Source organism: Schistocerca gregaria, chromosome X (genome assembly GCF_023897955.1).
Source record: "Schistocerca gregaria isolate iqSchGreg1 chromosome X, iqSchGreg1.2, whole genome shotgun sequence".
NCBI lineage: Eukaryota > Metazoa > Arthropoda > Insecta > Orthoptera > Acrididae > Schistocerca > Schistocerca gregaria.
In genome coordinates this window covers 774,492,858-774,781,215 of record NC_064931.1, presented here as the reverse complement: position 1 = coordinate 774,781,215, position 288,358 = coordinate 774,492,858, and the positions used below count along the sequence as shown (strand labels likewise).

Genomic DNA, 288,358 nt, shown 5'->3' with positions numbered 1-288,358 from the left:
AGCATACTTTTGTCAAGATTCAGAGAAGTTCAAATGGTTCAAATGGCTCTGAGCACTATGGGACTCAACTGCTGTGGTCATTAGTCCCCTAGAACTTAGAACTACTTAAACCTAACTAACCTAAGGACATCACACACATCCATGCCCGAGGCAGGATTCGAACCTGCGACCGTAGCAGTCGCACGGTTCCGGACTGCGCGCCTAGAACCGCGAGACCACCGCGGCCGGCTATTGAGAGAAGGATGCCATTAGGTATTGATTTGTAAAGGTGTGTAAGAATTTAATCTGTCTAAATGTTTTGAATAGAGTTATTTGGTGAAAACTTGAATAATGATTTGTAATAAGCTTGCCTGGTATTTTATCCCATCCTTTTAAGACATTTTCAGCTATTTAAATATTAGTCGTGGTGCAGAGCTGCGCTACGAACGAACGAGCCGCTGCCGCGGCGCATTCAAACTGCAGTTAATGAAACCAATCATACTGCAAAGAAGCGGACAGGTAATAGTGAACTAAAATTATTTCTTTCAGCTTTCGGGATTGCAGGGCACAGCAGCAGATGTTTTGATGTGTTTTACAGGTGGACGCGGGCTGCGGATGATATATTATTAACAGTGCAAAAAGATAATTTACCTTCATAACATAAAAGAAATCTTACGGTGTGTAGTTCTGGTCTGGCAAACACTATAGTAAAACATCCTTTTCTCTGATAATAGTCTCATGTTCCCGTGTTAGTCGTGGTGCTTATTGTTGCTTTACTGTTAACAAAAGTCCACTGCAAAATTTTGATGTTGAACAAACACTGCGTAATGTAACATCAGTATTGATAACGAAACAATTTTCAGTAACCTTTTCAATAACCGTAAAGTAAAGAAGATATGTTGAACGTTATAGCGAGTTACAGTAACGAAACAATTTTCCTTTAATTGAAAGCCAGATCCACAATAATAACGACATAATATAATCTTCTTTGTTGAAAATGAATGATCCAAATAAAGTCACAGCACAGCACCCTTAAAAGGTATTTCAGGTCTCTTTTCGCAGCAACATATTTTATCTCATATACACTACTGGACATTAAAATTGCTACACCAAGAAGAAATACAGATGATAAACGTTCCTTGCTACACCAAGAAGAAATACAGATGATAAACAGGTATTCATTGGAGAAATATATTATACTAGAACTGACATATGATTACATTTTCACGCAATTTCGGTGCATAGATGCTGAGAAATCAGTAGCCACAACAACCACCTCTGGCCGTAATAACGGTCTTGATATGCCATCTGAGTCAGACAGATCTTGAATGGCGTGTACTGGTAAAGCTGCCCATGCAGTTTCAACACGATACCACAGTTCATCAAGAGTAGTGACTGGGGTACTGTGACGATCCAGTTGCTCGGCCACCATTGACAAGACGTTTTCAATTGGCGAGAGATCTGGAGAATGTGCTGGCTAGGGCAGCAGTCGAACATTTTCTGGATCCAGAAAGGCCCGTACAGGACCTGCAACATGCGGTCGTGCAGTATCCTGCTGAAATGTAGGCGTTCGCAGGGATCGAATGAAGGGTAGAGCCAAGGGTTGTAACACATCTCTAATGTAACGTCCACTGTTCAGAGTGCCGTCAATACGAACAAGAGGTGACCGAGACGTGTAACCAGTGGCACCCCATACCATCACGTCGTGTGATACTCCAGTATGGCGATGACGAATACACGCTTCCAATGTGCGTTCACCGCGATGTCGCCAAACACGGATGCGACCATCATGATGCTGTAAACGGAACCTGGATTCATCCGAAAAAATGACGTTTTGCCATTCGTGCACCCAGGTTCGTCGTTGAGTACACCATCGCAGGCGCTCCTGCTGTGAAGTAGCATCAAGGTTAACCGCAGCGCCGGCCGATGTGGCCAAGCGGTTCTAGCCGCTTCAGTCAAACCGCGCGACCTCGACGGTCGCAGGTTCGAATCCTGTCTCGGGCATGGATGCGTCTGATGTCCTTAGGTTAGTTAGGTTTAAGTAGTTCTAAGTTCTAGGGGACTGATGACCTCAGATGTTAAGTCCCACAGTGCTCAGAGCCATTTGAACCATTTATTAACCGCAGCCATGGTCTCCGAGCTGATATTCCATGATGTTGCAAACGTCGTCGAACTGATCGTGCAGATGGTTGCTGTCTTGCAAACGTCCCCATCTGTTGACTCAGGGATCGAGACGTGGCTGCACGATCCGTTACATCCATGTGGATAAGATGCCTGTCATCTCGACTGCTAGTGATACGAGGCCGTTGGGATCCAGCACGGCGTTCCATATTACGCTCATGAACCAACCGATTCCATATTCTGCTGACAGTCATTGGACCTCGCCCAACGCGAGCAGCAATATCGCGATACGATAAACCGCAATCGTGATAGGCTACAATCCGACCTTTATCAAAGTCGGAAACGTGATGGTACGCATTTCTCCATCTTACACGAGGAATCACAACAACGCTTCACCAGGCAACGCCGGTCAACTGCTGTTTGTGTATTAGAAATCGGTTGGAAACTTTCCTCATGTCAGCACGTTGTAGGTTTCGCCACCGGCGCCAACCTTGTGTGAATACTCTGAAAAGCTAATCATTTGCATATCACCGCATCTTCTTCCTGTCGGTTAAATTTCGCGTCTGTAGCACGTCATCTTCGTAGTGTAGCAATTTTAATGGACAGATGCGTATCAGTTGTTACGCGAGCAATAACAAAGCAGAGACAGTGAAAGCCTACATATGATATTGAGTGTCTGGCGCAATTGTTAGATCGGTTACTCCTCCTACAATGGCAGGTTATGGAGATTTAAGTGAGTCTGAACGTGGTGTTATAGTCGGCGCACCAGCGATGGGACACAGTACCTCCGAGGTAGTGATGAAGTCGGGTTTTCCCGTACGACCATTTCATGAGAGTTCCGTGAATATCAGAAATCCGGTAAAACATCAAATCTCCGACATCGCTGAGTCCGGAAAAAGATCCTGCAAGATCGGGACCAACAACGACTGAAGAGAATCGTTCAGAATGATAGAAGTGCAACCCTTGCGCAAATTGCTGCAAATTTCAATACTGGGCCATCAACAATCGGCAGGGAGCGAACCATTCAACGAAACATAATCGATATGGGCCTTTCGGAGCCGAAGGCCCATTCGTGTACCCTTGATGAATGCTGCACGACACAAAGCTTTACGCCTCACCTCGGCTCGTCAACACCGACACTGGACTGTTGATGACTGAAAACATGTTGCCTGATAGGACGAGTCTCGTTTCTAATTGTATCGAGAAGACAGGCGTGTAAGGGTATGTAGACAACCTCATGAAGCCATGGAACCTGCATGTCAGCAGGGGACTGTTCAAGCTGGTGGAGGCTCTGTAGTGGTGTGGGGCGTGTGCAGGTGGATTGAATTGCTACAGAGTGGCTCCAGAACACTCTTCTGAGTTTAAATAATTCCACTGGCCACTAAACTCCCCAGATATGAATATTATTGAGAATATCTGGGATGCCTTGCAACGTGCTGTTCAGAAGAAATCTCCACCCCCTCGTACTCCTACAGAGGGGGTGGAGCGCTGCTGGATTCATGTTGCCAATTTTCTCCAGCACTATTTCAGACATTAGTCGAGTCCATGCCACGTCGTGTTCGGGCATTTCTGCGTGCTCAAGGGGGCACTACACTATATTAGGCAGGAACCAGTTTCTTCGGCTGTTCAGTATATTATGACACCATGAGTTATCATTTTGCTATTTTACACTTACATATTACCAGAACACATAACGAGAAGCATTTCTAAAACGGTTGAGATATATTGAAGAACATTCCACGAATTTTAGCTGCTGGAGGCTGTCGTGTAAGAGCGAAATCTTGTTTATCCCCGCTTGCCGTGTTGCATGTTGCAGTTTCTTCTTAAAACCCGCGTCGTACATAAGTGTCGAAAGTGGTCAACAGCGCTCCGTGTCTGGGGTGTGTGACAATCCGCAGCACAGGGCAATACCCTCGGATGTCCTGTGTGCGAGCGGTGATCTTGCGCTGCAAGATGGCTGCTATAGCCGACAAGCTTTTTGTATAAAACGGCGTCCATAAATGGTAGAATATTTTACCTCAAGAGTAAGGCAACAGAATTAGCCTTAGTAGGAAAGTAAGGCGATAAAAGAGTTCTGAGCACGAAATTTAAAAAGGGAGGAATGTTGGCTGGTTGCTTTGGGGGAGGGTACCAAACAGTGAAGTCATCAGTCCCATCGGGTGATAAAAGTATTGGCAAGGAAATCGGCTTTACTCTTTTAAAGGAATCATTACTGGTTTTGCTTGAAGCGATTTAGGGAAATCACGAAAAAGCGAAATCCGAAAGGCCTGACGCGCGTTTAAACCGTCCTTCTTCCGAGTGTGAGTCAGGTGCGCTACAACTGCGCCACCTCGCTCGGTGGGAAGAATGTTCATGGAAAGTTTCATAATGATTTATAACATCAGTGGCGAATGTCGCCATACAACCTACTGGAACATAGGATTGAGCAGAGATTCGTTCGACTGTCTTATTAATAAATTAAAGACGAGTGGACCAAAAACTTTCAATAGCCGATAAGTGGAGAAGAATGAGTAACTAATGATAAACAATTAGTAATATGTCATAGTAGGTATCTGTGGTGTAACGGTAGCATCTGATATTAGTAATTGCGCTCGGCAATGGTCCTGGGTACGATCCCCGGTCGTCGTTGTACACTACTAGCCATTAAAGTTGATACACCACGAAGATGACGTGCTACAGACGCGAAATTTAACCGACAGGAAGGCGATGCTGTGATATGCAAATGATTAGCTTTTCAGAGCATTCACACATGGTTCGCGCCGGTGGCGACACCTACAACGTGCTGACACGAGGAAAGTTTCCAACCGATTTCTAATACACAAACAGCAGTTGACCGGTGTTGCCTGGTGAAACGTTGTTGTGATGCCTCGTGTAAGAAGGAGAAATGCGTACAATCACGTTTCCGACTTTGATAAGGACGGTTTGTAGCCTATCGCGATTGCGGTTTATCGTATCGCGACATTGCTGCTCGCGTTGGTCGAGATCCAATGACTGTCAGCAGAATATGGACTCGGTGGGTTCAGGAGGGTAATACGGGACGCCGTGCTGGATCCCAACGGCCTCGTATCGCTAGCATTCGAGATGACAGGCATCTTATCCGCATGGCTGTAACGGATCGTGCAGCCACGTCTCGATCCCTGAGTCAACAGTTGGGGACGTTCACAAGACAACAACCATCTGCACGAACAGTTCGACAACGTTTGCAGCAGCATGGAATATCAGCTTTGAGACCACGGCTGCGGTTACCCTTGACGCTGCATCACAGACACGAGCGCGTGAGATGGTGTACTCAACGACGAACCTGGGTGCACGAATGGCAAAACGTCATTTTTTTCAGATTAATCCAGGTTCGGTTTACAGCATCATGATGGTCGAATCCGTGTTTGGCGACATCGCGGTGAACGCACATTGGAAGTGCGTATTCGTTATCGCCATACTGGCGTATCACAATGCGTGATGGTATGGGATGCCATTGGTTACATTTCTCGGTCACCTCTTGTTCGCATTGACATCACTTTGAACAGTGGACGTTACATTTCAGATGTGTTACGACCCGTGGCTCTATCCTTCATTCGATCCCTGCGAAACCCTACATTTCAGCAGGATAATGCACGACCGCGTGTTGCAGGATCTGGACACAGAAAATGTTCGACTGGTGCCCTGGCCAGGACATTCTCCAGATCTCTCACCAACTGAAAACGTCTGGTCAATGGTGGCCGTGCATCTGGATTCGTCACAATACGGCAGTCACTACTCTTGATGAACTGTGGTATCGTGTTGAAGCTTTGTGGGCAGCTTTACCTGTACACGCTATCCAATGACTCAATGCCCAGGCGTATCAAGGCCCTTATTACGGCCAGAGGTGGTTGTTCTGGGTACTGATTTCTCAGGATCTATCCTCCTAAATTGCGTGAAAATGTAACCACATGTCAGTTCTTGTATATTATATGTGTCCATTGAATACCCGTTTATCATCTGCATATCTTCTTGGTGTAGCAATTTTAATGGCCAGTAGTGTAGTTTAGCTGACTGAAATATAATCCTATCACCTGCTACTTTTTGTACGTTTTATCAACAATCTGAAAGTAAAGTTTGAAGGACTTGCGGACATACTTGATCTTAAAGTGTAGACACACCAATGAAATTCCTAATAAAACAGAAGATTATAAATGTGATTCAGTTATTGTAAATAGTCGATCTATGTTTACAACATTCACATACAATATGTACTCTTCTGGACGTACGGTGGCATTATGTTTCTATGGAGAATGTGTTGACATCTGCTAAACTCATACAAATTTTTTGAAATTATTTGCCTATAATTAAGAAATAAAACATATCAGAGAAACATCTGATGCACCTCATTTGCTGCAAATTATTTTGAGCAACATTCAAAGGCACAGCCAATTTTTCTCGTATCTGTTTTATTTCTTTTAGACAAATCATTTCACAAAATATTATAACCGATTTCTTAATTTTCAAATTTTACTGAGAATGTATGACGTTGACGCCTCATTAACCTTCCAAACGTCTTCTGTTCTCAAAAATCCTAAATTCAGAACTTGTTTCCAAGGAAGCATTTCTGACAGTCAAAAATCTCATCAATGCATCTTTCTATTTGTGCAAAAATCTAGGCTTTGAAGAGATGAACTATTTGATACTTTATTTGTATAGCTAGCAGCAGCTGTTCGTGAAATATTTCGTTTTTTCGTCAGATCACCAATTAAGATTTCTTTAATTACCGTGATTACTTTCAAGCAATTAAATATATATGTTTGCCACAATACTCCTCATGTTGATCACTTTGATACTCCATTTGGCATTGTTTGTTTGGTTACGAAAATTCGGACAAAAACTCATTGTGTAATTTACTGAGACTCTTGTCTTCGCTCCACTCAAACATTTGACCAAAACAATCCAAGAGTGCGTGCTCTCATTTGCAAAAATACCTCGTTTCGATATCATCAGCCCTTGAATGATGCTCAGAATCATATACAGCAAATGAGGTGCATGAAATGTATCAAAGTATTCGTTATGGATTTATTGTTGACTCTTATAAGTTAAAAAGGTAGTATTTTTGGTGATTTGTTTGCATGTGCTGAATGAGCTTTTATTTTTCGGCGGAATGAGGGAAATTTGTGTTTTTCGATTCCTCTTGCTATTTACTATTTCATTGAGGTGGGCACTGATAAACACTGAACTCAACAACACTGCACTCAACGAAGCACTCGACGGTTTTGCGGGGGCGGCTGTTGGGCGTGGCCGGGGCTGCAGCGGTGGCCGTGGGCGGGGTGGGCGTGGCCGCGTTCCGCCGCCCTCGCTCAGCTGGGCTGCGTTCACGGGGGTCGGGCAAGCGGTGACGTCAGGAGGGTGGCACGACTCGCTAGAAGACTACTTAGAGGGCCATTTTCAGGAAGTTCGAGAATTCTGTTTTGTACTTTTTGTCTCTTATGACTTCATTGTTTTCCTCCTATGAGTATGAAAGGTATTCCATAACGTTTTGGTGGTTATGATCTGCTACTACATGCACGATTTGGCCTAAAATCCATGTGGTTGTTTGTCACTTTGATGTGGGGAGTGGTTTTATGTCCGGGACATCAATATTTTGATGTTTATCCGTTGTGTTATGTGCTTCTGTTTATCAGTGCCAGCATATTATTGCGCGTCTCCCATGTTTGTTTCGTTTCTCCACGTTGGAAACGATGTTCGAAGGTGTCATTTGCATTACAAGTCTTTAATTTTTCTGATAGAGTTAGGTCGACTGTCTAACAACCCTGCCACAACGAAGGTCAAAATTTAATAACGATTGTCGTGTTGTCCACGCTGCTAAATACTGCATTTTCGGACAACAACAGTCATATTATGTAGCAGGTGTCATTAAAGCACAGTTAATAAAGTCATTTCATGTAATAATAAAAAACTAGGTACTCATCTTTTTGTGTTTCCCACGCTCGTCTCGTCGGAAAATCATGGCTCAATCGTTGAAAATCTAGGTGGTTATGATTCCAAGCTCGGATGCAAAGAGGCCTAGGTTTTATTCTGCTATATTCAAAAGTTTTGTAGATGCTCTTCACAGACCATTCTTGGAGGTTACACTTTTGCTGGACAATGCTGATGTAAAAAAATAATCAGCACTCCGAAATTAAGTTACAATTCCTTTTGATTGCTTTTATTGCAATATCACGTGACACACAGACATCACTTCACAATACAAAACAACCTTGATAACATCATCCTCACAGTCACTGCTAAAGTTCACATTTTACAAGCTGACTACGTCAAGCGTTTTTCCAACATGATGTCCAAGACCTGACTTTCTCAAGGTCCGACTCTCTAACAAGTTAACACCTAGCTAACTATCGCTTACGCGCCCAAAAATCAGAGTTACAAGTACGTCAAAGATCATAGTGACAAAAGAAAGAATACACATAAGAATAATATCATTGCAATATAAACATATCGATGTATCAAAAGTGAAATCAAATCTGAATGTTGTCTCAGAAATATGCTAAGTAGTTAACAGAAATACAGTAGAATATTACTGGTATCGGGAGGTTCAGGTGAGGCGCCGTAATGGTTACGTAATTCAAGTACCATTACAATTGCTGCTAACGTTTCATTTGTGGGTACAGTGTTGTTGATTGCCTTGTACCATGTTGATTTGACTTTCGTGCTGAGTGCGCCTTCGTATAGGTTGAGAGACACCTGCTTCCTATTGTAATTGGGTTTCTTTGATTCCATTTTGTTCCGTTGTGGCTCTCATCTCAGTCCCGCTTAGAGGTTATTGCTCGTTCTCGTTCTTGGATCCTCTCCTGTGTCTAACACGTACCCTTTTTCTACAAACTATTCTCTCAGGTATTAGAATTTGTAAGATATACCCACTACGTTTACTGGTGCGCATTTCTCAAGGCGGCTGTCAGGCTGTTTGGGTTCTTCTCTGTTATGGGATTCAGACCGTGTATTAGCAGTGCGGAGCATTTTCTAAGGACGTCGGTGAGGCCTACTCCTCCTTTGTGGATGCCTAGCAAGCACATTGAGCGCTCCACTTTCAATATTTCACGACGCCAGAGGGGGTAATGTATTGCTCCTTCAATGGCTCTTCCTATTTCCTTTATTGGGTAGGACACCTGCGCGAGGAACCATACTAGACAGGATTTGCTCGTTGGTAAGCCTCGCCTTCTGAAATAGATCCAGCTCTCCGTCGCCAGCCGGCCGCTGTAGCCGAGCAGTTCTGGGCGCTTCAGTAAGGAACCGCGCTTCTGCTACAGTCGCAGGTTCGAATCTTGCCTCGGGCATGGATTTGTGTGATGTCTTTAGGTTAGATAGGTTTATGTAGTCTCAGTCTAGTGGACTGGACCTCAGATGTTAAGTTCAAATGGTTCAAATGGCTCTGAGCACTATAGGACATAACTTCTAAGGTCATCAGGCTCCTAGAACTTAGAACCACTTAAACCTAACTAACCTAAGGATATCATACACATCCATGCCCGAGGCAGGATTCGAATCTGCGACCGTAGCGGTCACGTCGTTCCAGACTGTAGCGCCTAGAACCGCTCGGCAACCCCGGCCGGCTCAGATGTTAAGTCCCATAGTCCCATTTGAACCATTTCTCCGTTGCCATTCGTTCTGGCGAGACCTCTTATCGGGTGAAATAGTTCTCTGCGCTACCATTTTAATCGGACACGAGTACAGTTTCAGCTCTACGTACTTGTGCGTTTCGACAACGTTGTAACAAATGCTTCTTTCGTGTAGCTATTTACTGCCGGTCGGTAATAGAGCAGTTATGTTGGTGTTTATTTTGGTTCCTGATGCTTGTGCCAATGTTTGAAGCACTTCGTTTATTCTGTTGAGTTTCTCTTCGTCTCTCAGGAAGAAATCTACGTCGCCAGGATAATCTTAGCACTTGACTGTAGTGCCAAGTAACGTGATCCCTGCCACGCTGTCGTCTATTTTTCTCAGCAGAGGGTACAGTACAATGGCCTACAACCTCAACGAGAGGGGACATCCTTCTGCAACCGATCTCTTTATTTTTATGGGGTTCGTATTTCGGCCATTTACTGACGCCTGGGATATGGCACTGCTTAGGATGTTTTTAACTATTCTGTTGAAGGATTCACCGAGTCCGAATTTTTCCACAGTTTTATGAAAGTCTCTCACCACAATCACTGTTTCTGATTTATTGACAGCTGTGATGCCGATGACTTCCCTGTATTCGGCTATAGCATCAAATATTGTCCTCCTCGGTACGGCGCATGTCTGGTGAGGGCTTATAATTTTCCCCATGAGCGTTTTTAGTTTGTCCGAAACGCATCGCGCTGCTATTTTGCAATCTGCGTTTAACAGTGAGATGGGGCCGTAGTCCTCCACTTTCAGTGGCGCCTTTTTCTTCGGGATGAGTATTATGTTTCCCATCGTGGACTCTTCTGGCAGTTTTTCTCAGATGATGGTTCAGATGGCTCTTATTTTTTTGTTAATATCATTTTGTTCGTTGCATCTGCTCAGGGCGGACGTCGTAAGACATCCTTTTAAGTTCATTGTTGATCGATTAACTCAGTTGTTTTATTACAGAGGGCAGCTAAACCTCTGACCGAACACGCTGAGCTACCGTGCCAGCAGGCTCTAAGCACTATGGCTTAACATCTGAGGTCATCAGTCCCTTACACTTAGAACTACTTAAACCTAGCTAACCTAAGGACATCACACACAACCACGCCCGAGGCAGGATTCGAATCTGCGAACACTTAACAGCCGAACTAAGTTAATAATTGGCTCTTTCTACCGACCGCCAGACTCCGATGATACAGTTGCTGAACAGTTCAGAGAAAAAATTTGAGTCTCGTAACAAATAAATACCCCACTCATACGGTTATACACTCCTGGAAATTGAAATAAGAACACCGTGAATTCATTGTCCCAGGAAGGGGAAACTTTATTGACACATTCCTGGGGTCAGATACATCACATGATCACACTGACAGCACCACAGGCACATAGACACAGGCAACAGAGCATGCACAATGTCGGCACTAGTACAGTGTATATCCACCTTTCGCAGCAATGCAGGCTGCTGTTGTCCCATGGAGACGATCGTAGAGATGATGGATGTAGTCCTGTGGAACGGCTTGCCATGCCATTTCCACCTGGCGCCTCAGTTGGACCAGCGTTCGTGCTGGACGTGCAGACCGCGTGAGACGACGCTTCATCCAGTCCCAAACATGCTCAATGGGGGACAGATCCGGAGATCTTGCTGGCCAGAGTAGTCTACTTACACCTTCTAGAGCACGTTGGGTGGCACGGGATACATGCGGACGTGCATTGTCCTGTTGGAACAGCAAGTTCCCTTGCCGGTCTAGGAATGGTAGAACGATGGGTTCGATGACGGTTTGGATGTACCGTGCACTATTCAGTGTCCCCTCGCCGATCACCAGAGATGTAAGGTCAGTGTAGGAGATAGCTCCCCACACCATGATGCCGGATGTTGGCCCTGTGTGCCTCGGTCGTATGCAGTCCTGATTGTGGCGCTCACCTGCACGGCGCCAAAACGCATACGACCATCATTGGCACCAAGGCAGAAGCGATAGTGTCCCTAATTTGCTGGGAAGTGGCGGTGCGGTCCCCTACGGCACTGCGTAGGATCCTACGGTCTTGGCGTGCATCCGTGCGTCGCTGCGGTCCAGTCCCAGGTCGACGGGCACGTGCACCTTCCGCCGACCACTGGCGACAACATCGATGTACTCACGCCCCACGTGTTGAGCAATTCGGCGGTACGTCCACCTGGCCTCCCGCATGCCCACTATACGCCCTCGCTCAAAGTCCGTCAACTGCACATACGGTTCACGTCCACGCTGTCGCGGAATGCTACCAGTGTTAAAGACTGCGATGGAGCTCCGTATGCCACGGCAAACTGGCTGACACTGACGGCGGCGGTGCACAAATGCTGCGCAGCTAGCGCCATTCGACGGCCAACACTGCGGTTCCTGGTGTGTCCGCTGTGCCGTGCGTGTGATCATTGCTTGTACAGCCCTCTCGCAGTGTTCGGAGCAAGTATGGTGGGTCTGACACACCGAGGTCAATGTGTTCTTTTTTCCATTTCCAGGAGTGTAGTTGGTGGGGACTTCAACCTTCCCTCGATATGTTGGCAAAAATACTTGTTCAAAACCGGTGGTAGGCAGAAAACATCTTCCGAGATTGTCCTAAATGCTTTCTCCGAAAATTATTTCGAGCAGTTAGTCCACGAACCCACGGGAATTGTAAATGGTTGCGAAAACGCACTTGACCTCTTCGCCACAAACAATCCAAAGCTGATAGAGAGCATCATGACTGATACAGTGATTAGTGATCACAAGTTCGTTGTAGCTAGGTTCAATACCGTCTCTTCCAAATCCAGCAGAAACAAATGCAAAATAATTTAATTGAAAAAAGGGGATGAAGTGTCACTAGAAGCCTTCCGAACTGACTATGCAAATGTTGACGAGATGTAGCTCAAATTCAAAGGTGTAGTAGCAACAGCAATTGAGAGATTCATACATCATAAATCGGTAAGAGATGAAACTGATCCGCCATGTTACACAAAACATGTCCGAACGCTGTTGCAGAGGCAACGGAAAAAGCATGCGAAGTTCAGAAGAACGCGAAATCCCGAAGATTGGCTAAAATTTACAGATGCGCGAAATTTGGCACGGACTTCAATGCGAGATGCCTTTAATACGCTCCACAACGAAACATGGACTCGAAATTTGGTAGAAAATCCGAAGAAATTCTGCTCGTATGTAAAGCACACAAGCGGAAAGACGCAGTCAATACCTTCGCTGCGCAGTGCCGATGGTACTGTTACCGACGACTGTGCCGCTAAAGCGGATTTATTTAACGCAGTTTTCCGAAATTCCATCACCAGGGAAGACGAATGGAATATTCCAGAATTTGAAACACGAACAACTGCTAACATGAGTTTCTTAGAAGTAGATACCTTAGGGGCAAGTCTTCAAGTCCAGATTGTATACCGATTAGGTTCCTTTCAGATTACGCTGATACAGTAGCTCCCTACTTAGCAATCATATACAACCGCACGCTCACCGATAGATCTGTACCTGCAGATTGGAAAATTGTGCAGGTCGCAACAGTGTTTAAGAAGGGTAGTAGGAGTAATCCATCTAACTACAGACCTATATCATTGACGTCGGTTTGCAGTAGGGTTTTGGAGCATATACTGTATTCAAACATTATGAATCACCTCGAAGAGAACGATCTATTGATACGTAATCAGCATGGTTTCAGAAAACATCCTTCTTGTGCAACGCAGCTAGCTCTTTATTCACACGAAGTAATGGCCGCTATCGACAGGGGATCTCAAGTTGATTCCGTATTTCTAGATTTCCGGAAAGCTTTTGACACCGTTCCTCACAAGCGACTTCTAATCAAGCTGTGGGCCTATGGGGTATCGTCTCAGTTGTGCGACTAGATTCGTCATTTCCTGTCAGGAAGGTCGCAGTTCGTAGTAATAGACGGCAAATCATCGAGTGAAACTGAAGTGATATCAGGTGTTCCCCAGGGAAACGCCCTGGGACCTCTGCTGTTCCTGATCTATATAAAAGACCTGGGTAACAATCTGAGCAGTTCTCTTAGGTTGTTAGCAGATGATGCTGTAATTTACCGTCTAGGAAGGTCACCCGAAGACCAGTATTAATTGCAAAGCGATTTAGAAAAGATTGCTGTATTGTGTGGCAGGTGGGAGTTAACGCTAAATCACGAAAAGTGTGAGGTGATCCACATGAGTTCCAAAAGAAATCCGTTGCAATTTGATTACTCGATAAATAGTACAGTTCTCAAGGCTGTCAATACAACTAAGTACTTGGGTGTAAAAATTACGAACAACTTCAGTTGGAAAGGCCACATAGATAATATTGTCGGGAAGGCGAGCCAAAGGTTGCGTTTCATTGGCAGGACACTTAGAAGATGCAACAAGTCCACTAAAGAGACAGCTTACACTACACTCGTTCGTCCTCTGTTAGAATATTGCTGCTCGGTGTGGGATCCTTACCAGGTGGGATTGACGGAGGACATCAAAAGGGTGCAAAAAAGGGCAGCTCGTTTTGTATTATCACGTAATAGGGGAGAGAGTGTGACAGATATGATACGCGAGTTGGGATGGAAGTCATTAAAGCAAAGACGTTTTTCGTCGCGGCGAAATCTATTTATGAAATTTCAGTCACCAACTTTCTCTTCCGAATGCGAAAATATTTTGTTGAGCCCAACCTACATAGGTAGGAATGATCATAAAAATAAAATAAGAGAAATCAGAGCTCGAACAGAAAGGTTTAGGTGTTCGTTTTTCCCGCGCGCTTTTCGGGAGTGGAATGGTAGTGAGATAGTATGAGTGTGGATCGATGAACCCTCTGCCAAGCACTTAAATGTGAATTGCAGAGTAATCATGTAGATGTAGATGTAGATGTAGATGTAGATGTAGACCGCAGCAGCAGCGCGGTTCCGGACTGAAGCGCCTAGAACCGATCGTCCACCGCGGTCCGACAGTTTTTCTCCTGGTATTATCTCGTTGACGACTTCGGTGATCGTGTCGCCGATTATGTCCCAGTATGTCATGTAGAATTCAGGTGGAATTCCGTCCATCCCTGGGGCTTTTCCTACCGCACTGGACAGGAAAAATGCTGTTTTCGTCGTCTTTTCCCGTGTTTTCCTCTAGATTTGTCATGCCTGTGGCTGTCAGAGCGTCCGGCAAGTTGTGGAGGAGGGCGTCCGTTGCTGCGTCGCTCGTTTCTTCGTGCTTAAAGAGTCGGCGGAAGTAATCGTGTGCTTACTTCACGATCTCTGATTGCGCTGCTGTGGTGGTTCCGTCTTCTTTCTGCAATTGTTTTACTTCATTTTGTCGTGTCCTTCTGATTATTTTGTGTATATGATCTTTAATTTATTGATGAGAGAGTCTAACGGATCTATGATCATCCCCGTATATTAGAACATTATGTCTGACGGAGTTCGTAGCTGATGATATAAATGATTGTGAAATTTTCCATGAAGATTCCTCCCTTTGTAAATTTCAAGGCTAATTTTGTTGCTTTACTCTTGAGTTGCAGTATTCTACGATTTACGGGCGCCGTTTTATAGAAACAGCTGTTCGGCTCTCCATCTTGTAGTCGGAATTTTTTTTAAAATATAGTTTATTGGCCTATGGCATTAGCCGTTTAGCCAGAAAAATGAGTAACTACAGATTTGGTACGCAATATCATGCATACAGAATACACATTAGATATTACATTTATTACAGGTAGACTTCATGGTACAGTCTGTATATTCAGTTGTTGGAAATAGTCGCTCGCACGCAGCAAGCGTATCGCTCGATGCTGCGGCTTGTCGCACACCCAGATATCGCGTGCTGTTGGTCGCTTTTGACGCATACGTGGGCCGCGGTTATATGCCGATCTCTCTCTGACACGAAGCGCTGACTCAACGGCACGACATGCGATGCGACTGAGTAGAGTAGAGAAAAGTATCGCCTTTCCTCGGCTGCTTACTGACGTTTGTGGATACTGCTCTTCTTATACTGACAGTCTGCTTCATGAAGACTGGTTGTCCTGATAACGGTCTATCAACGGAAAAATTTAGACCCCTACCTTGGTAGCGAATTGTGATGCTTTAAGAAAGGTGAAGTATGCACTAAAATTGAATGCTGTTGAATGTGTAAATCAATAAACTCGAAAGTTGCGTCCAGCCACAGTCATATTTTAATCGTGAGTGATTACGAAATGAGGTCTTAATTGTGACATGTCGGTTACATTTTACATCAACATCGCTGCTTTTGCTGCTTTTATTTTTTTATTTACTTGTCTCTAGCTGCAGACAAATACTTTGAGTACGCGGAGGCTTGTACCCAAACAAAGAGTGGTATTGTATGGACACAAATTACAGTATGCTTCTAACTACTTATCACGGTGTCGCTGTATCTGCCGGACATGAATACTGCAGACGAATTTAAACAGTAGCTGAATGTAAACTTATAAAAGCTCGCCGGCCGTGGTGGCCGAGCGGTTCTAGGCGCTACAGTCTGAAACCCCGCGACCGCTACGGTCGCAGGTTCGAATCCTGCCTCAGGCAGGTTACTTAGGTTTAATTAGTTCTAAGTTCTAGGGGCCCGATAACCTTAGAAGTTAAGTCCCATGGTGCTCAGAGCCATTATAAAAGTTCCATGATAATAAGATCAGAATTGATGGCGATTACAGCTTATACCGCCATTAGACAGGAAATGTTGTGTTTATGTGTCAGTGCAAAGGGCGTCGCAGCCAGTTTCGAAAAACGAAAATACTTAAAAATTCAGAACTTTCCCTATGACACGAGTATACTTTTTGACATGAAACCTGGCTGTCGGTCGGCTGCCGCAGAAGTCTAAGCCCTCCCCGAACGCAAGATTGGGCAACAAATTGGCTGCACTGATAATTCTCTATGTCTGGCTACCTGCACAATCTGGCAGCACTGTAGTAGGCTTCGGTATTTCATGGAGGAAGTCTTGTCTTCAGTTCGACGATGATGACGATGATATTTGGTTTGTGGGGCGCTCAACTGCGCGGTTATCAGCGCCCGTACAAATTCCCAATCTTTGCTCAGTCCAATCTTGCCACTTTCATGAATGATGATGAAATGGTGAGGACAACTCATGTAAGTAGGCTGTTTAGGTTTTCTTATTGGTAACGACACGTAGCGCTCTGTATAAAAATCACTGGCTGTGCTGTGTGCAGTCTGTGGCTAGTTTGCATTGTTGTCTGCCATTGTAGTGTTGGGCTGTTGCCTGTTAACAGCGCGAAGCGTTGCGCAGTTGGAGGTGAGCCGACAGCAGTGGTGGATGTGGGGAGAGAGATGGCGGACTTTTGAAATTTGTAAGACGGGATGTCATGAACTGCTATATACATTATGACTTTTGAACACTATTGAGGTAAATACATTGTTTGTTCTCCATCAAAATCTTTCATTTGCTAACTATGCCTATCAGTAGTTAGTGCCTTCAGTAGTTTGAATCTTTTATTTAGCTGGCAGTAGTGGCACTCGCTGTATTGCAGTAGTTCGAGTAACGAAGATTTTTGCGAGGTAAGTGATGTGTGAAACGTATAGGTTAATTTAGTCAGGGCCATTCTCTTGTAGGGATTACTGAAAGTCAGATTGCGCTAAAAAAATATTGTGTGTCAGTTTAAGCACAGTCTTGTATAATTGTTCTAAGGGGATGTTTCATGTGTCGACCCTTAGCCGAGGATACCTCACTGGAATCTTCTGATTTTTTCTTGTCGTTTGTGTAATTAGTGTAGCTTTTATTTATTGTTAGTGCTTAATTGTAGAGAGAATCTCCTTTGTAGTTCCAGTGTTTCATTGTTGTACAGTAAAACAGTTGTGGCATGCATGTAGATTTGCACCAAGTATTTCGCAGCTGCGCTTGCAATTAACTAGATATTATTTTCAGTGCTATGTTAACGTGTCCTCTTATTTTTGCTATTCAAATTGTACTTTTCTGTGTTATCGTGTGAAATATTGTGACAATAATGGCGTGTGAAAAACGTAACACTAGGCTCCAAAGTAAACTGAGAAATAATAGTGACGACGAGCGTAGCTTATCAGCACCACTGTGTAGTTAATTAACAGATATTCCAAGTAGTAATTTGGTAATTGTGCATAGGGAAATGGAGCGGGCGGCAGATAATGGTGTAGACAGTGAAACAAATAGGGACAGGGAACAGGGAAGCATTATCGATCGATCGGCTGCAAAAGCTCGCCTGAGGAATGCGAAATGACAGAACACAATATTGCAAATACTGTTGTCTCATGTTTTGGGTCCTTACCGTTTTCTCAAATGAGTCAAGACATCTTTCCTGCTTGTCAAAATGTGAATGTTGCCGGTGAAAATGCACTGCCAAAAAGCATAGAGAAAGAGATTCAAGACACTAATACATTATTATTGCAATTAATGCAACAAATGAAACAAAACCAGAGACAAACAGAGCAAAAGCTTCAAAAGTTAGTTACAATGGAACAAAATCTTCAAGAGTTAGACACAATGGAACAAAATTTTCAAAGGTTAGATACAATGGAACAAAATCTTCAAAAGTTAGACACCACATTTGAACAAACACGTGAAGATTGAACTACTGAGTTACATAAAATCGAATTGAAATGTCAAAAAGTCTGTAATGACGTAAAAACACAAATTTGTGAGCATTTCAACCTACTTTTTCGCGGCATGAAAATGCATTACAGAATCACGAAGCTGCCATAAAAGAACTGCAAACTATTTTTCATGAAAATCATGAGACCTTGCAAACTAAAACTGACTCAGTTGCATCTACCGATTCGGTTACGCAACTTGCAAAAACTCAGGAAAACTTAAAGGACACAGTAGATACGATTTCAACACTAATGGAGACTCTGAAACTTGGTTCAGAAAAACACACAGAGGAAATAATTTCACTATCGGATAAAGTAGCCGAACTTTCAGATCAGTTCACTAACTTATCTGCAAAGGTAGATGATGATCTGAATGCCACAAGACCTGTAGCCTTCACTGGCACTGAAGAGTACGAACAAATTAGGAAATTCAAACAAAATCAGAATCAAATTAATACGCAACACCAAAGAGAAATCCTGGAAGTACAAGATCAGTTGACACAGGTAATACAAGAATTACGTATTTCAGAGGACACTCGCACTCCAATACGGGAAGAGGGACATAAAAATACGGAACTGCCACAAAATAACAACACAGGGCACTTTGGAGATTATGAAAGAAATTGGCAAAGTACACCGAATTTTGAGATGGAACCGCCGAAACGACGTAACAATGACCGATATGCGACCCGCCGACACGATGATTTTGACTATAAGCTGTTCATTACTACACGTAAATTCAAAACATTTAAGAATTCTGGCAACGACATTCATCCATGATCATGGCTTCATCAGTTGTCTCATTGTTTTCCTCCCAACTGGTCATTGCAGCACAGATTAGAATTTATGTGTGGCTACTTAGAGAATGAACCAGCTTTAAGAATGCGATCGGTCATTCACGATTGTCACAGTGAAGGAGAATTTTGTCATGCCTTCCTCTCAGCATATTGGTCTCAAGCTACACAAGACCGAGTAAAACATAGCATCATAATGATGAAACATTTCGAACAATCTGAATTCTCCAGTCTTGTGAAATATTTTGGAGACATGTTGCACAAGAATCAGTACCTGTCAAACCCATACAGCCCCTCAGAACTCATCCGCATTTGCTTAATCAAATTACCTGAGCATTTACGACATATTATTTTGGCAGGCCGTTGCAAAGACGACATTGAAGCTTTTCAGGGACTCTTACAAGAATTAGAAATTGACACTGACAATCGCGGAACGCGAAAACAGGAACACAACAATTCAAGGTCACATCCGTCGCAATTCCGCGATGAATGAAATAATAACTGGACACGACAAGGCTATTCTCACAATACAAATCGTGACCAAAACAGACACCACCTGTATGACAACCGTTGGCAGAGTAGTAATAATTACAGGGAAAGATCACCTCTCCGTGATAGTGACTATCACAGAGACAATCAGAGAAACAGACAATATGGGGAGCAAAATAATTATTATCAAGGGAGACAGAATAACTTTAGACGCAAGGGTCCAGCGCGCAGTTACGATTCAGGGAGAAATTCTCCACCACATGACTGACAAGAAAGAAAATATGGAATCTACCGACATGACGACAGACCTGAACTGCATCAGAACTGGCGGGATTCAAACACAGCAGGGCACTCTCGGCAAGGTGAATTTAGGTCTCCTAATCCCAATAATGACGCACGCCAACAAAGAAACAGACAATGACTCGCACCGCCTGCAGCCACGTGTGCCGGCTGGCTCAGAGAAAAATAACATAGACGCTAACCTTAGGAAAAATTCCAGTATTCTTTACCGACTATACAACATGATAATTGCTTTGAAGCTGAAACTCTGCGCACTAGGAAGAGCGAAGGATTTCACATGTAAAACCATTTATTGAGAAATAATCTGTTTTTTATCTTTGTCTTTGCCATAAAGCTTTTCACTTCACCTTACTAGTATGCTTTGTCAGACTTAGAATCTGTTAACATGCAACATTGTTTGAAGTTAAATATCCAGTCAAGAACCAAGAGAACTTATTTAAACAGAAATTACGAATGCATTGTTATTGTGAACAGACGACACAGTGTTATTGTGTGTGCTTTTAGTTGCACGATTACGTAACGACTATAAGGCTTACATACTTAGAACATATACTGGCACTGCTAATGAGATTTTAATGCAACATTTTGGTTTGCTTGAAAAGACCTTCTTTATTTGAAGTACTTTCTGTGAGATACCAGATGACACAGTGGTTAGTTTATGTGACAGCTACACGATTTTATCACGACGCTACTAATGAGTGACAATTTACAATGTTGCTTTTGCGTTGTATCTGTTTTATATCTGCACAGTTTTTCTGTATTATTCTGGAAAGTAATACATATTTTAGTAGTAACTTTTGTGGTATAGCTACAATGAGATAGCCTTTTCCGTAGCACAACAATGCGTTACATTATAGTACTTTCTTGATCACGGTAATGTATCTAATAACTACGATATCTATACGCAAAGCATTTCACTTTCGTTTATGATGAGGTAAGTACAGTGAGTTAAGCAGAACTTTGCTTACAGAGGCCGATAACTACGACACTTCCACAGAATTATCTTACAGCAAGACGCACATTTAGCGCTACAGGACACGCATTTGAGATATTAATTTTTTAAGATTTTTGAATTACAAAGAAAGTTTCCATGATACATTTCATTCATTTGCTGTAATCTGTAACACCTGAGGGTATAATTACATTGATCCTCAGGGGGTACACGTCTACTTTGTGTACCATGCGTTTGGCAAGGACAAGGAGCCCTAGCTAATATGGTATTAGCTTATACAACTTTACACATCGGTACCATATTTCTCTAACATATAATTACATAGATAACTGATCATTTAACTGGGAGAGGCAGACATGTATTTTACTACATCAGTGACAGATGTTTACGTAATTACACAGTTGGATAACTTCACACTTATGAAACTGTATTTTGCCTGTGCTTTGTGAACTGTTCATATTTTTTTTGGAACCATTGTGATACTACGGGAGCTTTGAATGATGTGTTTGGTATGAGATCATGATTTTTAAAGTACGTTTGAGGTAGATGACACTGTTGAAATGAGCAGAGAATTTTTTTTAGGATTTGAAATTATTGGAGGAATCTACGACGATTTTGAGAATTGACTGAGATGTTATCATATTATTACGACGACGATGTGTATTATGCTGTTGAGATATGTTTATGATCAATAAGATGATACTACTGTATATGAGAAATCTGATTATGCTATGTATTTATTACGATGAAATATTGAAGAAGTGTCTACGAATATGTATATGTATAATAAGGTAAGGAGTGATGAATAGTGGATAGGGACTCTGGCTTGTGAAAAAGGATGTTGGAAACAAAGAATCGTACTTTAAGAGTTGTTAAATGTGTGTAAATGCGTGAATGTATCACAATGCCGGCGCAAATATTTTGGACACTGTTATACACTCCTGGAAATGTAAAAAAGAACACATTGACACCGGTGTGTCAGACCCACCATACTTGCTCCGGACACTGCGAGAGGGCTGTACAAGCAATGATCACACGCGCGGCACAGCGGACACACCAGGAACCGCAGTGTTGGCCGTCGAATGGCGCTAGCTGCGCAGCATTTGTGCACCGCCGCCGTCAGTGTCAGCCAGTTTGCCGTGGCATAGAGAGCTCCATCGCAGTCTTTAACACTGGTAGCGTGGACGTGAACCGTTTGTGCAGTTGACGGACTTTGAGCAAGGGCGTATAGTGGGCATGCGGGGAGGCCGGGTGGACGTACCGCCGAATTGCTCAACACGTGGGGCGTGGGGTCTCCACAGTACATCGATGTTGTCGCCAGTGGTCGGCGGAAGGTGCACGTGCCCGTCGACCTGGGACCCGACCGCAGCGACGCACGGATGCACGCCAAGACCGTAGGATCCTACGCAGTGCCATAGGGGAGCGCACCGCCACTTCCCAGCAAATTAGGGACACTGTTGCTCCTGGGGTATCGGCGAGGACCATTCGCAACCGTCTCCATGAAGCTGGGCTACGGTCCCGCACACCGTTAGGCCGTCTTCCGCTCACGCCCCAACATCGTGCAGCCCGCCTCCAGTGGTGTCGCGACAGGCGTGAATGGAGGGACGAATGAAGACGTGTCGTCTTCAGCGATGAGAGTCGCTTCTGCCTTGGTGCCAATGATGGTAGTATGCGTGTTTGGCGCCGTGCAGGTGAGCGCCACAATCAGGACTGCATACGACCGAGGCACACAGGGCCAACACCCGGCATCATGGTGTAGGGAGCGATCTCCTACACTGGCCGTACACCTCTGGTGATCGTCGAGGGGACACTGAATAGTGCACGGTACATCCAAACCGTCATCGAACCCATCGTTCTACCATTCCTAGACCGGCAAGGGAACTTGCTGTCCCCCATTGAGCATGTTTGGGACTGGATGAAGCGTCGTCTCACGCGGTCTGCACGTCCAGCACGAACGCTGGTCCAACTGAGGCGCCAGGTGGAAATGGCATGGCAAGCCGTTCCACAGGACTACATCCAGCATCTCTACGTCTCCATGGCAGAATAGCAGCCTGCATTGCTGCGAAAGGTGGATATACACTGTACTAGTACCGACATTGTGCATGCTCTGTTGCCTGTGTCTATGTGCCTGTGGTTCTGTCAGTGTGATCATGTGATGTATCTGACCCCAGGAATGTGTCAATAAACTTTCCCCTTCCTGGGACAATGAATTCACGGTGTTCTTATTTCAATTTCCAGGAGTGTATTTATAGGATTTTATTTTCTACACATTTGTAACACAAATTCTCAACCTGTGAAAATATTTTTATATGAGACTGCCACTGTAGCGGAAACTTGTGTCGTAAATATTTCGGTGAGAAAGCTAAGTGACCACCTGCACATAATGCGTCGTGGACACCCAGCTGCGCGACAGTCCCCTGGAAAAAAGCATTAATGTGAGCCTTTCAGAGGCACAGGTGGAAAAAAAGAGGCCATTAACCTCGCTATAGACATTGCTTTGTAGAAAGCATCGCAAATACGACACGCTCAAACTAGAAAACATATGATTACACTGTGGAGCTTTTAATTTATGATATTTACTAAAATGCCTAATGAAATGATGAGAAACATTTTACATTCATTGTGTTTCTAGTTGAGAGATTGTTCATTTTGTTTAATGTATAATTTCTAGCTGCACTGCAGCATTGGTTAAAATAAAATTTAATAGATGTACTGATATTTTATGCCTACAGATCCAGTAAAAAATAATTTTATGATCTACTTCCAAAAAACGAGGGAGCACAAAAAGACATTTCCCTTCACAGGAAATGCATACATAATTTTTGTCATTGACTGGTAACTTTTTAGTAGTGCAAGTTAAGGTGGTGCATCACTCGAGTATTAAGTTGTGACATAGGTATTAAACATGGCCATTTTTACTGTAATACTTTTTCTGCTTGAGCTTTGTCATGTTTAGGTATAAGTTATTGCATTTGCTGCTGCTGTGTGCCAGGCATAGTGCTACTAATTTTCACTTCGTATTCCTCTGTTAAGCCAGTTTTACTACTGATTTATTTTTCTTGTTGCTGCACATTGGCTCATATTAGTTGTAATATAGCAATTTCTCTGCTAATTTAGATTTACTGCTGCTTTCTTTGCCAATTTGCATTTTTTTGTCCTTGTTGTTTGTGTTAATTTGTTATGTGCTGTTGCATTGCCTCGTCCCTTGGTATATATATATCTGAGCTCAGTAGATTTAAGTTAGCTTAAGATGGGGTAGACTATATAAGAAACTAACTATGATGAATTGGAAGAAATGCAGTGAGAACTTATACGAAAAATAAATACAGAAAGCAGGCTTAGATATGACTTTTTGGAAATAATGATGAACGAAGGGAGATCTCCATGCAAAATACTGCAGTAAAACAAACCCCGTCCTTTCCTTTTGTGTTATCCCTCTATGTGTTTGTGTTCCCTTGTGTATTTGTGTTTATCCTGTCTTTATGTGTTTAGCTGATGTTGTTATGTTGTAGAATTTTTCTAATACTATGTTATTTACTTTGTAAAGATGTTTAGACATTATTGTTCTATTTTGTTTTGATGCTCATGTGTGAAGTTGATGTTTCAAAAGTTATTCTGATCTTTTATGTATGTACTTATGACATAATTCCTGCAAGACTGCTGTATATGTTTATTTCTATTCTTTTGTAAAGCCTGTATTACTGCAAATGTTGTCTGTACTATTATGTTCTTTAATTATGTATTTTGTACCTTTGTTATTGTATTCTTATGTTATAAAATTGTAATTGACATCAGTTCATCAAATTAAGTAATTTGTAAGTTACATTTCACTGCACGCTTTTCTCTTGGTCATAGTATATGGACAATATGTGAGAAGTAGGGAGTGATAGTGTTTGCCAGTGTGTTAATAATTCAGAAAGGGACTGGATAACAGCATTGTTGGTTCTAAGGATATTTTAAAAAAAATTTTGTGAGTGCACAAGTGGTGGTTCATGGACTTGCTATATTCTCTGCAAGACTCTTCGATGGTGATTGTGCACCTGCACAGTTGCCACAGATGGCTGCTGGAAGGACTACAGTGGGTCTGCATCTTTGATGGCCCACCAATACCATAATCTCTACTAGGACTACAGTGGGTCTGCTCTATGATGACCTACAGACCAATATTCTTCAAAACTTCGACTGACTCTGCTGTGGGTTTGCTCTGTTGTGGCCCATTGTCTGCATGTCAAGAGTCAGCACTGTCTTTCCGTTGGAAGGACAACACTACTTATTCAAGACTGCATGGAAATCCACTACTTCCATGTGCCTTTTCTTTTACTGCTCAGACTTTGAGAAAAAAACTGCAATCTTACTACGATGGGTCATCAGGACTGTCTTTATGGACTGCGAGAATATTTTAGCTTTTGACCAACATTGTATCAATAAGTGTGTGCATTTGATTTCTTTGTTATTGTAATTATGAAAAAAAGATTTCAGATCTGCATTGGCCACTGCCCAAAACAATTTGTAAAATTTTTTGTGGGGAGCATGGGGGCTATGTAAGTAGCCTGTTTAGGTTTTCTTATTGGTAACGACACGTAGCGCTCTGTATAAAAATTTCTGGCTGTGCTGTGTGCAGTCTGTGGCTAGTTTGCATTGTTGTCTGCCATTGTAGTGTTGGGCTGTTGGCTGTTAACAGCGCGAAGCGTTGCGCAGTTGGAGGTGAGCCGCCAGCAGTGGTGAATGTGGGGAGAGAGATGGCGGACTTTTGAAATTTGTAAGACGGGATGTCATGAACTGCTATATACATTATGACTTTTGAACACTATTGAGGTAAATACATTGTTTGTTCTCTATCAAACTCTTTCATTTGCTAACTATGCCTATCAGTAGTTAGTGCCTTCAGTAGTTTGAATCTTTTATTTAGCTGGTAGTATGTGACCCTCGCTGTATTGCAGTAGTTCGAGTAACGAAGATTTTTGTGAGGTAAGTGATTTGTGAAACGTATAGGTTAATTTAGTCAGGGCCATTCTCTTGTAGGGATTACTGAAAGTCAGATTGCGCTAAAAAAATACTGTGTGTCAGTTTAAGCACAGTCTTGTATAAATGTTCTAAGGGACGTTTCACACAAACACCCAGTCATCTCGAGGCAGGTGATCTTCAGTTCGAGTCGGTCGTGTTGTCGACACCCGTGATAAAACGTGTGGCATTCGAATTCAGATCGCTCACGCATTCTGCTCAGCAGACAAAATGAATTTCTAAACCTGTTAACTTGCAGCTGGGCGTGTACGTACAAACGAGAATTGCATCTTCTACTTGAATCTGCTATTATGAAGTCTTACTGATTAACAGTACTACAACAAAATTTAGTTTAAGACCAATACTCGGTATAAATGGCGTAGCGACTTGTTTATAGCATTCAGTTTCTTCTGCTTAACGGTCCTCATTTCATACAAGAAGAGGTGCCTTATGCAACTGATAATCGTTTTGGCACGATTTTAATTTTATTGTACCACAGTACAAACGTAAAAAAATGCTCAAATGTGTGTGATATCTTATGGGACTTAACTGCCAAGGTCATCAGTCCCTAAGCTTACACACTACTTAACCTAAATTATCCTAAGGACAAATACACACACTCACGCTCGAGGGAGGACTCTAACTTCCTCCGGGACCAGCCACACAGTCTATGAGTGCAGCGCCTGAGACCGCTCGGCTAATCCCGCGCGGCCCAGTAAACCCGTAACAAATTATAAATGTGCCTATGGACTTCCGATTATTGTAAGATTTTACTCGTAAGAGTAGGACTCCATAATAGCGGATTCTAGTAGAAGACGCAATTCTCGTTTCTTCGTACACACCTTGTTACGAGTCAACAGGTGAGGAAAAGCATTTTGTCTGTTGAGTTGAGCGAGCGAGTTCAGGTCTACCTACGTGACGTACGCGCCGCGGTCTGTAGGCCTCGTCGAACACACTATGTGCTTACATTTCTTTGTTTAGCGCCTTTTGTCTGAAGGCTGATATCATGAGTGTAATGATAGCGCAACTACAATGTATTTCATTTTATGACACACCAGTAATAACAGTTCCACCCAGTAATGTTTTTGCAGAATTCCTGGCAGACTGTAGCCTCTGAACATCACAGCTAACCGGGTCCCATTTACTGTCTCCCCAGCAGCCATTGCAGCAGCGGAGCTTCCCTCCCTCGGTCTTGACGATAGCGACCACTACCGCTCATCGCTTTGGATAGCATTAAATGCTTTACTGTTGTTGAGTAATGTTTCACAAAAAAAGTCTACGATTTGCGTTTCACACTTAATAGCAACGAAGGCAGACGACACATTTTAATTTGATGACTTTTCTACCGCACTAATGCAAGACATGAGTATGGCACGAAACTAATTTTATAGTTTCTGATTCATATGATTGATATGATTCATATGATGTTATTATTAACGCCTTAAATCTTGCTTCTTTTCCTCTTAGAAGAGATTCTTCATGAAATTATTTGTTCAGGAATTCGTGTGTTTCCGACAAGACACAGTTAGTAACGCTGGTGCAATGCGTTTTACTCAAATGGTTCAAAAGGCTCTGAGCGCTATGGGTTTAAATGGTTCAAATGGCTCTGAGCACTATGGGACTCAACTGCTGTGGTCATTAGTCCCCTAGAACTTAGAACTACTTAAACCTAACTAACCTAAGGACATCACACACATCCATGCCCGAGGCAGGATTCGAACCTGCGACCGTAGCAGACGCGCGGTTCCGGACTGAGCGCCTAGAACCGCGAGACCACCGCGGCCGGCTTCTGTGAAAGAAAGGAAATTTCCAAACAGGTTTGTGAACACTCGAGGAAAGACGATGCATTCTCTACACTACTCGATCACAGCGCATCTCATGTCATCGAGTCGGTGCTGAAGGCCACCTGGAGTTCTGCGTCAGAGTAAACTGCGACATCAGACAACACGGTGAGCGAGGCTAAGCCAAATTGGCTTCTTACACGGCAACCTATTGCAGCTAAAATTCATGGAATAATTTGTCTCAGCCGGCCGCTGTGGCCGAGCGGTTCTAGGAGCTTCAGTCCGGAACCGCTCTGCTGCTACGGTCGCAGGTTCTAATCCTGCCTCGAGCATCGATGTGTGTGATGTCCTGAGGTCAGTTAGGTTTAAGTAGTTCTAAGTCTAGCGGACTGATGACCTCAGATGTTAAGTCCCATAGTGCTTGGAGCCATTTTTTTTAATTTGTCTCAAAAGCTTCTTACTTTAGGTGTCCCAGTAATATAAAACTGTTCAATGATCGCTCAGAGTGCCATAATATCGGAAAAAGTTTCCTTGTTAACTTAACACACGTGGTTTATAAATAAACAGTTCTCATGTCGTCATTGCAGTCGGAGGAAATGCAATACCTGGTGACAGTAGAATGAACATACCAAGATCTTACTTGGTGCTTTGAAATCGGCCTGGTCTACAGGAATAGAACTACTCGTCCTACGGATTCCACAAAATTTCTCTCCCATTAATATATGTGTCTTTAGACTATAGATAAATTTTCGGTCATGAGACAGAGTACCTTGAAAACATGCCAATATTCCACACAGGGAAAGATGGCCAGTTGTAATCGTAAATTCTGCGCTATGATCGATGCGCAGGAAATATGTAGATAACCATTTGCATCGATGTAGGACGCTGTCTTGGTATACTTTGGTACATATATATGGCCGAACTGACGTACTGCACAGTCATCTATCTGCATTCGCAATGTAGTATATGGTACTTGCGAAGTACTGGAGGGGTTATCCAGTGATGATACAGAAATTGGGAAGTAATTTGCTGTGTCACTGGTTGCCACTGAAATTACGGAATAACTGGTAAAATTCCTAAATTGATTGCGCAATCAACTGCGGTGCATATTATAGTACATCATCCCATATTAACGGTGCTGTATATGATTGCCAAGCACGATGCTATTGTATCAGCATACTCCTAGAGGAACCTGACTGGTATACAATCAGGACCGGAGGTCTTGCCTTTGTTAAGTAATTTATGCTGCTTTACTACACCGCGGATATCTACTTCTAAGTTACTCATGTTGGCAGTTGTTCTTGGTTCGAATTCTGGAATATTTACTTCATCTTCTTTGGTGAAGAAATTACGAAAAATCGTATTTTGGAACTCTGCTTTAGTGGCAGAGTCGTCAGTAATAACACCATTCTTATCGTGCAGTGAAGGTATTGATTGTATCTCTCCGCTGGTGTCCTTTACATACGACCACAATCTCTATCGATTATCTGCCAGATTTCCAGACAGAGTTTCGTCGTGGAAAGTATTATAGGCATTTCGCATTCAAGTTCGCGCTACACTTCGAGCTTCTTTAAAACTTCACCAGTCTTGGGGCTTTTGCATTCTTTTAAATTTAGCATGCTGTTCTTCGTTGCTTCTAAAACAGTGTTCTGACCTGACCTGTTTTGTGTACCATGGTGGATCAGTACCATGTCTTATTAATTGATTTGGTATATATCTGTCAACAGCCGTAGATAGCATTTCTCTGAATTTAAACCACATCTGGTCCACGCTTGTATATTCAGACTGGAAGGAGTAAAGACTGTTTCTTAGGAAGGCCTCAAGCGAATTTTTATCTGCTTTTTTAAAATAAATATATTTTGCGTTTACTGTTGGTGGGTTTGGATGCTCACTGTTTGGTTAGGATTATTTGTTGCTAAGAGGTCAAGTATATTTTCTCAACCATTTACATTTCGAGTGCGCTCCTGAACTAATTGTTCAAATTAATTTTCTGAGAACGCATTCAGAACAATTTCGGACGACGTTTTATGCCTACTTTCCACTTTAACCATGTATTTTCGTCAACATATCGATGGTAGATTGAAGTAACCACTAGCTATAATTCTATGAACGGTGTACCTACGTGAAATAAGATTCAAGTTTTATTTGAATTTCCTTTAATATTTGACCCACAGCATATAATATGTCTCAGTAGGACATTATGCAGAGAATTATTACACAGTGTTTGGCTTGATATTTTATTTTTGTATAGAAGCTTATTTCGTTTTTTTTCTTTTTATGAAAGAAATAAATCCTAAATAAGCTTATACACAAAAATAAAATATCAGTCTGCATACTGTCTACTAATTCCCCTTGTTTTTTTAATTGTTCAGCAACTGTATCATCTGAGCCAGGGGGGTCGGTAAACCAATTATTAATTTCTTCTGGCTGTCATGTACCATCTCTACCCATACTGACTCACTGGAACTATCTACTATAGTTGCATTACAAAGTAAAGTACTTCTGACAGCAATAAACACTCCATTCACTCTGTCCTTTCTGAACATGGTTAAGTCCTTTGTACAACTTTTAGCTGAACTTATTTCCAGCTTTAGCCAGCTTTCCGTGCCTGTGGTGAATTTAGCTTCAGTGCGTTATTAGTGCTTGGAACTCTGGTCGTTTTCCAACACAGCTACGATAACTGACAATTACGATACCGATTGTTGCTAGGTCTAATTTCCTGTGTTCGTCCTGCGCCGTTTTAGACTGACGCCCTTTCTGCAGGTTCCCCGAGACCCTCTAACCTAAACACCCGCCCACTCCCCTCCATACAAAACCCGCTACCCGTGTATCCGCTTCCCGTGTGTAGTTGTTCCCTGACCTGTTAAACCGAAAATGGAAACCCACCACCCGATGGCGCAAGTCGAAGAATCTGCAGCCTACACGGTCACAGAACCGCCTATGTCCCTGACTTAGACCCTTGACTCGGCTCTGTATCAAAGAACTACAGTAGGTTCTGTCGATGCTGCTGCAGATGGTGGGCCTCACCTTTGTCTCGCAATCAATGCTGGCAGTAATCAGAATCTGCCAGGAAGTTTCAACAGTGGCAGTCTTTACGACTTCAGCTAGCCGCCTGAAAGCAGAGAGAATATTTCCAATCCAAAGTAACACTCATTACTGATACCGACATGAGCCACAACCTGCAATTGGCTGCACTCTGTGTTCCTCATAGCATTCACAAGCACCCTTCCGTCATCTGGAACGACTTCTCTAGGGACTCACATAGAGTACACACTGGATTCCTTCCCCTCCTTAGTAGCTCTAAGGGCCTCATTACGTACCTAACGTTAGTGCTCTCAACTGCCAGTAAACCCCTCCTCTGCGAATGTCCAGACCTTGCGGGCAGAGAGGCTTCCTCTGTAACAGGGCCAGCAACTGTATCTGCCTTAGGGACTTCGTCAGCCTCAGATAGCGCACAAAATCTGGTAGTCTGACGAACCGAGATGTCCGTCCAATCGACCGCTCGGAAAGTCTTTCACTGCTTGCCACTCCTTGGAGCGACATGCCACTCGACCACAGCTGAGGAGACATCTAGCGTGTGGTCAGTACCTAAAGTGGCCGCAGTAGTGGACCGTTCGCGAGATATGTGGAATGTGCTGGACATCTGCTAGATTAGATTCCCAATTCTGCTCCCCTACAGTGACGCTGATTGGAAACAGCCTCAAACTGTGTGACCAAAGTCAAAACTGCCTGGAGCTATACGCGAAGGGTCCCCACCTCATCTCGCATCTGAACGCAGCAGCTACAATCCATATACAAACCAAATGCCCAAACTGTTCGCTACACGGTTATGAGAACTCTAGGCTGTGCCTAGTAACCACACAAACAAGCAGGAAATTAATAAAGTAAACTAGAAGCCTCACATATAACAGAAAATAAGTCACTCCTGTTTGAAGCTCGTAAATATAATTCGTAAAAAAGAAACGGTGTACTCGCCTTATCTGCAGTAATAATGGAAGGCGCTCTCTCTCGCTGACGGTCCAAGTGAAACTGACCTGGTCCAAGCAAAACATACAAATAAAAGACAGTACGATACGAGGGTCGATGCAGGTGGAGATACTTTACACTACACTGTTATTAAAACGAGAGACTGTGCCTAGTAAGCACTCAGGCACGCAAGCTCCTCACAAATAGATGAAAATAAGTTCATATACATAATTCGCAAACAAAGGATGTACTCGCCTTATCTGCAGGAACAACGGAAGGCGCTCTCTCTCACAGACAGTCCAACTGACACTGATCTAAGTGAAAGAAACAAACAAACAAAAGCCCATACGATGCGAGGGTCGATATAAGCGTCGTTACGTACGGTGATACTTCACACGACACTGTTATTAAAGCGAACTGCCTGGTAAGACACAACAGCAGTGCGCTTTGGAGAACTGTTCATTTGCTATCTATCTGCTGGTGCGAACTATTTCGAAACAACAATACAGAGTGGATAACTTGGTTCTGACGTGACTGATACGTACTGCAACCACACCACAGCGAGTATTATGAATCGGTACTTGCAGAGATGCTCTATCCTCTGACATGTACCCTTTTCCTGTATGTCTTGCAGCTTCCGCGTAGTCGTCTTCTCAATCAGAGGTATTTATGCATAACACTGCACAAATTGCTCAAAGAAGCCAGTGGAACGCAACAGCCTATTAAGTCGATGTTGTTTTGTGCTACTTACAAAATGGTGTAAAGGAGACCTGCATATCTTTCAGCAAAAAAGGCGCAGTTTATCCTTAACGACATAAAAAGGTGCTAGGTACGTTCCTACAATATCCAGGAACCTACACTTGGTCCGTGAAACGTGTGATCCTGTGTCAGTAGATTAAGTGTGGGCAGACACAATCTCAATGGCCTCCACACTGCTTTAGGTATGTGTTTTACACCCACATTTGTCCACATTTATATCAACCCACATGTAGGACATCAACGCTTACAACGGCGTTGCCAACAGAGATAATTATCGGGAGACCAAATACTTATGAGGTACATGCCATATGTTACCCATGTATGCGTCCAGAAACATGTCCAGTAACGAACTCATAGGAAAGGCATACTACTGAAATGTAGATGAAGAAATGTTGGACTGTATTTTGGATAAGAGTGAGGTGGGAGTGACCCGTTGATGCATTCCCTCCCACAAGGTCTGTAATAGTACCGACTGTACTTACAAGGAAACCTCCCCATCGCACCCCCCTCAGATTTAGTTATAAGTTGGCATAGTGGATAGGCCTTGAAAAACTGAAGACAGATCAATCGAGAAAACAGGAAGAAGTTGTGTGGAACTATGAAAAAAGTAAGCAAAGTATAAAAACTGAGTAGTCCATGAGCAAGATAGGCAACATCAAGGATAGTCTGAGCTCAGAAGCGCCGTGGTCCCGTGGTTAGCGTGAGCAGCTGCTGAACGAGAGGTCCTTGGTTCAAGTCTTCTCTCGAGTGAACAGTTCAATTTTTTATTTTCAGACAATTATCAAAGTTCAGGCACTTACACATAATCAACTTCGCTCTCCAAAATTCCAGGACATGTTTAGATTTGCTTCGACATATGCAGGATTTGACGGTCTACACACGGAAAAATTTGAAAACGTTAAAAACATATCTTTTGACAGAGCACAGGGAAAACTGTGCGACTGTGAAGCTGTTGCATTCATTTGTTGCAGTTTATGTGACAAACTCTTATGTTTTCATCACATCCACAAGAAAACCTAAATCGGGCAAGGGGGAAGAATCTTTTTACCCATTCGCCACGTGTACAAGTTAGGTGGGTCGACAACATATTCCTGTCATGTGACGCACGTGCCGTCACCAGTGTCGTATAGAATATATCAGACGTGTTTTGATGTGGAGGAATCGGTTGATCTATGACCTTGCGAGCGAATGTTTTCGGTTTCCATTGGAGACGCACGTCCTTTCGTCTACTAAACGCACGGTTTTCACCGCAGTATCCTAACGGACACATTCGTCGTAGCCGGCCGCGGTGGTCTCGCGGTTCTGGGCGCTCAGTCCGGAGCCGCGCGATTGCTATGGTCGTAGGTTCGAATCTTGTAGTTCTAAGTTCTAGGGGACTGATGACCACAGATGTTAAGTCCTATAGTGCTCAGAGCCATTTGAACCATTTTTGAACATGCGTCGTAGGTCCCACATTGATTTCTGCGATTATTTCACGCAGTGTTGCTTGTCTGTTAGCACTGACAACTCTACGAAAACGCCGATGGGCACTACGTGCGAAGTAATGCCTGAAATCTGGTATACTCGGATTACTCTTGACACTGTGGATCTCGGAATATTGAATTCCCTAATTATTTCCAAACTGGAATGTCCCATGCGTCTAGCTCCAACTACATTTTCGCGTACAAAATCTGTTAACTTCCAACGTGCGGCCATAATCATGCCGGAGACTTCTTCACATGGATTACCTGCATACAAATGACAGCTTCGTCAATGCACTGTCCCTTTATACCTTCTGTACGCAATACTGCTGCCATCTGTACATGTCCATTCGCTAACCGATTACTTTTTGTCACCTAGGTGTACATACACAAGTAGAAATGCTCTCACTGCTGCAGCCAAGTTACTTCAAACATATTGTACTGCAGTCACAGTACGACACTGCTACGTCTTTCACTCGATTGTAACGAACATCAAAAGATAGAAATGGTTACACTATTAATCGTTTTATCGAACAGGGCAGTTATTGGCTGGCAGTTACGTACACTATGTGATCAAAAGTATCCGGACACCTGGCTGAAAATGACTTAAAAGTTCGTGGCCAGCTCCATCGGTAACGCTGGAATTCAGTATGGTGTTGGCCCACCGTTAGCCTTGATGACAGCTTACACTCCCGCAGGCATACGTTGAATCAGGTGCTGGAAGGTTTCTTGGGGAATGGCAACCCATTCTTCACGGAGTGCTGCACTGAGGAGAGGTATCGATGTCGATCGGTGGGAACTGGCAAGAAGTCGGCGTTCCAAAATATCCCAAAGGTATTCTATATGATTCAGGTTAGGACTCTGTGCAGACCAGTCCATTGCAGGGATGTTTTTGTAGTGTAATCACTCGGCCACAGGCCGTGGATTATGAAAAGGTGCACGATCGTGCTGAAAGATGCAATGGCTATTCCCGAATTGCTCTTCAACAGTGGGAGGTGCTTAAAACATCAGTGTAGGCCTGTGTTGTGATAGTGCCACGCAAAACAACAAGGGGTGAAAGCACCCTCCATGAAAAGCAACACCACACCATAACACCACCGCCTCCGAATTTTACTGGTAGCACTACACATGCTGGCAGATGACGTTCACCAGGCATTCACCACACCCACACCCTGTAATCGGATCGCCACATTGTGTACCGTGATTTGCCACTCCGTACAACGTTTTTCCACTGTTGGCTCAAATGGCTCTGGGAACTATGGGACTTAACATCTGAGGTCATCAGTCCCCTAGAACGTAGAACTACTTAAGCCTAACTAACCTAAGGACATCACACACATCCATGCCCGATGCAGGATTCGAAACTGCAACCGTAGCAGTCGCGCGGTTCCGGACCGAAGCGCCTAGAACCGCTCGGTCACCGCTGCCGGCTTTTCCACTGTTGAATCGTCCAATGTTTACGCTCCTTACACCAAGCAATGCGTCGTTTGGCATTGACGGTCATGATGTGTGGCTTATGAGCAGCCACTCGACCATGAAATCCATGTCTTTTCACCTCCCGCCTAACTGTCATAGTACTTGCAGTGGATCCTGATGCAGTTTGGAATTCCTCCTTGACGGCCTAGAATCTAGACAGATGTCTGCCTATTACACACCATGACCCTCTTTAACTGTTAGCGGCCTCTGTCAGTCAACAGACGAGTTTGGCCTGTACTCTTTTGTGCTCTACGTGCCCTTCACGTTTCCACTTCACTATCATATCGGAAACAGTGTACCTAGGGATGTTTAGTTGTGTGTAAATCTCACGTACAGACGTATGACACAAGTGATACCCATTCACCTGACCACGTTAGAAGTCCGTGAGTTCCACGGAGCACCCCATTCTGCTCTCTGATGATGTGTAATGACTATTGAGCTCGCTGATATGGAGTACTTGGCAGTAGGTGGCAGCACAATTCACCTTATATGAAAAACGTATGTTTTTGTTGGTGTCTGAATACTTTTCATCACATAGTCTACCAATAACGTGTTACTCCTCAGTGTCAGTGCGTAGAGAATTACAATACAGCTTACATTTCACCTTAGTCAGCGCTTCGTGGCTATCGGCTGTACAAAATAATAACACACTGTGTTCGATTCGGCCAGCATATTTATGGATCACAATCCCAGAAGCTTCCGTAGCCCATATTGGTAATGTACGCAACTGAAGATAGCTCACGCCTAAGGGAGCCGCTCGAATCCTCATAGTAAAATAAATATCACCTAGATTAGGACTGTAAGGGGAAAAGAGGCAGAAGCAAAATGTTCCTGTCTGCCAGGCGGTAGGCCGATATCCTAGACAAAATGCCGAAACTTCTCGCATCGTCACGTGGCAAAGGTACGAGACGTTGCGGATAGCGGTCCTTCCTGAGAATGGACAATTGGTATTATTCAGGAAATTAGGCTGTATCAGTCGCCTCTTCCTTTCATCACTTTGCACTTGTATGCAGAAATAGTCTCTACACACTCAGCATTCACCTGCACAAAAGGAAAATCCCCGAGCGAAGTAGAGTAACGGTTAAGGCAATGGACATGATCTCGGGAGGATCGCAGACCACATCCTTGACCGGTGGTTTCCCTAAATCACTGAAAACTCCTGTGATAAACTTATACCGAAATTTCTGCTCCATCCTTGTCCAGGAGGCCTCACAAAAACGGCTTTTTTGTTAAAATATTGAATACGATTGCTGTGGTTCCTCAAAGCCATCGAAAATTATTACCACTGTATTGCTTAAGAAAAATGCTGGAAAGATTCCAACAGTACGGAAACAGGTAAAACATACAACTGTTTCACGAAGCAATGGAAAGCTAGCTATAAACGTGAAGTAGCAAATCCTTTTCATTTAGAGGACTGAACAGCTTCTTTGAGAGACCTAACCGAAACGTCATAACTTGTTGCAGAGCTAGAGATTTCTAGAAGAAAACCGTAAAACTATATTTTGCCAGACTTGGCTTCATTGTAAGGAAGTGTTGCTCACTCAAAAAGATGGTTGCTTACTAACCGCTCTCTCAGCCAACAAATAGAAATGGTCATACCCAGTATGGGATACATACCACATAGGTTCGATCGAGAAGTTCCGAGAGCGCACTTTCCTAGAAGAGCCAAGCAGTGTTTCGTTTTTTCTTGCGTATATCTCACGAAAAGACCATGACAGTAATATTAGGCAGATTCAAGCTCATACGGAGGCTTACCAGAAATCGTTCTCCACGAAAACCATTCTCGGCTGGAACAGGCAAGGGGGAAACTGACATTGGTACTCAAAGCACCCTCCGTCACACTCCATAAGAAGGCTTTTGGGTATGGGTGTAGATGTAAATGTGGATGTTAATGCTACGCTAATCCGATAGGAAGAAATTATGGGCAATGGGACACTAAATTATTTTTACGTGGCAGTGACAGAATTCCCGCTTTTGATTCAGTTGGTGTGAGCCGTGATCTCTCGAGCGTTGCTACTTGCTAGACAGTTCTCAGTCATGTACACAATGGAATTTTCTGACCGTGTTTACAATAGCTTCGACGGCTTAGTTTGAACTGCATTTTGTTGAAAATAGGATGTACACATACCGTTCATTCGCATCCCTTAATGCGGCAGTCCTATCCCTACAAGCAGAGGGTTCATCGAACCACCTTCACAGTAATTCACTGCTATTTTACTCTCGAACGGCGCACGGAAAAACAAACAGCTATATCTTTCCGTGCGAGCTCCGATTTCCCTTATTTTATTATGATGATCGTTTCTCCCTATTTAAGTCGGCGTCAACAAAATATTTTGGCATTCGCAGGAAAAAGGTGCTGACTGAAATTTCGTGAGAAGATCCCGTCGCAACAAGAAACGTCTTTGTTTTAATAATATTCACCCCAAATATAGTATCATGTCAGTGACACTCTCTTCCATATTTCTCGATAATCCAAAAAGTGCTGCTCTTCTTTGAAATTTCTCGATGTACTCCGGTAACTCTACCTGGTAAGGCTCCCATACAGAGCAGCAGTACTTCTAAAGAGGACTGACAAGCGTAGTGTAGACAGCCTCTTCAGTAGATCTGTTGCATCTTCTAAGTTTTCTGCCAATAAATCGCAGTCTTTAGTTCACCTTACCCACAGCCTTTTCTATGTGTTCTTTCCAATTTATGTTGTTCGTAATTGTAATTCCTAGACATTTAGTTGAATTTATGGCCTTTAGATTTGTTTGATTTAACGTGTAACAGAAGTTTAACGGATGTGTTTTAGCGTTCAAGTCGATGATGAGAGGTTTTCCTGAAACAGGACAAAGAACTGCATCTGGCTGTGAGACAGAGGCCGGTCGGAGTGGCTGACCAGCCAGCACGGTAGTTCAGCGTGTTCGGCCAGAGGGCTAGCTGCCCTGTGTAATTAAAAAAAACTGAGTGTATCGATTAACAACGAACTTAAACGGATGTCTTACGACGTCCGCTCCGAGCAGATAAAAAAAAAAAAAAAGCGGTTCTAGGCGCTACAGTCTGGAACCGCGCTACCGCTACGGTCTGCCTCGGGCATGGATGTGTGTGATGTCCTTAGGTTAGTTAGGTTTAAGTAGGTCTAAGTTCTAGGGGACTGATGACCTTAGAAGTTAAGTCCCATAATGCTCAGAGCCATTTTTTTCTCAGACAGTGTCAGCCACAGATAGCACCTGGAATCTGTTTGTCAGATTAACTGATGAGACCTTAAGTTCAGCCCCCAGGAAGTCTTTGACAATCTGCCTCGCTCGGAGCCGACCACCCACTCGACCACAGGTGAGGGATCAACCTCAGTACGAGCAGTTATTGGGCTGGCCACCGGTGCGGGCTGGTCGGCGTACTCGTGGGTCGTGCTGGACGTCCGTTGGATCCCTACAACCAGTCCACAACAGTAATGCTTATGCAATGCAACCTCAAGCTGTGTAACGGAAGCCAACACAACCTGGAGCTGAGAGCGAAGTGTCTCCAACTCAGCTTACATCCGCACACAGCCGTCACAGTCCCTATCCATACTAAAGACGCAGGAAAACTACACTACGCACACAAACGGCTATCCTGATGTGCTACGCAACTCTACTGTAGACATTGACGAAAACGCAAGAACTGTGTCTAATAAATTTGATTAAAACGCAGAGATTCAGTAATAAATTATCAAAGCACGCAGGTGAGACTAAATAATTAGTTCCTGGTTAGGAACTAGTAAAATATCACAAAATTGGTTACTTTCTAACACAAACTAAAACGCGAGAACTGTCTCTATTAAATATCAAATTAACACGCAAAAATTCAAAAACTGAACTACCAAAGCATACAGATAAAACCATACATCTCGCTTCTGGTTAGCAATTCGCAGACTGTCACAAAATCGATTATTTCCCTGCTGGTATTCTTTCTCAGCCGGCGGCTGCTGCCTGATTTGATTAACTTGGTCGAATATTGCCGACAATTTATACAGGGTGCTTCGAATCTATTGCACAGACCCTTTTCTCGGAAACGGTGTGTCCGATGTTTTTCGGGTGAAATGCGTTTTAGGTAAACCGATAAAGACATACAGGATGGTGAACTTTACACTGCTTGAGTGCTGTTGGAAAATGAATGCGAACTCAACTTCAGTATGATAAATAGGAAAATTATTCGTTTTGGTGATATCATTAAACAACTCTCTCTGGAGCTAAACAACAAGGAAGGAAAGAAAAAGAAAGTTGTAGGATAAAGTGTGTGATTTTTCATATTTCAGTGAGTGAAAAGCTTTTTCTTACTCTTTCAGCTTACAGTAAATTTTATTTAATGTCTTAACACATATAACATTTTATTAGAAAGTATCAAATTTTTCTATTTCCCTTTACGGCAATAGGTTTTCAAAGCTCAATCAATGTCGCCTTTACATATTTCGAGACTCCGAAATATTTGCGCATTTGGGAGCAACAGGAATGCTTCGAGAAGTGTCTTTCATCACCTCGCATTGTTCGTACATTATGTCTTCGATGTGTTCCCAAAAGAAATAACTGAACGGAATTGCATATGGCGACCGTGGTCCAGGGTCATGAACCAAGAAAAATTTGATTTAAGGTATACCTAACCACCAGCGAAAAATATTGAACATCCATCTTTCTGCGACCACATTAACAACCAGGTTGCTAATGGAACATTTTTTCATGACTGTCAGTGACTAGTGAAGAAATACAGAGTACTTAGTTCAAAAGAACCGGACTGGCATTCCTCTGAAGTGATTAAGAAATACAAAAGAAACTTAAATCAGTTGGGTGGAAGAGGAATTCTACCCTTCTGTTCCCGTATATGAGTCCGTCATCTTAACTCCTGCACCATCTGTAGCTTGTTAGAGCACACCGCAGATAATGAGTAGATGCATGGTCCATACAACACTAATTTTCTTCTCCTGACCGTCAGAATCACACATAGTTAATCGTGCTCCCATTTATTGACTTTAGTTATGGGACGGTACCATTGACTCCAGATGCTGTCGCGAAGACCTTCATACCGTCACCATGAAATGTATGTGAAGCCATGTTTCGAAATGTGGCGTGATGGCTTTCTACCTGACAAACTCTATACAGGACGAAGAAAAAGTACCACACTTGGCAGTCGGCAAGTAGTTCTTCATTCCAATCCAAGATAAAACTGTGTCTAGCAAAACAAATTCCGCCAGTAGATTTAATAGAAATTCGATTTAAAACACGAGGAGCAAAACCAGTAGATTTAATAGAAATGCGATTCCAAACACGAGGCTCTGGCAGTGCTGTACCTGCGCACTAGTTGGTCAAGAACAAATAGCGTGAACTGTCCTATTAGCTCACTGAGGCGAAGCAATGTTCGAGTCGTGTTTGCACCAAACTATTTTTTCCGTTAAGGCATCAAATTATATCCAATTTGCACCTCCACAATGCAGTATCTTGTGCATTTCTTTCTGTTACTACTCTGTTTATTTAACCCTAACAATACTAAGGCATTTTCCAAGACACACAGTATAAAGAGGGGGGAGGGAAATGATTTATGCCAACCCGAAAAAAATAAAAAATAAAAAAAACAAAATGCGTTAACTGTTGTTAAACTACGTTAACAACTTACTTTTTGAAGAGGTACTAATGTGTAAGTATGGTTCGAACGTGAAATACCTTTTAGCACACTCTAAGCAATATCAATGCATACTCAGTAATGTATATTATCGACTTGACCACCGCAAAAATTTGAAAAATGCAAATTTCGTTCATTATTGTTGTCTTTTAATCTGAACATAATGTTTAAAGAGACATTTATGAGTAAGTACGGCACGGAGCCACGAAATATTGAATACGACATTAGCTGGGGAAGTGACATCTGCTACTGAGACTGAAAATTTTTGGTTAAGTTTAACTGAAAAATTTAAAACATATTTGGATTCTGGGAGACTAATTCATTAAAAACAATAAATATTATCATAAACATTTTAAAATATAGAATAACTAACTAGATCCCAATTTTTTTAAAAGTGGGCGTGAAGTACCCCGCTCCCCCCCCCCCCCTCCCCCCCACCCGCCTGGGTATAGCGAGGTTTAAACATTAAGACTTAACAAGAACTTCTTTCTAGAGTAAACGACCATTTTATTTCGTCCATGACACGAATAAAGCCAATAGAAAATAACAGTGGGTACAGTTATATCGTCTGTATCCAACGAGGCACGAAAACCGCAATAGGTAGATTAAACTACACAGCATTCTGTACCTTTGATATCCAGGCTTGTCATCACAGAGCCAGTACGTACACGTAAGAGCAACGTTCACTTTAGGGAAAATGTACAAAGCAACCATCTACATCTACATGATTACTCTGCAATTCACATTTAAGTGCTTGGCAGAGGGTTCATCGATCCACAATCATACTATCGCTCTACCATTCCACTCCCGAAAAGCGCGCGGGAAAAACGAACACCTAAATCTTTCTGTTCGAGCTCTGATTTCTCTTATTTTATTTTGATGACCATTCGTACCTATTTAGGTTGAGCTCAAGAAAATATTTTCGCTTTCGGAAGAGAAAGCTGATGACTGAAATTTCGTAAATAGATCTCGCCGCGACGAGAAACGTCTTTGCTTTAATGACTTCCATCCTAACTCGCGTATCATACCTGCCACACTCTCTCCCCTATCACGTGATAATACAAAACGAGCTGCGTTTTTTGCACCCTTTCGATGTCCTCCGTCAGTCCGACCTGGTAAGGATCCCACACCGCGCAGCAATATTCTAACAGAGGGCGAACGAGTGTAGTGTAAGCTGTCTCTTTAGTGGACTTGTTGCATCTTCTAAGTGTCCTGCCAATGAAACGCAACCTTTGGCTTGCCTTCCCCACAATATTATCTATGTGGTCTTTCCAACTGAAGTTGTTCGTAATTTTAACACCCAGGTACTTAGCTGAATTGACAGCCTTGAGAATTGTACTATTTATCGAGTAATCAAATTCCAACGGATTTCTTTTGGAACTCATGTGGATCACCTCACAGTTTTCGTTATTTAGCGTCAACTGCCACCTGCCACCTGCCACACCATACAGCAATCTTTTCTAAATCTTTCTAAAACCACACCTAACCCCCCCCCCCCCCCCCCCGGATCATACTTTGATTGACCCAACGCAACACTCGTGCATCCACCATTGCCACGAGCTATTAGATCGTGCACATCAATGTGTGGAGTACTATAAACTTGTTCCTTTAAGTGTTCCCCCAAATAAAAATCTAGTGTATTAAGTTCCGGGGCATGTGGGTACCAGAACATTGGATCTCTGTGATCAATCCATTTCCCTGGAAAGGCTTCTTTTAAATAGTTACCCATATTCATTCCAAAGTTTGGTGGTGCATTATCATGCTGAAACTATAGTTGTCGCTGAACACCAAGTGGAACGTTTTCCAGTGTGTCAGCAAAGTACTACAAAGAGACGCACGATACAGGGGCGCCGGCCGGGGTGGCCGAGCGGTTCTAGGCGCTACGGCCTGGAACCGCGCGACCGCTACTGTCGCAGGTTCGAATCCTGCCTCGGGCATGGATGTGTGTGATCTCCTTAGGTTGGTTGGGTTTAAGTAGTTCTAAGTTCTAGGGGACTGATGATCTCAGAAGTTAAGTTCCATAGTGGTCAGAGCCATTCGTACCATTTGATACAGGGGCGCATTCAATTTGTCCGGCAATATGTAAGGGCCCAAAACACTCCTCCCAGTGATTCCAGCCCACAGGTTTATGTCAAAGCGTGCCTGAAAGCCACGTTCACCGGTGACAAGTGTGTGCGTTCCGACCAACACTTGATGTCATTGAGGTTGAAAATACCTTCACACATGAAGCTAGATTCATCAATCCATCTGAGGTTATTTATAATATGTTCATTATCTTCCACTTGGTGCAAAATCCATTCACAAAACTCGTCGAATACAGTCTTCTGGTCGCTGGTGTTGAGTTAACGCGTAATGATATGGATGCAGTTCCTTCTCGCACAACACTTCAACATGTCCTCGAGATATGTGGAACTGCCTTACTATACCACGAGTACTTCCCCCAGGTGACTGGTGAATGGTTTCTGGAATCTCGTCCTCTGTGGAGTAAGTCTAGTCACTGGACGACCCTTGTCCATTACCTGTGGACGAAGATACCGTTTTCCCGAAGGTGTTGCTGCAGGCGACGAAGAACATTCTCATCGGGATGGCGCCTTGGAGGGCACCGTGCAGCATACGCACGAGTTGCGGTACCAGCTTCGTGATCGTATACACCCAGCACCAAAAGCATGTCGACGTATTCATTGTTTGTGTACTCCATCGGAAAACCGCCCAACATGACCTTCACAGGATCGGTTATGGTTCAGCACTGCGCTGTTAGTTGACACATGCTGGCAGTTTAATGGATGCCATTGTCATGAGATAGAATATTGTCATGTGACAAAACGCTTTCCTGCTTATAAGCGACGAGAACTAGGGAACGGACGTTGAAAAAAAAAACTGAAAAAAGGAACCTTACGAGTATTCGAACCATAACTCCGTGGTGCACGTGTATATCATGTCCCACCCCTCTACTCATCGTGATATGACGGGTGATACGGTAGCACGGAGCGATACAATTCATATTCCTCAATATATTCCGATGCACTGTACTATGTGACAGTGTGGCCAGCTCCTCGTTTGTCATACATGTGTTTTCAAAATCCTCCCTACGTTATTTTGCCTGATAAAATTTTGTTTTGAATCTGGATGAAGAATGGCATACCGATCTCCAAGTGTGGCTTTTTTCTTTCTATTTTTAACTGGATTCTTCCGTTTAATACAAGAGGTCACAGTAGCAACTTCTCATCAGAGAAGCATGCCAAATACTGCTATAAAAATCACTAATAACACGGAATCGTTGAACGAGCCTAGTGGGCCAACGAGTTGACTACTGCTACAGTAACGCGGCTGCAATAAAAATAAAAATTGGCTTAGCTGCTCACAGCCTTCATGTTAGTTTCTGTTTTCTGTACATTAATAAAATTCCCTGCTGCATGTAAAACGTCCATCGAGTATGCTTACTTAGTACGATATTAATCTTGTCCAGTCATCTAGTACGTTCATCTCCTATATAAAGTTTGCTCTGTGATAACGCTCTCTTGGAGCCGAAAAAAGGCTTGGAGAATACTACTGAGCCGTACATATTCAGGTTGTGAAACTCGCATCAGACAATGACTGCAGAAATGGGCAAGTAGAGGTGCTGATTGAGTTCCAACGTAAATTTGGTTGATGGCGACTTTCTCTTACCGATGTCTTGTCATTGGTCGAGAATCCCGCCACCTCTCTGGACATCGCTGCTCTCGCGCCATGACTGTCTACGGTACGCTTGCCCTGCTAGGGGAACCAGCTCTCTTTTAAAGTCAACGGTTGTTCCACTTCGGCTCTCCAACTCCGGCAAACTGTACGGTTTGCTTCGTTCTGCATCGACCAGCATAGTGAAGACAATGGCAGAAGACAGATGCAGGCTACAAACGCTCATTGTTGCATTTATATGCAGTTTATGATGACAGGGCATTTCACTCTGGTCGATAATGAATCCGCTTATAAGCGTCAAAGGGCAACGTTTTCCGATATACACAGACTTGAGTCAGGAAGAAAGAAAGAAAGAAAGAAACAGAGAGAGAGAGAATTCATTGCGCGTTTTTTCGCTTTTGAAGAAGATTTCCTCGAAGCACATGGGGTGCAGTCTGTAACTTGTGGTGGAACTTAAATGCATTACACCTTTAACTGTATCGGGCAACGGCCTTGCCACAGTGGATACACCGGTTCCTGTGAGATAACCGAGGTTAAGCGCTGTCGGGCGTGGCCGGCACTTGGATGTGTGACCATCCAGCCGCCATGCGCTGTTAGCATTTTTCGATGTGCACTCAGCCTCGTGATGCCACTTGAGGAGCTACTCGACCGAATAGTAGCAGCTCCGGTCAAAAAAAAAAAAAAAAATCATAACGACTTGGGAGAGCGGTGTGCTGACCACACGCCCCTCCTATCCGCATCCTCAACCGAGGATGACACGGCGGTCGGATGGTCCCGATGAGCCACTTGTGGCCTGAAGACGGAGTGATTTTTTAACTGGTATTGATTTAAAACGTATATAATGGGTCAGATATCCTGAATACATCGCTGCAAACGATAAATGAGATAATGACTTTAATAATAAGTAAAGTATGCGGTAATCTGAAAATTATCTCTGGGAAAACTAGACTGCAAGACTCTCATGCTACCAATTCTTTTAATATAGTTCAGTAGTCATGAATCCGTACAAAGAGTTGTTCACAGGTCACAATTCTTATAGAAACCCAATAAGAGTTCAGAATCACGTCAAAGGACAGTCTCAACCGTCCGCGAAATTCTGAAACAATTGCCTTACCTATACATATATTTCGACCAAGAACAAGGCGTAGAAGTGCTGCAGAGTGAAATTTATCTTTATTTCCCTTGGTGATGACAGAGGGGTAGACATTACTGGCAGCTACAACCACCACTCTCACACCTGTGGTGACTTGGGTGGAATAAAAGGGAGATTAGAGTTTAATATTCCCTCTGTGACGACATCATTTCATACAGAGCACAAGCTCGGGTGGCACAAGGATAGAGAAGGGTATCGCAGGTGTTCATTTCAAGGAAATCATCCCTGCAGCCACCTTAATCGAAAAAATAGATCAAATGGTTCTAAACACTAGGGGACTCAACATCTGAGGTCATCAGTCCCCTAGAACTTAGAACTACTTAAACCTAACTAACCTAAGGACATCACACTCATCCATGCCCGAGGCAGGATTCGAACCTGCGACCATAGGAATCGCGCGGTTCCAGACTGAAGCGCCTAGAACCGCTCGGCCACACCGGCCGGCCCTTAATCGATTTTCGGTAACAACGGAATATCTAAATTGGGATAGCCCGAGGAGGATCTGTAACTTGCTGCCCCGAATTAGAGCCCAGTATCTTAAATATTGCACCATCTATTGACGGAATATACACTCCTGGAAATGGAAAAAAGAACACATTGACACCGGTGTGTCAGACCCACCATACTTGCTCCGGACACTGCGAGAGGGCTGTACAAGCAATGATCACACGCACGGCACGGCGGACACACCAGGAACCGCGGTGTTGGCCGTCGAATGGCGCTAGCTGCGCAGCATTTGTACACCGCCGCCGTCAGTGTCAGCCAGTTTGCCGTGGCATACCGAGCTCCATCGCAGTCTTTAACACTGGTAGCATGCCGCGACAGCGTGGACATGAACCGTATGTGCAGTTGACGGACTTTGAGCGAGGGCGTATAATGGGCATGCGGGAGGCCAGGTGGACATACCGCCGAATTGCTCAACACGTGGAGCGTGAGGCCTCCACAGTACATCGATGTTGTCGCCAGTGGTCGGCGGAAGGTGCACGTGCTCGTCGACCTGGGACCGGACCGCAGCGATGCACGGATGCAGGCCAAGACCGTAGGATCCTACGCAGTGCCGTAGGGGACCGCACCGCCACTTCCCAGCAAATTAGGGACACTGTTGCTCCTGGGGTATCGGCGAGGACCATTCGCAACCGTCTCCATGAAGCTGGGCTACGGTCCCGCACACCGTTAGGCCGTCTTCCGCTCACGCCCCAACATCGTGCAGCCCGCCTCCAGTGGTGTCGCGACAGGCGTGAATGGAGGGACGAATGGAGACGTGTCGTCTTCAGCGATGAGAGTCGCTTCTGCCTTGGTGCCAATGATGGTCGTATGCGTGTTTGGCGCCGTGCAGGTGAGCGCCACAATCAGGACTGCATACGACCGAGGCACACAGGGCCAACATCCGGCATCATTGTGTGGGGAGCGATCTCCTACACTGGCCGTACACCTCTGGTGATCGTCGAGGGTCACTGAATAGTGCACGGTACATCCAAACCGTCATCGAACCCATCGTTCTACCATTCCTAGACCGGCAAGGGAACTTGCTGTTCCAATAGGACAATGCACGTCCGCATGTATCCCGTGACACCCAACGTGCTCTAGAAGGTGTAAGTCAACTACCCTGGCGAGCAAGATCTCCGGATCTGTCCCCCATTGAGCATGTTTGGGACTGGATGAAGCGTCGTCTCACGCGGTCTGCACGTCCAGCACGAACGCTGGTCCAACTGAGGCGCCAGGTGGAAATGGCATGGCAAGCCGTTCCACAGGACTACATCCAGTATCTCTACGATCGTCTCCATGGGAGAATAGCAGCCTGCATTGCTGTGAAAGGTGGATATACACTGTACTAGTGGCGACATTGTGCATGCTCTGTTGCCTGTGTCTATGTGCCTGTGGTTCTGTCAGTGTGATCATGTGATGTATCTGACCCCAGGAATGTGTCAATAAAGTTTCCCCTTCCTGGGACAATGAATTCACGGTGTTCTTATTTCAATTTCCAGGAGTGTATATTTACGCTTTTGTGATAAGTCGCTACGACAATTACTGTGGCTTCTAAGGGCAAAAGGAATTTTATACCCAATGAGGAACACAGTAATGTGATTTCATTTGCAGCACGTTGGTTAGTATTTGTTTTGCTGCTGTACCCTGGGAGAATTCAAGTGTTGACCTGATCTTTCGCCGACACTTTCTCTCCTTGTTTGACCCAAATTCCGCCCCTGCCACGTCGGCTCAGCTGCCGACAAAGAGTCGTAAACTCCGGGACGTAAAACTAACCAATCCGAGACGCTGACTTTGACCTGCAATAAAGAAAGAAAGTGAAGACTCCAGTCGGCCCCAGTGTAACCCTATTTAATTTGCAGCGCATTCTGTTTTATTACTAGGCCGTGCCAACTACCAAGTGTTGACTCAGGACGTTTATGGCCCCTCTCCTAACTGCAATCTGCCTTGCTACCGCGCCAGCTGAACTTGCAGTCCAAGTGTCGTAAACTCCGGGCCGTAAATCCAACAGATCCGCAGTGCCTACCTCACTCGAGCCTACCTGAAGCTTCCAACAACAACGAGAAAGAGCAAAGGCTCTCTAACTTCTCAGGAACCTACCTCACCTCACGGCAGGTTGTCTGCTTCAGTAATCTGATCTCACACATCCTGACTAGAAGATCGTGTACCGACCTATGCATCAAGTTTGCAGCCATCGCAGTAACGATTCACGTTGGCCTACATCCAGAAGTATTGGTTAGTCACAGGTTTTGTACGTGCCTCAAACCGTAATAAGTAAATGTCACATTCCTAGATTAGTAAGTATGCTGAAAGGTGTTTTAGGTTCAGTTCAGTGAAATACTTAACTTCCACCAAAAAAGGAACAGATGAAAGCAGTTTTTGACTATCTGCTTTACAATACTAACTTCATTCTTCTCTAATGGACTGCCAGAAGAAAGAAAGCGAATGGATTTCTCAATACCTTAGTTGATGGCTGCTCGATAATCAAACATTGCATCGAAATGGATGGAGAAACCTCGAATCCGATGTTAGTAAGCAATGTGGTGGCTGCACAGGACAGTTTCCTGTTGTACCAGGAGGGACAGATCATTCTAATTATCATACGGAGTTGTAGACACCGAATGTAGCAAGTTGTGAATGGAGGCACAGTTCAATTAATAATTTATCTAAAAGGATATACATATAAACTTACGGTTGTCTGCTGAAGGAATTTTCGCAGTGTTTAAGTCACTTGTATATTACTACTTTTCTGAAGACTCATATGCAGGAATCAACATGGTTTCCGTAAGTACCTATCGGGGGAAACCCAAATTGCTTTGTTCGGTCGTGAGTTCTAGTAAAGACCAGATAGCGGGTCTCTGGTGTAGGCTGTGGCTCTTGACACCGAGCCAGATGTAAATACTGTCGTGCAGTAAATGCAATATGTACAGACAGAATACTCGGACAGATATGCGACTGAAATAAATACTTCCACCAGACAGAACTCAGTATGTCGTTCTTTACGGAGAGGCATCATCATAGACAAAAATATCATCCGGCGTAGTTCAAGTTTGTGTCATTGGACCATTTTTGTTCACTGTCTATAGGGACGACAAGAAATATAAGATTTTTAGCTACATGAGGCTCTTCGCTTGCGACGCAGTTGTGTAGAAGTAGGTGACATTCTGAAAGACCTTTTCTCCAACTGCTGGGACACTTCCGGCCCATCAGTGCCTGATGCAAAGACTTTGAGCTGGCCTCAAACTTAAATAAATGTTATGTATCATCCGACCGATATCGTTCACACAAAGTGATCGGGAATCAGTTTTTGGAATCAGCCTGAACCTTCAGGAATCTATGCGTTTCCGCCCAAGGCAATTTAGGATGGAACAACAACATATATTTAGCCATGGAGAAGGCTGTTGCCGGACTCAAATGAGGAGAATCCAAAGGAAGAGTAATCCACATACAAACTAAGTCACTTACGAAAACTTCGTTAAAGAATTTTTTGAGTACTATTGGTCAGCCTGGGGCCGTTACTGTCTTGGATTAACGGAAGAGAAAGATAAAAACTCTAAGTAGTGGTGCACGATTCGTTACTGGTTCATTTACTCAGAACAAGTGTGTCACGGAAATCCTCACAGAGTGAAACGAGAGACTTTATAACAGAGACAACGTGCATCGTGGAAACAATTCTGAGAATCTACGCGTCAGACTGTGTCAAGAAACATACTACTTCCTGCAACATAAAACTTGCGTTATGATCACGATACTAAAATTAGAGATATTCGGGCCACAACTACCTGTCACACACATTGTACGCAGTGAAGATATAGATGTAGGTGACTGGTATTCGGGAGGTGAGTGGTTGTGATCCCACCAAAGTCTGGGAAATTTTATTCAGAGAGTCCTTGACGGATTTATTGTACCATACTTGCCCAGATTAGATAGAGCTACGTCGTTAACGACGTCGATTTTGGTGCGACATTAAACTTTAACCTGCCTTGTTTGGCGGAGGCTGTCTGTAGTGGAGAGCTTTGGGAAGAGTGAGGATACCATTCAGAAGACTTACGACTTGTCGCCTGAATTTGTTTCTTATATTTCATTTTACCTGTTTCTACTATCGTGTTATAATTTCATGTATTGACTCGTCCCATGACCATGGAGACTGCCGGCCGCTGGTGGCCGAGCTGTTCTGGCGCTACAGTCTTGAACCGCGCGACCGCTACGGTCGCAGGTTCGAATCCTGCCTCGGGCATGGATGTGTGTGTTGTCCTTAGGTTAGTTAGGTTTAAGTAGTTCTAAGTTCTAGGGGACTTATGACCTCAACAGTTGAGTCCCATAGTGCTCAGAGCCATTTGAACCATTTGAATCATGGAGACTTCTCCTTAATTTGGTCCCACGGAACAATAAATAAATAAAATAAACATAGAGAGTATACCCCGATGTTTTGCTTCACTGGACAATCTTTTAATCATCTTAGAAGATAAAGACATACCTCAACGAAGTTACAATATTCGTTCACGAAGTACTGCATCAAAGAATTATCACGAAATTTTTCGATCCATCGAGGCGCCAGTAAAAGTTATTTACGTCACTGAGTTGTTTGCCGTGGATCCATGTAATGAATCTATTACACATAACACTGTACCACACTATGGTCAACAGGGCGTCCAGTCTAGTGGCAACGTGCTATTATATCTGTCGGAATTAATCCGGTACCTGCCAAGGTCGTTCACCGCCTCAGATAAAGCTGACCACGGACGCCAGTACGATGTTAGTAAACCCATATCGGATTGTTGTTGTTGTTGTTTAGGTCTTCAGTCCTGAGACTGGTTTGATGCAGCTCCCCATGTTAGTCTATCCTGTGCAAGCTTCTTCATCTCCCAGTACCTACTGCAACCTACGTCCTTCTGAATCTGCTTAGTGTACTAATCTCTTGCTCTCCCTCTGCGATTTTTACCCTCCACGCTGCCCTCCAGTGCTAAATTGGTGATCCCTTAATGCCTCATAACATGTCCTACCAACCGATACCTTCTTCTAGTCTAGTTGTGCCACAAACTCCTCTTCTCCCAATTCTATTCAATACCTCCTCATTAGTTATGTGATCTACCCATCAGCATTGTTCTGTAACACCACATTTCGAAAGCTTCTATTCTCTTTATGTCCAAACTATTTATCGTCCAAGTTTCACTTCCATACATGGCTACACTCCATACAAATACTTTCGGAAACGACTTCCTAACACTTAAATCAATACTCGATGCTAACAAATTTCTGTTCTCCTACTTCGACCATCATCAGTTATTTTGCTCCCCAAATAGCAAAACTCTTTTACTACTTTAAGTGTCTCATTTCCTAATCTAATTCCCTCAGCATCTTAATTCGACTACATTCCATTATCCTTGTTTTGCTTTTGTTGATGTTCATCTTATACCCTCCTTTCAAGACACTGCCCATTCCGTTCAACTGCTCTTCCAAGTCCTTTGCAATGTCGGATTGAAAACTCGAAAATCTGCTGTAAGGATACGTACATTCGACAGACACGAAAACGCGAGTAATTCGATACACGGCAAAATCTGAGACGGGCCCAAGGACGCTGGAAACGGTGACAGCTGCGTGACTAAATATTTACGTCTGTTTTGTCGTCAATATTCATTCACGAAGTACTGAATCAGAGTTATCACAAAATTTTTCGATCCATCGAGGTGCCAGTAAAAATCTCGTCACTGAGTTATTTGCCGTGGATCCATGTAACTAATTTATCACACACAGTCCTGTACCACACTGTGTGTCAGCAGGGCGTCCAATCCAGTGGCAACGCGCTATTATATCTGTCGCCATTAATCTGGTACCTGCCAAGGTCGTTCACCGCCTTTGATAAAGCTGACCACTGACGCCAGTACGAGGTTAGTGAATCTGAAACGCGCATATAGGATTGAAAACTCGAAAATTTGTTGTAAGGATACGTACATTCGACAGACACGAAAACGCGAGTAATTCGATACGCGGCAAAATTTTGAGACGGGCCCAAGGACGCTGGAAACTATGACAGCTGCGTGACTAAATATTTATGTATGTTTTGTAGTCAATATTTATTCTCGAAGTACTGAATCAAAGAGTTATCACGAAATTTTTCGATCCATCGAGGCGCCAGTAAATATCACGTCACTGAGTTTGCCGTGGATCCATGTAACTAATCTATCACACATAACACTGTACCACACTATGGGTCAACAGGGCGTCCAGTCCAGTGGCAACGCGCTATTATATCTGTCGCCATTAATCTGGTACCTGCCAAGGTCGTTCACCGCCTTTGATAAAGCTGACCACTGACGCCAGTACGATGTTAGTGAATCTGAAACGCGCATATCGGATTGAAAACTCGAAAATTTGTTGTAAGGATACGTACATTCGGCACACACGAAAACGCGAGTAATTCGATACGCGGCAAAATTTTAGACGGGCCCAAGGACGCTAGAAACGGTGACAGCTGCGTGACTAAATATTTACGTATGTTTTGTAGTCAATATTTATTCTCGAAGTACTGAATCAAAGAGTTATCACGAAATTTTTCGATCCATCGAGGCGCCAGTAAATATCACGTCACTGAGTTTGCCGTGGATCCATGTAACTAATCTATCACACATAACACTGTACCACACTATGGGTCAACAGGGCGTCCAGTCTAGTGGCAACGCGCTATTATATCTGTCGCCATTAATCCGGTACCTGCCAAGGTCGTTCACCGCCTTTGATAAAACTGACCTCTGACGCCAGTACGATGTTAGTGAATCTGAAACGCGCATATCGGATTGAAAACTCGAAAATTTGTTGTAAGGATACGTACATTCGGCACACACGAAATCGCGAGTAATTCGATACGCGGCAAAATTTTAGACGGGCCCAAGGACGCTAGAAAGGGTGACAGCTGCGTGACAAAATATTTACGTGTGTTTTGTGGTGAGTGGTATTGATCGCGACATTTGGCAGCGGCCGCAGGTTGTAACGATTGCGCAGGGGCCGGCGGTGGCGGCGCGGTGCGGAATGTGCGCGCGCAGCGGCCGCAGTCGCAGACATCGACGGCGCGGCGAGCGTCCGCCGCCGGTGGCGCCGCTATTGATCGCTCCGCTGCGGCGGCCGGCAGCCGCCGCGGCCGCCAGTAGCGAACATGCCCAAGTCGAAGCCGGTCCCGCCCGAGGACCTCCTCATCCCGCCGCAAGACAACCGGATCTGCGGCACGATATGCATGTGCCAGATGACGGCCGTGCTGTCGAGCGTGGCGCTCGTCTACCTCACGGTGGCCGTGTACATCCCCACGCTGCGCGCCTTCCAGTCGGGCATCTCGGAGACGCCCGTCATGTGCACGACGACGCGCGCCTGGCACCGCGAGTCCTGCGAGTGGGGCACATGCGGTGAGTGGTGCCTGTCCAAGAGCTCCGGCGCCTGCATCCAGATCTACGTCAACCTGCGCCGCAACGGCTCCGACCTGCTGTTCGCAAACTGCTCGCAGACGGCCAACAAGACGTGCTACGGCATCGACCAGGAGAACGCCAAGAAGAGCCGGTGCATCGCGGACGAGTGCCGCAACCTGACCGGCACCTTCAACTGCACCAACGGCGAGTGCATCAACATTACGGACGCCTTCGAGTGTGTGTTCAAGGAAGTGGGGCCACCTCTCAAGTGCTCGGGGCGGCGCGGCAAAATAAACTGTATCGACATGGCCGGCCTCCAGACGTGTGTGCGCGGGACTTGTAACAAAATACTCACCCCCTACAACTGCGAAAGGCGCTGTCTCGAGATCCCGACGCGCAACAAGAACATGATCTTGCTCAGTGGCGACAAGGTGTACCTGTCCTCGTGCGAGCGGGCTATACACGTGGACACCGGCCGCGAAATTTGGACGGAAGACGACAAGACCATTTTGATGGCGTCGTGCTACACGATCGAGAACACGACCCAGGGCGTGGAGGCGGGCGACTGCATCAACGGCACCCTGCTGTCGGAGAATTTCTTCGGCGACCAGACCAACTTCACGTACCTGTCGCACGTGAGCGTGACGAACGTGCGCCTGCTCGACCGCAACCGCACGGTCGCGCCGCCGGAGCAGGACCTGCTCATCGCCAACGAGTCGCACCTCTTCATCAACATGGAGGGCTGCGTGAATACGCTGCGCGACGAGTGCAAAGAGTTCTTGCGCGAATACGGCAAGGACGGCACCGACCACAACGCCCGCGCGCGCTTCCCCTGCTTCTACGCAGACAGCGACACGTCCAAGGTGGTGGCACGCTTCGACTTGGCCACCACCTACCGACAGTTCCTCGTTGCTTCCATACTGCCGTCCACTCTCTTCGTTGTGTCCTGCTTCATGCTCATATTCTGCCAGAAGACGGTCGAAGTCGGCGACGACGCCAAGATGCGCTTCAAAGGCTGCGCCGCCTCCGACTTCATCGCGCCCGGCGAGAAGGCCGCCTCCGCCAACAACCTGGGCGATGGTGGCGGGGGAGACTCCGTCATGGCACTCTGAGATCCGTCACGTAAGTATTCGCACTGCTCGCTACATCATTGTGTCCGAGAGGCGAACGCGAAAAATTTTAAATCCCGCGATAATCTACAAAACGTATGTCACTGTTCTTACTGCAGTCATTTTTAACTATTCGAAAAGCATCCTAAGGCCTGTTCAAGGCTGCATATGACAGTGGACGTACTTTCTTCGCTACTTTTTTCTTCCAGTAACAGTGTCCTCCTACTAAGTAATGAAAAACATGAGAACATAGTAGGCAGGCCGTGATAATGACAAAATTTTATCTGAATATTTACATTACACAGTTCTTATTGACACAAGAATGTCCAGAATAACGTGAAATAAGTCAGGAATACAGAATAATGAAGTTAAGTCTATAACATACGGAAATGAACACTGATATCATAATACGTCTACTGTTACAGAATTATCATCGGTTTATTGTAACCTTTATGTCATGTACAATAGAACAATGCCTTACCATACTCTCCTACTCAATTCATGCACTTAATTCGTTTTTATTAGTAATTGTGAATGAGTTTGACGAAATTTTTATACTGCAAGCGCTTAAAAGGACAAATATTAAATCTGTGCCCCTTGTAGGGTAGCTGTCAGAAATATTACTCAGATATTGCTGTCTGATTTTTTTTAAAACATTCCACATAAACAAGTCTAATACAGTGGTATACTAGACAACAGCTGCGTAAAAGTTGCAGATCTATGATTTCATCGTTATGGATCACAGGTAATTCTTCAATAGCAGCGTGTGTTCTGTGAACCTACACGGAAATCAGTTGTTTTCGCTTTCTAACATACGGCCATTCCACATTCTCACAAGATAACATGTGTTTTTCCGCTGACAAACTGCTCCAACCCGCCACCCGAAATTTTAGCTCGGAGCTGCGACTGTAACCTTATACTATTGATCGGGGAAGGGACAGTCAGAGCTCCGTACTAAGTTTCTGCATTGCAGCGTAACGCGCTCACGCACCACTTCTACCTGTACAGTTCTTTTTTTTCTATTTTTTCAGATTTCGAGAAAAAAAGTCGTATCTGTAACATCACTAGTACAAACATGTACTCCAATTTTTAAAATTTAAAATTTCAACCAGTTGCATATGCCCAACTATGAAGTACACTGAACGGTCTTACAGGACAGTACTGCACGCTACGTAATGTAATACTGTCTACCATTTACAGTTTAACATTTTCGGAGGCAAATATGTAATCATCGTTGTCAGTCACGATTTTACCCCGAATTGTGTGTTTATAAATTATTTGTTTCTGTGTTCCATTCCACATTATGAAGTGTACTGTACCACTGTATTATCGTTCTCATACAAGAATTTCTACTGCTCTATATTGATGAATCACTGTGGTGATTTCACGTAGTGTGTTCACTGTAACATTGGCCTTACCGTTATAAACATAAAGAGAAGTCTGTCAAAAAGACTACAGCGAGATATATTAAATGACAAATACCATTATATGTACTTTTAAATGTTTTTGATTCTCGCTTCTTTATCAGTCTTCATATATTTTACCTCTGTGTGCCATGCACAGCAAAAGTATACACACTAAAAGTTGTCAATGATTGTGTCAGTGGTTCTCTTTCTAAAAATAACAGCAGAGAAGAAAGAGCAATTATAGTAGCAACGTCACAAATAACAAAACAAAAGGCTTTAAGGACGTAATACATTTTACATAACCAGTTGTTACTTATGAGTAAACTGATTTTACATAATATGTTCTATTACAGACAACCGGATGCTGGGTGTATAACTGAACTAAACCTAAAGTTCAAATTAAAAAAATAATACTCGTAGCAGCGTAACTGGTTATACAAAATTTGTCATGTTTTTAACCAAAATTTATTACGCAGCAGGCCCAGATGATTAAAAAAAGAAAAGACGTTGAATCGTATTAACAATTCTCTGTCTGTGACTGAAATTTTAAACAAATCCACACGACATTCGAAGAAATTAATTAAATTTAATGGTCGTTTCATTCAGCTAGTGCTGTGCGGGACGGTGTAGGTTGAGGGGGTGAGTGTAGGGGAAGGGCACGGAAACCCTCTAGTGGATAAGTAACTCCTGTTGAACCCTTTGCCATTTACAAATTTGCGAAACAAACGAGAAATGATAAGCACACCTCAGACCATAAATTATCTATATTCCTACAGTACAGACCAAAACGACAGCTGTGACAAGAAGTATGAAACGCACGTCCCTCTATTGCTGAAATATGTTAAAAAAAAATCAAAGTCAACGTGTTCTTTGGGTATCATATGCAGCAATATAAGCTGTAGCACTCCTGACTTACTCATGTTCTGTGTTATATATTTTCGTACTAAATAATTATTTTAACAGTGGTGCCCCTTAAACTTCAATGAAAACTGTGCGCAATGGAGAAATTCATCGGGGGTGTAAACACGTAGTGGAGGTAGCTTGTCGCTTACATTCTGCAGCCATACGCGAAGAATCCAAGAGATACACTTCGATCTTAACTGGCTTTGAATATGTTGTAGTGCAGAACAGAATAAGACATTTTTATAATTACCGATATGGCTATTAAGGGCATGAAACAGCCACATGAAAAAAATGGGTTTAGTATTTCTGAATAAATACCGTTGAAAATAGATAAAAACAGATAAAAAAGTTTCAAAGAAAAGTTCTACGGATTCTAAAGTACGTTTAAGCGGTGTACCAGGGTTTATCGAAAAAGTCATTTTTTTAGAAATACCCTCCGCCTCACTATTTTGCTTTTCATTACGATATTTGACTAATAGCAAAACGTATATTATTACTAATACCAAATTCAGTCATATATGATGAAGTATTCCAAAGACGCATGTGCTTTTGCTTGTGCTTCATGGGCAAAATGAAAGTGTACTCACCATTTCTTTGACCAGAAAAATTCTTCACTTACTCATTATTGTACAGATTTACAACGATGTTACAACAATAATCTAAAAACGGTTTCAAATACAACATAATTACATCTGAAATAGGTTACAAATTGCAACAAAAAAAGGAAACACAAATACAATGCAATATGTTCTATATATCACAAAATTAAAATAATATTTCTTTAGAAGATATATGGGAAAGGCTTATTAAACGACGCAGCATGACAACTGGCAACTGGCACTGAAGTGGACACATATCGGGTGCGAATACAGCGATATAGAGATATTTCTATCTTATTTCTGACAAACGCGTCTGTCGAATTCTGCTGGATCATATATGATTGCATTTGGTATTAATGATGCTACAGTTTTTGCTGTTAGTCAAATTTCGAAATGAAAAATAAAGTAGTGAGGGGAGGGTCTTTTGAAGTAAAATCTTTTTCGACAATGCAGGTTGCACCGTTGCTACATCAAAAACCATAGAACTTGTATTTCAAGGTGTTTTATATTTGTTATAGCCCAATAGTATTCATTTGGAGAAATGAAACTCAGTTATTTTCAGGGGTGTGTTTCACCCCCCTTAACGACCTTATGGCCACACATTAAAAAATATGTTTCTACACTCCTGGAAATTGAAATAAGAACACCGTGAATTCATTGTCCCACGAAGGGGAAACTTTATTGACACATTCCTGGGGTCAGATACGTCACATGATCACACTTACAGAACCACAGGCACATAGACACAGGCAACAGAGCATGCACAATGTCGGCACTAGTACAGTGTATATCCACCTTTCGCAGCAATGCAGGCTGCTATCCTCCCATGGAGACGATCGTAGAGATGCTGGATGTAGTCCTGTGGAACGGCTTGCCATGCCATTTCCACCTGGCGCCTCAGTTGGACCAGCGTTCGTGCTGGACGTGCACACCGCGTGAGACGACGCTTCATCCAGTCCCAAACATGCTCAATGGGGGACAGATCCGGAGATCTTGCTGGCCAGGGTAGTTGACTTACACCTTCTAGAGCACGTTGGGTGGCACGGGATACATGCGGACGTGCATTGTCCTGTTGGAACAGCAAGTTCCCTTGCCGGTCTAGGAATGGTAGAACGATGGGTTCGATGACGGTTTGGATGTACCGTGCACTATTCAGTGTCCCCTCGACGATCACCAGAGGTGTACGGCCAGTGTAGGAGATCGCTCCCCACACCATGATGCCGGGTGTTGGCCCTGTGTGCCTCGGTCGTATTCAGTCCTGATTGAGGCGCTTACCTGCACGGCGCCAAACACGCATACGACCATCATTGGCACCAAGGCAGAAGCGACTCTCATCACAGAAGACGACACGTCTCCATTCGTCCCTCCATTCACGCCTGTCGCGACGCCACTGGAGGCGGGCTGCACGATGTTGGGGCGTGAGCGGAAGACGGCCTAACGGTGTGCGGGACCGTAGCCCAGCTTCATGGAGACAGTTGCGAATGGTCCTCGCCGATACCCCAGGAGCAACAGTGTCCCTAATTTGCTGGGAAGTGGCGTTACGGTCCCCTACGGCACTGCGTAGGATCCTACGGTCTTGGCGTGCATCCGTGCGTCGCTGCGGTCCGGTCCCAGGTCGACGGGCACGTGCACCTTCCGCCGACCACTGGCGACAACATCGATGTACTGTGGAGATCTCACGCCCCACGTGTTGAGCAATTCGGCGGTATGTCCACCTGGCCTCCCGCATGCCCACTATACGCCCCCGCTCAAAGTCCGTCAACTGCACATACGGTTCACGTGCACGCTGTCGCGGCATGCTACCAGTGTTAAAGACTGCGATGGAGCTCCGTATGCCACGGCAAACTGGCTGACACTGACGGCGGCGGTGCACAAATGCTGCGCAGCTAGCGCCATTCGACGGCCAACACTGCGGTTCCTGGTGTGTCCGCTGTGCCGTGCGTGTGATCATTGCTTGTACGGCCCTCTCGCGGTGTCCGGAGCAAGTATGGTGGGTCTGACACACCGGTGTCAATGTGTTCTTTCTTCCATTTCCAGGAGTGTATTATTTTCTCTCCGCTACAACATATTCAAAGCTGATCAAAATCGATGTGTATAACTTGGATAGGTTTATTTGTGAGTAATTTAGACGGTCGTAGGAGCGCGTGTAATTTTCCGTTTCATGTTTCTTTGTTTTGGTATCAATGGTAAGGGAAAGGAAGGTTGAAATTTACATCTCGTCGACAGAGATATCATCAAAGCCAGAGTACTAACCCATTTGGAGAAGTACTAGGGAAACTATCCCAGCAGTCTCTTGAAGTGATTTGAGGAAACTCTCATGACCGACAGGAGATTGTACTAAGTCCAGTGTCTCAAACGTTTTGCTATTCGCTCCATGAGTAATACCGAAATAGCAGAAAACGTACTCTTCCCACTAAGCAGAAAAGAACTCCAACGAAATAAATGTTTCCATTTAATAAACGGGTCACTATGATTAGTGATATAACGTCAAATATTAGCACAGCATCTCTTAATGACTTTCTCCTAATCGTGGTAATTAAATAATGGCAATTAAAATTCTCTTTGCTATTCCACTTTTAATTCTTTCCATTCACGTTGATTGCCACGCATAACAGAAATTTGAAGGGTATTACATCTGCTACGCACCATCGTATTGCTAGACTATGTTTAGCATGGGCCCTGTGGTGAAACACTAAAACAGTAATTGGGAGATCGATTTTTTTTCCAACGACTTCCAGCAAAACAACAGCCATTTTCCTCCACCTTCGTCAGGATGTATTAATGTTCCATTTCTCAGAAAAGTCGAAATCGATGTCGATGTTCGCTACACGATAGGCATTCGAGGACAAGCTATATATTTCACTGTCTGAAAGTGAGGTCAGCTCTGTTCCTTTTTTTTTAGATAAAAAAGCATTTATTTTCAACTTCATCTCTATTTAAGTCAATTCGCTGTGCCCAATGAATGTGTCCCATCCCTAATGTGAGACACAGCAAGATATCTATCTTCGCTGCGATAACCTCATTAGGCTGAAAATGTTTCCCAGTCACAAGTTTCTTTACCTCTGCTAATATATGGGAACCAGAAAGTGATGAATCTGGTGAATCGGGTCAATGATCCAGCAATTCGTATCTAATACGTCTCTGGTTCAGAAGGCCTTCGTGGTATTATCTAATGTGTTTTCTCCATAAATTCATCATTTACACGACTCCCATTTTGTATCCCAGGAAACACTAGCCACCATTTATTAGGCAGGCAAAATCGACTTCGTTTACTTTGTGCAACATTAACAGCTACTCCCCATTGCTATGATTGCTGTTTCACTTCTACAAAACACTTGATCAGGTAAACATAATGCAATAAAAATCGCAAACTATATTATATTCTGCACATCCACAGCTGTTCAAGGGCATGAAATTAGGAAGAATTCCGCTAACAGCTGGTAAAGTTGTTGTTTCTTGAAACACGACCACCTAAAGCTGTATCATCAGGTGCAACCTACATGATAAAGAGCAATGTACAGTGTCACCACTATGTGGAAATTAAAATTAATAAAATATACTCACAACGCCAAAAGGACATAGGTACAACTATTGCTCCTAGTCAAAATTTACTATTCAGTGAATATTGTGAATACTATGGCGAACGAGAGGTAACGAAGGCATGCTCCATTCATTTAGGGCAAATTGCTGATAGGTGAAACTTGCAGTTACAGAACCGTGTTTTAAAATTTGCCTGCATCTAAACACTACGCTTTTATGTCCTCTCTTAGAATACTGCTATGCGGTGTGAGATCCTTACCAGACAGGATTGACGCAGTACATTTAGAAAGCTCAAAGAAGGGCAGCACGTTTTGCATTATAGCGAAATAGGGGAGAGAGCATCACTGAAATGATACAGGATTTGAGGTCGACATCATTAAAACAAAGGCGATTTTCCTTGTGGTGGAATCTTCTCATGAAATTTAACTCACCAACTTTCTCTTCCTAATGCGAAAATATTTTATTGACGCCGACCTACACAGGGAGAAACGATCATCATAAGGGAAATAAGTGCTGGCACGGAATGATATAGATGTCCGATGTTTCCGCTCACTATACGAGATTGGAAAATGGAAAATTATTGTTAAGGTGGTTCGATGAACCCTCTGTCAGGCATTTAAATGTGATTTGCAGAGTATACATGAAGATGCAGAAAAAAAATTGTAGCGAAAGGATGAAAAAAAATTAAAATTTGTCTGCATCTAAACAGAGAAAAGAAAAATGTTTCTTAGTGAGAGGACTCCAAAAATATTTTTAAAATAGGACCAAATTGGCGATAAAAAATTGTCACTGCTAACCTAATTAGTCGTGGCAGTATGCAAATTACTGTGTGGAATATAACAGGTGACAGTGTCTTACCAGTGCGATGGCAGGGCAACCTGGTATTTTACAAAGTAAAAGCGACCCGCCCGTGCGACTATCAAGGAGAGGTCCCCAGGGGTGGGATAGACTTTTTGAATCGACCTATATGGTTATGTACTTTAAGATCCCACGAATCACATCCTGCAGCCAATCATCCTGGTGGGCCCCTGCTCGCTCGTGAAAAAAAAAAATTTAAAAAATCGCAATTTTACGTAACGCTCAATAACGCTAAAAACGACAAAGCGGTCCTAGTCATTAGTATATATCGTCAAACTGTCACATGGAAACCTTCTGTTCCGCCAGCCAACTACTCTTTGTCGTTCGTGTGAGCCGCTTTCACTTTGTCCAACACCGGGTTACCCTGCCACTGCACTAAGACACTGCCACCTCATAACATTCTACACAGCAAATTGCATTTTGCCGCGACTTATTATGTTATTAGTAACAATTTTTTATTGCCAGTCGGGCCCTTTTTAAAAGATATTTTCATCGACCTGTCACTATGAAATATTTTTCTTTTTTCTTTTTAGATGCAGGCAAATTTAAAAAATGACTCTGCAACTGCAACTTTCACCTATCAGCAATTTATCCTAAATGAATGGAGCACGTCTTCGTTACCTTTCGTTCGCCATAGTATTGGCAATATTCCCTGATTTATAAATTCTCACTAGGAGTGATGAATATAGCCTTTTAATGTTGTGACCATATTTTAGACATTCCTTAATTAATTTTAATATCTTCACCATTTAGGTTGCACCTAATGATGAGGCTCCAGGCCGAAAAACCGGTTGTGTTTCAATAAACAACAATTTTACCAGCTGTTAGTGGAATTCTTACTATAATTAACAAAAATCCTCTTCAGTTGTAAGTAATTAGTATTTTTTGTTGCAGTCCCGCTTTAGAAAGCTTGTAGCTCCATCATCAAGTGCCAACCAGCCGTGAACAAGAGGAGGAGGAGCTAGCTTAGAAGAACTATGGGGCTGGCACTCCATCGTTTATGGATGTCAACCCCATAGTTCTTATAAGCCTCGTTCTCCTCCTCTTGTTCATAGCTGGCTGCACCTGATGGTGAAGGCTGAAACTTCCGAAACCGGTCGTGTATTAAAAAAGACATATTAGTCACAACTGAAGTGGATTTTTATTCAGTCAATACGTTTCGCTCTGATGTAAAGTGGCGGACACACGTCTTATAAAGAGTAACAAATCGCCGAAAAGGTTAGCTGGATTTTTTTAACTGCGCCAACATTATTTGGAAATTTGTTGTTTTGTGGCCCATATCCAAAAAATGTCACACTTAATTTGCACTTAGGTCCCTCATATTCAGTTCTACATTTAAAATGTTGTTCACTCTTCCATTTAACATGGCTATAGTGTCAGGTATTCCATACACATCCAAGCGGCAGTCGTCCAGTAACCTATTGTCTGATTTCCCTGAGTTTTCAATTTTATTTGCGTATTTGGGACGTCCTTCACGTGGATCACCTTAACAAGATGTGCGGATACATTCCATTCAGTAGTCTAATTCTGAGGTGAATGAAGAAACAGTATTTATAAGCCTTCACCAACGATGAGTGAACTCCTTTTATGACAAACAATCGAAAGCAAACAAATTTGTAGGGCACGATATTTCGGTTTATACATTTGAACAACCCATAAACAAACAAGTACTTTGAAATGCAATATAACATGTTCATATTCTAACAAAACAGACACAATTTCTTCGATATGAAAGCCATCTGTGTCAGAACTTATAAAAAAAAAAGTGTGTGAAATCTTATGGGACTTAACTGCTAAGGTCATCAGTCCCTAAACTTACACACAACTTAACCTAAATTATCCTAAGGACATAGACACACACCCATGACCGAGGGAGGACTCGAAACTCCGCCGGGACCAGCCGCACAGTCCATGACTGCAGCGCCTTAGAACTTATCTCCTTGCTCTTACAAGCACGTGGCGTTTGCTTCCGATGAACACTCTCCGTCTATGATAACGTAGTGTATTGTGTCAGTATAAGTTATTTAATCACATATCTGTGAGTTTACTACGTATGGTGGTACCTGCGATATCAGTTGATCATATGATACGATATTGGCTTCCTTATGGAGCTCTAGAATTATGAAATACTGTATGTCTTTTCACTTGTGTCAATAAAAATCTGTAACCAACGGAAATTCATCTAAAGTTGATGATTGTTTCCCATCAACTCGGTAACCGTGAATCTGCCATCTTTGTGTCCCTTGACACCGAGAAAGCATATGATCGTGTATGGAATTCCGTTATTTTCGAACTCCAGTGGTATGCACTTCCAATAAACTATGTCCACATTCTTGTATCCGTTCTCTCCAACCGTTCATCCTACATAACCAAAAACTACACTTATTCCCTTATCTCCCATGACACATCATTTTTTCCCCATGACTCTTTTTTTTTCTCCATTCCTGTGTATCCTCCACACTGCAGATCTGCTTAAACCCGCTCCTCCTGTCAATCTATCCAGTACGTCGACTGCACCACTCTCGGAAATGCCAACTACGTCTTCAACCCGATTTCAACAAGTTTACCTCTCGGTGCAACTAGTGTCTCCTCGAGATCAAATCTTCCAGGGTTCAGGCTATAATCGCAGTACAAAATTCCCACAGATTCCGTCCCAATGATTTCCATCTCGCCATTTACCACTTTCCTATCTAAGTAACTAACACACTCCAACTACTAACCATAAAACAAAAACACCAAAACAGATTAAAACCACTAACCGGCTGAAGGTGGGAGTTGCATTTCTTCATCATATACCACACCTACAATACTCAGAACCACCAGTCATCTCTTATGTCAATGTAAACTGAATTTCAACTGTATCAAAATTTACCACTCCCTACCAGTCCTCAAACGACATTAACTGAGTCTCACATTCTGTATCCGTCTACTCTCCCTCATTAGGATCCTGTATGAGCTTAGTAATTTCCGCCCTCTACTGTCCATCAAACACCTTCGTGAATAGTAGGGTACGGGCGCCGAGAGCATAGAGTGCATTGTTGCCTGATGTATCCAAGATGCTTGCGATGACGTCATCCAAGATAACGACATGTATATTTGGTAACAGCGCATGACATCATCCAAGCTGGAGGTCGTGATGTCAGCTTATGACGCGAGTACCGTTATCCAAGATGGCGGCTTTTGGCAGAAAAGTGCCAGGCCCTCTGCCATGTCCCTCTCGTGGGAAGTTTGAAATTTGGAGGGAAATTGAATTATCTGGCTCTACAGGTCACCTGGCAGTCCCCCGCACCTCCTTTCCAACTTTTTGCATAATGACGCGTTATCCTCTTGGAAAATAGGTTGCAAAATTTGAATTTTGCTCCAAGAGCTTACTCCTGAAGCTGAGGGGAGTTAGTATGGTGTTTCCCCCACTAGGGACTGCTCATGATCTCATTCAATTCGAATATAATTGGTTTAATTTTTTTCAAATTTGTTTAAATTTCTATAAATTTTATTAATTTGCTTAAATTTGTTTAAATATGTTGAAATTTGTTTAAATTTATTATCTGCCTACAGCACTAGTGGCTTAGTGTGGTGTTACCACTACAAGAGGCTGAGGTATTATTGCTTGTTGAGCTGTCTGTGTGGAATGAGAATGTGTTCAATTAGTGAAATGTTGGTTCCAGGCAGGGGGAGTTTTAATAGCTGTATTACATACACTCATTCCGCCAAGGAGTGCATCCACAGCTCAGTGCATGAAGAATGGAAGTGAGCATTAATACTTGAACATATGAAGAGGAAGAATACAGTCCTGGAAATAAACGCTTTCCATCGATATGCATTACACAATGTATAGAAACATCTATCTGCTGGAACTGTCTATCATTTCTAAAACCTAAATACAAGCTCCCACCACACAAGAGACAACTGCCTCCGATCCAGCAGACCAAAGTTCTAGACTAGTTCTCGAGTTCACCACTAGAGGGCTCCATGATAGGTCACGTGACCATGCAGTTCAGTCAATAGGAGCACAGCATAATGATGACATCACGTGTTCCCCACCCTCTTCATCTGACCCGTGATCTGGAGGGTAAATATGGCGTGAAACTGACCCAGCCTGTTCTGTGCTGTTGAAGAGAGGAAAGAGTGTATTTTATTTATTTTTGGAACAATTTATTTAGAGACATATTTCAAGTAGTTTATTTATTATGCTGATACAAAACACTCACCCTGATGTGCTTTGGGCCGCAATACACAGTTTACAGACCTGGAAAGTTCTAGTAAATAATGCAGTACACTGATGTGCAGAGATGCAAACAACTTGTAAATTACCAAAATAATCCATTACACAGCATACAGATGTGCAAACTAGTCGTAGATCACCTAAATAATGCATGTGTAACGCTATGCAAACATGCTCACAATGCTTAAACACCTGAAAATAATGCAGTGCACAAACACTCAGTGTATGTAAAAAACGCAACTCAAACCTGACTCTACTGGATGGAAAACCTAAGTGCACCCCCTAACACATGGGCACTGTCCAGATGCAGGAGAGGAAGGTTAGGTTACTGTACTTTATTTATTTTGATAGGGAAACTGAGGCAAATATCGATCGTAATTACATAATCACAATGATTGGTCCTAAATACACAGCTATATGCATAGCGCTACACAAGAACGGCAAAAAAATCGCACTACACTGCAAAAACTGACGATACTATACAACTGGTGTTATCCTACTGGGAAAAAATTTCACAATACCACTCGAAACCAGCGACAGATGCACTCAAACTCTACCCTACACCTACAAGCTGGCGCGACAAAGGCTTGGGTGTAAGGTACTACCTTTATCCTTTTTGGTGCGAAATATGTTCAACTGACGAGATGCTGGTGTTGGACAGAGAGGAGTTTAAAAAGTATATTACCTATAAGCATACAGGATCTATCGCTGTTTGACATCGGAGTTCGCTACAGACGCCTACTAAAAATTATCCTACAACCCAGCTAACCAAAGCCGATACACGCAATCACAGCTGATGGGAAAAATGCGTCACAGCTCTAATTAAACTTCGGAATTGTCACGAGAAAACCAGCACTTGTAACGAACGAGTCATAATGTAACATATGTGCTGGGGAAAATCGTCGTCCTGAAAGACTGCAGAGGGGGTGGTAGTTGAATGTACGTTCTCCTCCATCTACAATCACAAACTGCCGAAAATCGAAGCCCTCTACCCTCCAACCACCTACAGGATGGATGGACGGAGGGAAGGAGGCAGCTACTCCACCAGCAGCCTCGCGATACGTGCTGGCCACTGTCCACCATAAGACGATGGTCGTTCTTCAACACAAAAGGAGGTATAGTTAACTAAACAATAGGAGATAAAAGAACGGCTGTCCTGAATGCATATTGGTTGTTCCTTAATGGATAGGTGGCTACTAGACATGTTCCAAACGCCTCTAATAGGCCTCTCGCTCTGGAATGAAAAACACGTTTGTTTAACGTCACGTAGGACGCTCCAGCTGGAACCAGGAGACCCGCGGTCTCGTGGAGAACTCGCCCGTCATTGTATGCAGGACTGTTCAACATCAACTCGACTCCTATAATGGAGCAACCATTAGGAACTGAAATAATAAATGTCCTCTTCCCACGAAAATAGACCAAGTCCATTTATGAGCAAAATCGGTATAGTTTTTTAAGTTTGACTGCACTAGCACCTCATTATTTTGCGACGTCCAGTGAAGTGTACTGCTACCGATCACAAATGATCAGCAGAGACATACCCAAACTGCGCAAAATCAGGAAAAAATAACTTCCGACTATTTTGATGCGAAAACTACCGATCACTGCAGAATGTCCTCGTTATTTCGAAATTAAGTTGATCATGAGAGTCACTTTGTATGGCAAGGAATTTTTGAGTTTTTTTTCTGTAGTCGGATTACACTCGCCAGGTAGGGCAAATGGGAATCCATGGTGGGAACACAGTGTCCTTTTTGAGGAACACTATTGAGAAATGACATCTGAAGCTGACCATAGTTGATTCTACAGCCAACAACAAACATTTCGTGTAAAGACCATGCAATTAAAAACACGATCGTCGCGATTATGTTACTGTCACCATGCACAAAAAGTGGTCTTGAGTCTACAGGTACACAAACGAGCCGCTGATAGTGTTACGCTTTCTGGTATAAATACTGTCAGCGTTTTGGAATAAATTCTATCCATTCAACCACTTACTTGCGTTGGATGTTGTTACAGACCCCTCTTAATGATTACAGCCACTGGTGAATCATGTTCGTGGCACTCTCATATCTCAAAAGGAGTCACTTTATGTCTCTCAGGGTGCATTCTTGTCCATCACCCAAACATATGTGGCGATCCTATTAAATATACAGGTATTGGTTCATTGGAGCCCGTCGTTCGTGATCGAAGTCACTTCCACAGGCCAGTGTAAAGCTTCATCACCTGTACTGTAGGATGACCATGTCCAACAGACTATCAATCACACGTGAGGGTTCCTGTATTGGTCCTTCATAAGCAGTTTAATACATTGTTTTTTTTCGGTTGTAACGCGTCCAAACAGTGTGCACTGCTATACACTTTGTTTTTTTCTACCATGACTTTGATACTCGTGTCAGCTGCTGCTAAACCGACATTAACATGCTTCAATCCTCTCCCTCTCATAGAAATTTGAACATCCTATGGCATAAACTGTACAGGTACCGTACCACAGTCTGATAGAAATAAAACACAGACGCGATGTTTGTCATTGACAAAGATGTGGAAGACATCGCAACATATGGAAACTGGAATAGTCTGTGGTATTGTAGAGCGCTTCCAACAACCATTCGAAGGTGACCTATACAGTTAATCTCATCTTCCCATCGGAAGGGTAGCGGATGTCTCAGTGGTCCATTTCGAAAAGCTTCGTTCCTTCATTTTTTAGTCTTGTTCATGATTACTGTTCTTGTGTTGACCATCACGGGAAGGTGCTGTTCACAACATCTGTGAGGTAGCACAAATGAAAAGAGGTACTGTTATCTTATTCGTGAAGAAAATAAAAGTAAAAATAAAAACATATGTTCAGTATTGCAGCATATATAAATAGGACGAGTCTGTAGGAATGAGGAATGCTTCCAAACAATTGTATTAAGGTGATGACCTCTACATTTAATCCTATGTTCCACAGTGAGAAGTAGCAGATATCCAGTGTTCCATCAAGGGTCCCTCCGTCTCAACGGAGTGGTGTCAGTCAGTCATTATGCGGTAATCAACAGCGTACCCCGTGGACAGTCTAGACTGGAAAGACGCCAGTGATATGGAGCGATGCACTGTAATACACACCGCAGTTGATAGCGAGATCAATTTTAACAATTTTGCCCAGAAGTCGGAGAGAGCAATATCCACCACATACTGCAACCTGTTTAGAAACAGGGTGAGCTGAGTTAATGATATAGGGGCGTGTTTTGACCACTCGGTGAAAGTGGGAATGTGTTCTCGTAGGTCCACCACCCATGTACAATGGGTAAAGTCAGCGTCAAATGAAGCCTGCTCCAGCTACACGACGACAGTACGAACAGTTACGGCGGTGTTCCTTGCTGGGAAAATTAGGAAGACTCAACAGCGAAGCAGATCCGCGTTCCTCAGAATCCATTCACATCTAGCACCCAAATATTGTATCATCGTTATTCTGTACCATCCAACAGAGAAAAATTACGAACTATCTGAATGCCAGCATCGAGCACATGTAACAATCCTATTAAATATATAGGTATTGATCCATTGCACAGACCAGTGTAAAGTTGCATCGCCTGTACTGTAAGAGGATGACTGAATCCCTCAAATTACAATAAGTCGCAAGAGACGCTCTCTGTGACGCTGTGTCGTTGTTGGAAACATTGCTTTCTGTGAGGTAACTCGCTTTGTACACTGCCATACATTTTTTTCCCACCACGACTTCGAGGTCGGTGTCAGGTTCTAAACTGACATTAACACGTTCTTGTCCATTGCTTCTCGCAGAAAAATAGACGTCGCATGGCATATGTCATGTTGCTACTGCTGCTACCATAACACACCACACACACTGAAAGATTTTAAATAAAAGACAGTTACAACATAAGGAAACTGGAAGATTTTGGCACCATTGTGGAGAGTCTCCAAAGTGTTATCCGAAGGTGATTGACGACGTCTACATTTAAACTCATCTGCCACAGTGGCGGGATAGCTGATGGCTCTGCGTTTCGTTTCGACTGATTCCTCATATTAGTCATGTACGCGATCACAGTTTCGATGCTAGCCATCCCCGGAAGGTGTTGCCCCTCCACGAAAACTCTTTCTCCATCTCAAACAAGCGATGTCAGTCAACCATTATATGGTAACCAACAGCGTACCAGTGGACGGATGGGATGGAAAAGACACCATCGATGTACTGAAATAATAAGCATCACAGTTGATAGTGAGAACAATTTTACCAATTTTACAGTAATTTAAACACCAACCAATGATGCGACAGCATGTTTCCCAATTTCTGTATAATCCCTAAAGTATCCCTTCTCTACTTTGCGAATGTCATTGCGAAAGTGGATAGATGACTGTGTAGTACGTCCATCCATTGTTAATTCTCAAACATATACATCATCAGAGTATACCAGACAGCAGTCTACGTATTTTTAGCACCTCGAGCATAGTCCATAATTTACGATCTATCTCAATGTGGTTGGGAGTCGCAGAGCATTGTTGCAGTCTTAGGATAAAATTAGAGACTGCCACATAGCACTGTCTTTGAACAATCTACCCTGCAGTACCATTACCGATTTAATCTGCAGCTGGCCAGAATTAGATTGCTACATTCTGCGTCTCGTGAATGAATGGATCTTGCCGAATCCTCGCCCATCCAAGTGCACAAGATTTCTCAAGACATGCCCATGTCGAGGAGGTTAGCACCCCTTATCGGTGTATAGTAGTAGATTTGAAAGTGCTGTGTTTTTTTATTTATACATGTGCAGAACATAACATATCTGGTGTAATGTTCTGGTGGTGGAAGGATCTGCCACTGGAATTACTCCCAGTGTTGCACAGGGTGTGCCCGATCGCTGATGATGACATGCCGTGTCGTATTTATCCTTTTGTTGCGATCTTCGAGGAGGCCCCTTCCGTGTACCTTGAAAGTGCTGTTATGTGATAGCAGACGGTTAAGAAGAACAAGTAACAGCTGGTTTTTATGCATGATGGAGCTCCAGACAGATGGAGTTCAAATCATTTTACGTAAATCAACTACGCTATCAATTTTAAAGCATTGTTCTAGAGCCTAGGACCAGTACCAGGAGCGTACTGGTAAGAGGGAACATTAACACACACACTCCTAAAGCTACACAGTTCTGCACTTAAAGCAGGCTATAATGTTAGATCGCTTCAGTTTCCGACCTATCACTCGTGTGAAATGCAGCGCTGTTATCATTATGTTGTAAGAAATATATTTCCTAATGCATGACATATATCCTTCCTGTAGGTTTCTCTAAGATAAACTATGATAACAAAATATAAAATGAAAAATCTACTTCCTTAAAATATCGATTTTGTGTGATATGTGCACAATGTAGCTTTCCAGAGATGTGTAGCATCCACTGTTCACATCCGATCATGGTTCAGAAATTATACTATGCTCGCATCAGTCCTGTATAAAATGATCGTTAGTCACGGAGAATACCTCTTACAAGGAAACAGGTAAATGCATAGCAGCGGTGTGCGATATGTGAAGTAACACGTCTTACCACCACTATATCTGTAAACAGGGCATGTATCAAGCAGATGTACACATGGGGATTGCAATGTCTCATAAACACGTATCATTAACTTAGAATCATCTTAGTTATGAAACTGAAGTATCGATTTTATATGCAAGGTGCAACAAGGGAACGCAGTACATCAAACACATAAATCTTCATCTGTTTAGAGCAATATGTCAAAACAGGATGGTCACGTTTCATAACACATGAGATGGAAGTCCCCTGATGACGGAGAGGTTCGCTGTTAACGGACGCAAGTAGACAGTGCTGTAAGTCAAATGCATAACACATGGTTGTATACGAGTCTAATGTAGGCTATGTCATGCGACTGATGTATCCTGACAGAACAGCAGAAGAAATGGTCAAATGACCTCCGCCAACATCTATCTCCCTGCTATTGACTGAACTGCATCATCAAGTGACCTACTGTGGCGCCCTCTGGTTATGAACTCACGAACTAGCTCAGTTCTTTGGTCTGATGGATCGGAGGCAGTTGACTCTTGTGTGGTGGGAGCTTATATATAGACTTTAGAAATGACATACAGTTCCAGCAGAGAAAGATGTTTCCCTGCATAGTGTAATGCATCTTTAATGCATCTCGATGCAAAGCATCTATTTGCAGGACCGTATTCTTCCTTTTCATATGTTCAAGCATTAATGCTCGCTTCCATTTTTCATGCAGTGAGCTGTGGATGCACACTTTAGCTGCATCTACATCTACATACATACTCCGCAATCCACCATACGGTGCGTGGCGGAGGGTACCTCGTACCACAACTACCATCTTCTCTCCCTGTTCCACTCCCAAACACAGCGAGGGAAAAATGACTGCCTATATGCCTCTGTACGAGTCCTAATCTCTCTTATTTTATCTTTGTGGTCTTTCCGCGAAATATAAGTTGGCGGCAGTAATAATGTACTGCAGTCAGCCTCAAATGCTGGTTCTCTAAATTTCCTCAGTAGCGATTCACGAAAACAACGCCTCCTTTCCTCCAGAGACTCCCACCCGAGTTTTTCAAGCAATTTCGTAACACTCGCGTGATGATCAAACCTACCAGTAATAAATCTAGCAGCCCACCTGAGAATTGCTTCTATATCCTCCATCAATCCGACCTGATATGTATCTCAAACGCTCTAACAGTACTCAAGAATAGGTCGTATGGGTGTTTTATAAGCGGTCTCCTTTACAGATGAACCACATCTTCCTAAAATTCTACCACTGAACCAAAGACGACTATCCGCCTTCCCCACAACTGCCATTACATGCTTGTCCCACTTCATATCGCTCTGCAATGTTACGACCAAATATTTAATCGACGTGGCTGTGTAAAGCGCTACACTACTAATGGAGTATTCAAGCATTACTGAATTCTTTTTCCTATTCATCTGCTTTAATTTACATTTATCTATATTTTGAGTTAGCTGCCGTTCTTTACACCAATCACAAATCCTGTCCAAGTTATGTTGTATCCTCCTACAGTCACTCAACGATGACACCTTCCAGTACACCACAGCATCATCAGCAAACAGCCGCACATTGCTATCCGCCCTATCCAAAAGATCATTTATGTAGATAGAAAACAACAGCGGACCTACCACGCTTCCCTGGGGCACTCCAGATGATACCCTCACCTTCGATGAACACTCACCATCGAGGACAACGTACTGGGTTCTATTACTTAAGAAGTCTTCGAGCCACTCACATATTTGGGAACCAATCCCATATGCTCGTACCATAGTTAGGAGTCTGCAGTGGGGCACCGAGTCAAACGCTTTCCGGAAGTCAAGGAATATGGCATCCGTCTGACACCCTTCATCCATGGTTCGCAAGATATCATGTGAAAAAAGGGCGAGTTGCGTTTCGCACGAGCGATGCTTTCTAAAGCAGTGCTGATGCATGTACAGCAACTTCTCTGTCTCAAGGAAATTAATTATATTCGATCTGAGAATATGTTCGAGAATCCTGAAACAGACCGATGTTAAGGATATTGGTCTGGAATTTTGAGGATCCGTCCTTCTACCCTTCTTATATACAGGCGTCACCTGCGCTTTTTTCCAGTCGCTCGGGACTTTACGTTGGGCAAGAGATTCGCGATAAATGCAAGCTAAATAAGGAGCCAATGCGGTAAAGTACTCTCTGTAAAACCGAACTGGAATCCCATCAGGACATGGCGATTTATTTATTTTCAACCCATTCAGCTGCTTCACAAACCCATGGATGTCTATCACTATGTCCTCCATACGGGAATCTGTATGAGACTCAAACGGCGGTATGTTTGTACGATCCTCCTGCGTGAAAGATTTCTCAAAAGCTAAATTTAAAATTTCAGCTTTCGTTTTGCCGTCTTCCGTGGCCAGACCAGCCTGATCAGTGAGCGACTGGGTGGAAGCCATCGACCCGCTTACCGATTTTATGTAAGACCAGAATTTCCTTGAGTTTTCAGCAAGATCTTTTGCTAAGGTATGACGGTGGTAGTGGTTGTATGCTTCGCGCATCGCTCTTTTTACAGCAGCACGAATCTTCACTAACTTTTGCCTGTCCTCGTTCTCCCGATCTTTCTTGTGCCGCGAGTGCAACTGTCTTTGCTTCCAGGGCATTCTCAGAATTGCGCTGTTAAACCACGGTGGGCCTTTTCCGTCCGTAACCCACTTTTTCGGCACATACACTCCAATGCGTGATTTACAATGTGTTTAAAATTTGCCCATAATTCTTCCACGTCCATCGTACCGGAAGTAAATTTACTAAGTGGGATGTTAACAACTGCTTATCCGCTCTATCTAGTAAGAATACTCTCCTAGCCTTCTTGACCGACTTTTTAACTTTCGTAACCATAGTCGTCATGATCACTAATCCCTGTCTCAACACTGACACCGTCGATGAGATCTGGTCTGTTCGTGGCTACCAGATCTAAAATATTTCGTTTACGCGTTGGTTGTCGATTTAGCTGCTCAAGACAGTTTTCGGATAATGTGTTCAAAAGTAATTCACACGACGGCTTGTCTGTACCACCTGTAATGAATCCATGGAAATCCCAGTCTATACTAGGTAGGTTGAAGTCGCCTCCGACTAATATAGCACGATCCGGGTACTTCTGCGATACAGAGTGTAGACTCCCTTTGAATGATTCTAGAACTGTCACGGTGGAACCTGGTGCCGGTAATAACACCCAACAATTAACTTTATTTCTCCTAGCCCAGTTAAACATGTCTAGATAACTTCACAATCACACTCTACTTCGACCTCAGTAGACACAATATTTTTGTTAACTGCAGTGAAGACACCACTTCCTACGGTGTCTAATCTGTCTTTCCGATACACGTTCGAACCCTCACTAAATATTTCAGAACTTCGCCCGCCTCTCGTGGTCGTGCGGTAGCGTTCTCGCTTCCCACGCCCGGGTTCCCGGGTTCGATTCCCGGCGGGGTCAGGGATTTTCTCTGCTTCGTGATGGCTGGGTGTTGTGTGATGTCCTTAGGTTAGTTAGGTTTAAGTAGTTCTAAGTTCTAGGGGACTGATGACCATAGATGTTAAGTCCCATAGTACTCAGAGAGCCATTTCAGAACTTCCTATCTCGGGGTTCAGCCAGGTCTCAGTCCCGAGAATAATTTGCGCGCCACACGCTTCCTGGAGGGCAGTAAATTCAGGAACCTAATTCCGAACACTCTGAAAATTTACTGCTAATATCTTAATAGCTGAAGTGTATTTACACTGAGCGCGTCCTGATTCCCCTGCCTGCACGTCCACTGGTGAGTGTTCATCAGGACACCTCATACTACTGCCTAGCCTAAAAGAAAAACCATGTGCACGCCAAAAGTACTCTACTACCCGAGTAACCGCTTCCTTTGTGTAGCGCACCCCTGACCTATCTAGGGGCGTCCTACAATTCCTCACGCAATAGCGCAAGTCTAGAAATCTGCAGCCAAGACCGTCACAGAGTCGACGAAGCCTCTGGATGAGACCCTCCACTCGTCTCCAAACCTAAGGACCCCGATGAACTCTGGGAACGATGCTGCAAATAGAGAGCTCTGCTTGCATCCCGCATGCGAGGCCACCAGGCTTCAAATCCGCCAGCCGCCCGTACGAACTGAGGATCTCCTCAGAACCCAAGCGACAGGCATCATTGGTGCCGACGTGAGCAACTACTTGCAGACGACTGCACCTTGTACGCTCGATAGCCGCAGGCAAGGCCGTCTACACATCTCGGATGAGGCTCCCCGCCAGACAGAGTGCACGTTGGAATTCCTTCCAGTCCTGTACGCTATTTCCCTAAGGGGCTCCATCACCCGCCTAATGTTGGAGCTCCCAATAACCAGGAAGCCTTTGCCCCCGTGTGCCTGCTCGGGCCCTGCTGAAGAAGCGGGCACCTGCCCACTGACAGGATGAACGGGCGAGGCCAGCCGGCCAGCCTCCACATTGAGCCTCCGCCTCGAGCGACGCGAACGCGTTGCAGTCCGCCACTCACCCTGAGGTGAGGGCGGCCCCAACGCGCCTCGGCGGCTGAGTCAGCGGACGCAGCAAGCGACACCTGGGCTGTCTCAAGCGACGCGCCAGACCCTCTGCCGTCGCTGCACCTCGAGGCAGCAGCATGAACGCGGCTGACCGTGGCCAACAGCACGCTCAGCTGCTCGCGAGCCGCGGCCAGTTGCTCCTGCGCCCGCACACAGTACGCACACACCCTATCCACCCTACTGCTAATATCTGGACGTATAGAGCTGCAACAAATAAAACAGCAATATGCGACTGCACAGTTGCGTCACCAGCTCCAGATTGAGCTGCTATATATAAACCGTTACTTACGAACTAAGCAATCAAATGACCATGACTACGCCACTATACAGATATTACAATGCGATCGTACCTCTGTCTTAGTACAAATGACAACCGCCTACGCGATGTTACATTGTACCATTATTAAAATTTGATACTACCCCTGTCTAATTCGAAAATACGCAAAGTTCTGAAAAATTTCACCACGCAAGCGCACACACACGCACACAAAGTAATTTGAAGTAAATCTGCGGAACTAATACGAAAAACTGAATATACCACTAGTTTCTGGTACTGCTGCTCGCACACATCACTCTGGAAGCACAGATGAAACTGCACTGCATGTAATACAGCTATTAAAACTCCCCCAACTGTAGGTAAATAATAAATTTAACAAATGTCAACAAATTTAAACAAATTTATGAAAATTTAAACAAATTATATTCGAAATGATTGACATCATGAGCAGTTTCTAGTGGGGGCAACACCATACTAACTCCTCTCAGCTGCACGAGTAAGCTCTTAGAGCAAAATACCCTCCAAAGTTCAAATTTTCCCGACCATCTTCCAAGAGGATATAGAGCCATCATGCAAAAAGTCGGAAAGGGAGGGGGGGGGGGCAGGTGACTGCCAGTGACTCGTAGAAACACATAATTCAATATCCCGCCAAAATTCAAACTTCCCACCAGAGGGGCGTGGCAGGTGTCTTCGCACTTTCCCACCAAAAGCCGCCATCTTGCATAACGGTACTTGTGTCATCAGTTGACGTCACGACAGTCATCTTGGATGATGTCAGCCGCTGTTGCCAAGTCTACATGCCGCCATCTCAGATGATGTCATCCACATATCCTTCTCCTTACTTCCTTTTCTCCCATTCCAAAAGCTTGGTTCAGCGTCTCTCCTTCACTGCCCCACACCACCCACCACCCAAACTTCCCCACCCATCGACGTCCTCAATCAATCCTCCTACAACAACCTATAGCTCATTTCCTGTAAATCTGACAAGTAAAGTGAAGTGCTTCATTTCTTAAAAAGACTATCGTCGATTTTCTGTTTTTTAAAAGTACAAAATTTTTCTTAAAATCTACAATGTTCAACCGCTAGGTTTCATAATTTTAAAAATACTTGCATTTATTGTACTGTTAATTTTTTAGAGACAAACTTGTTGAGAGGTCGTGTGATATTATTTCAGTGATACAGAATCGCATTAAACTCAAAGCGAACTGGCAATATCACCACACTTACCAGTGTGACGTTGCACCCCCTTTGACGAGCTGATGTGTTTCGGATGGGTGTCATAAAGCCAGTGTACCCTCTCCTGGACGTGCTGGTTCGCAGCTATTTTAACTCGTCCTTGAGTTGACGTCCAAGCTGGTGCCACAAATGTTCTATTGGGGGCATTCCTGGGAATCTTACTGGCCACTGGAGTACCTCAGCATCATTCAGACAGTTCATAGAGACACGTGCCACATCTGGCCGGCCGCTGTGGCCGAGTGGTTATAGGCGCTTTAGTCAGGAACCGCGCTGCTGCTATGGTCGCAGGTTCGAATCCTGCCTTGGGCATGGATGTTTATGATGTCCTTAGGTTAGTTGGGTTTAAGTAGTTTTAAGTCTAGCGGACTGATGATCTCAGATGTTAAGTCCCGTAGTGCTTAGAGCCACTAATGACAATAATATGTGGATGAGCATTGTCCAGTTGAAAATGGCACCACTATACCGTCATATGAGGGGTAACACAAGAGGAAGCACCATTGTGCCGTCAGAGTTCCCTCAGTCACTATCAGCCATGACCTGATGTCATACCTGATGGCTTCTCACACAATGAGGCGAGGAGTAACGTCACTGCACCCCTATGGGACCTCTCCCCAGATCGCTGCCATACTACCCAGCAATGGTCACGCGAAATAGTTTAGAAACACTATTCATCGTTAAACATTATGCGACACCATCAGGTAGTCCATGGTTCCCAGCCACGTCACCACTCCAAACGGAGCCGTTTGTGTCGTGGTGTTAACGGCAGACTACTCGTGGGACAGTAATTCCGTTGTCCGGCTGCCGCTGGTGTCCGAACAATAGGAAGTCCGTTAATTGCCCTCGGATGGCAGGAGCAGATGTCAAGAAATTACGATGTGCTAGGTTCACATTACGGCGATTTTCCCTTGTGGTTGTCACTCGCGGTTGACCGGAACGTTCCCATGCAGTCGAACGTCGAGCCACTATCCCATCCAAATGCCCACTAACCTTGACATTGCACGACTCGACCATGCGGCCAAATAGAGACCCGATTGAGGCCCCTTTCAAACTTTTTCAAGTGTTGACAGCTCTCTGTCACACGAGTACGCCGTATCGCTGTCTCCTTCAGTGTGGTCACCCAACATCTGACACTTTTCACGGCACTTACATACACTACCAAAACCGGGAAGCACTACTGTACTATCTGTCGCAGAGAATTCCAACACTAACCATTCACATACCACCGATGATGTGAACTTGTACGAAATTACACTGATATCTGACAATGTCTTCTAGTTTCTCACTTTTTGTGTACACTCGACTCGCATTTGGGAGAACGACAGTTCAAACCCGCGTCCGGTTATAACACTCCCATCCGCTACTGCTCTATCATAACCTTAAAGTTGGAGGAATTTTGTTATATTGACCGCGTTGTACCTAACGGAGGTGGCTTATCGGAAGTGAAAGTCAGAATTACGTAAATATTCAAACAGTAACAAATAATGTTTTACCTAGCTACACTGTTTAATGTTCAAATGGCTCTGAGCACTATGGGACTCAACTGCTGTGGTCATCAGTCCCCTAGAACTTAGAACTACTTAAACCTAACTAACCTAAGGACATCACACAAATCCATGCCCGAGGCAGGATTCGAACCTGCGACCGTAGCAGTCGCACGGTTCCGAACTGCGCGCCTAGAACCGCGAGACCACCGCGGCCGGCGCTGACAGAGCAGGACAGACTATTTGCATAAATATAACAGATGACGGAACACACTATTACCTTCAGGGATTATTCAAATCGAATAAGTTTTATAACATTACTCTTAAGATTCAGTGCAGAATCATAAATGGGACATAGGTTAAGTATTCATTTTCAAACACTTTCCTAGTAGACATAAAATTATAAATGTAGTTCATTGCAAATTTATGAGCTGGTCACAGATTAAGACTGTATCAGTTAAATACTGTACTATTCAAAATGAAAGTTAATTGGAATTCACTAACAGGTTAATTCTCACTGTCTTTTGAATAAAGAAATTATTGATTTCATAAATAGTGGTCTTCCCGTTACTTGTTACCTAGCATTAGCACAATAGACAAACTGTGGACCCTGTTATACTATTAATATGCATTTCGAATACACAAGAGAGACAAACACTTAGCAAACATGAATATATAACTTTCCACAATTGCAGTTTTCCACTTTTCTACAGTGAAACGCAATTTTGAAAAATTTGCAAGAAACTGACTCACCTTTTAAAATTTAATACAGGCAGCACTATGATCATTAAATAAGCAAAACTTTATAAGCCTCAGTTTTGAGAACTTTTAATCTTTAAAAGAAACAGCAAATAGTGTTTATTACCAAAGTCTTCTACTTTCAAGTAAATGATTAAATAGGTAACTTTGAAACTTCACAAAACTACATTTACTACCTCCCACAATTTCACTAAATTCACAGTAAATCTGAATATTCCCTTCTTACCAAAGATCAAACAACATTATTTAATTAACTATTTGGCTTTGAGACTTTCATTTTTTCCACAAACTAGGACACTCGGTAATCATAGTTCAAACGGAGAGGAACCTGAGAGGTGTTGTGATAGGGAAAAAATCTAAGTAGGTACATAGTCAGTTAGAAGTTACCTTATATTTGTGCACACTAAAACATCCAATAAGCTGATCCTTCACTGTACATTATTATAGTATTCCGTTACAGTGATTGCGCAATGTGGTGGCAACTGCATGTTGGTAGGTGGATTTGCAGGTAGAATCGCTGGACGCTGCCCCTTCTTGGTGGCGATGATAGATACCAATTCCAGAATAGTTCCAGCTATTTATCCATCCATACGAGGCATTGGTAAGCGGCAGGACAAGACTCTCTAGGAACCAGCACAATAAAAAACTTTTACATGGGCAGTGCACAGTTTGGTAGCTCGTACCCGACTGACTCTTGTTTCCACCTTTTCTACCTAGCCAACCACAATTTGCGCGCTACACAGTTTCGTTCACGAGGGGAACCACAACAACTTTTACATAAAAATTAGCTAAGAACCCTAAGTAAAGGTCAGCACTTTACATAACAGAGAACAAACATTTAAAATAAAACAGAACATTTGCACCTATTGACATTTCTAGAAAAAATTGTTTAAACAAATTCCAAATATATACAGTAGGTTTTTGTCTCCCTCCAATTGGGACAAAGAATTTAAATGACAGATACACTACATTGCATAGAATCAAATCATGACATCAGTTTTTACAAAGAAAGGAGTATACAATTTTGTGCTATCGATTCAATCAAACGACATTTACAGAAGCTCAGTGATATAACATTAAATGAAACAAAAGCAAAATAAATCAGTAGATCAGAGTTATGGTGTTACACGGTCATCCAGATTTATATTTTCTGTGATTTCCCTAAATCGCTTCAGGCAAATGCTGGGATGTTTCCTTAAAAGGGCACTGCCCACTTCCTTGTCCATCCTTCCCTAATCCGATGGGACCGATGACCTTGCTGTTTGGTTCCCTCCCCCAAATACACCAACCAAACAACTTTTTGTGTCAGATAGTGTACTTCATTAATGCTCTCCGCTGAAGAACCGCTATGTACCGCTGGCAGATCATCACCTCATTTAAAATAAAACAAAGATTGAACGGTCTATACGGAGTCTGCTTCTTTATTTGCACGAGTTCAGAAGTGGGCTGTTCAATTCAAACGTGGCCGTCCTATTCTGAAGGTTATTCACGCAAAGATGACGTTTCAAAAGAGCACTCCAAGACTTTAAAGTCGAGAAACTGCACTGGACTATTGATGATTAAATATTTGTGAAATACCTGATGTCGTAAAATAAATACAGAAAACAGTGTGATTCATTGTACGAAAGCTGACCAAAAGTAAATGCACATATGACTTTGTTAGCAATATTTAGACCGTTTCAGAAGGAATCCATTTATCACCTTGTGGCGATATTTTACTGTGCTGAAGACGTAGGTCCACTGCTCCATACCAGAAACGAAACACTAGTCAAGTCAGTGGGTAGTTATCCAAAAAAGACGGAGTCGATGTCATGTGCCGAAAAAGTTATGGCTAGTATTTTATGGGATCCAGTATGATTTTTCATTTTCATTACCTTATAAAAATTAAACAACGAATGGCGGAATCTGCGCATCTCTTCCGGAGCTGTTGGATGATATAAATATGTCAGATAAAATCCGGATTGCTAGTAAAATTAACACTCTTCATCAGGACAATCTACGTACCCCGAAAAGTGATTTGGCAATATCATTCATCTACATCATACTCCGCAAGACACTAGCGAATGCTGCGTGGGAAGAGTGATTGTCGGTAAGCCTCAGTATTGGCTCTAATTTCTCGAATTTTTTCCTCGTGGTCAATACGTGAGATGTATGCTGGGGACAGTAATATATTGTCTGACTCCTCCTGAAAAGTGCTGTCCCGAAATTTCAGTAGTAAATCTCTCCGTGATGCACAACTTCTCTCTTGTAACGTCTGCCAGTGGAGTTTGTTTAGCATCTCCGTTACGCCCTCTCGCCAGCTAAACGATCCCGTGACGAAATGCGCCGCTCTTGAATCCAATAGCAGGTCTGCTCCGATAACCCGTAAGCTCGTATTTTTTTCATTAAACGGCCATGTAGGACGGTGTCAAATGCAATACTGAAATTAAGGAACACGGCATCAGCCTGAGCGCCGTTGTCCACTGCGCTGTGGATGTCATGGGGGGACAGAGCGAGCTGAGTTTCGCAGGATCTCTGTTTGTGGAATTCATGTTGATTTTTATAGAGGAGCTTTTCATTTTCCAAGAACGTCATAATTATTGAGCATAAAGCATGTTCCATAATTCTACAAAAGATTGACGTCAACGCTATAGGTCTATAATTGTGAGGATCTGTCTAACGGCCTTTCTCAAGTACAGGAATTACCTGCGCTTTTTTTTTCAGTCGTTAGGTACCTTTCGTTGCTAAGCGATCTACGATAAATTACTGCTAGAAGGGGAGAAAGTTCTTTCGCATCATCTTCATAGGATCTTATAGGTATCTCATCTGACCCTGAAGCCTTTCCACTACTAAGCGATTGTAGCTGCTTTTCAATTCCACGATCGTTTATCTCAATATCTGCCATTTCGACTTTCGCACGACGATTGAAAGGAGGGACAGTGCTACGGTCTTCCGCGGTGAAGCAACTTCGAAAGACAAAATTCAGTATTTCGGCTTCTCTCTGTTATCTTCCGTTTCGGTGCCGGCGTGGTCGCTGAGATAATGAATAGTTGATTTTGACTCACTTACTGATTTTACATACGACCAAAATCTCTCAGGGTTTTTACTCAGGTCTGTTGACAACGTCTTTCTTCCGAAATCATTGAACGCTTCTCTCATTGCTCTCCTTAGGGTCATTTTCGCTTCGTTCAGCTTTTGTTTGTCAGCTAGGTTTTTACTTCTCTTGAATCTGAGATGTAGTGTTCTTTGTTTACATAGCGCTTTTCTAACACGGCTATTAAACTATGGTGGATCTTTCCCATCCCTTAAAACCCTACTCGGAATATACTTGTCTAGGGCATACTGAACGATGCATTTCAATTTATTCCATTTGTTCTCCACATCTTCTTCCTCATCGCCGAATATTTGATGCTGACTGCTGAAATATTCTGAAATTTGTATCCTGTCACTCTTGCTGAGCAAATATATCTTCCTACCTTTCTTAACATTCCCTGTAGCACCCGTTATCATAGATGCTGTCACAGCCTTATGATTACAGATACCTTCCTCTACGTTAACAGATTCGATAAGTTCAGGTCTGTTTGTTGCCAGGAGGTCTAAGACGTTACCCGCACGAGTTGATTCTGTAACTATCCGCTCAGGGTAATTTTCGGACAAGACATCCAGAACAATGCCACACGATTCCCCGTCTCTGGTACCAGTTTCGATGCCATAACACTCACAATCTATACCGGGCAAGTTGAAGTCACCCCGTAATACATCGGCATGATCAGGAAAATTACTAATGATATTCTGCAAGCTCTGTCTGAAGCGCTCTACAACTAAGATACTGACTCAGGTGGTCTATAAAAGCATCCGATCACCATTTTTGACCGTTCTTTGATACTCAGTTTCATCCAGATTAATTCACATTCAGAATTCGTGATAACCTCGCTAGATTTTATCGAATTTTTACTGCAATAAACACGCCGCCACCATTGGCGACTAACCTATCCTTACGATAAACATTAGGATTTCGTTGTCATTGACGTCTGGCTTCGATCAGCTTTCTGTTCCCAATACTATCTGTGCATTATAGCTTAGAATAAGCGATACTAATTCTGAGACCTTCCCTTCGACGCTCCTGCAGTTTACTAAAATCATATTAATCTTTCCCATCTCTGATCTGCGAAGACCAAGATTCTCTGAGGTCGCTGTGGCTGATTTAACAGGCAAATCGTGTTTGCTCCCAAGGGCGGGGGTCCACTAACCTAAAAAGGCCCCGTGTGCACGCCACACGTACTCCACTATCCTAGTAGCCGCTTCCTTCGTGTAGTGCACGCTTGACTTATTAAGGTGAACCCTACAATTCTGCACCCGATAGCGGAGGTCGAGAAATTCGCATCCGATACCGTCGCTGAGCCGTCTGAGCCTCTGGTTTAGACCTTCCACTCTGTTCCAAACCAGAGGACCGCGATTAACCCTGGATACGATGCTACAAATAGACAACTTAGCCTTCACTCCGCTTGCGTTGCTAAGTTGCCTTCACCAAATCAGCCAGCCGCCGAAAGTAGCCGAGGATGGCCTCAGAACGCAAGCGGCAGGCGTCATTCGTGCCGATATATGCCACTACATGCAGCCGGTTGCACTCAGTGCACTCGATAGTCGCCGGCAGGGCCTTCTCATCACGGATGAGACCTCCCGGCAACATACCAAATGCACACTGGAATTCTTTCTCGCCTTCCCTGCTATCTCCCTGCGAGGCTTCATCACCCGCCTAACAATGGAGCTCCCAATGACTAGCATACCCACCCTTTGTACTTGTGCGGATGGACAGGAAAATCGACCGCTGGGCCAACAGTAGAGGCGTCCCCTGCTGGCTCAGTTATCATCAACACTGGAAAGCACCTCATACCTGTTGCTAAGACGTAGGGAGCCAGCGGCACGGCCTGCTCTCTCTTTTACCTTCCGCCCAGTGACACGCGAACCCACCACTGTCTGCCACCAACTCTGGAGTGAGGACGGACCGGTCAGATGTTGCGTATCGGAAGCCGCAGTGACGTCCGGGCCACCAGGGGATTCCAGTGACACCAAAGGTGTCGCAGGTCTCTTCACTGGCGCCCCGACGTCACCACAACCTCGAGCATTAGCTGGAAGCTTGTCGACGGCAGCCAACTTAGCTTTCAGCTGTTTACATCAGACAACTCTCCTTGTGTCTGCTCACAACAAACACAGTCCCTAGCCATATCGTACTATGTGTAAAATAGATATGAGGTCTCAAATGGCGCTAATGAGTTTGAAAATATATCAAAGGACGATAAAGTAACACTAATAGTTGGTGTGCAGATTTCTCACTGAACTCTGAGACCGTAAGCTATTAAGCAGAAATAAATTTCTCTACACGGAAAATCGACACTAGGAAGGATATTCACAAGATTTATGCAAAATACGATTTTCTAATCACTAGTCTACACAGTAAAATACACACGTACAGTTCACTTCTTTGCAGAAGCACGAGAACAAAAAACAGACTAAATTAATTTACAGTTTATCACAGAAGTGCCGTTGCTGCTGCTCTGCTGCGCGTCCTCTCGGCTCGGCGGCTGGCACAACTACACAAGTTAGAGACTGGAAAATGTTTTCAATCCAATAGCAGCCGTAGAAGCGTATTTAAGGAACATTTCAGTCACAATTTAGGCCTGTGATCTACCAACTGGGAAAATGCTAGACCAGGTAAAGAGAGCTTAAATGGAAATTCATGGAAAAATATGTCTATTTTTCCCTGAACCGATCTTTCAATGCCAGGCCGAGATCTTTACTTGGACCTCGTCTTACCGACACATAAAAGCTATTTGACACGGTGTGCGTACCGGATTCAGTATTCGCTGACGATGCAGTTGTATTCGGTAAATAGAGTACACTTGAGGAACTACAGGGAAATTATGAACGCTCTGCAGAAAATACCCGCTTCGTGCAATGAATAACAGGTTGTCTTAAATGTGGGTAAATGCAAGTTAACGGGAAGAAATCGACAAATGTCAGCATAGTTCCGAAAATTCCCCAAGAGAGCATTATAGAGATGTTATTGTTTACTATGTATATAATTAACTGAATTGCATGTTGTCTTAGATGTGGCTAAATGCATGTCAGCAGGATGAAATCGACTGATGTAAAGGTAGCTTGGGGAGTACGCTGAGAAAACGTTATGGGACTATTACTGTTATGTATGAACGAGCTACTGAATAACGAATTACTTAGGAAACTCTATAAGACTGTTACCAGACGATTCCGTTGTCTATAGGATGGTTGCAACGTCGGATGACTGTTGCGAAATGTAAAAAAATCTGCAGCGGATTGAAGATACGTGCAAGGACTTTCATTTGAGCCCCAATGAAAGTAAATGTAAAGTACAGCGCATAAGAAAGTAAACAGATAGATTGCTACCAATAATAAACCACTAGAAATAGTAACAACTGTAAAATGCGTAGGAGCGACCGTTCTGGGCGATCAAAAGTGGAAACAAAACTAAACCTAGGAAAAGCAGATAAAAGGCCGACAAGTACTGGAAGAATTCGTCTACGAAAGACATGGCTTACAAAATACTTGTTCTGCGAATTCTTGATAAGTACTCGTCGTTATAAGAAGAGCGACACATTCCGTTACTTGTTCGTTTAGTAAGCGGGAGAGCACTACGGAAATTCTCATCAGACACCACTGGCGGACGCTACAAGATATGCCTTGTGTATCACGGAGAGGCTTACTGTTAAATTACCAAGAGCATACGTGTCAACAAGGGTCAGAAAACATATTAGTTCTTCCAATAAACATTTCGCTAAATAATTACTATGGGAAAATCAGATAAATCGGGGAAATTAGGGCTCATGCGAAAGCTTAGCGACAGTCGTCCTTCCTTTATGCCACTCACCTCTAACTAATTAACTAATTAGGATGAGATAGGGAATGTTACTGCTAATAGAGCGTAAGTTGTTATTTGCCATTTTTTGTTGCGTATGTTTGGCGGGGAGGGGGGCGGGAGTTCTATGGGCGGTCTATGTCGAGCAGTTCGCAGTGAAAAGGTACAGCGAGTTCCTTTTTCCTGGTTGGATGGAAAGAAAATTTGCTTATCTCGTGCCTTCTAAAGTTGTTTCGACGTCCCCCCTAGTTTTCTTCTCCGGCTGCCGCAGATCCTCATACGTGAACAGTGAACAGTGAGCAATGGAATGGCAAGTGGGAATATCTCAGTGCCGCTACAATGAAACACTTGAAACAAGGGACGCCACTTGATTTTAATCTCTCAGTCCCAAAACCGGGAAAATGAGTCTCAGAGCCAGTCTAACAGCAACGTTTTCGTCAAAGATCGCGGATTCTAATATTTGTTTATGGAGCATCACGAAAGTTCACGAAAATATCTAAACACGATTTTGATGATGGCACGAGATCGTACACCAACGTTTCCCGAGATGTTTCTAAACTTTCACTTCACCTGAATAACATAAAGTAATCACTCTTAGCAATAACATACACTCCTGGAAATCGAAATAAGAACACCGTGAATTCATTGTCCCAGGAAGGGGAAACTTTATTGACACATTCCTGGGGTTAGATACATCACATGATCACACTGACAGAACCACAGGCACATAGACACAGGCAACAGAGCATGCACAATGTCGGCACTAGTACAGTGTATATCCACCTTTCGCAGCAATGCAGGCTGCTATTCTCCCATGGAGACGATCGTAGAGATGCTGGATGTAGTCCTGTGGAATGGCTTGCCATGCCATTTCCACCTGGCGCCTCAGCTGGACCAGCGTTCGTGCTGGACGTGCAGACCGCGTGAGACGACGCTTCATCCATTCCCAAACATGCTCAATGGGGGACAGATCCGGAGATCTTGCTGGCCAGGGTAGTTGACTTACACCTTCTAGAGCATGTTGGGTGGCACGGGATACATGCGGACGTGTTGTCCTGTTGGAACAGCAAGTTCCCTTGCCGGTCTAGGAATGGTAGAACGATGGGTTCGATGACGGTTTGGATGTACCGTGCACTATTCAGTGTCCCCTCGACGATCACCAGAGGTGTACGGCCAGTGTAGGAGATCGCTCCCCACACCATGATGCCGGGTGTTGGCCCTGTGTGCCTCGGTCGTATGCAGTCCTGATTGTGGCGCTCACCTGCACGGCGCCAAACACGCATACGACCATCATTGGCACCAAGGCAGAAGCGACTCTCATCGCTGAAGACGACACGTCTCCATTCGTCCCTCCATTCACGCCTGTCGCGACACCACTGGAGGCGGGCTGCACGATGTTGGGGCGTGAGCGGAAGACGGCCTAATGGTGTGCGGGACCGTAGCCCCGCTTCATTTAGACGGTTGCGAATGGTCCTCGCCAATACCCCAGGAGCAACAGTGTCCCTAATTTGCTGGGAAGTGGCGGTGCGGTCCCCTACGGCACTGCGTAGGATCCTACGGTCTTGGCGTGCATCCGTGCGTCGCTGCGGTCCGGTCCCAGGTCGACGGGCACGTGCACCTTCCGCCGACCACTGGCGACAACATCGATGTACTGTGTAGACCTCACGCCCCACGTGTTGAGCAATTCGGCGGTACGTCCACCTGGCCTCCCGCATGCCCACTATACGCCCTCGCTCAAAGTCCGTCAACTGCACATACGGTTCACGTCCACGCTGTCGCGGCATGCTACCAGTGTTAAAGACTGCGATGGAGCTCCGTATGCCACGGCAAACTGGCTGACACTGACGGCGGCGGTGCACAAATGCTGCGCAGCTAGCGCCATTCGACGGCCAACACTGCGGTTCCTGGTGTGTCCGCTGTGCCGTGCGTGTGATCATTGCTTGTACGGCCCTCTCGCAGTGTCCGGAGCAAGTATGGTGGGTCTGACACACCGGTGTCAATGTGTTCTTTTTTCCATTTCCAGGAGTGTATTACCATCACGAATACGAACGCTAGACTGATTGATGAGCTAGCCTAACTGTTTCGCACCTGCCCACTCAAGGTGTGCATGTGATTGATGGTTTAGTCCTCCAATGATTTATACTGTTAAATGAAATCTTTAATCAGACTTTGAGCGTGAATGTGGAGTTGCTGAAATCATAATTAGAAAGCGGTTGATGTGGATAACGTCATCAGAATAGTTGAAACTGCGCATAAACATTTGAACAGCAATCACAAATAATCAAAGTTATGCGTTTCCCGCCAAACCAAGTAATTTAATCACCATGCTCTCTCTACGCTCTACTCACACCACCTACAGAACGCTTCATGACCATCTGCCGCTATGTGGACTGGGTACACCTACTGATCTTGACTGCTTGTTAGCAAGCAGGCTGAGCTTTCATTAAACGTGTGACAAAGCCCACGTGGGCTAAAATGTGATATAAATGCCACAACACCATTCGTGAATATAATGGGAAAGGGGAAACCATAATGAAGTACTCTCCACCACACACCGTAAGACGGATTGTGGAATGAAGATCTCGATTCAGATGAAGAAGTCGTTCATCCAGCAAACTTGTGTATGTGTCACTGTCCTATAATTATTACTACATAAATAACTGCGTAATGTTTTATAGCATGGAAGAAACAACTGTCATTTGGCCAACAGGATTCCAGGTTACCGCGCAAACGCACGCTAAGGGACATGGCATTACTGTAAGTTGAACGAGGGTTGCCCAGAAAGTAATACACCGAATTTTTTTCTTCAACAATTCTTTATTGAACATAACGAGAATGATACACACGAAAGGATGGAGTTTTATCTACGCACCCTATTTTTCTACGTAATCTCCATTCCGTTCCATGACCTTCCTCCAGCGCGAAACAAGGGCGTATATGCCCTGTCGGTACCAATTCTTGTCCCTGTGGCGGAGCAAGTGCTGCCCTGTGAATCACCTCCTCATCGTCCTCAAAATGTCTTCCACGAAAGGCATCCTTTAACGGCCAAAACAAGTGGAAGTCCCGAGGAGCTACGTCAGGTGTGACAGCCGTGGATGATCTCCCCGGCCGCAGCAAATCGTGGAGCTCCGCCGAACCGCCTTCTGATGACCTCACGGCCCGGTGGCCAGCAAATAACTGTGCTTCTGTCGACAGCAGATGCTCCATAGACTTTGCACAAGCGTTTGTGAATATTCCCCGCAGTTTCTTTCTCTGCAGTGAGAAATTCAATGACGGCACGTTGCTTGTAACGTAAATCACCTACAGACGCCATTGTCAAACTCTCCTGCAACTACGCTATCTGTCGAAAGTGACGGAAACTTGTCGACCTCACTCTGGAGACTTCAAATAATACATACGTAACGTTTCGCATTCGTAGCATTGCTTTCGGCTGAGAAAAACAAATGCGGTGTATTACTTTCTGGGCAACCCCCGTAGTATGGCTGGTGCAAGTATTTTAGACAATTTGTCTCAAAGAAGCGTGTGCCAAGTTTCGGTACAAAGGCTACATAGCCCAGAAACGAATAAGAACTTCGTACTTGGCACAAGCTATCCAGTTTTTCCTTCAAGACAGTGTCGCGTCTGTGACACTGCAGTGCAGGAAAGACAGCGTTGTGTGTGACGAAGTTGGGAAGGTTTCCTCCAGGTGTCACGACGAGCGCTAATGGTCTGAGGTGTTGAGTACTACGATATGGCCTGGAAAAAGTTAGTGCAGCGTTGCAGTATATGTGTCACTGTCATAGTTCCTCGCTGGGTAAAGACGTACAGGGTGTATTTTCTATACGTGTAGTTATCAATGTGTGTGGAATTTCGAGTTAGAGATTATCAAATGAAATTAATCCAACAAAGGCAACGACTGTGGCATACCTTATCACACATTAATTATAGAAGTACCTAGTTTAGTACTTTCGAATTGCTCTGTGGTTAATGTCAGTATCATATCCACAATCTGGATGTGAAAATCACTACACTACCGACGTCTATTGTTTATTTCTGACGTCAAAGTAAATTTATGTCACTTCGCAAGTCTAGTTGTCATCTCTACTGCCTGCCAGACTTAGTTTTTCCCCTGAACCAGCCACCATTCTCCTACGCTCATCACACACCAAATAAACTACTACGGAGAGAATATTTTGGCGACTGGCATAATCCAGTCAACACAGCACAACATCAGTGATACCGTCGGCCAGGTATGCGAATTTGTACCAAGTTGCGGACAGAAATACAAAGTGACTTGTTATTTCATGAATGAAACTCAGTGGAAGAAGTATCCAAAGATAGGGTTGGCTTGTTTGGGGGAAGAGACCAAACTGCGAGGTCATCGGTCTCATCGGATTAGGAAAGGACGGGGAAGGAAGTCGGCCGTGCCCCTTCAAAGGAACTATCTCGACATTTGCCTAGAGCGATTTAGGAAAACCTAAATCAAGATGGCCGGACGCGGGGCTTAACCGTCATCCTCCCGAATGCGAGTCCAGTGTGCTAACCACTGCGCCACCTCGCTCGATCCGAAGATAGGCTGCTGGTCATTTAAATTACAACAGCAGGAAGGATGTAAAATAAAGAAATTTTACTTATTGGGGTTTACACTTTAACAGAAGGAATAAATAATTAAAATTCGTAGGTAATATGTGGTTACACAGGGTGCAAGATTTTCTACGGAAGCTGCCTCCTCTCGACAATCCGTGACCAAATGCTTTCAGTGAGTGGGGCATTCTGGTCGGGGTAACCGTAGAATGTCCTCCATACCGAGGTAGATCACGACAGCGTGGGAAACTTGCGGTCTTCCATTATCTTGCTGAAAGGCAACATCATGAAAATCTCGAAGACAGGGCACAGCCTGCACCACACATCAGAAATTTAAAACTTACTCTCCACGTAGCCGCCCACGAGAGTTAGAGGTGCTCGCCTTGTGTGAACATAGGCACCATATGTCATTAAGCCATGTGGAACCAGTGTGCTGGGCCCCCCGTGACAATGACGAATGCAATCTCCTGGGAGCTTTCACGTATGGATATGTCCATTGCAGTCCTGTACGCAGAACCGGAACGCCCCTGTAAAGCCTACGTGACAGCTCTCCTGTAGTTGGCTGCAACACTGTCTGCAGGCCGCATCTAGGCAGCGGTCGCCGTGTTGGCAGTCCGTAATCCCCCAGATGTCTTCGCACTGTCGAGTGTGGGTAATTGTGTCGCTGCAAACGAGCCCACTTCCTGACACAGTGTAAGTGACGTGTTTGTACGATTCTGTACGGACGAATGGGCAATATGTCACTACTCGCGTTGGACCGTTGAGACCCTATGCAGCGTTGAATATGGGGCTCCTGGAGCTATCGAGTCTATATTCGTATGGCAGTGGTGGAAACTAGATAAAGACGAGCAGCAATATCGCCAAACTACAAACCGTAGTCTCCAAGAAGACTGTCCTGGCGGTGTCGAATTCCGACACGTTCTGGTAGCGTTTCTCCTTCCTACACGAGGTATAATATGATTTTCTGACAAACAATAACCAATGAAATGAGATTTTTGAATGAAAAACCCACCGCGTAATGTTTCCCTGTACACAAAATGTAGATGGCTTCACGCCTATCTACTTTGTGCGGTTGTTCCTAAGTCCTGATCATTTGCATATCCAACTATTTAGTACACTTTTTGATAGTTTGGAGTTTGTCGCATGCCGTCTTCATGGTGTTGCAATTTTAGTGCCCAGCAGTTTAAATGCTAACAACCGAAGATCCTAATATCTACAATCTTATGCCGAAACTTTTCGTACATCTGAATGACGGGTACAGTGCAAAAACACCATGGAAGTCAAAGATACCATTAAAAATATTTAACAGGTATTCATTTTGTACAACTGATCTCACAAAGAAGTGAGGTACGAATGAGAAAGTAGCATGATATTGGCTGACAGCAACTGCCGCGCTACCACACACCTTCTACGTCGCTATGAGCAACTGCCCAAGCACCTCACAAGATTTAGGCGTTTTCGATGGAAATTTAGCTACATCAGCGTGTGCTAAATACCTTTCGGCCCAGCTTCTGGAATTCTATCACAGTAAAGGGGCAAGCCTTAGGAGAGAAGGAAAAATACACTACTGGACATTATAGTTGCTGCACTACGAAGATGACGTGCTACAGACGCGAAATTTAACCGACAGGCAGAAGATGCTGTGATAGGCAAATTATTAGCTTTTCAGATCATTCACACAGGGTTGGCGCCAGTGGCAACACCTACAACGTGTTGACATGAGGAAAGTTTCCAACCGATTTCTCATACACAAACAGCAGTTGACCGTCGTTGCCTGGTGAAACGTTGTTGTGATGCCTCGCGTAAGGAGGAGAAATGCGTACCATCACGTTTCCGACTTTGATAAAGGTCTGATTGTGGACTATCGCGATTGCGGTTTATCGTATCGCGACATTGGTGCTCGCGTTGGTCGAGATTCAGTGGCTGTGAGCAGAAAATGGAATCGGTGGATTCAGGAGGGTAATATGGACTGCCTCGTATCACTAGCAGTCGAGATGACAGGCATCTTATCCGCATGGCTGTGACGGATCGTGCAGCCACGTCTCGATCCCTGAGTCAACAGTTGGGGACGTTCACAAGACAACAACCATCTGCACAAACAGTTCGACAACGTTTGCAGCAGCATGGAATATCAGCTCTGAGACCACGGCTGCGGTTACCCTTGACGATGCATCACAGACAGTAGCGCCTGCAATGGTGTACTCAACGAGGGACCTGGGTGCACGAATGACAAAACGTCATTTTTTCGGATGATTTCAGGTACTGTTTACAGCATCGAGATGGTCGCATCCGTGTTTCGCGACATCGCGGTGAACGCACATTATTTGCGTGTATTCGTCATCGCCATACTGGCGTATCACCCAGCGAGATGGTATGGGGTGCCATTGGTTAGACGTCTCGGTCACCTCTTGTTCGCATTGACGGCACTTTGAACAGTGGACGTTACATTTCAAATGTGTTACGACCCGTGGCTCTACCCTTCATTCGATCCCTGCGAAACCCTACATTTCAGCAGGACAATGCACGACCGCATGTTGCAGGTCCTGTACGGGCCTTTCTGGATACACAAAATGTTCGACTTATGCCCTGGCCAGAACATTCTCCAGATCTCTCGCCAACTGAAAACATCTGGTCAATTGTAGACGAGCAACTGGCTCGTCATAATACGCCAGTCACTACACTTGATGAACTGTGGTATCGTGTTGAAGCTGTATGTGCAGCTGTACCTGTACACGCCATCCAAGCTCTGTTTGACTCAATGCCTTGGCGTATCAAGGTCGTTATTACGGCCAGAGATGATTGTTCTGGGTACTGATTTCTCAGGATGTATGCACCTAAATTGCGTGAAAATGCATTCACATGTTAGTTCTAGTATAATACATTTGTCCAATGAATACCAGTTTATCATCTGCATTTCTTCTTGGTGTGGCAATTTTAATGGCCAGTAGTGTAGTAGTAGACCTGTAGCACTGCTGCCATCATATATATACGAGCAGAGTTGTAAGAGGTCGCACTTTTGGTCAGAAAGCTGGCAGGCACTGAGAAAGCGTGCAGGTCGCACTGCGGCACGGCGAAGGCTAGCGCGCGGTCTATCGATCCGCCCCGACAGGTTGGGGTAGGGGTGATATACAGCTGAGGCTACGCCCCTAAGCGAGCGTAACCGAGCCCGCATTCCCTCTAGCGCCAAGGCTATGCTCCGAAATTTATGAACTGACACTGTTTGCAGAAGTTCTAGATAAGCTCGGGTACTGTCGGAAGAAACATCGCAATATGCCTGACGATTACACTGGAAAGTAGTAACGCAAAACATTATATACATATCTGAACAAAAGACATTTATATGGCCTCTTTAATTATTAAAAAATCAACTTAACAATACTTACATACTGTATGATTTTGGACACAGGGTTGATGTTGCAAAACGGGATGCAATACAGGAAACGGTCCCAGAGAGGATAGTAATCTGAAAAGGTCGCACAGACATATGGCCGGGAATTCATTCGAAAGGAGGTACACCCACATGAAGGTGCAGACAGAAGGTGTTTGAGAGCGTAGACTTCAGTAATTTCAACCACACATGAAAATTCTCCAGACAGGTGTGAATATTCGGTCCGTACAAATGTTTTAGTTCCACTCTCAAGACGGAAGTGATCTGCGGCACCATCACGTAGTAGCCTCTGTACCAACAAGGACACGTCTTCCGGCAGGGGAAACAGGATCACTCACAGGAAGAGCAGATATGACTCGGTTATTCGGCGTTGTGGAAGGATGACTAATCCCACGAGGCTATCGCCAATCATCCCAGACCACACACTGAGGCTGAGCTGGTGCTGACGTTCCGTTTCCACAATAGCATGGGGGTCTTGAAGGTCGACGTTACTGCTCCTCGTAAAAGTTGCCACACCTGTGAATAGGGCTGATGACGGAAATCGCTGCTCCGGCCACGGTAGCTTCAGTCTCAAACCGCGCGACCGCTACTGTCGCAGGTTCGAATCCTGCCTCTGGCATAGATATGTGTGATGTCCTTAGGTTAGTTATGTTTAAGTAGTTCTAAGTATAGGGGACTGATGACCTCAGCAGTTAAGTCCCATTGTGCTCAGAGCCATTTGAACCATTTTAGAAATCTCTGCACCGTGGTGGCCAGTGCAACGAACCAGTGAACATTCACCCCTGAGTAAAGTCATTATGTACTAGGGCCTGCCCACGTAACTAATATGGGTAGCTGCTCTAGTGGAGAATATTCCACACGGTCGCGTGGCTTAACCCATGCTGACGAGCCACCTGCCTGGTGCTGACACCACGGTCATTGTCAAAGGCCTTTTACACTACTGGCCATTAAAACTGCTACACCAAGAAGAAATGCAGATGATAAACGGGTATTCATTGGACAAATATACACTCCTGGAAATTGAAATAAGAACACCGTGAATTCATTGTCCCAGGAAGGGGAAACTTTATTGACACATTCCTGGGGTCAGATACATCACACTGACAGAACCACAGGCACATAGACACAGGCAACAGAGCATGCACAATGTCGGCACTAGTACAGTGTATATCCACCTTTCGCAGCAATGCAGGCTGCTATTCTCCCATGGAGACGATCGTAGAGATGCTGGATGTAGTCCTGTGGAACGGCTTGCCATGCCATTTCCACCTGGCGCCTCAGTTGGACCAGCGTTCGTGCTGGACGTGCAGACCTCGTGAGACGACGCTTCATCCAGTCCCAAACATGCTCAATGGGGGACCGATCCGGAGATCTTGCTGGCCAGGGTAGTTGACTTACACCTTCTGGAGCACGTTGGGTGGCACGGGATACATGCGGACGTGCATTGTCCTGTTGGAACAGCAAGTTCCCTTGCCGGTCTAGGAATGGTAGAACGATAGGTTCGATGACGGTTTGGATGTACCGTGCACTATTCAGTGTCCCCTCGACGATCACCAGACGTGTACGGCCAGTGTAGGAGATCGCTCCTCACACCATGATGCCGGGTGTTGGTCCTGTGTGCCTCGGTCGTATGCAGTCCTGATTGTGGCGCTCACCTGCACGGCGCCAAACACGCATACGACCATCATTGGCACCAAGGCAGAAGCGACTCTCATTGCTGAAGACGACACGTCTCCATTCGTCCCTCCATTCACGCCTGTCGCGACACCACTGGAGGCGGGCTGCACGATGTTGGGGCGTGAGCAGAAGACGGCCTAACGGTGTGCGGGACCGTAGCTCAGCTTCATGGAGGCGGTTGCGAATGGTCCTCGCCGATACCCCAGGAGCAACAGTGTCCCTAATTTGCTGGGAAGTGGCGGTGCGGTCCCCTACGGCACTGCGTAGGATCCTACGATCTTGGCGTGCATCCGTGCGTCGCTGCGGTCCGGTCCCAGGTCGACGGGCACTTGCACCTTCCGCCGACCACTGGCGACAACATCGATGTACTGTGGAGACCTCACGCCCCACGTGTTGAGCAATTCGGCGGTACGTCCACCCGCCCTCCCGCATGCCCACTATACGCCCTCGCTCAAAGTCCGTCAACTGCACATACGGTTCACGTCCACGCTGTCGCGGCATGCTACCAGTGATAAAGACTGCGATGGAGCTCCGTATGCCACGGCAAACTGGCTGACACTCACGGCGACGGTGCACAAATGCTGCGCAGCTAGCGCCATTCGACGGCCAACACCGCGGTTCCTGGTGTGTCCGCTGTGCCGTGCGTGTGATCATTGCTTGTAGAGCCCTCTCGCAGTGTCCGGAGTAAGTATGGTGTGTCTGACACACCGGTGTCAATGTGTTCTTTTTTCCATTTCCAGGAGTGTATTATACTAGAACTCACATGTGATTACGTTTTCACACAATTTGGGTGCATAGATGCCGAGAAATCACTACCCAGAACAACCACATCTGGCCTTAATAACGGCCTTGATATACCTGGGCATTGAGTGAAACAGAGCTTTGATGGAGTGTACAGGTACAGCTGCCCATGCAGCTTCAACACGATACCACAGTTCATAAAGAGTAGTGACTGTCGTATTGTGACGAGCCAGTTGCTCTCCCGCCATTGACCAGACGTTTTCAGTTGGTGAGAGATGTAGAGAATGTGCTAACCAGGGCAGCAGCCGAACATTTTTTGTATCCAGAAGAGCCCGTACAGGACCTGCAACATGCGATCGTGCTTTATCGTGACGAAATGTAGTGCTTCGCAGGGATCGAATGACGGGTACAGCCACGGGTCGTAACACATCTTAAATGTAACGTCCACTGTTCAAAGTGCCGTCAGTGCGAACAAGAAGTGACCGAGACGTGTAACCAATGGCACCACCCACCATCACGCCGGGTGAAACGCCAGTATGGCGGTGACGAATACACACTTCCAATGTGCGTTCACCGCGATGCGACCGGAAGCGGCCATCATGATGCTGTAAACAGAACCTGGATTCATCCGAAAAAATGACGTTTTGCCATTCGTGCACCCACGTTCGTCATGGAGGCGTTCCCATCTGTGATGCAGCCTCATGGGTAATCGCAGGCATGGTCTCCGAGCTGATAGTCCATGCTGCTGCAAACGTCGTCGAACTGTTCGTGCAGATGGTTGTTGTCATGCAAACGTCCCCATCTATTGACTCAGGGATCGAGACGTGGCTCCACGATCCGTTACAGCCATGCGGATAAGATGCCTGTCATCTCGACTGCTAGTGATACAAGGCTGTCGGGATCCAGCACGGCGTTTCGTATTACCCTCCTGAACCCACCGATTCCATATTCTGCTAACAGTCATTGGATTTCGACCTACGCGAGCAGCAATGTCGCGATACGATAAAACGCAATCGCGATAGGCCACTATCCGACCTTTATCAAAGTCAGAAACGTGATGGTACGCATTTCTCCTCCTTACACGAGGCATCACAACAACGTTACACCAGACCACGCCGGTCAACTGCTGTTAGTGTGAGATATCGGTTTGGAAACTTTCTCCATGTCGGCATGTTGTAGGTGTCACCACCGTCGGCAGCTTTGTGTGAATGCTCTGAAAAGCTAATCATTTACGTATCACAGCATCTTCTTCCCGTCGGTTAAATGCCGCGTCTGTAGCACATCTTCGTGGTGTAGCAATTTTAATGGCTAGTAGTGTATATCCATTTTCAAGTGGGTGTAGCTCCCTTGCAAAGCTTTTACAGCTACATGTCCACATCATCTTTTTCAGCCCTTATCCTTTCAGGGATATTCTACTACAGTTTGTGCTCATTTAGCAGTATAACCTTGCATATGCAGGGTGTACCACATCTGTAGTCTACTGACTGCAACAACGGTACAGACATCCTTATATTCGATGTATTTTTATTCCGTGATATATTGTCTAACCTACAATAGGGTTATATCACTGAATTTGTCTCATATGGATCTGATACTATGGTGCAAAAAATAACACGCAGACTTAAGAAATACATTTAACGATTTATTTTTATAATATGTCATTAACTGATAAATAGGTATCTTAAGCATATAGCTCTTTAGGAACACGGCAACTTTTGCCTGAACGACGTTCCTGTCACAGCAAAATTAATTTAGGTCCTGCATGCCACTGTTACGTTGGAAATCCTGGATACGAGTTTGTTCATTATCTTCAATGATCCTGAAGTTAAGTCATTCTATAACATTACTGTAGCGGTGCAGCATCAGCAACAGGAAGACTATGTATTTCTCCTGTGTTTTCACTGAATCGAATAATAGTAAGTTCGACCCATATCCTCCTCAGAGTCATCTGATTGACGTATCATTCTGTCCTAACGGCTTCAGCGTTGGCTGAACATTAATTCCCTATCAAAGAATGAAAGAACTGACCAGTTTTGTTTTGTAAAATTAGTTTTTTAATATTCCTAAGTGATTTTCGTTTTATTTTCTCTGAAGAAAAATTGCAGTAGTTAGATTGTTAATGTCTGGCTTTATATTCGAAATGTAGGCCGACACATTTACCAAAAGCAAACAAAGGTCGTTGTTCGTATTCAGCTTCAGCATTCCCTACAGCGCAAATTTTCTCTTCATACCTGTGAACTAACTCTAACCGAGCGAGGTTGTGCAGTGGTGGGCACACTGGACTCGCATTCGGTAGGACAGTGGTTCAAACCCCCCATCCGGCCATCCAGATTTAGGTTTCCCATGATTTCCCTAAATCACTACAGGCGAACACCGGGATGGTTCCTTTGAAAGGGTACTGCCGATTTCCTTCCCCGTCCCTGACACAATCCGAGCATTTACTCCGTCTCTAATGAACTCGGTGACGAGGGCACTTTGAACTCAATCTTCCTTCTTTTATTTTTAACTCAACCTAATCAGTGTATCTGTTGGAGTGACAATATTTGTCGCTATATTTAGCTGCCGACAAGAGTTATAAATGTTGAGGGAACGGCTATCTCGAAATCACTTGTACCTTCTTCGACACGGTACTCCAATTTCAATGACGTAACAAATTGTCACGTACGTATGTGTTCATGGATGTGCCACAGACGTTAAAAACCGTGTCTGTAGCCGTTCGCTTCCCATAAATAGAACTGATACCAACAATATAACACTGGGGACAGATAATAAATTGTTCATCGTCAAAGTCTTTTCAAATGCTTTCCTATTTTCTTGCACAGTCAATCGATGGTACGTTTTTCTTCTTTATAGCCGGTCCTTGTTTCTCAGACTTTATATAGTGTTCCGTGTCGCCCATATGACCTGTACCTGCTCAGTACTGGAGTAGAAATGTTCTGATGCTGTTTTAGCTGAACAGGATTAAATGGCTTTCGATACAACAGCTGTAAATGGATCGGTTACTGCTATTGAACGCTCACAAATGGGCAATCAGTACTCTCATTGTAGCAAACAGAATCACTTTGCATGAGAGGACAATTCTTCTTCACGTACTATTAGCTTTCTGTTGATCTTGTATTTATGGATGAGATCTAAAGTGTAGTGAAGATGACTGTAACCGTTTCTTTTGAGATGTATGGCGTGTTAGTGCTGTAGCGATCAGGTAACAATTAAAAGAACGAAGAGGGTAGAAGTTGGTGCCGACATAGACCACTTCCACGTCTACACCTACATCTGTACTCTAGAAACCACTGCGATTTGCATGGCAGACAGAACTTAACAGTTCATTATTTTTTACGCCTCCCTTCCGTTCCATACACACGTGGATCACGGGAAGAATGATTGCCTTTAACGCCTCTGTGCGATCTGCAATTAGTTGAATCTTCTTTTCGCGATGTCTACGGAAGCGATACGTACCGTAGGCTGTTGTATTATCTTCCCAGATTTCTCAGTTAAGGCTGGTTCTTGAAACACTGTAAATTTGCTCTCTCAGGATAGCTGACGCACTCCAGTGGGTCAAACAACCCCATGACCATTCGTGTTGCACTTGAAACTTCCTGGCAGATTAAAACTGTGTGCCAGACCGAGACTCGACCACGGGACCGTTGCCTTTCGCGGGCAAGTGCTCTACCTGCTGAGCTACCCAAGCATGACTCACGCGCCGTCCTCACAGCTTTGGGAAGCTCAGTAGGTAGAGCACTTTCCTGCGTAAGGCAACGGTTCGAGTCTTGGTCCGGTACACAGTTTTAATCTGCCAGGAAGTTTCATATCAGCGCGCACTCCGCTGCAGAGTGAAAATCTCATTCTGACGGGCTGCACTTCTTTGTGCAAGTTCAGTATCTCCCGTTAGTTCTATCTGGCATGGGCCCCACACACTTGAGAAATATTCTGGGATGGGGCCACACGAGTGTTTTGTAAACAGTCTCCTTTGTAGACAGATTTCACTTTCCTAGTATCCTACTACTGAACCGAAGTCTGTCACCTGCTTTGCCCACGACTGAGACACTGTGACCGTACTATTTCGCATCCATACAAATCGCTACGCTCAGACATTTGTGTGAGCTGACTGATTTCAATCTCTACTACACACTGATGTTTTAGTCATAAATTAAAACTTTTTTTTTAAGTACGCAGTTCTATATTTAAAACAATTTCCATTATTTCCACCACTTTGAAATCCCACCTAGATCTGAATATTTGTGCTACCTTTATCAGAGAGTACTTCGTTATTGTTAAATGTATTATCTGCAAAAATCGGAGGTTACTGTTTGCAAGGTCATTACACGATTAACAGCAAGAGTCCCAACACACTCCCTTGAGGCATACCTGATGTCACTTCTAAATCTGTCGATGTCCCTTCATCCATAACTTTTTGTATCCTCCTTGCCAGGGATTCCTTAGTCCAGTCACAAATTTCGCTTGGCACACCATACAATAGTGTATTCGCTAATGAGATGTGGTACCGAATCAAATGTATTCCGGAAGTCGAGAAATTCTGCGTCCAACCGATTGCCTTGACCCAAGGTTTTCTCTCGAATCGCGATCTGGTAGATGGTGTGTTTGTGTTCAATTCACCAAACACTACAGATAAATTGGGAATTTTTTCGTTGCTGCATAATCCTCTGCCCTGGAAAGGTACACTGCCGCCACCTTTATTCTGTTTGTCAGCCAGTATGGAGATGAAATAGTTTTCCAGCATTACCAGTCGATCTCTGTTTGCCTGAGAAGAGCGCATCCGTGTAACGTCAACAAAAAAAAGGTTCAAATGGCTCTGAGCACTATGGGACTCAACTTCTGAGGTGATTAGTCCCCTAGAACTTAGAACTAGTTAAACCTAACTAACCTAAAGACATCACACACATCCATGCACGAGGCAGGATTCGAACCTGTGACCGGTAACCTCAACAAATTAAGTTGATCATACATTTAGGCGATGATCGTAACAAAAAATCCTACAACCAATTTTATGCTTTCTACATGGTAGGAAAAGCCGGACTTACAACGTGATTTGCTGAAGCTTCTCAATAAGAGCTTAAAAGTTCTAGGACCGTTTTCACAGCAAAGATTGGTAAAGCTTTAGTCATAACTCTAAAGGAGGAAGGAAGGATTATTAGGCTTTCAAATTCCATCGACGAGGTCATTGGAGACGGTACAAAAGCTTGGATTGGGGAAAGAAATCGCCCGTGTCCTTTCAAAGGATCCATCTCGGAATCTAGTTTAAGAGAAAACTCAGACTCTAAACGTGGCGAGGTGACCCAACGTTCTCCCATATGTGATTCTAGCTCCCATATGTGATCTGCTTCATCTTGTGCGACACAGCATTACGAAGCAACAAATAATATTTTCTCTTCTGTATTACAACGCGAGTAACGTTTTGTACAGCCGTGAACAAAGCGATATTTACTGAACTGAGGACAACGAATCAGTTGCGTTTCACTGTTACCACTCTGAAACGTCCCCTTAGAAATACTATACATGACTGTGTTTAAACTGACACACAATATTTTTAGCGCAACGCAATCTGACTTTCAAAAATCCCTACAAAAGAATGGCCCTGACTAAATTAACCTATACGTTTCACAAATCACTTACCTCACAAAAATCTTCGTTACTCAAACTACTGCAATACAGAGAGCGCCAATACTGTTAGCTAAATAAGAGAGTCAAACTACGGAAGGCACTAACTACTGATAGGTATAGTTAGCAAATGAAAGATTTTAATAGAGAACAAACAATGTATTTACCTTAGTAGTCATAATATATATAGCAGTTCATGACATACATTCTTACAAATTTCAAAACTCCGCCATCTCTCTCCCCACATCCACCACTGCTGGCGGCTCACCTCCAACTGCGCAACGCTACGCGCTGTTAACATCCAGCTGCCCAACACTACAATGGCGAATATTACAACAATGCCAACCAGCCACAGACTGTACACAGCACAGCCAGTGATTTTCATACAGAGGTGGTATTACAAATAAAAAAACCTAAACAGCCTACTTACAACTCTTTTAATGTAGAACGATACCAAACAGGTCCTCCAGAACTCACTGAAACGCTTGACAACTAATGCCCAACCATGAAGCGAAGACATGTCTCAGTACTAGAGAGTGGTATTTCTATAAACAGGCCAATGAAGAGGATCTTCCCTGCCCGTCATTGCAGATCCCCGTCGCCGGTTGGATGTACAGCCCGTCGTGACATAGAAAGCTATATGTCACGACCTTCTCCAGAGTAGAAGTCGCTTGAAATCCAAATCTTCCTTCAACGACCGGTCACGAAAGTACCAAGTTAATGCAAGGACGTCACTGAAGGTTTCCAGTCACTGGGATTTAAAGTGCACTCTAGAGCATCCTTGTCAATAATTTTGGTGAAGTTTTGTTACCATATATTAATCAAACTTATCGTATATGTAGTTGCGTTAATCAAATCATGTACCTTTTCGTCCCATCGGTATTACTACTGACCACTTAAAGACTAATGTCTATTCTGAAAGACAAGGTTTTTTCCAGAGCGGCCACTGTCCGTCTAACAAAGATTCAACGGCGCTACATCTCTGCGAAGACTATGATAACACATTCCAAATGATTTCCTGTAGAGCGCTTTTCCTTATATCATCAGCACTGTATAAATGCAATGCCGTGAGCACCATGTTAGAGCTAATAAAACAACTCCTTGTCTCCTCATAATCTACATAAACATCCACTGTATTAATAGCTTAGAAAAAAACGAATCATTACGAACACACATTTCTTGTGTTCGAAAGATGAACGAACTTATTCCCGAGTAGGTAGTCATATGTTCTTCGCATTCAGTATAATAACTTCTATGACGGAATTTCGAAACACGAAGGAAAATCCAGTATCGGATAAGGGTTGTAATAGGTACCATTATTGTTTCGGAATTTAGAAAGATTTTTTTCGCAGGTGCAACTCCCACTGCATCGCCAGAAAGTCTTTGTGGAGTTTGGGATTAACTGGCAGAAATCTGTAGCTGAAGTTCTTCGATTCAGTCTGTGACGGTCTCTCGGCACACATTTGTTAGTCCACTCCCCGTAAAAGGCAGGTGCCTCGATGAGTAACACAGTTTTATCTATTTCGACTACAGCTGGCCTTTTCTTGCAGTTCCGGTGACAGAAAAGGATGATGGATTTCATCTGTGAAGGGCGCATTAATCTATAACCCTGGCCGTGTCTTGCAACTCAGATGAAAGGAAATAATGACGGAATTCAACTATGAAAGGAACGTTAATCTACTAATTCATGATATAATCTCTATGCAGCCTCATCCACAACAAAGGGGCTTGTCTTTCCACTGCCGGTTGCGGAACACACGCTGACCGACGTTTGATGCACAAAGCTTTTCCTCCGTGGGCAGTTGGCTTACGGCATCACCCGTCTCAGTAGCAGAGTTCGCTAACGTACGCCTATGCGGTGGCGCTCAGTTAGAAGTTCAATCAGGTCGAATCTTTGTGGTGGATGAAATTTTCATCTTGAGTATTTCGCTCGCTAGGGGTAGAGAGGGGTGGCGTAAAGTTCCTCTCCTCAGCATCTCAAGAAGTGAGGGCACGTGACACTGTTGGTGGTAATCCGTGCGTCGGGTAGGGACGTTAAGCTCAGCAGCTCCCTTGGTGCTATTCGCGAGGAGCAGGCGATATTCGGCACTGGATTTCACCCTCTCCGTTCTGTTATTATCATCACGATCATTATCACACCACACAAACAGAACACTACACTATACACACCTCTGTTACACTTAGCTGCACTTGAAAAGTACACATACAACCGCGGTCTGACGTTGCTGCAAGGAAAGGAGCTAACGTGCGCAGAGGAGGAACGCCCTTTTCCACAAGATTAAAATTATAAGGGATATTATCAAACGGGGGGGCAGGACAGCCAGTCGGTGTAGAAGTTAGCATAACAATCAAACTAAATCGCAATGTTGTGACTGATAATTCACTTGCTGCGAGTACTTTTAACAATCAATTTCTAAATGTAGCAGCGAAAATAGGATTAAATGGTTCAGTTGAAGAAGCAAGAAAATATATTAAAAATGACAGGCCTCAAAACTTTAAGCCACTAGAACTTGCCTCAACGTCCTTCACTGAAATTAGCAGAATTCTAAGAATTCTAAAAACCAAAAGCTCCTGTGATGATAATGGACATGGGCTCTTTGTCTATACTACACACGCTAATAGTTATTAATTAAAATTCTTCTACAGATTAGAAGAGGTTGTCCAGGAGAAACGATAGCAGTATATACGAGGGTTGGAACTTTAATAGTGGCAACTATTTATTTACAGCTCGTACAAAATAGATACGTGGTTCAAATTTTACTGACCTTCAAAGTAGTCACCAGCATTGTGTATAACCCGCTGCCAGCGATGTGGAAGTCGTAGGATACTCTTAGCAGCGCCAGTTCTGTTGACAGTTCGAGAGGCGCGGTCTACTGCCCGACGAATTTGTAGCAGTTCTGAAGTGAATGCAGTGAAGTGTTTCTTTCAGTTTAGAAATCGAGTTGAACTCACGAGGGCTTAAGTCAGGAGAGTGCAGTAGGTAGTATTGCACTTAGCAGCCCCATCAGTCAAACAAATCAGTAACAGCTTGCACTGTACGTGCTTGAGTATTGTCCTGCAAAACGATGGCCAGGTCCTGCAGAAAGTGTCATAAATTCTGTCTCTAAGCTGGCCGTAGGTTGTGTTCCAAAAATGAACAGCATAGAGACAGAAGTGATGACACTTTCTGCAGGACCTGACCATCAGTTTCCAGAACAATGCTCAAGCACGTGCAGTGCAAGCTGTTACTGATTTGTTTAACTGACGGGGCTGCTAAGTGCTATACCACCTACTGCAGCCGGCCAGTGTGGTCATAAGGTTCTAGGCGCTTCAGTCTGGAACCGCGCTACCGCTACGGTCGCAGGTTCGAATCCTGCCTCGGGCATGGATGTGTGTGATGTCCTTAGGTTAGTTAGGTTTAAGTGGTTCTAAGTTCTAGGGGACTGATAACCACAGATGTTAAGTCCCATAGTGCTCAGAACCATTTGAACCTACTGCACTCCCCTAAATTAATCACTCGTAAGTTCAACTCGATTTGTTGACTGAAGGAAACACTTCACGGCATTCGCTTCAGAACTGCTACACATTCGTCGGGCAATAGCCCGCACCGCTCGAACTGTCAACACAACTGGCACTGCTAAGAGTATCCTACGACTTTCACATCGCTGGAAACGGATTATACACAATGCTGGTGACTACTTTTAAGGTATCTATTTTGTACGAGGTGTAAATAACTGGTTGCCACTATTAAAGTTCCAACTCTTGTATTTAAAATTTGCTCAGGTATCATACCTTGTTGTGCAACTTATCAAAAATCAACGGTTGCATTTGCTGCAATTCATTTCAGTGGTTATACCTGGAAGTAAATCATCCTACCTCTTCGTATTTTCGCCTTTCTCCTACTATGCTTATTTTATATGAAACCCTCCCCATTAGTCTTCCAAATTTTCAGATTCAAAGAATGCGCTATCCTTGGTTTGACTTCAGCTATTTTGTTACGGATTATATATTTAAATCATTTACGTTTGATTTTTGCGTTCCCTTACCTATGTTTACCTGTGCTAAGTCCTTTTCGTATCTCACTGCTTGTTTACCTCATCCATTCTATGTAGCACTTAGGGATTGTTTTCCTTTATAATGCCTGAGTTTGCCACAGTCTCATTTATTAAATTTATCTGATTTTCTTGTCTGGTCCAGTACCTCTTGTGTCATCCTGGATTTGCTCTGGAGCTACAGTGACCCTTTTCTTATTCCCTTCCAGCATACAGTTTCTTAGTTTATGTTGTGCATCTCAGGTCCAAATTCTTCAACTGTGTCTTCATTTTCTAACCTTTCTTAAACCCTATATCGCTTACTCGTTATAACTATTCAGTGATCACTATAAAAGTGTAAACGTGGGTACGAGTGAACAGATATAATTGGTTCCTCAATTTTTCTTGTATTTCCCAGTGCTTTAGAGGTTTGCCTTCATATGCTAAGATCCTTGTGTTCGTTAAAAGCATTTCATAACGCTCAACGACTACCGATAACGTTCACATCTGTTATTTGTGTCTCCTCATCCAAATTTCCAAACACATTTTTCATTTTTGGTGACTGCCCTACATCCTTTCATTAACATAATGACATCAGTTTTACGTAAATTGAAGATGGAAGGGGGAGAAATAAAAAGGAAGGAATTAATTATATCAGCTGCGTCGGGACTTTATTCAGAATCTGCAGCGACGAGTAAAAATGTGTGTCGGGTCGGGAGTTGAATACAGAATCTTCTGCTTACTACACAGTTGCGTGATCTAAACCAATTCACTCCTTTTCTGCTCTAGGCGACGGATGCTATTATTTAGCTTCTTTCTGTGCATGGTTGTTGATAAGTAGCTCTAGGGTTTCATAAGACGTCTGCAGGCAAACTACAAGACATACAGAAAACAGATACACGTCAGTGGATTGAGCATGTCACCAGTTTTTAACTCGCATTATAGGTTCTCAATATGGTTACCGTTTACGCAGCAGCAAAGAAATGCACGTTCAGTTGATTGACGTCGCTGGCATACATTGCCTGCTAAGGTGCGACATCAGCCCATTTTGGCAGTCTGTTCATTTGGTTACTTCTCCTCAGCTGTGAACTATTTCGACGCAACAATGCGGAGTGGATAACTTGTCTACATGATTTGACACGTCTTCTCCCTACTACACATGCGCCACGGCGCCTGTTATTAATCGGTACTTGGAGAGATGCTCGATATGTGACCTTTTCCTGTATGTCTTGTGGCTTTCACGTAGTCGTCTTCAGAAATTCCAGAGGTATTTATAGCTAACACTGAATAAATTTCTCAAAGAAACCAGAAGAACGCAACAGTCTTTAAGTCGACGTTGTTTTATACTAGTTACTCGCAAAACGGAGGAACGAGGAGACCTGGTATCTGAGGACTTCTGCAAGAGAGGTGCAGTTTATCCTTGATGACATAAAAAGGTACAAGATATATTCGTCACAGTCCAGAAACCTACATTTAGTTTGTGAAATGTGTGAAAATGTGTCAGTAGATTAAGTGCAGACAACGGACAGAATCTCAATGGCTTCCACACTGCTTTGGGTGGTGTACTTTATATGCACGCTAGTCGAGATCTCATATCAGCGTACATGTATAGTATCACCGCTTAGAACAGTGACTGCATCGGTGATAATTTTTGGGGGTGACCAAACAGTTACGAGGTACGTACCATGTGTTACCCTTGTATGTTTCCAGAAACATGTCCAGTAAGGAGCTCATCGGGAAGACATACCTTCGAAATATAGAAGAAGATATGACTGGAGATGATTTGGGTAAGGGATTAACTTAAATTTAAGACATATCTCGGGATACATCCACCATACATCATGTGGCAAAAGTATTCCAGGTATGGGTAGGGTACTTTTACAACTATTTAAGATATGTGTGTGTTTCCTGTCAACAGCAGGAAAACATTGGCTGTCATACAAAGACGACTCAAACGTTATGACTAATAGTTATTTCTGCGACACCGTGTCGAAAATGAGTTGGCAGGAGTGGGAGGAGGGATGGAGTGGAAGCTGCCTCGAAAAATTTAAGCTTTTCTCAGAAAAACATTTAAAGTTCAGTATTTCTTCTGGAAACGAAACGAAGAAATGAGAAACAAGATGAACGAACTTTCTACTTGCTTATTTCAAAAACGTTTGAAAGCTGTTGTGACGTGGTCGCTAATTTTGGGCGTTACTGTGAGAAAAGCAGCTCTTGTGCAGCAGTATGTGAGGCGAGCAGGTAGATGCAGAGGTGCTGGCGCACAGCCTCTTTACCTACGACAACACGTCAGGCCGAGTCGCGAAATCTTGGCGACGTCGCAGAAGAGCAGTGCGATTACGTACCAGCCTGAGAGGAACTTCCACACCATTGGGACACAAAGGTGTTGATCTGTACGTGCCTGGGAGTGACGTACCCTCACAACAGACGTGCCATTTTAACACCCCTATGACTGTGGCACAGTTATGGGCACCCTGGCAGCACCCTCCGAGACACCAGTGCCACAGTGCCACTACGCGGACGTCACTCGTGCAGCACGCCGCCACGGGTTCCCACAGCCGAAGCGGCAGCAGACACACCACGTGTCTGCAGGGGGGCGTGACCGTAGCGTCGTAGCACTTCGATTATTGTACCACAAACCTGAATGAAGATGTATTAGCTTGTGGCCGAGTGTTCCTAACCACCACCGGCCAGCATCATTGCATCAACACCCCGCAGCTCCACCACCTCTACAATGCGGTGACTCAAATCACCTTGGATTGCTGCAGTAGGATCGACAAAATTTCGGAGGTTGTTTAGGGAGGTTTTCTGAGTATTTTGGCATAAGGTTCGTCGCAGTGAAATAAATTATGATTTATTTCAGTTTGTTTCCCTAACTACCTCTGTTTCTGTAAAAGTGCTGGGTGATCAAAGAGTCAGTATATATTTGAAAACTTAATAAACCACGGAATGATGTAGATAGAGAGGTGAAAATTGACAAACATGCTTGGAATGACATGGGGTTTTGTTAGAACCTAAAAAAAAGTTCACAAAATGTCCGACAGATGGCGCTGGACAGCAAAACGTCAGTAACTGTGTATGACAATCGTGTATAAAAGGAGCTGTAATGAGAGAGAGAATCACCTCCCGCAAACTCGACCCTCCCCACCCGCTTGTCTCGCCCATCCTCTCCCACCCTCGCCCGCTGCCGCGCCTGTATTCTCACGTCCCACCCGGTCTCCATCTCTCCACTCTCCCAAGGTGGCTTCCGCCAGCTCCCCCTCCCTGATGATGTTCTCCTCCCCTCCATATACCCCTCCTACCAACTTTGATCCTCCTTCCCTCTTCCTGTGTCTGTCCATTTGGGCACCTTCCCTCCCACCTCCCTTTCTCCCCACTCCTCCCCCGAGCTTCCCCTCCCCTGTCCCTCTCCTCCTCCTCCCATCTTCTCAGCCATTGGCGTCTTTGTTCTCCCCTCTCCCCCCCCACCCTCCAGCCCCTCTTGGCAGGTCCCCGGACTCGCACACGCTACGTGGACTTTCGCGCGCCGGAGATCATCGCCATCAGTGTCTCGTGTGCGCCGTCGTGTTTAGTGTTCAGTGTTCACCATCACTCTCCATCGTTCAGCTGTGCCATCTCCGTCTTCAGTGTTTGTGCATCGTGTCAACAGTTTCAAGTGTGGATTATCGTCGAGTGTGAACGGCTCCGTGTTTGTCTTTCTGTGTCGACTGTTTTCTTGCCCACCGTTCTGTAACCTATGTGTAATCTTTCTGTTTTTTTTCTCATTGTGTATCCTATGGCTGTGGAGCAGCATAGAACGCTGCTGACAGTCTGCCTGTTGTACAGGTTTTAAAATTACAATAAAGAAAAGAAAAAAAGAGAGAGAATCAGATGCGCCAGCATTAGCAGCATGTTGACGTTACCTGAAAAGGCACTTTTACTGAAGCTGTATTATCAGAATGAGGAATGTGCTAGTTCAGCGTTATGATCCTATCGCCACAGTAAGGGGATTCGAACGGGTAAAGGTCCATTGACAAATGCAGCTGTGGCGAGAATGATTTCGAAGTTAAAGCCACGGGTTATTTAGACGATAGACCCCGTAGTGGCCGACCGAGCACAAGGCGTAGTGCTGCTGAGACAGTTCAGGAAGAAATGGAGACTGTAGCGGGTTCGTCTATGCACGGGGAAGTCATCGCTCGTGCAGTCGCACGTCGCACCGGCATTCCATACACTACTGTTTGGTTGGCACTTAGGTGTACCCTCCGATCCTATCCGTACAAAATCCATCGGCATCATGAACTGTTACCTGGCGATTTAGTGAATCGGAGTGCATTTGCCATGTGGGCGTTTCAAAAGATGGCGGAAGATGACGATTAGTTGAATAACGTGTTGTGGACCAACAAAGCTCATTTCACGCTCCGAGGGTCTGTCAACGCCCACAGCTGCAGAATTTGGGCTACCGAAAATCCTAGAACTCTCGTAGAAACTCCATTGCACGACGAAAAAATCACTTTATGGGTTGGATTTACATCTACCGTTATCTGGCATTTTTTCTTCGAGGAAATGCGTGATTCTGGTTTTGTACCGTAACTGCTACCGTGACGGGTGAGAAGTACGCCGATATGTTAGAGAATCGCATCATCCCCAGCCTGGCTGATAAACACCTGCTGGAACATATGATGTTTATGCTCCAGCCCATATTGCTAGACGCGTGAAAGGTCTCTTGCGCACGTCGTTTGGTGATGATCGTGTGCTCAGCCGCCACTTTCGTCATGCTTGTCCTCCCAGGTCCCCAGACCTCAGTCTGTGCGATTATTGGCTTTGGGGTTACTTGAAGTCGCAAGTGTATCGTGATCGACTGACATCTCTAGGGATGCTGAAAGACACCATCCGACGCCAATGCCTCACCATAACTCCGGACATGCTTTACAGTGCTGTTCACAACATTATTCATCGACTACAGCTATTGTCGAGGAATGATGGTGGACATATTGAGCATTTCTTGTAAAGAACATAATCTTTGCTTTGTCTTACTTTGTTATGCTAATTATTGCTATTCTGATCAGATGTAGCGCCATCTGTCAGACGTTTTTTGAACTTTTGTATCTTTTTTGGTTCTAATAAAACACCATGTCATTCCAAGCATGTGTGTCAGTTTGTACCTCTCTATCTACATTATTCCGTGATTTATTCAGTTTTCAAATTTATACTGACTTTTTGATCACTCGGTATATTCAAAACAGTAGAAAAACCTTTAACGCACAGTCACCAAAACGAGCAACACAAAACACCGATTAAAATGCATAAATGCAGAACTGTTCTCTTAAAGATGTTATTCAAAATGTCGATCCCCATTCTCACTGCAAAGAGTATAGCGACGTACATCTTACATGCTCGAGAAACAAAGGACTTCAGTCTACACCTACAGCGCATGTGACAGTCCTTGCAATCAGGTCCACGTGAGTCACATGAACGAGGGTCTACACCAGCCCCCACAGTGAGTAGTCCGTTATTGTCATGTGTGGTGACCAAGTAGGATCACTGCGTCGAATATATTGTTTTTCAATCTGAATATCATTATTGTTCCTAACACAGAGCCCAAAGGTCGCCGTCGCACCGTCACATTCAAATCATTTAGGCGGACGAATTCTCACCGACACATCTTCTAGGAATTATTGGAGGACATTTTTAAGAAACGTGTTATAAGCAACTGCATTAAGAATGTCTGGTAAAATGTAAGGCCCAACACACATTCGTTGGTAATAACACTCCATATATTCATAACGAGCTTATGTTGATTATATCGACACACTAGCGCATGTGGATTTTCGTCATTCCATACATGGCTTATCCTACTTTTTAACATACCTTTTCTTGGAAACACTAATTCATCTGTAAACAACACGAAAGCAGAAAATTGTGCTTTTCTACACGTTTCTGTAGGAACCAATTTGAAAACTCCTTTCGACATGCGATGTCCTCTGAATGCAGTGACTGCATCTTCTGTGGATGATATGGGTGCAACTGTTGTTTATGTAAGATCCTCAAAACAGATTTTTGCTCGTTTTCGAACCCACTAATGGTGACACGATTATCGCCCATCCCGTGTAACACGTAACACATTCGCTTCCAGATCGGGTGTTCTGGCATACTACGCACGGCCAGTATCTTCAATTCTACCACAGAAAGATCTTGTTTTTTATAGACGGCGTTGAGTATTATGACGTTGGTGTCGTCATTGAGGGTACAGTTCAACATAGAGGCGCTCTGACGATGTTCCTCTGCATTCAGTGAACCCTGAGGTAAGGTGAATATCGACCAACTCTTGATCAGTAATCCTATCTTCCTTACTTTGTATCACTTTTAACGTACAAGTAACAATGTCAAAAAACAAACGCGAGACAAAACCGAGCAGTACTAGGTGCAAGGTTCAGAGCGAAGAGTAAAGTGGGAATTACCATTGTCAACACCAAGTACCGTGAGGAATTCGACGAGTTCTTGTCCAAAGAAGACACGTAGCACACACTGTCGATAGTTGTACTGTTATGGAGATATTTCCAGTGCAATACTGATTTAAAGTTAAATTGGGGTAGGAAATTAATCAAAATTCAGTTACTCTGTAATGGGCCATTGGTAACTACGAGTTCTTATACCAAAATATTCAGAAAAATCCCTAAACACGCTGCAATTTTTTTTCGGTGGAGTTCGACTTCACACTATATTTCAAAATCATTTATTATAAGTTTAAAATGGTATAAACAATTAAAAACAGTGCACTGACTGTAAAAGTGAACAATCAAAACATCTCTGCTTAGTAAGAAGAATTCAATATTGGCCCCTTATGCACCAAAATAAAGATTGAAGCACTGAATTATGCGTCGAAAAATTTTTGTAACTGAAGAAATGAATAAGTAGTAGATGCAGTATTGGAGAAACAGCTCGCCTCTCTCTTTGACGACTGTAATAGCTTAGACTAGTCTAATCTGGACAGAATAGTCGCCATTTGACAATGTAACTGTTTTTCTTGGAAAAAACAGCCGGACTCAGACTTGCCTCGTGGAATACAATCTTCTCTGTCCGGAAACAGAAATCATTAATCTGTGAATACCAACACTGAAGTCCAACTGGATCAACGGAAATGACTTTACAAACCTTTTATGGTCTCTCAGAATATGTTGGAACATTATTTCGGGATGAATTTGTAAAAAACTTATCAAAGCGCTCCTTTTCATGGGCCTTTCGAGTGGTCACGAATATGTATCTTCTTTAGATAAAGTACCTGAGAAAGACATAACGATCAATATCATTCTTCGTGCAGCAAAAAAAAAAAAAAAAAAGTACAGCCAATAGACGATTATTTCTTGCGGCAACTGGAGATTTATATCCGACTAACTCAAACGAAGTCTAAGATGGAATATTTATAATAAAGTGCTTCTTGCAGTATATACCCAACATAAGACAATGGATTAAAAGTATGTTAGTAAATATTTGAGTTAACTTAGTATGGTCCAGATGAAGAGAAAAGAAAATAGATGAATGCCTCTACATACCAAACGCTAGGAATTATCATGGGTACAAGAACACCGCTAACAGCCCTTCTGAGCCCAACTGAGGAGCTACTTGATTGAGAAGTAGTGGCTCAGGTCACGAACGCTGACAACGGCCGTTAGAGCTGTGTGCTGACCACATGCTCCTTTATATTCGCATCCAGTGACGCCCGTCACCTGAGGATGACACGGCGGTCGGTCGGCACCACTGGGCCTTCCGTGGCCTGATCGGACGGAGAGAGCACCCAGCTGTTAATGTACGTTTGTCCTCGCAGTGCACACCCGATAACTCTCGGGCCTTGTAATGATTATTGTATATTAATTACGGGTAATCATAGACCACTACGACCACTTAGTTTCAGTATTTCTTATGGCTAATCGCCGCTGTCATTAGGGAAAGTAATTGTCACAAGCTACTGGGCAGAGTAAGACTAATTCAGTAGGTTATATACATAAAAGTAATTATGCACGGTCATTGAGGCGTGGATTTTCCATCGCAGAATATAATACACACATGAGCTACCCTCTATACTGCCAAGGATATGAGAAAATTCTGAAGTTGCCATGATCAGATAAATTGTTTCCTTTTATCAGTATTTTGAAATATTCAGTGCACGTTATTTATGTTGTGGCAAACTTAATTACTCTAACTGAATTCTCATTCCGCTCCAGAAAAGGAAAATAAAGAAAATGATCTAACAGTGTATGAAAGATTTATTAATTGATTAGGAGTGCACACGATAGATGACAAAACAAATTGGGAGTAATACAGGTTCATACACAATTTTTATTTTCACGCCACAAGGGGCTATCTGTTTTACGAAACAATTGCCACGCTCCAAAGTATGAAAACGCTAAGAGTAAAGATACACAACGCACCTGTTATACAATAATTAATCAGAATTTCAGGGAAACAGAAATCTAGTCTGAAGTATTAACAACAACGGCCCCCACGGTAACGACAAATCTCTAACAGTACCATAACAGTGGCAGTGATAACGGTAGATAAAAACAAGCAGTAACGTTGGTAGGTTAAAAGTTGCGAAAATCATACAGTTTTGTGATGGTTGCGTCATTGTTGTTGGAAACACAATGGTAAATCATATTTGGATTATACTTTGCTTGTACAGCGAATCGCACAAAATTGATCAGTGTAAATCACAGTCACTGTTAATATCCAGTACAAAATTCACTCTAATGAATACAGTGCCATTTCTTTAGCTACATACGGCAGATCCGAAAGAAGTAATATTACTAGAATGTAGTCCGCCTGCTTAGCTGGGTGGTAACGTGCTCGCCTCCCATGAAAGCTGGCCTGGGTTCGATTCCCGGCGGGGTTGGAGTTTTTCTCCTCTCGAGGACTGGGCGTTGTGTTGTCCTCATCATCATTCCCTCCTCATCACCGGCGCGCAAGTAGCCCAGTGTAGCGTCGACTGAATTAAGACTTGCACTTGAGGGCTAATTCCCTGGATGGGGCCTCCCGGCCAACGATGCCATACGCTCTTTTCATTTCGTTTACCAGAATATAACACAAAAATTATCTTCTCGCTATACTCAAAAAGTTTTAAGAAGATACAGAAAGTATGCTACAAATAAAAGATGCGATTGATATTTATAGATACATATAGTAGCAACTGAATAGGTGGAACATTGAGTAACATGCAATATATTCCCCATCTTTAAGCTCAGATGTTATTGAGCACAGAAGACAATACTAGGAGGAGGGAGGATTATCCTGATATAATGATTATACCGATATATATTCTCCGTCCGAACAGGCATCGGAAGGCCCAACTGCACCGACCGACCGCCGTGTCATCCTCGGTCGAGAGGTGTCACTACATACGAATATGGAGGGGCGTGTAGTCAGCACACTGTTGCCGTCATCAGTCTTCCTGAGCGGAAATGATATACTGTGTGGTCCATTGATAGTGACCGGGCCAAATATCTCCCGAAGTAAGCATCAAACGAAAAAACTACAAAGAACGAAACTCTTCTAGCATGTAGGGGGAAACCAGATGGCGCTATGGTTGGCCCGCTAGATGGCGCTGCCATAGGTCAAACGGATATCAACTGCGTTTTTTTAAAAATAGGAACCCCCATTTTTATTACATATTCGTGTAGTACGTAAAGAAATATGAATGTTTTAGTTGGCACACTTTTTTCGCTTTGTGATAGATGGCGCTGTAATAGTCACAAACGTGTAAGCAAGTGATACCACGTAACATCCCGCCAGTGCGGACGGTATTTGCATCGTGATACGTAACCCGTAGTAAAGTGGACCGTTTACCAATTGCGGAAAAGGTCCATATCGTGTTGAAGTATGGCTATTGTGATCAAAATTCCCAACGGGTATGTGCTATGTATGCTGCTCGGTATCCTGGACTACATCATCCAAGTGTCCGGACCGTTCGCCGGATAGTTACGTTATTTAAGGAAACAGGAAGTGTACAGCCACATGTGAAACGTCAACCACGACCTGCAACAACCGATGATGCCCAAGTAGGTGTATTAGCAGCTGTGGCGGCTAATCCGCACATCAGTAGCAGACAAATTGCGCGAGAATCGGGAATCTCAAAAACGTCGGTGTTGAGAATGCTACATCAACGTCGATTGCACCCGTACCATATTTCAATGCACGAGGAATTGTATGGTGACGACTTTGGACGTCATGTACATTTCTGGCACTGGTCAGAAGAGAATTTACGGGACGATGACAGATTTTTTGCACGCGTTCTATTTAGCGACGAAGCGTCATTCACCAACAGCGGTAACGTAAACCGGCATAATATGCACTATTGGGCAACGGAAAATCCACAGTGGCTGCGACAAGTGGAACATCAGCGACTTTGGCAGACTGATGTATGGTGCGGCATTATGGGAGGAAGGATAATTGGCCCCCATTTTATCGATGGCAATCTAAATGGTGCATTGTATGCTGATTTCCTACGTAATGTTCTACCGATGTTGCTACAAGATGTTTCACTGTATGACAGAATGGCGATGTACCTCCAACATGATGAATGTCCGGCACATAGCTCGCGTGCGGTTGAAGCGGTATTGAATAGCATATTTCATGACAGGTGGATTGGTCGTCGAAGCACCATACCATGGCACGCACGTTCACTGTATCTGACGTCCTTGGATTATTTTCTGTGGGGAAAGTTGAAGGATATTTGCTATCGTGATCCACCGACAACGCCTGACAACATGCGTCAGCGCATTGTCAATGCATGTGCAAACATTACGGAAGACGAACTACTCGCTGTTGAGAGGAATGTCGTTACACGTATTGCCAAATGCATTGAGGTTGACAGACATCATTTTGAGCTGCATTAATGTGGTATTTGCACGTAATCACGATGTAACAGCATGCGTTTTCAGAAATGATAAGTTCACAAAAGTACATGTATCACATTGGAACAACCGAAATAAAATGTTCAAACGTACCTACAATCTGTATTTGAATTTAAAAAACCTACCTGTTACCAACCGTTCGTCTAAAATTGTGAGCCATATGTTTGTGACTATTACAGCGAAAAAAGTGGTCCAACTAAAACATTCATATTTCTTTACGTACTACACGAATATGTAATAAAAATGGGGGTTCCTATTTTAAAAAACTCAGTTGATATCCGTTTGACTTATGGCAGCGCCATCTAACGCGCCAACAATTGCGCCATCTGGTTTCCCCCTTCAAGCTGGACAAGTTTCGTTCTTTGTAGTGTTTTCGTTTGACGCTTATTTCGTGAGATAGTGGGCCCGGTCACGATCAATGGACCACCCTGTATAGTGGTTATCCTGAGATCAAATTAGTGGTCCATCCAAAACTCTTATACTTAACTGCACGAAGAAGAGTACATAAAAGCATATTTACAGATTTAAAAGCTCAAGGTGTCACAGTTTTTTTTAACAAATAGCACTATAAATAAACTGGGCAATTCTGTGTTAATAATTCACACTATTTCTTAAATTTGATCATAAGTGATACATAAAAATATGGTTAGTATTAAAACCTACAGATCCTTCCGTATACTCTCAATGAAATTAAGTCACTTTGAAAACGCAAATCTCTTTATTAATCGAAATAGAAGCTGACTGACGGTGGCATCAATAACTTCAAAAGGTCCAGTCTTTCGTAGTCAAATTTGAGGCACTAAATCCAGATGTGGTTTACATCAACTTCTAACGCAGAAGCACGCTATGCAGGAGAACCGTAACAGTTGGTTCTATGTAGCTGTAGAGGAGAAGGAGTGTGGTTGAAGTGGAGTCGAATGATCGTGGAAATCGCTGGTAGGTCCAAATGTGTCCTCATAAACCACGACCTTGTAGGTATTTGCATAATAACCACCTTTCGCTTATTGAGACACGTTCCACATATCTCGTCATTGACGTTTTCCGCGGTTCTAGAGCCCATGTAAGTGGTCTGTATACGACAATTTCAGATCGAGGACAGTTCCTATACAGGCAGCTTGCTTCGCTAATATGTCAACCCCTTCATCATATCGGATGCCAGTGTGGGAATACACCACAGCAGATGGATTGACTGCCCTGTTCTTTTCTGCGAACGTATCCAGGTACCAAATCCAGTATTTAACGGTTAGTGGTTTCATTCCATCTTCGCTGTTGAATATTATTAATGGCACACTGGGAGTCGCACACGATTAATATCTTTAAGAAAGAGATTTGAAGATACAAAACCAGAGATTAAAACCCTCCGCCCTAAAAATTTAAGCGCTTTAAGGTAGTTTGAAGGCTTTACTGACTTGGATCTGAGGACATAGAATAATAAATCCAGTATAGTTCTCCTGGGGAATTTTCTATTCACCTGTGTAAATATCGATATAACCAGTCCACTGAACTTCAACGAAACGATAAAATAGTCAGTTTATATTAATAACTTCCGAGTTTCTCGTATTAAAATAAAAGACTGGAATCTGGCAACTGAGTGTGTCATATTCAAATAAAGGCAAATGAGAGTAATATGTTTTAGAATGCAAGATAGAAGACCAAATTTCAAAGCTGGTACTTACTGCCGGAAATGTATTTCTTCTATATTTCTTCTGTTAAAAACTGTCCGTAATTGGTGAATATAGTCCCCACATTTATGGACGGGACTACCCATGCCTTGAATGAGAACTTTATGGACAGCATTTGACGTCTGGTGCCCAAGGGCCTCTCTCCCGCCTCCACTAAAACGGCGTTTGTCTATATCGAATCATTGACTCCAAAATGGGTACAAATGGATATATTGTGGACAAACATAGTCCAGTCTAGATCGTATAATTCCTCTGTACATGACAAGTAACATACTTCGATGTGCTATTCACGACACAGGGGTCAGTGAGCGAATTACATTTAAAGCTTCTTCGCACTTATTAACAGAATATTGTACACTATCTGGTCAAAAGCATACGGACGCCCCAGCGCAATTCAGCATCGACCGCTAGATGTCACGAGGGGCGGATCCGCGAGTGTAAAAGGAGAGTGTTTTATTTTGACGTCCGGGAGGCCATCCGAGTGAAAAATCGTATTTTACGTGAGTGGCAGATCAAGCGAAATACCGCCACCAAGCGGCTGCTCAAACGACTGCACAGTGCAATTTCGGCGGCCGTTGGCCACCAACGCAATCGGGACTGGGCTGACAAGATAGCCACGCTCAGGATCGAAGACGGCAGCAGCTCGGCGATGACCGAGAGCTTTCTGCGGAAGGGCCAGCGCATCCCGCCGCTACAAATTGGTCGTGACGTTGCTGCAGAGCCGAACATCGAGGCCAGTGTGCTCGCAGACACCTTCGCGGAGAACTTTACGCCAGTGGACGACGTCGTCGACGACAACATGATCCGGGAGGTGAATCAGTGACTCCTATGTACTTGAATCAACAGGACGAGGATAGAAGCCACCTCTGAGGAAGAAGTCCAATACCACCTGACATTTCTATAGTGCAGGAAGGCAGTGGGATGTGGCAAGATTGACAACGCGCTGCTGAAGAAGCTGCCGCCAGAAGCAATTCGCATCGTCATTGCGATCTTCAAGGCCATCCTTCGTACTGGCGTCTACACCACTGCGTGGAAACACGCCGAAGTAGTCGCCACCCAGAAGGCCGGGAACGACCCCAGGCTGACGCAAAACCACCGCCCGATAAGCCGCCTGCCACCCCTCTCGAAAACCTTCGAAAAGATATACGCCAAACGGCTGCAATGCCACGTCAGTGAACAAGGCCTGCTTCCTGATGAGCAGTTTGGCTTTGGACGCTGTCACTCGACACCACATCAACTTCTGCGGCTGATGGAGCAGGCGATGCGGGCCCTGGAATGTTGCGAGTACATTGGGGCGGTACTCTTTGACGTTTCGAAGGCCTTCGACAGCGTGTGGCACGATGGCCTGCTGTACAAGCTGCTGGTACTGGGGATACCCGTGTCGCACGTCCACCTGCTTCAGTCCTATCTGCGTGGGCGTACATTCCATGTGCGAACTGACGGCGTTGTGTCAACAGCGCATCTCATCCGAGCTGGTGTACCACAGGGGACATTGCTTGGCCCTCTTTACACCGCTGACTACCCGAAGACGACGCCGAGAGTACATTTTGAGCTCTACGTCGATGACACCGCGCTCTACACGCTCAGTGTGAGTGCGCAGATAATGCGCAGCCGCCTGCGACTCGCCTGCAAGGAGATCGGCTACCAAATAGGGGCTCAAGTTCTATGCTGGGAAGAGCCAAGCTGTGGTGTTTACACGCAGGCGCATTCCGTGGTGTCGCACTGGAAAAAAATCTCGGCGTCACCTTGGACAGGCACCTGACCTTGGGAGCACACGTCCAGGAGTTATGACACTGAGCGCTCGTAAGGATGCGCTTGCTGTATCCTCCACTCAACCCCACGACTACTCTGCCCACACACTGCGGCATCTCGCTCTACTTAGCACTCATCAGGCCAGTGCTCTAGTATGCGGCCGTGGTATGGGGAAACGGGCAGACACCCATCTGCAGACACTGCAAAAAGAGCACAATAAAGCCCTCCGGCCGGCGCTTTATCTGTCAAGAGACTTTGACACGAGGCAGGTTCATGACATCGCGGGAATACCGGCGCTGCAGCACCGCTTCCGCGAGCTCGCCACGAGATTCTACGAGTCGGCCAGGACATCGACAAACACGCTGGTCAGTGTACTGGGCAACCAAATTCACTGGCGCCCGGCCCCAAGATGGCCGCACCTGCTCCTGGAATGATCACCTGGCAGCAAGAGAAAAAGAACACAACCCAGTGACAATTTAGAAGACAAGAGAAACTGATAAAAGACAACGAATACACTAAGATTCACCGAAGAACGAACAGTAGGCTCTACTTGTCCTGCATCGACGGTGCATGGCCTGCACCTGTGTCACGAAGCAAGCAAGTACACTCATGCGTACAAATTAAGGATAATGCTGATACATGGTGAAACAACGCTCTGGTGGACGGTTAGCGGGTTTAAATCGCCCCGGGGTATGGTCATGCGGTGCATTTGAACTGCGGTCGTCGCACGGTGGCGCTGGCAGCAGTCTACGTACGCAGTGTGTTGGTGTTTGTCAGAGTACGGTGCAGCGAGTAAGTGTGCAGACATTTTCAGACGTGCTAGTGGTGACTGTGTGTTGAAAATGGCTCAAAGAACACATATTTATGGTGTTATGAGGGGTAGAATACTAGGGCGGCTGAAGGCTGGTCAAACACAGCAGGTCATAGCACGGGCCCTCCGTGTGCCACAAAGTGTGATCTCACGATTATGGCAACTATTCTAGCAGACAGGAAACGTGTCTAGGCGCTACATTACGGGACGTTCACAGTGTACAACACCACAAGAAGACCAATATCACACCATCAGTGCCCGCAGACGGCCACGGAGTACTGCAGTTGTCTCCGGACACACAGTCTTCATACGACTGAACAGACAAGGTTTATTCGCCCGGAGACCTGCAAGGTGCATTCCACTGATCCCTGGTCACAGGAGAGCCGGTAAAGCCTGGTGTCAACAACACAGTACATGGTCATTGGATCAGTGATCGCAGGTTATGTTCACAGACGAGTCCAGGTGTAGTCTGAAGAGTGATTCTCGCCGAGTTTTCATCTGGCGTGAACCAGGAGACAGATACCAACCCCTTAATGTCCCTGAAAAGGACCTGTATGGAGGTCGTGGTTTGATGGTGCGGGGTGGCATTATGATTGGTGCACGTACACCACTGCATGTCTTTGACAGAGGAACTGTAAGAGGTCAGGTGTATCGAGACGTCACTTTGCACCAGTATGTCTCACTTTTCAGGGGTGCAGTGGGTCCCACCTTCCTCCTGATGGATGATAACGCACGGCCCCACCGAGCTGCCATCGTGAAGGAGTACCTTGAAACAGAAGATATTAGATTAGAAACATAAACCCCATCGAGCACGTCTGGGATGCTCTCGGTCGACGTATCGCTGCACGTCTTCAAACCCCTACGACACTTCTGGAGCTCCGACAGGCACTGGTGCAAGAATGGGAGACTATCCCCCAGCAGATGCTCGACCACTTGATCCAGAGTATGCCAACCCGTTGTGCGGCCTGTGTACTCGTGCATGATGATCATATCCCATATTGATGTCGGGGTACATGCGCAGCAAACAGTGGCGTTTTGTAGCACATGTGTTTCGGAACGGTCTTGTCAGCTTATCACCAATACCGTGGACTTACAGAGCTGTGTCATGTGTGTTCCCTGTGTGCCTATGCTATTAGCGCCAGTTTTGTGTAGTGCCACGTTGTGTGGCACCACATTTTGAAATTATCCTTAATTTATGAGCTTGAGTGTATTTTGTTGTCTTTATAGAATCAGTATCAGCAGAATGGGCCTGCCGGGAGGGCTCAGTGACTTACAACGTGAACCTGAGGAACAAATACATTATGAACATTTCAACTCTTGTAAAGCTGCCCAAGTCGACCATTGGTGATGTGATGTGATTGTGAATTGGAAACGCGTAGGAACAACGACAGCTAAACCAAGACCAGGCGTACCTTGTGTGTTGACGGACAGGGACCGTCGAGCATTGCGGAGGGTGGTTGTAAAAAGTCACATGAAATCAGCGGAAGGATTCGCTCAGCAGTTCCAAAATACTACCAACGGTCCAGTTGGCACAATGACTGTGCGTAGGGAGTTAAAACGAATGTAGTCAGTGCAAAGCGACGCTCGAGATGGTGTAAAGAGCGAGACCACTGGGCAATGGATGGCTGTAAACGAGTGACTTGGACCGATGAATTACGCTATACCATGTGTCAATCCGTTTGGGTTTGGCGAACGCCTGGATAAAGTTACCTGCCATTACGTGTAGTGCCAACAGTTAAGCACGGAAGAGGTGGTCTTACAGTATGTGGGTGTTTTTCGTGGTTACGGCGCGGCCCTCTTATTGCACTAAAGAAATTGCTAAATGCGGAATAATATCAGTACATCTTATATTATTGTGTGCTGCGTACGGTTGAGGAACATTTGGGAGGCGATACATACCCAATGTTACTGCCGACAAGCAGGTGTTCGGATGTTATTGATCAGGTAGTGCATGTGAGAGGGGGAGGGGGGGGGGCAGTTTAGCAGTGAGATAAATACCTAACGTCTGTCAGTGTACTTTCCACACTGCAGGCGGAGAAACTTATGTCAGCAACATGGGAGAAATCCTCTGAAGTGATACTTCAAATTTTTACTACAGATACATGAAACGAGTAGATTAGATATTACAGTAACTAAGAGAGCGATTCGCAGAAAATAAGAATAATTTCATTTCATACCGATGCTCTAATGCAGACATGACTGAAATAATATGTAGAATGAAAGAGAACTAAATTCTATGTCCAGATGTATGACAATTTTCTCTTACGAAGCTCTTATACTGTAACCTATACGAATAATCCTATTTATAAAACGCCTGTCGCAATTACTGTTTCGAGAAAGGAAGAGAAACAAAGATTATAAAATGATAAGGAAGAATATAGGTATAAAAAGGAACAAAATTATACTGGGCTGTTTGTATAGTAAAAATGTAAGGTTTGTATAATAAAAATGTAAGGGATCATACTGGGGAAAAGTATTAATTAGTCAGATAAATATTATAGAACACCATGAATTCAACGCTGTCACAAGATGATCGGAATCTACAGCATATAAATACATAAAATATCTAAACACAACATTTCGTGGAGTCTTGATTACTGGCGGTGGCAATCATTGCTTAGGATTCTGTTTGGTACAAATTGCGCGGGGCTGTTAATGATAATATGTGCTGCATTATACGGAAAACCGATCTATAATGTTCTCTTTTCTTTTACCAAACTTAGCTTCAATGTGCTACGAGCGGCCAAAAATATTGTTACATAAATCTAGGCATGTTTTAAAAATTTTGCAGAACAGGTGTAGCAATGTGCAAAGATAACTCGTTGCTCCTGGAAAATAGGTGAAAACCTTTTAAAGACTATTACATAAATGATGCGTGACATTATGCATCTATTAAGACGTAGTAACAAGAAAAAAACTAAAAGAATCCTATCAGTCGAAATAGTACAAAGTTATCAGATTCACAGTTATTGTAGTATCAGTAACGGACGTATTAAGTGCATACCGAACATTATATCCCACACTCGTGCTGTAAATAGACTTAAAAAGATAACAGTATTAGAACTGAAATCATTCGTATGAGTTCAATAATAACTGGTATACCTACAAATGTTAGTGTCTCTACTAGGAAACAGGTAATGTCTGTGCATCACATGAACGGGTTTTTGGCCTGCAACAAGAATGCAGTCTTTGGCTCGCCGCGACAGTAGTAGGGAAGGTGGCAAGCCAATCCTCCCGGCCACCTTTTACCCCAGAAAACATCCCCCTCCCTCAATTTCATAGTAGGCTGAGTGTACCTAGGTCCGTCGTGCAGAGACTGGAACGAAGAAAATTCGTCACTCCTTACGGGGATTGAAAGACAGACCTTTATGGCCATAATCAAAAGCTCTGCCCGACATAACACCGTGGCCATACCTCTACCACGAGTTTACATTTACTGTTATACTTAGACTACTCAAAAAGTGTCGTGTGTGACAGTAGCGAGGAATCCTACGTATCTGTTCAAAAATACAGTATACCGATTCAACCAACAGTTTAAAGGAAACTTTAGAATTATAGACCAGTGCCTTCTCCATAGACCAGTGCTTTCTCCATAATCCAAACAATGAAAGAAACGGCTAATGGCAGTATTACTTTAAAGTGCCCCACTTTCCTTGCTTTAGAACATTTGGACGTTTCTTGCTCATACGTAAGTTACGGGAAAATATTTGTTAAGACTACGTACCAAGCGACGCCAAAACCAATTTTCATTGTTACTCAGTTTCAAAGTAGATTTACTAAAAATCGATTTACAGGCATTACAGAGCGTAAAATTTATGTTTTTATACAAACTAAAGTATTTACTAAATTGCTAACTTCAAACCTGGATATAGTTTTGCTTCATTTACAGAAAGTATTTACCTCTCAGCTGTACCAGACAATTATCTTTGGTCGACAGTGATTGCGAGTTAACGACGCAATATTACTGCAGCCACCTTCATACTGCATACATTGTAAACGACAGAAATTCTTTGGTAACTTCTTTTTCTATGTTATACAAGCTGTGTGACGGTCTACTTACAGTAAGATCACCAAACAAAAATATAAGGGAACGACAGACAGCAATCCAGAACAGGTGAGTATTTGGCTACATAAACACAGGTAAGCTTCCTACAGCTTGAAACTGATATTTAATAAAATTCAATTCCTCCGCATTGTCTTCCACGTTAGTAGTGGTTTGAAGAGTGCTATGGAGTCCCTTTTCGATCTTCTAGTAATAATAATGTAAGTCACATACAACAAGTAGCTTAGACAATTAAAAAAATTTGGTTCGGAGGGTAATAAGACAGCACTGTGTAAGGCGCGATCAAAAAGTTTCCGTTCCAAGGCCACATAAAATTTTTATCTACATGTTGGTGCTCATGTACCCTCATCGGAGTCGCTCTGGATTGCACATACGTTACGGCAACGCATTCAAACGGAAACTTTTTGATCACCCCTTATAGTTCTGCGGTATTATGTGTTAATCTCATAACATCTAACGCACTCTTGTTGGGGAACGTGCAGTAGTAAATGCACAGCACACGTAAGTATACTGATTTATCCTTACACATCCTCGATACTTGTTTTTTTTTTTTTTTTAACTCTATCATTATAGCGACGCAGTCAATCAATGTAACCAAAGGAATATTTGTCGGTCCTGTTTTGGGTGGCATACATTATATGTGCGGTTGTTTAGCATTTGATCAACAGCGTACATCTAACGTATTGCCGCCCCGGACAGTAACTTCAGATCACGCTTCCACAGAACCCTTGAAAGTAATTCTTCCAACGTAAGGTAAGTACATTGGCGTGCTAAGAAGAGCTGATCAGCTTGTAAATGAAAATACGATGACTCTGCCTGTGTCAGAACATCAGACCACGTGAATAGCATCATATTTATGTTAGTAGCCTAACGGGTCGACCTACGTGGACTAACACCATGTTCATAAGTTAAGGGTTCTGAGAGAGAACCAAAATCATTGCGTCGTGCGTGACACTATAGAGACTTGGCTGCATCAGGTCATAACGGAAACACGTAACATCAAGATGTTTGTGTGAAACAGTCAATGCGGGGAGAGGTATTGCGTATAGTCGTTCCAATTGCGTTTTGTTTATGTTGGGCACACAGTTTCCGATGTGTAGAAGATTAGGATGGTACAACGAACACATTTGCACAACGTTGCAGATGACGAGACAACTGGAAGATTAGAGGCCGTTTATAGTCAGTATAAGCTGATGCAGGAATTGAAGATTACTCCTAACATAATTCCAAAGCTAAAGATAAAAATATAAATGTCAAACGGCATTCTTGGCTGGGAAATCCCGCGGAATTGTTTCAACCGTCTGTCGGAAAGGGTGTTCTTCCTTCGTGCACATTTACCAGAGAGAATAGTGTAGCATGTGCGTCTGTGGAGTGTAGGTGAGTGCAATGGGTGCGTATATGGTCTAGTATTATGTTTGTGTTGTATGATGGTTAGAGAAGGGAGAGGGTGAAACCCAGTCCCGGCGCGTAGGCTACTCCTCACGAATAGCTCAAAGGAATCTATCGAGCTGAACGTCTTCATCTACATCTACATCGACATCTACATCTATACTCTGCAAACCACTGTGAAGTCCATGGAACAGGGTACGTCCCACTGTACCAGTTATTAGGGCTTTTTCTCGTTAAGGTCATGTATGGGGCGCGGCAAGAATGATTGTTTACATGCCTTTGTGCCTGCTGTAATTAATCTAACCTTTTCCTCATGATCCCTATTTATGGAGTTCTTCTATATTCCTAGAGTCATCATTTAAATACGGTTCTTGAAACTTCGTTAGTAGACTTTCTGGGGAAAGTGTCTGTTTTCTTCAAGAGTCTACAAGTTCAGTTTCTTCATCATCTCTGTGACACTCTTGCGTGGGTCAACAAACATGAGACCATTCGTGTCACGTTTCTCCGTTTACGTCCAATGTCCCCTATCAGTCCTGTGTAGTACGGTTCCCATGCACTTGAGCAAATATTGTACGATGGGTTGCGCCAGTAACTTTGAAGCAATGTCCTGTGTAGACTGTTTGCATTTCCCTAGTGTTCTGTTGATAAATCGAAGGTAGCACCTGCTTTACCCCTCGCCGGCTAAATAATGGCACGAAAAATTCATCCGCCATCAGAATTCGAACCGGCGTACCTTCAAGTCGAGCGGCACCGCACATGCGTGTCTTAGCATATACTTTTTACATTTTTTGAGACTTCTTTCTTTTGATTTATTTCTTCGTCGTTATGTCGTCAGTGGTTCTTTGAACATTTGAGCAACAACGTTCAAATTCTATCAACGAGATCTGCACTCAATTTTTTTAATTACAGATCGTGGCCAATCACCTGACTAAAGATGCTGAGATATCGTGCCAGAGATAAAGCTGAACACTGCGATTGCTTTGCTTCACAAGGATCCGGAGATTTTAGACCAGCAACATACCTGCTCTGGCTAAGGACCTAGACATAACGTCTTGATCACATCCCCCCCCCTCCCCCTCAGACTGATATCACCACACAAAGACAGCCCCTTCCCCCCACGTGGCGGATATGATGCTAGGAACAGTGGGGCATGCCCTGTTCACGGCTGAACCTTGTTGTGCATTGTAGCAAGTCTAGATTCTTCAGGAGAAGATGGAACAGATACTACAACACAATAAGCTGTAAAAAATTAATCATGGCAAATACTTAACTTTGGAAACAATTATCGTTCTCACGAACGAAGTGCATTTGGCACTGTTGTTGACACATATAAAATTTAGCAGTCAGTTCATTGCAGAATGATAGTTTCACATCTCATAAAGTTCTGAATAACTGTTCTATGAGGATGCATGTGTATGTGTCGCCTGGCCACCAAGAGCTGTTGCAGGACGATTGATTCACGGATGCAGTTATATGGCTCCTTCCGTGTATAGCGATTTTACGACTATGACGAGTGGGGCCTGGAGATGGTATCAATGTAATGCCGATACTGGTAGCACATAGAAGTGCATAACATAAAATAAATTTCTACAATACATACGGCTGTTGGTAAATTATTGCATCAAGAAGTTCATGCCAGCCGTCGTCCCACCATCCATAATGGATCAACGAAGATGAAGAAATTTTGTCGGTACCCCTTCGTGCGCGGCTAAATACCTCTAATTATAGCATCGTAGTCGTTATGTGAGATGTATGCCGGAGAAAAAAAAAACGTTCCTTGATTCATATTCGAAATAGGGCGCTCGGAACTTTGTGATATGCATCGTTTCACTTGTAACGCCTAGACTGTAATTTATTGATATTTCCTATGTCACTATCACGCTGAGTTAACAAACCTGTGACACATCGTGTAGCTTTTTTTCCCCTATGCCTTTCGTTAACTAACTTAGTAAATGGTCTCAGGTCGAGGAACAATACTCACTAATTGGACGAACGAGTCTTGTTATGTGACCTGCTTCTTATGTACATCTACATTTATACTCCGCAAGCCACCCAACGGTGTGTGGCGGAGGGCACTTTACGTGCCACTGTCATTACCTCCCTTTCCTGTTCCAGTCGCGTATGGTTCGCGGGAAGAACGACTGCCGGAAAGCCTCCGTGGACGCTCGAATCTCTATAATTTTACATTCGTGATCTCCTCGGGAGGTATAAGTAGGGGGAAGCAATATATTCGATACCTCATCCAGAAACGCACCCTCTCGAAACCTGGACAGCAAGCTACAGCGCGATGCAGAGCGCCTCTCTTGCAGAGTCTGCCACTTGAGTTTGCTAAACATCTCTGTAACGCTATCACGCTTTCCAAACAACCCTGTGATGAAACGTGCCGCTCTTCTTTGGATCTTCTCTATCTCCTCCGTCAACCCGATCTAGTACGGATCCCACACTGATTACCAATACTCAAGTATAGGTCGAACGAGTGTTTTGTAAGCCACCTCCTTTGTTGATGGACTACATTTTCTAAGGACTCTCCCAATGAATCTCAACCTGGCACCCGCCTTACAAACAATTAATTTTATACGATCATTCCACTTCAAATCGTTCTGCACAGATACTCCCAGATATTTTACAGAAGTAACTGCTACCAATGTTTGTTCCGCTATCATATAATCATACAATAAAGGATCCAAGCACTTATCAGGATTCTTTCAGTCAATCTACACATGGGATGTGTTCAAATCCCCTTATTTAAATTCACGTGGTTACTCCACCTTGAAACACTCTGGAGAGAAACTCCTAGATGTTTGAAGGTTGTGACGCATTACAGCGACAGATCGTCCAATGATATTGTATCTTTCTCTCATTACATTTATTTATGTTATACCAAACTTTGCATCAGGTGTTGATGATCTACATGTGTCTTTGCATTTCGTAACGAGCCTCTAAAGCGGAAATCTAGGCTTGTTTGGCGAATTTCATTAGTGAAGTCTTGTGAGGCTATCTGCCGAGTCTTGGAGTTGTGTTGTGGCAAGGTTTATGCGAATTCCCTGGTCGTCACCTCACCTTCAAGAGAAGTGTCGGGTTCGTGTGCAGTTCGTGCCTTTATAGCCGCTGAACCGAAGATTCCTATGCAGCGGACCCTTCGAGTGCGGCAGTCGTACGCCTGCGGTAGAGGTCGCTGGTGGGGAGTCGCCTGGCGGGGAGGGAGGGGTCCAAGTATCGATCCCGGCGAGGGCGGCGGAGGCAGCGGCCGGGTCAGACAGGCAGCACCAGCGCTTCACACCTACGCCACCGGCCGTGTAATCTTTTCTGGACATCCACTTCGCCCTCGAGGGAAGAGTCTCCGGTCAAGCAGCTACACTGCGCAAAAAAGTATCTCCGTAACTGACTCCCACTGCGACGCGTAAGTTGCACATCTGGCTCAAGGGTGACTACAACCTTCCACTGCAAAGCCCCCTTTACACGATCACTTTCTTGTCTCAACTGACCACTCGAGACAAGCGCGTCTACTGCAGCGCCCCTATCGTTTTATACCTATACTGAGACTTGGCTGTTTTGAGTAGTCATTCTCGTTTACACGTCAGCGCCAAAATGTCCAGTGTTGCGAGAGCTGTCTGCTGCGCAGTTTGGCATCTGAATGGTGGAAGTGAGGATATGAGGAACTTTTTACGGAAAAATCGAAATATTCTAACAAAATTTAGGAACAAGCAATGAGAATAGACATTATTAATGACAAAAGCAGAATTCATAGTGGAACATGTTTATCTATTTTCATTCTTATTTATGCATAGAGAAAGTTTTTCTTTGTAAAAAGTAACTACTTTTTGCTTTCAGATATTTCGTCTCTCTTGCAGGATACCACGATCTTTATAACTTTTCAATGTGCCATGAAAACAAGGCAAACAAAATAAAAAAGGTTAAAAAGACACGAAAACACAAAATCCACTTCTATAATAGGACTAAACTGAATCAGTATAGGTTATAATCTCCGATGTTACCATATGCCGCTATAGTCCATTGTCTCTGCCCATGTGCAGCGTGCAGTGTACTCGGAAACTGAGAACTCCACACCCGGCACAATCTATAGATCACTGACGTCATAGACACACTCGCGTCCTGATTGGTTGTTGATTTACACGCAGGCACTAAAGGCGGGTGCATTTCGAGTAGTCAGATTTTGACCAGAAATGTGGCAGAAGCGTGGCTCCCTTCGGTGTCGACCAGTGTCAGACCATAAATTCATATAAGGAGTAAGGTGAATTAATGATGTCACATTGGCACCAAATTTCGCCACAATTCTGTCCAACACCATCGTGAACGTGTCTCACGATGGGAAAGTTGTTACACCCAGTCCAACCCACATTTCACCCCTTCTTTTGACGCCTCTGCGAAGGAGGTGAGAACCGCCACATACAGCATTAAAATTACGTCTTTTTGTTATGGGTGGCAGAGGAAAACATTTCAGGCTCACAGCCGTTCATAATAGACACGGAAAGCCCTCAGGAGGTGGTAAAAAGGGTGTCAATGAAACCACCTCATTTCCTTGAGGCCTTTGTTCCCACACATCTCGCGGCCGAAAATGACAGTTTGCAGTGCGATGTGTAACAGGACAACGTTCGACACTACTGATTTCTTCCCAGACGATTCAACGCAACTCTAAGGATACTGCAGGGATACAACCACACTGAAAGTGACCTGACCCTTTTGGAATGTAGCACGACCGCAATTTTCGCTCTGGTGTATAGGGCGGAACTACTAAGACCATTCAAAACCATTCGACGAAATATGAAAGCGATCCAAAGCAACAAAGGGTATTTATACTTTTTCGGCCCTCCAGTTTCGCTCCCTCCTGTGGTGTGATCACGGAGAGGTGCAGAACTAACACACAACGGCGAAGGATCCCTCTGAGACGACCAGTTCCGCAACACCCTTGGTGCTACCCATGCACCTTTGTCGATCAAGTTAAAAATTTACCAGTCAGAGACATAGACATCTATTTAGCTCAGTGGTGCCTCAGAGCAGCTGTAGCGCCTAACGGCAGACCATCCCACCGAAGCGGTGTCGAAGAGATTGCATGGAAGTGCACTATCAAACTCTTCATTGTACATCTCATGGTATTAAAAACGTAATACCATAAGACGTATATGGAAGAATCTTATATGTCTGACAATGCATATTTGTTGCTTGGATATTATTTTGACTGTGCCTAATGAAATATTAATTTTAAGAATTTTATATTAGGATAATTTAATCTCGAAACATGTACCGTTAAAGAAATCACACTTTTTGAACAACTGGTGCGTAATAATCTCCATACTATCTTCCAATAATGCTGGAAACACGTTTCGAACAAAGTCTAGATAACAAGGCCTTGTAAAAAAATGCAGTAATAAAACAGGCCCAATCAACTGGTTGTCTATCGAAAAGAAGCGTTCTTGAAAAATGGGTCTTCACAAAGGCATACGGATTTTCGCCAGAGCACCAATGTAATCACGAGTGTTACTGATACGATGACGATAGGAAGTGACTTCATCAGTAAACAGCGTTAATCGGACTACTCGGCGATTCGTAGTTAACCAACGACAAAATTCAAATCGACTACGTTCATCTTCTGCGCGAAAGTATTGAATCCAATGTAATGTAATTTAGGATAGAGGGCTTTCATTCATAATGTCTGTCATAATCTTCTATGCGGAACACTGATACGTGCAGAAGTTCTCCGAGTGCTTGTTGAATGACTATGTTCTACCAATTGAATACGGTCTTCTGCTTCATCCACATACAGTTGATATTAAAGCTCCCATGATATACGACTGCTAAGCACAGCACATTCTCATGCAGTTTATTGAAAACACGAGTAAAACTCCTGAATCTGGTACTCTGTGGTTAAGAAATCGTCTACTGTATTCTCCACAACCAAAAGTAGCATCATCAATGTTTCTATTATCAAACCTTACACAAATAACGTACAGCCACACTCAGCATTCGTACATACGTCCGGCATACCTTAATGACACAGTAGGACTGACCAAAAAGTCACATTCACAGTTGAAAAATTCAACCATATAAACTGAAGCATATCTTCACAGCTTGGACTTTAAAAAATTGACAATCGATAAATAAACTAATAGCAACTGGAGTGCCAACAAGAGAAATAAAAACTTATCTCTGTAACCACTCCCATCTTTGTAACCAGTAAGAACTGTCCACATGTTATACGTTGTAGTCTTCATTCCGAAAACTTGTTTGATACAGCTCTGCACACTACTATGTCCCGGGCAAGCCACTTCCTCTTTGAACAACTGCTACAACATACATCCTTCTGACCTGGTTATTGTATTCATCTCTTGGTCTCCTCTTAAGTTTTTTATCCCCCCCCACACCCCCCCCCCCCCCCCCCACACACACACACACATAAAAATTTTCAAATGTGTGTGAAATCTTATGGGACTTAACTGCTAAGGTCATCAACCTACATTATACTAACGACAAACACACACAACCATGCCTGAGGGAGGAATCGAACCTCCGCCGGGACCAGCCGCACAGTCCATGACTGCAGCGCCGAAGACCGCTCGGCTAATCCCGCGCGGCACACACACACACACACACACACACACACACACACACACACACCGCTCGGCTAATCCCGCGCGGCACACACACACACACACACACACACACACACACACACACACACTTCAATGCCCTTTACTGTCTCAGACAGATTTACAACGTCATCGGAACGCCTCAAAGTTTTTATTTCTTCTCAATGGAATTTAATTCCTAGTCCAAATTTTTCTTTAGTTTCCTTTACTACCTGCTCAATGACCGAGCGAGGTGGCGCAGTGGCTAGCACACTCGACTCGCAGTCGGGAGGACGACGGTTCAATCCCGCGTCCGGCCATCCTGATTTGGATTTTCCGTGATTTCCCTAAATCGCTCCAGGCGAATGCCGGGATGGTTCCTTTGAAAGGGCACGGCCGGCGTCCTTCCCTTCTCCGATGAGACCGTTGACCTCGCTGTCTGGTCTCCTCCCCCACACAATCCAAACCCTAACTGCTCAATGAGCGAGCGAGGTGGCGCAGTGGCTAGCACACTCGACTCGCAGTCGGGAGGACGACGGTTCAATCCCGCCTCCGACCTTCCTGATTTCTGTTTTCCGTGCTTTCCCTAAATCGATCGAGGCAAATGTCGCCATGGTTCGTTTGAAAGGGCATGGCTGACTTCCTTCCCCGTCCTTCCCTAATCCGATGAGACAGATGACCTCCCTGTTTGGTCTCCTACCCCAAATAACCTAACCCCTTACCCAACTCCCAATCTGCTCAATATACAGACTGAATAACATCGGGGATAGGCTGCAACCCTGTATCACTCCCTTCTCAACCAATGCTCCCCTTCCATGCCCCTCGATTCTTATTACTTTCATCTGGTATCTGTACAAGTTGTGTACTAGCTTTAGCTGTGCTACCTAAAACTTTTCAAAGAAGTTTCCAGTCGACAAAGTCAAAAGATTTCTCGAAATCAGCAAAAGCTGTAGACTGATCTGCCAGCACATTATGACCACCGACCTACTATCGATATAAACCCGTCCAGGCGATAGCATCGTCACCTGGCGAGGAATGACTACCTAGTCAGAAACACAAACGGTGCTTCTAGTATCAGTGAGCGTGCTATCCGTGTGTAGAAAGAGGAAGGCGCGCGATTTATCTGAGTTTGATCGAGAGTAAGTTTTGATGGCCCGGAAGCTCGGTACGAGCTTTTCGGAAACTGCATGATATGTCGGGTGTCAGAGGAGTTTTGTGATGAGTGTCTTCAACACGCGGCAAAACCAAGGCGTTGTGAGGCTTGGCGTCCACACCTCATTACAGATGTCGGACGTAGTAGGCTGGGCAGACTGGTAAAACATCAGACATCGGAACCAACATCAGACTTTACTGCTGGACCAAGTATAAGTGTGTCTGCACACACAGAGCACCGAACGCTCCTAACTACGGGCCTCCGCATCCGACGACCCACGGAAGTGTCAATGTTAACACCACAACATTGGCAACTACGGCTGAAATGGACACATGACCATCGGGACTGGATGCTGGTGCAGTGGCAGAGCGTTGCGTGATCTTATGAATCCCGATCCCTTCTTCTTCGTGCCGATCGGCGGCCCCGAATCCGTCGCCTTGCGGGGGAACAACTCCTTGACACCTGTACTACGGGACGGAGACAAGCTGGATTCGGCTCCATCATGCTCTGGGGAACATTCATATGGGGATCCATGGTTCCAGTCCAGCTCGTGCGAGGCGCCTTGACAGCCAAGGAGCATCGCGCACAGGTTGCAAACCACGTACACCCGTTCATAACGCTCACGTTTCCCGAAGGCAGTGGCATTTTTCAACAAGATCATGCACCACATCACAAGCCCAGAAGCGTAATGGAGTAGTTCGAGGAACACAGTAGCGAGTTGAAATTGATGTTCTGGCCTCTCAACTCGCCAGATCTGAACTCAGTCGAATACATCTGGGGTGTGATTGAACGTGGCGTCAGATCTCGTCGCCCCCTCCCAGGAATTTACGAGAATTAGGTGACTTGTGTATGAAGATGTGGTACCAACTCTCTCCAGCGATCCACCAAGGCATCACTGCTTCCATACCACGACGCGTCGCCGCTGTTATCCTTGCCAAAGATAGACATACGGGTCATAGGTAGGTGGTCTTAATCATCTGGCTGATCGGTATAAATGCAGGTTTGCCTTTCATTAATCTCAGTAGCCGGGTGGAGGGTCTGAATCAGAGGCTCAGACGGTTTTGCGACCGTATTGGCTGCAGATTCCTTGACTTGCGCCATAGGGTGGTGGGGTTTCGGGTTCCGCTGAATAGGTCAGGAGTTCACTACACTCAGCTGGCGGCTACACGGGTAGCGGAGGCTGTGTGGCGTGGACTGGGCGGTTTTTTAGGTTAGAAGGCCTCGGGAAAGTGCGGGATGGGCTGCAATGTCAAAGGGTGCTTGGCAATTACAGGACGTGCTTGGATCAAGGAACAGTCGGAATTATAGTTGTAAATTGTTGTAGTTGCGCTGGAAAAGTCCCTGAGCTTCAAGCGCTAATAGAAAGCACAGAAGCTGATATCGTTATAGGTACAGAAAGCTGGCTAAAGCCTGAAATAAGTTCTGCAGAAATTTTTACGAAGTCTCAGACGGCGTTCAGGAAAGATAGATTAGGCAGAATTGGTGGTGGAGTGTTGGTGTCTGTCAGTAGTGGTTTATCTTGTAGTGAAGTCGAAGTAGATACTCTGTGCGAATTGGTGTGGGTGGAGGTTATACTTAACAGCCGAATTAAGTTAATAATTGGCTCCTTCTACCGACCCCCAGACTCCGATGATACAGTTGCGGAACAGTTCAGAGAAAGTTTGAGTCTCGTAACAAATAAATACCCCACTCATACGGTTATAGTTGGTGGGGACTTCAACCTACCCTCGGTATGTTGGCAAAAATACTTGTTCAAAACCGGTGGTAGGCACAAAACGTCTTCCGAGATTGTCCTAAATGCATTCTCCGAAAATTATTTAGAGCAGTTAGTCCACGAACCCACGCGAATTGTAAATGGTTGCGAAAACACACTTGACCTCTTGGCCACAAACAATCCAGAGCTGATAGAGAGCATCATGACTGATACAGGGATTAGTGATCACAAGGTCATTGTAGCTAGGCTCAATACCATTTCTTCCAAATCCATCAGAAACAAACGCAAAATAATTTTATTTAAAAAAGCGGATAAAGTACCACTAGAAGCCTTCCTAAAAGACAATTTCCATTCCTTCCGAACTGACTATGCGAATGTAGACGAGATGTGGCTCAAATTCAAAGATATAGTAGCAACAGCAATTGAGATATTCATACCTCATAAATTGGTAAGAGATGGAACGGATCCCCCGTGGTACACAAAAAAGGTCCGAACGCTGTTGCAGAGGCAACGGAAAAAGCATGCGAAGTTCAGAAGAACGCGAAATCCTGAAGATGGGCTAAAATTTACAGACGCGCGAAATTTGGCACGTACTTCGATGCGAGATGCCTTTAATAGGTTCCACAACGAAACATTGTCTCGAAATTTGGTAGAAAATCCGAAGAAATTCTGGTCGTATGTAAAGTACACAAGCGGCAAGACGCAGTCAATACCTTCGCTGCGCAGTGCCGATGGTACTGTTATCGACGACTGCGCCGCTAAAGCGGAGTTATTGAACGCAGTTTTCCGAAATTCCTTCACCAGGGAAGACGAATGGAATATTCCAGAATTTGAAACACGAACATCTGCTAGCATGAGTTTCTTAGAAGTAGATACCTTAGGGGTTGCGAAGCAACTCAAATCGCTTGATACGGGCAAGTCTTCAGGTCCAGATTGTATACCGATTAGGTTCCTTTCAGATTACGCTGATACTATAGCTCCCTACTTAGCACTCATATACAACCGCTCGCTCACCGATAGATCTGTACCTACAGATTGGAAAATTGCGCAGGTCGCACCAGTGTTCAAGAAGGGTAGTAGGAGTAATCCATTTAACTACAGACCTATATCATTGACGTCGGTTTGCAGTAGGGTTTTGGAGCATATACTGTATTCAAACATTATGAATCACCTCGAAGGGAACGATCTATTGACACGTAATCAGCATGGCTTCAGAAAACATCGCTCTTGTGCAACGCAGCTAGCTCTTTATTCGCACGAAGTAATGGCCGCTATCGACAGGGGATCTCAAGTTGATTCCGTATTTCTAGATTTCCGGAAAGCTTTTGACACCGTTCCTCACAAGCGACTTCTAATCAAGCTGCGGAGCTATGGGGTATCGTCTCAGTTGTGCGACTGGATTCGTGATTTCCTGTCAGGAAGGTCGCAGTTCGTAGTAATAGACGGCAAATCATCGAGTAAAACTGAAGTGATATCAGGTGTTCCCCAGGGAAGCGTCCTGGGACCTCTACTGTTCCTGATCTATATAAATGACCTGGGTGACAATCTGAGCAGTTCTCTTAGACTGTTCGCAGATGATGCTGTAATTTACCGTCTAGTAAGGTCATCCGAAGACCAGTATCAGCTGCAAAGCGATTTAGAAAAGATTGCTGTATGGTGTGTCAGGTGGCAGTTGACGCTAAATAACGAAAAGTGTGAGATGATCCACATGAGTTCCAAAAGAAATCCGTTGGAATTCGATTACTCGATAAATAGTACAATTCTCAAGGCTGTCAATTCAACTAAGTACTTGGGTGTTAAAATTACAAACAACTTCAGTTGGAAGGACCACATAGATAATATTGTCGGGAAGGCGAGCCAAAGGTTGCGTTTCATTGGCAGGACACTTAGAAGATGCAACAAGTCCACTAAAGAGACAGCTTACACTACACTCGTTCGTCCTCTGTTAGAATATTGCTGCGCGGTGTGGGATCCTTACCAGGTGGGATTGACGGAGGACATCGAGAGGGTGCAAAGAAGGGCAGCTCGTTTTGTATTATCGCGTTATAGGGGAGAGAGTGTGGCAGATATGATACACGAGTTGGGATGGAAGTCATTACAGCATAGACGTTTTTCGTCGCGGCGAGAGCTTTTTACGAAATTTCAGTCACCAACTTTCTCTTCCGAATGCGAAAATATTTTGTTGAGCCCAACCTACATAGGTAGGAATGATCATCAAAATAAAATAAGAGAAATCAGAGCTCGAACAGAAAGGTTTAGGTGTTCGTTTTTCCCGCTCGCTGTTCGGGAGTGGAATAGTAGAGAGATAGTATGATTGTGGTTCGATGAACCCTCTGCCAAGCACTTAAATGTGAATTGCAGAGTAGTCATGTAGATGTAGATGTAGATTGCCTCGAATGTTCCTACATTCCTCCAGATTCCAAACTGATTCTCCCCAAGATCGGTTGCTACCAGTTTTTCCATTCTTTTGTAAATAATTCGTGTTAGTATTTCGTAACCGTCGCTTATTAAACTGATAGTTCGGTAATATTCACACCCGTCAGACATGATTTCCTTAAAATTGGAATTATTACATTCTGTTTAAAGTCTGATGGTATTTCTCCTGTATCATAAATCTTGCACACCAGGTGGAATAATTTTGTTATGGCTGTCTCCCCAAGGGTATCAGTAGTTCTGACGGAATGTCGTCTACTCCAGGGGCCTTAATTAGACTTAGGTCCTTCAGTACTGTGACAAATTCTTCTCGTATTTCCTGTCTCATCTTCACTTATGTCTTCTTCCCTTTCTATAATATTCTTTTCAAATTCATTTCCCTTGTACAATATACTCCTTCCACCTTTAAGCTTTCCATCTTTGCTTAGTACTGGTTTTCTATCTGGGCTTTTTATATTCATGCAGCTGTTTTTTTCTCCAAACGTCTCTTTAATTTTCCCATAGTCGGCACCTATCTTTCCCCTAAGTTATATATGTTTCTATAACCTTACATTTCTCCTCTAGCCATTCCTGCTTAGCCATTTTGCACTTCCTCATTTTTTGACGTTCCTATTCCCTGTAGCCTGCTCCATTTGCTGCATTTTTATATTTTCTCCTTGCGTCAACGAAATTCAATATCTTCTGTGATATCCAAGCACTTCTACCTGTTTGATCCTCTGTAGCCTTCATTATTTCATCTCTCAGAGCCACCCATTCGTCTTCTACTGTATTCCTTTCCCCTGTTTCAGTGACTCGTTGCCTAATTTTCCCTCGGAAACTCTCAACGAACTCTGGTTATTTCAACTTATCCAGGTCAAATCTCCTTAATTTCCTACCTGTATTGCAATTTCTTCAGTTCTAATCTACAGTTGATTAGCAATAAATTTTGGTCAGAGTCCACATCTGTCTCTAGAAGTGTCTTGCATCTTGAAATCTGTCTCATCCACCCATACAACAATCTTTCACGATGCTTACACCAAGTGATAGGGATGCTCTGTGCAAAATTCTGCTAAGCAGCTTCATCTTTCATTCCTTTCGTCCTTGTCGATATCCACCTAGTGTTTTTCCTTCACTTACTTTTCCTACTACCGAATTCCATCACAATTAAATTTTCCTTTCCATTAACTATTCGAATAATTACTTTTATCTCATCATACATTCTTTCAAACGCTTCATAGTTTGCGGCTCTAGTTGGTACATAAACTTGTTTACCCACATTCATATTTTCTTATTCAATATTACACCTACTCCAGCATTACCCCTATCTAATTTTGTATTCGTAGGCCTGTACCCACTTGAACAGGAGGCCTGTTCATCCTGACATGGAACGTCATTAATCCCCACTATACCTAACTTCAATCTATCCATTTTCCTTTACAAATTTTTGATTCTATCTGCACTATTAAGGGCTCTAACTCTCCACGCTTCGACCATAGATTGCGTCTGGTTTCTCCTGATGGCGTTATTATTCCGGAGTTCCGAATGGGAGACTTTTCTGCCTCCGGAATACTTTACCCAGGAGGATGCCATCATCACTTAACCATACAGCAGAGCTGCATGCCCTCGGGATGTAAAGTCTCGCTAAATGCACATACCATATATAATTTCACTGGTGCCTTTATCATGATGCATATTAACTCACGTTCCAAATGATTGATGGTGATGCCCGATGAAGCAGAGTTAAATACTTTCAATACGAGGACATCACGCGTCTATAATGCCCAACTCCATATGCTGACTTAAGTCGAATAGAACATCTCCAGATGGTGGCTGTCAGCAGTGGGTGACATTACCACAACCCGTGATGCATGGTATGGGGAGCCGTTTGGCATTCTGTATTACCATGAGAAGGCGTATCATCTCATATTCACGCTGTGTGCGTACTGCCAGAGGAGTACTACGCACAGTAAGTGCCCCCACAGCCCAGGACTGTTTTTGCTGTTGTCGTGCTTTATAACATTTGTTACAGAAGTAACCACCCTTGCTTATGTTTTTTTTTTGTGCGTTTCGAACATCTATAAAATTATGAAGAGGAGTTTATTAGCACTATATTACCTGCATCAAGACAAAAATTCCACTTAAGAACTATCAACTTCCTGCCTTCACATGCAATTTGAGGATAACATCATAACGATTTTCAAACATTGTATCGAAATTAATTTGATAGCTAATATAAATGACATGAAGGGTATTAACAATTGACAGTCAAGGACGATTATGACCCTCTCTACACCGACAATAGAGTCAGCCATGTCTGAGAGAGATGGGATTAAAAAATGCTGTGGCTTGAAAGAGATTTGTCGTTTATAGAAATATTTTAGAACTAGTGCGTCATTCGCTGTTAAGAAAAAGTTGTGAAAATGGATGTTACTGTGTTTAGTACCGTTTACTCAAAGTAGCCACTGATATCTTACGAAGTATCAGGTATGTATTGCATTTTGATGAGTATTGAAAAGTACATACGATCGATCTGTTTTAATTTATCTCCAAATCATGTCTGTCGTTTTAGTTATAAACATGTCGGCATAGCAGAAAGTTATTATCTAGTGTAGTGCTTTAGTCTGGCACGATTAAAGACATTTCATGTCTTCTTCGAGAGTGAACAACAGTAAGAGCCGTCATTCTGTGTTTACGGAGGTGAAAATTACAACCAGTCATATTCGCATAGCTTACGCTACCATCCAGTCACAAGACGGTGTCAAGCATGTAGGATTTATCACTGAATAGAGGTGAGAAAGTGAAATGCAGTAGCCGGCTGCTGTGGCCGAGCGGCTCTAGACGCTTCAGTCTGGAACCGGGCGACCGCCACAATCGTAGGCTCGAATCCTGCCTCGGGCACAGATGTGTGTGATGTCCTTAGATTAGTTAGGTTTAAGTAGTTCTAAGTTCTAGGGGACTGATGATCTCAGATGTTAAGTCCCATAGTGCTCCGAGCCATTTGAGCCATTTTTTTGAAATGCAGTAGAAACACACTTCATACACATATTCCTACTTTGCACGCCGTAGGAAAATTTTAAGGAAGTTCATTCCAACTAAATTGAAACCATTCGCCACAGAAAGGTCTTCTGGGCAGGTAGGAATTTATTCTATCCAGTCTTGTCTCGCACAGCCTTACTCGAGAAAGTGCACCTCAACCAAATGAAAACTGGAGTTGTATTTATCTACTTTACCCTGGCCTACAATAAGGGGTGGACTACTGGCAAAGATTGGAATAATTTAATCTATTAAGAAGTATGCTGGTTTCAAGAAAATCCCAAACTGTATTTAATGAAAAGACCAATAGCCTAAAGTTAACTATAAGAATCACCGCCGTCCTTTCTTTCGCTTAACCAGCCTACAGCGAACATAGCGGGGATCTTATAACGTAAACTCGCACACACTTACGAGGTGCTCATACCATGGTTCAGATGGTTCAAATGGCTGTGAGCACTATGGGACTTAACATCTATAGCCATCAGTCCCCTAGAACTTAGAACTACTTAAGCCTAACTAACCTAAGGACAACACACAACACCCAGTCATCACGAGGCAGAGAAAATCCCTGGCCCCGCCGGGAATCGAACCCGGGAACCCGGGCGCGGGATGCTCATACCATGCCAGAAGAAAGAGCTGAGCAAATCAATTCACACTCATCGTGGACCACGACATACCGGAGGTGAAAAAACTCATGGGATACTTCGTAATATCGTGTCGGACCTCCTTTTGCGCGGTGTAGTGCAGAAACTCCACGTAGCATGGACTCATCAAGCCATTGGTAGTCCCCTGCAGAAATATTGAGCCCTGCTCATTGCAGGTGCAGGATTTTGTACACGAACTGACTCTCGAATATATTCCATACATGTTTGACGGGATTCATGTCGCCGGCCGCAGTGGCCGAGCGGTTCTAGACGCTTCAGTCTGGAACCGCGCGACCGCTACGGTCGCAGGTTCGAATCCTGCCTCGGTCATGGATGTGTGTGTTATCCTTAGGTTAGCTAGGTTTAAGTAGTTCTGAGTTCTAGGGGACTGATGACCTCAAATGTTAAGTCCCATAGTGCTCAGAGCCATTTCGAACTATAGAGCCACCACCAGCTTACACAGTGTCTTGTTGACAACTTAGGTCTATGGCTTCGTTCGGTCTGCGCCACAGTCGAACAGTACCATCAGCTCTTATGAACTGAAATCACGATACATTTGACTAGTTGTCTCGAGCGCAACCGATATGGTCATGCGCCTTGCAGAGGCGCTGCAGGCAATGTCTTACTGTTAGCATAGACACTCGCGTCGGTCCTCTGTTACTATAGCCCATTAAACACAGATTGCACTGCAATGTCCTAACGGATAAGTTCACAGTACGTCCCACATTGATTTCTGCGGCTATTTCACGCAGTGTCGCTTGTTTGCTAAGCACTGACAACTCTACGCAAACGTCGCTGCACTCGGTCGTTAAGTGAAGGGCGTTGACAATTGGATTGTTCGTGGTGAGAGTTAATGTCTGAAATTGGTATTCTCAGCTCACTGTTGACACTGTGGATCTGGGAATATCGAAATCTCTAACGATTTCCGGAATGGAATGTCCCATGAGTCTAGACTCAACTACCATACCGCGTTCAAAGTCTGTTAATTCCCGTCGTGCAGCCATAAACACTTCGGAAACCTTTTCACGTGGATCACCTGAAAAAAAAAAGCTCCGCCAATGCACTGCCTTTTTATACCCTCTGTACGCGATGCTACCCCCATCAGTATCTGTCTGTGCATGTCGCTATGGCTTTGGTCACCTCAGTGTTGTATATAAATGTTACATCAAACGAAACTTGGAGCCTGAGCTAAATAAGAATGTCAAAGAAAGTCAGTTCTGTGATGCGCATCAATTACATGGACTAAAATAGAAAAGAACATTGGTTTATCAATGCGTAATTCATAAAGCGTGAGAAGAGGCTGAAATATCGCGAAGAAATGAAAAATTGTATGGGACGATATCGTATGGACACCAGCTGGAAGGGATGAAACAGAAATGAAATTCTGACTAAACTAACTTGATTTATTGGGTTATGGAACAGGCATATTAATGTCTCCTCATTGGATACTAGTGAATGGCTCCTGAAGATACAAGAGAATTAGAAACAGCAAACACAATATAAAAACATAAAGGGCATACCCGACTTTCCCTGTGCACACAGAAGCCCACTCAGATCCCGGCTATGACAGACATTTACATCTACATGGATACTCTGCAAATCACATTCAAGTGCCTGGCAAAGAATTCATCGAACCACCTTCACAATTCTCTCTTATTCCAATCTCGTATAGCGCGCGGAAAGAATGAACACCTATATCTTTCCATAAGAGCTCTGATTTCCCTTATTTTATCGTGGTGATTATTCCTCCCTATGTAGGTCGATGTCAATAAAATATTTTCGCATTCGGAGGAGAAAGTTGTTGATTGGAATTTCGTGAGAAGGTTCCGTCGCAACGAAACACGCCTTTCTTTTAATGATTTCCAGCCCAAATCCTGTATCATTTCTGTGACACTCTCTCCCATATTTCGCGATAATACAAAACGTGCTGCCTTTCTTTGAACTTTTTCGATGTACTCAGTCAGTCCTATCTGGTAAGGATCCCACACAGCGCAGCAGTATTCTAAAAGCGGACGGACAAGCGTAGTGTAGGCATTGTCCTTAGTAGGTCTGTTACATTTTCTGTGTCCTGCCAATAAAACGCAGCCTTTGGTTAGCCTTCCCCACAACATTTTCTATGCGTTCCTTCGAATTTAAGTTGTTCATAATTGTAATACCTTGGCATTTAGTTGAATTTACGGCTTTTAGAGTAGACTAATTTATCGTGTAACCGAAGTTTAACGAGTTCCTTTTAGCACTCATGTGGATGACCTCACACTTTTCGTTGTTTACGGTCAACTGTCACTTTTCGCACCGTTCAGATACCTTTCTAAATCGTTTTGCAGTTTATTTTGATCTTCTGATGACTTTATTAGTCGGTTAACGACAGCGCCATCTGGAAACAACCGAAGACGGCTGCTCAAATTGTCACCCAAATCGTTTATATAGATAAGGAACAGTAAAGGGCCTGTAACACTACCTTGTTGACAGATGAGACGTGGGAGGAATACGGCTCTAGAAAGGCGTGAAAGATAATTGGGGCACATTCGGTGTTAAGAGAACTGGCTTAAATAGTACGACTGACAGCTTCAGCCACACAAGAAAATTATGACGGCTGTTGTACGGTGCGAGCACTATATAGACCGACCATGCAGAACGAAGGCAGTGCGGCACCTATAAGATGACGCCGTATGTAACTATAGCCAGGTGAAACTCATGGGACAGCTGCAGGGGCGCAACATGTGTGGATCTAGCCAGAAACTAACAGAGTTACACAGTACTGTAACCGCAGCGCTGTGCTATATGCAGAACCAATCGTTCGTAGTTCTTCGGTGCCTTAACGTCAGCCGCCTTTGTAGAATAGGCCAGTTCGACAATTATCTGAAGAAAATTAGTGCAGCAGAGCAGCGTAAGAGAATTTCACTTTGTGTTCAGAATTCATTTCTCAAGTGATACTGTGGGGAATCAATAAAATTTGTTTGTTATAATTATTATTGTTATTATTACTACGTACCGTCAAGAACTAACGAAGACTTTAATTTTATGTATATCAGTACTGAGTAAAATTTCTGGGAGTACCATGGGCTTTTCAGAGATCATTCCGGTTTAAGACACGCAATGTTTCCCGTTTAGTCGTTAACACTTCGACTTGGTAGTGTGTAAGCACCCATATCATTGACCCGAAATGACGGAAGAGCCATTTTATGAACGTCTGCTACCGTGAAAATTACTGACTGCTTAACTTTCTTATGGAATTTCTAAATGAATCTGTGAAATACGACAAGTAGATACTTTAATTAACGACGTGCATCGTGATACAATTGAGGACGTATTTCAGCAATATAGTTCAAATGGTTCTGGGCACTACGGGACTTAACATCGGAGGTCATCAGTCGCATAGAACGTAGAACTACTTAAACCTAACTAAAGTAAGGTCATCACACACATCCATGCCCGAGGCAAGATTCGAACCTGCGACCGTAGCAGTCGCGCGGTTCCGCACTGAAGCACCTAGAACCGCTCGGCCACCGCGGCTGGCTATTTCAGCAATAAGCAGCGGCTCTAAGGTCTACAAAGCCCGGGAGAGTGGTATGCTAACCCCTGTCCTTCCATAACGCACGCCCATGACGCACATGACAGAGGATGACACTGCTCGGTCGGTCGTGATTGACCCGTAAGGACCAGAGCACGGAACTAGAGGGAGAGAGACGCACAGAAATTGAGAGTGATACCTGTGATTACTAAAATTAAGAGCCAATATTTTGTGGTACTATTTTATTACGTGTTTTCTGTGATCCCACGTTACCCCAACGCAACTGTGTGGTCGATCTGTCTCTTTACTGATAAACCACCAGACATACTGTCTACATCCCTCTTGAATGTTCAGATACTTGAGAGAGCTTCGAAAGGACGTCATGTATGTCGAGGTACCTGCATTTTCATGTCGATATTCTTCTTCTGTTACTGAAGAGAATGTTGTTACAGAAGGGAAATACCAGAAGTGGTCTGAGAAGTTTCTGTACAACACAAAGTAGAATTCCTGCGTCCACTTGCACCACCAATTCACATTACTCAGGAAGTCTATAGCAAAGTTATTTGTGGCTATTAAGCTCCTTGGTGGAGAATCTGTAAAGCACTGAATCTCTTGATACAATGGTATGCCTCAGAAAGCCAAAAATGAAGGAGCTAGTAACATGAATAATATTTTTACTTGTGGTGGATGTGGGTTTTTACTATTAATCCATCCAAGTTGTAAAATAAAAAATGGGTATTTAGAAATGAGTGTGTGGCTGTTCAGATAGCATCCGCCCCCACAGTACCATTCGGACGAGGGCTACGTTTTAGCGATTTGGTTGGCAAATACCGCAACACTCTCCGTACAGTCCGGATCTTCCATCGTGTGATTTTTACATTTTTGGCGACCTGTATGGAGACATGCGTGAATGACGGTTTCAGTTCGACGAGGAAGTGCAAGAGTGAGTCCGTTTGTGGGTCCGTCAGCGACCGACCGCATTCTACGAAACAGGAATTGATCGCCTCGTTTCCCAGTGGGACACACGTCTTAACTCGAGTGGTGATTGTTTTTAATGGAGTCATTCCGTGGTCTCCTTGTGGCAGGTGTTCAGTTTCCATTCAACTGCCTTCATAGCAGCGATCCAACGTACCAGCAGTTGCTAAGCTGTCGGTAGCAGTCTTGCGATATGTCTCAGTGCGCTGTGTGCATTGCTACCTCCAGATGTGTGGACATTTCGAATAATCCAATTTGCCATTCGCTTATTTCCCTCAAGCGCCCATGAGGATTTAAATCTTATGTCACGCCGCGCGTTGTAGCCGTGAGGTCTATGACGGCTAGTCCCATCTCGTGGTCGTGCGGTAGCGTTCTCGCTTCCCACGCCCGGGTTCCCGGGTTCGATTCTCGTCGGGGTCAGGGATATTCTCTGCCTCGTGATGGCTGGGTGTTGTGTGATGTCCTTAGGTTAGTTAGGTTTAAGTAGTTCTAAGTTCTAGGGGACTGATGACCTTAGATGTTAAGTCCCATAGTGCTCAGAGCCATTTGAACCATTTTTTAATCTATGACGTCTTGTGACAGTCCTGGCGGCTCCGCCCGTCGGAGGTTCGAGTCCTCACTCCGGCATGGGCGTGTGTGTGTTTGTCCTTAGCCTAAGTTAGTTTAAGTTAAATTAAGTAGTGCGTAAGTTAGGGACCGATGACCTCACCAGTTTGGTCCCATAAGACCTTACCACAAATTTCCAATTTTCTTATGCGACGATTTTCTCTTCAAATGAATCCATTAACCTATGCGTATGACTGCTTTTCTTTTGACAGATGTCATCGTCGAATGAAAAACAGTTAAACACACACAAAATACACTGGACGATATTCATACTACCAATCTGTCGTGTGTAAGTCAACTTATTTCAGGTTCAAGTTGTTACCATGTAAAGATAACCCATACACTAGTCTGCATTGTGGAAACATTACATGGTGGCTCTACTGCCTAATATGTACTCTTGCTAAGCACATGCATGCCCATCCACGTAATCAATAAAAAATGTCAATCCGCAGACCAATATTCCGACCAAAATTAGTATATACCTGGTGTCCAGAAAATCGCTGTACTCTGACATGTTTCGAACGTAAGCAAACAGTACTGTTTCCGTGTCCAAAGTAAATGAATAATAAATTGCGAGCTATAAATGTTGTTTTTCAGTTGATTACCCTCTTCAGAGTAGAAGTAGAAGAGAATAAACTGCATACTCGTGTTCGACGCAATGCTTCTATAGATAGGCCCCTACGGGCCACTGCTCTCCGCTTGGTCGGCGTGCACCAAACTTTCTTCAGTTATTTAATGTCGCTGTTGCTTATCCTTGTCCTAGATGAAACCTTTTCGCCAATGAAACCGTGTGCGGCGCTGGTCAGGAATATGTTGAAACAGTTGGTCAGCAATTCCACGACAGGAACCGCTGAACTGGTGCTCGTCTCGAACTTAGAATCTCTAGATTCCCTTACCCGCTGTGCCTACAGTATATAATTTCTCTCTCATCACACCCTTCTTGGAGTTTAGGAAAAACTCTCTAGCCTTCCACGGTCTACACATTGTCAAATACTCGTCAGTTCTTTTGTTTGCCTGTCACGGTTAAACTCTTACTACCTAGTAAATGATTATTTCCGATGCTATGCCCTACAAGACTGCCAACGAATTTGTCTTGTAGCAACATCCGATTAAGCTTACAGGTTTTTGAAGTTGTTCTTCAGTGGTCACGCAGCGTACGTCGCCCATCAAGCTGAAAACTTAACCTAAGTGTTCAACTTTGAGCATAGCAATGTACGACCAGACGTAGATGACACGAGAATGGTTAGATGTTGACATACTAATGGAAAGTGTTACATGCGAATACAAAATCTAACAAAATATAATCATTACTAGTAAAGAAAAGCCATTTCAAGCAGTAGTTATGAAACAGGCTAATACTCACCTCGTGCAGCTATAATAGGATTCCTGTGCTCCTTATATATACTCCTGTATGTGAAAATTTTGCAACACCACATATTGCACTCAGTGTAAGACTATTATGAGAAATGTAAAAATACAGCTATGTGGTACGTTGCCTCAGTGCTTAAGTGCAGACTACATAGTCAAATGTTTGAAGTTCGATCCTCGATCAGTCCTAGTATTTTAGTCAACTTCACTTGGAGTTGGTAAGCTTTGTGTTGAAACCCACCTTCAGCTTGATGACAGCCCTACCGTTTCCTGCATGTGAAGCACTGGCTGAGAACGCCGAACCTCAATGTAGCTGTCACTCTCGCCATGGGGTTCGACATCATTCTCAAATCAAAGGTATCATTCCATCATTCGACCTCAGGCAAACTAATGGAAACATAAATCCAGATGACTCAACGGGGAGTTTAACCCTTCCTCTTCAAACAGTGGATCCAGACTGAAAATCACCCCAGGGGGCTCACGGCATTTTCGTGAGTTCGTGCGTGGCGCACACGGGGCCCCGAGCTATTGCGGCCATTTCTTCCTTCCAGGGTTGCATTCCCTTCCCCTTGCACATCCCTTCCCGTCCTCGCTCCTTCCACTGTGCCCTTTCCTACCTCTGTCCCACTTTTCTTCCTTATGTCAGCCAGCCTAATCTCCTCTCGGTGTCCTCGGTTAAGTTGGCCCAGCTATCCTAATGGTTTCTGCTATCCCTTACGGTTCTGTTCCTCTCGAATTTTTTTCACCTTTCTGTTCCGGCGTTATTGGCCATAGTGTGAGCCAACTCTAGAAGAACACCTTACTTAGTGTCGGCCTGTGGCCTTACTGCCTCTTCCATCTTTTCCTAGATGACAACGTCCTTTTAACGTTATAAGAGCAGCATGGTACCCAGTCTATGTAGTGAGTTCGTTGCATACCCTTTTGATCTGAACTGCTACTGTGTATGTCTAGCAGTGATTGCTTGCCATTATGGAGCACCAGAACACTTGGCAATGGCAGCCATGTTGAATGACCCATTCAGTGGCTAGGTGGCGCCTACAGTGAGAGCCCCTGATTTGAGTGAACGATTTATGCATGAAATGTGTTAAGCTCTAAAAAACTGGCCGTTCTTCTGCAGCCATCCCTTCCTTTCGGAATGGATCCTTTAATACTGCTTCTTAGGATCCTGTGGCCTTCCATACCATGGCTGCCCTCTGAGAGGAGGGCTAGACTCACCAGCTTGGGGTGAAACCCTTTCCTTCCCACCTGATCTGAACCAGGACGGACCGCGACACTTTTACGTCCACAAATACGTTATTTTTCGTGGAAACGATCGAAGACAAGTTTGACGAATTCGACTCTGTGAGTAAGAAGCGAGAGGGTTCTCTGTTGATAGAAACTTCTTCTGCTGCCCAACCTGCAGCCGTTTACGCCTGTGACCACCTTATCGACACCCCGATTTTTATTACTCCTCAGCAGTCTCTGATTACGAATCAGTGTGTCATATTTCACAGGAACCTCGTCTCTCAACTGATCAAGAAATCAGACCCAATCTGCAACAGCGGGGCATTCATTTTCTTCAGCATTTTCAGAAAGGCCATCAGGACAATAGCAGCAATGCTAGCGTCATTATTCTGCCAAATAAGGGGATACTCTACCAGAGAAGGACAAGTTTATGGTTTATCAGTGTGACGTGATTCCGTACATTCTGCCACCCATGGGTGTTTCCGGAGTTTGCATTTCAGGTACATGTCTTTCTGCTGTACAGCATACCTTCTGTCTTATGAATGCAGATGCCCACTCTATGGAGGGAGCTCCTGTGTTAAGCTGCTCATCTACATTAACTGTCACCATCATCATTTTCCATGCACACTGTATTGCCCAGTTTATAAGAAGGAAATAAGATACAGCAGTATAAGTCCCTTGATCGTTTTATCCTATACTGAGACTTGTCAGAAGTATGACCATCTTCACCCCCTATCTATGACATCTAACTTTGCGTCTGTTTCGTCCTTTTCCCTTTGTCCCTGCTCCTTATCCCTGTCCTGGCCCCCCTCTTCTCTCCCCCTCCTGTGCAGCTTCAGTCCCCTCGCCTCCACATGTCGCATCTCTTACTTGGTCAGAAAAGTGTTCCCCTCCTTTGGTTTCTGCCAGTGATGGGGCCCCTTCTGGGACTCATCCGCCCAGTATCTTCCAGACCAGAGACATGCTGCCACACGTCGGCCACGGGACCTACAATCCATGCAGAACAAGGTCGGCTGCTCTCTCAGTTCCGGAACTCGCTAAAGTCTACTATCTATCTGGGCCCTGCCCTCCTTAATCTGTGAAAGAGAGGAAGAAGAAGAAGAAGAAGAAGAAGAAGAAGAAGAAGAAACGACATAATCCTGAGGAGAAGGCCCCTCTGCCCCTCTGGTGTTCCTGGAAGTCTTGACTCCCCTCTGTAAACAGAGTCTTACCTCTTGTCTGTGGATGTCGCCCTGTCCTTGTTGGTGATGGGTGGTGACTCGGTGGCATGGCTTACTTTGGCCCATTCACCTCCTATTTGTATCACCGTTCCATACTTATTCAATGGAATTGTAACAGATACTACTGTCACCGTTTGGAGATGCAATCCCTTATTTTGTTTTACTCCACTGTTTGTGTCGTTCTACAGGAATTACATTTTACTGGTGCTCACTCACTAACCCTTTGTGGGTTCCATGCTTTCCCCTGGAACCAGGTCAGCCCTTGGAGGGCTTCTGGTTGCCTTTGCACTTTGGTCCATATGGACGTTGTTAGTACATGGCTCCCACTTCATACCACATTGGAACATTCGGAAGGATTTCTGCCTGGGTCCATTTGGACTCTACAGGCACACTTTTCAATCTCTGTTTCCCTCCTTATAGGCCAACTATACCCACTGCCCTAACTGCATTCTTTCAGAAACTCCACCCGCCCTTCATCCTCCTTTGTGATTTTAATGCTCATCACCCTTTGTAGGGCAGTGCTTGCTCATCTAATTTGGGGTCTTCTCATAGATCAGTTTCTTGCAAACCACAACATATGCCTTCTCAATGATGGTTCCCCAATCCATTTTAATGTTGATTATGGCACTTTCTCTGCCACTGACCTTTCTCTCACGTCCCCTCTCCTCCTCCCTTCGTGACACTGGTCGCCATCCAATTACTTCTACAATGACGACAACTTCCCATTGATTCTCTTGTTCCCTTCCTACCTCTCGATGGCCAGATTACCCTGCAGGACATTTCAGTCATGCTGATTGGCCTGTATATATCTCCCAGTTTGTGTTTACCCCCAGCTTGTCGGGTTCTACCGATGAGGCTTATGGCTCAGCTGCCTCTTTCACACTGCTCCTATGGGACAGAATCCACCAACATAGTAACTGTTTGGCTACCGATTTACACAAGCCCTGTCTATAGTCTTCTGGTTTACATTCCGATTCTTCCCTTTTCGGTTTGATGCTCCCACCTCCTGGTTTCCTGTCATATCGCTATCTGTTCTTTCCCTGCTCACTCTGCCTATCCTATTATTTTCACCGCTTCGGGATGTTGCCAGCCCACGGTCCACCCTCGTGTGGGTTTACCGGTTGGGGTCTGTCTCCTTTCTCTCCGCCGAGATTTCCATCTTCCCCTTTTGCCTCATTCCCACTGTTCTCTCCCAAGACTGAGCCTTCTCCAGGGCGGATTCAGAGGAATTTCTCCAGAGGTCTGAAAGAGGTGTTCCATTGTTTATTCCTCCCCCTTCTATAGGAGTTTCTGGGCGCTGTTGTTTTTTGTACCAATGGCTCTAGATCCACTGATCATGTGGGATATGCCTTCATTTCTTCCGTTGGTACGAAATACCGTCTCTTGCTTTCCATGTGTGGGCTGTTTACTGCGGAACTGATGGTCATTTCTGGGTCCTCTGCTTTATTAAATGGTCCTCCCTCACCTGAGATTTGTTATGCACAGACTCGATGAATGGCCTTCAGGCTATCGCCGATTGGTGTCTGCCATCCACAGCCTTCTTGCCGATCTTGACAGTGCTGCTTCGTCAGCTGATTTCCTTTGAGTGCCCTGGACAATGAGCTTGCCAGTCATCTGACTAGTGGGGGCAGCTACCTACCTCTGTTATCCGTCGCACCTCGGGGATGAATTTGCGGTTTTACATCAAATTCCTTTTAGCTCATGGGCCAACTCTTGGGGGGAGGGTGGGGGTGAGCGGCACATTCTGTCTAATAAATTTCATACGATGAAGGAGACTCCTGCCTCGTGGCATTCTTTCTTCAGCCTCTGCCTGCAGGCGTCTACCACCCTCTGCCACCTTCATATAGGAGAAACCAGATTCTCTCACGATTTTTAACTCTGCAACGAACCCACCTCCTCACCTTTTCAGTTGCTTGGCACCCCTCAAAGTGATCCACATTTTTCTGGACTGTCCTCTCCCCCTTTTGGCACTTCACACTAGATATGCCCTTCCACACTGCTTATCACAGGTGTTAGTGGATGACCCTTGCATGGTTATGTCCATCCTCTGATTTATTCGTTCAAGTGGTTTGTCATCCAAGATTTACATTCCAGAATTTCCTTGTGAAATTGGAGTCCATTGGTTACAGTTGGTTTGGGAGGCCTTTGGCCTTGCCTCCACGCTTGTCATGTGGACCGCCCCCCCCCACCCCCCAATCATCCCCCTTGTTTTCCCTACATTTTGTCAGTATTTCTATGTCGTTTCGTTCCTCTTTTGCTTGTATCCTCCTCCTCTGGAGTTGTCCCCATTATGTTGGGATCATGGTATTATGTGGGGATCTGGATGGATATGTGGCTGTGCCAGCGTCTCATCGCTCACACCGCCTCTGTCACGCCCCTTGCTCTCACCACCCCCCCCCCCCTCCCCTTGCCCACCTGTTTTTTACTCTTCCTGCCACCCCGACGTTTCTTGTGCATCTTTTTAATCCTTCTTCCTTTCCCATCAACTGGACTGTGCTGCTGATGCTGTTCTTCCCTTAGTTTCTTTTACCTTGGGTCATGGGACTGATGACCTCACTGTTTGCTAGCCTCTCCCTCCCCCCAACCACCACAATCAACCAATCAACCGACCAGCCACCCAGGTTGCAACTCATTGTGCCCGTTCATTAACATAATACACTCTACTATATTGTCCAGTCACTAGATTTGGATGTTAAATTTCACATTCTTCTTTATATCATTCACAGGAATATACCATAAGGGGTCTCACTTTCTCCATTTGTTTCTTGTCCATACCAATGCGAGCAGAATACGACATTTCGACAGAAATTGTAAAAGTCGTCTATAGTTCATACTTATATGCCAGTTAAATCTACTAAACTCTGGAAGAAACAAATAAATGTTTCAAAGCAAGCTATGGCATGTAAACTGTTGAAATTATTACTATGAAATAGATATTAAGCACACGCTTGAGGTTAAAATCCTTTCAACCACGCCCAGGAATGGACACAAAGTGGTTCCCGCTATACACTATTCGACGTTATTTGTATGTATGCAGCTCTGCTTAATTAGGTTTTCGCCTATGATGGTATCTAAAATAATTTCTGATTTATAATATTTCTGCATTCTTCGTAGGTATTCAGTTCTCGCGATAACTGTAGTGCTATGACTGTGCGGTGTCTTTCGCTGTGGTGTAACAGTTACTACACCGTTATAATGCTCGCAAAAACCTATTGGTGCCCAATATAACCAATGGACAGCATGCAGTAACCATCAAGAGCAATTTAATTCCAAACAGAGTGTACAATTAATATTATTTTTTCCTCGCTCTTCCCATTATGAATGTTAAGTTCTGCACAGAGTTTTAACTACACGCAAGTACTTCTTCAGTGAGCAATGTAATTTAATCTGATAGGTTCGCGACTCTTTTCACAAGAAACATGAGCACAATTCAGAAACTATACAGTTACGTACATCCACATAAGACAAAAGTGCCGCTTTTTTTAACTTGTTTTAGTTGGTATACTGTGTATGTTTGGTTATTTAATTATTAATACGGCGTATCTATCACTCCGAACAGTGAATACAGCTTAAATTCCCACCGCAAAATTCAGCTGTTATGAGTTACGGATTACCGTATTAAACTTTACTTTACGGGAATGGTACTTTTGTCAGCAGCAGACAATGAACATTCAAAGGTCTGGAATCGCACGCAAAACTGATTCGAGTACGAATCGGTTCTACGAAACTTTAATACTCTGTCCATATTTCTGTTCCATTAATTTTGATCTACCAAGGACACTTCTACAGATTCGGTAAGTCATTATTGGTAAACATCATGTTATTAACCGTAATAAAACGTCAGGAAAGTCATAGACACGAAAGATAACCAGTTTTATAGTCACGCCAAGTGAACGCCAGGATGAAATGTTCATCAAGACCCCAAATGTTCCTTTCGCCGACCTTGCAGGCAGCGAGACGTTTAGCAAGGAAAACGTGATTATCTGACTAAACGTGCCCTCAAGTGGATGTCATTCTCAGCGATACACACTCATCCTTACACACGCATCGTGATTTCTGCATACGTTAGCACTTTTCGTTGTGAAATGAAATGCTTAGTTGGTAGATGTTCGAGCTACTCACCCGATGCTTCTGTATTCGGCAGTACTGCTTAAGAGAGCGCATTAATTCTGCCAGCTTAATTTACTGATAGACCATTAATTCATTCACTAATTCTGTTGGGTAGATTTTAGTGAAGTTTATAGGGCTCCGCTTACTTTGGACAGCATTATATTTTCTCAACTTTACATTTTATTGGGATGCTGCAGCTACCAGTAGTAATTCACTCCATAAAGCTTATGTCGCTCGGAGCTATTTTTGTCACTATCACTCGGAGCTATTTTTGTCACTATCACTCGGAGCTATTTCTGTCACTATCACTCGGAGCCATTTCTGTCACTATCACTCGGAGCCATTTCTGTCACTATCACTCGGAGCCATTTCTGTCACTATCACTCGGAGCCATTTCTGTCACTATCACTCGGAGCTATTTTTGTCACTATCACTTGGAGCTATTTCTGTCACTATCACTCGGAGCTATTTTTGTCACTATCACTCGGAGCTATTTTTGTCACTATCACTCGGAGCTATTTTTGTCACTATCACTCGGAGCTATTTTTGTCACTATCACTCGGAGCCATTTCTGTCACTATCACTCGGAGCCATTTCTGTCACTATCACTCGGAGCCATTTCTGTCACTATCACTCGGAGCTATTTTTGTCACTATCACTCGGAGCTATTTTTGTCACTATCACTTGGAGCTATTTCTGTCACTATCACTCGGAGCTATTTTTGTTACTATCACTCCGAGCTATTTTTGTCACTATCACTCGGAGCTATTTTTGTCACTATCACTCGGAGCTATTTCTGCCACTATCACTCGGAGCTATTTTTGTCACTATCACTCGGAGCTATTTTTGTCACTATCACTCGGAGCTATTTTTGTCACTATCACTCGGAGCCATTTCTGTCACTATCACTCGGAGCCATTTTTGTCACTATCACTCGGAGCTATTTCTGTCACTATCACTCGGAGCCATTTCTGTCACTATCACTCGGAGCCATTTCTGTCACTATCACTCGGAGCTATTTTTGTCACTATCACTCGGAGCTATTTTTGTCACTATCACTTGGAGCTATTTCTGTCACTATCACTCGGAGCTATTTTTGTTACTATCACTCCGAGCTATTTTTGTCACTATCACTCGGAGCTATTTTTGTCACTATCACTCGGAGCTATTTCTGCCACTATCACTCGGAGCTATTTTTGTCACTATCACTCGGAGCTATTTTTGTCACTATCACTCGGAGCTATTTTTGTCACTATCACTTGGAGCTATTTCTGTCACTATCACTCGGAGCTATTTTTGTTACTATCACTCCGAGCTATTTTTGTCACTATCACTCGGAGCTATTTTTGTCACTATCACTCGGAGCTATTTCTGCCACTATCACTCGGAGCTATTTTTGTCACTATCACTCGGAGCTATTTTTGTCACTATCACTCGGAGCTATTTTTGTCACTATCACTTGGAGCTATTTCTGTCACTATCACTCGGAGCTATTTTTGTTACTATCACTCCGAGCTATTTTTGTCACTATCACTCGGAGCCATTTCTGTCACTATCACTCGGAGCCATTTCTGTCACTATCACTCGGAGCCATTTCTGTCACTATCACTCGGAGCCATTTCTGTCACTATCACTCGGAGCTATTTTTGTCACTATCACTTGGAGCTATTTCTGTCACTATCACTCGGAGCTATTTTTGTCACTATCACTCGGAGCTATTTTTGTCACTATCACTCGGAGCTATTTTTGTCACTATCACTCGGAGCTATTTTTGTCACTATCACTCGGAGCCATTTCTGTCACTATCACTCGGAGCCATTTCTGTCACTATCACTCGGAGCCATTTCTGTCACTATCACTCGGAGCTATTTTTGTCACTATCACTCGGAGCTATTTTTGTCACTATCACTTGGAGCTATTTCTGTCACTATCACTCGGAGCTATTTTTGTTACTATCACTCCGAGCTATTTTTGTCACTATCACTCGGAGCTATTTTTGTCACTATCACTCGGAGCTATTTCTGCCACTATCACTCGGAGCTATTTTTGTCACTATCACTCGGAGCTATTTTTGTCACTATCACTCGGAGCTATTTTTGTCACTATCACTCGGAGCCATTTCTGTCACTATCACTCGGAGCCATTTTTGTCACTATCACTCGGAGCTATTTCTGTCACTATCACTCGGAGCCATTTCTGTCACTATCACTCGGAGCCATTTCTGTCACTATCACTCGGAGCTATTTTTGTCACTATCACTCGGAGCTATTTTTGTCACTATCACTTGGAGCTATTTCTGTCACTATCACTCGGAGCTATTTTTGTTACTATCACTCCGAGCTATTTTTGTCACTATCACTCGGAGCTATTTTTGTCACTATCACTCGGAGCTATTTCTGCCACTATCACTCGGAGCTATTTTTGTCACTATCACTCGGAGCTATTTTTGTCACTATCACTCGGAGCTATTTTTGTCACTATCACTTGGAGCTATTTCTGTCACTATCACTCGGAGCTATTTTTGTTACTATCACTCCGAGCTATTTTTGTCACTATCACTCGGAGCTATTTTTGTCACTATCACTCGGAGCTATTTCTGCCACTATCACTCGGAGCTATTTTTGTCACTATCACTCGGAGCTATTTTTGTCACTATCACTCGGAGCTATTTTTGTCACTATCACTTGGAGCTATTTCTGTCACTATCACTCGGAGCTATTTTTGTTACTATCACTCCGAGCTATTTTTGTCACTATCACTCGGAGCCATTTCTGTCACTATCACTCGGAGCCATTTCTGTCACTATCACTCGGAGCCATTTCTGTCACTATCACTCGGAGCTATTTTTGTCACTATCACTCGGAGCTATTTTTGTCACTATCACTTGGAGCTATTTCTGTCACTATCACTCGGAGCTATTTTTGTTACTATCACTCCGAGCTATTTTTGTCACTATCACTCGGAGCTATTTTTGTCACTATCACTCGGAGCTATTTCTGCCACTATCACTCGGAGCTATTTTTGTCACTATCACTCGGAGCTATTTTTGTCACTATCACTCGGAGCTATTTTTGTCACTATCACTCGGAGCCATTTCTGTCACTATCACTCGGAGCCATTTTTGTCACTATCACTCGGAGCTATTTCTGTCACTATCACTCGGAGCCATTTCTGTCACTATCACTCGGAGCCATTTCTGTCACTATCACTCGGAGCTATTTTTGTCACTATCACTCGGAGCTATTTTTGTCACTATCACTTGGAGCTATTTCTGTCACTATCACTCGGAGCTATTTTTGTTACTATCACTCCGAGCTATTTTTGTCACTATCACTCGGAGCTATTTTTGTCACTATCACTCGGAGCTATTTCTGTCACTATCGATCGGAGCTATTTTTGTCACTATCACTCGGAGCTATTTTTGTCACTATCACTCGGAGCTATTTCTGTCACTATCACTCGGAGCTATTTTTGTCACTATCACTCGGAGCCATTTCTGTCACTATCACTCGGAGCCATTTCTGTCACTATCACTCGGAGCCATTTCTGTCACTATCACTCGGAGCCATTTCTGTCACTATCACTCGGAGCTATTTTTGTCACTATCACTTGGAGCTATTTCTGTCACTATCACTCGGAGCTATTTTTGTCACTATCACTCGGAGCTATTTTTGTCACTATCACTCGGAGCTATTTTTGTCACTATCACTCGGAGCTATTTTTGTCACTATCACTCGGAGCCATTTCTGTCACTATCACTCGGAGCCATTTCTGTCACTATCACTCGGAGCCATTTCTGTCACTATCACTCGGAGCTATTTTTGTCACTATCACTCGGAGCTATTTTTGTCACTATCACTTGGAGCTATTTCTGTCACTATCACTCGGAGCTATTTTTGTTACTATCACTCCGAGCTATTTTTGTCACTATCACTCGGAGCTATTTTTGTCACTATCACTCGGAGCTATTTCTGCCACTATCACTCGGAGCTATTTTTGTCACTATCACTCGGAGCTATTTTTGTCACTATCACTCGGAGCTATTTTTGTCACTATCACTCGGAGCCATTTCTGTCACTATCACTCGGAGCCATTTTTGTCACTATCACTCGGAGCTATTTCTGTCACTATCACTCGGAGCCATTTCTGTCACTATCACTCGGAGCCATTTCTGTCACTATCACTCGGAGCTATTTTTGTCACTATCACTCGGAGCTATTTTTGTCACTATCACTTGGAGCTATTTCTGTCACTATCACTCGGAGCTATTTTTGTTACTATCACTCCGAGCTATTTTTGTCACTATCACTCGGAGCTATTTTTGTCACTATCACTCGGAGCTATTTCTGCCACTATCACTCGGAGCTATTTTTGTCACTATCACTCGGAGCTATTTTTGTCACTATCACTCGGAGCTATTTTTGTCACTATCACTTGGAGCTATTTCTGTCACTATCACTCGGAGCTATTTTTGTTACTATCACTCCGAGCTATTTTTGTCACTATCACTCGGAGCTATTTTTGTCACTATCACTCGGAGCTATTTCTGCCACTATCACTCGGAGCTATTTTTGTCACTATCACTCGGAGCTATTTTTGTCACTATCACTCGGAGCTATTTTTGTCACTATCACTTGGAGCTATTTCTGTCACTATCACTCGGAGCTATTTTTGTTACTATCACTCCGAGCTATTTTTGTCACTATCACTCGGAGCCATTTCTGTCACTATCACTCGGAGCCATTTCTGTCACTATCACTCGGAGCCATTTCTGTCACTATCACTCGGAGCTATTTTTGTCACTATCACTCGGAGCTATTTTTGTCACTATCACTTGGAGCTATTTCTGTCACTATCACTCGGAGCTATTTTTGTTACTATCACTCCGAGCTATTTTTGTCACTATCACTCGGAGCTATTTTTGTCACTATCACTCGGAGCTATTTCTGCCACTATCACTCGGAGCTATTTTTGTCACTATCACTCGGAGCTATTTTTGTCACTATCACTCGGAGCTATTTTTGTCACTATCACTCGGAGCCATTTCTGTCACTATCACTCGGAGCCATTTTTGTCACTATCACTCGGAGCTATTTCTGTCACTATCACTCGGAGCCATTTCTGTCACTATCACTCGGAGCCATTTCTGTCACTATCACTCGGAGCTATTTTTGTCACTATCACTCGGAGCTATTTTTGTCACTATCACTTGGAGCTATTTCTGTCACTATCACTCGGAGCTATTTTTGTTACTATCACTCCGAGCTATTTTTGTCACTATCACTCGGAGCTATTTTTGTCACTATCACTCGGAGCTATTTCTGTCACTATCGATCGGAGCTATTTTTGTCACTGTCACTCGGAGCTATTTTTGTCACTGTTACTCGAGGCGAGTTGTCGTCACTTCATGTAGCCGATACTACCTACTAACACTGAGCCGTTGGTTTGCATGCGTAGGTAGTAGTCAGTGGACTGCCGTACAAACCTTATTCCTCATTTATAATGTCGAACAAACCATTTCGTATAGTTTTGAAACGGTGATTCGTTGGCGTTGTGCTGATTTTGGTAAACATTTCTAAAGAAATTTTTTCGAAGAGAAAGAAAATGGTTCCGCGACTGGATTAGTCGAAAACAAGAAGTTGATGTTTCGGCTTGGAGGACCCCCTTGAACACAGAAATATTCTACGGTTAACTGAAGAAAAGTTTGATGCATTTCTTGATTTGGTTACTCCCCTACTTACGAAAAGCAAAAAGTGCAATGCCACTTGAGACCAAACTATAAATCGTCTTGCGTTACTTGTCAAGTGGTGACAGCCTTAAATCTTTGCAGTATTTATTCACTGTTCCTGCACACAATTTATGAGTTTCTGCAATATGTTTACAAAGCCATTTACAAGACATTGGCGATATTTATCGAGGTAAGGTTCATTTGTTTACTTTTGTTTATTCTAAGTACATCACGCTAGATGAAATGAAGCCATCCATTTGAATACTTAACATTATTACTGTGATTAAGACATTTTAAGCTTTACAGCTGAGTTTTCAGATCTACATTAAGAAATGAATAGGCATAATTAAAATGAAATTGGTCCATAAAGATATAAAATCACTTTGTAACAATATTATAAAATGTACAAATCGTCTGTTTGATGCGGTTGATAGTCGTTTGACTAGATTGTGTGTGTGCACCAACATCGAGAACAGTATTCTCATCAGTCGTACCCTGGTCAACTTCGTATTGACCACATGGGCCGGGCTGCCGTGTAGGGGCAAGTGTTTGGCAACCAAAGGTGAAGTTATGTCTACACTTTCGTGCTGAGAAAACAAGACGCTCAGGCTTGAGGAATGGATTCCTCGGATTTGGTCCTGAAGTACAATAAAGCTTCTCGTCGGAAGTTTTCTAAGCTGAGATCCAGAGTGCATTTTAGAATGGTCGTATTTATCTTGAGTAGCGTCTTGTGACGTCATTGCTGCGATTTAGTGAAGTTTTGCAATATATTTATTCAAAGTTGCCAGATAACCAGATCGTCCAAACCAACTTTTTTTCGGTAGCTTTGGTGGTCCCGTTAACCGCTCGCTGTTGGCTGTTGAAGAAAAAAAACTGATGAGACACTTGAACCATGTTATTTCCTCGAGTGGCAGATAGGGGACTGACATTGAGAGGAACTTCATTGCTGTTGGCACGGTCATCTGTCATCACAGACACATCGACCAGCGAACAAGTAACTACATAGTAGTACAGAAGCACTTTTACAGTTATCAGCCGGAATGTTAGTAAGCAGTCGGGAAGGAAGCAGGATCGAAGCATGCTATACCAAGTGGATAGTTAAACTGCCTGAGTCAGATAAAAACATAACTATAGATAATCAATTATTGACTGGAATATTAGATTATGGTTGTAACCGTTGTGTTTAAGTATTTGAGGTTAACAAACTGCGCGGTTAATTGATTGATTTATATTTGGTCCTACAAAACTAAATTTTGTTCTAGGATTGTACTTTATTGTAGGGAATGTCAGGAACTGAATAGAATAAAATATGGGCAAAAGAGAAGAAAAACAAACAATACTGGAAACAATTTAATACAAGATAAACTATATTACATTCAAGGTTTCAACAAAAACAACAGTATTGCAGACAATATACATACAAAATAGATATGCAATATTACAGTTAGGTTTTGAAGGAAAACAACATTACTGGAGACAATATACATACATGATATAAAATATTATGTACACTGGCATACAAATTACATCATTCATAATATAATACATCTACCACAAATCTAATAGCTCCAGAAATTGATTTAAATTATATACAATATGGTTTATGAGGAATTGTTTCAGTTTGTTCTTGAATACATGAGGGTTGTCAATGAAATTTTTATATAAAGTGTGATCTTATTGTAAATTCTCATTCCACCTTGAATAATTCCTTTTTTAACTATATGAGAGTAGCTGAGTATTTGTCAAAGCTTTGCTTCCGCCATGTGATATTAATGTGAATATTACAGTTATTTCGGAAAAGTTTTTCGTTCTTGATAACAAATATCGTCAGCGAGTAGATGTACTGACTTGCAGTTGTTAGTTTAAATAGATCTAGTAAGAATTTTTATTTGTTTCAGTTTTCTTGACAAAGGCAAGCCGTCCAATATTATTTGAAACGAAACCGGACGTTCTTAATTACTATGATGCTTCAAATAGGAAGCATCTTTCCATAATGCGTCCCAGAAACAGCACTTCAGTATTTTACAATTACAAATACTTTTACGGCATTGTGGTCTTTGCAGTAGTCGGTGCAGTGTACTGCGTCAGATGCATAGACGTCAGAAGCTATGAAAGAACTTCCGACAGTACTCTATTCCGAATGTCTCAGTTGAATATTGCACCTGAGAAGAATTTGCTCAGTTAGCATGAAGGTGCACTCTGTTTTGGTGATGACGCTTTTCCTCTTCGAATAAACTTATTGGGACAGCCAGTTTTCATTGAAAGAGAAAATTTTTAACTATCGCTTGTCAAGAGCGCGACGAGTCAGTGAAATTGGCTTCGATATACTGGATTCAGGATTTCTTATCTTTTGAAGGCCAATTGCTCTGAAAGCTGAGAAAAGATGTGCTCGTAAAGGATGCATGTGACCCACACAACTTGCTACGCTTGACAGCTGCGAGAGACTATTTCGAAAGCAGGTTTGTTGATGAACGATCTCAATACAGGCGAAATTAACCCAGGACATCGCATGCAGGAGGTGATAAGTCCCCTTTCATCAGTTACTCGGACTGTCGTGGGATATTTATCTAAACACTATCCCAATTGTTAAGAATCAGTGAGGAGATGTTAAGCTAGGACCTTCACAATTGCATTATCTGTGCCCTGGCAACTAAAGTCAGAGTTAAGTTGTTAACATCATTGTTGGTTTATATTTAAGAAATACGAACACTTTCTTGTCAAGAACAGAACATGAATACAACACTGTGAGTATTGACATGAATAAAACATAGGTGCCGCACTTTGAGTTGACCGATTCCAGAGGGACGTGAGGAGTACAGAGCAAAAATATCATGGTTGCAGTGGGGTGAGATGACGCGGGAGGGGTAATTTTCTCGCGTTTCCCTCCCAGGGTTGGCAGCTTACAGGCGTGTGCACCTCGTACTGATGAGTTGCTACACTAAACATTACACACCTAAACAACATGGATTGTTCAATGCGCACTGGACCGATGGTGACAAAAAAATGGTTCAAATGGCTCTGAGCACTATGGGACTTAACATCTGAGGTCATCAGTTCCATAGAACTTAGAACTACTTAAACCTAACTAACCTAAAGACATCAGACACATCCATGCCCGAGGCAGGAGTCAAACCTGCGACCGTAGCAGTCGCGCGGTTCCAGTCTGAAGCGTCTAGAACCGCTCGGCCACCACGGCCAGCCCGATGGTGACACTTCTTTATTGCAAGCAATATATAATTAAAATGATGTTGATGAAATACCAATCAATTAATAGTGCTACATGACCGTTGTTGGCAGTAATAGGGTACAGAAAGCAGTCTGCTCGAAGTGTTCGCTCTGTTTCCGGCATGTCAAGATCACTTTGTGGCCGCAATCAATCAACTAAAACTGCGACAGCTATAGCATAAGATTAATTGTATAATGTATAACTTTTGTAATTATAGGTTATAGACGCCACATTTTTAGTTCGCCAATGAGCACACAAACTGATCGTGACAAGCTGGAACCAGTCGGAACACTTCGAATCGACTGATTTCTGTGCCCCATTGCTGCTAACGTCAGTAATGTAACAGTTGTGGCTCTAAACTGCGTAGTATTTCAACAGTCTTATTTTAGTTTCCTATTCCTTGCTACATATAAATGTCACATTTGAAGCTGACAGAGGGTACAGAGCGCATTGACGAATCCATGTTGCTTACATGTGTAATTTTTGCTACAGTGACGTGTCAGTACGAGGTGCACACGCCAGGAAGTTGTCAGCCCTAGGAGGGAGACGCGAGAACATTTCCCTTCTCACGTCCCCTCGCTCCACTGTAACTGTGTTATTTTTGCTCTCTGCGTCTCACGCCCCTCTCGCAAACAACTGAAACTGCGGCACCTATACTTTATTCATCTCAATACTGCCACTCTTTTATTAATGTATAGTTCTTGACAAGAAAATGTTAGCATTTTTTAATATAAACTAACAATGATGTTAACAATTTTTCACTTACTTCAGTGGGCACGGCATAATGTTTCCTCACAAATTCTGTGTCACTGGAATGCACCCATTCCGTCTTCAGGCCACAAGTGACCCATCAGGATCATCCGACCGCCGTGTCATCCTCAGATGATGATGTGGATAGGAGGGGCATGTGGTCAGCACACCGCTCTCCCGGTCGTAATTATGGTATTCTTTCACCGGAGCCGGTTCTGTTCGGTGGAGTAGCTCCTCAATTCGCATCACGAGGCTGAGTGCACCCCGAAAAATGGCAACAGTACATGGCGAACCGGTTGGTCACCCATCCAGGTGCCGGCCACGCCCGACAGCGCTTAACTCTGGTGATCTGACGGGAACCGCTGTATCCACTGCGGCAAGGCCGTTGCCCGTCACTGGAATGGTGGTAAGATCCCACGACGGTCAGAGAAATTTATGAAAGCGGACTTATCACTTCCTGCCTCAAATGTCCGGGGTTAATTTCGCCTGTATTCAGATCCCGTTCATCAAAACATCAGCTTGGGAAATAGCCTCTCACAGACGCGATGCGCAGCAAGTTGGCAGGGCACGTGCATCCTTTACGAGCACAACTGTTGTCTCAACTTTCAGATCAATTGGCCTTAGCCAGGACATCAAAGCCATTTTTACTGACTCATCGCGCTCTTGACAAGCGATAGTAAAATTTCTGTTCTTCCAGAGCAAATTCCCTGTGCCTGTATAACTTCACTAAGGTTGTTTGAGGTGGAACAGTGCACCTTCAGGGCAATTGAGCACATTCTTCTCAGGTGCAATATTCAACTAAGACATTCGGGATATAGTACTGACGGTAGTCCTTCCACAACTTTCGACGTCTGTATATCTGAAGCAGTACACTGCATCGACCACTGTAAAGAGTGATATGCCGTAAAACCTTTTGTAGTTGCAAATTAAGTATCAGGAAGTCGCTTCTGAAAGTATTTGTATGGAGTGTAGCCATGTATGGAAGTGAAACGTGGACGAAAAACAGCTTAGACAAGAAGAGAATAGAAGCTTTCGAAATGTAGTGCAACAGAAGAATACAGAAGATTAGATGGGTAGATCACATAACTAATGAGGAAGTATTGAATAGAATTGGGGAGAAGAGAAATTTTTGGCATACTTGACTAGAAGAAGGGATCGGTTGGTAGGACATGTCCTGAGGTATCAAGGTATCACCAATTTAGTATTGGAGGGCAGCGTGGAGGGTACAAATCGTAGAGGGAGACCAAGAGATGAATACACTAAGCAGATTCAGAAGGATGTAGGTTGCAGTAGGTACTGGGAGTTGAAGAAGCTTGTACAGGATAGAGTAGAGCTGCATCAAACCTGTCTCTGGACTGAAGACCACAACAACAACAATTGTAAAATATCGGAGTGCTATTCCTGGGACGCATTATGACAATATTCTTCCCATCTGAAGCTCCACAGCAATTAGGAGAGTTTCATTCCGCTTGAAATGACTTTTGGGTGGCTTGCCTTTCTTCATCTCTATCAGGAACCTGAAACGAATATAAATTAATACTAGACTTACGTATCACGCAGTTTGTTCATCCCACGTACCTACACACAACATTTATGACGATGATGTAATATTTCACTCCCTCCCAGGGGACACCGCCTTATCGAAGGCACCTTCAGTGCCGGGCGGGAGGGTTTGCGTGCTCCGACGACGTCAGGGCTGTGCCGCCGGTAGCGTAGCTACCAGCAGGGTCACCCAGGCCGGGGTGGTCTTGACAGAGGAGCCAGACAAAGTGTGTCCCACAACATAGGGAGGAGAGGACTCAAAAGGCGTAGGGAAGCCAACCTTCCTAAGGGTGTAACGGAAAAAAAAGGTCCAAGTCCTCCGGTCCTGGGAACCACAACAAGAACCTCGGATAATGGGTGAGAAATACAGGACAGATATTCGGAATAGAAAAAGGACAAAGTATTTGGCAATAGTAACTAGGAATATACGACACAACGTTGAAACCTGGAAAAATGAAAGAAATAGCTGGAAAGATCTTGAAGTTTAAGCACAGTATTGTGTCATTACAAGAAGTGATACGCCAAAGACAAGAGCTGATAGACAAGCCTCAGTATTCTCTCCTGTACAGTGGACCAGAAAGAAGAACAGGTCAATCTAGAATAGGGTTTCCAATAACAAAAGGGATTAGGAAAAGTCTTTTGGAATTTGCACTTATAAGCGAAAGACTCAGCAGACTAAGAACAAAATGAAAATTCAGCAATATAATAATAATAATAACAGCACACACACCAGCAGTAAAACCAGAAGGAGCAAAGAAAGAACAATTTTATAGAAACCTTGAAAGTTATGAATTGAAAAATAACTGTGCACCTGGCGCAGATGGGACAGTGTCAGAACTTTTAATATTTGGCGGTCACCCTTTAATACTTATAATGCATGTACTAATAAATAACATTGGGAGACAAAGCATGCTGGAGGACGGAAAAGCTGGAATAATATGCCCTATATATATAAGAAAGGAGAAAAGTTAAACATATCCTACTAGTTATTTTTCCGGATGCTAAATGAAAGGACAAAGAAGTGCGCTGAAAAATCCTCGGGAAGTACCAATATGGCTTCCGGTCAAACAGAGGTACTTCTGACTAGTTATTTGTTACTAGAGAGCTATTGGAGAAAGTTTATGAGTATGACATAGACCTCCACTTCCTGTTTTTTGATTTCAAACAAGTTTTTGACAGTGTTAACAATATAGTACTGTATAAAGTACCAAAAGAATTGGGCATCTGTAACAAACTAAGATGGTTACCTGATTTAATATTGAGGGTCAAAAAGGCAAAAGTACAAGTGTGCAACAAAATGACCGAGAACTTTAACTTCACAGGTGGAGTGATTGAGGGTGATGGTCTCTCTGCAGGGCTGTTCAACTTCGCATTGCATACTCTGATTCAAAAAAACAGGTAAGAGGAATCCAGTTAGATATGTTCATATACAGATGATACTGCAATTGTGGCAAGAGATGTATACACCCCTAAAGAAATGTACGAAATAATGGAAGTAGAAGCAGCAAAAATTGGACTTGCTGTAAATGAAAACAAGACCAAATATATGTTGACCACATGACCTCAAAGTCTCTAATAATTTTTTTTAAAGTTGTCAGTTGATTTCATTATTTAGGTGTCGTCTTACCAAGCGATAACAATATAAGACAATGTATTAGGGAAAGCTGGAAACAGGAAACTTACAGGTAGCCAAGATTTCTATAATTACAAAACCAACCAAGTTAAGAGTATATTATTCCCTTGTACGATCAGTTCTCACCTATAGATCGGAAATGTGGGCGATTACAGAAATAGAGGTGAACAACCTAAGGACATTTGAAAGGAAAAGCCTGCGAAAAATTTATGGGCCCGTGAGAGAGGCAGAGGGTTGGAGAGTAATGAACAACAAGAGTTTATACTAGGGAAAAATATAATGAAACCCGTCAAATTTCACAGAATACCCAGGTTGCCTAAACGAATAATGAAAGGCAGATGGTATTCCATCCAAAGGAAGGTGTGGTTAAGAGCTAGATGGTTGGACATGTTAGCTGATCTTGACGGGATGGAGATCCGAGGATGGAAGAGAGAAGCAAAGAACAGATAGTTCCTAACAATTGGGGGTTCCCTACCTGCTACTGCCAATCAAAGAAATACTATAGTTCAAGTGTCTCAGTCAGCTTATTCTTCACCAGTTAACGGCGAGAAGTTAACGGCACCACCAAAGCCCACGAAAAAAAAGTTTAAACGATAATAGGGTTCCATGGCAAATCTGAATCAATCTTTTGCAAAAATTCACGAAATTATAGCAATGACATCAACTGATGGTACTCAATATGAATACGACGTTTTTGCAATGGGAACGTTTTCAGTACGTTCCGTCTTGTAGCTCTCAAATGTTGAAGAGAAAACAATACACACCAAATCTGTTTTTTGTTTACTGTCTGACCAGTTTCGAGACTTGCCCACTTTCGCAAGCCACCTGTTACAGAGAACTAAATTTGGTGTGAGTGGATGTGTAGCTTGTCAGTGATAAAAATGGTTCATATTGTAACTACTTATGTATTTGTCTTTAGGACATGGTTGGTGTTGACAGTTCTGTTTATGTCAGCACACTGAAATGAATCACGTATTTGCGTTAAAAATGTCACTGATGTTGTTGTGGTTCCTTCATTATCGAGCCTGATGTGATCCACGTGACAACGATAATTGATTCACAGTGGAGAATTTTAATCAAAGTATGTCAAAATTATCATAACACTTACGATAAAAAAAATCCAGCATGACACAGCGTAATTCAGTAAGGACAGTATCTCCACTGTGTATAAAATATCGTCACGTGGATGACATCAGGCACCGCAATTAAGAAACATATATATTATTCACACACATTAACATAATGCTATAAAGTGTAACTACATTTGTGACATCTTTTAATGCATATATGAGATGCATTTAAGTGTGATGACATAAATAGAACTCTCCACAACAGCCTTATCCTGAATACAAATATGAGGGTAGTTACCGTGTGAACCATTTTATCACCGATACCTTTACTAACATTCTGTAATGCACTTTGTATCTCAACTCTTAAAACTTCCGACGAGAAATCTCGTTGTACCTCAGGACAAATTCCAAAACCTCGCCACTCAAGAAAGATTGAACACTTTCTTTTGTCCGCACTAAAGCGCACACATAACACCATCTCGATTTACTCACTTGTCATTAACATGTACTTACATCACCCGTTGCCCACCACCTGCCCCTACATGGCAGACTGTACCACATGGTCAATGAGAAGTTGACCAAAGAAACACTAATGAGACCACTGTTCTCGATGTAGATGAACGAAAAACAATCAAAGCAAACAACTATCGAACAAATCCAACAGGAAATCCTGAACATTCTGCAATAATGTTATAAAGTGATTTTATATGATCATGCTTCAAGTTTATTTTAATTATAACTGTTTGTTTCCTCATGTAGATTGAAAACTCAACTATAAAACTTATAACAATGTTAATAAAAGCAGTAAAGTTACGTATTAAGATGGACGGCTTCCCTTAACCAAGAGTAATATATCTAGAATAAAGAAAGTAAACAAATAAACCTTACATCCATAAATGGTGCCAAGGCATTGTAAATGGCTAAAAGGCTGGCTTGATAAACATCTGGTAGGAAAGTAGATACCAGGCTATCAACACTTGACATGTAAGGCAAGGCGGCTTCTAGTTTGGTCTCTCATGGAATCGCACTTCATAAGCTGAAAAGGGGGGGGGGGAGGAATCAATGAAAGTAACTGAGACAGAGAGAACGGTAAGGTCCTAAAGCACACTGTCATCAGGCATACATTTAAGTGAGTATCAGATAAACCCGCGAGAAAACTTTTCGTGAATGTTCACGTACACCATGTGGGCCTACAGCACAGATAAACCTGACTCATCATAAGATCAAGACAAGTCAGAAGCATGAATAAATGCTACAATCTCAGAATCGATGATGATGTTCTTTACTCCCGTATGGTTCTCAGCGCCTCAATTCATCAAACTGATCTTCAGTTAACCGTAGAATACTTCTGTAGACAAGTGGATCCTCCAAAGCTAATTCTCTCAAAAACAATTCAGGAGCCCCCCATGTTTTGTCTTAGACTAATCCACTCCCGAGGCCTTTTTTTTGTCTTTGAGACGAGTGATCTATCGCATTTTTTTTAATATATTAGGGATTAAAAATTCTCGAATTCAAGAGCTTATACAAATCCTATTGTGATTACTATTTTGAGCTACACACGAGCCATATTCGTAATATAGAAGTTATGGAAGTTTTTATGGTCTGAAGATGGCTCGTGTCCAGCTCTCACTAGCAATCACAAGAAAATTTGTTGGTGATCCTGAGTTTTTAACTTTAAGTTGAAAAAAGACTGATATGTAGTGGTTTGTTTGACATACAAACGAGAAATGAGGTTTATACGACACTCCACTAGCTACTACCTCCTTCTTGTACAAACCAGCAGCACAGTTTGACCAGCTACTAGGCGCTACATGCATTATCACCCCTCGCCGCGAGCAGTAAAAGCAAAAAATTGCCCCGTGTGACACAAAAAAATAGTTCAAATGGCTCTGAGTACTATGGGACTTAACATCTATGGTCATCAGTCCTCTAGAACTTAGAACTACTTTCACCTAACTAACCTAAGGACAGCACACAACACCCAGCCATCACGAGGCAGAGAAAATCCCTGACCCCGTCGGGAATCGAACCCGGGAACCCGGGCGTGGGAAGCGAGAACGCTACCGCACGACCACGAGATGCGGGCCGTGTGGTACAACCTGTACACACAACTGCAGAATACAACAGCACTGAGTGAGAAGCTGTTCCCCCGAAAGGCATCGATAACGAATGTACCATATTGAGCGGTGGAGGGGCGTAGATTGTTTTTCTTCTGGGTGGGGGTGTCAGTTCTGTTCAAGTACAAGATGTTTATTCAGATCAGCGACCCAAAATACCAGCAGCTGAAGTGTCATAAACTGTTTCAAGGTTTAGATATGGAACAGAAGTTACATCTAATGAAAATTCTGATACAAATTAATGGGAATGAAAGCACTGTAGTAGAAATGTTACAACACTTTTGATGTTGGTGTAAATCGCTTCGTTAATTGCGAGTATTCAGCGTCTATAAACTGCATGTTACGCGACAGTCCATTTCAAATTCTTTCTTTCTCACCGTACTTACCTATACAATATACTACTTATTATTTCAAATCACTGTAATTACTTCTATGAAAAAACGAAGAAATGTCATTTTTCGCTGATGAATTTGGAAATGGAGAAACGTTAACACAATCATACCCATCTTTTGAACTGACTACAGGAGATTGATTCCAGTGTTTTTACTTTCCTTTGAAAAGTGATTTGCTTGATGCTTGGGAAAGTTTTTTGAACTAATGGTTCCGTGATTGTTCCTGAAGGAGTCAATAAACCTGTGAAACGTTTAGTGTTGAAATGTTGTGACATTGTAGTGCTTAAATAATCAAAAGTACTGGATGTTAAATAGTCCAGTCAACAAAGGAAAATTAGGGGAAAAATTTCACGCAGTCGCCAATTTTTTTGCACGGTGTTAGGGGAAGTGCCTATCTACATCTACATGGATACTCTCCAAATCACATTCAAGTGCCTGGCAGAGGGTTCATCAAGCCACCTTCACAATTTTCTATTATTCCAATCTTGTATAACGCGCGGAAAGAATGAACACCTATATATTTCCGTAAGAGCTCGGATTTTCCTTATTTTATCGTAGTGATTGTTCCTCCCTATGTAGGTTGGTGTCGACAAAATATTTTCGCATTAGGATGAGAAAGTTGGTGATTGGAATTGTGAGAAGATTCCGTCGCAACGAAAAACGCCTTTCTTTTAATGATTTCCAGCCCAAATCCTGTATCATTTCTGTGACACTCTCTCTCATATTTCGCGATAATACAAAACGTGCTGCCTTTCTTTGAACTTTTTCGATGTACTCCGTCAGTCCTATCTGGCAAGGATCCCACACCGCACAGCAGTATTCTAAAAGAGGAGGGACAAGCGTAGTGTAGGCAGTCTTCGTAGTAGGTCTGTTACATTTTCTAAGTGTCCTGCCAATAAAACGCAGTCTTTGGTTAGCCTTCCCCACAACATTATCTGTGTGTTCCTTCCAATTTAAGTTGTTTGTAATTGTAATATATAGGTATTTAGTTCAATTTACGGCTTTTAGATTCGACTGATGTATCGTGTAACCGAAGTTTAACGAGTTCCTTTTAGCACTCATGTGGACGACCTCACACTTTTCGTAATTTAGGGCCAACTGCCACTTTTCGGACCATTCAGATATTTTTTCTAAATCGTTTAGCAGTTTGTTTTGATCTTCTGATGACTTCATTAGTCGATAAACGACAGCGTCATCTGCAAACAACCGAAGACGGCTGCTTAGATTGTCTCCCAAATCGTTTATGTAGATAAGGAACAGCAAAGGGCCTATAACACTACCTTGGGGAAAGCCAGAAATCACTTCTGTTTTACTGATGACTTTCCGTCAATTATGAATTAACATACTAAAAATCCTGACCGGTCGGGTGTGAGCGAGGGGGTGGGGGCGCGGGGGTGGGTGGACGTGTAAGTTTTTCTTGAATGTCGCAAAAACCGCTGCATCTAGTGAAAATATTTCCCTGTCCAAAATTAACGTCATTAGATATTGTATAAAAATGTTTCATGTTTTCTAAGGACTGCTGCAGTGGATAGAAAAATCGCAGATGATTAAAAATAGTGTTTTAATGGTATTAATTAATTTACAGTGTTAAATAACTGGTGCTAAGAACAGCTATTAAATGTTTGTACCACATCTAACTGAAGTAGAGGCGGATTAGGGAACAAACTGTGTTCTGGTGAGGTAACAGGGCGTGAAGGTGAGGATCGACCTTAGAAGTGTGAGAGAAGGTAGGTCGTCAGATTGTGGTCGTGCAGTTCTCTCCTTCATAAGCATTCAACATTAAGAACTAACAGGTAATTTCCCATTCTCTCCATGAAATACGTCATAAAAAGTAACTACAGGCTGTTATACTGACCCTTCCGCAGCTCACCTTATGAATCTCTGTACATCGTCCTACAATGTTGGAGAGAAGTAAAATCTTAATCATCCTGTACAGAGACAGTAGCGTCCTTCCAGGAAAGGTAACTTCCCCCACCACGAGTCCTGCTTGCTTTTCAGTTTACAGCCAGGCTGTACCTTCTCTGCAATTTCTGTCCACTTCTCTCACGTGAGTAGACAAAGTCACTGAGCTCATGTTTACACAGTGTGGTCCACTTAAATGTTTCAGCAAAAATATCTCTGGAGTAACGATACATATTGAAAAACGACTTTCATGGGTAAGAATGTAAGGCAGGGGCTCATGAAAGTAAATTCTCTCCGATAGTCTGAAATGAAAGCAAATATTATTTCCAACGCAATCTTAAATTATTTTTTTAATGGACACTCTGTAACGCCGTATTACACTGCTGGCCATTAAAATTGCTACACCAAGAAGAATTGCAGATGATAAACGGGTATTCATTGGACAAAATGGCTCTGAGCACTATGGGACTTACATCTGTGGTCATCAGTCCCCTAGAATTTAGAACTACTTAAACCTAACTAACCTAAGGACATCACACACATCCATGCCTGAGGCAGGATTCGAACCTGCGACCGTAGCAGTCGCGCGGTTCCGGACTGGGCGCCTAGAACCGCGAGACCACCGCAGCCGGCAAAGAAGGGTAGAGCCACGGGTCGTAACACATCTGAAATGTAACATCCACTGTTCAAAGTGCCGTCAGTGCGATCAAGAGGTGACCGAGACGTGTAACCAATGGCACCCCGTAGCGTCACGCCGGGTGATACGCTAGTATGGCGATGACGAATACACATTTTCATTGTGCGTTCACTCCGATGTCGCCAAACACGGATGCGACCATCATCATGCTGTAAACAGAACCTGGATTCGTCCGAAAAAATGACGTTTTGCTATTCGTGCACCCAGGTTCGTCGTTGAGTACACTATCGAAGGGGCTCCTGTCTGTGATGCAGCGTCAAAGGTAACCGCAGCCATGGTCTCCGAACTAATAGTCCATGCTGCTGGAAACGTCGTCGAACTGTTCGTGCAGATGGTTGTTGTCTTGCAAATGTTCTCATCTGTTGACTCAGGGATACAAACGTGGCTGCACGATCCGTTACAGCCATGTGGATAAGATGTCTGTCATCTCGACTGCTGGTGATAGGAGGCCGTTGGCATCCAGCATGGAGTTCGGTGTTACCCTCCTGAACGCACCGATTCCATATTCTGCTAACAATCATTGGATCTCGACCGACGCGAGCAGCAATGTCGCGATACGATAAAGCGGAATCGCGATAGGCTACAATCCGACCTTTATCAAAGTCGGAAACGTAGCAATTTTAATGGCCAGTAGTGTATTTCCAACGCAAATTGACGTTTGTGTTTTCTAATGAACTCCCCGTATTATTTCTTACGCTATCAGTAATATGAAAAGCCTCAAAAAGAATGGCGTTGGTTGCATCGCAATACGTCAGTTACATCCCGAGATATTGCAAAGTGAAGTTGACGCTTGAAATCTACGAATCGCACCGCTATTGCACGTCCTGAAATGTATGCTAGAAACCCACTTGGTTCGTAATTGCGATGTGCTTGGCGTACTAAGTTGTAACAAACGATGCAGTTATTGCTATTTACACTGTTATTAACTGGACTGGAAACACACAGCTACGTACAACTATCATCATCCCCTCTACAGGACCATTGGTCAGCCATTAATTATGTTTACCCTGGCCGGCGATACTCGATTTTTCGTTACCGTTATGTCCATTCTATTACTGTAGTAAAGATCAATGAAGCACAAACGAGCAAACCCTTGCCTTGCTTTTCATTGCGTTGATTGGACATCTCTATCGTTTCCAGTACACTTAATACCAGTATAAAAAACAATAACTACAGCGTTTGTTGCGTTGAAAATAATATTTGCTTACGTTTTCGAATATTTCTTAGTATTTTCTCTCATGAGCCCCTGCCCTATATTCATACTCGTGAAAGTCGTTTTTCAGTATCTGTTGTTGTTCCAGTGATATTTGAGCTGAAACCTTGAAGCGGACCATTCTTTATATTGGAATTATTTCTAGTTTGTTGGTTGTTTATTTGCAGTTGTTAAATGCGTTATTATCTAAAAAGTTCAACAGCTGGCGCTGTCAACCGTCTGCCATGCTGAAGAGCCTGCCCCAAGTATAACATTCTGTCTATAATTATTCGTCGATGCCAGTTTGGTTGACTCCATTGTCACTGCCTGGAATACTTTTCACCGCATGAGGGATATCAAATACAGCACCCAGTCTCAGCTTTTCCAAAATCTGAAGAAGTCTAAAGGCTTAAATTGTCTTCCTCTACAACAGAAATATGTCTCCTAGGTGTCACAGAACTTCAGGTATTTCAACACTAGTCAAGCCATGCATTGCAGCAGATTACTCTTCTAGATTCAAAGATGATCAGTTCTATTCCATCGTAAATACTAACACCAATCTTACAAGTTAATATTGTGGACGTGTAGTAAGTTGTTCCACTCAGTTCAGCCCACTTCACAAGTGCCAGCAGTCCCTGAAATGAAAAGATTTATGCAGTCTACCAGTAACACAATGGTGACACATGTGTAGAAACTTTATGTTCATTCATTTATTCTCCCTTTCCCACCAAACAACATAGGTCACAGACAATATCGCACTTCCGAAAGCAATAGCTCTCTGCCATTGTGTAGAGGAACGTAGCTTACATAAAAGCTCACACAACAGCCGCAAATAAGTACTCACTTAATAAATGATTCTGCTGCATAAACACGAGCTAAGTAAATGTATTTTGTCTACTTACATAAGACAACTGGACCAGAAATGATAGGGAAATATACACTCCTGGAAATGGAAAAAAGAACACATTGACACCGGTGTGTCAGACCCACCATACTTGCTCCCGACACTGCGAGAGGGCTGTACAAGCAATGATCACACGCACGGCACAGCGGACACACCAGGAACCGCGGTGTTGGCCGTCGAATGGCGCTAGCTGCGCAGCATTTGTGCACCGCCGCCGTCAGTGTCAGCCAGGTTGCCGTGGCATACGGAGCTCCATCGCAGTCTTTAACACTGGTAGCATGCCGCGACAGCGTGGACGTGAACCGTATGTGCAGTTGACGGACTTTGAGCGAGGGCGTATAGTGGGCATGCGGGAGGCCGGGTGGACGTACCGCCGAATTGCTCAACACGTGGGACGTGAGGTCTCCACAGTACATCGATGTTGTCGCCAGTGGTCGGCGGAAGGTGCACGTGCCCGTCGACCTGGGACCGGACCGCAGCGACCCAAGGATGAACGCCAAGACCGTAGGATCCTACGCAGTGCCATTGGGGACCGCACCGCCACTTCCCAGCAAATCAGGGACACTGTTGTCCCTGGGGTATCGGCGAGGACCATTCGCAACCGTCTCCATGAAGCTGGGCTACGGTCCCGCACACCGTTAGGCCGTCTTCCGCTCACGCCCCAACATCGTGCAGCCCGCCTCCAGTGGTGTCGCGACAGGCGTGAATGGAGGGACGAATGGAGACATGTCGTCTTCAGCGATGAGAGTTGCTTCTGCCTTGGTGCCAATGATGGTCGTATGCATGTTTAGCGCCGTGCAGATGAGCGCCACAATCAGGACTGCATACGACCGAGGCACACAGGGCCAACACCCGGCATCATGGGGTGGGGAGCGATCTCTTACACTGGCCGTATACCTCTGGTGATCGTCGAGGGGACACTGAATAGTGCACGGTACATCCAAACCGTCATCGAACCCATCGTTCTACCATTCCTAGACTGGCAAGGGAACTTGCTGTGCCAACAGGACAATGCACGTCCGCATGTATCCCGTGCCACCCAACGTGCTCTAGAAGGTGTAAGTCAACTACCCTGGCCAGCAAGATCTCCGGATCTGTCCCTCATTGAGCATGTTTGGGACTGGATGAAGCGTCGTTTCACGCGGTCTGCACGTCCAGCACGAACGCTGGTCCAACTGAGGCGCCAGGCGGAAATGGCATGGCAAGCCGTTCCACAGGACTACATCCAGCATCTCTACGATCGTCTCCATGGGAGAATAGCAGCCTGCATTGCCGCGAAAGGTGGATATACACTGTACTAATGCCGAAATTGTGCATGCTCTGTTGCCTGTGTCTATGTGCCTGTGGTTCTGTCAGTGTGATAATGTGATGTATCTGACCCCAGGAATGTGTCAATAAAGTTTCCCCTTCCTGGGACAATGAATTCACGGTGTTCTTATTTCAATTGCCAGGAGTGTAGTCTGTACGTAAACTGAAACGCAAGCAGTGCTCGTGGTGGACGAAGTAGCTTTTCCCAGAACAGTGTGCAGAGATTTACGTACAATCTGCCCATATGATTTTCTTGCATTTGTTTAGTAGCAACATACAGGTCTGCCGGCCGGTGTGGCCGAGCGGTTCTGGGAGCTTCAGTCTGGGACCGCGCGACCACTACAGTCGCAGGTTCGAATCCTGCCTCGGGCATGTCTGTGTGTGATGTCCTTAGGTTAGTTAGCTTTACGTAGTTCTAAGTTCTAGGGTACTGATGACCTCAGATGTTAAGTCCCATAGTGCCCAGAGCCATTTGGACCATTTGGACCAACCTACAGGTCTACCCAACACTATTCCAAAAATGGCTTTTCCAACTTAACGTGAGACAATGCCCCCTAGTACTGCTCGGGATTCGTCGGCAGAATTCTGAAGTTTTCGTGACGCTTGCCACCATACTTGCCAATCTGTACCAGCTGGCAGTACGTGGTACGGCACTAGCCGTTACGTGGCGAACTACTTGACCTTGAGCTGTGGCATTAATTTGATTTCGTTTCATGTTCATAGCTAGAAACAAGTACAACATGCGAATGTGGACGTTCTTTAGTTCCTTGCGTAATTTCCATCACACCAAGTGGTCAAATCGTAGCGCCAGCTGCAAAATGTTGTCAGCACTGCTGGAGATTTCCTTGCCCAGGTTTCCACTGAACAAGCTATACTGCTATTGGCTTATGGCAGAAAGAAAAAGGTCTGCGATACTGGATTTACTCGATGCCGTACTCAACAGTTTCCTTCACAATGCTCTCAATTTTTGATGTTTTTCAGATGAACAAAACGACAAACAGAACTGAGTGTTTTAAGGCATAATTTGTAGAAGTGTCGTATCAAGAAAAGGATCTGTAGTGCTTTTGAACTATTATCGAAATGAAATGAGAATCGAAAGCAAAATTACTTATTTAGGTATATCAGACCATAGGTTGACTCTTTAGTTTCTCCCTCTCCCCAGACAGCAGCCCCTGTGAGCATGCAAATTACGCCCCTAGTAACAAAACATTTCCTTTCGTTTACGTCCCATTCGTTACAGTACATATAAAGCCATATTTCCACTCTTAGTCTTTTTTTACCCAAGAGGTCTGTCTTATGAAGCATTACTCTTATCTTTAATACGTTTAAAAGGCCGCTAGAAACAGAAAATTTATGAATTATTTGTGGTAGCCATCTAACTGTGATATTGAATGGATTATGTAAAAGTTACATTTATTGTCATGTAAGGTTAGCATAATTAAACTGACGCAAATATTTAGTAACTTTTCACTCTTCCAAAATATAAATAAAAAACTTACGGTTAATTATCATTTCAGGTGAAATGGAATAACAACACAATCTGGGTCAGGCTAAGTACTGTAGCTCCGTTCTTGCTATCAATTTGACGAAACGTTTTAAAACTTCACAAACTCTGTTCGTCGTTTAACGCTCATGTAAACAAACAGTCGATTACTGGGCAGTAATTCTATGACATAACCAACGGGTGTTGTTACGCCATTGGAAATATGTCCAACTTCTGTATTAGATATAATCATGGTGTTCCATAAAAATAATTGCGGGGGGGGGGGGGGGGGGATGGTAACAAGACTTCAAATTCCAATTTTTTATATAAATGAGTTGGTCAGTTTCGAGACATACAATGCCAGCGGAACTTAAATGAATAGGTGACACAAAAAACTTACTATATCACAGACAATTCACGGTTTTCCACTTAATATGTGAATAAAATCTCTGCTCTCCAGATTCCAAGGGTTTAAGTTCCCCCTCTTGGCTCCCCTCGCGGACGTCTACGGGTATACTGTTGTTGCATCACAAAGAAAGAAACTCTGAAATGATGCTACTTTAGGTACGTACGTGCGGATAATCAGGAGCTATGATATAAATTACATACCAACGTCGCAAGGTTACGTGAATGCGTATCATAGGGTTGTTCATGTTGAAACACACTTGTTATGGTACTTATTTTTAAGGTGACACACACAAGTTCGTCCCGCTATTTTAATACACAGCAGTTAATTACTAGGGTAGACAGCATCGTAAACGTAAGGCGGCCGACACCAAGTGTAGCAGATAGGGAGCAAAGGTCAACTTAGCATCGACAAATTATAGACATCATGCTACTTCTTGCTGCTGCTAAGCTTTGCAATCTAACAATCACCAGCAAAATTTAAGCCAATATTCATTACAACTAATTACTGCCATATTTTAGCGTGTGTGACTTTAAACCCACCCAAAAAAAAAAATTGTGGCTAGGGGTGGAGTGGTTTTCGTCCTCCTTCCCTTACCGCCTATCTACGACCCTGTCCAGTACTTACAAGGGAACCTCCCCATCCCACCCCCTTCAGGTTTAGTTATAAGTTGGCACAGTGGATAGGCCTAACAACGGGACCACGGCGCTCCTGAGCGCATACAATCCTTGATGTTGCCTATCTTGCGCATTGACTACTCAGTTTTTATATTTTGCTTATTTTTTTCATAGTCCCACTTCTTCCTGTTTTCTCCATTAATCTGTGTTCAGTTTTTGAAGGCCTATCCACTGTGCCAACTTATAACTAAATCTGAGGGGGGTGCAATGGGGAGGTTCCCTTGTTAGTGGAGTGTGGAAATGTAAGCGAGCCTGGCAGTATGTATTTGGGGATCCGCCAATACTCACGTGTGATATCTAAAACTTCTCTTTAATAAATATCAATTAATGGAACGAGTTTGTTTGCGTGGCCATCATCCGCAGGCAGCACAGAAATATTCGTTTTATAAATAAAAAAATGCCTTTCCCTTGTTGCAGGGTTTTTTATTTGTTCCATACGCATTGTTGTAGATTAAAAAACAATTCATGTCTTATTTGTTTCGTAAATATGTGATTACTTACAGTTATACGAGTTTTTGGCTGGAATCTGCGTTTCATGTCATTTGGTCCCATGCTGGAGGTCGCACTATAATTTCACTTACGAAACCTAACATTTTTCACGTTACCAATTTTGTTCTTCAAAGTTTGCATGTTCTTTCCGCTGACTGTTGTGGAATAGTATTGTTCTTCTATCACTTATAGCATATGTTTAACTGAAAACCGTGATTTAAAGGCGTAATTACTGTGTATTCAATTTACGACTCTTCCTATTTTGTGTGTTTATATACATATTGCCAACCTGACGGAGTATATGAAACTTCATGGCAAATCAAAATTGTGTGCCAGTTCTGCAAGGGTCGCAGAAGAGCTTCTGTGAAGTTTGTAAGGTAGGAGACGAGGTACTGGTAGAATTGAAGCTCTGAGGCCGGCTCGTCAGTCGTGCTCGGGGAGCTCGTCGGTAGAGCACTTGCCCGCGAAAGGCGAAAGGTCCCGAGTTCGAGTCTCGGTCCGGTGGTATACAGTTTTAATCTGCCGGGAAGCTTCTCATCAGCGCACACTCCGTTGCATAGTGAAAGTCTCATTCTGGTAACGAAGAATATACTGAAAACTAACGTATCTCCATTTGCGTTCACTATATCTCTCTCAGTATATATAAATAGGGTCGTCCATTGATCGTGACCGGGCAAAACATTTCACTAAATTAGTGTCAAATGAAAAAACTACAAAGAACAAAACTTGTCTAACTTGAAGGGGGAAACCAGATGCTGCTATGGTTAGCCCGCTAGATGGCGCTGCTATAGGTCAAACGGATATCAACTGCGTTTTCTAAAATAGGAACCCCCATTTTTACTACATATTCGTGTAGAACGTAAAGAAATATGAATGTTTTAGTTGGACCACTGGCGCTGTAATAGTCAAAAAAATATGGCCGACAATTTTAGGCGAATAGTTGGTAACAGGTAGGTTTTTTTAAATTAAAATACAGAACGTAGGTACGTTTGAACATTTTATTTCGGTTGTTCCAATGTGATATATGTACCTTTGTGAAATTATCATTTCTGAGAACACATGCTGTTACAGCGTGATTGCCTGTAAATACCACATTAGTGCAACAAATGCTCAAATTGATGTCCGTCAACCTCAATGCATTTGGCAATACGTGTAACGACATTCCTCTCAACAGCGAGTAGTTCACCTTCCGTAATGTTCGCACATGCATTGACAATGTGCTGACACATCGTGTCAGATGTTGTCGGTGGATCACGATAGCAAATATCCTTCAACTTTCCCCACAGAAAATAATCCAAGGACGTCAGATCCGGTGAACATGCTGGCCATGATATGGTGCTTCGACGACCAATACACCTGTCATGAAATATGCTATTCAATACGGCACCAAACGCACGCGAGCTATTTGTTGGACATCCATCATGTTGGAAGTACATCGCCATTCTGTCATACAGTGAAACATCTTGTAGCAACATCGGTAGAACATTACGTAGGAAATCAGCATACATTGCACCATTTAGATTGCCATCGATAAAATAGGAGCCAAGTATCATTCCTCCCATAATGCCACACCATACATCAACCCGCCAAGGTCGCTGATGTTCCACTTGTCGCAGCCATCGTGGATTTTCCGTTGCCCAATAGCGCATATTATGCAGGTTTACGTTACCGCTGTTGGTGAATCACGCTTTGTCGCTAAAAAGAACGTGTGCAAAAAATCTGTCGTCGTCCCGTAATTTCAGTTGTGATCAGTGGAAGAACTGTACACGACGTTCAGAGTCGTAGCCATGCAATTCCTGGTGCATAGAAATATACACTCCTGGAAATGGAAAAAAGAACACATTGACACCGGTGTGTCAGACCCACCATACTTGCTCCGGACACTGCGAGAGGGCTGTACAAGCAATGATCACACGCACGGCACAGCGGGCACACCAGGAACCGCGGTATTGGCCGTCGAATGGCGCTAGCTGCGCAGCATTTGTGCACCGCCGCCGTCAGTGTCAGCCAGTTTGCCGTGGCATACAGAGCTCCATCGCAGTCTTTAACACTGGTAGCATGCCGCGACAGCGTGGACGTGAACCGTATGTGCAGTTGACGGACTTTGAGCGAGGGCGTATAGTGGGCATGCGGGAGGCCGGGTGGACCTACCGCTCAATTGCTCAACACGTGGGGCGTGAGGTCTCCACAGTACATCGATGTTGTCGCCAGTGGTCGGCGGAAGGTGCACATGCCCGTCGACCTTGGACCGGACCGCAGCGACGCAAGGATGCACGCCAAGACCGTAGGATCGTACGCAGTGCCGTAGGGGACCGCACCGCCACTTCCCAGCAAATCAGGGAGACTGTTGCTCCTGGGGTATCGGCGAGGACCATTCGCAACCGTCTCCATGAAGCTGGGCTACGGTCCCGCACACCGTTAGGCCGTCTTCCGCTCACGCCCCAACATCGTGCAGCCCGCCTCCAGTGGTGTCGCGACAGGCGTGAATGGAGGGACGAATGGAGACGTGTCGTCTTCAGCGATGAGAGTCGCTTCTGCCTTGGTGCCAATGATGGTCGTATGCGTGTTTGGCGCCGTGCAGGTGAGCGCCACAATCAGGACTGCATACGACCGAGGCACACAGGGCTAACACCCGGCATCATGGTGTGGGGAGCGATATCCTACACTGGCCGTACACCTCTGGTGATCGTCGAGGGGACACTGAATAGTGCACGGTACATCCAAACCGTCATCGAACCCATCGTTCTACCATTCCTAGACCGGCAAGGGAACTTGCTGTTCCAACAGGACAATGCGCGTCCGCTGTAGCCCGTGCCACCCAACGTGCTCTAGAAGGTGTAAGTCAACTACTCTGGCCAGCAAGATCTCCGGATCTGTCCCCCATTGAGCATGTTTGGGACTGGATGAAGCGTCGTCTCACGCGGTCTGCACGTCCAGCACGAACGCTGGTCCAACTGAGGCGCCAGGTGGAAATGGCATGGCAAGCCGTTCCACAGGACTACATCCAGCATCTCTACGATCGTCTCCATGGGAGAATAGCAGCCTGCATTGCTGCGAAAGGTGGATATACACTGTACTAGTGCCGACATTGTGCATGCTCTGTTGCCTGTGTCTATGTGCCTGTGGTTCTCTCAGTGTGATCATGTGATGTATCTGACCCCAGGAATGTGTCAATAAAGTTTCCCCTTCCTGGGACAATGAATTCACGGTGTTCTTATTTCAATTTCCAGGAGTGTAGTACGGGTGCAATCGATGTTGATGTAACATTCTCAACATCGTCGTTTTTGAGATTCCTGATCCTCACGCAATTTGTCTGCTACTGATCTGCGGATTAGCCGCGACAGCAGCTAAAACACCTACTTGGGCACCATCATTTGGTGCAGGTCGTGGTTGACGCTTCACATGTGGCTGAACACTTCCTGTTTCTTTAAATAACGTAACTATCCGACGAACGGTTCGGACACTTGGATCATGTCGTCCAGGATACCGAGCAGCATACATAGCAGACGCCCGTTGGGCATTTTGATCATAATAGCCATACATCAACACGATATAGACCTTTTCCGCAGTTGGTAAACGGTCTATTTTAACACGGGTAATGTATCACGAAGCAAATAATGTCCGCACTGGCGGAATGTTACGTGATACCACGTTCTTATACGTTTGTGACTATTACAGCGCCATCTATCAGAGCGAAATAGTAGTCCAACTAAAACATTCCTATTTCTTTACGTACTACTCGAATATGTAACAAAAAATGGAGATTCCTATTTAAGAAACGCAGTTGATATCCGTTTGACCTATGGTAGCGCCATCTAGCAGGCCAACCATAGCGCCATCTGGTTTTCCCCTTCAAGCTAGACGAGTTTCGTTCTTTGTAATTTTTACGTTTGTTGCTTATTTCGTGAGATACTTGGGTCGGTCATATATATATATATATATATATATATATATATATATATATATATATATATGTGTGTGTGTGTGTGTGTGTGTGTGTGTGTGTGTGTGTGTGTGTGTGTGTATGTGTGTGTGTGTGTGTGTGGCTGGTCAGGGAGAGTTGGAGAATTGTCAGCGTGGGAGCAGGTTTTGGTGCTCAGCTGATTTGAGATTCGGTAAATGTGTTGCGGAGGGTTCATGGAAGAGTGAGGCGAAAGGGGTTGGGTGGTATTATTATGGTAATCAAGATATGTTGAAGTGTTATTCTGCCTTTTTATGTATTAATGTAAGCGATGATTCGTTTGTTATGAATACTGGATTATTCAACAGCGTTTTCGTTTCTGATTTAGTTTCTTTCAGGGCTGGAAGGTGATTTTTATTCTTTATTATCATTATTTTCATGTCTTCTTCTCTAGAGGTTGGCTTGTGATTGTGTTCTCTTAGGTATTCAGCAAATATGGTTTGTCCCATACTTGCAGGCTCTCATGTGTTCTTTGCATCTGACATCAAACATTCTGCCCGTTTGCCCTACGTATATGCCATCACAATGTGTTACACTGTAATTCATATATGCCTGCATCCTCGTATGTGTCTTTTGTCAGTTTTGGTTTGTATTTTTGTATAGAATTGTCTCTTGAGTATTCTATGTCTATGCCGTGTCTTTAGAAAATGTTGGTCATTGTGTGTGTGTGACTTTCTGTTTGTATGTCATCTTTTACCATCTTATCTCTTGTCTTATATTTTCCTGATAATACTGTGTAGTTGTTATGGCTTGCAGTGTTTGTGACAGTGTTTGGTTCTGCTGTGTTGTTGTCTCTGGTTTTGTGTTTTCTGTTTTAATTTTAATTTTAATGTTCTTGCTTAGCCTTGTGACTACGTTAATATTGTAACCATTGTTTCTGGCTGTCTACATCTTTATATCAAGTTCTTTCTCGAAGTTTTCTTTGTTGAGTGTCACTGTGTTGAGTCTACGGAGCAAGTGTCGAATTGCTGCTTGCTTTTTTGAGTTTGGATAGTTCGAAGGTTGGGGGATGATAATGTCAGTTGCTGTGTGGCTTAACGGTAAATTTCAAATATATGCTTACTGCTTTTTTTGTGAAGAAAGAAGTTGGTAATGTGAAAATGTGGTTATGTTTCGTAAGTGAATTTATAGTGCGACGTCCAGCATGTTACCAGATGAGAGGGAACGCAGATGCCACCCAAAAACTCGTATCACTGTAAGTGATCACCTATTTACGTAAAAAAAGTAAAACTGTTTGATAATCTACAAATGTTGCGTATCAAAACAAACTGTAAATGCCTCTGCAACAAATAACATACACTGCAGCAAGAAAAGGACTTTTCTTATTTACAAAACGAATTTAACTATTAGACTGTGGCGCAGTCGATGGTAGGAGGAGCCTAATTGTCGTGAACGGTTAGAGACTACAATATGACTTCGCAGTAAACCCGTTAAACCTGAAAACAAATGAGAAATTATTAATATACCAATCACAAGCGAATAGCTACGAAGTTATTAGGAGTATGCACGAGACTTCCGCTGGGTGCCAATCTCATAGGTCGGTGGTAGGTTGTAACCAATTCTCTTCTTTGTACTAGTATCTTTAGTAACTTTTCTGGTGAGCTGTTTCAACTATTCAATAATAAATTGTTTAACGGTGTTCGTTAATAGTTTCACCATAATGGCATTCCGGGATTTATTTCAAATAGATTACCTAGCCGCACTTACAAATTATAGCTACAAAGATTGCCTCCTTATGTTTCCAAATGAATCCAATATGCTTCAAGAACAGCTTTAAGAGACTACTACAACGAGAGAACTATGGAGAAAACGTAAGAGGAAATGCTAAGTGCCGATTCATTAGGGTAATCCAGGAACTTTACTTTTGCAGTCTCAAGTGGGGAAGTAACAGATGTACAGTATCTACATCTACAAATATGCTCCGCTAGCCACCAAGCGGTGTTTGGCGGAGGGCACAATTTGCGGCAAAGTCATATTTCCCCCTCCCCTCTGTTCCACTCACGGATCGAGCGAGGGAAAAAAAGATTCTCTGAACGCCTCAGTACGAGCTCTAGTTTCCCTTATCTTTGAATGGTGATAATTGCGAGATATATCGCCTATACTGCTTTCTAAGCACTCGAGGATAAACTGAGAAACATTAATGGAGTTGTGGCACCACGAAGGGTTTTTGCAAGTTTCACCAATTTCTTCTGCAATGTAACACTGTTTCATATGTTGCTTGACCCTTATTGGGGCGTGCGCTCTCTAGTTTTAGCAGTCTTACCCAAAGCGTCTCTGTTGCTGGAAACTAATCAACATTTTCCATGCTCTTGCAATGAGTAAACGAATCCGAGAAGAAACATGCAACTCGTATTGGAATATTTTCTACATCCTTTATTAATCCTGGCTGGTAAAGCGATAAATACACAACGGTCATTACAACGAGAAAGACGTACGTTGGAAATACTCTAAGGAAATGTATCTGAGCCTGATTTCCTAAGTTTCTCATTGTTCATTCTCCTTACATTACTCCCGATTCATACCTAAAGTACTTTTAATTTCAGTGTTGAGTCTACATTTAATGAATGAAAAGTTTGTATTGATTGTCAATGCACTTTTCTGGGACGACGTAAGATTAAAATACTAAATTTAAGACCTGGTGTGATTCATTAAACTTTTAGAACATAATCAAACTCAATGCTATTTATGTGAAGAAGTGACTGAAATATGTGCAATAGTTAGGTAAGTCAAAATTCGGCACTTAAAAAGAATGACACTGGAATGCGAAAGGATAGGTCGTTTCCAAATTTAGTCCCTGGCATACATCAAAAAATATATCGCTATATTGTTGTAGTGAAATAATCATTTATTTGATAGTATAGGGTATATCAGAATATTACAGCGTGTTATAAATGCATTCTAGTTCAAAATTACAAAAGATAAACAAAATTTATCTTTACTATTCGAATAAACAGCGATAAAAAGCTTTTTTAAAGCACGTGCTGCAACCTGTTGGGAACGAGTAGAATCGAAAACAAGTGATGCACTGAAAGCACATTGTACAAAGTACATATTACAATCAGGCACGTTGAGTTTATTTTATTCCCTGAGCCTCAAAAAAATAAAATTTAGATGTAGCATACATGTATACTACACTGGGACTGAGGAGGTTAAAAGACGTAGTCGATGATGGATCATTTTATCTATATGGTATATAGGACAAGACTGATTCCTTCCCTATCCTTCTCCAATCTTAGCTAGTGCTCCATCTTTATTGACAAAGCCGGCAACGGCCCTCTTAAACCTAAACGCCATTTCTTTGTTATATGTTTGTTAGAGTCTTCTGACAGTACAACATCCCAATATACAATACTATCGTCCGTGAAAAATATCACGGAGCTTCCGATCTTACCTTCAGGTTATTAATATCGGGTGATCGGGTTTTTCAAAATCTTTACATAACACATCTGGGGCTGATACAATACATCATGGGGAACAACTTTCGCTAGGGACAAAATGTTCGCTGATGTCTCGCAGCGACAATAAGCGTCCTTTTGTATTGCTTATGTGGCTGAGAGACGGCAGATTGAAGGCACACTGGGACGACGGTATACAGTATATGTTACCAACACTCCTGGAAATTGAAATAAGAACACCGTGAATTCATTGCCCCAGGAAGGGGAAACTTTATTGACACATTCCTGGGGTCAGATACATCACATGATCACACTGACAGAACCACAGGCACATAGACACAGGCAACAGAGCATGCACAAAGTCGGCACTAATACAGTGTATATCCACCTTTCGCAGCAATGCAGGCTGCTATTCTTCCATGGAGACGATCGTAGAGATGCTGGATGTAGTCCTGTGGAACGGCTTGCCATGCCATTTCCGCCTGGCGCCTCAGTTGGACCAGCGTTCGTGCTGGACGTGCAGACCGCGTGAAACGACGCTTCATCCAGTCCCAAACATGCTCAATGAGGGACAGATCCGGAGATCTTGCTGGCCAGGGTAGTTGACTTACACCTTCTAGAGCACGTTGGGTGGCACGGGCTACAGCGGACGTGCATTGTCCTGTTGGAACAGCAAGTTCCCTTGCCGGTCTAGGAATGGTAGAACGATGGGTTCGATGACGGTTTGGATGTACCGTGCACTATTCAGTGTCCCCTCGACGATCACCAGAGGTGTACAGCCAGCGTAGGAGATGGCTCCCCACACCATGATGCCGGGTGTTGGCCCTGTGTGCCTTGGTCGTATGCAGTCCTGATTGTGGCGCTCACCTGCACGGCGCCAAACACGCATACGACCATCATTGGCACCAAGGCAGAAGCGACTCTCATCGCTGAAGACGACACGTCTCCATTCGTCCCTCCATTCACGCCTGTCGCGACACCACTGGAGGCGGGCTGCACGATGTTGGGGCGTGAGCGGAAGACGGCCTAACGGTGTGCGGGACCGTAGCCCAGCTTCATGGAGACGGTTGCGAATGGTCCTCGCCGATACCCCAGGAGCAACAGTGTCCCTGATTTGCTGGGAAGTGGCGGTGCGGTCCCCTACGGCACTGTGTAGGATCCTACGGTCTTGGCGTGCATCCGTGCGTCGCTGCGGTCCGGTCCCAGGTCGACGGGCACGTGCACCTTCCGCCGACCACTGGCGACAACATCGATGTACTGTGGAGACCTCACGCCCCACGTGTTGAGCAATTTGGCGGTAGGTCCACCCGGCCTCCCGCATGCCCACTATACGCCCTCGCTCAAAGTCCGTCAACTGCACATACGGTTCACGTCCACACTGTCGCGGCATGCTACCAGTGTTAAAGACTGCGATGGAGCTCCGTATGCCACGGCAAACTGGCTGACACTGACGGCGGCGGTGCACAAATGTTGCGCAGCTAGCGCCATTCGACGGCCAACACCGCGGTTCCTGGTGTGTCCGCTGTGCCGTGCGTGTGATCATTGCTTGTACAGCCCTCTCGCAGTGTCCGGAGCAAGTATGATGGGTCTGACACACCGGTGTCAATGTGTTCTTTTTTCCATTTCCAGGAGTGTATAATCCAGTCATCCGCTTAGTGTGAAAGGACTAGGCGGAGGCCAATAAAAGTTACTGATTCTCTTCTAAAGTATCTTCTTCCGCTTAGAGACTCATTCTTAAGGGGTTTTATTGTGAAATATTATTCCATCAATTTACTAGCGTAGGTAGTATTCAGCACGCATACTTAGTAGATCCTGCTCCGTAGCTCCGTCCGAACAGCCCTCGGAAGGCCCATGCCGTACCGACCGACCACCGTGTCATCCTCGACCGACTGGTGTCACAGAACGCGGATATGGAGGGGTATTTTTCACGAGCGAAGCCGTTCCTTCTCAATGTAGTGGCTCGTCGATTGGCCTCATAAGGGCTGAGCGCGCCCCACAGCACTCGGTAGATCCGGATGGGTGCTAGCCAAGTCCGACAGTGCTTAATGTCGGTGAGCAGATCCTGCTAGTTATCTCCGATAAAAGTTGTTCCCATGATGTGATCTACCACCTCTATACGTTTAATGCTAAGACTTTGAAACATTCTGTATATACACTGACGAGCCAAAACATTATTACCATCTACTTAGCAAGGCGCTGATTCACTTTTGGAACATAACACAGTAGCAAATCGTCATAGACATGGATTTTACAAATGTTTGGTAAGTTCCTGTAGGTATTTAGCACCAGATGTCTGTGCACAGGCCGCACAATTCCCATAAATTAAGGGCCGGAGATTTGTGGGGACGAAGTATTCCAGATGTGTTCCACCGAGGTCTAATCAGGCGAATTTCGTGCCCAAGACATCAACTGAGTTTACTATAATTCTTATCAAACAGCTGTCACACGATTCTGGCTTCACGACTGTTGTCGGGCAAGACATCAGACGTGAAACGATTAAGGTGGTCCTCAATAATATGGACGTAGCTCCGTACAATGTCCCCTACAGCATAATACTGCCCATATGGTCCGTGGTGCATGTTTAGACCAGCCGTTGGCATAGATGACGACGTATCTGGGCAAGAAATGTGACTCATCCGACATGTTTCCATTGATGCACTGTCCAATCTCGATGGTCCCGTAGCCATTGCAGTCATAATTGACGATGTCGTTGGAACAACAAGGGGACACACAGCGATCGTCTGCTGTGGACCTCCACGCTGAAAGACGTCGCTGAACAATATGCCCTGAAACACTTGTGCCTGCAGCAGCACTGCACTATGTCCTCAGGTCTCCGACAGAGAGCCACGTATCCTGCTTTACACAGAGGGCAAGCCTCCGACTTTCATGTTCTGTGTAGAGGCGAAGCAGTGCAACGCCCTGCACCCACTCGTTGTTTCACTGACTTAACCACCGTAGATGCTCACGACAGTAGCACGTTAACATCCCACCATCTTCATCGTTTCCCAGATGCTCAAACCCATGCGCAGGGACATACCGTATTTACACGAATCTAGTGCGCACTTTTTTTTTACCATACGAAGTACTCAAAATTGGGGTGCGCATAATATTCGATGGCGCAATAGATTCCAGTACAAACTTGAATCGTTCACTGGTATTGCTAACCCTATGCCATCTGAAGTAAAGACATTTATTAAACTCTAGCGGCCGGCCGGGGTGGCCGAGCGGTTCTAGACGCTACAGTCTGGAACCGCGCAACCGCTACGGTCGCAGGCTCGAATCCTGCCTCGGGCATGGATGTGTGTGATGTCCTTAGGGTAGTTAGGTTTAAGTAGTTCTAAGTTCTAGGGAACTGATGACCTCAGAAGTTAAGTCCCATAGTGCTCAGAGCCATTTGAACCATTAAACTCTAGCAAGAAAATATAGGTACGGCATCTGTGAATTAAAGAAAGGGGGACGTAAATCGGGTAAAAGGTTATTGAGTTAAAAGAGCTGGTATATATTTACAGTTCTGAATTCTGTTCGCGTGCGTCGGACCAAAATCCATTACTGCCACGAAAGGAAATTTTCTTTAGTCGTCGGTTCAAACAGAATGTGTCATTTTCGTTTGTTTTTTATTTGCTCGTTGAAATTTAGGTACTGTCCCGTACATAACAATACACTGTTGTACTTCTCAACCTCGTTTCATGATTGTTGCCTACTACAGTACTTCGCATTGTTTGCATTAGGTAGTCACGAAATGGAAGGCAAGCAGAGAAGAACGTCGTGTGAAGCTACTTTCATGCGTAAAGTAACTATTTATGCTGAAAAATATGATAACAGAAGGGCAGGAAGAAAGTGCAATGTAGCTGAGGGTAACGTTCGCTTATGGGAGAAACGCACACTCCACTCCAGAGTGAAAATCTTATTCTGGAAACATCCCCCAGGATGTGGCTAAGCCATGTCTCCGCAGTATTCTTTCTTCCAGGAGTGCTAGTTCTCCATGGTTCGCAGAAGAGCTTCTGTGAAGTTTGGAAGGTAAGAGACGAGGTACTAGCAGAATTGAAGCTGTGAAGAGGGATCGTGAGTCGTGCCTGGGTAGCTCAGTTGGTAGAGCATTTGCCCGCGCAAGGCAAATGTACCGAGTTCCAGTCTGGATCGGGTACACAGTTTTAATCTGCCAGGAAGTTTCATATCAGCGCACACTCCGCTGCAGAGTGAAAATCTCATTCTGGAGAAATTGGGATTGTTTGAAACTATCGCTACTAGGAAGAAATTCACTGTACCTCGCAATGGAAGACATCCTGACGTTGGAGTAAATGCTTTGGGATTCATCCGAGAAAGGAGAAAGAATGGGCAGTATGTGACCGGTGACACCATAATAAAAAAAAGCAAAAGAGGTGGCTACAGCTCTTAATATACCGAAGCAAGAGTTTAAGGCTAGCCGGGGATGGGTTGATCGCTTTATGAAACGAGCGGGCTTATCTCTGCGACGCCGTACAACAATATGCCAAAAGCTTCCACAGGATTTTGAGAAGTAACTTCAAGAATTTCAGCGGTATGTTATCACACTTCGAAGAGAGAAGAATTTTTCGAGGGGCCAAAAAGGCAACTCTGATGAGACTCCAATTTGGTTAGATATGCCACGTATTTACACGTTTGACGAGAAGGGAACAAAAGAAGTTACCATCAAAACATCTGGATGTGAAAAACAGCGCGTAACAGTAATGCTGGCAACCACAACAGATGGGAACAAACTTCCTCCTTTTTTAATCTTCAAGCGATAAACAAGCCCCAAGACTCCAAAAACGTGTGGGAACGCCGTCCTGGTGGGCCTTCCAAGGAATCATCAATGATTTGTCTTGATGCATTTCGTGCTCATATCACTGACGATGTGGAAAAGAAGATCCACAGCCTACCTAGAGACCTTGATATTATTCCTGGAGGAATGAATTCTGTACTACAACCCCTGAACGTTAGTATAAATAAACCGTTCAGAGGTTACGTTCACGAATAGTACAAAAAACTGTTTTGCAAAGCAAATCGTGAACTGACTTCGACAGGAAAAATTAAACGTGCTGCACCCTACATTATGGTGCACTGGGTTTCGGCTGCCTGGAAACGCATCGAAGCACCAATGATCGTAAAAGCATCCAAGATCCGCTGTATTTCAAATACTCTGGATGGCAGTGAAGACGATGTGCTCTGGAACGACACCGAGGATGACGGGGACGGGGGAAATGAATCTGTTTCTGATTTAGACTCTTCTGAGGATTCCAGTAATGGTGACGTTAGTGAATAATAATGAGTAACGCCTGTAATTTGCAATATGTTTCTTTGTATGTCATGTAGGTAATCAAGTTGGGCGTTCTTTTTTAGCAATGAAAATGTCACTTATTATCGTAGTGAGTAACATAAAAATAAATTATTGTCGTTTTCTAGTTCATGTTTACATTCACTATCGTTTGAAATAAAGTTATCATTGTAAAACAAATTTCAACGATACAAAAATACCATACCAGTGACGTGCCACTTTTTTTTCTTTACAATCGTTTTGACCAACTAGGTCCACGTTAACAATTTCAGTTCCTCTTCTTCCTTTGTTGTTGTTAGCTACTTTCCCAGTATTCCCTCATTTTCTCCCCATGAAATCTCTTCTTTTCTTCTGTTTATGTTGTTCCCGATTTTTTAATTCTTCTGCTTTGAAAGCCTTCCAAATTTAGTATTTCATATTAAAAAGGTCACTTTGATGTTGTTTCTTTCTAGATCTTTCCTTACTTCTGTAATCAATGCTATTGTCGATTTCTTCTTCCAGAAATGTAGGAGTATTTGTTTTGTTAGTGTATTTCCATCCATTCGGTAGAGGTGTCCGAAAAAGGTTACTCTTGGTTTGGCCATTACTTCAGATATTTTCCCTATATTTTTGTAGATCTCCTCACTACTTCTTATTTTACAACCATCTTTAGTTTTTATTACACCCATTATTTTTCTAAAAATCATTCTTTCCAGTACCTCTAGTTTGTCCACCCTTTTCTTTATTAATTTAACTTTTAATATTGGGGTCCGCGTTACATTCGATGGTGCTTTAGATTAGTGTAAATACGGTAACAATCTGCTTCTTGTTCAAATTGGTTATGCCAGTGTATTTCTCTATTTGAGGTCCGTATCGTAGCTAGAATGATTCCACGTTCGTCTCCGCTCAACCTATATACACTGCGATACACTATTAAAGGGTCCCTTTTCCAAACTCCGTAACTGTCTCCCATTGCAATGTAGAAGTTTGAAATTTGGCTCAAAGCTGCCTAAAACCTCCCTCTATAATGGGGCAAGAAGATAGCGCCATGCGACGTCACCTTCGGGCTCAGATACGCTTCCAACAGCAACAGAAAGGTGCCCCCCCCCCGCCCCCCCCCCCCCCCCCCGCCGCAAAAAAAAAAATAGAGAGAGAGAGAGAGAGAGAGAGAGAGAGAGAGAGAGAGAGAGAGAGAGAGAGAGAGAGAAAGGCCAGGCCGCAGGAGTTCACATGTTGTGTAAGGCTGGTTAATTTTGTCACATTGGCACCAATCTGTTCAACACCGCCGTAGACGTGTCATATGATGGTAAGGTCGACAAATCCCCTCTTACCCATTTTTCACCCCTTCTTTGATGCCCTGACGGAGGAGGTCACAACCACGATGCACAGCGTTGAGTCACTCGCTTTTTATATGGATGGCCGAGAAAACATTTCGTACGCACCACCGATCAGGATCGACACGAAAAGGTCATACTAGTGGCATAAAGAGTGTCAATGGTTAGTTGGTTAGTGTCACAAATGGTTCCAATGGCTCTTAGCACTGTGGGACTTAACATCAGTGGTCATCAGTCCCCTAGATCTTAGAACTACTTAAACCTAACTAACCTAAGGACATCACACACATCCATGCCCGAGACAGCATTCGAACCTGCGACCGTAGCGGTCGCGCGGTTCCAGACTGAAGCGCCTAGAACCGCTCGGTCATTCCGGCCGGCGGTTAGTGTCACATTCCGTGGATCATTTTCACGATAAATCGTAATAATGTGGGACGTGTCAACTTACATTCACACCACTCCTTTCCTTGTGGCGTTGATTCCCACATATTTCGATGTCGAAACCGACAGTTCGCAGTGTGATGAGCTACAGGACGAAGTTCTTGACAATTTTTGACACTGCTGATAACCCCCCCCCCCCCCCCCCCCCACGATTCATCCCTTCTCTAAGGATATTGTGGACCATTAACCACACTGAACGTGGACACACCCAGTGCAGTGCCGTACGACCACAGCTATAACTCTGGTTTACCGGTTGGAACCACTAGGGACTATTGAAAACCACTCGATAAAATCTGAACGGAACCCAAAGCGGCAAAGGGTGCTTATGTCTTTTCAACCCTCATGTTTTTCCCTCTCTTGTGGCGTAATCATCGATGAATGCAACATTGACACATGCGTGAATAAAACCGCAAAGGGCACCTGTCAGCCCCTCGAGTTCGGTAACACCCTAGGTGCCTCCATTCCTATTTGTCGAGCACTTTAGAAATGTACCTGTAGAGAGAAAAACTGTTACAAGTGTTCTAACTGCTCAACGAAGGACTGCGGATGGCACCGAGCGTGTTACCAAATTGGGGATCTTGGAGACACATTTTCCATTTTATTCACACATCTGTCAATGTCTCCCCCCACCCCCAGGGGGCTCACGGCTCTTTCGTGAGTTCGTGCGTGGCGCACACGGGGCCCCGAGCTATTGCGGCCCTTTCTTCCTTCCTTCCTGGGCTGCATTTCCTTCCCCGTATCCCTCCCTCACTGTCTTTGCTCCTCCTCTGTCCCCTCCTATCCCTGCCTCGGTGTCCTTGCTTACGTCAGCCCGCCTATCCTCCTGCTATCTCCTATCCTTTACAGTTTCATTCTTCTTGTTTTCTATTCATCTTTTCTTTTCGGCGTTTTCGATATCTTCTTCTATATTATGTCTCCGTAGTGCGAGATAAGTGAGGAAGAACACCTTACTTAGCACCGTCAGCATGCGAACTTACAGCCTTTTCCATCTTTTCCTCGACGCCACTGTCCTTTTAACGCTATATAGCAATCACGGTAGCCAGTCAACGTGTTGGGGTCATTATGTACCCTTTCGGTTGAGCGCCCTGGCAACACAGGTATAACACTTCTGATACCTGAGCTCCTAGCTCCCCATGTATGCCTTGGAGTGGTCGTTTGACATTCTGGAGCATTGGAACTCCCGGCAACACCAGCTATACCAAACTGCCCTTGTTGTGACTAGGTGAAGCACGTGGAGAGACTATGATCAGAGTGGGTGGTATCAGAGCAAATGCTTTGGATATAAAACTCATTAACCTCAAAAAAGTGGCCGCTCTTCTACGGCCATCTCTTTAGTTGGGATATGATCCTTTAATGCTGCTTCTTATGATACTGCGGCCTTCCCTTCCCTGGTTATGCATGAGAGGATGGCCAGGCTGGCCGCCGGCCGGTGTGGCCGAGCGGTTCTAGGCGCTTCAGTCTGGAACCGCGTGACCGCTACGGTCGCAGGTTCGAATCCTGCCTCAGGCATGGATGTGTGTGATGTCCTTAGGTTATTTAGGTTTAAGTAGTTCTAAGTCCTATGGGACTGATGACCTCAGATGTTAAGTCCCATAGTGATCAGAGCCATTTGAACCACACTCGCCTCCATGGGATGAAACCCTTTCCCCACTACCTAGTCTGTACCAGGAGTGGTGGGGGCACAAAGCCGTTATTTATCATGAAAATTATTAAGAAAAATATTGACGAAGTGGACTCTCTAAGTAAGATGTGGTCAGGTTCGCTGTTGGTTGGTTGGTTTGGGGAAGGAGACCAGACAGCGTGGTCATCGGTCTCATCTGATTAGGGAAGGATGGGGAAGGAAGTCGGCCGTGCTCTTTCAGAGGAACCATCCCAGCATTTGCCTGAAATGATTTAGGGAAATCACGGAAAACCTAAATCAGGATGGCCGGACACGGGATTGAACCGTCGTCCTCCCGAATGCGAATCCAGTGCCTAACCACTGAGCCACCTCGCTCGGTTCGCTGTTGATCTAAACTTTTTTGTCCGCAAAGTCTGCAGCCTTCATGCCTTTGACCATCTTCTCGAAGTCTCCATGTTTATTGCCCGTCACCTGTTTTCCATTATGTTTCAAGGTGTGATTTTTCATAGGGACCTCAGCGTTCAAACTGATGACGAACTCTGAGCCAATCAATAATGACGGGGCGCTCATTTAGTTTGGCGTGTTCAGACAGCTGTAAAGACAATCGCGTTGATACCGGCTCCTTTATCCTGGCATTTAGTGGGGTACCCTTTTGAAGAAGGTCAAGGTGTGATGTGTAGCCGTATGTCTCGCCACCCATGAGGAGTTTTCGGTGTTGCAGTTTTTGGCGCAAGTCTTTCCACTGTACAGCAGACCCCCTATGTGATGAATGTGGGCACCTGCTTCATGAGAGAAGCTCCTGTGTTCCTCCATCAGTGTGCATTAATTGACATGACCATCACTCTCCATACTCGCCAGATTGCTTGGTTTACAAGAAGAAAAAGAAAATAGACAGATGTACGAGGGGCATTTGAAAAGTCCGTGCAGAGTCCGAGAGATGGCACCACCAGCGCGTATCGAGGTCATGTTTAGTTAGTAGCATCTTTGGAAAGAACGCACACCAAGTTTCAGCCATATTGGTCTTTTTCTTTGTGTTTGGCATTATTGTGAATCAAGGAAGTCGAGTGATTGTCAAAAAATGGACGAAGAAGAATTTCGTGTCGTGATTAAACTTTACTTTATGAAAGGCAAAACGCCTCAGGAGACTAAATAGAAGTTTGATAAACATTACGGTGACTCTGCACTTTCGATTAGAACAGTTTATAAGTGGTTTCAAAATTTTTGGTGTGGCCATATGGGCACAATTCATGCTGAACTTTCTGGATGCCCTGTGGAGGTTACGACTCCAGAAATAACTGATAAAATCGATGATATGGTGATGTATGACGGAATAGTTAAGGTACCTGAGATTGCTAGTGCTGCGGGCATCTTGAATAAATGGGTACATAATATTTTGCATAAACATTTGGAGATGAGAAATCTATCCGCAAGATGGGTTCCGCGATTGCTCACATTTGACCAAAAACGGAATCGTGTGAAGTGTTGCAAGGATGATTTGCAGCTGTTCAGGAAGAATCCGCAGATCTTTAAGCATCGTTTCGTCACTGTGGACGAAACATGGATACATTACTATACTCCTGAAACCAAACAACAATCTAAACAATGGGTTACCATGGGAGAATCTACACCAAAAAAGGCGAAGACCAGTCCTTCGGCCGGAAAGGTTATGGCGACTGTCTTTTGGGATTCGCAAGGGATAATCCTCTTCGACTATCTGGAAAAGAGTAAAACTATTACAGGTACATATTATTCATCATTATTAGACCGTTTGAAAAATGAGCTGCAAGAAAAACGCCGGTGATTGGACCGCAAAGAAGTCCTTTTCCATCACGACAATGCACCAAACACACCTCAGCAGTTGTGGTCGGAAAATTAATGGAAATAGGATTTTAACTCGTTTCACATCCCCCCTATTCTCCAGACTTGCTCCCTCGGACTACTACTTGTTCGCCAATTTGAAGAAATGGCTGGCGGAACAATGATTTTATTCAAACGGGGTGATTGCAGCAAATAATATCTATTATATAAATTAGAACAGCGTTGGATGAGGTGTATAAGTCTAAAAGGAGAGTATGCCGAAAAATAAAAAAAGGTTTACCCCAAACACGTAAGTAGATTTTATTTTTGCACGGAATTTTCAAAGTTCATTGCTTGTTTATCCTTACCAGAGGCTCATCAGAATTATGACCAATTTCACCCTGTGCCTCTGTTACGTTCTTCCACCCTCCACCTTATGCAGTCCCACCCCCTTCCTTCTCTCCCACTCCCCTGCGCTGCCATGTGTCAACCATGGGACTCAGGTCCATGCACCCTAACACCGCCTGCTCTCCCTCAGTTCTAGATTTCGTTAAAGTCTGCCTTCTCCGTGCCCTGCCCTTCTCGACTTGCAACAGAGAAGAAACGTAAGTTCTGGACAAGGTCCCTACAGACCCTCTGAGGTGTCAACTCCCCTTCACAGTCAGAGTCTGACCACTTGTCTAGGGATGTTGCTTCATCCCTGTTGGTAACAGATGGTGACCCAGTGGCGTGGCCAGGTTTGGCACTTTCACGTCCCATCTGGATCCCTGTTCCGTGCTTATTCAATGGAAATGTATCGAATACTACTGTCACCTTCTGAACTTGCAATACCTTATTTCCACTTGCTCCACAGCTTGTGTCGTTCTGCAGGAATATCATTTTACTGAAGCTCACTCACCGATCCTTCTTTGGAGCTGCTCTTTGTCTCAACACTGGGTTGGCCCTCTGGGGGCTTCTGATGGCGTTTGCATCTAGGCCCATACATACATTTTAAGTACATGGATCATCCTTCATACCACATTCCAAGCAGTTGCTGTCTGGGTCCACGTGGACGGTTTGTAACCTCTATTTCCCTCTTGACAGCCCACCTATGCTCACTGCCCTAACCCTCTCCGTTCCTCCTTCTTGGGGATTTTAATCCCCATCACCCCTTGTGGGACAGTGCTTTTTCATATAGTCAGGGCCTCTTATACACCGTTTCTTGTGGACTACGACCAGTGCCTACTTAATTATGGTTCCCCTACCCATTTTAGTGCCACTCATGGCACTTTCTCTGCCATTGATCTTTCCCTTACTTCCCCTCCCCCTCTCGTGTCATTACACTGGTCACCACACAATGGTCTCCCCAATAACTACCACTTCCCACTGATTCTCTTATACTATTACCGCCTCGCGATGACCACGTTACCCCACTGGTTATCCTATGATGCTGATTGACCTCTAAATGCTTCCCAAGTTATGCTTACAGTCTCTTTGTTGGATTTTTTTGATGAAGTCTTTGTGACCTGTCTGATACTATGATTTGCACTGCCAGCATTGCTATGACCCGCTCAACGGGTCTCTTTTGTCACCAGCTGGTCCTGTGGTGAAGCATGGCAATTGCCATCGCCATCTGTGATCGCCGTTGACCTATGCAACACCTTAAGCAGCTTCCATCCTTTGCCGGTCTTATCACCTTTATACGCCTTCACGCTAAAGCACGTTACTTAATCAAACAGAGCAAGGTGGGTGTGTTGGAAACGCTTTGACTCCTGCCTAGATTCTTCTGTACCTTCATCACAAGTCTAAGCTACACTCTGTACCCTCCACAATTACCAAATTTACCTTCGATCCCAGGGCTTGCCCTCCTGGGTGGCCTTTGTACAGATCCATCAGTCCTTGCATAACACCTTGCAACCATTTTGCAACGGCATTGGTGTAGGCCTCGTTTTCAGCCACCACCCTTCTCCGACACAGTCGACAAAAGTCTCCACTTAGGTTGTACCCTAGTCAGGTGGAGTCGTACAATGAAGCTCATACTGAATGGCAACTTTCTCTGGCCCTTATCACTTTTCACAATTCAGCCCCTGGCCCCAATCCCACCCATCGCCAATTGCTTCATCACTTCAGTCCTTCACAACGATAATGTCTCCTCTGGGTGTTTAACTGTATTTGGCTCCAAGGTGCTTTTCCCTCTCAGTGGAGGGACTGTATTGTGGTCCCTGTCCTGAAGCCCTGTATGAATCTGTCGTCCCTCGATAGTTAACGGCCGCTCGATCTAAACCAAAGCCCCTGCAAATTAATTGAACAGATGACGGCGTGTTGGCTCTGTTAGGTTCTCGAATCTTGGAGCCTTTTTTTCTCATTACCAGTGTTATTTTTGGTAGGGATGGTCTCCAATCGACCATCTACTCTGGTTGGAAACTGCAGTTACACATACCTTTTCCCAGCGCCGCCATCTTGTCGTATTTTTCTTTGATCTTCGTAAGTCTCACTCCATGAGTAGGGTCACCCTTCCCATCTTTATTTGCCAGGTCCTCTCCCATAGGATGTTCCAACTTCGATTTGGCGCCTTTCACAGCTCTCTCTGGGAGAATGGCGCTCCACAGGGTTCCGTGTTTAGTGTCCTCCTTTTCCTCATCGCTATCAATGGACTCGTGGCCTCTACCGGATTGTTGCTCACTCCTGCTCTGCTGGTGGATGATTTCTGTATCTGGGCTAGCTCCCACTTGCTGGCCTCTGTGGACCGAGATCTTCAGGGTACCACCCGGCACGCTTCTGCATGGACTCTCTCACATAGTTTTCAATTCTCTCCCCTTGAATTGTGGGCGGTGCATTTCTGTCGCCATACTAGACAGAAAGCACTGATGCTCAAATCGTTATAAGCCGGAGATAAGTTCAACTGAAATTTTTGGAAGGACTTGACGGTGTCCAGAAAGAATAGGCTAAACACGCTGGTGGTGGCGTGTTTGTTGCTGTAGCGAAGTTGAAGTAAATAGTTCCTGTGAGTTGATATGGGTAAAGGTCATTCTTCGCAATAGGAATAAAATAACGATTGGATTCTTTTATCGACCTCCCAGCTCAGGTGATACAGTTGCCGAAAGTTTCAAAGAAATCTTCAGTCTAATTTCAAACAAGTACCCGACTCATGCAATTATAGTGGCTGATAACTTTAATTTACCTCGATATGTTGGCGAAAATATATGTTTAAAGCCGGAGGTACGTACAAAACATCATCCGAAATTGTGCTAAACGCATTCTCTGAAAGTTATTTCGAGGAGTTAGTTTATCAGCCCACTCAAATAGTAAACGGGTGTGAAAACACACTTGACCTCTTAGCGACAAATAATCCTGAGCTAATAATGAGCATCCAAACGAATACAGGGATTAGTGAACACAGGATTGTCGTAGCGAGACTGAATGTTACAAGTCCCATACCTCCAAGAAATAAACGAAAAATATACCTACTCAAAAAGGCAGATGAAAATTCATTTGATGTCTTCGTAAGAGACAATATCAACTCCTTTCAAATTAACGGCGTAAGTGTAGACCATATGTGGTTTGAATTCAAAGAAATATTATCCACGGCAATTGAGAGATATATACCAAATAAAGTAACAAACGACGAAGCTGATCCCCTTGGTACACAAAACGGGTCAGAACACTGGGGCTGAAACAACGAAAAAAGTATTCCAGGTTTAAACGAACGAAAAATCTCAAAGACTGGCGATCTGTTACAGAAGGTCGAATTTTAGCGTGGACTTCACTGAGAGTTGCTTATAATAGTTTGCACAACAAAACTTTGCTTCTAAACCTGGCAGAAAATCCAAAGAGATTCAGGTCGTATGTAAAGTATACTAGCGGCAAGACACAATCAGTGCCTCCTCTGCGCGATAGGAGTGGAAATACTATCTATGGCAGTGCTGCTAAAACAGAGTGACACAGCCTTCCGAAACTCCTTCACCACCGAAGACGAAGTAAATATTTCAGAATCCTACTCAAGAACAGGTGCTAACGTGAGTAGCTTAGAATTAGATCTCCTCGGAGTAGTGAAGCAACTTAAATTACTTAATAAAAGCAAGTCTTCCGGTCCAGACTGTACACCAATTACATTCCTTTCAGAGAATGCGGATACAATAGCTCCATACTTAACAATCAGATACGACCGTCCGCTCGACGAAAGATCCGTACCCAAAGACTGGAAAGTTGCAAAGGTCCCACCAATATTCAAGAAAAGTGGTAGGAGTAATCCATTAAATTATAGGCCCATATCATTAACGTCGATATACGGCAAGATTTTGGAACATATATTGTGCCCGAACATTATGAATTAACTCGAAGAGAACGGCCTATTCACAAACGGCCAACACGGATTTAGAAAACACCATTCTTGTTAACGACAGCTAGCTCTTTACTCACACGTAGTGTTAGGTGCTATTGTCAACGTTTTTCTAGATTTCCAAAAGGCTTTTGACACAGTACCTCGCAAGCGCCTTGTAATCAAATTGCATGCTTATGGAATATCGTCTCAGTCATGTGACTGGATTCGTGATTTCCTGTCAGAGAGGACACAATTCGTAGTACTTGGCGGAAAGTCATTGAGTAAAATAGAAGTGATTTCTGACGGTTTCCAAGGTAGTGTTATAGGCCCTCTGCTGTTCCTTTTATAAGATTTAGGAGACAATCTGAGCGGGCATCTTAGGTTGTTTGCTGATGATGCTGTCGTTTATAGTCTAGTAAAGTTATCAGAAGATCAAAATAAATTGCAAAAGGATTTAGAAAATATATCTGTATGATGCGAAAATTGGCAATTGACCCTAAATAATGAAAAGTGTGACGTCATCCACATGAGTGCTAGAAGAATTAAATTTCGGTTACACGATAAATCAGCCAAATCTAAAGGCCGTAAAATCAACTAAATAACTAGGAATTACGGTCATGAACAACTTAAATTGGAAACAACTCATAGAAAATGTTGTGGGGAATGCTAACCAAAGAGTCCATTTTATTGGCAGAAAACTTAGAAGGTGCAACAGATCTACTAAAGAGACTACCTGCATTACGCTTGTCCGTCCTCTTTTGGAGTACTGCTGCGAGGTGTATGATCCTTACCAGATAGGACTGACGGAGTACATAGAGAACATTCATAGAAGAGCAGCTCGTTTTGCATGATCGATAAACAGGGGAGAGAATATCACTGCCATGGTGAAGGATTTGGGGTAGACATAATTAAAACAAACGCGTTTTTAGTTGCGGCGGAACCTTCTCATGAAATTTTAATCAGCATCTTTCTCTTCCGAATGCGCAAATATTTTTTTGATGCCGACCTACATAGCGGGAAGCGATCATTATAATAAAATAAGGGCAATCAGAGCTCTCACGGCAAGATATAGGTGTTCGTTTTCTTCGCGCGCTGTTCAAGATTGCAATAATAGACAATTATTGTGAAGGTGGTTCGATGAATCCTCCTCCAGGCATATAAGAGTGATTTACAGAGCATGCATGTAGATATACCATGATCCATCCCAATCTGAAGCTCTACTTCGATTCACAAGGTCTGACTATGAATCCCCAGTTTCGGTTGTAGGGTCTTCTTTTTGAAAACAAGCTTACTTGGTGTTCCCGTATCTGCCTTCTGAAGATCGGCAGTTTTTCTAAACTTAATGTCGTTCGCTTCCTTGTTCACACTTTTTGATGTGTGGATCGCTCGACTCTTCTTCACTCCTATTACCTTTGTTCTGTCCTATCTGGGCTATGGTTGTCATGTTTATGGCTAAGATGCCCCTTATACGCTGCTCCTCTTGAACCAGGTCCACCATCGTGATATCCATTTGGCTACCAGGGCCTTTTGCGCTAGCCGTGTTGATAGCCTCCTGGTTGGCACTGGCATCCCCCCTTCGGTTCAGTGGTCCCAGATTCTGGTTTCGTATGCAACAGCTATCTGCCCTTTCTCCGCTCACCCCCCTACTCCATTTTTTTCGTGACTTTGGGATATCAGTTACATGCTGCCCATCCTCCAGTGAGTATACCGGTTGGGCTCCGCATTGCTACTCCCCACTGCTTTTTCTGCCTTTCCTCTTTGTCATGTTCCCCATGTTGGCTCCCTAGCTGCCGCCCCTACTTAGTTCCTTGTCCCTGTATGCAGCTGGGTCTCTTGTGACGTCCAAAAACCTCCATTGCTCCAATGGTGTTCCATAGTTAGTACATGAGCTTCTACGAGAGTTTTAGCATGCTGTTGTTTTTCATGCTGCTGGTAGAATCATGTGGGATATGCCTTCATGTCTACTGTTGGCACAGAACACTCTTGTCTACCTCGTGTGGGGTGTTTATTGTGGAAACGATGGCCATTTACTGGACCCTCTGCTTTATTAAGTCATCCTCCTTCACTTGAGTTGTATGACATACAGGCAAAATGGGTTATGTTCAGGCTACTGCCCAGTATTTACTCTGCCATCCCTTGATCACTGTCTTCCACGACCTTCTCACCGATTTTGTTTCTTGATTTCGTTTTGGTTCCCAGCCACATGGGTATCCAGGGTAAAGAGCTTACCTATTATCGTATGCTGGAGGGGGGGGGGGGGGGGGACAGAGGGGGGCAGGGAGAGCCAGCTACCCCCCAATTCTCCATGAACCCTCTTGGGGCAGATTTTCAGCTCTACATAAAATCCCTTTTCTCTCAGTCGTGAGCTGACTCTTGGGGGTGGAGGGGGGTGGGGGGTAGGGGGGTACTGCCGTCTTCATATCGGCTCCACCAGGCTGACTCATGATTTTTACTCCACCCCCACCAGGTTTCCCCCATTTTCTCCTACGTTTTGTCTGGTCTTCTGTGCAATTTTGTTTCCCCTTTTGTTGTGTCTTGTTTTCCTGGTATTATCCCTGTTGCACTACGATCATGGTATGGTGTGCAGATCAGTATGGGTTGGCAACAGTGCTGGTGCCCCATCGTGCATAGCACCTCTGGGTGCCCCCTTCTTTCGTTCCTCCCACTTCCCACTAGTGTTCTTTACTCTCTTTGCCGCCCCGACATTCCATCTCCCTCTTTGTCTGCCCGTTATCCCTTCCAATCGACTAGAATGTACTGTTGATGCTGTTCCTCTGTTAGTTTCTGCCAGCTAGGATTATGTGACCAATGACCTCAACAGTTGGTCCCTCTCTCCATTCTCCCTCTCCATCAACCAACCAATCAATCAACCAATGTCGCGATCTCCATGATCACGCGATGGAGAGAGCGAAACAGAGGGGCTGAAAAAGCGTAAGCACCCATTTCTGCTTTGACTCATGTTCATATTTCATCAAATGGTTTTGAATGGTCCATAGTGGTTCCCCCCTGTACACTAGACCTGAAACTGCTGTCACACTACACTCCAAAGTGGTCAGATCATGTTCAATTGGTTTGCCGTCCCACCACTAACTTAGAGAAGAGGTGAATGGTCCGGAGGCTGCTGGAAATGTCAAATGTTGTCAAAAACGCCGTCTAGCTGCTCATTACACTACGAACTGTCACTTTAGATTGTAATATGTGTGGAGATCAATGCCCCAGTAACAGGGATAGTTTGAGTGATTCTCTTTATGCCACCCTCGAAGGCCTTTTTGTATCTATTCTGAGTGGCGATGTGTCTGCAATGTTTTCCTCGAGCTGCCAGACGAAAACAGCGTGATATGAACGCTGGACGTTGCGGTTCTAACGTCCATCGTCGAGACGTCTAAAAAAGGAGTGAAATATGGGTAAGAGGGGCGCGACATTACAGCGATGGCATTGGGCAGCAATGGTGTGAAATTTGATGGAAATTTGACAGCATTAGCCCACTTTACATCTCACACGAACGTCTGAGCTCTAGCCTTTCTCCTCGCTGTTTAGAGCGTCGCCGAGCCCGAGGGTGATTTGACAGGGCGCTACACTTTTGTCCCATTACAGAGGAAGTTCGTAGGCAGCATTGGGCCAAATTCAAAACTTCTAAGTCGCGATAGGAGACAATTAATTCTGTTGAGCGGCATATTTTCCTTTTTGCGTCACGTGACCTTAATGCCAGCTACCAGCATCCAGCATCGTGGTTGACAGTGGTCATAATGTTTTGTCGCATCAGCGTATGTTGTGACAGTAACAGCCCTGTACCACTGACGTGGGGTACGCCTGAAGCCTCCTTCAGATCCAGCGATTTCTTTCAATTGTGCGATATACCGAATTGTATTGGATGGCAAATGTTAAGTTCAGTCATAAAGCTAGTCCATTATTCCGTATCCTCCTATATTGTTTACTAGACGATGCCGAGGACCTTACTGAGCATCTACAAAAAGCCGAGAAACGTGGGTGTCGCTGTCGGCCTCCTGATGAATCTCCAGAAGGAGCAGAGCCGCTGACTTTCACTCGAAAGTAGTTTTCAGAATGCACCGATGCCTGCAGAAGAGATTTGCGGCCTGCAGAAGAGTCTTATAACACGAGAAAAATACGTGTTCCATTATTAGACAACAGATTAACTTCTGCGATACAGATCTGTAGCTATGTGCGTATGTTCTACGATGAGTTGCGCTCTACGAACACTATGGTTTGGTACTTTTGGTACAGTACATAAATCACTTAGCAAATGGTAGGATTACCGGCAGTATTGGTAACATCGGTAAATAAAGAACTATAAGTCAATGTGTGAGAGAGACGATGGGAGCCAATGGCTTCTCGTTGTTTTTGTTTGTTTATTTGTTTGTTTTGCTCTTGATTGGAACCACAGATCGTTAAGAGTTAGTGCACTGTGTATTTTATATCCTTAAAAAATTAATGGCATTTTATAAGTAATAAAAATTACTTGATTGCGTAACCTTTGCTCTTTTACGAAACCAAAGCAATTACTTTTGATGCAAGTACAGTTTACATGCACAAACATAAAACAAATTCTATGTAATTATTGTTGTTATTTTATACTCAACAGAACGTCCTTCTCATACTCAAAGGCAAGAGTTTTCTGTTATTACTGATATGTTCATAAGTTGTTTATGAATAACAGAAACATGTTTTATGTAAGTTCGTTGAAGTAATGAACCAATGTTTTATATAATTATGTTTTGCGTTTTTTTTTTCATTTTTTTGAGGAAATTGAATTTTCTAGGACTACATGATAAATCTGTATTGCTTTTTTTATTTTTGCTACAACATCCCTCTGTTTCGCGTTACAAATCAACTATTTCCAAATAGAACCTGAATTAAATATTGACAGTTTCAATTTTGCTATAAAGTCTGTTTATTTTTAAGTAACAGACGGGAGGATGAAATGAAATGAGCGTATGCCATTGTGGGCCGGGAGTCCCCCATTCGGGCAAGTTCGGCCGCCGAGGGCAAGTACTTATTGCATTCGACGCCACATTGGGCGACTTGAGGGCCGGAGAAGGGGATGAAATGATGATGAGGACAACACAACACTCAGTCCCTGAGCGGAGAAAATCTCCTGCCCCAGCCGGGAATCGAACCCGGGCCCTTTGGCGAGGCATTCCGCCGTGCTGACCTCTCAGCTAAAGGGGGCGGACAGACAGGAGGGTAAATATGTAGAACAAAAATGTTCCGTAGGTTACTCGGTCCTCGATGTATACTCACTCAATTGCTATGTGGTTCTACAGTTCCTTTTTTTAGTAAGACACTGATCGCATTTGCAAAGCAATCGAAATGATGTAAGCCTGATAGGTATGCAACACGCCTAATATATTGTTACGCAATTAGTGTTACGCGATTGCAGCCATAACTGACCAAGGCTGCTAGGAAAACTACCGTAGGACACACTGAGATACGATACTTTATAATAGTCTATGGTAGTTTTACAACTCTATCGACGACCCTTCTTCAAGATGTAGATGAACTGCACTTTTCTCAGATCGTTTTGCTGCTCCAGTTACTTATTAAAATCGGTGGTTAAGAGGGAAGACAGAGAAAATCGTACATTCGACCCATCATGTTCAGTAGCATATCCTCTATTGAGCGACTATTGTTGAATTTTATTTCGTCGATGATTCTAGCACCAGAATATTAGCATTTTCGTGACTTTTGAGAGGAAGTACTGTCGTACGATGTTCTTCAGTGAAAAATTGGGAGACAGAATTCAGTCTTCCGGCCTTCTCTCTCTATCAATATCCATTTCGTTGTAGTATCATCAAAGAGGATTTGGAAGCAATGTCTGGTGATCAGGAATTTTAACCCACCATCTCTCCTCCCCCCGCAGGACAAGTACCGGTGCTGAAAATTTCTCTGTCTAAGGCGCTGCAGTCATAGACTGTGCGGCTGGCCCCAGCGGAGGTTCGAGTCCTCCCTCGGGCATAGGTGTGTGTGTGTGTGTGTTTGTGTGTGTGTGTGTGTGTGTGTGTCCTTAGGATAATTTAGGTTAAGTAGTGTGTAAGCTTAGGGACTGATGACCTTAGCAGTTAAGTCCCATAAGATTTCACACAAATTTTCTTTTTTAAATTTCTCCATCACCAAGATTCGGACCTGCTACCATCGGCTCGAACGCTATCATTATGGCATGCGTTCGCGCCCTCGGCTACTAAGGTAGTTCACATACCGAAAATTCTTATTACTCTTAAAATTAATTTCCACTGACTGGTGGATCGAACGTGATCGCCGACTTCCCTTGCTGCGCACAACAAGCAGTGAAGTCCCCTGTTATTACTGTGCCCGTCTGTACTGAGCCGTGTCGTGCAGCTGCATTTGAGCCTGAAGGTTATTCTAACGAGCCGAATTTTCTTGTAACTATTCTTGCACAGCCAGGTGTTGTTCGAGAAGAATTTTTGGATGTATGCTTATCATTTGCATCTGTGTAATCTTATGGCGCATCTCTGGAGTGCTTCGCTAATCATTCTCCCGCATACACATAGATGCAAATTTTTATGAACAGCAGTAGATTGCGATATGTATTCACTTTATGCTAGGCAATACTCTCGAATCAAGAAAAAACAGCGAGTGCTGCTTTTAATATGCAGTGAGGCCTCACTCAAGTAAAAAAAAAAGTAAAAGAAGAAACTGTTCTTATGCTGACCGGTACATTAGCGCAGGCCCATGTGTTACATGGTTTCGCTGCATTATGCCTCACTGTTTGCTATGGAATATCAAAAAATATATATTACTCCCTTTCGAAAGCTGTACGCTATCTACATAGTGGCACAACGCTGTACCCAATAGTGTAAACAGTGTGTTGGAGAATTGGGTTTTCCGTGATTTCCCTGAATCGCTTAAAACAATTGCAGGCGCTACCGCTGTTCTTCCAGGTTCTTGCCAAATCTGAACTTTTGCCCCGTCTCTAATTACCTCGTCAGCACCTCGTGGTTTTCTGGTTAGTGTTGTTGACTCGCGATCATGGGGCCCCGGTTTCGATTCCCGGATGTGTCGGGCTTTTCCTACTCCCCCATCATCATTTCTACAAGATCAACGCGCAAGTCGTCGAAGTGGTGTCACGTAAAAAGATTTGCACCAGACTCCTGAACTCCCCAGAATGGGCTTCCAACCAACTATGCCGTACTCACATTTAATTTATAACGACCTCGTTGTCGGTGGGACGTTGAACTTTATCCTTCCTCCCCTTTTTTCCATGTTATTTTCAACGTTTTTATGAGTTGTAGATGGCTGACACTAGTGGAGAAGTCCTTTGATGATTTGTATTTCCGTCTTATATGTTTTCTCAGCCTCTATGGAACCACCTGAGCAAATGTTACTTCGTCATACAACGCTGTATATAGTTCCCAGAATGCTGATAATTAAAACCAAAAAAGCCTGACAAACCGCAGTTATACGCCATAATATACCAACAAAAATTATACGTTACACGGATATTCTCTAACCTATTGCGAAGAACTCTTGTACGGAATAAAAGGAGTGTGCCACAAAGAATCCTTTTAACTTTAATTTTAAAAACTGAATTTTATCGGCAAAATTTTTAATTTCTTTTGGAAACCTATTGAAATAAAATCTGCGGCGTTGTGCACACTTTTCTGTGCGAAGGTTAATGAACTATTATCCATTTGAACAACCACCTTCAATGATTCCTCGATCATTATGAGTTTTTATCAGTAGTGTCGTCTATATCGCATAATGTATTACGACGTTTCGGATACTGATATCATCAGCTTTGCAATTACGAAGCAAGTTTATATATTAGTCGGAAATGCTATTTATGCATTACCAGTGACAAACGTACAAATTCACCAGCCAAAATATTAATCTATCATGAAAGTATTATTCATAAAACGAATAGCTGTTATTCAAGTCCAAATCAATACCTGGCATAATTTTAAATGAATTCTATAGTGCCTTTTGACTGAGACCGTATTATTTACTAGCAGTAATGCTTCAAAGTATCAATACTGAATTACAATGTTAGAATTCCGAATCGCTTGAATAGCTGCCTACATGTACAGTAGATTGTATGTCGCCGCAACCGTTCAACTTCCAACAGACTGTTTAACATGGAAGTTGTGATTCACATGTGCAGCAGTATATACTGTCAACCTGTTACCTAAATGATTCATCGAAATTTTATGGTAGGACATTCAATGGGCTTTTGTTTCTGGGATTTTATATCGCCGATGAGCTTGGACTCATGTCTCACTATTCGAATCTTTTCGAGACATATATGTCTGCGTTATCCGCAGTTCCTGTATAATGCCGCGGATGACATGAACAACAATGACTACATTTTTTGCTGAGACATTTTGTATCTACACTTGTTCAGTCGACGGGCAATATTTTATATTTTAAGTCCCTCCACCCCCAACAGCGTCTAGACAAGTAGTTGTATCAGTGCATCTGTATATGAAGTTTGTGCCAAACGACAACAGAGACACGTTATTGCACTAACAGAGAGTTATGCTTAAAGATATGAATACAACTTCATGACTGTAAATATTAATTCAAAGGCGGCATTTGCGCTATTAAATAAAGTATCTGATGTTGCTCAGAAATATTTACCGTCTACTCACTGCACACGTTACACGATGTTGTTCGAGCAATTTACTCGTTCTGTAGAAACAAAAACTGCCAGTTTTACAATGCTTTGGAGTTGTGTATCAAAATCTTATTAGTTTGCGCTATGGAGTGCTAGCGTTAGTCCGTTCTACTCTGTACCTCACGCCTATGTAAATTATTGTACGTCCAGGTGATAGAGAAAGACGTACTCCCAATAGGCTTACTGTTTTACATACCTCCTTTTCATCCATGTGTTTAGCTAAACATGTAACTTCATGAAACGTCATATTCTATCTAGTCTAACAGGAAATCTCTATTGTATCAGGTCTTTGCATATAAAAAGGTTAGGGCAAGTAACTCTGCTGGGATGTTATAAAATTCGGATGATACGGAAAAGAAACTCATTAAACGTTGACTTGTCAACGGTGCAATACGTTTACTGTTGTCTCAAGGGAATGTTACTTAAGTTTCAAAAAGTTATCACTCTGTGTCACTGCTTTATGTATTTCTTAACGGAGATGTAGTTTCCGGTCAACTTAAACAACTTAGTTCATCTGAAAAGAGTTTTCCTCATTATTTGCTTCAGTTTAACTTGTCAACTAGAAGGATGTGGATGTCAGACAAGGACTAATACTAGAACCGCTTTCAGATGTTTCAAAAGAATATAAATTAAATTGGAGATGTAGTCGTCCTCAAGCGAGTAATAATAGACTTGGTGTAAATGCTATTGAGTATACCCCTAAAGAACCAATCATATACCAGCCTTTCCCTCGACAGGATGAACCAGTTATGACACAAAACAATTCACTAGGCCTAGCCCATGATGTAGACGATTTTAACGATGTAATATTTCCTAATGAAGTTCTGCTGCAGATGGAAGGCGTGAATAAAATTAAAATAAAGTTGGCTTTAATAAACATAAGTTACGAAAACCGTTCATTCTCTAGTATACGATAGAGAAACAGCTTTCACACTAAATGGAACTATTGTACATTATTACATTTTTGGTAATTTTTATAGTAATTAGATAAAGACTGGCTGTAGATACGTAAGATTTCTTTTTAAATTTCTCCTTTATGTTCATTGCTTCAAAAATAAATGTGTCCTCGTTCCTGTCTGTACGCCCATCGGAAATGAAAAAGTGTAATATTATTAATGAAACATATGTTTATAAACTCTGTCGTCTGCTACATAAACGTTATCGAAATGTAGAGCTGCGGTCTATATGGACAATCATTTGACTCTGAACAAAAGGTCGTTTTAACATCTCGTTTCCATTTTTGTCCAGTGCCAGGAAATAATCAACGTAGTGGGAACTTTTCAATAAAGTTTATACAGAAGCTGATGTGTATAAACATGTCTTACATTAAAAATATTGCAACTCCGGAGCACCACCTCGCAGGTTTGCCAAAAGAACAAGTCAGTTACTGAAGTAATCTATTATTCCTTTATAGTTCTGTCGTATTTCATGTTCATTTTTTCAAACAGAATAGTGAAATTTTTTTATACACTCAACACTGAAAGCTTTGTGCAAAATACATTTTCTTATCCATAGCTGTGGAACGGAAACCAGTTTCACCGTTAAAGGATGTCTGTTTGCAATACACATTTGGAGATCCGTATTTGTGTCACCCTCGCGTTTAGTACACAATAGTAGTATTCTGGATAGTATTAGGCATAGATTCAGGAGACTCATATGTTAATATTTCACTTATTTATGTTCATTTTCATGCTTTATAAATATAAGACTATTTTCTCAGTTTTATGGAAATGAATCGGTTCGTCTATAATCTGACTGCAGAAACACAAGAAAAATTCGGACTTATGTCATGAAACAGTCTCTGTTGGATAACGACATCCGCCAGCAAAATTCAGAAGTATTATTATTAGACTCGAGTTTAGACGTAATATAGACACTGTGTTATGGTGGCAATCCAAAGGAAGGCGACCTGAAAAAAAAAGCTCTCATTCTACTTCGTAAATCGTTTCTAGCATTTAAATGAGACTAATACATCTCGAAGCAAATTAGAAACCCGAAGCAACATATTTTCAGAATGAGATTATCGATGCGTCTGAGAAAGGAGTCAATAGAGATAAACTACAAATAACCTTAATGCCTGGTACACAAAAGTCAGTTTAAAAATTATTGAAGCAAAAGGTAACTATGAGAATTGAAAAGGAAGTTTCTTCGATATCTTACGGTACATTTTTAATATTTTCTTTCAAAGTTTTAGCCATTTGCATGAAACGTAGTCATGGTCTTTACGAAAAAATCTGTAAATTTATCATAAAATAAATCCTAAATTAACGTATCAGTCATAATTTTGTTTACGGTATGCGCGCAGTTAAGAACTAACCTTAAACATTTTTTTTTCCATTTTGTGGAAAGGGTAAAGTTTGAAGCCTAATTTCGAAGTACAATGTGAAACTCATTGTTGTATTTAACACCTCGTTTTATCTCTGCTTACACGTTTTCTAGTCCAACAGTCAACTGTTTTTATGTGGAACTTCGATGCTTCCTGCAATGTTTGCGTAAAGACAAATGTATTCCATAAAAAGGTTTGTAGAGGGGAAATATAGTTCCCGATCATTCGACTCAATTATTGTGAGAAAAAGGCTTGTATATGTGTGTATATTCATGTGTATGTGTGTGTTTCGAACGACCTAATTGTTTTCAGATATTGTACATTAATCTTGTTGTTCAACTTAAGATTGCATCTAAATCCGAGTTGTAATAAAACGAAGTGCAGTTTGGTGGTGGTGGTGGTTAGTGTTTAACGTCCCGTCGACAACGAGGTCATTAGAGACGGAGCGCAACCTCGGGTTAGGGAAGGATTGGGAAAGAAATCGGCCGTGCCCTTTCGAAGCAACCATCCCGGCATTTGCCTGAAACGATTTAAGGAAATCACGGAAAACCTAAATCAGGATGGCCGGAGACGGGATTGAACCGTCGTCCTCCCGAATGCGAGTCCAGTGTGCTAACCACTGCGCCAACTCGTTCGGTGAAGTGCAGTTTAAGCTGTTCTAAATGGAAGGCTGGTTTGAACGCCATAGTGCTTCAGACTTTGGGGGGTGGGGGGTGGGGGGGGTGGGGGGGGGGGGGGGTAGAATGCCCTTGCCTTCCACTGACTTCTGAACTGACTTACTCAACCAGTAATACTTGGAGTTACAGGGTTACAGGTTAACGTTGACTTCGGACGACGGTGCAACTTGGAAATTTCACCCCAATAAGTAATGCCAGAGGTGAAACGACGCAAAACATTCTAGGAAACACTGAGGATTGCATCCTAACCTTTCGATATTTGCCCTTAGACTGATGACCTCAGCAGTTAAGTCCCATAGTGCTCAGAACCATTTGAACCATTTTGCCCTTAGTCACCAAGTCACACACCAGGGACACATAATCTCCTAACTGTTGACCAGGAGTAGATTGGCATGTTCCGAAGTTATGTAACTTTTTATTTATTTGTGCATTATTTCGCCTGGCAATATATTACAATTTTTATAATACATGAGAAAAATGTACTAAATAGTAATACTATATGTGGTAATGAATATATGGGACTTATTGAAAATTATTGCAGTTATTATTAACCAAATTCGTCAGTATGGTTTTGCCGAATCTAAGTAATGACATCTAAAAGTAACGTGTCCTTGCAATACAGAAAGAATCAATGTGGAGAACATGACTGGTCGGAAGAACTGCGAAAATAATAGGGCAAGATTAGCAGATGAGGAAGAAGGAAGAAAACAGAAATATAAATGAAAATAGATGAGAAAAACATAGGTAGTTTACATAGCGACAGAGATACTCAATCCCTGTTAGAGAGAAAGAAACAAACTTGGATATGCTAAGACCGAAGTTAAGCCTATGTCAACAGATAAAGTTTTAATTTCCTCTTGAATGCAGAGTGGTTTTGGATAAGACGCAGATTGCAGGGCGATTTGTTCGAAAGTCTCATGTCTTAAATGGAGAAAGATTTGGTGTTATGTGAGTGTACAGCCAAAGTGCTGAATGTATCCGATCTGGTACTGCAGTTATGGAACGATGATAAGTATATTGTCTTCGTACTCTGTTGTTCTGCTGTCGATGCCCCCATTCTGTGCTCCTGTTTTGGAATCTCACTCGTGAACATCATTATTATTATCATTTTAAGTGGCCAACTTTATATGTACGCTTCTGTAGATAGTAATATTAGCGTACGTGTGAAGTATTGCCGCTCCGAACAACGATTGCATGCAGGATATTCTCTGAATTCCCAAAAGGCTGATGGTTCTGCTTAGAGTAGTTACGTGACTGCTTTGAGCTGTCACTAGTGTTTCAAGAGAGATTAGAAACAGAATGAAGCTCATTTTAGGCATCACCACTTCTTTAATTCTGCATGAGTTTGGTAAGGGGAGGCGTGTAGTATCTACATCTATATCTGTACCTATACTCTGCGAACCATTCTGAACGGTACTGTATCAGTTATTAGGGCTTTCTCCCGTTCCATTCACGTGTGGAGCATGGGAATAATAATTGTTTACATGCCTCTGTGCGTGCTGTAATTTATCTAATCATGTCCTTGGGGCGATATATAGAGGAGTTCTAGTATATTGCTACAGTCATCATTTAAAGCCGGTTAGTGAAACATGGGCCGTCCGCTGTGGCCGAGCGGTTCTAGGCGCTTCAGTCCGGAATCGCGCGACTGCAACGGTCGCAGGTTTGAATCCTGCCTCGGGTATGGATGTGTATGATGTCCTTAGGTTAGTAAGGTTTAAGTAGTTCTAAGTTCTTGGAGACTGATGACCTCAGTCCCATGGTACTCAGAGCCATTTGAACCATTTTGAAACGTGATTTATTAGACTTCCACGGGATAGTTTCCGTCTTCAAGAATCTTCCACTTCCGTTCTTCCAAACAAACCTATGACCATACGCGCTGCCCTTCTCTGAATACGTCCAATATTCCCTGTTAACCCTACCTGGTACGGCTCCCACACGCTTGAGCAATATTGTAGTATGGGTCGCATGAGTGACATTGTAAGCAATCCCCTTTGTAGAGTGATTGCATTTCTCTAGTATCCTGCCAATATTCCGAAGTCCGCTTCGTGATTTACCCGCGGCTGAGCCTTATGTAATCGTTCCATTTCGTTTCCCTATTAACGAGGTAAATCACCAACGTGACCTCATATTTTAAGGAGTAAAAAGGAGACTTGTAAGATATTATCCCTGACAATCAACACCGCGCGAAAATGTGGGCCATAATTCCGATAGTGCATAGTTATGACCTGAACTTACAGCCTTTAAACTTCGCCCGCACAAATTGTTTCTCACTCGCTCCGCCCTATTGCAGACGTCTATTGCCCGAGAGCGAAGTACTGTACAGCGAAGTGACAAACAGATCCGTAATATTCGCGGGAAGTTGAAGGCTGGTGAAGAGGAGGGGGGCGGTGAACACATCTGCCCAAAGTGTTTCGAAATCTCGTTCGAGACCACACGTTTTTCGCGCGGAAACTGGGTGTGTAATATGTCAACCTCACACGAAAAATAGGGAAGTAATAGGAGCACATATGTCAACTTTACGTACATAAACGTTCAATATTAGTGTGACAATATTCTCGTGCCGATATTCTGCATTGGTACAATTTAAGTATACCAAGCACGCTGATGAGCAAAGCGTCTCCTGCAAACGTACTTCACTTTGTGTCAGCTTCAAAATAAAGTCACGCACAATAGCGATAATGGTAATAATCAAATAGTGTTTCGCTACTTTTTTAACGGCACGCTCTTTCGTTTCATTAATTCACACTGCATTTGTGAATCTAAACATAAAAATCTCTGGCACCAGCCACACGCTAGAAATCGCACACTTTGATCAATGAATGAAGTATATTAGCAACGCCAAAACTGTGTTACACAAACCTCTTACTCAGGCCAATGTACAGTAGTTCGCCCTCAGGTATTATGCGGCTGCAGCGCGGCTGAGCTAGTGGCAAACGACAAACGGTGCGCTCGTAAATTGAAAAGCTGTACGTTCAGGACATAACTGCGTAATATCAGAACTATTGCCGAAATTTTCGCTCGGGATCAAGTGACGATGCTGATATCCTGAGAATGAGCCCCTTTCTCCTTAAAATATGAGTCCATGTTGGAGATGTTTTCTTCTAAGTGTTACGCCCAGGTATACAGGGTTGTCCATTGATAGTGACCGGGCCAAATATCTCACGAAATAAGTATCAAACGAAAAAACTACAAAAGAACTAAACTCGTCTAGCTTTAAGGGGGAAACCAGATGGCCTTATAGTTGGCCCGCTAGATGGCGCTGCCATAGGTCAAACGGATATCAACTGCGTTTTTTCAAATAGGTTCAAAAATGGTTCAAATGGCTCTGAGCACTATGGGACTAAACATCTGTGGTCATCAGTCCCCTAGAACTTAGAACTACTTAAACCTAACTAACCTAAGGACATCATGCCCGAGGCAGGATTCGAACCGCCTGACCACCGCGGCCGGCTTTCAAATAGGAACCCCCATTTTTATTACATATTCGTGTTGTACGTAAAGAAATATGAAAGTTTTAGTGGGACCAGTTTTTTCATGATCCACCGACAACGCCTGACAACAGGCGTCAGCGCATTGTCAGTGCATGTACGAACATTACGGAAGGTGAACTACTCGCAGTTGAGAGGTTGTCGTTACACGTATTGCCAAATGCATTGAGGTTGACGGCCATCATTTGGAGCACTTATTACATTAATATGGTATTTACAGGTAATCACACTGTTTACCGATTCCAGCTGTAATTCACTGATTTTATAGTCGTAGGATACTGCGATAATTCGTTTTGTGAATTACACAGTCTTATATTTATGAACATTTAAGTCAAGTTGCCAATTTTTGCACCAATTTGCAATCTTATCAAAGTATTAGTAGATATTTATGCAGCTTCGTTCAGACTGTGTTCAGCCACATGTGAAACGTCAACCACGCCCTGCAACAAATGATGGTGCCCAAGTAGGTGTTTTAGCTGCTGTCGTGGCTAATCGGCACATCAGTAGCAGACAAATTGCGCGATAATCGGGAATCTCAAAACGTCAGTGTTGAGAATGCTACATTAACATCAATTGTACCCGTACCATATTTCTATGCACCAGGGATTGCATGGTGACGACTTTGAACGTGGTGTACAGTTCTACCACCCAGCACAAGAGAAATTACGGGACGATGACAGATTTTTTTCACGCGTTCTATTTAACGACGAAACGTCATTCACCAACAGCGGTAACTTAAACAGGCATAATATGCACTATTGGGCAACGGAAAACCCACGATGGCTGCGACAAGTGGAACATCAGCGACCTTGGCGCGTTAATGTATGGTGCGGCATTATGGGAGGAAGGATAATTGGCCTCCATTTTATCGATGGCAATCTAAATAGTGCAGAGTATGCTGATTTCCTACGTAATGTTCTACCGATTTTACTACAAGATGTTTCACTGCATGACAGAATGGCGATGTACTTCCAACATGATGGCTGTTGGCACATAGCTCGCTTGCGGTTGAAGCGGTATTGAATAGCATATTTCATGACAGATGGATTGGTCATCGAAACACCATATCATGGCCCTCACGTTCACCGGATCTGACGTCCCCGAATTTCTTTCTGTGGAGAAAGTTGGAGGATATTTTCTATCGTAATCCACCGACAACGCCTGATAACATGCGTCAGCGCATTGTCAATGCATGTGCGAACATTACGGAAGGTGAACTACTCGCTGTTGAGAGGAATGTCGTTACACGTATTGCCAAATGCATTGAGGTTGACGGACATCATTTTGAGCATTTATTGCATAATGTGGTATTTACAGGTAATCACACTGTAACAGCATGCGTTCTCAGAAATGGGAAGTTCACAAAGGTACATGTATCACATTGGAACAACGGAAATAAAATGTTCAGACGTACCTACGTTCTGTATTTTAATTTAAAAAACCTACCTGTCACCAACTGTTCGTCTAAAATTGTGAGCCATATGTTTGTGACTATTACAGCGCCATCTATCACAAAGCGAAAAAAGTGGTCCAACTAAAACATTCATATTTCTTTACGTATTACACGGATTTGTAATAAAAAATGGGGGTCCCTATTTTAAAAAACGCAGTTGAGATCCGTTTGACCTATGGCAGCGCCTTCTAGCAGGCCAACCATAGCGCCATCTAGTTTCCCCCTTCAAGCTAGACGAGTTTCGTTCTTTGTAGCTTTTTCGTTTGAGGGTTATTATGTGAGATATTTAGCCCAGTCACGATCAATGGACCACCCTCTATATGAGTTTACCGATTCCAGCTTTAACTCACTGATTTTATAGTCGTAGGATACTGTGTTTCTTCGTTTTGTGAAGTGCACAGTCTTGTATTTATAAACATTTTAGTCGAGTTGCCAATTTGTGCACCAGTTTGAAATCTTTTCAAAGTGTTAGTAAATATTTATGCAGCTTCTTTCAGACTGTACTTCAATGTAGATAACTCCACCATCTGAAAACAGTCTTAGGTTGCTATTAATATTGTCCGTGACGGCATTAATATGCACTATGAACAGAAAGGGATCCAACACACTTTCCCATGGTACGCCCTATGTAACTTCTGCTTCTGTTCCCTCCAGGGGGCTCACGATTCTCTCAGACTTCATTCCCTTCCCCGTGTCCATGCCTCCCAGTGCTCATTCCTTCCCTCTGGCCCCTCTTTCGCCTCTCCCGGTGTCCTTGCATACGTCGGCCCAGAAATCCTCCTGGTTTATGCTATCTCATATGATTTTGTTCCTCTCGATTTTTCTCCTAACCTTTTTGGTGCCCCTTTGAAGTTTGAGCTCCCCTTCTAATTTTTTCACCGTAGTGTGAGCCAAGTGCCGCTTATTCGGTTGATTTCCTTTGCGTTCCTGGCCACATGGGTATCCCAGGTGATGAGCTTTCCAGTCATCTGGCTGGGGTGCAGCCACCTACTATCCATCCTGCGTGACGTCTCTGGGGTGGATCTTCAGCTGTACTCAAATTCCCCTTCTTTCCGTCATTGGCCGACTCTTGGGGGACCATCTCCCCTATGTAATATACTTTGTATGATTAAGGAGACTCCCACCACCCGGCGTTCTTCCATCCATCACTCCCATTGAGAATTTACCATCGTCTGCGGTCTTCGTATCGGCCGTACAAGGTTGATCAATGATTTATTACTCCATAACCAGCCTGCCCCCATTGTATTTGCACCCCTCCCCTTTATGGTGATCCATATTTTGCAGTACTTTCCCCTCCTTTCGCCCCTTCACACTAAGTATACCCAAGCCCTCACCTTGTCTCCTCAAGAGATGACTTCTCAATCGTTACATCCGCCCTCAGTTTTCTATGCTAATATGGTTTGCTCTCCCAGATTTAAGTACCTAAATTTCCTTTCAGTCCCTTGGTCAGCGTTGGCGTTGGTTTGGAGGCCTTCACCCTTACTCCATACTAGCCATGCAACCCCCCCCCCCCCCCCCCCCCCATTTTCCCATCTTTTTTCTGGTCTTTTGTTCTGTATTGTTTCTCCTTTTCTTGTTTCTTCTTTCCCTGATGTTGTTCCTATTGTATCACGATCGTGGTGTGGTATGGGGATCGGGATGGGTCAGTCGTGATGCCAGCACCCTGTCAGCCTAGTGCCTCTGGCGTGCCCCCTGCTGTCGTCCCTCATTATCTCCCCTCCCTTCATGTTCTTTACTATTCCTGCCTTCCCGACATTCCTTCTGCCTCTTCGTTTTCCTGTTTTCCCATTGACTGGACTGTGCTGCTTGTGCTGCTGCTCCCTTAGTTTCTGTCACCTTTCATCATGAGACCACAATGACCTCGCGGTCTGGTCTCTTCCCCCACCCCTCCACTCAACCAACCAACCATCTGCAGCTGTCGCTGCCTGTTCATACAAGGTAACATGCTGCCTCCTTCCTACCAAACAGTCCTCAATCCAGTTTTTCCCAATGTAGTCTTTGAGTTACAAAATCTTGCTGCATGGGATGTGTCATACATGCAGATCAATCACACAGTATTGTAGTTACACCATTTGGACACCATCTTAATTATATATAGGATGTAACAAAGGATACCGTGAAACTTCAAGGGGCTGCAGAGTTCGTCTTGGTTGTAGAGTTCGTCTTTAGGAACATATGGAGTACAGGACTCCGTATCGGAAAATATCGCCCAACGACACTACACAACATCCAAGTCTGCCCCTAAGTTACCCCTTTGGCAAAAAAACGAGAGTTGTTTTTTAATTTGCTTTATTTGACCTCCAGAGTTTGCAGTTTATTTAGCCATTTAAAACACATGTTTACATCGAAAACTTAATTTTACTAAAGCTAATAAATGCCTTTTTACCGGTACAATAGTTCAAACTGTCACAATTTTCTCCACAATAACTGTTTAAAAATAGTATTAGAAGTAAATTAAATATTTTTGAGTTGTCAATTCAGACTGTTTCCCTACTTAAATCACAAACGATACATAAAAATGAAAATTTGGTTACTACTAAAACTTATAGATTTTTCCCTATACTCTTGAAGATATTGACTATGACTGTATAACGTCGAATGTTTGTAGCAAATAAAAGAGAAGAATAAGAATGACGAAGGTAGTATCTCATACTCATCAACGTCTTTAAAAATTCCGACCTTTCTCAGTCAAATTTGGGACACGAATACAAGATGTGGCTTTCATCAGTTTCTAACTCAGACTCACACTCACATGCAGGAGAACCGTAAGTTTCGATGTAGAGGAAAAGAGGAATGGTTAAAGCAGAGTCGAATGATGGTAAAAATCGTTGATCGGTCCAAAATTTCACTCGTAAACCACGACCTTGTAACAACTTGAGGTTGTTACACCGCATACTAACGACCTACCGTTTGTTGGTACACGTTCCACATCTCTTTCCAACGGTGTTTTCCGTGGCTCTTGACCTCGCGTGTCCGCCGATCGTGATCTAGTAGCTAGCGTTGCTGCCTCTGGATCACGGCGTCCCGGGTTCGATTCCCAGCAGGGTTGGCGATTTTCTCCGTCCAAGGACAGGGTGTTTGTATTATCACTATCATCATTCGTGGCAGTGGCGAGATTGGACTGTGTAAAAACTGGACTGTGTAAAAATTTGGACTTTGTACTGGCTCCGATGATGATGATTGGTTTATAGGGCGCTCAACTGCGCTCTCATCAGCGCCCGTGCGAAGTCCCAATCTTTACACAGTAAAATCGAGCCGCTGTCGCTAGTGGTGATGATGAAATGATGAGGACAACACTAACACGCAGTCCCCAGGCAGAGAAAATCCCCAACACGCTGAGGAATCAAACCAGGGACCCCGTGATCCAGAGGCAGCAACGCTAGCTACTAAACCACGAGCTGCGGACGTGGGCGCTGCTGCCCGAACAGTTGAGGAACCCACAAACCGTACATCAAACATCATCGACCTCCCGGAAATAGTCTGCATACCGAAATTTCAAATCGAGGACAGTGCCTACACATGCAACTTGCTACCATAACACGTCAAATTCGTCATTATTGCTGGTCCCAACGTGGAAATTCACCCAGATAAAATGGATCTTCCGTTTACTGCAGAAATATTCCAATGCCAAATTAAGTATACAGGGTGAGGTATTTAAAACTGTTTGTCGAAATATTTGGCGAAATACACGTCGGATTAAAAAAAGTGGTAATAAACGTTATCACCTTGAAGAGCGACATTCATTAACATAATGCTCGATCCCCTGCACCACCGCTGGGGGTGGGAGGGGGTGTGACTTTGAAATCTTAACTAGGAATCCCTGTTTTTAATTGCAGATTTGGATTCTTTGTGAAAAGATACGTAGCTTTTGTATGAAATATTTCTTTTGTTTCGTGGTAGATGGCGCTGTAATCGGCACACATGAATATGGGGTGACAATTCTTGCAAAACGGTAATATCTCACAAACATATATATACGATTAGGAAACTCAAAGTGCATTATTTGATATTTCGGAAAATGCTGTCATGTGACACCATCTACCCTCCCGCAGTCCATTCTTAGGCTACATTTAGCGTTACCCAGGAACAGCGACGTGGACGTAGTAGTAATGTGTTCCCTTTGGGGTGCTTGATTTTGGTGAGCTCCCTTGCCTGTCACTATCATGTGGTGCTTGATTACTGTGACTCCTCTTGCCCTTTACATGTGCTTCAGTGCAGCAAATGTTCGAAATATCCATTGTTTCTAATGCACATTGCAACTCTGTGCCTGAATGACAATCCGATATGTATTAGTGTCTCTGCGCTAATGTTTGCACATTCACTGCGAACTCGATGCCGCATATCTTCGGGGCTTGTTGGTACATCCATGTAAATTCTCTCTTTTAGCCATCCCCACAGGAAAAAATCGGGTGTACGTCCTGGCTACGTTTGAGGACTTCCTCGTCCAATCTATCGACCCGAAAAGCTATCGACCCGAATAGTTTCAATTCAAAACTTCTCGAGCTAGTCGCGAATAATGGAATGGGCATCCATCGTGTTGAAACCACATATCCAGCCTCGTTTGAAGTGGAACGTCTTCCGTTAGTATGGGTAAGACATTATCCACAATGTCGGAGTACATTTGACAAGTCAGATTACGTTCTGTGAAGCTTGGGTCAATTACCTGCGTACCTAAAATACCGCCCCAAACGTTGACACTCCATGGACGTTGATGTTCGACTTGGTTTACCCAGTGGGGATTCTCCACTGACTAATAATGCGTATTATGTCGATTCACTTGAACACGATGCGTAATATTTGATTCATCGGAGAAAAGTATCTGTGAAATGAAATTATCATTGACTGCCAGTTGTTCCTGTGTCCAGCTCCAGAAATTCAGGCGATTGTGAAAATCGTCACCATGCAGCGATAAATGAAATGGCCGGCCGCGGTGGTCTCGCGGTTCTAGGCGCGCAGTCCGGAACCGTGCGACTGCTACGGTCACAGGTTCGAATCCTGCGTCGGGCATGGATGTGTGTGACGTCCTTAGGTTAGTTAGGTTTAAGTAGTTCTAAGTTCTAGGGGACTGATGACCACAGCAGTTGAGTCCCATAGTGCTCAGAGCCATTTTTGATAAATGAAATGGATGCCATGCGTGTGCATGCAGTAAGCATAAAACACTTCTTTTCGAAATTCCTGAACTTGGCGCAATCCGCCGATAACTAATGTGAGAATTTGCAGGAACCGCAGATAAAACACTCACTGTGTTACTATCGTTTGTCACACACCGCGAGCCGGCCGGAGTGGCCGAGCGGTTCTAGGCGCTACAGTCTGGAGCTGCGCGACCACTTCGGTCGCAGGTTTGAATCCTGCCTCGGGCATGGATGAACGTGATGTCCTTAGGTTAGTTAGGTTTAAGTAGTTCTACGTTCTAGGGGACTGATGACCACTGCAGTTAAGTCCCATAGTGCTCAGAGCCATTTCACACACCGCGTTCGGACTCTTTCTCCAGGTTTAACACTTCTCATTTCAGTAAACAGATGGACAATACAGCGGAAGGAACATTTCTATTGGGGAACATAGCGGCATACGTTTGAGGAGCTTCGTCAACATTTCTATGAGCCTCAACGTATGTGGTAATGATTTCGACCCTCTCTGCCATCGTTAACATCGTTGAACAATTGCGACGAGATGTGTACATTTCGAATCATTGAAATAACATGCACAGTCTGACAGCGGACTGAGCGATGATCACGGTATGTGCTTCATTCGACTGTGGGAGGTGTCACATGATAGCATTATCAAAAATATCAAAAAATTACTTCTATTGTCTTAATCTGATGTGTATTTGTTGGAGATAGTACCGTATTTCAACACTTGTCACCTCATTTTCATGTTTGCCGGTCACAGTGCCATCTATTCTGAAACGAAAGAAATGTTTCATACGAAAGTTACATATTTTTTCACGGAGAATCCAAATCTGCAATTAAAAATAGGGATTCATAGTTAAGATTTCAAAGTCACACCCCCTCCCACCCCCAGGGGTAGTGCAGCGGATCGAGCGGTATGTTAATGGATGTTCCTCTTCGAGGTGAACAACGTTTATTACTACGTTTTTTAATCCAATGTGTATTTCGTCAAATATTCCCACAAACAGTTTAAAATGCCTCACCCTGTATAACTATTGGTCGACCAGTTCACCACTTGGTGTAACCAGTGGTTCCTTCGTCTGAACCCCTCCAAAACCCAGGCAATCATCATAGGCCACACCACGCTCTCCTTCCGTCTCCATGACTTCTACCTCACCCTTTATCTTCTTCCAATCTAGCTCACCCCCATCCTGAGTTACCTTGGCTTCACCCTCGACTGTCACCTCACCTGGATCCCTCACCTCCTGACCATCCAGCAGAAAGACCATTCCTGCCTCCGCCTCCTGAAACTCCTGTCTGGCCGGACATGGAGATTACATCCTTCCGCCATCCTCCACACCTACAAATCCCTCATCTGTCCTATCCTCTGTTATGCCAGCATTGCCTGGATCTCTGCATCCACCTGCTTTTACAAGCTCCTCCAAATCCTCTCATACCATGTGCTCCGCCTTGCCTTCCGTATCCGCCTTCCTTCCTCCACACAGTTCCTGTACGACCTCATCCCCTTCCCCCACCTCCTCCTTTTCCTCCAATATCTCTGCATCCTTCACCCTGTCCGCAGACTTGATCCCCCCCCCCCCACCCCTAGTTTCCTTCTTCCTCTCCACACCCCCCCCCCACCCATTGCCGTGCCTCTATCGCTGTATCCCTCCCTCTCTCCACCTCCACACCTTCCATCTCCTTCATCAGGGCAATTTCCAGTATCTCCCCCTCCCAGATGATGAACTTCGTCGTAACATCTACCCTTCTTTCCAACTGTACCCTGGCCTTGTTCCCTCCCCTCCATGGCCGGCCGGTGTGGTCAAGTGGTTCTAGGCGCTACACTCTGGAACCGCATGATCGCTACTGTCGCAGGTTCGAATCCTGCCTTGGGCATGGATTTGTGTGATGTCCTTTGGTTAGTTAGGTTTAAGTAGTTCTAAGTTCTAGGGGACTGATGTCCTCAGAAGTTAAGTTCCATAGTGCTCAGAGCCATTTGAACCTCCCCTCCAGAGGGCCCCCTTTACCTCTCCCCTCCTTCTCCCAGAGCGGATTTTCCTCCTTTCCCCCCTGAGCCCCTGCACTCCCTCCTCAACTGTGTCCCGCCCATGCCCTTCCCTCCCTAGCCCTCTTCGTCGCCCTCCCCCCCCCCCCTCTACCTCCCTCACTCGCTCCTTCCCTTCTCTCTTATCTCCATGCCCCTGGCAGAGCCTGTGTTTTGCTCATCGTCATCAGTGCATCAGTGTGCTATGTCAGTGTTGTGTTTGGTGCTGTTCTCCTGTGTGTCAAGAGCTGTGATTTCAATTGTGTGCTGGACTTGTACATAATATTACTGTCAGTGATCGTTATGTGCTACGCCATCCATCGATACTTTTATGCTGCAGCCATACTTCGCCTTGTGTTCTTTTAATTGTCCCAGTGTGTGGTTTTTTGTGCTCAATACTTTTTAAGGTCTCCATTTTACAGTTTCCCCCTCTTTTCCTGTTCTCGCCCATTATGTTCCCCCCTTTTTATATTTTTGTCCGCCATATTTTATCCTTTGTAATTTTAAATGTCTTCTGTTGTATCATTATTGTCTTTTGGCTGAAGAGCAGCGCATTTGCTCCTGCCAGCCCGCCCGGGATGGAGAATTGAAATTCAATAAAGAAAACTGAAAAAAATATAACGGTTGGTTATTTTATCCCATCTCCGGTGTTGAATATTTTTAAGGGCACCCCGAGAGTCGGAGAAGATTAATACCTTTAATAAGGGATTTGAAGACACTGACTTGGGTGCTTCCAAAATTGCTACATTTCCGCCGTAGGACGTGAAACAATTTACAGTTTTCAGGATGTTGGATGATGTGAAGCGCATCCACGCCTGCCGCAACATGATGGCAGAGAGCGGTTAAATGCAGTGACTGCAGAGGCGTCGGCGCTACAACTCTCGTTTGCTGCTAACGGCTTTGCCTAGCGGCAGGCGTTTTCTGCGTAACTTTGGCTCTATGTAGTGTCGTTGGGCAACTTTACGGACATGGGATCCACTCTTCAGTATATTCCTGAAGACACCCCTGTAAACCCAGGAAGTCTATCAGGATATTTTTGTCACACCACGTATATTATATGGGTAATGCGCTGCATACAATCACATAATTATATCTAATCTTGGTTATGAATTTGGAGTCGTATCAAGGTTCTCACGATAATTCCGTTCGCGTTATCCTGACTGTCTGTCCTACGTGAGGGAAGTTAAATTTACAAGTACTACAGAAACTTGGATATCGTTCACACGACAGTCTCTGAGTAAAATGACCACATTTCGTTGTAGAATCGCTGAAACCCGGGCCTGATGAGCAGTTTGTGAAACATACAACAGTAAACAAACTAGAAATATGGGAGACGCTCGTCTTTAGTGTATATGCAAAATATCTCTCTTTTGCATTACAATTAGCTGCTATACATGGCTTCCACCATTTACGTGCCTTAAGCTGTACTGGAGCATAGAACATGTAATATCTCTATTCATCACTGATGGTTACAGTACCTGTCTTTATTATCGTTATATCCGAAAGGTGTCAAGTGTCGGTTTCAATACATGCGAGTATACTGTGTAATGCTGTAAATATATTTACAACTTTCCCAGTACTTTATTTCACGTAAATAAAAGCTAATCTCGTCCACAGTGAAATGTAAGTCAGTAATACATACCCACAATCATCTTAGAAGTTGCCAGTTCCACACGTCATAATTCTGTTGCGTTCTCGATCTGACAAATGCTGTGCTATTGTCACACTTCTAGCAACACATACCTCCACTCCACTGTCCCCAGGGGGCTCACAGTTCTTTCGTGAGTTCGCGCATGGGGCACACGGGGTGCCAAGCCACTGCAGCCCTCTCTTCCTTCAAGGACTGCACTCTCTTCCCCTTGACCCCTCCCCTTACGTCGAACAACTTTATTCCTGGGTTATGCTACCCCTTACAACTTTGTTCCTCCTTCACCATTCCTTTTCGGAGTTTTTGTTCCCTCTTGGGATTTGACCTCTTCTTATAAATTTTGATTCCTTATTGTAAGCCAACTGGGGAAGAACGCTTTACTTAAAGTATTCGACGTGTACGTAGGAGTGGTTTGTTGTCATTCTGTAGCACTTACACTCCTGGGATTGGCTGCTGTGCCACACAGCCCTTCCTGTGACTGAATAGTGGCATGGGGAGAGTCTCTAATAGCTTTAGGCTTTGTGTACGAAATGTATTAAGCTTAAGAAAACTGGCCATTCTTCTAAAACTGTCTCTTTCTTTGGCAATGGATCTTTTAACACTGCTTCGTATGACTCCGTGGCGTTCCCTTCCCTGGCTAACACCAGGGAGGAGGGCCAGGCACACTGCCTTGGGGTGAAACATTTTGCCTGCTGTCCCGTCTGGACCAGGATTGACCGGGACACTTCCACCGTCACCAAGCCGTTATTTTCGTGGAAATTACCAAAGACAAGTTTGGTGAAGTGAACACTGAGTAAGATGCGCTCAGATGCACTGTTGATCAAAAATTCTTCTTCCAGACCATCTTGGCAACATCCCTGTGTCCATTATACCTCACCAGTTATTGATTATGATTCAGGAAGTCACATCTTATAGAGACCTCATCCTACAAACAGATGAGGAACTATGGGCCAGTCTGGAATGGAGCGGTGTTAATTTTGTTAGGCATTTTCAGAAAGAATGTAAGGACAATCACATCTATACCACCGCCTTAATACTCCCAGAGCAGATCAAGGTTTCGATTTGTCAATGTGATGTGAAGCTGTACGTCCCGCCACCAATGAAGTGTTTCGGTGTTTGCGTTTTTGGCACATATCTTCCAGCTTCACAGTATATCCTCCATGCGGTGAATGCTGACGCCCACTCCTTGAGAGGATTAGTGTTAATTCTCACATCCAGCATTTCCTACGTTCTCCAGATCGCCTGGTTTATATGAAGGAAAAGAAGGTGCCAGACTATAAGTCTCTTGATCGTTTATCCTACGCTGACGTTCATCAGAAATATTACTGTCTTAACCATGTGTCTATGACATCAGACCTTATCTGTGTTATGTAATTTCTCCTTCCCCCTCCCCATTATCCCAGTCCTGGCCCACTCCTCTCCCCCATCGGTTCCCACACCCTTTCCTCTGGTTGCTGCTCCCCTACGTGGCTGCAGAAGTTTGGCCCTTCTTCAGTGCCTGCCAGCGATGTGATGCACTCCTGAGACCCCTCCCCCAGCGTCTCCCAGATTGGAGACATGCTGCCACAAGTTGACTGCTGGACCCACAGTCCATGTGCCACAATGTCACCTGCTCTCTCAGTGCCACATCTCACTCAAGCCAGTTCTCTCTCCAGGCCCTGCCCTCCTCGACCTATGCAAGAGAAGAAGAAGACAAGTCCCTAGACAAGGCCCCTCCAGTGTTCCCATAGGTACCAACTCCCTCCTCGCAATTTGGGTATGAGCTCTTGTTTAGGGATGTTTCTCTGTCATTGTTTGTGATGGATAGTGACATGGCAGCATGACCAGCTTTGGCCAATTTGCCTCCTATTTAGATCCTCATTCTGTGCTTATTCATTGGAATTGTAGCAGATACCACCGCCACGTTCTGGATTTCCAGTCCTTTATATCATTTCACTCCACAGCTTGTGTCATTCTCTAGGAATCTTGTTTTACTGACGCTCGCTCACTGACCTTTTATGGGTTTGTACTTTCTGTTGGAAGCAGATATGCTCTATGAGGGCTGCCAGTGGAATTTGCACATTGGTCCATACAGACGTTGTTAGTACACGTACCCACCCTTCATACCACATCAGAAGTAGTTGCTGTCCAGGTGCAGTTCCACTCTGTGGTCATTGTTTGCAATGTCTATCTGCCTCCTGACAGGCTACCTATGCCCCCTACCCTAAGTTCCCTCCTTCAGCAACTCCCCCATCCTTTCCTCCTCCTTGGGGATTTTAATGCCCATCACCACTTGTGGTTTTTTTCGTCTAGTTGGGGTGTCCTCATAAACTGATTTCATGCGGATCATGACCTGTGCTTTCTTAATGATGGTTCCCCTACCTATACTCGTGCCATTGATCTTTTCCTCACTTCCACAACCTTTCGCCCTTCATTACACTGATCGCCGCGTAATGACCTCTTTGATAGAGATAATTTTCTGTTGATTCTCTCGTTCCCTCCCAACCTTCCAATGGCCAGGTTACCCCACTGGGCTTTCCATCCTGCTGATTGGCCTTTGTGTACCTCTCAGGTCGTGTTTACCCTCTTTTTCTCAGGTTACATGTGCGATATGATCATTCGCGCTGCTGGTATTTCCGCCCCCAGTCGATGGGCGCCTTTCGCCGCCAGCCATTCCCTAGCTCGGGCATGACGATTGCCATCAGTTCGTGGAATGGCTTAAGCAGTACCTGTCCTCTACTGGTCTTATTAAATTTAAACACCTTGTCACCAAAGGCGGTTCCTTAATCAAACAGAGCAAGCAGTTGTGTTTGGATTGCTGTGTCTCCTCCCTAGGTTCTTTTGTCCCTTCATCACAGGTGTGGGCTATGGTCTGTACCCTCCAAGGACGCCAAGGGCTGTCTTCCATTCTGAGATTTACCCTCGTGGGGGTCTTTCCAGGAACCCACTGCTGAGCACGCCGGTGGCGAAATGGTCCCATCAAGTGGGACACAACAATCCCTGCACTGCGAATAATCGCGTCAGACACGTAACATCAACCTGATAAATGGGGAAAAACAAAACATGGTAGGTATATAGAGGCCAGTCAGCATCATGGAAACCCGGCGGGGTATTCCGGCCATCAGGAGGTGGAAAGGGAATGAGAGAACTAATGGAAAGTGCTCGCTATTGCAGAGGTCATCATGTTGTGACCAGTGTAATGAAAGGAGGAGGAAAGGGAAAGTGAGCGAAATATCAATGCCAGAGGAAGCGACATAAGCGGTAAGGTTTATTCTCTCATTTTTGTGCCTGTAAAATGTTGTCTGGCAGTCTGTAGCGCAGTTTCCGTTTCTGCTGAACAGCCAGCTTCGCAGCTCATAAGGCATCAGCCTCCATTGGCGATATGTCAGCAGGTTAACAAGCTGCATACCTAGGTTTCTGACTGTGCTTTTATAATAAATTCTTAAGTTAATATTACGGGGATGGGTACAATGTGTGCATGTTGTGTGCGGTTTTAGGAGGAGCTGGCCACAGTTCATGAACAGCAAAGCGTGGTTTTGGCTATCGTTAGTCATCTTCAGGCTGCTGCCTCTGGGTGGCAGAGAATATAGGAAGTACAGAAGTATAGGAAGCCTTTGGCTGAGACCCTCCACACAGTTCCAGACTGAAGGACCCCAATCGCTGCTGGGGACAATGCTGAAAATTGCGAGCTTCGCTTGCACCCTGAGTGCAAAGCAGCCTTCACGAGCTCCGTCAGCCGTCTGTAGACTATGAACTGAGGATGGCCTCAGAACAGAAGCGACAGGCGTCGTTGGTGCCAACGTGAGGCACAACTTGCAGACGACTGCACCCTACACGGTCAATAGTCGCTCGCAAGATCTGCTCCACATGTTAGATGAAGCGCCTCTGCACACTCACAAAATGCACATTCACTTCCTTTGTGGCCCAGAACGCAATCTGCCTAAGGGGCTCCATAGCGCGCCTAACTTTGAAATTCTCAGTAAGTTGTAAATCCTTCCCCCTCCCTCCGCCCTCTCCACCCTCCCCCCCCCCCCCCCCTCCCGCTCTGTTTACCAGCTCTGAATTCGCTGAAGGAGCGGACACCTGCCTACTCACATGGTGGAAAGGCGAGGTCAGACTGTTGGGCTCCATATTGGCCCTCTGTCTAGAGCGACGCGAATGTGTGACCACCTGCCACTGCCCATCCTGTGAGGACAGATCCACCACATCGGGTACGCTGGGAGGTGCGCCGACAGCAGAGCCTGTGGTCAAAAAAGCAACACATGAAGTGTCTTATGCAGCACGCCAGACGACTCACTGATATAGGAAATCAGATCACGTCCAGAGTAAAGATGCTTCGACTGTCAAAATTTTATCAGTAAATTGTCGAAGTATTCGTAACAAAGTTCTATAATGCATTGCCCTCCAGAAAACTTCTGGATCCCAAATTATTCTCGGGACCGAGAGCTGGCTGAAATCCGAAATAGGAAGCTCTGAGGTATTTAAACGTTCATGGAACATATATCAAAAAGACCGATTAGACGCCATAGGAGGGGGTGTGTTCATTGCAGTTGACAAAAATTTTGTCTCTACTGAGATCGAATTTGAGTGTGACAGTGAAGTTATCTGGTTCTCGTATAACAGGTCTACGTGAAACAAGGTAATTGTTGGATATTGTTACCGGCCACCCGATTCCGCTATGACGGTTTTAGAATCAGTGACAGTAAGACTACGTCCAATAGTGCGGAAATACCCTAATCATAAATATTAGCTGAAGGCGACTTTAACCTACCATGTATAGACTGGGCCGTCTATGGATTCATTGCAGGGTACAGACAGACAATCTTGCGAAGTTCTTCCGGACACATTTTACGAAAACTGTCTTCAGCAGCTATTTCGCCAGTCCACAAGCAATGGAAACATTTTAGACCTTGTAGCTACAAACAGACCTGACCTAGTCGACAGCGTCAGTATAGAAACAGAGATTAGTGGCCACGATGTCGTCATAACGACTTTGGTTACTTAAGCTAATAAAACAGTCGGAAGTCTAGGAGGGTATTTCTGCTAGAGAGAGCAGATAGGCAGTTGTTGGCATCCCACTTAGACAATCAGCTGACATAATTTATTTCCAGGACGATGACCGTAGAGGAACTATGGGCAAAGGTAAACGGACTGTAAATCATACTCTTGAGAAGTATGCACCTAGTAAGAAGGTTAAGGATGGAAAAGGCTCATCATGGTTTTACAACGAAAACTCGAGAAATGCTGTGGAAGCAAAGGCTGTTGCACCTTCAGTTCAAAAGAGAACGTGCGAATGACCACAGACAAAAGTTAATAGTAATTCGTGCATCTGGAAAATATCCATTCGTGAAGCTTGCAACAACTACCACCGTCGTACGTTAGCAAAAGATCTTGCCGAGAACAGAAGAAAATTCTTGTCCTAAGTAAATTCCCCAACTGGCCAGCTTCTATCCAGTGACTCGTTGAACAGTCTGGTGTGGCAGTATAAAATAGTAAAGCCGAAGCTTTACATTTCACATTTAAGAAATCTTTCACCCAGGAGAATCGTGCGAACATACCGTCGTTTGAAGATCGAACAGACTCCCATGCGGAGGACATAGTAATAAGCGTCTCTGGTGTACAGAAACAACTGACAGAGTTGAAAGAAAACGAATCTCCAGGTCCCGATGGAATCCCACTTCGGTTTTACAAAGGGTATTTTATTGTATGTTAACTGGGGACCTAGAAACGACGGAGAGGCTCCGTCCCCGCCGCAGCCGCAGTGGTCCACAACCCCACGACGACTACCGCAGTCCACTTCACCCCTCCGCCGCCCCACGCCGAACCCAGGGTTATTTTGCGGTTCGTCACCCTGTGGGCACCCCAGGGAACGTCTCACACCAGACGAGTGTAACCCCTATGTTTACGAGGTATAGTAATGGTGGTGTACGCGTACGTGGAGAACTTGTTTGCGCAGCAATCGCCGACATAGTGTAACTGAGGCGGAATAAGGGGAACCGGCCCGCATTTGCCGAGGCAGATGGAAAACCGCCTAAAAACCATCCACAGACTGGCCGGTTCACCAGACCTCGACACACATCCGCCGGGAGGATTCGTGCCGGGCACCAGGCGCTCCTTCCCTCCAAGGAAGCCGTGCGTTAGACCGCACGACCAACCGGGCGGGCTTACAAGGAGTACTATTTAGCATTTGCCCCTTACTTAGTTTTTCATTTATCGCGAATCTCTAGCCCAGCCTCAAGTCCCAGGCGACTGGATAAAAATGAAGGTGACTCCTGTTTATAATAATCCTAAAAGAACGGACCTGCAAAATTACAGACCAGTATCCTTAACATCGGTGTGCTGCAGAATCCTTGAACGTCATCTTAGTCCAAATATAATAAATTTCCTTTAGAGGGAAATTGCTTCGCCCGTGCTAAACTTAGCTTGCCCTTTTCTGATCTCAGCTCCTGTGAACCATGGATGAAGAGCAATAGAGGGAATCCATATTTCTAGATTTTCATAAAGCATTATACACGATACCACACTGCCGACTATTAACAAAGGTACAGATATATAGAATAAGTTCTCAGGTATGTGAGTGGCTAAAAACTTCTTGAGTAGCAGAATCGAGTATGTGGTTCTCAACGACGATTGCTCATCGGAGACAAGGGTATCGTCAGGAGTGCCCCAGATAAGTGTGATAGGACCGCTGTCATTTTCTATATACATAAATGATTTGCCAGACGGGGTAGGCAGCAGTCTGCGCCATGGGCAGATGTCATTGTTGAGTGACTCTCGAAGGACACAAGATGACGTAAACAAAAATTCTAGTTGTTGTGATGAATGGCAGCTAACTCTAAATGTTGAAAAATGTAAGTTAATACAGATGAGTGGAAAAACAAACCCATAATCTTCGAATACAGTATTAGTAGTGTGCTGCTTGACACAATCACGTCAATTAAATATGTAAGCATAACATTTCAAAGCAAATGAAATGCAATGAGCATGTAAGAACTGTCGTAGGAAAGGCGAAAGGTCGCCTTCAGTAGTGGGAGAATTTTAGGAAAGAGTGGTTTATCTGTAAAGTAGACCCCATATAGGACACTAGTGCCACCCACTGTTGAATACTTTTCGAGTGTATGGGATCGGCAGCAGGTCGGATTGAAGGAAGACATCGACGCAACTCAGAGGCAGGCTGCTAGATTTGTTACACGTAAGTTCTAACAACGCGCAAGCATTACAGAGATGCTTCAGGTACTCGTATGGGTATCACAAGGCGATGTTCTTTTTCGAGGAACAGAACTGAGGCATTTGAGGCTGACTGCAGAACGATTCTGCCGTCGATGTACATTTCGCATGAGGACCATGAAGATAAGATAAGATAAGAGAGATTAGGTCTCGTACAGAGGCATATAGGTAGTCATTTTTCCCTCGTGAGTGGAACAGAAAAGAAAAGACTAGTAGTTGTACAGGGTACCCTTCGAGACGCACCATATATGGCTTGCGGAGTATGTATACAGGGAATTCAAAAAAATGTTTACAAACTGACAAAGCGCATCGGACATTCGACAAGCATCAATAAGCACAAAGGAACTGGGGGTTATAAAATCCATCCAGGGCTACGAAATGCCGTTGCAGTTATTTAGTCACATGCTACAAATGAATGTCCACTACGGGAGATCCTCAAAGTTTTGTCCAGATGCCTCAAGACACGCCTGACATCGACGCTGTATTGTACGGAGCACCGTCTTAAAGACAGCTGGTGTATCTCGAAGACATCTTGCTGCCGCACCGATCCTGCCTACCCTGTTCTCTGCCGATAAAACAGGTGTTTCGTAAGCAAAGCCCTTCATATACGCCCACAGGAAAAAATCGACTGGGGACAGATCGGGTGACCGTGGTGATCATGTGCCTGGCTCACTGCCATAAGCCCAGCGGTAGGGAAAAGTTTCCTGCAGATATGCCCTCACCTGTCTGCTGAAATACAAGAGGGCAGTGCCAAGCTGAAATCGACTGCGGTGACGATTAAGCATGAGAAAGTCATTCAGCATGTCCAACAGAACCTCCTTCAGGAATACGAGGTATGTGCGACCATCAAGCAGGTCCAAGAAAATGTATGCCACAATTAAACAATCTACAATGATGTGAAGAGTAAATTATCATTTTGAGGCATGCACACGTGTAGCATGTTGGTTCACATCCGCTCATGTGTGTAGGTTATGGACGTTCATCACACCCTTGATTGAGAATGCAGCTTCATTATTGGAGAGGACACTCGCTGTGAACCTTCAGTTTTGTGACTGTAGCGCCCTCTTGTGGCGTTTGCGGTCCCCAATTCATATGTGCTTACTGATCCTGGATGTATGTCTGATGTGCCACATCAGTTTGTAAACGTTTTTTTTTTTTGATCACCCTGTACAGATGTGAATGAAGATGTCACCAACGAAGATGGGGTGACATCTATAAAGAAGAGGTCAGACTCATGGCGCGAGGGGAAAATCGGCAAATCTGGGGTCACTGGACGGATTATGTCCCATTACTTATGTTCCTTCTTCTCTTTCGTAGGTCGACCAGGAAAGGGCCCAAAGAGAGAGTGAGCAGGTTCTATCGAGATATTGAACTGAGAAATGTTGGCGACCTTGAGGCAGAGACTGTGGGTCTCACAGCTGATGCTTGCCACCAGGCCTCCAGTCTGAGACACCAGGGGACAGGTCCCAGCAGGGGGCCCCAACAGTGGCAGTCACTGAAGGAGGATTCTTCTGTGGCCGGGTAGGGAGAACAGCATCCAGATGAGAGGGTGTGTGAACTGTAGGGAAGTGGAAGAGGAGAGAGGGGTGAAAATTGTACGAGGGTTGGAACTTTAATAGTGGCAACAATTTATTTACAGCTTGCACAAAAGAGATACGTGTTTCAAAGTTTTACTCTTTTGTACGAGCTGAAAATAAGTAGTTGCCACTATTAAAGTTTCAACCCTCGTATCACGAGGAAGGAGGAGGGCGAAAAGACGTAAACAGGTAAAGATAGATGTCATAGACACTGAGCAAAGATGGTCGTATTTCTGACGAGCATCACTGTAGGAAAAGCAATCAAATCATGTATATTCCGGTATTTTGTTTTCCTTCTTATACACTGGGCAATCCAGTGAGCAAAGTGATGGTTGTGTCCACTAACAAACACAAGCAGTGGAAGACAGGAGCACCCTTCGTGGAATAGGCATCCACATTTGCCACTTGGAGGGTCCGCTATACACCTCATGGCTAGTGGGACCTGTAACTTTCCATCACACTGATAAATCATAACCTTTACCTTCTCCAGGAGCGAATCTCCCTCAGTGCAAAAATAAAGGATCCACTGTCCCTCAATAGTTACTGCTGATCAGTATAAGAAACGTCTCCTGCAAGTTATTTGAACAGATGGTGGCTTGTCAGCATGATTGGGCCTCGAATCTCGGAATCTTTTGTGTTCTTACCAGTGTGGCTTTCAGGAAGTGTGGGCTCTGAGCGATCATCTGCTCTGGTTGGAAACTGTAGCTCAGCAGACCTTATCTCAGCACCGCCATCTTGTCGCGGTTTTCTTTGAAATGTGTAGGGGCTACGGCCTGGCTTAGTGTTTTCCCTGAGTGTACTCTTAGGAACCCCTTCTCCAGTTTTGTTCGCCAGTTTCTGTCCTATCAGTCGTTCCAGGTTTGGGTTGGCAACATTCTCAGTGCTCCATGGGTCCTGGAGAGTGGTGTTCCGCAGGGTTTTGTATTAAGTGCCCTTCTGTTCCTCATTGCTACTGATGGATTCGTGCTCTCTGCTGTACTCTTGACTACCCCAGCTCTGTATGTGGATGATTTCTGTATCTGAGCTAGTTCCCACCCGGTGCCCAGCGCAGAGTAACGATTCCATAGTGCCATCTGGCACACTTATGCACATGGTTCTCGGTTCTCTTCCTTTAAGCCATGAGTAGTCCATCCCGATCCAGAGCTCTACCTTGAGATTCAACACCTGCCTGTGGTCCCCTACTTCCATTTCTTGGGTTTTGTTCCTGACAACAAGCTTACTTGGTTGCTCCATAGCTACCTTCTGAAGATTGGTTGTTTCTGTAAACTCAGTGTTCTCCACTTCCTTGCCCACACCTCTTAAGACATGGATCATATGACTCTTCTCCAACTTTATTGGCCTTAGTTCAATTCTGTCTGGAGGATGGTTGTCAAGTATGTGGCTCATATACCCCTTCTACACAGCTGCTATTGGATCCTATCACTGTGATGTACATTTGGTCGCAGGTGTCTTTTGCACTAGCCCTGTCAATAGCCTTCCAGTTGTCGCTGGACTTCCACCCACCCACTTTCAGTTCAGCACTCCCAGCTCCCAGTTTCCAAAGCTATCGCTACCCACTCTTCCCCTGCTCACTCCTCTTATTCTATTCTTTTTGCGGCTTCTGGACATCACCCACCAGCTGCCTGCCCTCGAGTGATTTTACTGGTTGGGTTCTGCCACATTTGTCTCTGCCATGATTTCTATTTGCCTCTTTGTCCTGTTCCCCATATTCCCTCCCAAACACAACGCCCCCCCCCCCTCCTGGTTAGTTCTTCAGTCCTGGATTCAGATGCATGTTCCTGAGGTCCAAAAACTTCCATTGCTCTGATGGCGTTCCCTGGTTTGTTCCACTTGCTTTTATGGAGATTTTGGAATGCTCTTCTTATTACACTGATGGCTCTAAATCCGCTGATCCTGAGATATGTCTTCACGTCTTGGCATGGAACACCATCTCTTGCATGCCATACGTGGGGTGTTTGGTGCAGTAATGATGGTCATTTACTAGGCTCTCTGCTTTATTAAACGGTCGTGCCTCACACAAGTTATGTTATGTACGGATTTGATGAGCAACCTTCAGGCTACGACCAATCTTGACCGTTATGCATTTTCAGTTGATTTCCTTTGGGTTCCTGGCCACGTGGGTATCCTGGGTAATGGATAATGAGCTTGATGATCGTTTGGCTTGGGCAGCCACCTTCCTCTTGTTCTATGTGACCTTCCCAAGGCGGATTTTGCGGCTTCATGTCATGTTCCTTTTCGCTTAATCGTGGCCCCACTCTTTGTGGCTCACCCTACTGTCTAATAAACTTCATGTGATTAAGGGAAGTCCCACCATACATCATTCTTCTTTCCACCTGTCCCAGTGGGGATATATCAACCTCTGTCATATTTGTATCAGGCATACGAGGCTGACCCATTGTTTTGTACTCCATAATGAGGCGCCCCTCCTTTGTGATTGTGGGGTCCCCCTCGCACTGGAACGAATTTTGCTGGACTGTCCCCACCTTTTGCCCTTTTGCATTAAATATGCCCTCCCATTCTCCTTGTCTCCTTAATGGATGACCCTCCCATGGTTAAGCCTATCCTAAGTTTTTTTCACCAAATTGTTTTCACCATCCAGATGTAAGTACCTGAGTTTCCTTCTAGAATCAGCGTCCCGTGGTCAGCATTGGCACAGCTTTGGGAGGCCGTCAGGCTTGCCTCCATGCTGACCGTATTTCCCCCTTTTCTCTATGTTTTGTCTGGTCTTTTTGTCTTCTTTTGCTTCCTCATCTTTTGCGTCTTCTTCCCCTGGTAATGCGCCCATTGGCTCTATCATGGTATGGTGTGGGGATCAGGGTGGGTGGGCAGCAGTGCTGCTACCCTCTGGGGCAACCCGTGTTGTCATACCTCTACCTCTTCACCTTCCTGTTCTTTACTCTTCATGCAACCCCATCGTTCCTTCTGCCTCTTTGTTTACCTGTTTTCCTTTCCCATCTGCTGGACTGTGATGTTGGTGTTGTTCTTCTCGTAGTTTCTGCTACCTTGGATAGTGGAATTGATAAGCTCTCTGTTTGGACTCCTCTTCTCTCCTCCCCCCCCCCCCCTCCAATCTACCAATCATCCACCCTCCCCACTGCCACCCCCCTCCAAATCCTCTCTCTGCAAAATTTAAGTACCCACATTGTCCCAGATCCGGAAAACTGTGCAGTGATTACCTCTGCTCTCCATCATATAATTTTACGAACAATTCATTCCAGCACAAATTAGGCAATCAGTCTCGTTTCTCTTCCCACCAAAACCTTAAAGCTACGTCTTAAGTTACATCTACTGTTGTTCTATGCAGTTATATACATCCTACACGCATGTAGATCTCCTTTTTGCTATAATCCTTCATTATGCCTGCTGTCATAAGACAGCAAACTAGTTCTTTTTAGCATCAACTAACTCACCTAAAGAACCAGAAAATATACATCTGACAAAAAAGTGAAACTTCCAGAAAACATGATTGGATGTCAAGGTAACTTCGCACATGTACACACCATTGGCAGGATATCAAAAACCAGTTACAACAATTGTGAGCCAATTTGCCTCGAGAGAGGATACAACAAATCTATGACACTCTTCCCAACTGAATCAGCGCATGCATCCAAGCCAGAGGAGGGTGCAACGTCATACTGACAAGTGGGCTTATATATTGGGTTCTTAGTAAATTTGATTTGATATTTAATTCACTGCATTTCCTCCTTCCCTACACCTATCACTTATCATTTACTTAATATATCATTATTTTCTCTTCATTAAGTATTAGTAGGCTCATTTTTAGGACACGATTCGTAAAAATGAGGCGGACGCTGAGAATTTGCTTCTGATAGTAATTTCCATCTGGAAAATTAAATTTCCCTCAAAACAGAAAGTACTTCTTTACGCCATCAATAGGTACCACTCACGAGCAATAACCTTTGAGTCGTGCTCTAAAATACTTTCGAAACTGAGATGTGCCAACCAGAGTCAACAACGAACAAGGTCTGAGATTATTTTCATCTGAGAGCAACTGAATCAAAGACAACCACCTAGTACTGTGTAGTACCTATTTCCGACCAAATGAGGCAGTACACTGTCATGGCTAGGACATAGGAACGCCGAATACTGGGAATGCATCCAGCTCATGTGCAATCCACAACTCACAGAGACTGGTCAGGTCTGGATCCAACGCACACAGACCTCGCTCCTTGACGGACTAGGTGAGCTCAGCACGATTGAGGTCACGTGTCTTTGGCGGAGGAGGAGATGGAGGAATGACACTCACACAATATTGTCGTGCCGGTGAAGCGTCTGTCAACCATTTCGGCAAAATTCGGGTCACTGTTGCGGGGAATTATCTTGCTAAGAGTACAGTTCACCCATGCAATGTTATATGTGGTCAGGTGGACGCACATCATGAGACTGCTTGGTTATCTGCTGTGAGGCCTGTAAACTCCCTGCCCGAGCATACCAACGTAACCTGCCCCTGCTGTCAGGTGAGATGCTTAGTAGTGCTTTCAGCAACGTGTACTATGGCTTCTCACTACAGGTGAGCTTTTTCCTAACTTCTAGGGCCTGTCGTATAGGGCCGTGGTTTTGGATTGCACAGTTGCTCACTACTAGTTGTTCAGCATTTGAGCAGTAAGCGATTCCTTTGTGCTTCATCTGGACGTTGTTACATTCTGTGAAATTAACATACGCCCTTAACATGGAGGCACTTGAAAAGGGAAGTGTCCGCCCAATGTCTGAGATTGAGTGTTCCCTGCGTGTGGTACCAAGAGTCTAACTGGAATCAAACGTTCTAACACTGTGCATCTTACCAATCCTGTACTTGACTGTTACGCTGACGGCTAGTTCAAAGTCTGACGACATCAAGTATCTTGAAATGCAAACTATATCATTCACCGTGATTTCAGGAGCAAATTATATCCAACACAGCTGCAATCTCTAATTCAGTTGCTCATGATTGCAAATGGCTAGTTTCCTATAGTAACCATAAGTGAACCCTAAATTGACTTTAATTATGTTTAGTAAATATTGATTGTTTTTATGTACAAGTACCCAACTTTAAATACATATTAGTCTAGAGAAGGCTGCAACCGTTGTTGTTATAATTGTTATTCATATTTGAACAGATATTTCATTTGAAGTACTTTTGCTTCCAAAAGAGCTAAATGTTCTTAGGAAAAATCGCACACGGTTATAGACCTATCATCTTCAGCGTATTCTCTAGATCAGGATTTGTATTCCTTCCTGAGTTGGAACTAATTTACCCCCAGGGGGCTCACGATTCTTTCGTGAGTTCGTGCGTGGCGCACACGGGGCCCCGAGCTGTTGCAGCCCTTTCTTCCTTCCTAGGCTGCATTCTCTTCCCTCCTTCCGTATCCTTGTTCCTTCCCCTCCGCCCCCTCTCTCCCCTCTCTTGGTGTCCTTGCTTATTTCAGCCCAGCTATCCTCCTGGTTTGTGCTACCCCTTACAGTTTTGTTCCATTTGTATTTCGCTATTTTGGTCCCCCTTCGGGGTTTGACCTCCCCTTCTAACTTTTGTCTCTGTAGTATGAGCCAACTGGGGAAGAACACCTCACTTAGCTTCTTCGGCATGTGACCTTATCATCTCTTCCATCTTTTCCTCGATGACATTGTCCTTTTAATGTTATATAGTGTAGCCAGTCCATACGGTGGGGTTATGTACTGGTGGTACCCCTGACAATACAGGTATCACACTTCCGATACCTGAGCTGCTACTTTGTGAGGCGTAATCCTACAATGAACAATTTACTGAATGGGAACTTCTTCTGGCCCTCTCATCTTCCCACTATTCAGCCGCTGGCCACGATTCCATTTATAATCAATTGCTTCAACATCTCAATCTTCCAAAACGACGATATTTCCTGCTGGAATTTAACTTTATTTGACCCAAAGATGTTTCCTCTCTCAGTTGGGAAGGGGATGAAGAAAGTATTAAGATTCCAGTCCTTAAGCCTGGTAAGGATATGTTGTCCCTCTATAGTTACAGGCCGATTCATCTGACCAGCGTCTCCTGCCATATATTTGAATGGATGATGGCTTGACATCTCTGTTGGGTCCTCAAAGCTTGAGATCTTTTGTCTCCTTACCAACTCAACTTTCAGGAGAGACAGTCTTCTTGGTTGGAAACCGCAACTGAGCAGGCCTTTTCTTAGCACTGCCATCATGTCACAGTTTTCTTCGACCTTCATAAGCGCTGCAACACCGATTTGTGCATTCACACGTTTCTTACCCTCCATAAGTGGGGTGTTCGAGCTCCCCCTACCCCCTCCGATTTTTATTCGCCAGTTCCTGTCCCACCAGTCGTTCTGTGTTCACGTTGGCACCATTTTCAGCTCTTTGTGGACCCAGGAGAATGGGGTTCCACAGAGTTCTGTATTAAGTCCCCTCCTTTCCCTCATCACTATTAATAAACTCGTGGCCCCCGTCAGACTGTTGATCACTCCTGCTGCGAATACAGATGATTTCTGTGTCTGAACTAGTTCCCACTCAATGGTCTCTTCAGAGCGACAGCTTCACGGTGCCATCCAGTGCACTTCTGCTTGGAATCTTTCAAATGGATTCCAATCTCCCACTATAAATCGCAGGTGGCGCATTTCTGTCATTGTACTACTGTCCATTTCCATCTGGAGCACTATCTCAACTCAATATGCGCGACCGTGGTCCCACAGTACCGTTTCTTGGGTCTACGTTTTGACAACAAGCTTAGTTTATTGCCCAATATCCGCCTTCTGAAGACTGGCTGTTTCTATATATTCAATGTCCTTCACTTCCTTTCCCACAAGTCTTGGGGAATGGATCGATGGGTTCTACTGCACTTTTATTGGTCCTTAGTTCTGTGCCACCTGGACTATGGTGGACAAGTTTATGTCTCAGTTGCCCCTTCCACTCTGCCCATCTTGGGCACCCAGTCCGCTATCATGGTATCACACTAGCGTTGTCGATAACCCTCTGGTTAATGCTGGGATCCTCCCCCTGTTTCGGTTCAGCAGTCCCAGCTCCTGATTTCCTATGCTATCACTAGCTGTTCTTTCCCTGCTTATCCCTTCTATTCTTTTGACAGCTTCAGGAAGTCGCCTGCCCACTGCTCATCCTAAGATGGGTTTGTTGGTTGGGCTTCATTTCACTTCTCTCAGTTGTTATTTCCATCATCCTCCTTTTTCCTGTTACTTATGTTCTCTCTCAAACACACACACATCCCCTGGATTCAGATGGACTTCTCCTTGGGCTCAAAAGCCTGCATCGCTTGTTTGTTCTGCCTGCCTTTATGGAAGTTTCAGGATGCCCTTGTTTTTTTACTCCAATGGCTCTAGAACCAAGATCACCTGGGATATTCATTGATGTCTTCTGTTTGCTTTATGAAATGATCCTCTCACACCCTACTTTTGTTATGTATGAACTCGATGAGTAGCCTTCATGCTAATGGCCAGTTTTATTCCCACCACACCTTGATCTCTGCCATCCACGACCTGCTCGCCAATCTTGACCATGCTGCTTGTTCAGTTGATTTCCTTTGGATTCCCAGCCACATGGGTATCCCATGTAATAAGTTTACCAACTGGTTGGGAGGGCAACCACTTACCCCAAATTCTTCATGACCCCTCTTGGGGCGCATTTGTGGCTTCTAGGCAAATTGCTTTTCACTCAGTCATGGGGCGACTCTTTGTTGGCCGCCCTGCTATCTAATGAACTATGTGTGCTTAAGGCGACTCTCGCCATCTGGCGTACTTCCTTCCACCTCTCCTGGCGGGAATCTACCATCCTCTATCCTCTGGCGTCTTTATCTTTTTACTGTGTAATGAGCCACTGCCCCTTTTTGTAGTTGCGGCGCCCTCCTCTCGGTGATCCATATTTTGGTGGACTGCTTGCCTTCCTCCTCTGCTGTTGTCCTCATTGTGTCATGGTCACAAATGGTGTGGCGATCAAGATGGGTCTATAGTCATGCTGGTGCCCTGTTGGACATAGTACCTCTGGGACCTATTCTCGCTCCTATCCACCTCCCATCCCCTTCTGTTCTTTACTCTTCCTGCCACCCCAACATTCCTTTTGCCACTTTATTTGCCAAATTTCTTTCCCCATCAACTGTACTATACTGTTCGTGTTGTTTGTCCCTTAGCTACTGGCAGCTTCGTTAATGGTTCCGATGTCCACGCTGTTTGGTCTCCTCTTCCCCCCCCCCCCCCCTCCAATCAATCAACCAACCAACCATTCATTTAGATTACAATAGATAATACTACACCCGGCCGCGGTGGTCGAGCGCTTCTAGGCGCTTCTGTCCGGAACCGTGCGACTGCTACCGTCGCACATTCGAATTCTGCCTCGGGCATTGATGTGTGTGATGTCCTTAGGTTAGTTAGGTTTAAGTAGTTCTAAGTTCTAGGGGGCTGATGACCTCTGATGTTAAGTCCCATAGTACTCAGAGCCATTTTATAATACTATAAAACAGTCCTGTAGCTCTCTTTGGGAATTGCTACACTTGTGGCAGCGTACACTACCAATTGTTCCAAAATGCTATGATAAGAACGGGATCTTTCTGGGCCTCAAACCTTGCGTTCTTTTGGTTACAGAAAGGTAGGATCAAGTGTTTCGGATATCTGTTGGGCTAGGGATTTTCTTGTTGTAACTATCCTACAGTACATAGTCAGTTTTTTAATATTATACATTTCAAAAAAATGGCTCAAATGGCTCTAAGCACTATGGAACTTAACTTCTATGGTCATCAGTCCCCTAGAACTTAGAACTACTTAAACCTAACTAACCTAAGGACATCGCACAACACCCAGTCATCACGAGGCAGAGAAAATCCCTGACCCCGCCAGGAATCGAACCCGGGAACCCGGGCGCGGGAAGCGATAACGCTACCGCACGACCATGAGCTGCGGACTTATACATTTCCTCCAGCTTCGGCAAAAGAAGCAAATCCGTTGATTCTTTTTCCATCAGATGTTGTCCAAGACGCTCCCTAAGGGGCTTATGGAGGCACCATTTCATTTATGGGCGGTTTCCGAGAAAACCCGAAAAATGCGTTTTTCACCATTTATTCGTCCTCAGCAACAGATATCTAAATAAATAACAATGAAAGTGCTCAAATTTGTGACGGTATATTCTCTAGGCATTTATCTGGAAGTACCATCTTCCTGTCTCCAAAATCTTAATCCGTTATCGGCCAGCAGCTTTACTGTAATGGTAACGTCAGATCACCGAAGTTAAGAGCTGTCGGGATTGGATAGCACTTGGAGAGGTGACCGTCCAGGCTGCCTAGCGCTTTTGGCAAGCGGGGTGCACTCAGCTCTTGTGAACCCAATTGAAGAGCTACCTGACTGTGAAGTAGCGGCTCCGGTCACGCAAACTGACAACGGCCATGAGAATGGAATGCTGACCACATGCCCCTCCGTATCCGCATTCAGTGACATTTGTGCGTTCAGGATGACACGGCGGTCGGTCGGTATCGTTGGGCCTTCAAGGCCAGTTCGAATCGAGTTCAGTTTTATCCGTTATCGAGAAACACCCCGAAAACATGGTTTTTGCTTACCAAAACCTGGCCGTGGAACCAAGAAAATATCTGAAATTTTTGGGGTGTTTCTCCATAACGGATAAAACTAAACTCAGGTCGAACAGGCCTTGAAGGCCCAAAGATACCGACCAACCGCCGTGTCATCCTCAGCGCATCGATCCGGATCTCGAACAACTTTGAAAATTTTCTTGATATCGCTATCAGTTTCCGAGATACAGTGGTTCAAAGTTACACTACTTCTACATATAAAGTACGCATGTAAAATCCGTTGTGAGGCGAAAAGGTAATTTATAAAGTGACTTGGCACTGAGAACTATGCTATACAAGTGTCTCCGTCATCAACAGAAGGGTTCTGGGATGCCCAAATTGTAGTACTGAAGCCCATGCAAAGTTTTTGTTTCTCTCTGTCACTGTCTACTGTCTCACAGCCATAGTCTCCTTCGTTCTGTCCTACTGCTACTGCCTCCTGCCGCGTGGGGTAGGGCGTCTTGTTATTGTCCTCGCGGCTCCCCTCGTCGGAGGTTCGCGTCCTCCCTTGGACATGGGCGTGTGTGTCGTCCTTAACATAAATTAATTTAAGTCAGATTAAGTAGTGTGTAAGCTTAGATACCAATGACCCCAGCAGTTTGGTCCCATAAGACCTTACCACAAATTTCCAGTTTCCAGTTACTGTCTCCTCTCCCTGTCACTGTCTCCTTGTTGTTCTCTCCTACGGCTACAACTCACTCATTCCTTCGCACTGTTTTTGTCTCTTCTCACTATCGCTATCTCTCTTCCTCGTTGTCATTGTCACATGCTTTCTCTTATTATCACTGGATCTCGCTCATCTCCACTTTATCCCTCTCTTAATTCCTCTACCACGTGCACTTTCCCCTTCACTCTTTTCCAAGAACCGTTCTGTCACTGTCAGTTATGTTCAACTGCCGCTAGGTCTCTCTCTTTCTCTTAGATTGACGTTGTCTCCTTCACTCCTTCTATACCAAAACCACTGTCTGCAATCTTCCAGTATATATTTATTACTTTTCTGTCTCTTCCCCACTGCCACAGTCTCCTTCTCTCTTAACATAAACAAGAGCGAGTATGTTCAAATGCCAAAAGTTTTGGGAAATTTTTTTAAAGTGCTGAGTAAGGTAGAATAAGGCAGGCTGGTACCCCATTTTTCTTAAACAGGAGTATACTTACCTTTTTTGTGCTCCGACAACAGTATTTTTCCACTGGCTCCCTTCTTTTTCCTTCTACAGCAGAGAATGTCACTCACGTTAAAATAACTTTATGGGGCACTAAAATCGTGATAGCTTAGTTATGTGAAATTGTACTAACGCAAAACTTCTTTAATATTCAACTAGCGTACTAATACGCAAAGGCAGCGGTCAGGCCAGCATTCAGATTTCTATTCCCTACGAACAGCATTTCCGTCACCAGTCTATGATGTTCAAGTGTCCATACTTTTGTCTCTGTCGTGGCAAGCATAGGACACCATTGTTAAAGACCGACTAAGTTAAATATGAACTTGAAAAGCCACAATTTTGGGACTACATCAACCCAATGTGTTTATGTCCTGTGCAGTTTTTTATCCCATCTCCAAGGACGACAAACATGCCGACTGTAAAAGATATCATTCTTTTAAAGTTCTTTTTGCACACGGATATCTTCGACAGCCTCCGTAGCTGAGTGGTTAGACTGTCTGCTACTTAGAGCTATGAAGCATTGCCGGGTTTGCTAGTGTAATATAGTGAGGGTTATAAAACCATACTGACAAACTTCCAAACTTCGAGGGGCTGTATGGGTGTCGTGATAAGGAAATTGAGGATAGGAATCTGTGTGCCAAAACGCTACAAAGCGTCGAAGCTATAGGAGCCGGCACCTGCTACTAGGCTGCTTCTTTGGAAGGGAATGTGACTTTGTACGCTGACAGATCATAGGCAGAGCGTCTAGAAAAAGTTGTTTGTTATTCAGTGACCGCTACTGGTTTCCAGGATCGCTAGTAGAGAAGATGGAGCTAAGTGTTATGTAGTCAGGCCTTGCCTCATGTGAACGAGATGCTCTGTTGCCTCGGTGGATGACGGTTTCAGACATAGGTCTCCATCAGCGGTTTGCTGTCTCCTGCATACCGAAAAGCACTGGACATTTTAGAGGGTTCTAGAAAAAAAAAAAGAAAACTACAAGACGTATAAAGTCACATTTGCTGCCGAAGGGGTGGCCTAGTAGCAGGCTTAAGCGCCTATAACGTCGACACTCCGTAGCGTCGTTGGATGAAGTTCCCAGACACAGGTTCCTATCCTCAATTTCTTCCTCACGACACCCTCTACAACACCTTGAAGTTTGTCGGTATCGGTCTGTAACAACCTGTCTATAACTGTGTATAAAACTAAATACAACACGGGTGAAAGAAACACAAGACGACTGGGAACGATTTAAAATCTCAGAAGACTAAACTAAGGACAGAAAACAAGTCACAAACAAATTAAGAAATAAGAAAACTTTACAAATCTCAAGTAAAGAAACAACAGCAAAAAAGTGGACAGAGGAAAGGAAGAAAAAAGAGCAAATCAATGAAGAGGTTTTGGGAAGAAAAGAGGAAGAGGAAATGAAGCTGTCACTGGCTAAAGGTCACTAGATCTCTTAAGGGGGAACTCTGTGTGTGTGTGTGTGTGTGTGTGTGTGTGTGTGTGTGTGTGTGTGTGTGTGTCAGAATTACTTATATGGCTACAGGAAAGTCATTTACAGGTTTCTGTTCTGTAAAAATAACTAATTGTTATTGAGGAATTAAGTTAAGGAGGAACATCTTCAATCTATACTTTAAAATACTTTTGCTATCTTTTATAGTCTTGTTTCCATGAGAAGATTGTCAAATAGTTCTATAGCTGCAGATTTCACTCCTCTCTGTTTAAAAGTTAGATTCATTGAAGGGTAGTTTTGTATTTGCGAATGTCTCTGTAACTCTCAAACTCAGATGGATTTGTTGACAACAGATTTCATAATTGAATACATCTTCTGTGAGACTATAGTTAATAATTCCAGCTGCCTAAAGAGATTCCTGCATTTTGTGCATGTCAGAAGCCCACTCGTAATTCCAATTACTTTCTTCTGGACAATGAATACTTTTTGCCTAAGTTAGGTGGTAGCCCCGAAAATTATCCCGTAACCCATTGATCAATGAGAATTTGCAAAATATGTTAGCTTACTGACCTGTATACCTCCAAAATAGGTACTTATTTTATAGCAAAAGTATTCGAACCTAAACGTTTTGATTGGCCCACTATATGGTTATTCAAGTTTAAATTTTCATCAGTATGTCTACCTAAGAGATTACAACTGTTTATTATTTCCTTTTCGTATACTAGGATAATACGAGGTGGTATACTATTAACAGTACAAAACTGGATGAGCTGTATTTGTTCGAAGTTTAAAGCTAGCCTATTTATGTAGAACCATGTCCGCAATTTGCTCAGAAACTTCAATTACTGTTTTTTATGTTGATGCTTTTTGATCGCTTTCACAACAATGCTTGTAATCATTTGCAAACAGGACTGATTCTTCTTCCTGATTCAAATAAAATTGTAGATAAGTAACTTAAAGTAAGAACAGTGGTGGATCAATGAACGAACTCAGTGGTGGTCTCACTGTAATTCTCCACACGCAAATGATATGGGCATTCCCCTTTATATTACTTAAACAGCCTAGGGTAATTTTCAGCATTCTGTTTATTAAATAAGAACTAAATCAGTCATTGCTGAACTCCTATAATAGAATATTATGACTGACACGTAATCAAAGGTCCTCGATAAGCACAGAAGATCTCAATTAGGGACATTTCATCATTTAAAATTTTTATCATGTGTTCAATAAATGTATAAATAGCTGATTCAGTAGAATGGCCCTTTTAAAATCCAAGCTCTGGTTGGCTAAGTATCCCATTACTATACCGGCGGGTGGCAACCGTAAAGTAAATTGTCTCCTAAAATTTTTTAGAAAATGATGTAAGGAATGACATTGGGCAGTAATTTCTAACATTCGTAGTGTCACCCTTCTTACAGAGAGGGCTAATAGTGGGATATTTCAGTTTGTCTGGGAAAACATCCTGAGTTAATGAGACATTAAATGAGTGATTAAGAACATTGGATAAATGACTACGCCAACATTGTGAGGAATATGAAGGCACCCAACAACAGAAGGAACAATGTAGCATATTACATAGTTTTGGTTGAATGCTACGCCAATACGCTCACGATGAAGTCTGCGGCGATTCCACAGTGAAGGGTTTGGAAGATCCCTTAAAAGGAATAGACTGTGTCTTGAAAAGTATTTTCAAAATTAAAATGAGAGTAGTGCATTGTAACCTGTCATTAAATCAGGAGTTACTGCATGAATTAGATTAGGGAATGAGACACTAAAAGTACTACTAAGGTTGCTATTTGCGCTGCGAAATAAATTACGACTGTCAAAGTAGAGAGGATACAAAATGTGAACTGCTAATAGCAAAAAAAAAGCGTTTCTGAAAAAAAGAAATATTTTAAAATATCATGTTCTTGGTATAACAACTTAGCAGTTACAAATGAAAATCATAAAATAAAATAAAAAATTATAGCACAGCAATACTCTAGCAGGGGACAGATAAGCGTAGTGTAGGCAGTATTGCATCTTCTAAGTGTTCTGTCAATAAAACGTAGTCCTTGGTTTGGTTTCTTCACAACATTATCTATGTGACTGTTCCCATTTAAGTTGTTCCTAACTGTAATTCCAAGGTATTTAGTCGAATTCACAGACTTTACATTTGTGTGATTTATTATGTAATCAAAATTTAACGGATTTTTCTTTTTTTTGTACTCGTGTGAGTGACCTCACAGTTTTCTTTATTGAGAAACAATTGTCACTTTTCGCACCATTCAGATATCGTGTCGAAGACATTTTGCAATTGGTTTTTATCTTTTGATGACTTTACTAGACGGTAAATGAGAGAATCATTTGCGAACCATCTAAACGGCTTCTCAGATTATTTCCTAAACCGTTCATGTAGATTAGGAACAACAGAGAACCTAAAAGCCGCGCAGGATTAGCCGAGCGGTCTAGGGCGCTGCCGTCATGGACTGTGCGGCTGGTCCCGGCGGAGGTTCGAGTTCTCCCTCGGGCACGGGCGTGTGTGTTTGTCCTTAGGATAATTTAGATTAAGTAATGTGTAAGCTTAGGGACTGATGACCTTAGCAGTTAAGTCTCATAAGATTTCACACACATTTGAACATTTTTGAGAATCTAAAACATTCCCCTGGGGAATGCATATCTCACTTCTGTTTAACTCGATGATTTTCTGTCGATTACTACATACTGCAACCTTTCTGAGAGGAATACATGGATTCAGTTGAACAACTGAAGCGATTCTTCATAGGCACGCCATGCTCCAGTTGAACAACTGAAGCGATTCTTCAAGGGCACGCCATTTGATTACAAGTCTCTTGTCAGGAACGGTGTCAAAAGCCTTCTGGTTTAAAATGGTTCAAGTGGCTCTGAGCACTATGGGACTTAACATCTGAGGTCATCAGTCCCCTAGACTTAGAACTACTTAAACCTAACTAACCTAAGGACATCACACACATCCATGCCCAAGGCAGGATTCGAACCTGCGACCGTAGCAGCAGGGCGGTTCCGTACTGAAGCGCCTGGAACCGCTCGGCCAGAACGGCCGGCTAAAAGCTTTTTGGAAACCTAGATACATATAGTTAATTTAAGATCCCTTGACGATATCAGTCATTACTTCCTGCGAATAAAGAATTAGTTATGTTTCATAAGAATGATATTTTCTGAATACGTGTTGACTGTGTGTAAATAGACCGTTACCTTCGAGGTAATTTATAATGTTCCAACACAGTATATGTTCCAAGCTCTTACTGCAAAATAACGTCAGTGTTATGTATTCAGCGGATTATCCATATTTCCTTTCGTGTTGGTGTGGCCTGTGCAACTTTCTAGTCTTTTAGTACAGATCTTTCAACAGTCCCTGTCTATCTCCTCCTCCTCATTCTCCTCCTCTTCTCGCTGTCAATCTGCTCCTCTAAGCCTCTGCCATCAGCTTCTTCCTCTTCTGTCTTTCTTCTCCTGCTTCCTCTCATCCCAACACCTCTTTCCCTCTCTTTGTCAATCTGCTGCTCCCCCTCCCTCTGTGCACCTCCTCCTCTCTCTCTCCGTGTTTGTCTCCTCCTCTTGCCTTTCTGTGTCAATTTCTTCTCCCCTTTCTCTGTCCAACTCCTCCTCTTCTCTTTCTCTGTCCATTTCCTCCTCCCCCTCTGTCTGTTCATCTGCTCCTCTCCCATCTCTTTGCCTGTCTCTTCCCCCCTCTGTCTCTGTCCATCTCCTCCTCTTTCCTTTCTCTGTACATCTCCCCATCTTCCTGTCTGTACCTCCCTCCCCCTCTTCCCTCACTGTCTGTTCATTTCCTCGTCCTCCCTTATCTCATGACGTTATCTCATTGACCCCAATAGGGAGCTTGTCGTTCTTACCTCTACAGTATTTCTTTCCAGACTGTAACTACTATTTGTACCATATTTGACTGAAATCGTTGCAGGGATTTAAGGATGAGTTTTTCTCCCGTGGCTTTGCTCACATCTACATCTACATACATACTCCGGAATCCACCATACGGTGCGTGGCGGAGGGTACCTCGTACCACAACTAGCATCTTCTCTCCCTGTTCCACTCCGAAACATAACGAGGGAAAAATTACTGCCTAAATTGTACTGCAGTCAGCCTCAAATACTGGTTCTCTAAATTTCCTCAGTAGCGATTCACGAAAACAACGCCTCCTTTTCTCTAGAGACTCCCACCCGAGTTCCTGAAGCATTTCCGTAACACTCGCGTGATGATCAAACCTACCAGTAACAAATCTAGCAGCCCACCTCTGAATTGCTTCTATGTCCTCCCTCAATCCGACCTGATAGAGATCCCAAACGCTCGAGCAGTACTCATGAATAGGTCGTATTAGTGTTTCATAAGCGGTCTCCTTTAAAGATGAACCACATCTTCCCAAAATTCTACCAATTAACTGAAGACGACTATCCGCCTTCCCCACAACTGCCATTATACGCTTGTCCCAATTCATATCGCTCTGCAGTGTTACGCCCAAATATTTAATCGACGTGACTGTGTCAAGCGCTACAGTACTAATCGAGTATTCAAACATTACAGGATTCTTTTTCCTATTTATCTGCATTAATTTACATTTATCTATATTTAGAGTTAGCTGCCATTCTTTACACAAATCACAAATCCTGTCCAAGTCATCTTGTATCCTGCTACAGCCACTCAACGACGACACCTTCCCGTACACCACAGCATCATCAGCAAACAGCCGCACATTGCTATCCACCCTATCCAAAAGATCATTTATGCACATAGAAAACAACAGCGGACCTACCACATTTCCTTGGGGGACTCCAGATGATACGATCACATACGTACATGTCCAATATATTTTATACACATTTAAAAATTTCATGACCGTTTGTGCACATATTTCACCTCTATGTCTATCGAATTTCGCCCTGTAGTTTCATTTTCACACAGTTTAATGTGGATGTCGTCGTTTCTCCTGAACTATGGGCTGCACAATGATATAATTTTGCAAGTACACCCCGTTCTATATGTGCCTACCGTCTGCAAAATGTGTTGTGAATAGAGTTAGGAGTAACGAAGTAATAAAACTTCGTGCATAATACGGCAGTTTCGCATTCATCTCAGTGTTTTGACATCATACCCCTGACTGTATGTCGTAAAACGACTATTCCACATTACATTCAGAGGCATATGTCGATACACTCTGTGAAATATGTTGCGAATAGAGCTAATAACAAAGAAATAAAAAATTAAAACATATTGGGTGATGTGGCAGTTTCCACACATCGCAGTATTTCACATCATATCTCCTGAACTATGTATCATACAATCATATATTCCTGTAGGTACATTCAGTGGCATATATGAACACTGTCTGCGACATGTGTTGTGAATAGATTTAGGAGCAAAGAAGTAATAATTTAAAACGTCATGATGACGCATCAGATTTTTCTCCATCTCAATATTTGACGTCATATTTCCTGAGCTACATGTCGTACAATGTTATATTTTTGTAGGCACATTCAGCGCCAAGTGTGGGTACTGTCTGCTAAAAGCGTTGCGAATAGGGGTAGTAGTAACGAAGTAATAAATTTACGTCTTGAATAATGCGGTAGTTTTTCACACATTCAGTGTTTATGACACTGTACATCCTGAAGTTAGATTAGGACAATAATGTAATTTTTCTGGCGCATTCAGTGGTATATGTCAATTCTGTTTGCAAAATATATCACGAATACAGTCAGTAGTAAAGGAATATTAAATTAAAATGTCATGTTTCATGTGGCTGTTTTACTGCATGAACGGCAGAAATATAATAAGTGACAAATTTTTCTTTTGATCATGGTGTGATAGTAGTCGGCGAGAAAAGTTTCTAAAAGGTTTGAAATTATGTGTAAAGTTTGTTGCAAGTCTATAAGTGTTTCCATTCTGAAGTACTGGATAACTAAAGTATGGGTATTCTCGCGCGTCATGGGCTACGCTGCTTTTTCACCCCCATCCAGACCCCTTTGATAGGTGGGTCTTCATACCCACACTGTGATTTTTCCCGTACGGTAAATGATATGCGTACCAAGTTGAAATCGGTTCAGTGGTTTAGAATATAAGTGTGTGTGTGTTTGTTTGTGTGTGTGTGTGTGTGTGTGTGTGTGTGTGTGTGTGTGTGTGTGTGTAGACTATGTCTATACGGGTGATTGTCAGAGTATCGTTTAAAAATTTGAAGAAAATCGTTCAAGAATTTTTCGAGATTTTTTGCTAACATCGTTAAACATCGACTTTTCTTTATATTGCAGTATATAATTTAAATATATATTTATGTACCACATTGATTTTAAAAATATATAGCCTGAGTCCGTTGTTATTAGTGTGCTATATAAAAATTTGAAGTAAATCGGTTGAAAACTTTTCGAGATTTTTGGTACCAACATTAGATATCCACTTGTCTTTATATAGTAGTGTAGATTTTAAATATATATTTATACACCACACATATTTAGAAAATTTGTAACCTGCGTCTATACCAATATTTATTAGAGTAACGTGCAAAAATTTGAAATCAATCGGTCAAGAAATTCTCCTGATTGTTGGTAATAACGCTACGGCATTTCGTAATATATACATGCTTATGTATGTTTACAAGATATGTAGTCTCTGTCTATTCGCAAGTTTATTATCGAATCGTGTAAAAACTTGAAGTAAATCAGTCAAGCAATTTTCGAAATTTTTGGAAATATGTTAAACAGCGACTTGCCTTTATACAGAGTGGAGAAAAATTGTATCACGACATTTTAACCCTGGATAGTTGATGCCAGTAGGAACCAAAATTGCTAATGTTGTGTAGGTCGACAACGCACCACTTTTAAACTACGGAAACTTGGCGCCAGGCGCTCCGATTGGCCGTGGGATTGCCCTGTTGCCGTTCGTTGGTTGACGGGCAGCGCTATGGTTGTCGGTTCACACACACAAACGTCCCTCGCCTTGGATACATCGCGATCTCCAGCAGGCAAAGCATTCGCGGTCATCCGTTGTCCAGACTATCCAGCAACAATGCAGTTCCGCGGCTAATCGGAGTGCGTGGCGCCAAGTTTCCGTAGTTTAAAAAATGGTGCGTTACCGACCTACACATTAGTAATTTTGGTTCCTACTGGCATCTGCTATCCAGGGTCAAAATTTCGTGACACAATTTTTCTCCTCCCTGAATAGTAGTACAGTTATATAAGGGTGGTCAGAAACTATCTGAAAAGCTTGTATGGCCGTTGCAGGATGGGTGTGCTGAGAAATAAATGTTAAGGAAACACTCGATACGTTGGACCGTTTCCGAGTTAATTTGTATTAAAGTTAGCCATACGAAAATTCAGGCGTCCCGCCAAATACATTTATTGTCAGTTGCTCTCACAGCGTAGATGACAGCGCATGAGACTGCTCATCCTTCGGCTCGGGTCCGATCCTCGCTAACGTGCCATGTGCAATTCTCGTATCGTTCTTTTGTTTGGTTTTAGGAAATCAAACGAAAAACATGTTTCGTGACACTGTCTCTGGTGGGTCGCTTGAAATTGCGTGCAACGACCTGATTGACTAACTTCAATGCTAATGAACTCGGAAACGGCGCAATTGTTTCTCAGCACAATACACCCTGCAACACGTTGACGAGCGTTTCACACTGTTTCAGACCACCCTCACTGTCCCGACTGGCTGGCTCACTCACCGACTCACCATTGCCCAGCCCAACCCGCTAAGAACAGAAACTTGAAATTTGCAGGGGTGCTGGTCTTATACCGTAGGCGTCGTTTAAGAAGGGATTTTTCAAAATTCCACCCATAAGAGAGTGCAATAGGGATTTTTTAAAAATATGTTGCTATTAGGATAATTTTGTAGCTACAGGTACGAAAATTGCTAATTGATTCCTCCGTCAGAAAAAAGAAATAACTGTTTCAACATTTTTGTTAATTTAGACCCTATGGGGGTTCTAACAACCGTACCACAACAAACGTCAGCATTTAATAACGATTGTGGTGTTGCTCACGCTGGTCTCGTCGTAAAATCATGGCTCAATCGTTGAAAATCTAGGTGGTTATGATTCCAAGCTCGGATGCAAAGAGGCCTAGGTTTTATTCTGCTACATTCAAAAGTTTTGTAGATGCGCTTCACAAACCATTCTTGAAGATTACACTTTTGCTGGACAATGGTGATGTAAAAAATAATCAGCACGCCGAAATTAAGTTACACTTCCTTTTAATTGCTTTTATTGCAATATGACGGAAACACAAAACATCACTTCACAATACAAAACATACTTGAAAACATCATCCTCACAGTCACTGTTAAAGTTCACATTTTATAAGCGGACTACAATACGCGTCTTTCCAACATGACGTCCAAGACTTGACCTTTTCAAGGTCCGACTCTCTAACAAGTTAACAACTATTTAACTATCGCTTACACGCCCAAAAATCAGAGTTACAAGTACGTCAAAGATCATAGTGACAAATGAAAGAATACACATAAGAATAATATCATTGCAGTATAAACATATCGATGTATCACAAATAAAATAAAATCTGAATGTTGTCTCAGAAATATGTTAACTACTTTGCAGAAACACAGTAGAATATTACTGGTATCGAGAGGTTCAGGTAAGGTGCCCTAATGGTTGCGTAATTCAAGTACAATTACAGGGTGAAATAGCTTGAGAATTTTGTTTTTTGAAAACACATCTTTATTAAAGTACTTCTAAAGCATTTTCAAAGGTGCATCTACGAAAATTGATATTTCACTTCTCAGATAGAAATAAAAAACAAAGGAATACGTGTTTCATTGTTTTTGTAAATTAAACTCCTAACGGGGTGGAATAGGGGATGATATTTTTTATGAAAATATTTCGGTACATTAAAACATTTCTATGAAAATCTGTGTTTGACATCTAAATAAATACATGTTACTGGATGAAAGTTTCTATGGACATATCACCACCTGAACTCAAATGGCAGTATTAACGAAGGTATCCGGCTCTAGCTGCCAGGATCGCTCTTTGGTCAGAAGTGAATTCGTAAAAGACGATGCTTCTATGGCCTTAATTAACGCGCAAAGTTTAGATGTTGTAATTTGTGAACAGCATAAAACTTCGATTAAAAGAAAACAAAAACTTCTGTGCGGACTATAAGGTCAATGCAAGCGAAGCAGCTGGCGCTAAGCTTATATATATTACTGTGTGTTCCCTATGTTTGTTCTATTGGCATGTTCCACACGATAACGTTTACGGAGCAGTTGACGAAGTTTAAGAGGCTGCGTGTTGTGTGTTGCAGGCATCCCCCTCCTACACGAGAGCCCCGCTCACCACCAGCATATGTTCCCGTTGCAAGACAACTGAGCTGGCCGCCACAGCGACGCACTCCGCTTAGGACACACCACGTCCACGTCACTCGCTGCCGCCGCTGCCGCTGCTTGCTCCCTTGTTGCATGTACACCGAGGAGGGGGACGCGGGATGCTGAATCACTTGTGACAGCGCAACACGCTGCCACGGACAATTGTTTCCATCTTGAATTATCTTCGAGAGTAGTGTTCTTCGAGACGATAATTTTTTAGATGTCTTTACAAGGAGTTTCAGACTAATTAAAGGATTTACGTATTGAGATTATAGAGTATTAAATCTTGAGCAATACATTATCTGCACCTTTGCTCAAAATATTCGAATTGTGACTGCAAAAGTGATACAAAGTGAAATATTCGTTCACGTTTCCAGACTGCTAACGAGTTTTTAAACAGTTGCATAACAAATATAACACTTATAGCACTGAACGTAAGTTAGTTAATACTCTTCGGGTTTGAAAGAGAAGAGCTTATTACGTTGTTGTTATTGTTGTAGAAACTGAAGCTGTTCGTCATTTGATAAATTTATTTGTAGATATCTAGAAGTGTTCCTATCCTTCTTCCCAGGAAGAAAAGTATAGAATTGTAGACTGTTTGCAATATCGTTGCTCAGCTGCAGTAACTCTTACACAACCTGCCAAATTTAAAGTGTATCTTTATAAGATAGCGCAGCTTCCTCGTTAAACTTTGGCCGTAGGATTACCTAAGTTACTGAGGTAGCTGGTGTGAGAGGGAGAGTAAGCAACATAAACTAATTTGCTCTGGGAGTGAGCTGTGCCGGAGTCACTCTCTGCCATGGGTTCCCTCAGCAGGGTGTCCAGAGACGAGGCACACGAGTCGTCTCTGGTGGAGAAGGCCAAGTTCTACACGTCGCTGTGCCTGGGCACGGTGGCCGTCGTGTCGGTCTTCGTTTTCCTCTTCCTGATCCCGTTCGTCGTCGACCCGGCGGTGTCCACCATCGTGGCGGACTACGACCCGGCGCCGGTGACGTGCGCCACGACGGAGCACGTGTACGCCGAGGGGCTGCACAACTGCTCGTGGGCGTCCTGCCGCGAGGGCTGCACGTCCGCGGCGCCGCGCTGCCACCAGATCCTCGTCAACTACAGCCGGCGCGCGTTCGCTGCCGGCGCAGACCCGCCCGCCGAATGGGACGTGGTCAACACGCGCTTCTTCGTGAACGCAGAAGGCTGCGGATACCCACCCAAGGTAACGCTCTTTCCCGCCTTCTGCGTAACGGCCACAATAAAAAGAGAGGAAAGGAACGAAGGACAAAAATGAACGTCGCTTATTTAGTGGCACGGGGAGAGCAAAGGCTGGTTCACACGAGGCTAGTAATTAAGTCGAGTGGTTTAGTAACTAAACGAGAGCGTGCAACACTGCTTAAGCCTAGTTTACGTGACAATAGGATGCACGCGACAGCGCAACGGGCCGCTGCGCGTGAACTGCGCGCTAGGCGTGGTGAAATGAAACACAACGAAATTGATTCGCATTTCGCAATTCGGGATTGTTTTCAGATGTTTGTAATAAATAAAAATTTGAGCCGGAGCTGGGGCCCTATTCTGTATTTAAAAAATGGTTCAAATGGGTCTAAGTACTATGGGACTTAACTTCTGAGGTCACCTAAGGACATCACACAACACCCAGTCATCACGAGGCAGAGAAAATCCCTGACCCCGCCGGGAAGCGCACCCGGGAACCCGGGCGCGGGAAGCGAGAACGCAACCGCACTACCACGAGCTGCGGACCCCATTAAAGAAATTACTCTCTTAAGTGCAGTTAATGTTTTATGTGCTCGAAAAAGGAAACTGGAAATGGATGACATCGAGCTAAAGAAAAGAAAACTAGAGTATACAGAGAAGACAGCTGCGATAAAGGAAGAATATAAGCTGCAAATGGAAATGGAGGAAGCTATTGCGGATGTGCCGGCCAGGCAAACACAGTGTATGGAAAAATCTCTCTCTACGAAGGGGGAATACAAAATGTTGACATTTACAGTAAATAGCCATGGAAACTGGTCACGTGTTGGACTACTGACCGAAATCAGTAGAGTCGAGAACGTTTACTATATCAAGGGATACACGAAATATGTGTTTATTAAGCTCTGTTCCCATTTGGATCGGTTTAAAAAGGATGGTTATATTATATCTAAGTGTGGCGAACTAGATGTTGTCCACCTAGCAACAGAACAGCCATTTGCCGAGTTTAAAACTTATGAAATAACTACATTTAATGGACACTAGTTTGCAAAAGTTGTAAACTTAATGTTCTACACAGAAATCCCGCAAGAATGTGTAGCAGAAGAGTTGCCGACAGATACAGAGGAAGACGTGGAACGCTTTAACTGTAGCAAAATGGAGGAGATATGAGGAAAAATTAAAATACCCGAATGCTCTCGCCTAGAAGAGCTGCAGGAAGGAACACAGCTAATAGTTAAAGCCATAAAACAAGTATTTTACAGGAAAAAATTAGGTATGTATTAGAATTGGACAATATACCTTCTCTGTATTTGTCAAATTACTGGTTGGAGAAAGAAATAGGTGATTCAGATATGGATGTAAGTTATAAGTTAAAAATTAAAATTGACATTATTAAAACTACACCTAAGAAAAATAAAGAAAGAGTTTTTTTCTGTGTAGCTGAATATGCAAAGGTAATACATGTTTTATACGAGAATTTAGACCTCTCTAGCCGGCCGCGCTGGTCTCGCGGTTAAGGCGCTCAGTCCGGAACCGCGTGACTGCTACGGTCGCAGGTTCGAATTCTGCCTCGGGCATGGATGTGTGTGATGTCCTTAGGTTAGTTAGGTTTAAGTAGTTCTAAGTTCTAGGGGACTGATGACCACAGCAGTTGAGTCCCATAGTGCTCAGAGCCATTTGAACCATTTTTTAGACCTCTCTTATTTGCTAAGCTAGCGAAAATCGTAAGACATTTCCCATATACAACGATCTATGAGCCTGTATTTTGGATGTTGAACTGAGCCGCTGGATGACCTTGAAAAGTAGTTGAAACTAGGTAGTTGAAAGCGTAGCGAACCCCTTTTCGTACCTATATGAGTTATTTTGCGAGCGGATCTGCAGGCTCTACTATGCGTTATTTGGATAGTTTACGAGTACTGGGTGTATCTACACAGCACTGTGAAGAATTATTTACTAGCAGTTTGCTGTTGTGTGTACTGAAATTATGATTGAGTGCGTTTCTGTGGGCTGTGCGACATGGCCTAGGGCAAATTTGGGTGGGTGTTTAGTGATAGTGTGATAGATATACTGTATGGTTAAATAAGTTGTTTGAAAAAATAAAGTGTTGTCAATCATTACACGTGCATGCAACACAGATCAGAATGATAGGTTTTCCGTGACCGCACTTAGTTTTTCGCAGCAGCGATGTTCGTGTATGTCGACAAGCTATGCGCTATTCTGAAAATAGAAGTGAAGGCAGGTCCAGACCTGAGACGCCGGCGGTAAACATGAGAAGAACAATGCAGCTTTCATGTGTGTCAGATGAGAGTGCCCTTTCTGATCGGCTGTCATGGGCGAGCGCGGAAGCAGAACTTGGATGGAGGCTGATGAACCCTCTCTCCCGCCGACCACACGCGCGCGCGTCCTGCCTTGGAGTGTAGTCCAAGGCGCATAGGCGATATCAATTTCTCTGGCGTTAGGCGCGAATGAGACTGTGTTGTGGTCATGTTTGGGGGAGACCAAGCAGAGACTTTTGGTCGGTTTGGCAGCTGGGGGTGTTTGGGCGCGTCTGTTGCACTATTTTGCGAGCATGTCTGTGCACTGTGCTGTGCGTTATTTGGAGAGTTTAAGATTACAGAGCTCGTCTGCGGATATTGTATACTGCATTATTTAAGAGCAGTTTGGTATTGTGTGGTGAAATTAGGAAGGGCTGGAAATAAATAGAGTGCAGTCCTTCCTTACTTCCCTGAGCAGCACAGCGCAGTCTGAGCGGTTTTTGCGCAATAACGCCAATCTGATCTGACTGTGAGTGAATTGACAAATAACTGGACAAATTTATCTGTAGAGGGGTTACATGTCTGGATTGGAATGAATATCTTGATGGGTGTGGTTGTGTTGCCAAGTGTAGTGCACTACTGGAGTTCTGAACATGCCTTAGGTCAGCCTTACATATCGAAACCTACGAGAAGCGAAAGTTTCAAAAAGATATGTCCCAAATAAGTAAAGTACACTCGTTCCTCCTTCCATCAGTCTATGCACTGAAATTATTTCCGAAAATTAGGAGTTGTTTGGCTATTTGGACGTAAATGTTTTGCATTATTTACGAGCAGTTCGCATGTCTGTAGGCTGTGCTATGCGTTATTTTTAACTGTCTACAATTAGCAATTGTGTGTCTAGAGCATTATAAATGAGTTATGTATGAGTGTTTTGCAGGTCTGTATGGTGTAGAACATGTCGGTGTGATACATATACTCCATTCCTAAAAAAAGCAAATTGGTTCCTCCATCCATGGACCTAGTACAGGGTGAGTTCTTTTACCCGAAATGTGTAGGAAGAGGTTGACTGCTGGTGGCTTAGTTTAGTAGTGATGACCTTCGTGTACAACAATTTTCTTACGTTGATGGCGGAAGGGCCAGTCGGCTTTGTTTAAAGGCAGATTTCAAACTTGGCGATGGTTCCTAGGAGGAAGTGGCGGTCAGGTGGCTGAGGTTAGTACAAGTGCCCTTTCTTTCCAACAATTTCGTTAGGTTGGTACAGAAACCGAAAGTGACCTTTCTTTACTGCCAGAATTCAAACTCGGCACTGGTTCCTAGGAAGAGGTGGCTGTCTGGTCCTCGAAAAGTAGTTGAAATTAGGTAGTTGAACACCTTTGCATATGTATATGAAATTATAAATTCATTTATTTAATATGATTAATACTGGAATGGAATTACGTACTTAGGTAATTGACAGGTTAGATTAGCGATGTTGGAGTTAGCATATTTACAGAAGACTATGTCCGTCACGTGTATGGAGGGTGTGTGAAGTAAGCGGCGCAGCGATTGTCCAGTTATAGCGCGCGTGCGAGAGAGAGTCAATTAGCGAGCGTTCTAGTGCCGACCAAACGTGCTGTTATACAGACATGCCTGATTCCACTGTCGAGCAAACTTTGCCGCCAAAAGTGTAGCACTGCGGTCTCGCTCACACAAGGACACGTGGTGGTCAGTGAGCGGTCGGTATCGACAGGTTTGAGCATGCCCAGGAATACAACTTTGGCGCCAAAAGTGTGGCAGGGAATGGCCGACCGTTGTGTGATTCAGCTCCGAGGCAAACAGTTTTGGCGGGAAACGTGCGGAAGCGACGAATACACGTGGTGAACGGACAAGGAACCACTGTGACGTCGAACTCGGCAAGTTCCAACGTGTCCAGCGAAAACATGTTTACGATGTGGGAGCGATCGCTAGGCTCGCCCCCAGCGTACCGGCAGTCCAGCGCAAGCGGCCACCTCACGTGACAGGCGGGGCCAGGGGTGGCAAAGATTTGAACTAATTCAGTTGGAGCGCGGACGTTGTGGCGACTGCACTGCGATATCAAAGATGTGTTCTGACTGTGTTGGAGAACAAGTGATGACCGTACTGCTTGAAATAAAGACTTCAGTCCCTTCCCCCCTGCATAATCAAAGGACGTGGCTTAGGTTAGTATCAGTGTACTCTATTATTTCACGCGATTCTGACAGGTTACCAGTGAAAAAAGATAAGTGACGGCGGAAGTTTGTACGTTTGATCGATTATGGTGTTGGGATTTGAACTTGGGATAGATTTTTGTTATGGGTGTAAGGCAAATGGCTTTCTCGCAGAGAAAATCGGACATCTTGAATAAATAATAAATGATAATAATAAATAGAAGTACAGTTTTCGAGACATTATCGTGTTGGAATTTGAATTAGGCGCAATTTTTAGTGGAGGTAAGCCTATAATAATAATAATAATAATAATAATAATAATAAATGATAATAAATGACAATGAATGATAATGAATGATATTAAATGACAATGAATGATAATGAATAATAATAAACAGAAGTAAAGTTTTGCAGCGATTATCGTGTTGGAATATGAATTTGGACGGAATTTTCTAGTGGAAGCAGGTCAACAATAATGAATAATAATAAATGATAATGAATGATAATAAATTATAATAAAGACAAATACGGTTTTGCATGTGTTATCCTGTTGGAATATGAATTTGGCGTCTATTTTTTCTGGAGGATTAGGTTAGTGGACATAGCCCAATTGGTCTATTTAAATAATAATAAATGATAATGAATGCTAATAAATGCTAATCAGTAATAATGAAGAATAATAATAAAGACAAGTATGGTTTTGCATGCATTATCCTGTTGTAATTCAAAATTCCCGCAATTTTTTCTTCTGGAGGATTAGGTTAGTGGACAAAGCACAATTGGTCTATTTTCCTGCCAAAATTCAAATTTCCTGCAATTTTTTCTGGAGGTTAGGTTAGTGGACGAAGAACAATCGGCCTATTTTCCCGCCAAAAGCCGCCGTCTTGGATGACGTCATGTGCTGTTGCGAAATCTACATGCCGCCATCTTGGATGACGTCATCGCCGCCATCTTGAATAAATTTGGCAACAATGCAGCATGTCATAACACTTAGGTTGCCCCACTACTGACCTTTAAATTTTTTCTTGTCAGAAATAATTCACCAGTTCTTCCGAATATGTAGCGATTTCAGAGTATGCAGTTAGACAGGAATCTAAGAGCACAACTTAAATTACTGGGAATGCAGCTATCACCAGTCATCTTCATAATCATGCTTGTCACAAGTCTTTATCTGCAATCGAATGCTCAACAACAGTAGATAGAGATGAAAGACCTCCGCCGTAATATTTTTAGACTGTAGCACCATGTATGAAACATTTTCATTCATGAGATGCATGTTATAACTTAGACGAACTGCAGGAGCTCTCCAAAACGCGTTTTTTCAATTTTATTTTTAACACGGAAATCGTTGATGTATCATGTAGGGTAGGTGCCTACTTAGTCATTTGGATCTCTAAGAGCGAGTTATAACCACATTCTGTTTATCTTCTTATTCTTTTAGCACAGGCTATAAATACTGGCCAAAACTGTTCAATAATAAGTGCCTCTCCATACACAGGGTTGCTGTTTTTGTTTCAAATAAAATACCCATAAACGACAATCACAGTAGCAATCCTAAACACTCTTTCAGTGTCACTGAACTGTGAACCTACTAACCTCATTTTCGTCCGACATTTCCGCTGGTATTTTAGCAACATTCCGTATTGCGTAAACGCAAGTTCGGTACTGAGAAGAATAACGCGCCTGTGTCGTCTTCTAGCCACTTTATGTTCGTGGCGCTGTGCGCGCTGCAGTGCGCATGTGCTGCCGCTTGCTTTTGATTGGCTTACATGACGCGAACCGACAACAGCGCTTCGGTTCTCTAGACCCGAACGATATCGCTACCAAAATGCATACTGAATAAAGATGGGACTCTGATTCTAGTACTAGACCGTTCTGTGCTCTTGAGTACCGAAACGATCGGCACACTGGCGGAAAGATACAGAATAGGGCCCCTGGACTCGAATACGGATTTTCCACTTCGGCTATCCACGACACCTCCAGCGCCGTGTCAGACTTCCTTATGTCACAGAGTTCACAACCCTTACACTCGCACATTTCGTGAATCACTCACAGGGAGAGAAAAATATTTTAGCCCACCGAAGCATGGAGACAACTGTGATGACTACAATGTCTGAGTGCCGAGCGAGATGGCGCAGGGGCTAGCGCGCAGGACTCGCGTCCGGTCACCCTGATTTAGGTTTTCCGTGATATCCCTAATTCAATTCAGGCACATGCCGGGATGATTCCTTTGAAAGGGCCCAGCTGATTTCCTTCCCCATCCTTCCCTCATCCGATGGGAACGATGATCTCGCCGTTTGGTCACTTCCTCCAAATCAAACAACCAACCAATGTCTGTGTTCACACAGTGTCTGTAAGTTCACATTACAATGTCCTTCAGACACGCATGAATGATACAGACACTGTACAGCAGCGTAAATCAGTATAAAGGCAGAGTTCCTACAAAATTAATATACAATATCTGAAGCATACACGTAATAAATTGATTATGAGTCTTGTACATACACTCCTGGAAATGGAAAAAAGAACATATTGACACCGGTGTGTCAGACCCACCATACTTGCTCCGGACACTGTGAGAGGGCTGTACAAGCAATGATCACACGCACGGCACAGCGGACACACCAGGAACCGCGGTGTTGGCCGTCGAATGGCGCTAGCTGCGCAGCATTTGTGCACCGCCGCCGTCAGTGTCAGCCGGTTTGCCGTGGCATACGGAGCTCCATCGCAGTCTTTAACACTGGTAGCATGCCGCGACAGCGTGGACGTGAACCGTATGTGCAGTTGACGGACGTGGGCATGCGGGAGGCCGGGTGGACGTACCGCCGAATTGCTCAAGACGTGGGGCGTGAGGTCTCCACAGTACATCGATGTTGTCGCCAGTGGTCGGCGGAAGGTGCACGTGCCCGTCGACCTGGGACCGGACCGCAGCGACGCACAGATGCACGCCAAGACCGTAGGATCCTACGCAGTGCCGTAGGGGACCGCACCGCCACTTCCCAGCAAATTAGGGACACTGTTGCTCCTGGGGTATCGGCGAGGACCATTCGCAACCGTCTCCATGAAGCTGGGCTATGGTCCCGCACACCGTTAGGCCGTCTTCCGCTCACGCCCCAACATCGTGCAGCCCGCCTCCAATGGTGTCGCGACAGGCGTGAATGGAGGGACGAATGGAGACGTGTCGTCTTCAGCGATGAGAGTCGCTTCTGCCTTGGTGCCAATCATGGTCGTATGCGTGTTTGGCACCGTGCAGGTGAGCGCCACAATCAGGACTGCATACGACCGAGGCACACAGGGCCAACACCCGGCATCATGGTGTGGGGAGCGATCTCCTACACTGGCCGTACACCTCTGGTGATGGTCGAGGGGACACTGAATAGTGCACGGTACATCCAAACCGTCATCGAACCCATCGTTCTACCATTCCTAGACCGGCAAGGGAACTTGCTGTTCCAACAGGACAATGCAAGTCCGCATGTATCCCGTGCCACCCAACGTGCTCTAGAAGGTGTAAGTCAACTATCCTGGCCAGCAAGATCTCCGGATCTGTCCCCCATTGAGCATGTTTGGGACTGGATGAAGCGTCGTCTCACGCGGTCTGCACGTCCAGCACGAACGTTGGTCCAACTGAGGCGCCAGGTGGAAATGGCATGGCAAGCCGTTCCACAGGACTACATCCAGCATCTCTACGATCGTCTCCATGGGAGAATAGCAGCCTGCATTGCTGCGAAAGGTGGATATACACTGTACTAGTGCCGACATTGTGCATGCTCTGTTGCCTGTGTCTATGTGCCTATGGTTCTGTCAGTGTGATCATATGATGTATCTGACCCCAGGAATGTGTCAATAAAGTTTCCCCTTCCTGGGACAATGAATTCACGGTGTTCTTATTTCAATTTCCAGGAGTGTATATGTAAGACATAAACAGCCATGCCTGATTTACATAGTTTCTTTCACATAAATAGTAGCAAAATAAGGCATTTGCACTTGCGAGATGGAAATTGGTATAATGGTACTCACTGTCCTGTTGTGTTAATGCACTGTTTGTACGTTGTCCAATCTCCGTTCTTCCTTATTACCTAAGAAAATCTCTTCTACATTGATTTTGTTAGGGTTTGTAGTTCTTGCAATGAATTTGTCGCCTACCCTTCTCGTATAGCTCTTTTCAGCTCACATACAGCCTCAACTTGCCTTCCATCGTGATAAACACGTCTTGCAAGTATTCAAAAAATCAAATGGCTCCGAGCACTATGGTACTTAACATCTGAGGTCATCAGTCCCCTAGAACTTAGAACTACTTAAACCTAACTAACCGAAAGACATCACACACATCCATGCCCGAGGCAGAATTTGAACCTGCGACTGTAGCGGTTGCGCGGTTCCAGACGGAAGCGCCTAGAACCGCTCGGCCACACCAGCTGGCCTTGCAAGTATTGCCCAAGGGTTTTCTACAGGATTCAAATCCTTCTTCAAACCATCTTTTTGTTGTGCGGGAACCTGCGCTGATGCATTATTTTGTGAAACCTTAGACTTTTATGCCCTAGAACCTTGTACTTCGTAATCCATTCTGCCTCAGTGTACATATTAGAATTCATTCCAGTGGTCACCCAAGCAATGCGTGATTTACCTTTAGTGCAGAATATTGCCCAAATCACAACACTTCTACCACACAATTTCTGCTCATTTTTAGCTACTGCTCTGTTCTCAGATGGTGCCAACCGTACAGAAAACCATCCGGACCGTCTAAATTAAACTTGTTCTCGTCACTGAAGATCACTTCATCGTAATCTCAAGTCCATGGCGTATGTTTTTCAGCAAATTCCAATCTAGCCTGTTTACGTTTGGGCGTTAGTGGTGTCAGAGCAGTTTTCTGTGACAAAATTTATCGTACACGTCTGGCAGTTACAGGAAATTGTAAATCACCAATAAGTTGAGAGGCATAACGATTTGTGCTGCTTGCTTTATGAAAAAGTAACCGTTTCGATGCCTCAGATAATTTCGTTAGATTCGGCGTATTATATGGACAGAATGGAAAATATGGACAAAGTAGAAAATTATCTGAGACATCGATACGGTTACTTTTTTCGCGATTTGACGATCAGAGAGCCCCATTTCCTTCTACGCACCGATTTTTTTATTTTTCGTCACATGGTAACTGTTTTCCACGTGACTATGTCACAGTCGTTGGTTGGTTGGTTGATTTGGGGGAGGTTACCAAACAGCAAGGTCATCGGTCCCATTGGATTAGGGAAGGAAGTCAGCCGTGCCCTTTCGAAGGAACCATCCAGTTATTTGCCTGAAGCGATTTACGAAAATCACGGGAAACCTCAATCAGGATGACAGGACATGAGTTTGAACAGTCGTCCTCCCGAATGCGAGTGGAGTTTGCTAACCATTGCGCCACCTCACTCGGTATCACAGTCGTGGTTTATGTACACAACAAGCATTGTCACTAATGGTGTCTGTTTCCTATCAGCAGGAAAGGCACGTACACGCACACTAACACCACACAGAGTTGTCTTTTACCGAGTTCCACCCTCTACCACCTGAATCGTTAATGTTACAGGGTGACTATTACTGAACTATATGAAAAAAATTGGTTACAAACTACAGAGAGCACACACTTTATTCAGCATGTTAACGTCACTACAGATATTCGGATTTAGGTTAAGACATGTTCGATGTGACTGGCATCATTGGCTATGATCTGGCGCAGACGAATAGCGAAATTCTGCTTGACCCTCTGAAGTGTCGGAACATCGATTCTGTCGATGACGTCCTGATAAGCTTTTTTCAGCTCAACATGGTTCTGGTTTTATTGCTGTACACCTAAGTGCGCCAATTTTCTTATTGACGAACTCATCCAAATGAGAGTGGGCTTCGTCGATAAAACAGACCATATTCACATCTTACTAATTCCCATCATACCCCGCGGCGACCCGTGCAGTTTGAACGTCCTACTGCAAACAGTTCAGAAGTTATGACGATTTTATTTCCTATAGTTCAATAATTGTCGCCCTGTATATACTGTACTACTGACGTCAAATGCAATACCATTAAACTGCGTTCGTCAGTGTACTGGATATCATTTGCATGTACAGTGTGCACAGCTATTCCAACTGACAATGTTAATTTTCAAACAAATATCCATGTCTTTATACTGAATTCCACTACAGTATAAACACAGCTGTTGTAACCATCAATGATTGATGCGTACCTTGACAGGTTAAAATTACATTAAAAACATTTCTCTTTCCTTGTGCATTAATCATACTTGTTTATCGTCGCATGCAGAGCAATAGTCATCTACGATGGTCACCCCAAAACATACACTAAATACGGGAAAGAGGGCCTCGTCCGTTCCGAATGCATGCAGTGGAGGATTGTGCAAGTTCCAATTGGCGAACCCGTGCCTACGTCCACGTTGACGCCACTGACACTAACGTATGCGGACGCATTTCGAAATGATCCCATCCCGACGAATAACCAGCTCCAACCTCCTGACAGTTTACAGTAACCGACTGCAGCGGAGACCGCCACCTGTGACGAAACGGCGACAACTTCTGCCACTCCGGCGCCGACGACGCCGTTAACCGATCAGAAAGAATCGGTAGGAGGTATGGAAATTGATCCGTCTGATTTTAGACTTCGCCTTCCGCGAGGCGTGCAGGTACATAGAGATACAGAAAACAGAGCAAGCGCTCTCCGAATGTGGAGGTGATTGGATACGCCTTGGTTATACACTCCTGGAAAGTGAAATAAGAACACCGTGAATTCATTGTCCCAGGAAGGGGAAACTTTATTGACACATTCCTGGGGTCAGATACATCACGTGATCACACTGACAGAACCACAGGCGCATAGACACAGGCAACAGAGCATGCACAATGTCGGCACTAGTACAGTGTGTATCCACCTTTCGCAGCAATGCAGGCTGCTATTCTCCCATGGAGACGATCGTAGAGATGCTGGATGTAGTCCTGTGGAACGGCTTGCCATGCTATTTCCACCTGGCGCCTCAGTTGGACCAGCGTTCGTGCTGGACGTGTAGACCGCGGGAGACGACGCTTCATCCAGTCCCAAACATGCTCAATGGGGGACAGATCCGGAGATCTTGCTGGCCAGGGTAGTTGACTTACACCTTCTAGAGCACGTTGGGTGGCACGGGATACATGCGGACGTGCATTGTACTGTTGGAACAGCAAGTTCCCTTGCCGGTCTAGGAATGGTAGAACGATGGGTTCGATGACGGTTTGGATGTACCATGCACTATTCAGTGTCCCCTCGACGATCACCAGAGGTGTACGGCCAGTGTAGGAGATCGCTCCCCACACCATGATGCCGGGTGTAGGCCCTGTGTGCCTCGGTCGTATGCAGTCCTGATTGTGGCGCTCACCTGCACGGCGCCAAACACGCATACGACCATCATTGGCACCAAGGCAGAAGCGACTCTCATCGCTGAAGACGACACGTCTCCATTCGTCCCTCCATTCACGCCTGTCGCGACACCACTGGAGGCGGGCTGCACGATGTTGGGGCGTGAGCGGAAGACGGCCTAACGGTGTGCGGGACCGTAGCCCAGCTTCATGGAGACGGTTGAGAATGGTCCTCGCCGATACCCCAGGAGCAACAGTGTCCCTAATTTTCTGGGAAGTGGCGGTGCGGTCCCCTACGGCACTGCGTAGGATCCTACGGTCTTGGCGTGCATCCACGCGTCGCTGCGGTCCGGTCCCAGGTCGACGGGCACGTGCACCTTCCGCCGACCACTGTCGACAACATCGATGTACTGTGGAGACCTCACGCCCTACGTGTTGAGCAAATCGGCGGTACGTCCACCCGGCCTCCCGCATGCCCACTATACGCCCTCGCTCAAAGTCCGTCAACTGCACATACGGTTCACGTCCACACTGTCGCGGCATGCTACCAGTGTTAAAGACTGCGATGGAGCTCCGTATGCCACGACAAACTGGCTGACACTGACGGCGGCGGTGCACAAATGCTGCGCAGCTAGCGCCATTCGACGGCCAACACCGCGGTTCCTGGTGTGTCCGCTGTGCCGTGCGTGTGATCATTGCTTGTACAGCCCTCTCGCAGTGTCCGGAGCAAGTATGGTGGGTCTGACACACCGGTGTCAATGCGTTCTTTTTTCCATTTCCAGGAGTGTATTTAGAGGCAATTTTAGAACACAGAACGATAACTTATGTCGTAGTCGCATGGATGGATCTGACATAAATTCGAAAGAAATGCGAAAACTGATTAGCGCACAGATATAAACTAACCTAATATACACCGAAATGAGGTGAAAATGAGACCATACTTGCTTATCTTCTGGTTCGCAGGGGGGGATTTGTACATGGAGTCAAGTATGCGGCAACAAGAGGTATGCAGGAAAACGATGACATCGAAGCGAGTGGAATAAGGAAGGCAGTTAATTTTTTCTCGTTGAGTTCTTGTAATAGTGTATGTCTACTAAGGTAGCAGTGATACGCGCGAGTTGAATACTGTATTTGATGCTTTTCAGGAGGACAGAGAATCATTCACGTCTAAACTTACTCACATCTGTGTTAAATGATAACAGAGGGTGTACTGGATGATCGATTGAGACAGAGCTGCAACTAGGTACGATTCAAACGTTGGCTCATTTATTCTAGAGAAGGACAAGTTGCTGAAAATAGATTTCTTTCTAGTATTCTATTTGGATGCTTTAGTCACTTGATATAGTCAGCGTTCTAGTCATATGCGGCTACGTGTTCGGTATGTGGTTTAAAGCACTGTCTACTTGCGATCGTTAACGGTGAACCCGTCGGTAATCAGAAGACTTCCATCTCACGTGTGATGAAATTTGACACATTCCTCTAAACGCACTTTGATTTACGCGATCCCCACCCTGTCGCTTGCTTGTTGTAAAATCGAGTCTTCAGCGTCATAACTAAGTTAGCTGTGGGTATTTGTGAGGGGCTGTAATCATTGTGTACACACTTACCCGACAGACAGGTGTTTACAGAGTTAGTGACGGGATGACTTGTAATTTTCACATGTTGGACGCTGCTGTTATGCGTATCTGTTTGTTTGTAGGATGTACCGGCTGCTAATAATTATCATTTTTATATAGACCTGATGGAGTAAGTGTATTATTTCTGACTCGTTATCTGGTGTGATCATTGGGCACTAGACGTGTCCGCAGGGCTATATTGGGCTCGTATCATAGAAAAGAAAAGTTTTACGATTGGGGTGGAGATAGCTCGGCGTAGGATGACCAGGGAGAAGGATGTATGTCTCACAGGACGGAAAAGTAAGCGATCTAAGGCTATTGCCCGTTTTTAAGTGCTGAACGTTCTAGTCTTAGGAGTGTGTGTGTGTTTATGTTCTCTCTCTCTTTTTCTCTACTACCGGAACCTTCGATGCACCGATCATGTACTCTAGAACAATGCTTTACACATGATAGATTGGATGATTTCTTAAAAATGTATCGAAGTACATTGTGTATAAATATCGCTCCGTTCTTGTTCTTCTTAACTGTATGCAATTAAATTAAGGCACTTTGAGATCTGTTACTATAGATCGATATGGTGTGCTAAGCTCCAAGACTTAGTTACATTTCGAGAAATATGGTGCACTTGGAGGGGTTAGGACTAGGAAAGCTCTATTCAGTCAAGAGAGGTGGGGTGTAGCTGTGTTCGTCTGCTCGGTTGAGGAATAATTGGGTAGCGATGTTGTGGGGTAGGTTGGTCAATGCCGAGGTGAGGATGGTCTTTTAACATAAGAGTACTAGGTAGCTCTGTGACCGCCATACGCAGAGAAATTTATCGAGTACTATGCGCGAGTTCTTAGAAATATGTATAGCGTTGTCTGGTATAATTTGATCGTCTCTATGTGTTCGAAATTAAGTGTGAATGGATGTGCTGAGCAGTCATCTATGAATGTTCGCAATGATACGTGCAAGGTAGAGGATGTATGGTTTAGCTATAATACTGAAATTAAGAAGACAAACTGTCACATGATTGGCCAGTGTTGGACTTACTGTAAAATTTTTTCGCGATATCAGCTGTGACGGATAATATTACAGTAGATTGGTGGTGTATTATCCATCGCATCTGTGCATTGGTTATGACAGCATGATTGACTGACAATGCTTGCTTGAGTTGGGCGAAAATTTTGGTTGATGGACCGCAACTTCCGGGGTTGCTAGCACTGAAAACTGTGATCCTGTACTTGTGTGCAAAAATGACCAATCACTAGAAATGGAACGCAGAGTTATAAATTATTCGATCACTGCGACATATGAGTTTAAATGTAGAGGTGGTCAATCACTTTCGAGGCAAGTCGCTACAACGCCAGCAGTAGTTTCGTTGTGTTGTGGGTGTCCTTTATTTAAAATCATTCAATGTTATGCTATGGACAGTAAGAATATGATGTACAAGGTGCAAGGTATAGTTTCCTGTGAGAGGCCGTGCATCAGTCCGTGTTAATGTCTGTTTAGAATCAGACACTGAGTTCGAAGTCACGGCAGAAAGACGAAATGCTCGGCAGTGTGCAAAAGCGTGTTAGAAAACACTGTTTGAACAAGGGCCAGAGACAGCTTCACATTCGCTTAGAGTATGGGTGATCAAACTTTAAAGGGGTCTCTGCAGCGTTTGGTAAAATTAATTTTACTGTTGAAAGTGCGAGAAAGATGAGTTGATTGGTGTTTAGATAGAGGCTACGTTTGTAATTCGAAAAGAGGGGATGAGAATGGTAAATTGATTGATGGACATGGTTTGTGAGGCGATATATGAGTGTCAAGATAGGGTAGAAGACGTTTGCGTATGTTGATGGTGGGACGGGTGTGAGGTTAGGTACGGTGGGAGGTGTAAATTAGATCTTATTTTTTAAAAAATAATGTTGTAAAGTAAGAATAATATTTAGAAGGCTTTAGATGGCTGGTCACGCGACGACGCGAGAGCGGGGATGTGTAGTTATGTTTAGTTAAAGGGCCGTGTAATGTCGTGTGAGGAGCAATGCGCAGTGTGCTACAGTATCATAGGAGGTAAAGACATGTGCTGCTGTGATGTGTCCAGCGTAAGGAGGCTGTGCTCTGTAATTATGCTACGTTGATATAAAGTTGACTTTCGCCCGCGTAGTGTGCTGACGGCTCGGGATTGTGACGGATCGCTGTCCTGGACGGACATATGTGTGTGGTTTGACCGCTGACGAGCGCCTTGACCGCGCCAACTCAACGCTTGCGGAAGCCGAGCAGCGGCTGTGCGAGGTCTGAAATCAGACGGATGGGTGACTTCACGATCCTGTGGGCAGGGTGCGGAGTAGGGGGTACCTGCGCACGTCTGCTGAGTTATTTTGCCAGCGGATCTGCAGGCTCTGACATGCGTTACTAGTATAGTTTACGAGTACTGAGCGAATTTACACATCTGTGTGATGTATTATTTAGTAGCAGTTTGCTATAGTGTGTACTGAAATTATGATTGGGCGTGTGTCTGTGGGCTGTGCAACATGGCCCAGGGCACATCTGGGATTGGTGTTTTGTGATAGCGTGATAGATATACTGTATGGTTAAATACGTTGTTCGAAAAAAATAGAGTGTTCTCAATGATTACTCGCGCCTGCAGTGCAGAACAGAGTGATTGGTTTTCCGTCACCATCTCGGGTGCGTGCGAGTAGTAAATGTTTTCCCGGCCGCGTTAATCGTGTGTGTCGATGAGGTATCAGCTATTCTGACAATAGACGTGAAGGCAGGTCCAGACCTGAGACGCCGGTGGTATACATGACAAGACAAGGAGTTGTTTACGTGTTTGTGGCCTGTGTCAGATGACCACAGTCGGATCAGTGCGGGTGTTTTGTGACAAATATCCACGACTAAATGAAAGAGCTCCAAATAAATATCACATGTGTCAGAGGAGAGTACCCTTTCTGGTCGGCTGTCACGAGCGCTGGGAAGCTGAACTTGGCTGGAGACTCTGGAACCCCCTTCCCCGCCGACCGCACGCTCGCGCGGCCTGCCTTGGAGCGTAATCTAAGGCGCATAAGCGATATCATTTTCTCCAGTGTGAGCTGCGAATGCGACTGTGTTGAGGTCATGTTTGGGGGAGGCTGAGCAGAGACGTTTGGTCGGTTTGGCAGCTGGGGGTGTTTGGGCACGTCTGTTGCACTATTTTGCGAGCATGTCTGTACACTGTGCGGTTCTTTATTTGGAGAGTTTAAGAGTACAGAGCTCGTCTGCTGATATTGTGTACTGCATTATTTAAGAGCTGTTTGCTATTATGTGGTGAAATTAGGAGTTGTTTACGTGTTTGTGGCCTGTGTCAGATGACCACAGTCGGATCAGTGCGGGTGTTTTGTGACAAATATCCACGACTAAATGAAAGAGCTCCAAATAAATAGAGTCCAGCCCTTCCTTACTTCCCCGAGCAGCACAGCGCAGTCTTAGTGGTTTTTGAGCAAAAACTGCTATCTAGTCAGACTGTGAGTGAGTCAACAAACAACTGGACGAATTTATCTGTAGAGGAATTAGAAGTCTGGATTGCAATGAATATCTTGGTGGGTGTGGTTGTGTTGCCAAGTGTAGTGCACTACTGGAGTTCAGAAACTGCCTTATGTCAGCCTTACATATCGAAACCTATGAGATGGAAAAGTTTCAAAAAGATATGTCCCAAATAAAAAAAGTACACTGTTTCCACCTTCCATCAGCCTATGGATTGAAATTATTTCCGAAAATTAGGAGTTGTTTGGCTATTTGGACGTAAATGTTTTGCATTATTTACGAGCAGTTCGCATATCTGTAGGCTGTGCTATGAGTTATTTTTAACTGTTTACAATTAACAAGCGTGTGTCTAGAGCATTATAAATGAGTTATGTAGGAGTGTTTTGCAGGTCTGTATGGTATGGAACATGTCGGTGTGATACATGCACTCCATTCCTAAATAAAGTAAATTGGTTCCTTTATCCATGGGCCTAGTGCAGGATGAATCCTTTTAGCCGAAACGTGTAGGAAGAGGTTGAGTGCTGGTGGCTTAGTTTAGTGGTGATCAGTAACAGTTTTCTTAGGTTGGTGGCGGGAGAGCAAATGAGCTTTGTATACTGGCAGATTTCAAACTTGGCGCTGGTTCCTGGGATGAAGTGGCGGTCGGTTGGCTGAGGTTAGTACAAGTGCCCTTTCCTTCCAACAATTTTGTTAGGTTGGTAGAGAAAGCGGAAGTGACCTTTCTTTACTGCCAGAATTCAAACTCGGCGCTGGATCCTAGGGAGAGGTGGCTGTCTGGACCTCGAAAAGTAGTTGAAATTAGGTAGTTGAACACCTTTGCATACGTATATGATATGAATTATTTAATATGATTAAAACCGAAATGAAATTAAGTACTTAGGTATTTACAGAAAACTATGTCTGTCGCTAGTATGGAGGGTGTGTGACTATGCGGGGCGGCGGCGCAGCGATTGTCCAGTCAATTAGCGAGCATTCTAGTGCGGACCAAACTTGCTGTTATATAGTCATGGCGGATTGCACTGTCGAGCAAACTTTGCCACCAAAAGTGTAGCACTGCATTCTCGCTCACACAAGGACACGTGATGAACAGTGAGTGGTTGGCATCGATAGGTTTGAACGTGCCCAGGTAAACAACTTTGGCGCCAAACGTGTGGCAGGGAACGGCCGACCGTTATATGATTCAGCTCCAAGGCAAACAATTTTGGCGGGAAATGTGCGGAGGCGACGAATACACGTGGTGAGCGGAAAGAGACCGGTGTGTGACGTCAAACTCGGCAAGTTTGAGTGTGTCCAGTGAAAACATGTTTACGACGTGGGAGCGATCACTGTGCTCGCCCCTGGCGTACCGGCAGTCCAGCGCTACTAGCAGGCTGCCTCACGTGACAGTGTCTCCGTGCGCTGTCTGGGTGGACGTGGGGGGGGGGGGGGGGTGGAAGGGTGGCGGGTGAACTAATTCAGTTGGCCGTCGTGGCAACTGCACTAACAAAGATGGGTGTGCCCACTGCGTTGGAGATCAAGTGATGACCGTACTGTTTGAAATAAAATCTTCAGTCCCTTCCCCCCCCCCCCCCCCGCAAAATCAAAGGACGTCACTTGCGTTACTATAAGTGCAGTGTATTATTTGACGCGGTTATGATAGGCTACCAGTGAAAAAAGATAAGTGACGCAGAAAGTTTGTACGTGTGATAAATTATGATGTTGGGATTTGAACTTGTGATAGATTTTTGTTATGGATGTAAGGAAAATGACTTTCTCGCCGAGAAAATTGGACATCTTGAATAAATAATAAATAGTACAGTTTTCGAGACATTATCATGCTGGAATTTCAATTGGCGCAATTTTCTAGTGGAGGTAAGCCTATAATAATAATAAAAATAAATGATAATAATAATAATAATAAATGATAATGAATGATAATAAATCGCAATGAATGATAATGAATGTTAATAAATGATAATGAATAATAATAAACAAAAGTAAGGCTTTGCAGCCATTACCGCATTGGTTTTTGAATTTGGACGGAATTTTCTAGTGGAGGCAGATCAACAATACTGAATAATAATAAATGATAATAAATAATAATATATGATAATAATAAATGATAATCAATAATAGTAAAGATAAGTACAGTTTATTCATGCATTATCCTGTTGGAATTCAAACTTCCCACCATTTTTTTCTTCTGGAGGCTTAGGTTAGTGGACATCGCACAATTGGGCTATTTTCCCGCCAAAATTCAAAATTACCGCCATTTTTTCTGGCGTTTAGGCTAGTGGACATAGCACAATTGGCCTATTTTCCCGCCAAAATCCGCCATCTTGGATGATGTCATGTGATGTTGTCCAGTCTACATGCTGCCATCTTGAATGACGTCATCGCCGCCATATTGAATAAATTTGGAAACAATGCAACGTGTCTTGACGCATAGGTTGCCCCCACTACTGCTCCACCCACCGCAGCAACACCTCCGCCTTCGGTCAGCCCGGCTGGAGAAACTCGACGAGAGATGGACCTCCAGCACAGGAACTGGACCGACTAATCCGATACTGATCCACAGACCGACAACGCAACCGCAATGGCGAGTGCAGCGACCACCGGATGTTAACCATGCAGAGGACGCAGTATGCCGCACAGACAGCATGTCGACGAGCAACAGCGCACAAGTTAATATAAACGTTCATGTGCACTGCATTGAGGAACAGCGGCAGGCATATTAATATTAATACAATTAGAACGCCAGTCAAATTGCAATTATTACGAGACATTCTGCATGCGTCAGACATAGACATCGTCCTCCTGCAGGAAGTATGTGTCAACAGCTGCCCCGACCTGTATGACTACGATAGATACATTACACCCACTACAGACGGCGTCAGCGGAACAGCGATACTTCTACGTGGTGGCATAGTAGCCGAGGACGTGGTATACCTGCCGTCAGCGCGAGGACTGACGCTCACAGTGCTAGGAGTACGGATCGTTAACATCTACGCATCGTCAGGGTCCGACAGACGGAGCGATCGATCCCGATTTTACGCGGAGGAGATTGGACCACTATTGTTAGGGCGGTATGAACATGTCTCTTATTTGGATCGCACTAGAAGATCAACGACCACGCAATAATTCATGCCCGGAGCTGCGGCAACTGATACAGGACATATCGACACGTTATGCAAATTACACTCAGGGAAACTGAAATAAGAACACCGTGAATTCATTGTCCCAGGAAGGGGAAACTTTATTGACACATTCCTGGGGTCAGATACATCACATGATCACACTGACAGAACCACAGGCACATAGACACAGGCAACAGAGCATGCACAATGTCGGCACTAGTACAGTGTATATCCACCTTTTGCAGCAATGCAGGCTACTATTCTCCCATGGAGACGATCGTAGAGATGCTGGATGTAGTCCTGTGGAACGGCTTGCCATGCCATTTCCCCCTGGCGCCTCAGTTGGACCAGCATTCGTGCTGGACGTGCAGACCGCGGGAGACGACGCTTCATCCAGTCCCAAAGATGCTCAATGGGGGACAGATCCGGAGATCTTGCTGGCCAGAGTAGTTGACTTACACCTTCTAGAGCACGTTGGGTGGCACGGGATACATGCGGACGTGCATTGTCCTGTTGGAACAGCAAGTTCCCTTGCCGGTCTAGGAATGGTAGAACGATGGGTTCGATGACGGTTTGGATGTACCGTGCACTATTCAGTGTCCCCTCGACGATCACCAGACGTGTACGGCCAGTGTAGGAGATCGCTCCCCACACCATGATGCCGGGTGTTGGCCCTGTGTGCCTCGGTCGTATGCAGTCCTGATTGTGGCGCTCACCTGCACGGCGCCAAACACGCATACGACCATCATTGACACCAAGGCAGAAGCGACTCTCATCGCTGAAGACGACACGTCTCCATTCGTCCCTCCATTCACGCCTGTCGCGACACCACTGGAGGCGGGCTGCGCGATGTTGGGGCGTGAGCGGAAGACGGCCTAACGGTGTGCGGGACCGTAGCCCAGCTTCATGGAGACGGTTGAGAATGGTCCTCGCCGATACCCCAGAGCAACAGTGACCCTAATTTGCTGGGAAGTGGCGGTGCGGTCCCCTACGGCACTGCGTAGGATCCTACGGTCTTGGCGTGCATCCGTGCCTCGCTGCGGGCCGGTCCCAGGTCGACGGGCATGTGCACCTTCCGCCGACCACTGGCGACAACATCGGTGTACTGTGGAGACCTCACGCCCCACGTGTTGAGCAATTCGGCGGTACGTCCACCCGGCCTCCCGCATGCCGACTATACGCCCTCGCTCAAAGTCCGTCAACTGCACATACGGTTCACGTCCACGCTGTCGCGGCATGCTACCAGTGTTAAAGACTGCGATGGAGCTCCGTATGCCACGGCAAACTGGCTGACACTCACGGCGACGGTGCACAAATGCTGCGCAGCTAGCGCCATTCGACGGCCAACACCGCTGTTCCTGGTGTGTCCGCTGTACCGTGCGTGTGATCATTGCTTGTACAGCCCTCTCGCAGTGTCCGGAGCAAGTATGGTGGGTCTGACACACCGGTGTCAATGTGTTCTTTTTTCCATTTCCAGGAGTGTATTTGGGCCTGCGCTCGTTTTATAGCAGCACTCTTATACTGAGAAGGCACTTGTGCAGATAGACTGCGTGCATCGATAGATAGGGGACGTTACATGGTGACAGACGCTGATACACCTACGTCACTAGTCACTCTGCAAGTCGCCTTGATAAAATTTACGTAACACGTCGTCAAGAATCTGCGATCCTAGATGCGGAATTGTCGCCCGTCGCCTTTTCAGATCACGTAGCATATATATATACACGGTCTCCCTAAGTCGTCGACGAGTGTGGAGGAGTCGCAGTGTTTGGAAAATGAATACAGCACACTCCAGGGAACCTGAGTGCAGATGCTAAATCGAAGACACTTGGCACATGTGTGAACGACGACGTTGCAGTGGTGGCTGGACTGCGTTAAGCCTGCCTTGTGGCGAGCGTTAATCACATACGGAAGAGAGCAAATGATGTGGAGACGGAATTTTATTTCACGATGCTCCTCGAACTGTCTGTACAAGCGCCTTCACTGTGTCAGAGTGCTGCTATAAAACAAACGCAGGTCCAAATAATCTCCATGACGCGACGCCGTCTGGACGGTGTCGCAATCCGTGCAAGGGCCTTTGAACGAGTCCGTGGAGAATCAGCTTCGATGTATCACTTTATCAGAGAAAACCTACGTATCCGCAGAACCTTAATACAGACGGTCATACTGCCGGATGGTCGCCGTATGACAACGCAAGAAGACATTTCCAACGCCTTTGTGGAACAATACGGTCATCTCTGTGAAGAAGCAGAACACAATCAGGCAGCCATTCATGAGGTCCGACAAACGCTATCCGCGTGCCTCGACGAGAGTTAACGGGGGAAGTCAGACGACATAATGGAAGCGCTTGATGAGGGAGCGTCGCACAAATTGCCGGGGCCCGATGGGTTTCCATTAGTTCTATCGTACATTTAAAGAGCTCATTACTCCGCAATGGACTGCCATGTACCGCGAATTGATTTCTCCCAATGTGCCTCTCCCACTGTCCTTAGTGGAAGGAATGATCATCCCTGTCCACAAACCATCCGGCGGCACAGGGATACAGGCGTACCGGCCACGGACACTTCTTAATAGCGACTATAAGAGCTACACCAGGATAATTGCTGCACGCTTCAAGCGCATACTAGTTCAGTTTAGTTATGTCATGTTCCATACCTCGTACTTTGCTCAAAAGCTGTTTGGGGCTCTTCTACTACAGGTAACAAATCAAACTGATTGCTCACTGGAATCTGAAAAGTGATTTCTGGGATTTTGTCCGTCTGAATACGACTTGTTGCCTGTTCCCAGCTCAAACTGTCTCTTTCCCCCTTCAACCTATCTAATTCGAAGTACACCATTTCTAGTTCAGCCTGAAGAGCACAGATCTTTTTTCCCTGTGCCATGATTTTCTTGTCACGGCTACATAATCTACAACTCCATTGGCGAGCCTCATCTGGCACTATGACAGCTTCCCCGCTATACTCACACCAGTGAAACACCAAACCAGAATCCTGACATTTCACTCCCATGCTCACTAATCTACGCCAAGTGTTATCACTCGACCAAACCCAGGTAAGAGGGGATAGCAACATACAGACGCCACTCAGCGACTACCGCAGTAACTTATCGCACTGGCAACAACATGTCGTCATCGGGGTGCACTGGTGTCGATAGACTTCGATCGCGCCTTTGACAGGGTGAGCCGTAACTATCTCACGGAAGTGATGACGCGAATGAAGTTTCCAGAAAGTTTCGTCACCATCATTATGAGACTACTCCACGGCGCCTCATCCAGAGTGCTCATCAATGGCCTCATGGTGTGGCCCTATCACCATCTCACAAACGGTCAGACAAGGGTGCCTGCTGTTGACGATATTGTATGCTATCGCTGTCAGGCAGCTGCTCTGAGGGCTCTGGAATCGACTTCAAGGAATGACGATAATGCACAACAAGTTTATATGCTGAACATACGCAGATGACCTAGTGTTTTAGCACAGTCCGGCGACGAGGCAAGAGCGGCCTTGCATTGGATTAGTTTGTATGGTATGGCTACGGGAAATAGCATGAACATGGCAAAGTCTGGAGAGATGAACATTGGGAGCTGACTCCCGACGGGAAGTGTAGCACCATTACAGCCTAGGAATTATCTTCAATACATACGTTCGACGGACGCCGACAGTGAGCTACAGACATCTTCCGCAAACAATTCGTGCGAGTGTCTGAAGTCACAGGTTAAGGGCTCTGGACGTCATACAACGGGTCACCTTTGCCAACACTTATCTAGATTCTCGCATCCCCCACCTGGGAAGTTGGCGCGCCAATTTCTGGCAACATTAGGATATTTTCTGAGCTGAGGTCTTCTTTTTAATATCAGATACGAAACACTCACCCTTGCTAGTAGTCGTGGAGGTCTTGGACTAGTCCACGTACGCGACTGAGGAGTGGCTGTTAGTAGTAGAGCAAGGTTTGTGTCACGACACTCTGCATTGTTGCCAAATTTATTCAAAATGGCGTTTCTGACATCATCCAAGATGGCGGCGTGTAGACTTGGCAACAGCGCATGACGTCATCCAAGATGGCGGCTTTTAATGGGAAAATAAGCCAATTGTGCAAGGTCCACTAACCTAACCACCAGCAAAAATGTCGCGAATTTTGAGTTTTGGCGGTAAAATAGGTCAACTGGTCAATGTCCACTAACATGACCCTCCAGAAGAAATTGGCGCGAAATTCAAATTCCAAGAAGAAAATGCATGCAAAATCGTACTTGTCTTTATTATCATTCATTAGATTTCATTATCATTTATTATTATTAGCTTACCTCCACAAGAAAATTGCACCAAATTGAAATTCCAACACGACGATGTCTCGAAAACTGTACTTCTATTTATTATTATCATTAATTATTTATTTTAGATGTCTGATTTCGATGGGGAGAAAGCCCTTTGCGTTACATCCGTAACAAAAAATCTGTCACAAGTTCAAATTCCACATCATACGAACTTTAGAGCTCATTTATCCTTTCACTGCTAAGCTATGAAAATCGTCTCAAATAATAAAGTGCACTTATAGTAACCTAATTCACATCCTTTGATTTTGTGTGGGAGAAAAGGACTGATGTCTTTATTTGAAGTAGTACGGTCTTCCCTTGTTCTCCAACACAATCAGTACAGGTCTTCGAGATCCCAGTCCAGTCGCCACGACGTCCACGCTACAACAGAATTAGTTGAAATCGTCGCATCACCTGGCCCCATCCCCCGGTCGCCACGGTCGCCTAGCGAGCGGCCACATAGACCTGCGCGCCACACGTAAGGCAGCATCGCCCTACGTCACGGCCGGTCCAGCGCTCTCGTTAACAACATATTTTCGTGGACAGGAGAGTCTGCCCCCACCGACCAGTTGGCGCCAAAGCTGTTCGTGGACACGTACCTGTCGACGCGGACCGTTCGCCATCAACCACGTGTCTTGGTGTGACCGAGAACGCCCTGCTACACTTTTGGCGCCAAAGCTTGCTCGACAGTGGAATCCGCCATGACTGTATAATAGCACGTTTGGTCGCCACGAAACCCCTCGCTAAGTTAATTGACCCACTCTCGCGCGCGCTTTATAACCGGACACGCGCCGCGCCGCCGCCCTGCTGACGTCCGACTGCTTACGTCACACACTCTCGACGCCCCCTCCATACACGCGACGAACATAGTCTTCTGTAAATATGCTAACACCCACATCGCTCATCTAACCTATCAGTTACATAAGTACTTAATTCCATTTCAATTTTAATCACATTAAATAATTCAATTTACAATTTCATATACATATGCAAAGGTGTTTAACTATCTACTTTCAACTACTTTTCGAGGGCCAGACAGCCAGGTCATCCTAGGAGCCCTCGCCGAGTTTGAATTCTGTCAGTAAAGAAACGTCACTTGTGCTTTCGCTATCAACCTAAGAAAATTGCGCTTAAAGAAAAGGAACTTGTACTGACGTCATCCACCCTACCACCACTTCCTCCTAGGATCAGGCGCCAAGTGTGAAATCTGCCAGTAAACAAAGCTCGCTTGCGTCTTCGCTACCAACGTAAGACAATTGCTGAAAACGAAGCGTACCACCACCACCACTTCCTAGGGAGCGGGTATTAAAAGGACTTAGCCCGCACTAGGTTGATGGGAGGAGTGTACTTTATGTATTTAAGGATGGAGTATATTTATCACAGAGCACACGCTCTGACATGCCCCCACAGCATACAGATCTGAAAACTAGTCCGACATAACTCATAAGGCTCTACACGCACGCTTACTGATTGTAAGCAGTCGAAAAGGTCACTGCACAGACTAAACACATGTGAAGCACACCTAAATAATTCAAAACATTCACGCCCATAGAACCGAAAAACTCTTAATTTCTCTAAGTAATAATCCATTTAAAATACCCTGCTCCCTAAACGTCAACTTTTCAAAATCATACACCTGTCTTTATGTAAACAACTAGGGATAGACAGCACCACTACCCTCTGTATTCGCCAGCATGCCCACGGTCCAGCAGACTTAGTACACAGGACATCCCCCCCCCTGACATTAGTACAAGTTCCCTTCCTTTAAGCGCAATTTTCTTAGGTTGATAGCGGAAGCGCAAGTGACGTTTCTTTACTGATAGAATTCAAACTTGGCGAGGATTCCTAGGAAGACATGGTGGTCTGGCCCTCGAAAAGTAGTTGAAAGTAGGTAGTTCAACTCCTTTGCATATGTATATGAAATTGTAAATTGAATTATTTAATGTGATTAAAATTGAAATGGAATTAAGTACTTAGATAATTGACATCCTTCACATTTGTGTAGTCTGGGCAGTGACTTTTTTGACGGTTTACAATCAGTAAGCGTGTGTGTAGAGCCTTATGAGTTATGTCGGACTAGTTTTCAGATCTGTATGCTGTGGGGGCATGTCAGAGCGTGTGCTCTGTGATAAATATACTCCATCCTTAAATACATAAAGTACACTCCTCCCATCAACCTAGTGCGGGCTAAGTCCTTTTAATACCCGCCCCCTAGGAAGTGGTGGTGGTGGTACGCTTCGTTTTCAGCAATTTTCTTACGTTGGTAGCGAAGACGCAAGCGAGCTTTGTTTACTGGCAGATTTCACACTTGGCGCCTGATCCTAGGAGGAAGTGGTGGTAGGGTGGATGACGTCAGTACAAGTTCCTTTTCTTTAAGCGCAATTTTCTTAGGTTGATAGCGAAAGCACAAGTGACGTTTCTTTACTGACAGAATTCAAACTCGGCGAGGGTTCCTAGGATGACCTGGCTGTCTGGCCCTCGAAAAGTAGTTGAAAGTAGATAGTTAAACACCTTTGCATATGTATATGAAATTGTAAATTGAATTATTTAATGTGATTAAAATTGAAATGGAATTAAGTACTTATGTAACTGATAGGTTAGATGAGCGATGTGGGTGTTAGCATATTTACAGAAGACTATGTTCGTCGCGTGTATGGAGGGGGCGTCGAGAGTGTGTGACGTAAGCAGTCGGACGTCAGCAGGGCGGCGGCGCGGCGCGTGTCCGGTTATAAAGCGCGCGCGAGAGTGGGTCAATTAACTTAGCGAGGGGTTTCGTGGCGACCATACGTGCTATTATACAGTCATGGCGGATTCCACTGTCGAGCAAGCTTTGGCGCCAAAAGTGTAGTAGGGCGTTCTCGGTCACACCAAGACACGTGGTTGATGGCGAACGGTCCGCGTCGACAGGTACGTGTCCACGAACAGCTTTGGCGCCAACTGGTCGGTGGGGGCAGACTCCCCTGTCCACGAAAATATGTTGTTGACGAGAGCGCTGGACCGGCCGTGACGTAGGGCGATGCTGCCTTACGTGTGGCGCGCAGGTCTATGTGGCCGCTCGCTAGGCGACCGTGGCGACCGGGGGATGGGGCCAGGTGATGCGACGATTTCAAATAATTCTGTTGTAGCGTGGACGTTGTGGCGACTGGACTGGGGTCTCTAAGATCAGTACTGATTGTGTTGGAGAAAAAGTGATAACCGTACTGCTTGAAATAAAGACATCAGCCCTTTTTTCGCACACAAAATCAAAGGATGTGAATCAGATTACTATAAGTGCACTTTATTATTTGACACGATTTTCATAGCTTAGAAGTGAAATGATAAATGAGCTCGAAAGTTCATAGGATGTGGACTATTTCGTAAGTGTGATAGATTATGGTGCTGGAATTTGAACTTGGGACTGGTCTTTTGGTATGGATGTAACGCAAATGGCTTTCTTCCCATCGAAATCGGACATATTGAATAAATAATAAATGAAAATAATAAATAGAAGTACAGTTTTCGAGACATTATCGTGTTGGAATTAGAATTTGATGCAATT

At 44.1% G+C, this 288,358-nt stretch overlaps 2 protein-coding genes across 2 annotated transcripts; both read left to right on the top strand.

Moving 5' to 3' along the window:
- The first annotated feature begins 53,312 nt into the window (after positions 1-53,312).
- On the top strand, positions 53,313-260,513 carry LOC126297541 (uncharacterized). The gene is made up of 2 exons (XM_049988455.1): positions 53,313-54,682; positions 259,243-260,513. Exon 1 carries the CDS (start codon positions 53,317-53,319, stop codon positions 54,670-54,672), a length of 1,356 nt encoding a protein of 451 aa, XP_049844412.1. The 5' UTR covers positions 53,313-53,316; the 3' UTR covers positions 54,673-54,682; positions 259,243-260,513.
- Positions 260,103-260,585, top strand: LOC126298311 (protein tipE). The gene has a single exon (XM_049989608.1). The coding sequence runs from the start codon at positions 260,103-260,105 to the stop codon at positions 260,583-260,585; it is 483 nt and encodes a 160-aa protein (XP_049845565.1).
- Positions 260,586-288,358: the final 27,773 nt, after the last annotated feature.

Bases quoted from the DNA above. Each gene is read 5' to 3' on its own strand.
- LOC126297541 (XM_049988455.1), top strand. From the start codon at position 53,317: ATGCCCAAGTCGAAGCCGGTCCCGCCCGAGGACCTCCTCATCCCGCCG.
- LOC126298311 (XM_049989608.1), top strand. From the start codon at position 260,103: ATGGGTTCCCTCAGCAGGGTGTCCAGAGACGAGGCACACGAGTCGTCT.